The sequence below is a fragment of the Pezoporus occidentalis genome, unplaced genomic scaffold (genome assembly GCF_034315485.1).
Source record: "Pezoporus occidentalis ecotype Australia unplaced genomic scaffold, CSIRO_AGI_Poc_V1 ctg47, whole genome shotgun sequence".
Taxonomy (NCBI): Eukaryota; Metazoa; Chordata; class Aves; order Psittaciformes; family Psittacidae; genus Pezoporus; species Pezoporus occidentalis.
Window position 1 is genome coordinate 1170883 of NW_026915802.1, and position 276769 is coordinate 1447651.

Here is a 276769-nt window from a genome sequence, read left to right on the forward strand (position 1 = left end):
TAGAGTAAAGGTGTCTATTTTAAACTCACAGTAAGACATTGTGGAACTTGCAAATAAAAGATTCCAAACAGCAACCAGCTCAGCAAAGATTAATTTGATCTCGCAGTTAACAGAAACGCAAAAGATGTCAAACTACATGCAGTCGTGAGGACATTCTCTCTTCAGGGAAGGCCTACACAGACAAAAAGCTGCCAAAACTTGTGGCCTAGCCAAAATGTAATGCATTATAAGTTCCAAGCTGTCTAAATTCTTTGCATAAAAGCCTTCAGCAACAAGATCAATGAAGAACACCTCGTATATGACAAGAAATGGTGAATTAGAAAAAGGGTAGCAATTAGTGTTTCACAGATCTGCATGAAGTGGCTCTCCTAATAATCATCCATTTTATAGGCCTGCATCTGAGGGGTGCTGGTCTTAAGAAGCACAAGTCTTGCCATGTTTTACTTAATTCCAAGAGCACCCTTCTAGAACTTAGCAGTGACTTGTTCATGATTGTATGATAATTCTAAAGCAAGAAAAATTAACCTGAAGATGAGAAAGCAACATACATTAGAACTACCTTTTTTTTTTTTTAAACAGTAGTATGTTGGAAGACAAAACACAGCCCATTTAAAAACAAAAACCCAAACAAAACAAAAATCCCCTTTCCATCACTTACCCCATATCAAGAGGACAATTAGTGTCAAAACCAGGAGACAATCTGGCATCCATACTGGGAAGGAAAAGAAGCTAGAGTCCCAGAAGTCCTTCTGTCTGTGGCTTACAAAACTAAATAATGTTTGGGAACAATGGTCCTGTCAGTGACATGTCAACAATACATTTATTTAAAAAAGGCTAAATTTATGTTTTAAACACAAGTAACTGCAAAAGAAAAAGCAACTTTGGTTGATTATCCATCTTGTTAAATATGTCAAAGTTAGCAATTCAGAGTTTCTTTAGGAAGACTCCAAGAACAGACAGGTCAGCTTACTCCTTACTGGGAAGGTCAGGCACCTAGCAGTGACACTGGAAATGCTGCCATGCCAGCGTCACACATGCTCACAACATCTCAGCCAGCATTTGCAAAGCTAATGGGGCATACAAAGTCTGAGCTGATGAGCCACAGTCAGCTCAGGTTGCTGTGAATTCATTGAGACAAATAAAAAAAGCAACACAAAAAATTGAGGCCGAGCACCTCTAGGGCCAGACCCTGAAGACACAGGAATCAAAGCCTTTTTTCTCCTCTCCCTATTTACAAAATGCCATTTAGAGCTCACGTGGCCACTTCAGTATTGTGAGGAAATGTCTTTTATGCTAAGCAGTCCTAAATGTGTTGTACATGGATGCTGTGTCCTGCGTGCCATGGAGTGTCCCACAGGGTGTGTCCCTCCCACCAAGGCACATGGAGGGAGTTCAGTCTTCTGTTTCTTCATATGTTGTCTCATCAAACGGTCGGTCCAAGAGAGGTACCAAACGGTGACGGGAATATTTCAGTTGCAAAAGGTCCCCAACTTCATCAATTTCTTTTAAAGCCTGAGAAAAAGACCACAGTAGATCAGCAGAGGAGACAGATGCAAGTTATCAGCATATCTTCCTTTTTGCATGCCTGCAGATTACTGGACAGCCATTTTACGTAAGCAAGACTTCACTATGCTAGAAGTCTGTAGCTTCAGAGGTGCCTAGGACTTGGTTTTGATTTTAGCATTCAGAAGTCTCAAGACCAAGCGAATAGCACTGATAACTTAACTGAGAGTGACTCTGCACCTACCAAACTACTCCACTTCCAAGGCAGGATCATAATATCCAGCAATACTAACTCAAATTTGCAGTCATCTCCCCCCCCAAACCATGACTATTCATAGACAGAAAAAAACAAGAACAACCTCCCTTCCTGGAAGTAATACAGCTGAAGCAGAAAAAAAATATGTATGTGTAGGTTCGACTCCTCTTCATGTATAATTCAGTATGAAAACGTGTGTTAGTAGTATATATCTCTGACTGACTGTATTTTTTAAACAGCAAGATAGCAAAAGGCAAACTGCAATACTGCACTAACAAGTTCTACTGTTTCATTTGTTATATCTACATTTGATTAATTTGTATTGTCCACGTACAAATAGAGACACACTGCAAACAACACTGCATGGGATGTTTTTGCCAGGCAATTCAAGGAATGAAAAAAATTATCCTGGATAGGATCACAAGTATGTTCTCCTTACAAACCAAGTCCCAATGACTGAGGTTGCCACAAAGGCAACACTCAGTCAACTGATGGCTCAGGACACTGTTAGTGAGCTAACAAAACCTTTCACCATTTTGACCTGAATGCAAATGTTATGAAGTTTACCAGAGATCAAACATCTGCTAGCATAGAGATGAGGAAAGTCCCGGCTCAGTTAATCATTCTTTTTTTATGTTGCAATCTCTTTGATAAGACACTCATTTGCAATAGGGTTTATTAAAAGCCAAGCCCTAAATTTCAATTCATTTCTCTACAGAGCACTCCTGGAGCAAAGTACAAAACAAATTAGTTGCTGCAGACAACTCTACAACAGTATGTGATACCAATTATGTAGGCAAGTGACAAAGAAATTAGCTCAGAAGATGACTTCCAAGTCCAATGTGATTTCTGAACTCAAAACCTGGCATTCTGCACTCCCTTGAATTATAAATTTATTCAGATAGTTACATTCAGCATTTCTTCAGAACGCCACTAACTTCAACATTAATGACCCCATTTTAACATGTTCCGGGTCTAATGCCTGTCTCCCGAGAATAGTTGGCAGACGAGTGTTAATATTCCTACATACTTTTTCTTCCTGGATGGATAGTTCAAGTTTTTGTTTCTTTAAACAATGGCCCCTCATGCTTGTTGTATCTGGCAGCAAAATCCTCTCCACTCTAAAATCTGGGGGAACGACAAACCCAGAAGTTGGACCTCGGTAAAAACCAAAACAAAAGCGTGGGCACAGTTTACCAGAGCTTTAAGTAAAGATCCCATATGGAAACAATTTAAGGTTGAATTTCTGTTGAAAGAGTCTGTTAACTGTTACTCTTGAATGCAGATTTAGGATTTTATTAATTTAAAACAAAAAGGACCATGTGACCAGCAAAGACTACAAAGGAAATGGCATTGGTGAACTCTGACTTCACAAGAGTGTAATATATTTTTCATCACTGAAAAGAAAGCACCAGCCCACAGGGATGCAGGTTATGAGGGACTTCACTCTGATCCTGAGCCAAATATTTCCAGGCAAGGAAGTTTTATTTACATAAACCTGTTAAAATTGTAACAGAGAACTGTTCCTCATCATGTGGGTTTACTTAATATGAACAAGGAAGCATTACAAATATCAGCATTTACAAGACAAGCTTCTCTTCCTTGGGCTCCAAACCCAGATAAATTTTGCTTAGAAAAAAAATAAAATGCTGTAAGAGTCCTAGTTAACATCCATGCATGCACAGATGGTCTACCAAGTTCTCCTCTGTGTCACTGACTTGAAGAAGCTCTCTACCAGCTCTCTCAAAGTCTATTCCTTTCAGTTCCTTTTCTTCCTGGATATTATTGCCACAGTTCAGCAGAGGGATCAGATCCAAAGGCATTCTTAATGATTAACTGCCTGAAATCAATTCCCTTTCACTGCATCACAAGAAAACACAACACAAAAATCACTGCCGCAAAGATTTGCTCCTTATTAACTCCTCTTGCCAATGTTCTGGGTTCAGAGCATGCAGCTGTTTTGAACATTGAAGTGGATTACACCAACTTTGAATAAAGCCTCCACATGCTGAGCTAAATCAGGATTTTTTCATTCGCTTCAAAATTCACATCTCATTTTGTCCTGGATTACTTTTCTTAGGCAGACAAGCCCTAATGTATTAAAAAACCATTTCCTCCATTTAGAGCATTTAGCACCTAGAGAGATACTCTAGAAATAAGTTTTCATTAAAAGCATAAAACCTGAAATATTTTCTGGAAAGCAGAAAGACTGGTAAGAGAATTGACAGGAAAAAAGCTTTTTTAAAGCAGAATAATAAAAGTTACAGGTTGTTTTTGGAAAAGAGCAAGAATAGTACTTACATAGACCCTGCAGAAGCAGCTGGTTATGGTAAAGACTCCAGCTAATAACTCTGAGAGCAGACCAAGAATCTAACCAACAGCAAGACTGCATGAATGCTCAGGTAGTGCCAGCACACCGAATGCGCACAGTTTCAATTGTAGCTCAGTTCGCAGCAATATGATTTCAGAGGCTTCAGGTTTCTTTCTTTTCCTACCTCCTCCCCATTCATCCCCTCCACATCCATCTGGCCAGAAGTTACTGCTCCCTCATTTGTGTCAATGCAACCAGTTCTATTACCATGTTCTGCGCCAAGCCTGTGACACTGTTCATTTTGTACTGAGAGAAAGGAAGAGAAGAAGGGAACCTTCTCTAGAGATACTGCTTCAGAATTTTCATTTGGAACAGAAACACTGAACTGGGATAATGACAGGAGGAGTAGCAGGGAAGGAACTTGGGTCTCTAGAAGGCAGAAAGAACTCGGAAGCAAACGCAGCGCTGCAGATATATGGCAGATTACTTAACTGATACATACTGACACTAAATATAGATTACCAAACTGCACTCACCATTGCCTATTTTTCCTGACAAAACTGAAATTTAAAAAAAGCTATTTTCAGCCCTTGATTTGAACATTTTGTGGCAGTGAAATATGAAAAGTTTAATTTTATTTTTTTACATTAGTAAACATGTTTGTATGCCCCATTTGCTGTTCATGTACTGAAGTGTTACCATCTTATCATATCTGGACACTGGGCATGATTTCCCCTTCATTGATGACTACTCCAAATCAACTTCTTATCTACAAAGTGTTTAAAAATAGTTTAAAGGATTTTTTTTTCTCCATTTTCCAAAAGACCAAGGTGAGGCTTCTCAACCTGTTGTTCCTTATATCACACTTCTTGCCCTTCTTTGAAGTTAGTGTTGTCATTTGCTTTCTTCCAATCTCCATTCACCAGGACCTTCCAAAGATTGTAATCAAGAGCATCCTTGCAGTGACAGCCAGCTCCCTCAACACTTGTGGGTGTATCCTATCAGGTCCCATGGACTTGTCAGTGTTCAGTTTGTTCCCTTATTTGACCCTCCTTTACACCAAGGGTAAGTCTTCATTGTTCCATGTTTTTCCACTGACCTTGTGGGCCCAGGATTCCTGAAGGCAAGTCTCATCAGTAAAGACTGAAGCAACAGAGGCATTGAGTACCCTGGCCTCTTGCATGTCATTTGTCACGTATGCCATTCAGCAACAGCCCCACATTTTCTCTACTCTTCCTCATGCTGCTAATAACCCTATAAAAGGCCTGCCTGCTGCATTTCATGTCCTTTGACAGCCTCCAGGTAGGTTTCGGATTTCCTGTCCCCATCCCTGCGTGCTCATAACTATCTCTATTCCTCCTGGGCCACCTTGCACCTATTTATGTTTTATATATTTGTTGGTTTGTTCATCTGTGCAGGTTTCCCACCACAACTATTCTCCTGTAAGTCAGAATGCATCATTCTTTGGGCGTGGGAGAACCAACTAGCTGTCCTGGACACCACCTCTCTTCGGGACCATATCCTATGGGATTCTTTCAAGCAAGCCTCTGAACAGGACAGTTTACTCTCCTGAAGTCCAAAGTCATGACTCAACCTAGCTTAGGTTCTGAGCTCTACTACAAGGCTTTAAACATTAGATTTAATAGTTTGTGTACCAAACACTGAACCAGTCTAAAAAAAAAAAAATAGTTGCTGTATCTGTTTGTAGAAGGCATGAGCAAAAGAAAAACAAGATGAGACACTTACTCTGTCAAGCATCTCTTTGGTATGAGCTGCAGACAAACAGAATCTGGCTCTGGACTCGATGATGGGGGTGGCAGGGAAGCCCACAACCACAACACCGATGTTCCGCTTCAGCATCTCACGCCCAAACGCACTGCCAGAGAGAACAAGAAAGATCATCAGAATGATACCAGTGGTGGCAATGCAGCAGCAGCATGAAGGTCTCCGTATATTTAACCATACAGGTCTTTGTTGAAGCAAGCCTGCAAGGCCACAATTTGGAGCTTGCAGTGCTTTCTTCTAAAGGCAGAATGCCTATTCACGAAGGCCATTTTTTAATTTATTCCTAAGGTGGTCCTCCTCAAAAGGTTTCATTGTATTAAATTCTAACAAAGCTAAAAGATTAGAGGGGGCAGGGGCTGGTCTTTCGGATTTGTAACCTAAGATTGGAAATCTTTCCAATAGGAAAGAGGGATTTTGGCTTGGAAGATAGACTATACAAGGAATCCCACTTGCTGCAATCCCCTACAGTGTCTGCAATTTCAAGTTGGTTTGTTTTCACCAATTTAATTCAATTAAAGTACATTACAGTGTCACAGAATGCACCACTTTTTAAGTGACTACCAGGGGAACCACTGAATTGCCACAGTAAATTGAGATAACCTAATCGGACACCAAGTTCTTACAGAGAAATCAGTGGCTTTGACTTATGTGATGAGAGGCACAAAGATCTAGATCCTTTCTGTAATGGCAGTGCAATTGTGGGTGTGTCTACAGGCCGTAGGAAACAGTTCTTTTTGAACTGACCTTGTCTTCAGATGCAGCAGCAATGAACTTGAGGCTTAAAAGGATGTGTAAAAATAACGTCCTTTTACTAGGTTTATAATATTTCTGCCTTTTACTTCTGCTGCAACTATTTTCCTCATAAATACGTGCACAGTGATACACTTAATTTTGTATCCATTTAGTACTTTCAAACTATTTTAAAAGCAGACCACAAGAGACAAAGAAAGGATGAAGTAGATCTGATGAGAGCTGGCCCTTAGGATCTACATCAGAGCTCCATTTCCTTTTCATTTTTAAGTTACTGGCCCAACTGCTAAGCTAATAAACATTTCCATGAATATTTCCAGGGAAAAGATTGTACTGGTTGGTAGAGCAGCTGGGCAACCGAAACAGTATGCCTCTGTGTGCTGGATGGCACACACTGCAGATTCTACAGCACCTATAAAGGTTAAAGGCCTTTTAAATTTGGTTATACTGAGAAGGGTGGAGGAAGACTGTTCTAGCTTCACGCAGAATGCTACAAGACATTTGTTTCCTCACAGAACCACAGTACTTAGCCAGACTGAAGCCTGAGCTAGAATACTACAGATGTTTCTTAGGGCTTAAAATGAAGCCATGCTTTCCAAATTCAGAAGTGTTGGTTGAGCACTGCATTATACACAGACGCTGAAAAGCAGCTACCAAAGCCAAGTTATCCTTGAAATCAGGCTTTGTTTATGTTGCAAAAAATTTTAATGTATACATTATATCCTGCTTGCAGAATTTTAGCTGTAATTATGCACACAGCAACCCACATGTCCATAAGCATTTATGAAGCTTACAGTTCGATTAGTATTTACAGTAACAGTACCTGAGCTGTTAAATCCAGACTTATTAAAAGACTTGGGATTCATCAAATATAGGTTGCTGTGTCCCATCATATCCCACCCCCTGCTTTTTCCTTTTTTAAATTTCAGAGTTCACCTGTGGAAATGTTGACGGCTTCTGATTCAGGAGCTGGTAAAAAGATTCTTCTAGTGACTTAATGTTAATTTTAATTCTATTTCAGCTTTTCTTTACCTCATATATGCACTTTGCATAGAAATAACATGGAAAAAACAAAACAACCCCCAAAACAACCCCAAAAAACCCAAATCCAACTTTAAAAACATGGCATGTAGTGGTAAAACAGCTCCCCTGAAGTGCTTTCTTGCTGCCACAAGCTACAAGCCTCAATTTTCCCAAGATCACTTGCAGGAAGTTTCCATGTTTCCTAAGACTCGGTCTTAATATTCTTGTACCATCCTAGCTTTAGAGAAGACAGGTGAGAAGTTTCCCTGTTAAACCTACCCAATTTTTGCTGGCATGTAGAGCATCAGAGGCACAACTGGGGAATCTTCATTTCCATAGATGATAAAACCCATCTCTTTAAGTCGTCTCCTGAAATATCTCGTGTTCTCCGCTAGCTGCTGGACACGTGCTTTTCCTAGAAAAGAAATTAAAATAGGACCTAAGCCACACGCATAACTGCAACACAAGACTTCTAGCTGAAGTACAAACTATGATGTACCACTTGTGCTTACACAAGGGTTAAATTAACTGCAAAGTAGAATTTGCAGTTTCTTTTATCTTATGTAATCAAGATCACTCACTCAATTCCTGACAAGGCAGTAGGTGGATGGACTAGGACAGGCACAACCATCAAGTCCAAGTGCTCCCTATTTTTTTCATATCAGGTTTTTAATCAAGATTAAAAAAAAAGCAGGTACATGCTTTTAAACAAGATTCAAAATTTGCTCAAAATTCACTGGTAACTGCACCTTGAAGAAGAGTTTCTTATGCTTTTAATAATGAATGGAAGCCTACTGAATCAGCTAGGGCTGTTCACCATGTTTTATCCTGCTTCTCTGTATTAATGGAAATTACTAATTTCCTCCTTAGGTCTACTTGCTGAACTGATTACATGGCTGCTCCCTACCCTTCTTCAGTTAAAATGAGCTGGGTTTAAATTAAACCGATTACTTCTGATAATCCAGCTCACTTTGTGGTAAGTGGCAGCGGCCAATCCATCATGCATTCAGTCAATTCTGACATTTGTCAAAACTAGTACAAAGGACATTAGACAGCTAGTATAATTTAAACACTGCAGCTAGCCAGATATGCATAGGACAACCTATTTATCAGTTAATTAAGTTCTAGCCTAGCACAATGTATTACATATCTGTATCACCCAGAAAAAGATCTGCATCATCTCACCTAAGCAGATTGTAATGCATTTCTGATCAACTAATACTCTACTGTGCTTAACAGATTAAGTAATATGCCATTGATGAGACTATAATAAGTAATATTTATAATTACTTGTCTCTGGTCCACAGAGTGTATTTTTGGATAAGTGATTATCCAAGCACTGTTTTCACCAGATGGGCGATTCATATACCGAAGCATTAAATCTACAGCAGTGCAGATCTATGCCACAAAGTGAAGATGACTGCTGGATATTAATAGTCTTCCTTTAAAGTTGTAGATAACATAAGGTGATTAACCAAAAGGCATGCCAGCTCTCAAAGAAACATCCAACACCCACATAGCTCTGCTCCAAGCCAGAACAAATGTAATTTTAAGAACCTATACAGTTTTTGTAGCCAAGAGTATCAGACATTCCACCCACAACCATGCAACCAAAGGCAAAATCCCATCAAAGGCAAAGCATGAGAAAAAGGATGAAACCTGTTAAGTTTGCAAAACTTGGCCTATCATTAGTGGGTAGAAGCTGGTATTTTTTAGCAGCAGTCATTGCCATTTAAGACATCTCCTCCATTAGAAGTGTTATTTCTTAATCTTTTCTCCCCTAGAGTTTCTTCAGAAGCTTAATTCCTCTTTCCCAAAAAGCAGTCAGATTTCAGGAAAACACAAAGGCATCTTGTGCTTATGAAACTTATTTTTTAATTGGCTCACATCACATCAGATGCTCCAGTGGAGACCCAGCTTTCTCTGATGTTTTCAGACCAATTATTTGGTTATTTTAAATACCCCAGACTGCAAAGTGAAGTGTTTTTTTTTTTTAAATTGCAATAAAATAGAAAGAAATAGGCAAGATACTACAGATAGTGGCCCAAAAGCCATTACTTGCATTTTTAACATTGAGACAATCAATAAAAACACAAGTGTTCAGAGCAGTCTACATGCACAAAAAAAAAGCTAGAATGATACCTTCTGAGAAAGCCACACCTGCCTATCTCCTATACAGAAATGCACAACTTCTGACAACATTTCAAGTCAGTGACATACAATCCCATCTAAACACACATGAGATTTCACTACTGCAAGTGTAGTAAAGTAAATACACAGCTGGATACAAGTGGTGTGATCAGCCCCTCTACACAGCCAGGAATACATAATACATCTTCTCCCATACATGCATTCTCTCCATGCTCCCATAATGTATGGAGTTTACAGTGCTTCAAGCAGAAGGAACTTCAGCACTTCTATAGTTTTCCTCTCTACAGATTCACACCCTTTTCCAAGTTGTTGCGAGCCTTCCGGGCTAAAGATTAAAGAGTAACTTTAATTTGTAGTTGGCAACCACTTCACAGTCTTCCTTAAACTCTTTCCCATAAAAAGAGTTTATGATTCTAGATTTGTCCTTATAGACTGAAGAATGCTTTGAGATGTAAACAAGTTTCATGTGCAAGTCTTTCCATCCTCTACAGAGACGTAATTGCCTAGTACAGCTACTAATAGATTTGGTCTCAAAAGCCTGTCAGCTTGTAATTTGTTCCAGAGCCATTAGTCAATTTAATGAAATTATTACCTCTCTTGAAACTTGCCACCATGGCTACAACAACATTAACAAGAACTTGAAAACATTCAGTGGTGTCTTCTCACTATCCACCATGTGTCATTACCATCTGAAGAGATCTGTAGTCATGATGGAGCAAAGCACCAGCAATCAAGCAGGAACCAGGTGCAGGTTCCTTGTCCTCCACTTCCTTTACTCCCTGCATCTTCTCTGCGCTTCAATATATTTAGTCTCCTATCCCACTGTGAAATCTTGCACTTGAAGAGTGATGCCACATGTTAACTGAATAGGGTTTGCAATATTATGCAACAATATTCAGCTCATAATATTTGCTGCTTCAGCCCCTGGTACACATGGGTGCAGCAGGCTGTTAACTGCTATTAGAGTTTTAATATGTTTTCTGGGACCACAAAGACAAACCAAGCAGTGCCTGCAGACAGCAGGGACTAGGTAGCACTGCTAATCCCACTTGTACCCAAACCAGTGCTTGAGCATTCAAACAGAACCTCAAAATCCCTTCCAAACTCAAACATCTTCCGAAGCTCAGAGCCTTGTCCACATCTGTTCAAGTGCAGACCTAGAAAGACTGCCAGGACTGCAGCAATCCTCCAGCAGCTGGCTTTCTTGGCAGTATACAGCTGCATTTTTAAGACCACGCAAAAAAAGGCTGGCTCAGACACCACCCTGCCAACTGTTCTCGCACAGGAGTTGTGCAACGATTCTGGTAACATCCTTTCATCTAGGAAACTGGAATATGATGACCTTCAGGAAGGGAAGGGGGAAGAAAAGGAGGATTACTGGAACAGAGCTCTTCAAAAAGCTGCAAAACTAGACTCCCTTATCAGAGCAATTGATCTGAAGTCCCTTATGAGTTCTGTAAATGGCTTAAACCAGCTACTGACAGACCTACACTGGAATTAGAGGATTAACTAATAACTTTTCCTTTGCTTTTATACCCTTTCACAGGTCTACTGCAGTTGTAACAAGACTGCTCTTGCCATTTAGAAAAACACTTCTGTGCCTGTAGAAGCCTTGCATCATTCAGTCTAAAGCACGCATGTATTCCCGAAAGAATATGCTGCCATTCTATCAAAATATATAGGCTACCTAATGGGGAGAAACATTCTCCTTTAACCACTCTCAGCTCAGAGCTGTAGCTGTGCAAATGCAGCAAAGAAAAAAGAACAGAGAAAACAAATGCAACCATTGCCTCTGCCTGGATAGCTAAGATGGGATGAATATTTATAGCTGACAGTCTGAGAAGAGGTACATGCTTTTACTTGACAGAGCCTCATACTAGTCCAAGATAACAGGCAGTCACTTGAAATTGGCACTGCTCATCTTCATGCCAACATTTTTTTACTGTACACCTAAAGTGTACATGATACAGAGTTGCAGCCCATCTACCTCAGGTGCAAATAACCAAGTGTGAACTCACAGATCAGCAGCAGCTTTGCTGAAGTCACTCGGGGCCACTCTCAAACTTTGGTTCTAAGGCACTGCCCATAACCTCATGGTGATCTGTACTGTACATGGCCAAGAATGCCAGATATATGCTTTTGCATTTATAAACCCTAAGCAACTCAAGTCTAGACTTAGCAGAAAAGTCAGGCTTCAGAGTTTCTGCAGCAGAAAGGTTCTGTACAACCAGCTGAAGCAATACAGTAAGAGCTGACCAACTGTATTTTTACCATTCCTCCAATACTTGCAGTTTACTTCCAATATGAACAGCAAACTTTTGCCCACTTCTAAACAAGCTGCAGATTTGCGCTGGGGGAGAGGGTTTCTCTTATTACATTTTACCATATGGCATATCAAGTTATACAGTATGTAAGACAAGCAACACTCTTTAAAAAAATGCAGCTAGCATCTCCCTGAAAAAATGGCACCCCAATATTCCAACACCCTAGAGAAAGCACTCCATTGTGAATCTAAACACACATGAGATGCATATTCCCCACAACCCTAGTGGAAAGTAAATTAGTATCTCTGCCAGGACAGATTCACAGAGGTTAAAGCAATGATACTTCATCACTTGCAAAGGCCTCTGCTTTAGAGGTCACATTGCTTAGAAAGACAGAAGTTATATTGAAAACATTATCTAGGAACATTTCAGCAAATTTCTTCCCAAAGCAGAAATTGATACTGATTATAGTTATCTGCATGGTAAATTGGAGACTGTCCACCACACCACATCTAAACTCCTGTATCAAATAGGCACATAAACAGAGAAACTCACCTGTATTGAGCCTCATTGCTCTTTACATCACAGAAGTTCATGCTTAAACTAACACTCCAAATACTGCAAAGATTATCAGACAATGCTTATTGGCAAGAAGGCAGTTTAATAAATAAACAGCAACTGCCCAGCAATTAAAAAAAAAAAAAAAAAAGAAAACCAGACACTTCTTAGAACTGAGATCTGTGTAAGCTCTCTATTCCGCATTAAAAAGCCATCTACAAAGAACAAAGAAGCCCTAGAATCTGTGGAAATTACTCTGCCACAAAGATCTAATATTTATAGTGTTTCTGTCATCTATTAAAGGCTGATGAATAAGCTATCATAGATGGCATCGGACTCCAAAGAAAATTTAGTTCAACCAGGATGTATTTGTTTTCCCTCCCCCTTGTGATCTCTAGGCAGTAATTGGAGAGCAATCACAAATCTGTCTTTCTAAACAATGCAACACTTCATCAGCAAGGCTTCTTGAGATATAAAAGGCATGTTGCATTGTACACAAACAGACTACTGACTGACACTGAACTCCAGAGGGGCAAATCAACTTCAGATGGCCAAGAAAACACAAGCAAGATTTTATCTGCTTGTCCCACTAGGGATCACGATCACCTGCACCTAAAATAAAGTACTTGATGCAATACAAAGGAAGCTATATGTTTACATTTTGATTTTTATAAAGACTTCGAAGCAACGTAACAGGACACATCTTTAAGAATGGCTTCAAGCAGTGAAACTGTTAACTGTATGCACAAGCTGCAATAGAGCTCTTGTTGGTCAACAAATATCAGTTTACATTAGATAGCTATGAGGAAGTTACTATATATTCTTTCATTAACTAATCCTGCAGCTGTTCACATTGGATTTTTAACTTTCCAGTCTTGTCTTAACCTATTTTTTTGGTTTTCAACATGGACAATGAGGCCAAAAAGCAGTTTCACACATTTTATATACCAGTTGAAGGCTAACGTCCTTAGTTTTAACGATTAAATGAAAATATTAGAATAAAACTCTTGATATGAATTGACTGCTATCCAGTACATGCAGAATCATTCCACTTGTGATACATACTTATTTTCACAATTACTCAGTCTCTCAATAACAGCTTACGTTGTAACATAATGGAACACCCTCTGTTGTTCCATTGAAAATGTTCCAGTTTCACTTACTAGCAGAGATTTGTAAGAATTCTGTGAGAACTTGTGAAGATGCACTCTGATAGCAGCACACTGCATCTGATAAGACCCAGTATGTATCTAACAAGAACCAGGTTTTGTTAAGAAGACTGGCTGAAGAATATTAAAGATGTTTTAAATCACTGCAAGAAGACTAGGGCAAGTTAATATTAATAACCATAAGGCATCTTTGAGATTAAAACACTCCATGAATTCTTTGCACAAAAGTTACTCTCAGTCTCTAATGGAATTTGTTCCACGTTGTTTTTCAAGCTTGTCCCATCTCACAAACTCGCCAGCACAGTTCTGCAGGTGAGAAGCATTAAATCACCTACTGACAAATGTGCCATCCTTAATCTGTAGCAGAGTAATTTCGCTTAGTATAGCTTATTTCAGTCAAGGAAGGCATTTATTTGGCAATAAGTCTACCTTGTCAAATACCACAGTTTTCCTGATGTTAGCAAAGTACTCCTGCTGACGTCATGCTAAGAGGGCTACCCATTTTGTACAACTGCTTACGTGGACAGGTTTCTCATCCTCTTCTGACAACAGTCAAGGGAACCTAACAAACCTCTTACCTCCCTTGTACAATGATTTCCCAAGACAAAAGAAGTTAATTTTTTGGTCTTTCTTAGAAGAAAAAAAATAAAAATACATATTAAGGTAACTAAAAGAAGGCACTTGGTCAACTGAGTGCTTGCACAGATTATGACAGCTGTGTTCATGTATACATGGCATGCATATGTGTGAAAGGACACCAAAACAGCAGATCTCAACCTACTTTTTCAGGAAACAATGGTGAGGGGCATTTTATAACCTGAGCAGTAATATTTACTGACTATTGATAGTTACCTAAATAACACTGAACCTCCATATTCTTGTGTGGAATAAAAAGAGCTTGTTCTGTAGCATCCACAATGGTTCCCAAATTACATGAAATAGAAATCCTTGACCATACAAGCTTGCTAAGACTTTTACCAGACATGTACATAATTAAAAGCCAACCATCACTGAAAATCAGAGGCGGGAGTGGAGGGGGGAGGTGGGGGAAGAAATAAAGACAAAGAAATCACAATCCATTATGAAGGCACGGAGAACAAAGTGATGCCATCATCTCCTGCTCCCCAGACAAAACAAGGTGGCTAAAAAAGTCCTACATGAAGAAGGTACGGAGCAAACTACATTTCATGGTTGCTTTCCTGAGAGCACCATCATCAATGACAGTGTAGATATAGCACTGTTTCATTAGTACAGGTAGAGCCTTATCTCCATATACCTTGCTATCAGTGGGTCAAACAGAAGAATATAAAAGTGATCATTTCTACTTCAAAAAGCCTGTAATTTCCAACATTTTGAAGTATTTAAATCAAAGTAAACTGGTGATGAAAACTTGGTTACATGTACCATTCTCTAGAAGTTTGTTTCTTCATGTCGGGGTGATGCTATAATATATTCAAAGCTTGTAAATTTTTCCACATTAAACCCCCCTTGTTTTTGCAAGGCTTGTACTTCCATTCTGTTTATTATTCCTCCATTTCTTTCTTTTGGTTGGCTGTTTCAGTGGAAGACATAATTCAGCATACTCTGTTTTGGAAACAAGCATTTTTCAAATCTCAACCAGGAATTCAATATTCTTCTGCTGATTTAACAGATTCTCCACTAAGCTTTCAGAAGCTAAGTTGCCTCCCAAGGGTTTATGGAAATCTTTTGCAATGTTAACATAATCAGTCAAGTTGTTTTCTGGACAGTGTACTTGTAAATACCTCATCATTAAGACCACACAACAGCCAACTCCTTTTTTGGGAAGGCATAAAAGCACTACTACTCTTACTGTCATGAACATATTTTTCATGTAAGATACAAAAAAATTCCCCTTTTATTTAAGGTTTCTCCTGAAAAGCACAAGAGTGCACAACATTTGCACAAAAAGAAAAGAAGTGTTTTTAGATTTGCCAAGCAGCAGAAAGGATAAGCACAACAAAAATATCTGACTGGAAGCAAGGCTGAGATTTGAAACAAAGTAGTATCTGTCTAAGGGCTATAGTACGTAAACTGAAAACTAGAGAAAGTAGAGGGATCTTTTAAACTAAACTTTTAAACTGGGAGACTAAACAAAACCCCAGTTTAACATTGATTAAATACCAACACTTTCACCTTCTAAGGAGAAGTTGCACTAAGAGACAGGAAGATCATGATGATGTTAAATATGCTGTAAAGGATGTTTAAGGATCTTGGATGGTAGTATCTGCCAGAACTGACTTTAAGAGGCTTCTAACATCATCTGTCAAGAAGACTCATAACATGAACTCACATCCCAAGGCAGAAGGGGGAATCAAGACCAATTCACTGCAAAATCCTGTCAAAGACAACACTCACCTACTCAATAATGGAAAGGTTACTTCCTATGGCAACCTATTCTTTCAGCCTCAAAAAGCTATTTACACCACCTCAAAAACAAGAGGGAGGTTTAAAGCAAAGTTTTCACCAGTTTTTCCTGAAAGATCAAACTAAAGGCTAATAAGAAAAATTTTATTATACATTACATACAGATTTCTTATCTTTCAGAATACTTTTTCTATCTCATTGTTTAAGTTCCAGGAACAAAGTGGCTCCACATGTACCAATCTGCTTCCTCTAAGTTTGCACATGTGAGTGCTGCACCGTTGCCAATATTTGCAATAAGAATTTCACATCCTTCCCTTCAGATGCCATCTGGTGATTTTCATCACAGGTCTTCAGAATAGTATTATATACAATTATACAATGTAACCTGAGATTGCACAGAGACATTTTAAAATGTATAGGTCAGAATATGATATTCCCCCAGTTTTACATTATGAAACACCAGCTCACACAAGCAAATGCCAAGAGAACCTGCCAAAACAGTGAGAAACCTAAAAAAGTAATCAGAATAATTCTTTAACTCAGTGCTATTGTATTACTGTTTAATAGCTCAAACTCTGGTATTAGCAAACCAGTCAGAAGAGAGAAGAGCCCCATTGCTTTTTTCCCACAGTGTTGTTGGGGGGATCGAGGTTTAAAAACAAGCTTGGAAATGGCAAGAATCATTACAGGAAAAGTCTTTTTTATGTCTTGAGTCTGGGGTCACCAGAGGGACTGAGCATCTTCCACTAGAGGCCACTGCTGTACAGAGGGAGCCCGCAGTCGTCCTCTGCACGGCACTGACCTGCGGTCAGGATGCACTCCCTCCAAAAAAAGCCTATACCGCATTACCGTAGAGCCGTGCTTAGTTATCCAGGAGACGCTAAAGGAACCGCTAACAGGCCAACTGAGACAAGTTATTTATTCTTCTGACACTTGCTTCTTGAGTTCACCGCTTGGGAGATAAACTACAAATAACATGGGAGGAGAAGCCTGGTTGAAGAGCCAGCACACTTGAAAGCATAAGCGAGGAAATCAAAAGACTGCTGAGAGCTCATGTTTGTTGGCCATATGGCAGCAGCATTAGCAACGATTTATTTTAGGGGAAGCAGTGAAAGGCTTGGCTCATGACCATTCTGAGTTAACCCCATGCCCACGGCTTTTTAACAAGACTGCATGCAGGGGATTTGTCTGGATTACATGGGTACGGAGTATGGAGCCACTGCAGAGGCAACGGTAAAAACGCTCCATGCTTTAAAGGAGAGAGGAAAACAGTTGAATTAGATTCAGAAACCGGCAATGGAGATTCAGAAACAGAAATGAAGCCATGAGATTCAGGAGTGGAAAAAGGAGAAAAGAGAAATGATGGATGATGTTCTTGGCATTGAAAGGTCTGTAAGAAACAAAATCTATGCTAATAACCAAGTTTCTCTGCTTGCATTTGCTATCAAGCTAAACAGTTCCAGTAGAGTCTACAGGCATGCCAAAAAAACAGCTGGGTGCATGTTCTGTGTACTCATTCGGTTTATACATATTGGTGAGATTGAAGCCTTTGGCATATTCCAAAGCCCAGAAGAGTATTTCTATATTTGAACTTTCTGATTTTGTTTGCAACTATCAGCTGCATTTAGAGAGCTCCAAGGCAGCCTGCTGACACCATGAACTTCATCATAAAAAGAAGCAGCTCTCACCATGAAAAGATATGACTGGAAAGATATGATCTGTTGAAGAACTACCATTTAAAATATACTGACTTAAAGAGGTCTTAAAAGCACTTCCATTGAGTGTATAATCACAGAACAGTTTAAGTTGGAAGGGATCTCTAAAGGTCATCTAGTCCAACCCCCCTGCAATGAGCAGGGACATATTCAACTAGATCAGTTGAGCCTGACCTTGAATATTTCCAGGGATGGGGCATCCACCATCTCTCTCAGCAACCTGTTCCAGTATTCAACCACCCTCATCATAAAAAAAAAATTATTCTTCTTATCTAATCTGAATTTCCTCTCTCTCTTAGTTTAAAAATCATTACCCCTCGTCCTATTCCAACAGACCCTACCAAAAAGTGAGCTCTCATCTTTCTTATAAGCCCCCTTCAAGTACCGAAATGCCACAATGCAGGCACTTTTTCAGAAGATCTTGCCAATTACTCAAAACAACACAGGTTCCACAGTTTATTATTCTATTAATACAAACACTACATTGGTGACCACAAAAGAACTTGACTGATCAGGCTGCACATGCACTGCAAACATCACAGTTACTAGTATTGCCCAACTTTGCTGTAGCCAGTAAAATAGTGTTTGTATTAACAGGGTAAGTCTGATTCCTTCATACTGCCCTGATCTGTGTATCATTTTAACTGTAAATTCTCCAGAGCAGTCAGAAACTCTGTACAGCAGTAAAACAATTTTAGTTCATGTCAAAGGTTTTCACAATATGGTGACACAAAGATATTACAAAAGGACATAGTAATAAAATCAGCTAAAATGGCTGTTCACCCATGCTGTTCACTTGTGCACAGCCATGTCACCATTAGAATTATTTGATTAGTCATCTTTTGCCTCAAACAGCAGGCTTCATTATGTGAACAGAGAGACTTTGAAATAAGATACATGTGTAAAGGAGACAAGCATGAATAAACATTTTAAGGAGATAGTAAAAGCAGTATTAAAATCAATTGATTTTAACTGAGCCAATGTTTATCAAACTACAGGAAACAGCTTTTCTACAGCAAAATCTCTTTTATAAGAACCTGAAAACTCAAGCTTTAAAGGGATAGATATTAAGCCAGTACAATGATACTGACACCACAGCCACAAGAAAAAAACATGGATTAACAGACCATCCTGTCTCAAATCCAGGCAATGCTGGTTCCTAAAACCAACATAAGCCAAACATTAAGTAATAGTTACAAATGCATAAAATGAGTAAATGTTTATAAATGCTGAAACTTTGAAATTGTTAATCCTTAGTCATTAGGCTAGGCTTACAAATGTTTGGGGCTTTTTTTTTCCTAGACTCAGTGCCATTTTTGTACAAATGAGCAGCTAACACAAAGCAGCAATGGCTAACAGGAGAGCTCTAGGAGTAGAAAGGTAACACACTGGCATACTTCCAGCTATAACTTTTTACTGAACTACCACGTGGCAGATCAGGATTCCAATACATACCAGCCAGGCAATTCAGAACTTCAGGGCTGTCTACCACCACCACTTACTCATTTCAACCACTTACTCTAGTTCAACTACAGTTCAACTAGGTATCTTAGTGGTTAAAATTATATCCAAGCTACCCTATATAGCTCCTGTCCATGGAAGTGACAGTGGGAAGTACCTTTTAAGAAGGAAATTCTTTCCTGTTAGGGTGGTGAGGCACTGGAATAGGTTGCCCAGGGAGGTTGTGAATGCTCCATCCCTGGCAGTGTTCAAGACCAGGCTGGACGAGGCCTTGGGTGATACGATTTAGCATAAGGTGTTCCTGCCCACAGCAGCGGGGTTGGAACTAGATGATCTTAAGGTCCTTTCCAACCCTAACAATTCTATGATTCTAATACGCCAGAATTCAGTTCAGAGCAAGAGCGGCTGAAAAGGTTTTACACAGTGAAACTTGTTAAGGTTACAAGAAGGAAAATGACTTCTTAATAACTCAACTCTTTAATTATTTTGTCCTCATGTACATTTAATCTCCTGGCTGCACATACATCATCAGTAATCAACTTTCTTACTTTCTGCCTTTGTAGCTGGCACAATCATATAGCAACCTGCATCTTCCCCGATGTGACTGAAATGAGGGTAATGTTCAGTGTGTCCTTTACAGTGTCTCAGCTAGAGAATTCAGTGACCTACCTACTAAGGACTCATATTATGCATGAAAATAACACATCAAGTACTTACACTCCTTAAGAAGTGTAGATCTACAAATCCATAGGATAGAAGACTCCAAGCACTCCCTGTCAGTACAACTGGCCAACAGTAGGTCCAAGTCTTTAAACATACATGAATGAAGGGCTGCTTTATCAGTTGTAGTATCACTACCAGATACTGTACCATTGGCAGAGATTTCAATGAAGCTGCGGCTGAAACACGAGACGACTGACCTGCAGATGTCTGAAACCCATTTTTAAGTGAGCTCAGGCATTAGAGTATTTCAGCAGAATATTCTTCTACTACTAGAAAGGAAAATTCTGTAACCAATACCAATAATCTATGGAGGGACTGCAGCCACTGATAAACTGAAATCCTGGGCAAGACCTAGCTGCTCCCCAGAGTGGGAAATAAAGCTTCAGCCGTGAAGTACAAGGCCTAAACAAAAAAACACAAAAAAACCAATATCCTGAACTAGGTGAAAGTCAAACATCATCAGGAAGATCACCAGAAAAGGTGAAACATCTTTATTGGACTCCTTTGCTACTTCAGGGCTGCAGGGTGACTGAATGTAGAGAATGGCACCTCAAAGATAACTGGCCAAGGCAGATGCAACAAAACCTATATAGCCAATGGGTAGATTTGAAACACTGTAACCAAACAGCTACTCCAGAACTGCTGAGCTAGGAACATACAACAGTGTTCCGGGTTCAGCAGTTAGCAGTCATTTTTCTCCTTCTTAGTAGCTGGTGCAGTGCTGTGTTTTTGACTTTCGGCCTGGGAACGGTGCTGATAGCACCGATGTTTTAGTTACCACTCAAATGTTTTAGTCTGGCCAAGGACTTTGTGAGCCTCATGCTCTGCCAGAGAGGAGGGAAAAGCCGGGAGGAAGCAGAGACAGGACACCTGACCCAAACTGACCAAAGAAGTATTCCATACCACAGCATGTCATGCCCGGAATGTAACTGAGAGTCACCCGGAAGGGCTAGCAAACTGCGGGGTTGGAGGAGGTATTGGTCGGTGCTTGGCTGGGGGGGGTGGGTTATCGGTCGGCTGGTGCTGAGGTGTTGTATTCTCTTCCCTTGTTATTTCCTTTATCATTATTATTACTGGTGGTAGCAGCAGTGATTTGTGTTATACCTTAGTTACTAAACTGTTCTTATCTCAACTGTGGGAGTTGCATTCTTTTTGATTCTCCTCTGTCCCTCCAGAAGTAGGGGGAGGGCAAGAAGGGGGGGAGCGAGTGAACGAGCTGCTTGACTGGGTTTAAACCATGACAAACAGGTTGCATATGGCACAAAGCATCCTATTTGACAAGATATGAATGTCCCCTTGAGTCTTGCCTGCTTACCAATTAGCACATCCTTCATAAGTGCAACACAAGTATTCTAGACAATGAGCATCATTCAGGTCCAGAGGTTCACAATACTTGGATGAACAGCTCCTAATTTCCACAAAATCAGATCTGGGAGTACCTAATAGCTGTGGTCTGTTCAAAAAATGACGCTCCAGATTTATCCTTGCCAGCCCAGGCCTAGTAGGACAGCTACTGGCATGCTGTATTGGCTTGTCAAAAACCATCAGAAGGAATCTCATTAGAGGGCAAAGTCAGCTTCCCTGACCACAGGTCAGAAATGCACCCTGGCAAACAAGATATAGAATCATAAAATGGTTTGGTTTGGAAAGGACCTCAAAATCATCTGGTTCCAACCCCCCTGCCATAGGCAGGGACACCTCACACTAGACCACGTCACCCAAGGCTTTGTCCAGCCTGGCCTTGAACACTGCCACGGATGGAGCATTTACCACTTCTTTGGACAACCCATTCCAGTGCCTCAACACCCTTACAGTAAAGAACTTCTTCCTTATATCTAACCTGAACTTTCCCTGTTTAAGTGTAAAGCCATTACCCCTTGTCCTATTGCTACAGTCCCTGATGAAGAGTCCCTCTCTGGCATCCTTGTAGGCCCCCTTCAGATACTGGAAGGCTGCTATGAGATCTCCACACAGCCTTCTCTTCTCCAGGCTGAACAGCCCCAGCTTTCTCAGCCTGTCTTCATATGAGAGGTGCTCGAGCCCCCTGATCATCCTCATGGCCCTCCTCTGGACTTGCTCCAACAACTCTGTGTCCTTCAAATTTGTGTCCAAAAAATAATAATAAAAAAAATGATGTCCACATAACAATTTTCCATTCACATAAATCAGCTACAGAGTAGCAGGGACTGATATCGTTAAGAAGTGTCAATGCAATAAGGTAATTCTAGGATGCATCTTGCAGGGACAGTAAGTCTCAAAACATCCACTCTGCGCCTTTCCCTATGGTCCAAAAGCCCTGCAAAATATATTTGTGGAATGTAAAAAGAAGCTCCACAGGCCTATTATTCTCTGTGTAAAAATATAAAATGTCCCAAGATGCTGAAAATAGGCTGTTACTGCTGTGGGAGATACCACTTTCACTTTCCACATAATCCTTTAGTTTGGAAGAGCTGTCTTGTAATCAGTCAGTCTAATTTACCTGCACAACCAGGGTCAGCTGGAGCAGGTACCCAGAACTGTGTCCAGCTGGGTATTGACTGAGTCCACAGACAAAGATGCTACATCTCTATGGGCTGTCTGTTTCAATGTTTGACTACTCTCACAGTTTCAGTTTTCAGAAATTGCTTCCCTCATGGATAAATCCTAAAATTAACAAGAAGTTACAATTTACTAGATGCAGACAACAGCTAAAATTACGCACAGTAAGTCCTACCTTATACTTTTATCTGCCTTCCACAACAGAGGATGAAATGTCAAGTCTATCAGTTTGAGACACTATTAATAATGAGCACTCTGCAACTTTTGCTATCAACATGCTGAACATAATAGGTACCCAGCCTAAACGGCTTGAAGCTGCCAAGGTATTTTGCCACAAAAGATGAAGGCCCAAGCTGACAAACCCCAGAATAATACACATCCGCTTCTTATGTACCCTGGCAGTCAAAGAGTGAGTCAAACTTGCCAGGGCACTTTGCTCATTATACATAAAATGCTTGACTGAGTTTTAGTAACAACTCAGCATGGCTTCAGTTATTTTAACCTGTGGCCAATCCCCACATGAATGTCCAAACTGCCTAGCCACAAAAATAACAAGCATAGCAATGCCAGGTTCAAAGTGTTTCATCTTTACATCTAAATCTAAGATAAATGTTATTCATGCCACACTGTGCAAATACAACTGCAAGGATTCCACGCTAAAAACAGAAGTGGTAGGGAAGTAGAACTAGTAATGAGTGGTATTACTGCTACCTCTGCCCAAGTAAGAAAGAGTAAAATGCTCTGCAGAGCAATTAGCCTCACGAAAGGTATCAAAAGAACTTGGCAAGAATAAGATTCATTGTGGTGTTGCTTTTTTTTTTTTTTTAAAGCAAATAAAGCAACAAATTCAGGATATCCCTGAAGTAAAAGCAGCCATGTGTGGCAAGAGAATTTACAATCGTGTTCTGAAATAGAAGAAAATCTGGAAGTGGAGCCAGCCAACATTCTCAGCAAATCAGACACTACATTAAGTCTCATTGAGTATGTTCTACTCTATTTAAACTTGTCTTTGAGTGGAGTTATAGTTTAGATATAAATTATAAGGACCAAAGCTGCCTTTCCCCTCCAAGACTCTTGCAGACATTTCTGTTTAACAGTCATCATTGGCTCAGACTTTTTTTGGTCAGAGCACAGAAACGAGCTTGAATGTATCATATAATTAGGTTGTAAGAAGTAATAATACTTTGGCTGGGATAGTAAGAAAAAGTAGTTGTTGTCAGGAGGACCATGTAGCTAGCAAACTACCTAACACCACTGAACTTTTACTTATAGATGCAAACTGACTTGGCAAGTTTTCAGAAAAGGAATCTACCTCCCTGAAGCTACAGCAAACAATAAGTTTAAGAGCAACCACTCCTTCAGAAAATAATCCGTACTGTTCTTACTGCTAAGTGAGAGCTACAGCAACAGTCCTTGGGTGGTAGAGCACAATAAACTGTGCCAATTATACCTGAAATCCTCAAGAATTCTATTGTCACTTTTTTCAAGCTCTCCCTCAACAGACGAGTGGAACTGAACTTGCAGACAGAATAAGCTCTGGAAAAATCCAGTACACGATCTTACTTTTAGATGTACCCCTGAAAGAAAATTTAACAGACGTAAGAAGCAGAAGCTTTTCTCTGAACAATGACAGGGAAGTATATAATTCTCATAAACAATATATCTTATTTTCTACTAATCTGGATATAAAGCCTTTAAGTCACCCATTGCTACCAGAAAGCTGCAGCTTTGCAGGGCCATCTAATTTATCACAACCAGATGGTATGCTGTCAATAAAGGAGGGGCTGCTATCATTCCAGGGCAGAATAATTACCTTCCCTTTGAACCAAGGTCAATGTTTTCAATAAAAACACAAAGCTGTTTAATGCAACTTCCAGTCTGTCAGACTCACACTGTGCAGCTCCAGGATTCATTAGACTCACAGAAGTGAAGGAGAACATTTGTTAAAAACAGCACAAGTCTGTCAGAAAGGACATTGATGATATGCAATTAAAAAATGAGGTACTTCGATTTTTCTTTAAAAGCTTTTTGTATAGACTTTTTCCATTACAAGTTTTACAGAGAAAGTAACTGTACTGCATTAAATGCTACCTGTGTCCTAGGCTAAGTAATTACGGTAGATATTCACTGTTCTGGTATGCACCTCTGCCGGCTCTACATTTCTGCATCTCGAAAGCAGAAGTAGCAACATTTATTCTGTAAGACTAATAGGTAACAGTTGTGAAGGGCAGAAAATTAAAGGTTAGCTAGTAAACAAAGCTGAAGAACTAAAAGATGTTTCTGCCTAACCAAAACACCATTAAACTGACATTTTCTGACATCTGGACATACACCCCAATTATACTGGAGTAATTCAGAGAAGTGGACCTTGCAGTGTTAATTAAACAAGTTACAGTACAACCAACCAAATGCTACCTTCACTTTGAGCAATGCAAGAGACTGGATGAATTTCATTACATACTAAATTCTCCCCATGAGCTTCAAACTCTGCCAAATAAAAACAAGCAGTAATTATATGAATACTCAAAGCATTTTCTGAGTCTGCTCCCAAGCCAAATTTTGACTTTCAACTTCCCCTGCTTTCAACAGTATGTATTTAATGAAGTGTTTAAGAAACACATCCTTTTTTCACAACAGCGGAACATTTTGTTCGTCTTGAAAAGCTAGAATAACTATCAAGCCTGGGAAATTAAAGGTGAGCTGTAAGCCCAAGTGTGACTATTTACAGAAATTACATGTAACAAAATAGAATGGAAATGTTCATGTAGTTTTAGTTCCAGGATGGCAACAAATATTATTAAAAGATGGCTTAGCCCAGCTTACTCTTGACTGACCTTCTAACTAGGATCAAATCAGCATGTTCTTTTCTTTGTGCAGCAGTGACTCAGAGGACGCTCTTCAGATTCTATTCAATTTTACATGTGATATAAAGCCTTAGAAGAAAAAGATATTTGAGCAAAGCATAACAGAAGAGGAAAAAAAACCCACAGCAATTGGACAGCATTTAAGATTTTGCACAAATCTCAACTAATGTATAATTCTGCTGATTATATCCAGGAGCTGCAGTTAGTACCCTGATAGTTTACCACCCAGAAGATCAGGATCAATGATAAAAAGGGTGAAAGATGAAGGACAAGATCTCTCAGTCCTTGTAAAAAACAGTTAAATGCACAAACATGAACAAAAAGCTTCACAGGGAAAGAATAAGTTGTCTCTTCTGGATGAACAAGCAAAGGTGGCTCTTACCTTTAGATACTGGGGTCCATTCCCACCAGAACTTAAGAAGTATATATATAGTAGTGTGTATACCTATCTCTCTATCTATCTCTCTCTCTCTCTCTCTCTTTTGTCCGTTCTTAGTGAGTACATGCGCTGGGGACATAACACAATGGAGACTTGCAAGTAAACTTCTACAGGGGCAGAGATAAAGAGCTATTTTTACAAATGCTTAAAACTCTTCACAGAGTTTGAATATTTCTTGCACCTCTGCAATAGCCTTCAATGGAGATTTTCAGGCTTCTCCAACTCAGCTTCTGGGAAGCTGACTCGGGCTTCTCACACTGAGTGTGCAAAGGTACACACAAGAGAAAATTCAATGTCCTTTACAAGGTAGGGGCCTTTGTTTTCCAATGCATGCCATTTAGTCTTACCTTCATAAGGAACTACTTCTACTGTTCCTGTTTTATACAATACTGTTCTCTCCAACTCAGTTGTATTATATAGAATATACTACAAAATCATCTTTCTTGATATTTCTAACAGCTATAAAGCATTAGTATTGCTGCTACTATTAAAACTACTCTAATGAGAATGTAGTGAAAAGTGAATGCCTATTGTATTGTCAGAAACCAGTTAATCCAATCAGTCAAGCTACAGGCAACTGAAGCTATTTGTCGTTACATGAAGATAATACATTCAGAACTATCAATGTTAACGGATGCATGGTACTTGGAAAAATTAAGCCAAAGAATACAGACTTACACCACAGCTGATTATGTCAGCACTTACACCTGGGCTAGAAGGAGACTGTAGCATGTTCAGAACCTTCCTCTTTATCAACTTCCTTCTTTAGTAAGTGACTGAAGAAGTGATACCAGTTTCTAATTAACACCATATCAAATCATGTAATACACTCTAAGGACAAACATGTCCTAACAGATTTGCTGTAGATTCTACTATCTTCCTTCTAGTTTGCATTTTAGATTTCTTGCTCAATTTGAATTTTCTAAAGGCAGCAACTGAATTAACTTATTAATTGAAACACCTTAGTCCCCTTTGCCTCTCGGATGGGTTGGTACTTAAACTGGGATGTAATTAAATGAAACAAAGGGGAGGAAAAAAATCCCGAACTATAAAACCCACGCAAGGCACCAACTTCTGTACAGTCCTGGGGAATATAGGTTTTTAAAGTCTCCATGGTATGCAACATCATGGGTACACTACCTAGCATTTTAAAAAATATCAGGTGTTTTCAGCATTCTGATAAAAATACAGCAAGTAGCTCGACCTTGGGAATTTATTGTTTCAAATCTCTCTTGTTTAAAGAATCGCTCAGTAGGAACAACATGCAACTCTTTGGTACATCCAGAACACAGGATTATTTGTAATTTAATATAAAAACATTTCAGCTGTCTTAAACTGGGGTAATTCCTATGCAAGTCTGTCATTTGAGACATGCCACATATTTGCCACAGAAGCGTGTGCATTTTTGTGCTGTTATGTGCGGTCCATCAGTCGATGCATTGCCCTTAACAACACCCCCTCCCACACGTCGCTCTCAGGCTGAAGAGATTCTTGGCCCCAGAGCTTTTTCATTGATCCATTTATTTGTTCTATAAGGTACAATACAGATTTCAGGAGTTCATAGCTACAGGGATAGCAACAGCCTAATCTGGCTGTAAGTAAGCAAAGTGTGTTTACATTTGTCAGCCTTTAAAAGAGATCTTAAGAACCACTGGGTTTGTAGCAGTAAGCTTCACAAGGTTTAACACTTGAGCTTCTTTTCTCCCCTCTGATTTTAAAAGCTGCCCTTTCCCCCTGTATAGATAAGGAAGTGAGACACAACAGGGATACAGAGCCATTACCATCTCAGACTCCCTTTGTGATAATTAGAGGAAATGATTTTGCTGACCCCAAGCAGTCTTTGAAGTCTGCACAAGCAGTACATAGAGAAGAGGAAAGGATTATCCAGCAAGACATACATCCCCTTAGACCTGCCCTGCAAACAACTCTGCTGGACTGATTCTTCCATCAAAACCTGAAGACACGTGGGTTACCAAAAAACTTCCGCTTACAATGTCCAAGGACTGCTGTGAAACAGACTCTGCATATCAGCATTTTACTTATGCCTAACATACAAAAACTGTCATGAAGCAACTGTCATTGCTTTGCAGAAGTCTGAATTATTAATCAGTTAGCGTTAGCAAAAAAAAAAACCACCACCAAACAAAAAACCAAACAAAAAACGAAACCCACACAAAAATCAAACAACCCGAAACAAACCAAATCCCTCCAAAACAACCCCAAAACCTATACAGCTCTTCTATTTAGAAAGATACCCACAATTCCCATTCATATTTAGAAAAGCATTTATCTTATGAGACAGCTCACAAACTAAAATGAATTGCTCATTGTTTATTGTCAGCAGCCCCCTGATTTTAGAGATCCAGAAATCATCAAATAGTAGAGACACACTGCATAAATAATCTATTTGAGTTAACCATGTAAAAAAGAACCACATCCCCAAATACAATAGCAATTTGTAATCTATACCAAGAACGCAGTTTCACGAGATGGGACACCCTAACACAGTCTCTTGGCATTTCTCTGCATACTCAAAATTTACTGTGCATTACAGAAATCTGCTTTTTCTAAGAATGCTGGTTGGTGGTACCATCAGACTCCTTCATGACTACCAGAATTACATTTAGCTGGTAATATGGTTTTCATTTTTTCAATCCAGTATTAACTACAATGGTATACCAGATTTAAGATGCTACAGAAATAGCAACTGATTCTAAAGTTCACACAATGGAGAACAAAAAAAACCTACGTTCTACACTTGTGTTCAGTGTGACTCTTCACAGGAAATCCTCCTAAATAGAAGTAGCAGGATCTGATGTCTAAAAAATAATTGCCAGACCAATCAAAAGCCCACCAAACCCCCCAGAAGAACCCACAGAGAAAACCCCAACAACAAACAAAACCAAAACAAATCACTGCCTCCTGTGAATGGCTGTCAGAAACATGCGAGCCCTTTTCACTTAAAGTAGAATTCAAGATAAATGTCTGGTCTGGTAAAGCTGACAAAAAATTACCCATGAACTCTATTTTATCATCAAAAGAGAGTGAGAAAGCAAGAACATGTCTCTCTACCTAAAAATCAGTAAGACTGACTGAATATAAAATTATTTCATATGCAAAGGATTGCATTGAAACAACTCCATTTTATGGTTACCTCCTCTGATATGTTCCAAGTCCTGTGCAACAACGCTGAAGTGAGAGACTAGGCTGACTAGCTTCAAGAGATCTAGAAGGGCACCCTAACTCCAGCCCACTACCCACCACAGCATTTTTCCACACACAACTTATGAAGAGGCTGAATTTCCACTGACAGCAACTTGAGTTCTCTCTAGAGTAACATAGCTAAATACAATATCAATACAGACAGGACCAAGTAACTGTCCTGTGAGAGAAACTAAGAATAAAAGGACACTATCTGCTCAACTTCACTCTGATACTAGCTGAAGGATCTGCTGAGGAACCGCAGTATTGCCTGCAATAAATAATTCCTCTCCCCCATCGAGAAAGCATTTTCTGAAATATAATTTACAAGCAATACTTTTCAATGATTATTTAGTTTTTATGTTCAGCTGTTCATCTTTGTTTATACCTTGTTCACTGTATTTGGTTACACTGCTGTCACATGGATGAAAGTCATTGCATTCTCACAATTATGACTACAGTCACCTTTATTTTGAAGTTGAATGTAAAAAGCATTGGTTCAGATGAATCAGAATTTTAAAGAATGAGATCAGGAACATCCCTCCGCAACAAAAAAAAAGTTTGTGTTGCCTGGGTACCTTTATTATCTAAATCTGTACATTAATTATTGGGAGGATTTGTGGGACTGGTGTTTACACTACTTACACATTAACTCTTACAAATTACTTATTGTCACAAATGCATAGTCATGATAATAACGTTCAAAAATCATTGCAAAGACAGCTGCTCATACCCTGTTTGACTGATACTCTTGTGCCTTGCTGAGAAGAAAGGGGAGAGAGATGTCTGCTGGTCAGACTATTTTCCTGAACTGGTTATGTTGCCTCTACCACAAAGAAGTCAAACATGAAAAAAAAAAAAAATTATACAGTCTCAATAAAACTTAACTTGCCAGTTTAATGGCATTTTAGAGCAGAACACGTGTTTTAAAACTTCTGTTTTCTTTTTATTATGGTACCTTGGACACCGGAACTTAAAAAGCACATCTTTGCTCTTAAAAGCTCAAGAATAAGACAAAGCATCAGTGAAGAAGAGAAAAAAGGAAACAGACACAAACCTTTGTAGAACACAAATAGTTTGACAGGCCTTTATGGAAGATTGAAGCCAAAGAACACCAGGAACACATACAAGCACCACATTTCTTTACAAGCTAAGGAATGTGCAAGCTTTGACAAAGCATATTACATAAAGGATGTTTATAATCTGCTTCCATGGAGACAGTTCAGTAGCTTTACAACACATCAACAAAGAGCGCAAACTGTATTTTCCATCTGTTCTGTGCAGACTGTTTTTCTACAGTGAAAGCCAGTATCAAAGCTAACAGTTCTTTGGGATTTTAAACTGCAACATAAGAGGGCAGAGAAACATTCTTTGCCTCTGAGTACAAGACATAATGACCGAGGACCTGGACTCTTCAAATGTTTCAACTAGGAAGTGTAACAAACAATTTAGTAGCCACCCAGTTTCAGCTAGCATTACTAACTGCCTTTCCCAAGTGTAAACATCATACAAATATAACATACCTTACAGAACCAGGCAGATTATCACCTTCAGCTGAACATGTGCCATAAGAACAGCAAATAAGCCCACTTCACATTTTAAGACAGCTATAGCCAAAAATAAAGGATACTGTCAGTATAAAACATTAATGCAGCTTTAGCTCAAGCATGAGAAGAATAAAAATGCCAACACTGTAAAGAACTCCTTCTGCTTCCAAAGTTCATTTACTATGGAAGCATAAAAACCGCTCCTGAAGTTGCCTGAAATCAAAAAGGAATTAAAAAAAAAAATAGCATCTGTTGTACTGTGACATGTCATTAGCACAAGTTCTCCTGTGCTGCTGCTGTTAGACTGGAGTTGCCCCTACACTATATTGCATAGATGTTCTCCACATATATAGAACACTAGAAACAGTGTAGTAAGCCACTCTTCTTTCCCTAGAACACGAAGAAGGTGTAGTGCACACCAATTTTTCCAAGAAAAAAACCCACAACACTCAAGTTTAATAGGTCTGATCTACACAAAGGGCACTAAATAAAAAGGCACTTGAAACACAAGATATTATTATGTAAAAACAAATGTGTATGGATGGTACAGCCCTCATGGCTGCATGTTAGACTACCCTCAAATCTGAAGGGAAGTCACTGAATATTTTAGAATCTGTATTAGGAAAAACCATGCTATGAAAAAAATCTTCCTGAAGCCCACCATACAAGCCTTCAACCACCCCTTCAATCTCACTGAATACATCAAACACAAAACTTAAACAATCTTACAGATGCCACCACACGGATCTAAGACTGTGTCTGGCCATCAGTAGTTTCTCCCACCACCCCAGTAAGTTATCAGTACAACAGATCTGTCAAAACACCTGGATCCTACACACAGTGTTCTGCTTCCCAGAACACAGTGTAACTCCCCTGGGTTTACCAGCATATCTACAGAGCTTCCATGAAGACACTGTCACAAAAATCCTTCACTTCATGATGAATTGTCAAAAGATTTCAACCTGAAGAAGAACACTTGTAGGGGAATATTTTTCTATCTACATAGCACCTTTCAAAGATTTCCCTTGGTACTAAAATTTTTAAGTTAACTATATACCAAAAATCCATTGAATCAACAAAGATATTGGGAACAATGTCCACAATTAACAGGCTACAAGCTACTACCTACTTCCTGATGGAGCAAATACCATGAAAAAAAAAAAAAAAAGGCTGTATGGTAGGTAGGCTATGTAGTTGGCTACTCCAAACCAAGTACTTTCTCACAAAACATGGTAAAGGAAGCAGGTACAAGTATCAGGTATTATAAAAATTAAAAAAAATAAATCTAATAAAAATGAGTGAATACAAAGCAGGCCGTAGCAAAAGCTTCAGGGTAAGGAAGGATGAAGAGTCTGACGGCCATGCCTGTGTCACCAAATGCCCTGTGTTAACAGATCAGCAGTAAAATACTTAGTTTCCAAGGTTTTTTCCACTTTTATTTAAATTAAGGTAATTTTCATACTAGGTGTGGTACTCTGGAAAAAAACCCACTCCTATGGTTTGAATTAAAATAACTAAATGTTAACTCCAGATGTTCCAATAACCTCCGGACTGTGGAATTGAATACTACTTCAGTCCAAGTAAGCAAAGGTACAAAAAAAATAAAATTTTCCATAGGGAATATACTACCTAAATGTACAACAGCACCACTACAGGGGTATTATTTATCATCTTTAACCAGTTTTCCATGCCTGCATTACAAAAAAAAACCTCTTACATAAAGTTTTAACTAAGGCAAGGACTACTAATAACTAATGCTTAAGGATGATTTTTAATTACACTGGAGTATATTCATTGCAAAGGCATTCACAACCAATTTCTAAACTTTAAAAATGCTAGTCTTCATTTGTAGCTTGTTTTATTGTTTGTGTATTTCTGGTTGGGTTTGTTTGGGGTTTTTAATAAATATTTCAGTTAGCCACTGTAAGAGCCTGGAACTTGTCTGGAAATTCACTGGAAAATATATTTTTAAGCAGAAGACAGACTGCCTATGATGTGCAGGGTCTGCAGCTTCCTATGTATGTTGATATATATATGAAAAAATAGTTTTTACCTATACATTTCTTCCCCCTAATCTCCTACCTCTCAGCAGCTGCTGATCTATCTGCTTCCCCTCTTAGACCCATTCCTCACAATGCCTCTGTTGATGCTGGGATAGAAATCACTTGTTCATCAGCTTCTGACCTCTTCAAGACCTACAGGACATAAACTGCAAACGTTGATTTATCTTAAAGAGCTGGCCACCATTCAACACATTAACCGCTATTCCAGACTCACCTATGTGAAGCTTCTAGGAGATAATTACAACTTTACACTAGGAAGGACTTGCATATATAACTAAAATAGCTCACCTATCCAGTTACAAATTCAACCCAAACTGTTCCTTTTGCAAATCATTTCAGTACCTCCCATCTTTCAAACATGCTTTTTTCCCTCTGTAATCAGTATAATCATTACTGATACTAGGGGAATCTCAGGTGGCTCTGTTGAGCCAAGACTTGGTAATACTTGAGAAAATGAAAAAAAAAAAACCCAACAACAAACAATAACGAAACCCCAAACCAATCACACACACAAACCCTCAAGCCTAAAACCCTCACCAAAAGACACAAGAAAAGATGCAGTGACAATGCAAAATGAGCTACTCAAAGACTTTTTGTTTTGTGTAACAGTGTAGGAGAAAAGGTGGATAGTAATGCATTCCCTGTACCAAGCAGCCACCAAGGGCTGTTTCCTTTGCCAAGATTTAACAGCTATAGATATACAATACTGAACACAGTTTTGACTTCAAAAACCTCCTTAACAATCCTATCCATGGAAATACCTCTAGCTACATATGCATCAGAGCAGAAATCTTTATAAATTAGAGATGATCCAAGACATAGCTTAGATAGCTTAGCTATGCAAAAGCTATCTTTTCACAACTGTAGGAAACACTTAACAAAATGAAACTTGGAAAGCAATTTTTCCCATCTTACATTCTCAAATACAAGAATGGTCTTCAGGGAAAAACTCATAGTTAAGCATAGTTTGTGTGGTTTTACAGAAAGGATATTATTTTTCAAGAGTATTAACATTTAGTCTGTCAGTGTATTTATCCTGCCATTAGGCACATCTCTTAGGAGCATGTCCTGCAATTTACAGACTGGACAAGACATCCAAGTATTCAACCTTGAATCAGTTATTCAGTATCTCTGGTAACTATTAGTTTCTACTACTAATACTAGTTTCTGTCTGGGTCCCTTGTTAGCTGGTCATAAAAAAATAGATTTGACTGCATTGTTTTTCAGATTTCACATCAAACCAGTATAGAAGCATGAGATTATTACAACATCCACAGGTCTTAACCTGTTCTTCTGAAATTCAAAGTCAGTTCAGTCAGAGGAATTCGTATGTCACAGAAATTACAGGCAGCAAGATAGCCATAATAAATAGTACAGATGAACTGCAAATGACTACCAACAATCTTCTCCCTCATCCCCTAGAGCTGCATCCAGCCGCTCACTGCTTTCTCAACTACAAAATCAGATGGGAAATGTGTACATGCAAGAAGCAGTATTCAGCAAAAGTCATTTGAGTAGTCACACTCCATGTCAACACCTTAAAAGTTTATAACAGCATTGTTGCTGGAGCAGTTAGACTACTGGTCAAGTTCTAGCAGAGCAAGACTTGGTATTTCAGTGAGATATACCAGACAGCTATGAAGTATCCACCTTTGGTTACAAATAGCCAGTGATCAGTTTGGTCTAGAATGAGAGAAATAGAGCTAGGTGATCCATTCTCTTACCTGGATAGTGAGGAAAGCTGAGGGGGTGAGGTGTGTTTGACTATCCTGCTCTTTGGGAAACTTCTCTGGGAGGTGGCAGTCAAACACTGGAGTACCTTCTTCTGGCAAAACTTAACAGAAACCTGCTCCATAAAGAAACAATGCCAGGAGCACTATGAAACAGGCTCCATGAGCCCAAGGTAATAATAAGATCCAACAGAGAAGTAAGCTTTCACCAGTTACTGACACTGTAAGGTACTATGAGACTTATTTCTTCTTTGCATTAGCACTTACTCTGAAAATCCAGACAAAAACCTGGCAGACAGATTACCTTCTACTAACAGTCTCTTGGTAGGAAGATCCCACCAAGAACGAACATAATATTCCTAAATACCTACTTTTCCTCAGAGGTACTAAATGGCACATTATGGAATGCAGCACAGTAGTTTCCAAAGATCTTTTTGTCCCTCAACATGGCTTTGAAATACCTCCCAATATTGCTAGAGATTTTATCTACCTAACACAAGAAGCAGTGGGAGAGACAGGATGCTACAAATGCATTTGTGCACTTTACTAATGTGTCCTAAAATTAAGAATGCCCACTCTGGAGATGCCTGGTTTCCTTTGCTTTTTTAAATAGGAAATTTATGTATGAAGCACCTAAATCTTTCATAGAACACAGTCTTCATGTATCTTCTTGTGCAGAGCCTTGACCCGTTCACACAAGACGTCCTGTATAACAGTTTCTCCTTTAACAAAGATGCTTACAGATAAAAAGTTCATCTCAGGCTATAAAGTTCATCTAAGCTATAGCCTGCAAATTTGCCACTGTCAGAGCTGCCCATATCTGCCTATACATATGTTACAGGAGCCATACTTGTCCTTCTCCAGTGTGCTCTCAGATTTACCCTAAAACTCTGCCATAATTTTAACAGGAAGGGTGTTGAGCTTTCCCATGTTAGTAAATTGTATTTGGCAAGCAGTTTCTGGTAGCCTGCCACCTGGAACTGAAGTGAGGTGGAAGGGTAGGCTTTTTGCCTGAAAAGTCCCAAACCCTGGAGGCTTTGTCTCTGCTGTGACTTTTACAGACTTGTTTTTCCTGCACAGCTCTGTTTTCCAAGAATCCTGGTAAGATCAAAGCTGTGCATATGAAAGCCACAATTGCCTCTACAATGCCAGGTCCTGAACAAAATATTACTTGTCAGGAATACAGCAATAACGCTAGAAAAGACAGGCTATTTTCAGTAAAGATGGAATGTACTACACATTCTGCTTCCAGCTCCTGGTACCGTTATTCTTAAGAGTACCACATCTGTTTGCACAGAGTACTTAGTTCTGGAGGTGCTAGCTGCAGGGCAAATAAGTTCTTCACTGCCATTTGGGGCCTGAGTGTGGTGACATACTTGTACAACAGAATACTAAGCCCAGCAGTAGGAAGGCAAGCTTGAAAGTCTTAAGAAGCTTCAGAATTATTTGATTATTCCACTGTGGGGTTTAAGTTTTTTTTTTGTTTGATTTTAATCCCAGTGCCGATAGACGAACAGTCAAGAAATCATAGAAGCTGCTAGCCAGCGTGAACATGAGAAGTATGCATACTCTGTAGCACATTTCCCCCCCACGCAGACAGCATTGTAACTAAAACTTTTCCCCTAAGCAACAACTCAGCAATACCCTGAGCATTAACAGAAGCTTATCAGCGGCAGCAAGAAGTTCTACGGGTCGATTTATCCTGGTTTTGACAGGCCAGTTTGTCTTGAGATAAACCCCACTGTTAAAGCTAGACTGCAATAGAACCTGCACAACCTCATTTAAAATCATCTCAAAACTCTCCCATTGCCATACGCTCTCACAGCACGTTAACTGGCATGCAGACAGCTTCTTCCTTCAAAAACTAAATCTGTATTATTTAAAGAAGTTTAGGAATTCTGAGACATCAGCAAACACCTGTGCACTAGTAGGACTAAAGTGTAGATTGTCAAGAATGTCCGCATTTGGGAATCCTTCAACCGCATGTTGATACAACTAGTGTGGAATGGCATGAGTTGACCTTGTGCTAACCACATTTTATATCAGAACCTTCTAAAGTAGACAAGGGCAGCAGTTGAGTGGTCTGAGTCCCACATACCCAAATACACCTGCAGATAGACCACAGAAAGGGCTACAGTCAGACTGTTGCTTGTTTCCAAAGAAGCCAGAAACATTTACATTAAATGCACTTCACAGAATGAATTTTTGCCACATCTGTGCAGTGCAGATACTACTGTAATACTGCAATTCATTTTTCTATGTAGAAAATTGCTGTTGTTGCCAGGGCTGATGATAGGAAGAGGTGCTTATGTGGGTCATTCAGGTATTAAAAAAAAAAAAAAAATCCATTTTAGTAAATCGTGTATCACACCAAGAACCATGAACTCTTTATTTCACACTAACCCAAAGAGAGTTCACATCATCTCATTTGTGATTACTCCTGTTTGAATGTTTTTATCTTAACATTTATACTGACTTAAAAGAATTTTGATCACACTATTTCTAATATCTACCAGTGAGCTGCTATCTGGTATTTACTCCTTTCCATGTATAAGCAGCACACGAAGCATTCTATAGAGAAGTGGCATCTCAAGTTCTGTTGAGAGTAAAAAGTGAGTCACATGTTTTAAACCAAATGTAGTGTAAGAAATTAAGAAAAATGAAATTACTTCAACAAAGCCACATTCCTAGTTGTACACCTGCTATGACAGATCAGTGTTTAGGTTATGAAGATACAAGGTGACAGCTTGCACTTGAACAGAAACAGTAAGAACCAGAATGTTATGAGAACAAAGCAGGTGTACAGTTATAAAGGTTTATAAGCTCTTGAACAAACACCACAATGTTGATTAAAGTCCAAAAGAAGAGGCATGGAAGAATTCTCACAATACAATGCACAAAAGGTACAGTTCTCCTAATGTCTGTAAACACTCTTCAAAGCACCAAAGGCTGAAAGATTTCTCTTACCCAGCCCAGGTTAAAGCAATTTTGCTGGAGGCTTGCCATGCTCTGTGGGAGGGAAGTAGGGGTGCAGCAACAACCTGGATTTAAAAGATCCCCAGCTGGAAGCACAAATACAGAGAGTGATGTTTAAAACTGTTAGTCCCCTAGCGAGAAGCAGGAAACTCTCTTTATGACCCCCAGAGTATTTGTTTTTCCAACAGTTTCTCAGCTCAGCTTGAGATTCTCAAGGGCAGCAACAAAAAAAAGTTTTCACTTCGCTCAAATTAGTTTTGACTGGTTCCAGGGTCCCCAAGGTGATAATTTAACACCTCATTAACAAGTGCATTATTAGAGGAAATTCAAATGAACCGATTTTAATGCTAATTGAATGTTTTCAACCTCAGCCTGCACAAGGAGTATTTATTTTCCCTTTTGAATACAACAGCAGCCGCAAAGCACTTCCATTTGTGGATCTACTGCTAACAATGGCAAGGTACAAGCTTCATTTATAAATATACTATAAGCCACTTTATATTCAGTTCCAAGTGATGTAATGTGAGCTATTCCTTCACTACTGCTTACACTTTATACTTGCATATACTTCTGTCTTGGGAAAGAAGAGGAGAACTTTACAAAGTGTCCAATTTGAAGAAACCTATGATTAGGCAGCTAATTGAACTACTGAGGTCATTCTTCACTTGAAGGCCTAATTAACTACATGAAGGTTAAAGTACTAATTGCAGTCTTTTCTCCCCTACAATTTAAGCAGACCAGGCTTAGTTTTGTTACCAGCATGCTTCTCCCTGTGCACATTAACAGTATGGCAATGGTCCTGTCTTCTCAACAGCTCAGGCTCAGTTCTCTGCCAACACAGGTGTATGCCCTTATTCCCTTTGGCTATAATGGGTTTAACTACCTTTTCTGATTTAACTGACTGAAGTTTGTTGCACACTGCAATAGCAAGATCAGAAAACCTAGCTCTTCACAACCGAGATGCTCAGATGAGACAAAACCTGATCAAACTGTTGTGCAGCTAACTGACTAGCCTTCAAAGGTTATTCATTTCCAACAGTTCAACAGCTGGGATGGCCCATGCAATTACTACCTCTATTGCTTGTGACATTTGAGTTACGTAGGATAATAATTTTCAATTTCTGTACAGTGTTCAAGACAATGTTCATCCAAAACTTAAGTGACATCTTGAGCAATGATGTTCATGACTTATTCTTTACATGCTATGTATGGTGCTGTGATTGGGTGTGGGATATTCACCTCCTGAAACTGAGATGAAAGAGAGTAAACTTCTTATCAACATGTATAATTACTGAGTTAATCTCCATGAAAGGAAGTAGTTCACATCTTTTAGAAGCAATTAACACTGTTAGCTTTTGTTCAAACTTAAAACAGTCCAGGATTTGTGGCTCCCCTTCAGTTTTTAATACATGGGAGTGCAAATTAAGTTTCATCTCTGAAGGAGGTTAACCAGTCCCCAGACTAGTTTCACTGCGTGTTTTGATTTGCCCACGTCTCACTTGGGTTACTTTATGATATTCTTCCACTTGCCCCCAGTGATGTTATCAGGGTAACAAACAGGCTGGGTCCTGAACACCAACAGTACTAACAGAACTCCAGTTGCACAGGATATACGACTGGCTTTTATGCAAATGGCAAGGAAAGAAGCCAACTGGATTCCCAGTCCTTGCGAGATCGTAATAGTGAAAAATCCAGAAACTCAACTGAATTCTGAACTGAACTCAAACTGAACCACTGACGCTGAAAAATTCACCAAGGCACGTCAAGTACTCAATATCATAAATCCCAAGAATACCTCATTTACCAGGACAAGCACCAAGCTGTCTCATTTTCCCCACAGTCAATTTAAATAACCCAAACACCACAAGAACAACAAGAATCAAGTGGCTGTACACTACAAGTTTCCAGAACTCCATTTCAGGAATCAATTTGTCATCTTTGTGTACACTATGACCCCCAAAAGTCTGCTTATTGTGTCTTTCTATTATTGTTGTTTAAAAAAAAGCCTCTTTCTACTAAAATATCTGAAGTTCATTCATCTTTGTGGCTGAACAGAAAAAGCAGCATCAACTGAACTGCTGACAACCATCTGCAACGCTTGCTCATTAACAATTTCTACCATGGTGACTTGGAACAGGAAAACCAGCCCCAAAAGTTTGCTTTTGCCGAAAGAAGCCTTCCCCATTTCTCCTACTTGCCTTGCTATTCTATATATCAAAGCCAAATGTGATGATATGTGCTATACCCATGTCATTGTCACTGGAGCTCTCTGAAGACACTGTATGTGCTCAAGATGTTCACCACTTGAAGACAACTGTTCCTTTGAAAAAATTCAAGTGATCCAAATCAAGTATGTTTGGTTTAAGATCACATGATGGTCTTCTAGCCAATTATGTGCAAAACAAGTAATGCAAAGTAAAATAGGATAGACATACAGCATTGCACAAATAATGCAGAGGAGTTCCAGAAGCAGTACAGGAAGCATCACTACCAAGAACTCATAACATGGCTCTGCTATTGCTTTGGCTGTTGGGAGTCGTTTTTGAAGTCTGGATGAAGGAACAAGTAATATACTTGTATTCATATGTAATTATATTCCCATAACTGTCTTCAGAGAGATTGAGGCTTGCTAGTCACTTACATACATAAACAGTACAGAGAATTAACAGATTAGTTTGAACAGAAACCAAGATACAAGAAACCACTGTCCCAATTCACGCAGTACATTTGCAAGCTATCCATCTTACGTTCTCTGTAAGCATCCATTCAGCTTTTCATAGCATCTGTATTTTGTCTGTGCTGCCTCCTACTAAAGAATCCTATTTAGTCACTGGCAGCTTGCTGGAAAGATTTGAAAGGAGATATGTACTTTTTAGTTATGTAAGGTTATTTAAAGTTTTAGTAACTACAATGCCTTGTATTGTAAGTTTAGAGCCTCCAAATGTTTCATTAGATTTAGAAATAACCTGAAGAGGAGAGAATTAACTTATTCTTGCAAATTAATACACAAAAAATCCCTTTTGTCCTCAAAAACTAATTGCTTCCTACTACTTATTCCTCAGCTACAGATCATCTCAATCTGACTGCACAATTTCCACAAACGTTTGATGCAATGGAGAGCAGCAGCTTTTACAAATACTGTGTGGTGAACAATAGAAGCAGGCTGACAAAGAAACCACAAAGGCTCTTTTCAAGAAAGCACTCTTGAAGCCATTAGAAGATTTATCTGTGGCCCAAAGAACAGGGTTGGGAGCTAGCCATCTACTATTTTGATTCCAGCACCAAGTCCTGTGCCCTTTTAAACCCATCGCCCTATCTCAGTTTTCCTTTATCCATTAGTTCAGCTTCACTAATTTGAAAAAATCAGTGAAATTTTTGTAATACAAAGTTGATTCAGAGGTGTTTACCAGTGACCCAGTTTAAAACTATTTCTCTACTTCTCTTCCACAGTTAGCAACTCTTACCGGCACCATTCTACTCCACATTTTCTCATAGTCAAACCAACTGCTGGCAGTGGCCCTCCAGAGCCTTACCCATAATTCTACAGAATACAAGCTAGTTTTTCAGACATAGCTTTAAACAAAGAAAAAAAAAAAAAAACAACTTTGTCATACTATCACTAAGCAGCTGCTCAATTCACCCAACTGAACTTTTGCCAACTTTATCCACAGAAATGCCTACAAAGTAGTATTATCTCTAAAGCCTTAAGGCAATTAAAAAAAAATGCATGACTGGGAAACAGTACTGTGCAGAAAATGAACAGAGAAGTATGTAGATCATTCTATCAGGCATTTATTCTAGCTGGAGGTTGACGTACTGGCTAAGCATCTAACACTTTCACAAGACCTGTAGCTGAGAAATCCTGGGTATGAATGGACAGGACTTTGTCTATCCAGCTATTACGTCCAGCACTTCCAAAAAGTGCTACGGTTTGTATAGAAATTGTATGTACAGAGGCTTTTTTGAAATGACACAGCTTTCAAACACCAAAGCTACTTCTTTTATCAATAAAAATAGAGGCTATGAATTCTGATACTGCTTAGCACCAAATTAGCAGGATGTAGTCTGACACACATTTTAAGCAACACTACCCAAAAAAAAAAAAAAAAAAAAAAGACCTTTTGAGTTTATTTTTTTGCCAAATTAGTTCCTGATCTGGTTCACCTTTCAGCTCTGATGGACCTTGTTGGCATAATGGCAGGAGAACAGTCTGGAGTAGAATATGCGCCCATTCTCCAGGCTTGAACAAATACCATGCTGTAGCCTCAGAAAAGGCCCAAAAATGCCTGAGTTTGAATACTGCAAACAGAAATCAGCTACACATTCCTTGCTTCCTGCTTCATTAAGCAAAACAGACCCTGGAAGAAACCCAAAACAAGCAATGCCTGAGTAGACCGCAGACTGCTGGCAAATCATCAGCTAGAAAGAGCTCAGTCATTTTTAAGCTGACTGGAAAACCCAGCCCTTTTGCACAACTTTTCATGTAGCAGAAGTTTTGCTAGTATCTGTTCTTGAGACCAGCAGTGGGGACAACTCTTGCCTGGCACAGGTATCTCACACAGACCTCGTGAAGCACTCAGTGCTAGAACAGATACGGCTGCTGTCTACCTGTATTTGCCTCAGTGATAACCTCTCTGTCGAGCAACCACCAACACCAATTGCTGGCACTTAACTCTGTTCTCAGGTAACGTAAGCAAACCGAATGAAACCTGCTAGAACAGAAAACTTAAGTAATTTCTCCAGCAAGCTTTTTCACTGTCAGGTTAGCTGTCAGATGACCCATGTTCAAAAGCTAATACAGTTCTTCAGTCCACACCACCACCTCGTGGCCAGATGCCTGAAACTCCCGTAACTATGTTCAGCAGTTTGAATTCTATGTATGAGCTTCTGAACTAAATGCCACTGACAGATCCCCAGCAAACTACACTACCATCCTTATGTGAGCTGCTCACAACTTTTTAATTACCTGTGAAGAGTGAAAAGTATCCTACATACAAAGTGCTGTACTATTTCAGTTTCAAGGCAGATTACATACCACAAGTGCCAAGTTAGTTACTTCATGCTATAACTGAAAGAAGCTGCTAGCTACTAGGCAAATTAGACATGAGAATTTGTGGTTTTACTTCTTTTAATGCACTGAGACTAGTATAATTTCCCATTTCTTACTTTCATAATGAAAAAGACAAATATGCTGAATATCTTCCTCTAGTGAATTAACTCTACCGATCTTAAGAACTGCCTCTAGCTCCCCAAGTAAAAAGGGATTTAAGAAACATTCCCTTATTTACTTCAACTGAGGTGCAAGCATCAAATTATACTGAGATTAAAATCAAAAGCATTGCCCCTGCAGTCACCAGCACACAAGACTGTAAAAGATACACAGCAAAATACTCTGAAAGCCATCTAAAAAGTGGAGGCAAATAACAGAAGACAGAATGGGGAAGAGAATGGAGAAGAGCTAGACACAAAACAAACAAAAAAAATCAATACAAGACAATACTACATCTTATCTACGACTAAGATTACTTACCTCTGCCTGGAAATTTCTCATGTTATTAGGCTCATCTGCCAAGTAGACTAGGAAATTGGATTATTACTCCAGAAATTCCAGGTCTACATGTACTAACAGACAATTACGGATGCGGCCACTGAATGAGTTACATGTCAAACTCTGTTTAGCCTTCCCCTTCCACATGCTTAGTGTTAGAAAGACTCACCAACAGTTGTACCATCTTCACCCATAATGCACTTCACAGAGGTGATGATTTGCTCCACAACAGGAGGTGACATTGATGTTGCATACACAGCACTGTGAGAGTATGTTCTGAGGTAATCAATCAGCTCCTAACAAAACACAAGAGGCATCAGACATTGCCTTTCAAGCAGTCTCAGAAATGCTTTGTTGTCATGTCTTAATCACACAATAAAACGGGCCACCACAGGAAATCTCTTTCAGAATGTCATAGGAGAGAACAGATATCTCAAAAGATTAGTTTTACAGTACAAGTAATAAAGAGTTGAAAAACAAACAGCAGGGAAGTAACAACCCATAATTATGTCACCTGGCAAGAATGTTCACTGATCAGGGACAAATGCCTAGAACAGACTTGTTTAGCTAACACCACCAGTACTGGATTGCAACAAGGTGTTTGCATTACTCAAGCTGTGAGCACGCTGTGTTTCCAAAGTGTTTTTTATAACAGTGCAAGTAAAAATCAAATGAGACAGTGGGGAGCACAATCCACAGATGCTTATGTATCATGTTCAAAATAATTATTTCCCTACAAGTCACAAAACAGGGGACTAGGCCACAAAATATCTTCTCCCATTTATCAGCAGAATATAAATAAAGCAGGGGGTGTAATTTAAGAGTGAAAAAACCTTGGCCTACCTCTCCTGCGCTTGGCAGTGAACACACTTGCTACATTTGTTAGAGGGGAAACGCAAGTCATACAGGAGCAAAGAACCAACACACAATAAATCTAGGCTGTTTGTTGTTAACTGTAATAAAGCCACTCTAAAATACCCAGACTACTCCATCAAAACATTATGAACACCAGCATGAATGCCAGGACAGATTCTATCTTCTACAACCATAAAATAATGATGGCCCCATAGACAGCACAAGCTGGGAACATACTATGTCATTTATGTTGCTATCTGTGTGGAGTCAGAATGAAATGAAAGGAAGTTGTAAAGGGACTTTGAAATAAACTAGGCAAGAGATTTAAGACCTCTTGCCTCTGAAGCAGTTCCTCAAACAGTAGTAAAACCCAGCTGAGGACTCTCAGCTGCTTCACCTTATGCGAAGGGAGTTAATCTCACTAGCTCAGTACCTTTGGAAGAAGATAATAATATGGCAGTTTTTCTCTTTAGAAGATGTCCGAGTAATTTTAATCGAACTGTAGTAAGCTCCTACAGAGGAATATCTGCAAATCCCATCTTCATTCGGATGGGCTGAAGTAACAGTCACTAGTAGTATCTAAAAATTATTGCCCTGATAGGAAAATGGTAGAATTTTACTCTTAAATAAGCTTAGAAGTCTGATCTGTGAGGTACATTTGAGGATATGAGAAAGGGGAAACATGCAATTGCCTATACCATTGGTCCCAAAAGGAGGGGTTTGGCAAGGGCAACACTTTTGCAGTACTTTACAATAGAAGAGAGACAGCAGCAAAAAACAAAACACTCACAAATAACCCTCCTCCCACCTCACCAAAAAAGGGAAGAATTGTCTTTTTAGAAAGCAAACTGTTTAAGTCCAGAGGGAATCAATTCTACCAGACTAACCTATGGGGATTTTTCTCCAAAGAGGATGAAAAATACCAGTTTTTGACATTCCTCCTGCAAGTCTCATTAAAAGTAATATTAAGAAATCCCTGCCTTCCTGGTTCCTAGTAGTTCCTAAGAAATTATACTGTTCCTAAGAAGGCGTACTATGCCTTCTGTAAACTGAGATCATTGCTGACCATGTGAGAACTCTAAAATTATGAGGTACTTTACTAGACTAAACTCTTTTACATTGCACAAACTTTCACTGTATTAGACAGTATGTAAAATTATGAAACAAATGGGCAATCAGGGTACTTGAGAAACAGATCAATTTTGAAACGCTTAGTGAAGGACTTCACCACCAGCCTGAAACAGCCATGAGATTCCCAGATTTTTACCTTCTTGCCCCCAATGTATCCTCCAGCAGCTCCAAAACTTTTGGTGAATGTTCCCATCATGATATCCACATCTTCTGGATTGAGTCCAAAATAGTCCACTACACCCCGGCCACTGGGACCCAGGGCACCTATACTATGAGCCTCATCAAGGTACAGATAGGATTTATACTTCTTCTTAAGGGCAATCACTTCAGGCAAACGGACTATGGATCCCTCCATACTGTTGAAAAACAGAAATTCACTGTAAGTTGATTTAATGGCTAGGGCCTCTTTACAGAGCCTAAAGTCTCTAATCTTTCTTTTCTTTACTCTTCCAGTACTTATGAACACAGAATTTGCTAGATGCATCATGTTCTGTAGAGAGAGGAAAGGTCCTCCTTGCACCCAGGGCCCAGATTCTTCAACCTATTTAACACTTCTGGGATGCTGACATACAGACCAAGCAGTAGCAGCAACAGTGAGTTAAAGCAAAGGAATCTGCTCTGTGACATTTTTATAAATGATCTCATTTTTACTTCCACCCCAATGTCAGTATTCTGATGACATCTGTTGTTTTTAAGAACTGACTAGGCTTTCATTAGTAGCGCTCAAAAATGCCTCATTTAGTGCTGAAATTAATATTTAATACTATAATTTAAATGTCTAACAGAGCTAAGCCTACTACATGCTCTCACTTTTAGCAGAAACATTCAATTTGTGCAATTCCATTCACACTAGCATTATCTAGTGAGCACAGAAAGAATGGAATGGACAATTTAAGACCTCAGCTTTGATGTAAATAATCAGTTTAATTAATTTTTACCATCTAATCAAGATGTGGGAAGTATTGTGGTAACACCAGTTATCACAGTATTTCCCACAGTGCAGTACAGTACTAGCAACAGAAAGTCCAGGATGCAAGACATTCATAGCGCAATTTAATTCCCAGATGAGATTAACATAGTAGCTATGAAGTGGCAATATTCATAGAGTGACTTGGCAAAGGAACCCAAATACTGAGCAGCTAGATCTCATGTGGAGGGTCCTAGGAATATAAAGAATAGTTTGTACCTGTATATTCCTTCCACCAAGATAAGAATTTTTTTCCAGGGCCTCCGTGTACGAGGTTGCCCATGCACAATAGCATCTTTGAGCAGCTTCTCCAGGCTTTGCATATCTGCACCAGAAATTACTGTTAAATGGTATCAAAACAGCTACTAGCTTGAGTTTTGACATGGCTAAAGAATATGCCAAAAACGCACAAGTTGCTCCAGTGTGGAGAACAGACTGTACCTAAGTCAGTAAGCGTGGGCTCCATCTAGCTGTGGGCCCACAGATGAGATTAAAGGGAATGGGTGACTGTATGAACTCTGAGGAAAAATTTCATCATACTAAGCTAAAAGCAGAAGTTAGAGCATTAGGCACAAACAGAAAACAGGGGAAGGGGTGGGGGGGGGGAGAGAAAGAAAAATTAGGTAGTAAGCATGTCCTTGTGGATAGAAATAACTCAAAAAACAACAAGGAAGCTCAAGGATCAACTAAAGGTAAGCAGAAGATAAACCGCAGCACAGAACAAGAAGGGGAGCAAGTGCACTTTTTTATTACTTTGTTCAAAACTGACGGGACTGGGGGCATGAAACAGGAAGCTACCAACCAACCAAAAAAAAAAAAATAAAAAAAAAAAAAAAGAACCACCAGTGTAGGGAAGAGAACAGTGCCTGGCATATCAGAAACTAGACAGATGAAGTTGCTAGTAGCAATGTATTCTGAAACCTTACTACCTTTGGCCACAAACACTGATCCCAGGAACCCTGACTAGTATGAGCAAATAAATACACATGAAATCAGCCCTTAAAAAACAAACGATCTGAGGAAAGGAGTGGAGATGTGAGTAATCAAACCATAAAAGCTGAAGTGCTGAGCAAGAGACATGTAAACACTTTGGTATGAAAAAACCTACAATCAATCATGAAAAGAAGATTGGTAGGGTAGGGCAGTTGTAGCAGTGAGAGGAGCTTGTGAACTAGAACTAGACTAGAAATTATACAGCAAAGTAGGTCAGTTAACAGACTGTTAAAAGACAGCTGATGTTCAAAAAAAAGACAAAGAGGCAGTGGAATCCCTGCCTCTCAAGGGAGAAAGGACAAGTTTAGTGCAACTGGGGAGAATGATGGAATATAAACTTCTGCTCTCATGTCTGAAGATGGAAAGATGGGAACTAGGTCTGATCTTAGTAAAAAGGACACACTGCAGAATGAAGCAGGAAAAAGATGGAAACATTGAACAATGAACTGAAGGGGGATTTTAATTCCGCCCCCCCCCCCCCCCCCCGAGTTCTAAAAACCAGAATATGAAGCCATTAACATCTCAGGAAAATGAAGTTAACTAAAGCAGCAAACACTATAACAAAAGTAGAACTGCAAACACATATGTAACTATGAACTGAGTATCATCTTGACGAGCCAAGATCATTGCTTGCGTTTTGCCTTCTGATTCTAACCTACCGCTCTATTCTCTTTCAGAGATCTCCACCATCTATAAGGTTTCTAGAATATCCCCCCATCTCATCACTGATAGTCTGCACCCCATTCCAATAAATTGTTTCTTCTTCCTCATCACCCCTGAGTCCTTACGATCTTCTCACATCTAAAGGTATATCTGTCACCAGTGTTCCCTGAAAGTCTGGAACTGGATGCAATGTTCAGAAGCATATCTAAAGTAATGCAGAAGTTTAATGCAAAGCTTTTGTGATCTTGCCCATCAAGATTTATGAAGAATTAAGAAAAACAGACTAATAATAATAAAAATCACCGACTGTTACAGTGAGGTCTATACTTCTGTAAAGAAAAATTAATCAAACAACAGAGAACAAGAAAGAGAACATAAAAGAAACAGTAAGCAGACCAGAGGAGCCTCTATCAAGTAGGGCAAAGAAAGGAAAACAATTGCAGCCACCCAAGCTTTGTCACTGCCACACACTTCAAAGACAGCAACAGTCACCATGATCTTGGGGACTGATACTACAAAGAGTATTAGGAGCAGCTGAAGAATGAAGATAGTGACTTTACTAATCAAGGTCAACCAGGTATTCTCAGTGGAAGCAGTAAGAGAAAGAAACCCTAAGCATTTTTAATTTGAAAGTTATTCTAAACAACTCCTCTGGAGGAAGCAGAAACTAGCAAAATGAAAATTCTGTATTATTTTGGAAATAAGTAATTATAACAAGTAATTTGGCAAAAATTAATCTATGCTTCATATCCACAAAATTCCTTTTGTATTACATTGTACCAATGCATGGCTGTCTTAGCCAGGACATCTAAGCTGGTAAGCTTTTGTTACTTTGAAACATGTCAGCATCTAGTCCTAAAATTAAACTTTCTTATTGTCCAAGCTGCAACCTAGATCACTACAAGATTGCATTATTATGTGAGACAGACTGTTAGTCTAACCATGCTGAGCTATGCAAGTAACAAGAAGCCATGTTAAAACACTAGCTCCCCTAGACTTTGCAAATGGACAGCATGTTCTGCTTCAGATACACAAGATGTAGGCCAGAACAGCTTCAGGATAAAAGTGTTATTAGCCAAGACTGAACATTTAAAAACCATCCCATTCCAGATGATTAAATTCTCAGTAGCAGCAGTCTGCTGACCTTTCAGGTAGCCAGCAACTGATCTTCTTGCATGAAATTGGATTTCCAACTATTAGAAGAGATCGTATCTGATCTACAGCACCGGCAGAAAGGCACAGTCCACCATCTGATACTTACTGTTGTGCTTAAAGATTCGAATAGTTGCTCCTGACAGTCTTGCTCCAAGCACTAGTGATGCATGATTCAGTTCATCACTCAAAATCAGACAGCCCTGAATTAGAAGGGGAAAGAAGATATTGAAAAGGTTATGTTTCACAGCCAAGCATATACCACCTCGCAGCTGTGAACTGCTTAGATATCATCTAAAGAAAGAAAAAAAATTCCAATATAAATGCAGCTAGCCCAGGCAAGATTTGCTAAGAAAAAGTCTGCAGCTGCAGTATAGCAAATAAAAACACACAACTGCTGTTAACTGAAAGAACCATTTAAGTTTCACTCTTCCCAGAAGTTCTGCAGCTGAGTCTACCTGAATATCTCATGTTGGCAATTAGTACTCATCCTCCTATGCAGCCAGGGGAAAGAGAAGGCAGAGCAGATTGCTGCAGTTCACTCAGCAAGCCTACAGTGCTGCTAAGAAACAGGCCACCAAAGCCCTAGATTAAAAGACCTTATAAAAGTTGCCCTATTTCTTACATTAGGAGGTAACCATTGACTAAACCCATGTGTGCTCCATGGGACGAATGGAACTATTTTGCTGTAACAAACAGAATTCTTAAGTACTTTGTAGACAGAGGTAACATACAAGAGACAGGAAGTGGAGAACAAGATTGCAGAGTGAAATAGAGTTGTTTTCTGAGGCTATTAAACATTACATTGAATTTATTTGCCTTTTGAAAAAAGGGAAGATAAATCCCTGGACAAAATATCAACACAGGCTATGTGTGTTCTGAGAGTAGCAATGACTACAGGTCAACAGCTGATACACTGAGCATTCAGTTATCACTGTGGACTATCGGAATTAATATTGGGGGATTAGCTTGTAAGGGAGCAATAATATTTCTAAGCAACCTTGGCAATTACTATGCAAATCTGCTGCAGCTCTAGAAGTGACTAAGTTAAAAGTCCAAAAGCATGTTGAAATGCTGAAGGTTTGACACTAAAACACAAGCTCATTCTATGTTTCTCTATTAATGTCCTGGGTTCAGCAGTAGCTGAAAAGCACTGCCTACAGTTACACAAGTAGGTGTCACAGACAATAGGAGTATCTTCTCTGCAATAAAGGAAGTTTTGCACTGCAACTGCAATGTACCTAGAAATATGCTGCATCCCGGGAAAGCTCAAGACTGGTTTTCGCCAGAAACTGCACTAAATCTCAAGTGCTCAAAATGCTGTTACCGTCTGTATTTCACAGGCTTTGACATAAGGAGCACGGAAATGTCCAACTAGCATTTGCTCTTTGGAGCTACTACAGCGGACAATGAGTATGTATACTATGTCAGAGGGCACTGCTGTTAAACACTACCTTAACAAAACCTGAACAATCCACTAGAACCATTCTTACATGGAAGTAGAAAGAGTGATAGATTTAAAAAAGAGGAAGACATTAATAGCCTACGAGGACCTTTCCTGTAAAAACAATTATGAGCTCTTGGTAAAGAAAAGAGATTTAACAAGTCACTAAGCAGCCACTTTGCACCCCCTATAACAGAAGAGGACATTGAATTAGACAAAAATTAATTTAAAACTTAAGATGAAGAGTCTAGTATCATCTGCTGCTAGAGAGAGGGAAAAGGATCAAAGAAGCCACTGATACAGTACAGTACTGATGATCATATGTAACTGAGTGCTGCTACTACAATGGTAAGACTTCAGTTGCATTTATCAGCAAACTTACATTTGTGACAAGACCGCCAACACTAACTGGAGATCACACTACTGGTATAGAGAAAATCATGTCAGTGAAGATCAGATTTACCAATTCATTCCACAGAGCAGACACAGAAACTGAAGTGAATGCCACATTTTACCAGAGTGCCACATACACAAATTGTGTAATTTCACAAACTAACTATACATGGAAATTAGTTTTCTTACATCCTTCAAGCTCCATTGCTCTAAATCCATTATCTAGCCTCTGTCAGTCCAGAGCCATGCTGAAAAGCTCTGTGCTAAAGGCAGTACAGAATACTGTTATTAGCTAGTTACAGTAACTACATTTATGACACTTACTTCAAAACAGGCAAGTTTCAGAGTCTAAGCCTGAAATAGTAATCCTCAAATCACATTACCTGTGGTCCAGACTCAGCATACTTGGCAGCCAACAACTTAGCTGCCAACAGTTGGTCTTTCCTGCTGAAAACTGTCAGGTGCAGAAAGACCTGGTTTTAGTAATGCTTTAACAGTTTGAAATACAACTTTCAGTGTACACCAACCATACCTGTTTCCAGCATCAGCTCAGCAGAGGCTGCTGTTAACAAGGGATAATGAATAAAGATCAACTAGGTAATGCTGATGAAGCTTTTGAATTCCTTTGCTGACAACTGTTGATCAGATTATGGGGTACAGTTGGATCCTAGGATAGTCAAGTCATATTTGCTGCTATTAAAAGAGGATTCAGTAGCAACATAAACAAAATGCTCAAGGATTCCACAGAGCAAAAACAGAACAGGTGGTCCAGTACTACATATACGTGAGTAATTTTATTGCAGTGGTTTCAGTTTTAAACTAATTAAGTTGCAATATAGGTACCCAGATAAGATGTGAATAATGATTAGCATTAGATCTTATCAGTGACTGTCAAAGAAATTCCTTCTGGCCAAATGCAGATGCCATTACGTTTGACAAACTTAAGAAAAATTCATGTTCCAAGCACCTTTCACCTTTGCATTTGAAAATGTATATAGGACATGCAGAGAGTCAAAAAGTAATAAAATAAAACCACTAACCCCCTCACCCCCCCCAAAAAAAAAAAGAAAAAAAAAAGACAGCCCAAGAGTTTCATCAAGCATGGGAGTCTCTGGGCTTTACTAAGGAACTGACCAATCATTGCCAAACAGACTGCACATGCAGACGATTGTGTACTGAGTGGGGCCAAAACTCAGGATTTATGCGAGTCCTTATTTGCAGACAAAGAAGAAATCAGAAGTGCAGTGAGAAGCAACCTCAGGCACCCAAAAAAAAAAAAAACAAACCCAATTATTTAGTGAATGTTCTGAACTGCTAAGTGGTGGTTCTGACAAGAACTCTTCTTGTCATTGTGCATTTTCTGTTTGGAGTATTCAACCCAATATAAGGGCACTTCTAGTGTTATGAGGCAAAAGCTTCTTACTATTTAAGTGCACCAAAACCAAGTATGCTCATTACTAAGATAGTATAGACTGCTGTACCCATGTATGAAAAGAGTTAGTTTTGTAAACGTGCAAGTTAACGTGCATGAAAACAGGTATGTTACATGCCTTGGTATTTACAGTTCAGAATCTCTCAAATGGCTGTAAAACCTGTTAAAACTTCAAATGTGAAAACTAAGGAGCCGAGTAAGGCATCTCAAGGGTATTCTCAGAAGGTATTAAATACATAAAGTGTGATCCTCATACAATGAATTTCTCTCTGGCATCAGACTCAAACACCTTTCATTATGGAAAGCATTTGATATTTGAAAATTAATAGACCAAATGCAAAAAGGCAATATGTAAACAGTGCTGCTTCAGTTACAAATAAAATAGCATGTGGTAAGACACTACAGCTAGTCAAGAAGAGATCCACCAGGAAAAGCTGCCAGGAAGAACAAGGCAGCAATTTTATAATCTGTACATATCACAAGTTGAAGAATTTACAAAGTGATCACAGGAAGTGGGAAAATAAATAAATGGAATAAAGGGAAAATACTTCACTACACAGGGACAAAGAGTTGCAATAGGCTAGTAGCATTAGGTTAACAGTGAATCATTTTCAAAAGAGGAAAAATCATTTACTCACCCTATTCTGCTCTCAAGTAGGAGCTATGAGAACACATATGATAACACATACTTTGCAGAAAATATAAACAAAGAGCTCTCTCCACTTCATCCTCCAATAGCTACAAACCCCATAGTCTGAGGTGCAGGACAGTCAGGCTGCTTAGTGTACTGTTTTATGGGAATGTGCAATTGCAGCCCAGAAATCAAACCATATCCTGGGTTGCATCAGAAAAAAATATGACCAGCAGGTTGAAGAAAGTGATTCTCCCCCTCTACTCCGCTCTAATGAGACCCCACCTGGAGCACTGTGTTCAGTTCTGGGGCCTCCAACATTAGAAGGATGTGAAGCTGTTGGATTGGGTCCAGAGGAGGGCCACAAAGATGATCAGAGGGCTGGAGCACCTCTCCAATGAAGACAGGCTGAAAGGGTTGGGTTTGTTCAGCCTGGAGAAGAAAAGGTTCCAGGGAGACCTTATAGCAGCCTTCTAAGTACCAAGTGTGGACAAGGAAGCTGGAGAGGGACTTTTAACATGGGCATGGTAGTTACAGGACAATGCAGAATGGCTTTAAACTGCAAGGGGGTAAATTCTGATTAGATATTAGGAAGACATTCTTCACTATGAGGCTAGTGAGGCCCTGGAAGACATTGCCCAGAGAAGCTGCAGCTGCCCCGTCCCTGGCAGTGTTCAAGGCCAGGTTGGACAGGGCTTTGAGTAACCTGGTCTAGAGGACGGTGTCCCTGCTGATGGCAGGGGAGTTGAAACTAGATAATCTTTAAGGTCGCTTAAAACCGAAACCATTCCATAACTCTATGGAGCACATAGACATCATCAGTCTTTAAATCTGACCTTGTTTCTCTCAAACAGCTTTTCTACTAGGATTTTGGTCCTTCAGAGAAAGGATTTTTCAGCTGTCAAAGACAATAAATTCTGTATGCACCAACATGCAATCCATCTTATCTCTGTGTCTCACTGACACATTTCTTAGTGTCTCAAGAGCATCAAAATACCTTCAGCCAATCAGTCTGTTCATCAGCCACCATTTCATATACTAATGAGTAGCATGAGGAAGCAAGCCTTAACATGCTAGGCTCTCTCCCAGAAAAAGAGCAAGATCTGGACTGCTACTGGTCCCACAATGCTACTTCCCAGAAAGATTTTTGTAAAGGTTAGAGATTCATACTGTGATCTACAGTTTCCATAGACAGTATCTGCAGGGGTTGCCACTGAAGAAAAACAAAACCAAACAAGCAGCTTTTAGAAAAATCCAACCAGCAGAGTCTTTCTTAGATAAGCTTTTGCCAGTGACTTAAGCCATACCTTGCCAACTAAAGCAGGAATGTTCATGGAGTTGGTTGCAAACCCCATTCCATATGCCATTGCAGATTCCACACCTAGGAACCTGGCAACTAGCTTTTCCAGCTCCTCATGTTTGTCCAAGTTTCCTGCACATAAAACAAATGAGAAACTCAGGAGTGAGAAGCTTTCATTGTTGCTATAATCTACAAGAAGAATTTCCACCAACCCTACTGCTCTTTAAATAAAGGGCCCACAAGAGAATACAGGTGGGCGGGAGGAGTCAGGGATGGAAGAAAATTTAAGAGAGCCAGCTGCTGTGCCATGTAAACTAAAGCCAGCAAGTCAATAAAGTAAAAGCCATTTTATTGATTAGTCTCAAGTTCAAAAGCTGGAACAAGTAATGTTTCAAAGACCTGCAATCAGATTACAGACAATCAGGGAACATCCTTTTCTGCTCCAACTTACCCATCTCCTGCCTAGTGCTGCACACGCCAGCTCCATACTGGGACAGAACTTTAGCTGCTGCTTCTTGGCAAGTCCCAGCATTCTGTGCAAATCCAAGGTAGTTGTAGGAACCCATATTAATGATGTCCTTTATCACTCTCCCTGTGTACCTGTATTTTAAGGACACCACAGGTCAGGCCACTCATGATTAAAAAATTCTACACTGGAAGATTCTTATTTCAGTTTCCTAGAACATACACTGAAATGTTAAAAATCAATAGAACCAAGGATTAAATTATTTCAGTACTGCCTCTCATCAGACTGAAACAATCAGTGAAAGAGATGCTTCCCCTATCTTATGGTCTCAAACTAGCTCCCAGAAGAGTCTTCCTTAAAGGTGAATTTGTGATCGTGGGGAAAATTGCCTGAGGCTTCTCAAACAACTTGTTTCTCTGACAAACCCCCTCCATTCCAGAAACATACAACTTACTTTTCAATAACAAAGTAAGATCTCTGTATCAATTAACTTGGCACCCCCTCAAGCAGGATATCCTCTAACCACAGAAAGGAAACACATCTGACACTGCTGTGCTAACAGTACGTGACAAGGAGATTAAGGAAGAAGTTTAGTGGAAAAAAGTTCTAATTATTTTGCACTTGAAAGGCAAGTCGAGACATAAGGAGTTTCACCAAATACAGTGCTGAAAACCTCTTTACATCTAATTTGTAATATGTCATTTCCAATTTGTAAAAATCCTTGTCAGTGCATTTCTGATTTGGTTTCGACAGGCTACTTCAGTTCTGATTCAAAACAATTGAGTTAAATTCAGTTTCTAGCAGCAATATTTACTTCAAGTGTTAGGACTCATCCTAAATTAACACAAATTTACAAGTAACAGTGCAATTCAAAGTATCTACTTGGGTTCTGGTCATCACACACCAAAGTACTGATTTTATTACAGGTGTATGCCCATGACATGGGCAGTCAGGAGCCTTAGTAAGTAGCCAAAAGATTATACACAAAAAAAAAACATCTTGGCGGCCAGATGTGTTTCAGAAGAGCAAAATTAATTGATTCAAGCCAGTGGAAAGTTTAAAACAAACACGATTCACTGCTCCTTTAACCACAGAGACTGCAACTTGCTCTTACAGGCCCTCTGCTTCAAGCCTTTTCTTCAATTTTGACTCACGTGAATGTCCAGTTGTAGTCATGGGAAATTCTCTCCATCATGTCCACTCTGGCCCCTGGCACACTGCAGATTGGACGGTTCCAGCTGTCCCGAATGCGCATATAGAGGTTTCTGGTGTAGAAATTTTCAAAGTCCTGGTACAATGGGACAAAGTCCTGAAACACATAAAAATGAAAATACATATTATAACAAAGTAGGAGTAAGAAGCGTTAAATTGTTTCTGTCAGTCAGGTGTAATTTACAGGGGAAAAAAAAGGGGGGGGGGGGGGGGGGGGGGGGGAGAAAATTCCAGGAAAAGTCAGAGTTTTTCATCACAAGCCCTGAAACCAATTCCACCCAAGGTGTTTTAATTCAGGAAATCTGTGCCAGTGCAAAATTATTTGCAAGTGAGATGGCAGAAAACCTGAAAATTCATCTGCTTGTGCAAAATCCATGTTAGGTGTGATTTCCAAGCTTTTTCAATATGCAAATCTACTATATCCCCAAAATTTCCTCAATAGCACATATTTTTTTGTATATAACTTAAATAGCTCATAGAATCTTAAAGCTCTCAGCTACAAGTAGAAAAAATAATAATGGCATTCAGTCATGCTCCAATTTAGAAAGCCTCAAAGAATTCTAACATATAGGAGAAGAAGTGCTAAAACCTTGGACTTGAAATATCTTGGCTGCCTTGGCAGGTGAGCAGACCATCTCTCAAACATACAATAACCCCTTTGTGAAATGGATGGGCATATCATCTTTACAAGGGATTTGTATTCAGCCTTCAGAGTTAAGCAAAGCAAGGGAACATGCAATTGCTTTTTGGCACCAAACAGCATGCACTGCTCAACTGAATATACAAATAATTTGAAAACTGCGGTAGTCTTCCATATTTTATACTGTTCATAAGAAACACATTTAATATAGCATCACTAGCATTATTATAGAGATTATCATTACAGCTTTACACAATTTCTTGCTCTGAATCCAAGCTAGTAAGCTACATTACAGCGCCCCTCTTCTGCACAGCTTATCAGCACTTAAATCCCACAGGATTTCTCTGAATATTTCCTGAAATCTAGCTTCCCTTCCAACGTTTTTCAGGAAAAGTGACTGTCTTGAATGGATAACACACAGGAATGCCAAACTAACTGCGACAACAAGGACATCTGAACATTTAAGAACATTTTTTCTGGCCTACTTAAAATGCTCCAAAGTCATGAGATTTCCTTATTACTATGCAATTAAAAGGAAGTTTGACATTCAGTTGTGATAAGAATGCATAATTTATTTGCTACTATTAGGGGGTGGGGGGAAGCCTTTTTAATAATCTACAAAAGCAAAAGGTAGAATTTATGACAAAGAGCCAGCATAGAGTTTCTTCCTGTTTTTCACAAAAGAAACACAAACATGGTGAGGGGCATTTTATTTTTGTTGACAGAATAAGCAAGACAGAATATCGGTCTGATCAAGTGTTACAGTGCCTGACAGTTGTACCACTGAAGCAAAACTAGGGGCATTTATGCCAACTTTTTACTAACAACTCAAACAAATGAGCACTGACAAGCCCTTTAGTTACAATATTTAACTACAGGAAGAATACTTTTTCTTTACTTTCCTATTTTAATGATTTGACAACTTTGTTTTTTCAGTTTGGAGTAAAGGAACCATCTAGGTCTCTTTGCATCCTCCTACCAGCAGCTGCACAGGAGAGATGGAGCCCAACAGTGCCAACTTTTAAGCAGGCACAGTTGCACATAAGCCTTCTTCTGATTTGCCTGTGCATAATGACATGCCAAAAAGGCACAAAAATATTAATTTCCATTATTTCAATGACGGAAAACAAATTATATTTAGCTAGTGATCACTCCTCCAGGGAATCACAAATATGTCTTTACTAAGCAAGGACAGAGAGTGGAAACAAGATTCCTATGAGCCAAGATGCATAGAAGGGCAACTATTTCTTCCATGTTCCTACTTAAGTATAGCTTTTCATTATTTCAAATGTGCCAGGTCTTCTCTGAGGGCTCTTTGTCAAGAGATGTTAACAAGGGTAGTAGGTCAGCTGATACAAAGCTGTAATCCACTAGAAAATAATTGGTTTTCTGAAGTAGCTACTCAGCTCTACTTTCTCAACTTCAGCGTCTCATGTTGATCCAGGCAGAAAGTGGATTTCAAGGCTGAATCACTAACAAACTGTTCACTTGTACAATGGAGAAAAACATGTCAGTACTGACAAGTGTATTCAAGAACTTCCTTCGTACACGTGAAAAGTTGCATAGCTACTGTACTGTGTTACAAAGCGGTGACACATGTAAGTACCTGTAGCAATACACTAAGAAGATCCTAACTCATGACACAAAATCAAAATAATTATTTTCAAGTGTCTGAAACCTTCTGCTAATTATTTGTAAAGGGCTGTGGGAAGTGAGAAGATCAAAAAACAAACTGGCACATTAGAAGATCAACACTTTAGGGACCTGTACTTGTTACAGAAACAATAGGTTTGAAAAGATCATCAAGTCAAACTTATGTTTAATTATAACCTGCTGAGATCCTTTTAAAGCATTTTCAACTCTTCCTGATCACCTCTGTGTGAGATTTCAGCTTTGCAGTAGTTATTCAAGCACACAAACTATGTGACCCAGGAAACAACTAAGATTTTAGCCAAGGCTCTTGGTTAGGAGCAGAGGATGGAAATGAGTCATTGTACCAACTCAAGCAGGTACGCCTGGGCCGATACAATCCAATCTCTCCTCAGATTACTTATCAGATAGTACATTTTCTTTTGAAACACAAGCTGACAAAGCAGGAAGAGTAACAAGCTCAGCTGATGAGATAAAGACAATGACCCACAACAAGCTGACATCACAGAGATACATAATGCAAGTATGACCTTACAAGCCAAAAGTATAACTGAGTTTAAAGTTACTTAACTGTGAAGCAGAGAAGTTCTCTGAACCAAGTAGATTATGATAAGCAAACAAAGTGTCTTTAAAGTCAACAAGAATTCAAGGAACAAATTATGGGTAAGGGAAGTAAAGTCTAATACAGGACACTAGCCTTAGTTTTTGGGAGTACCAAGCTGTAAAATTATAGCAAAGGGCTCTCAGTGATGTATCAGCTTAATGACAATCCCTCTTGTCCATCCTACCCACCCCTAATAAACCACCCTCAGCTAGCTCTTAGGACAGAATTCTTCGGAGTAGGACAGGCAAGAACTGTTCTTCTGGCATAAATCAAAACTGGATTGTCCATTTCCTCAGTAATCTTTGCCCTACCAAGGGGTTCTCATAACCCATGCATCTGAGAACACAAAGAGAAGTGGAAAGGATATTATGCTTTATACACTGCTACTGACACTCAGTCTGAGAGCCCTCTTTTGGAAATGGCTTCCAGGACCAGATGGTTTGTCTGACTGGCCTGGGGGCTGGCTGTTCTTTGGTTGGTTGTTTTTCCCCATCTTTCTACAATGTGGCATTTCATATGGAGAGTAGAGAGGACACTACACCCAAAAGGGAAATTAAATGTTTTCAATCTCTGAACCAAGAAAAAACATTTGGGAAGGGAAGTGGGACAAAATCAATTTCAAATTTTTGGCACATGCAGCCACAGTGCTGTGCTGCAAGAGTGCCCTATTGCTGGAAGTGAACATTGTCACCTTGAAATGACCTTCAGTGTTTATTGTTATTTTTCCATCAAGTTATCATCCTATTTCAGATCCAACATTTCTAGTCATAACAGACTAAGAATATCAAGCCTGAGATGGAACAGCTTCATTTGGAGGAAAAACATTCTATGAGCGAGTTGATTCTTTGAGCAATCTTCAGAGTTAAGCATGGTCAAACAACTGCAAAGGTTATACAGCTTCAAAAGGAGGGAGCAAAACCAGCATGTTCTTTCGTTTGAATTCATATGAACATGAAGCTAAGAAACCATAAACAGCTTCATTCCTATTGATTTAAGCCAGAACATATCCCCTATTAGAAAAATGAGGCCTGATGAAGAAACCTAAGTACTCACAGTCTCCCAGAAGCCTGAAAGGCATAGCAACTTCAAGAAAGAGTGAAAAAAGGAAGGAATAAAATTCTCCCTTAGGGTGCAGTACCTTAGCACAGGTGATTTGGGAACCCAATATTTCATCATATGGTAAATTCATACTACAACAAGTGAAGGTTATAATGACAGCTTTGTAACCATTAGCTTGTAAATTCAGTGATTATCCTGCTTTTAGAGCCAATTTCCCACAGTGTTGCACCTAAGCTAACAAATGGTGCCATGAGCACCAGCCAGGCTTATCTGCAATTCGCATAAGGTTCCCTGGTAATACAAAACTTACTGAATGGAAATCAGGAGTAGACAACTGCAACAAATTCCAGGCTTCTAAAGGAAGCAGAAAGACTAGTTCTGTCTCACTGTTACATGAGTAAAAAAAAAAAAAAAAGAAAAAAAAGTGGAGCAATAACTGTGGGTAGCGTCTATACCATCAAGAGGCCTCTGATGAGCTGTACAGATGCTAAGACAACATTGAGCAAAAGAGTAAAGTTCACTGTCCCAAAATACTCCTACAGCTGGATTCTTATGAGTGTTTGAAAACCACAGATGCTAGGAACATGTTCTAACTGGGCAAGCTACTGAGCATGAAGAGATACGCTAGAGAATTACCAGACCCATTTACACAGCTGCTCCCATATACAAAACATACACTGTAATCGACTTGCAAATCACACTGGAATAAAGGTAAAAGTGATTTTCATCCTGCCTATAAAATCCTACAAGCATTTTGCAGATTTAATTGCACTATATGACCAGACGTTACATTAAATTGGGGATGCATAAATTGATTCCAGGGTAATTGAGAATTGTTAATCTCGCTGCTTATCCATGCCAAGAACACACTGATAATGCTTTGGAGAGGATGTGCTACACAACACTGGTTTCCAGGGAAAAGCCCAGCTGGATATATTTTGAACAAAGCCAAAACCCAATAGACTATTTCCCTTTTCACCCTTGTTGTGTTCCAACTGTTAGTGAATATTAGGTTTTCCTGGAATCATTTATTTCAATGCAAAACTCTAGTAATGCTAAGGAATTTACCTACCATCAGAGACAGTCCCAGAGAGTTGTTGAAAAGACCTGAAATTAGTTTGGTCACTTTTGTTTCCTAGTTCTGATGCACAGACTAAGATTATAGTATTAAGTGACAATTTAAGGAAGGAGTTGCTCTACTGAAATAAACTGCCCTAAAAACCACACAAAACCTGAAGGTGTTTTTTTCCCCGATGTCTGTTTGTAATACTGTATTTTGGACCTAAGTTTACATTATGTTTTTAACTGCCACCACCTTCAGAAACACACTACAGAAAACTTAGATACTTCAATTCCACAACTTTCTGGACAAGTTAATTCAGCCTTTTATGAAATAATTCCCTGCATCACGTAAGTTTGTTTCACTCACAAAGCAGGCTGTCACACACTGTTCAGCTACACAGATACTGCTGCTGCTTTTGCCCTAACTTTTCACTTAAGCAATTATGAATTATTTCAAAAAGGTAAAGCTAACTCTTTTGCTTGGTATTTAAGAAAATACTAATTATCAAGTTGGCTCTCTAGAATTTAAATATTAAAAAAATATTACTTTCTACACAAAGGTCACAAGTCTGCCACAGCCTACCCTAGGGTAACTGCAGGTCTTCTCTGATCTGCTGCTTTTCTGAACTGCAGGCTCTGATTTTATATATTAATAAGGAAAAAAAAAAGTGCAAGTTTTGAGCCTTTTCTGCACACTAGTATCTGCATTCCCTCACCAAAAGATGATCAGGCTGCTGGACAGCAGCTTGAGAGATTAAAGTTTGAAAATTATTTTAAACTGTTTCAAAACAAAGTAACCGAGCACTACACTACCACTCCCCTCCCCTGCACTAAAATAAACCTGTCTCTCACATTAGATACAATGCAATGTGCTCTCATCAATTCATTTGTAGGCAAACAAAGCGTAAAGCAGCAAAGCGTGAGGATAAAAGTACTGTATGTTCTAGACCTCACATGATCACTTTTTATTTGTCCAATATTGGAAACACCTATTCCAACTTAAGTGCTAGAAATGCAATTTGGGGGATGTACACTAGGCTGAAATTTCTTTTAACACCAAAACTTTTGAAGTGGGATTTCCTATTTTTCATTCTTACACAATACTCATTAGCATGTCCTACTAGCTCCATCCGGATATACTATGTACAAAACAAAACCAGAATACAAGCATCTCTTCACTGCAAGTTATGACCAACTGTCCTGGGTTCAGCGGCAGCAGTCATTTTTCTCCTTAGTAGCTGGTGCAGTTTTCTTTTGTGTCACATGATAGAAAGGGCTTACAATCAAATTGTAATTTGGGATGTGCATTCTTCAGAACACCTGCAATACACTGATGATGTTATCGTGTGGGGCAATACAGAGGAAGAAGTTTTTGAGAAAGGGAGGAAAATAATCCAAATCCTGCTGAAAGCCGGTTTTGCCATAAAACAGAGTAAGGTCAAGGGACGTGCATGGGAGATTGAATTTTTGGTAATAAAATGGCAAGATGGACATCACCAGATCCCCACAGACGTGATCAACAAGATAACAGCAATGTCTCCACCAACTAATAAGAAAGAAACGCAAGCTTTCTTGGGCGCAGTGGGGTTCTGGAGAATGCACATCCCAAATTACAGTTCAATTGTAAGCCCTCTCTATCATGTGACCCGGGAGAAAAGTGATTTTAAATGGGGCCCTGAGCAACAACAAGCCTTTGGGCAAATTAAACACAAGATAGTTCATGCAGTGGCCCTTGGACCAGTCCGGACCAGGCCAGATGTAAAAAATGTACTGTACACTGCAGCTGGGGAGAACGGTCCTACCTGGAGCCTCTGGCAGAAAGCTCCAGGGGAGACTCGAGGTTGACCCCTTGGCTTTTGGAGTCAGGAATACAGAGGATCTGAGGCCAGCTATACCCCAACTGAGAAAGAGATACTGGCAGCCTATGAAGGGGCTCGAGCTGCTTCGGAAGTGATTGGCACTGAGCACAGCTCCTCCTGGCACCCTGGTTGCCCGTGCCGGGCTGGATGTTCAAAGGCAGGGTCTCCTCTACACATCACGCAACCGATGCTACATGGAGTAAGTGGGCTGCACTAATTACATAATGAGCTGGAACAGAAAATTCCAGTCATCCAGGCATTCTGGAAGTCATCATGGACTGGCCAGAGGGCAAAGATTTCAGAATGTCACCAAAGGAGGAGGTGGTGCATGCTGAAGAGGCCCCACCATATAATAGACTGTCAGAAAGTGAAAAGCAGTAGGCCTTGTTTACTGATGGCTCTTGTCGTATTGTGGGAAAGCATCGGAGATGGAAGGCAGCTGTATGGAGTCCTGGACGACGAGTTGCAGAAACTGCTGAAGGACAGGGTAAATCGAGTCAGTTTGCCGAGGTGAAGGCCATCCAGCTGGCCCTGGACATTGCTGAACGAGAAGAGTGGCCAGTACTTTACCTCTATACTGACTCATGGATGGTGGCAAATGCCCTGTGGGGGTGGTTGAAGCAATGGAAGCAGAGCAACTGGCAAGGCAGAGGTAAACCCATCTGGGCTGCTGCACTGTGCAAAGATATTGCTGCCCGGGTGCAGAAACTGGTGGTGAAGGTACGTCATGTAGATGCCCATGTACCCAAGAGCTGGGCCACTGAGGAACACCAGAACAACCAACAAGTGGATAAAGCGGCTAAGATTGAAGTGGCTCAGATGGACTTAGATTGGCAACATAAAGGTGAATTATTTTTGGCCCGGTGGGCCCATGACACTTCAGGCCCTCAGGGCAGAGATGCAACATATAGATGGGCCCGTGATCGAGGGGTGGACTTAACAATGGACACTATTGCCCAGGTTATTCATGAGTGTGAAACGTGCTGCAATTAAGCAAGCCAAATGGTTAAAGCCTCTTAGGTATGGAGGATGATGGCTGAAGTACAAATATGGGGAGGCCTGGCAGATTGATTATATCACACTGCCAACAACCTGCCAAGGCAAGCGTCATGTGCTTACCATGGTGGAAGCAACCACCAGGTGGCTGGAAACATACACTGTGCCCCATGCCACTGCCCAGAACACTATCCTGGGCCTTGAGAAACAGATTTTGTGGCACCCAGCACCCCAGAGAGAACTGAGTCAGACAATAGGACTCATTTCCAGAACACCCTTACAGACACTTGGGCCAAAGAGCACAGCATTGAGTGGGTATATCACATCCCCTACCATGCACCAGCCTCTGGGAAAATCGAACGGTACAATGGGCTGTTAAAAACTACACTGAGAGCAATGGGTGGTGGGACTTTCAAACATTGGGATACACATTTACCAAAAGCCTCCTGGTTGGTCAACACCAGAGGATCTACCAACAGGGATGGCCCAGCCCAGTCAGAACTTTCACATACTGTAGAACGGGATAAAGTTCTTGCGGTGCACATGAAGAACTTGCTCGGGAAGACAGTCTGGGTTATTCCTGCTTCAGGTAAAGGCAAACCCACTCGTGGGATTGCTTTTGCTCAGGGACCTGGATATACTTGGTGGGTAATGTGGGAAGACGGGGAAGTCCAATGTGTACCTCAAGGGGATTTGATTTTAGAGTAAAACAGCCAATGAACTCAATTGTATGCTGTTGCCTGCTATATAGCACTTTTATAGCCCATCAACTAGATGTCTTCAGGCCACCAGTGACTGGCCCCGACTTCCCCCTGACTATCATCCAAACAAAGAATGAACTTTGATGAAACCAGATGAGTTTTGTGGTATCATCAGCAGGCAACGATCCAACACTGCACACGGCCTCTCCTGCTCTGAAAGACTGTTACAAGAGAGATAGAGACCGACATCATGGACCAGATGAACTCAGCAGCTTTACAGGGATTGGTCCATGCACTAAGGAATGATCTCTCTCTGTGTGTGGATGTATATATATATGAGACAAGAGTGATGGTATATTGAAAAATGTGGGATCTGAGCATGATGTGAATAATATCGAATAAGTCGTGGATACTGTCCTGGGTTCAGCAGTAGCAGTCGTTTTTCTCCTTCTTAGTAGCTGGTGCAGTGCTGTCGTTTTGACTTTTGGCCTGGGAACAGCGCTGATAACACTGACGTTTTTAGTTGCTGCTCAGTAATGTTTACTCTGACCAAGGACTTTCCTGAGTCTCATGCTGCCACAGAAGAGAGGAAGTGGGAGGAAGCAGAGACAGGAGACCTGACCTAAACTAGCCAAAGGGGTACTCCATACCACAGCATGTCATGCCCAGTATATAAATTGTGGGCAGCTACCCGGAAGGGTTAGATCACCGCTCGGTCGGGCTGGGTATCAGTCAGCGGGTGGTGAGCAGTTGTATTCTCTTCCCTTATTATTTCCCTTATCATTATTATTATTGGTGGTAGCAGTAGTGGCTTTGTGTTATACCTTAGTTACTGGACTGTTCTTATCTCAACCCATGGGAGTTACATTCTTTTGATTCTTCTCCCCACCCCTCCAGGAGCCGGGGGAGGAAGTGGGGGAGCGAGCAAGCAGCTGCGTGGTTCTGGGTTGCCAGCTGGGCTTAAACCATGACACCAACACACAAAGGGTTTCAAATTCATCAGTCCAGGAGGTGCAATTAAGCAACTGTTTCAGGGTAAGATGCAATGCTAAGTTAATTTATAAAAAATTTGAAGGCTAAATTTCTTTTAAAACTAGGATAATGAGTTGCTAATAAGCTTTATATTTCAGCATCCTCTGACTATTTTTACCAAGAGCCTAATATCAATAATGTATTCCCAAATTAGATGTACAGCCTGATGTCCTCCTTTTGTACACTCTCATGTCAGCCATGACTGCTCCCACAGAAAAGGGCTACTGTAAGTAGTCTTGCACCTTACATACTGGTAACAGAACAAGCATTCCACAAAAACTGTGCAAGGGAAATCGAATGACAGCAGTATAGAGTAACTGCACCAACAGTTACATCCTCCTAATACTCAAGTGCCATGAGTACAGACTAATATTTAAACGTTTCTTCTAATGTCTTAGAATTTTCCAATTGTTTGACTGTTCTCTTCTGTACAAACTTCTAGTTTTTACACAAAAAAATACAAGAACGTTATGCTCTCAGACGACATAAACCATAGTATCTCAAGTGACATTAATGAACACATCAAATTTCAAGCTGAGATTTAGCCAGTAATCCTTACTTCGATATTGTAACTGTTAAAAGGGATCCAAGACTTTTACTTCCAGATCCTAGAATTCAGTTTTGCAAATACTGTAAATTTAAGCTCCTGTACTTTCAACCAATACAAAAAACCTACTGCTTATTAAACTCCTATGAGAATGCTTTGGTTGATGAGAAACTTAACATGAGCCGGCAGTGTGTGCTTGCAGTCCAGAAAGCCAACCGTATCCTGGGCTGCATCAAAAGGAGTGTGACGAGCAGGATGAAGGAGATGATCCTGCCCCTTTACTCTGCTCTCCTGAGAGCTCACTTGAAGTACTGTGTGCAGTTCTGGTGTCTTCAACATAAAAAGGACATGGAACTGTTGGAACAAGTCCAGAGGAGGACCACGAGGATGATCAGGGGACTGGAGTGTCTCCCGTATGAAGACAGGCTGAGAAAGTTGGGGCTGGAGAAGAGAAGCCTGCGTGGAGACCTCATAGCAGCCTTCCAGTATCTGAAGGGGGCTTATAAGGATGATGGGGAGGGTCTCTTCATCAGGGACTGTAGTGATAGGACAAGGGGTAACAGGTTCAAACTTAAACAGGGGAAGTTTAGATTTGATATAAGGAAGAAGTTCTTTACTGTAATGGTGGTGAGGCATGCGAATGGGTTGCCCAAGGAAGTTGCGAATGCTCCATCCCTGGCAGTGTTCAAGGCCAGGCTGGACAGAGCCTTGGGTGGTATGGTTTAGTGCGATGTGTCCCTGCCCATGGCAGGGGGGTTGGAACTAGATGACCTTAAGGTCCTTTCCAACCCTAACTGTTCTATAATTCTATGCTTCCATTTTGATATTAAGTACCTTATAATGAATCAGTTTAATTCTACCTCATGATGTGCACCGAGAGAAGCTACTGTGAAGTAATTTTAGGCACTGGATAGTTTACTGCATCTTAGCTAATCTACCGTTAAAATGACACGTAGTTTACTCCAGTGTTGCTTCCAGAAAAAGGCTTTCAAGGCTTCCTTTTTTTTCCCACCACCCCCACCCCGAACTCCTGATTTTTTGTTTGCATTAGTGAGATGTCCTTCTCACACCCCACTACTTTCTGCCAGCCAACTGCTTGTGTGGCTGTACAGAGAAACAGAAACCAGCAATTGAAAAACAACCTCCCTTAACATTTTAGAAGCTGGATTGGCTCCCCAAAACAGTAGAGAAAAACAGAACCCTGGCCAGCAAGAATAAGCCGAATCACCTTTGGAGCAAAGCTCACTGGTATTCACACTGCGCTAGGAGAGGTCACATCAAGAGTTCACAGGAAACAGCCTGCAAACTGCAAGTTTAAACAGTAGCTTTCTTAACAGTAATTAATTCCTGCAGGGAATAAAGGCCTTTAAAACTATTTTACAGCTACTCAAAATTAGTATTATCTGTTCCAGATTAACTGTTGAAGGAGGCAAGACTTCTCATCTTGTGACAGAAGCTTTTGTGAATAGGTCTTTTTATGAATGAATTCTTTTTAATTGGTATCAGTGAGTGAGGAGTCAGCACCTCAGATTACTCACCAGCTAACCTGCTAGTGTTCTGGACTCCAGATGAATTTAAAGTCATCCAGCTTGTGCTCTGATTCTCATCCACAAGCTCTTCTTTGCAACTGCTTAGGCTACAGAGAATTAATAGCATATTTCCAAATCAAAACACAGCCACCAGAACAGCATCAGAAGACCTCCTGCTGCTGTCAAACTCAAACCAGGTGCTTTGATAAGCTTTTCTTTATCTGCTGATGCTAGCATATGCAGTCTCCTTTCCCCAAACCCTTGTTTCCGCAACTGGGGCATCTCTCAGCATGTTGATATAACTGCTCATGCAGCTTTGCAGTGAACCTGATGAGGGAACTGCTCTGCCAAAAAATAATCCAAGTAAAAGAAACATTATTTTGCTTAATGACAGCAGTGCTAGCATACTATTCAGGGCATTAAGAAGACAAGGAAAACAGCAAAAAACTTTGAACAACACTGCTCCCCAAAGAAATGCTCAAGCTATAGCCTCAGCCACATCATTTCCAAGTGGTTACCTTTTGTTCTTCTCTTTCTGTAGCATTTTGACACTTCTCAATCTTCCACTGCCGCATGAAATCTCGCAGATACCCAAAAAGAGTGAGAACACCATAGCCTACGTAGGTCAGCACAGCAACCAGCATTGGTGTTTCTTCAAAAGCTTCATTGAAAGGCCTTTTGTATAATCCTCCATTGTGCACAGTATGATTCACCTATAGTAAAAATTTAAAGAGAGGCTGTTGTGAGATATCCATTCAGGAAATGACAGATAGACATTCAGAGTAGCCCCTAACCTTCCAAACAGCTACAAGTACTCAAAATACTCTCAGCTAGGGTTAGCTCTGACTGATAAACACTGTCAGTTTCCATAGGCAGCTAAGTTGTTGATATAACCAAAGTCACAGTCACCAACTTAGTGCCATTTAACATCTCATTAAAGTTCTTTAGCTTGCAAAGGTACACAGAGAGCACTGCTTATATCCAGGCCAACCAAAATAAAAAAACCCTGCCTTCCCCTTCATGAAGAACTAGGTAGGTATAACTAACAGAACAGCGAGGGTTCCCAGGCTCACTACAAGGAAAAAAACAAAACAGAAATGAATAATGTTATTAATCTAAACCATAATCCTTAAAATACATGAGAACTGAAAAGGTAACTGGAGAATAGCAAAATAGGCTCAACTTTGTAAGCCTGTATTACTCTAACAAAACAAGCATAAACTGTGTGTCTCTATAACTGTTCGCCTAAAGTTAGTGACGTAAACATTTGTCGTGATTTAAACCCAGTCAGGTAACTTGCTCACTCACTCTCCCCCTTTCTTTCCCTCCCCCTACTCCCGGAGGGACAGAGAGGAGAATCGGAAAGAATGCAACTCCCACGGGTTGAGACAAGAACAGTTTAGTAACTAAGGTATAACACAAATCACTACTGCTACTACCAATAATAATAATGATAAGGGAAACAAGGGAAGAGAATACAACACCTCACCACCAGCCAACCGATAACTTGCCCCCCAAACCCGACCAAGCTCTGACCCATACCTCCTCCAACCCTGCAGTCTTAGCCCTTCCGGGTAACTCCCAGTTACATCCCGGGCATGACGTGCTGTGGTATGGAATACTTCTTTGGCTAGCTTGGGTCAGGTGTCCTGCCTCTGCTTCCTCCCGGCTTCCCCTCCTCCCTGGCAGAGCATGAGGCTCACAAAGTCCTTGGCCAAACCAAAACATAGCTATCAGCTCTGTTCCCAGGCCAAAAGTCAAAACACAGCACTGCACCAGCTACCAAGGAGAAAAATGACTGCTACTGCTGAACCCAGGACAATATTGTACTCATCCATGAGGAGGACATTACACCAGACAAAAAAAATCATTGTACAAACATTGCATGTAAGTCAGCACATAGAACAATGCAAAGCTTTCTGCATAAAATCCTGACTAAAAGTCATCTTGCAACTTGCATACCATCATTTGGTATGCAAAAAGAAGAGTTTGATTAGTTGTACAATACATGTGCATGGCCATCTCAAGTACAGTTACTGTAATACATAGTATCTGTGACTACTACAGAAAAACTTCGCAGCTACAAGGCAAGGGTTCACTCAACATAACACTGGGGACAAAACATCATTGTTTTGTCGAAAAGAATAAAGTTAAAGATCAATGTATCAAAACATAGAAACCCAGCCATTAGATGCAAATGTTATTCTGTATTGTTGAAAGTTACAGAATAGCTACCCTCTGATAGAATAGCTAGCTGCATGTGAAAGAACAGTCTTTGATATAAACCCCTATCTGTAGCACCAAATAAATATAGAACCAAGAAATGTATTTTTAAAAACATACTAATCAAAGAAACATCAACACACAGGAAAGCATTTTAATCCCAAATACATCAAAAAAGGACAACAGCCCATAATTAATGAGGAGTGGGGGCCAGCAGACAGACAAACCCAGTTATTCACCTATGCCACTCATACTATCATGCGGGAAAAGAAGTCAACATTGTCCTAACCTTTGTAACAGCTGATGAATCAATAAAGGCACACATACTTTCTGGCCTCACCAAACACTGTGTTATCTGGAAAGTGACACCTGCTCATATGCTGGAGCAAGTCTGTATTTCAAGCCTAGCATTAATACCTTGAAAGTAATTTTTCAGAAGCAAGGGTCTTCTCTTAGGACACAAATATGCTATAGCTACATAGTCACTGAGTATGCACCAGCACATTCCTCTCTTGATACTTATTTCTACCTCCTCCCTTTGCCAATACAGACATTCAGATCAAGTTTTAACCAGAGCAAATCCTCAATTTGGTCCCTGGGGATTTGGTCAATTGGTCAGAATTGCTCCAAGTGTGGAAACTAAACAGCAAAGACACAGTAGGAGCTTCTCTTTCACTGGCAGCAGCATTTAGCCCAAATGCAGATAACTAACTTGCAGCATGTTGGGACCGGTTTTAATGCTGAAGCAGTTTTTAAAAAGCCACCACTCTACACTGCGCGTAAGTTAAAAAACTACCATGCTTCGGAACAGGTGTAGAACACTTGCTTACCCCACTGCAGCTCAGCTGATGACAATCTAAAGCTTCAACACAGGCTACAGGTTCATACACTGTCTCCTTCAGGAACACTGCCAGCCAAAGGAACTGCCCCTGCCATATTCCCACTCTGAGCCATCTGCATCACCCTCTGGCTTGCACAACTAAGGCTAACCAGATTTTCAGCACAGTGTCGCTCCAATGCTGAACTGATCTAGGTTGGAAACATAATGGTTTGCAGAAGGTTATTTATTAGACCCCAACAGTCTTTACAGCGATGTTCCGCAAACTTGTTCAATGGATCTCAGCAAACAAGAACCAGCAGCTGTTGGGTAGACATCCAGATCTAAGAAAGATCATGCACCAAAGGTCCTATTACTACAATTTCAGCTTGATGAATTAAAAGTTGAATTTGGTCTCCTCACACTGACAGACCAGGCTTTGAATAGCAGCTATTCAGGAGCAGGCATGCACCGCACCTGCTACTTGGGATGTCTAGTAGTAGCCGATTACTAGCAACAGAAAACTGGTAGTGACTACTTAACAAATTACCTAGCATCTAATAAATAGAGATCACATCAAAGGTTTTAATGTCTTTCTCATGTAACTGTCAGTTCGTCTGGAAGAGATGAAAGGCTACCTCCTGAGGGTGTATCTGAGGCTACCTAACACCAAAAAATAGCTACTGGGAAGAAAACAACCAACAAACATCCACACCAAAACCCAACTAAACCCCAACCTATAAACAATTTTAATCAGAAGTATACCAAGTTTTTCCAGGTCTTTAGAGTTGCCTCTGCTTGTGACAAATGTTAAAACTAAACAAGTTACCCCACATGGTCAAAACCATTTCACTGAGAATGGCCCTTTTGGGAATACTTGTATTGACTCAACACATACTCTAACCAATTTCACCTCTCAGTGCCGTTCTATGAATGCATTTATACATCCTTATACTCTCATGTCAGCTACCATGACAAAAGCTGAGAAACTTCTACACTATCCTATCTGAATTAAATGTTAACGAAATAATCTGAATGCAATTCCACAGACTTTTCATAAAGGATACAATGATTACAAATACTCTACAATTGATTATAATAGCCACATTTTATATACAAGCCAGTTGGGTTTTCCAAGAATGCCTCATGAATCTGCACACTAGCCTTCAAATGAAGGCTTACATGCTATGAGCTCCAAGGCTGCTGCCAAGGAGCAGCAACTTCAGTTCCAGAGATCAAGAAAGAAGGTGGCTACAGCTTCGTGATCCATTTCTTTTTCTGGAGGGTGGGGAAGAAGCATGCAAGATTAAGGCTTTTACAGTTTCAACAAGCTTCACAATAAAGTGAGCCATGACCTTTGGAGTAGAACATACTGCGTATCTAAGTGGAGACTATAAAGAAAAGTCAAGAGTTCACCTAAGTGTGTGCTTCAAAAAAGCAAGAGTAAGTTCACCTACATCTCTCTCTCCTGTACTGCCTTGTCCACATGTACACAGAAGAGCATCATCACATTAATATACTCAACTGCAGGAGAAAAAACAGAAAGCACCACCCAGCTGGTTAGAGAAGGCAGCAAAGAGATGGCATTCTGCATCAGCCATAGGTAACGCCTGTGTTGGGCCAATCTCTTGGGGAAGAAAAGTCACATCGAACAGTATTTTAACAGTTACTGAGCAGCAGCATCATACAGCTACAGGTAGAAAGGACTGCACTGGTTTAAGTAGAACACATTAGGGTGTCTGATTACAGTCAGCTCTCTAATTGGTAACAAACAGTTCCAGTTCAGAAGACAATACATTATAAAACTGGCTTCAGATTCAGTTCTGCAAATCAGAAGCGTTTTAAGTAGCATGACAGTAATGTCTACAACAGGCAGAGGATGGGACTGTGGATGTACTCACATGTGGCACAAGCACAACCAACCTGATGTTCTTGCCCAACTACTGCACAAAGTTATGCTTTAAAGGCCACATTGGCCTCCAGTGCAGTGTCTGAAGGTCTGGTATTATCAGAACAAGGCTTAAGCTCCACAGACATAAAAGATTCCTGTCTATCCCAAGTTATTCAAATTCTTTAATGACATATATAGAATGTATCTCACATAATACCCCTTTTGCAATTACCTTAGCATAGTTAAAGGTCATCCAAAATTAGGGACAGAATAGTGTAATCTAAACAAAAGTAGTTCTCATTTAAGCCACCCCACTGAGCACAAACTCACACCAGAATATATTCAATTGCATGCTTGATTACAACCTCCACTACCCTACAGTTATTGCAGTTCATAAACAACGGTCAGCAGTAAATTTGCTTTTCCTAGTACCCTTCACCATTTTCCATTTACTAAATTTGGACAGTAGGATCTTCATAGCAGGACCACCATACCTCACCCTGTCATAAATTTACAAAGAAGGTAAAAGGAAATCAGCAAACTGGTACAGATTTTAGTATTGCCTTCACGGCCAGCACACAAAACAGGTCACATATGAGACTGGCATTAATCGGAACCTCACTTTATTATCTTTAAAAATTTATTTCTCAAAACCAATAGAAAAAGGGGTTTCAGTGTATTTGCTATACCTGTGTCAGCAGACAAGTTGTATAAGAACTCATCCTAAACAAAGACAGCATGGTAGAAATCGGTAGATGCAAAGGAGCACACAAGAGCCCAAACACTCTCAGACTGAAGGGAACCATGCTTAACTTCCAAATCATTAGAGAGGGTGAAGTTTTGTAAGAAGACAGAAGCCATGCTTGAACACAGGAACATTTGCAGATTCTGCTGTAGGCAACACACAGGATTTATCACAGGCATCTGGGTATATACCTTGCATGGCAGGCATATACTTTAAGGAGAGAAGATGCTACAAGTGCAACACGCACAGTGCACAGTAAGAACACTGTTTATGGTGCTCCCCCAGGAAAACCTGAACACTGTGTATTAAAGAGGTTGTTTCATTTCATGCTGCCAGAAAGAACAAAGTAAGATGAACTGAGCAGACTTCAGGTAAACACCTTGAAAGGATTATTTATGCTGAAGTACAACCTTGCTAAATGCTTGTTAAAAATTTGCAGCTTCCCTTGCCACACACCACACATACTGCAGAAATTCTACTAGCAGCCTTTTTTTTTGCCTTTTTTTTTAAAAAAAGGCAAAAAAAAAAAATGTAACATGTAAAACCACTTCCATGAGTTGCTTGTTTTCATTGAAGATTCCTGCCAACTATATGGAATAAAATGGAAAAACACAGAATACACCTCTGCTCTAGGATACGCCTCCACTCTCAAAACTGGTCACATTTACTCTAAAGGATGACAGGAATCAGCACTACAGAAACTACAGCAGTGAAAACTCCACACAGGCAACTGCTCTAAGCTGCTAGGTTATTCTGTAGTAATGTTACTGTCACCTACAGCCCTTTCCCTTGTACTGCTTTGCTCTTAGACTTCAGATCTCAGACTGCTGCATGGGTAAAAGGACCAAGTATTTAGTACCAAAATAGGAATGAAATTATTTGAATCACAGTTTACGCTTTTTTTTTTTCTTTCCCTAAAAAAGGGGAAAGTTGTTTTACAAACCAGACTTCAACACTGGAGTGTATTCCTATGTACACATTTGCTCTTGTTGACAGGCACTGTCAAATATTTTGATCTGCAACTAGTAGCTCCCAACAAATTATGTCTTCCTTTGTTAAGATGCACTTGCTACATCTACACAAAAAGTGGAAATCTTCATAATGTTTAAGTGTTGTTTGGGGTTTGTTGTTGTGGGTTTTTTTGTACCTCTTTTTTTTTTTTGTTGGTTGGTTGGGTTTGGGAAGACCTTTAAGATCAAGTCCAACCTTTACCCCAGGACTGCAAAGTCCACCACTCAAACATGTCACTAAGGGCCTCATCTCCACATTCTTTGAACACCTCCACGGATAGTGATTTCACCACTTCCCTGGGAAGTTATTTTGGTTATTACGGTTATTTTTCTAGGAGTGCTTTCCTAATGAATTAAAAGAAAAAAAAAAAAAAAACAACAAACCTTTTTTTATTTTTTACCTCACTGAAGCTGGGCCAATGTTTTATGTTCCTCCAAGATAAACTGAAGTCAATAGATAATTAAGTTCCCCCCAGCCCCAACAAATTGAAAGCATGACGTTTAGGAAAACAACATTTCTGCTGTATGATTAAGACAGGAAAATACAATATGACCTATAATTCAAGTAGTTATAATAACAAAAAGTGAACTTGCATACATTTGTAACAATTATAGCATTTAAGGCTTATCAGCAGTTAAATTTGAAATGGCAGTCCCAATATTAGTGAAAGATTTTCACACTTTATCCAAACTGACTTCTCAGTAGCACATAATCAAATCTAAGAGAAGCTAGTCATATCAGCAACTACCATGGGTGTTTGTTTGCATACTAGGATAGATACACAAACTCTCACTGGCACTACATCTACTAATTTAATACTGTGGCCTCAAATATTCACCTAGCCAAAAAAAAAACCCAAAATGCTACGCAGCTATTTTTCCCACAAAGGCTTATAGTCTTTTATAATTGAATTTAATATTAGAAAAGTATTTTCATGCACAGGTACACAGTTTCAGAAACAAGAGTTTTATAAATTAAAACATCTGACAGAGATCAGTCTTTCTGGGTCAGCCAATTTCCTGCTCACTTCAGTTTTACATTGACTGTGTTTATTGTGTCAGTAATCAAAAAGCCAAGCAAGAGGCACAAAGTAATAATTTCTTTCCTCAGGTCTGATGCAAGCCTCAGAGTACACGCTACAAGCCTCAAGGCACACATTTTTATGTAGGTTTGGGAATTAAATGCTAATGTCTACACATGGGCAAACCCTCCTGCAATCCACAAGTTCATATCCGTAACCATGGAATAACCAGGGTTGGAAGGGGACTCCAGTGGTCAACACCTCCAACTCGCAGGTCAAAGCAAGTCTAATTACAGCAGGCTGCTGACAGACATATTTCATCTAGTCTTGACCTCCTCCAAGGATGGAAGTTGAACAACTTCTCTGTTACAGCTGAACCCAGGACACAACCTCTTCCACTATTTTACCACTCTCACAGAAGACCTATTTTCCCTGTAAGTAATTAAAATTTTCCATTCTTCCAAATTAGACCTGTTGCTTCTTATGCTATTGCTACACACTTCCAAAAATCTGGCTCCAGACAGCTAGCTGAGCCTTCTCTTCCTAAGGTTGAATAAACTCAGGTCCCCTCAGTCCCACCTTTTGCTTGGGATCCCTACTGGAGTCACAGATTCACATGTCTATGTCAGCATCGTTCTGGTGATCTCAAAACTGGACATGATACACAAGATGCAGTCTCACAAATGCTGAGTAAGTGAGACAGATCACTTCCTCATGGATAAATTCATGAGATTCAGTTCTTTGGGATAAATTGTTATTTCTTTTTACCAGAAACGTCTGCATTTTAATTTTGTACGCAGAGGTGGAAAAAAAAAACAAAAAAAAACGCAAAACCAAAACAATTCTGTCCTCAACGTTATTTAACATCTTTATCTCATCCCAAACTTTACCTGAAACAAGGGCTTATTCACACCACTATCATTAATTCACTATAACAAGAAAAGCTTCCAATCCTTGTTGCCCTCATCATTATAATTATGCTTTCCCGAAGAAACTATAGTAACCTTAATTCCAGCAAAAGCATCTATAAAATCAAGATGAAGCCATCACGCCCATGCATCCTGATGTATCTCATCAGATGAGCCTACAAACGGTAGGATTGCACTCTCTCTAAACACCCAAATACAAATCACAGGACCACACAAGCTGGTTTTAGTATGTACACACTAAAAAAAAAAAAAAAACTGAAAAAATTTGAAAATCTGCGCTGCCTGTTTTAATAGCTGTAAGAATTGAAGATTTGTGACAGTTTTAAAGGAATGCAAATCCCACGGTCCTCCCACTCTCTTCAACCAAACTATTCGTTGTCTTCCTGAGGAAGTAGTATTAGACATTTACAAAAGGCAAAGACGCAATAAGCTATCTGGAGATTGCTACAGTATGGCATTTGTAGACTTCCTAGAAACACGAAGGAAACTAAAATTTGTTATCTGGCTGGGAAATACCACACACAACAGAAATTAAGAACTTGATATCTAAAACCTATATTCCAATTTAATTTTTTTTTCAGTTTGAGATGATTTCTTCTTTAACTTCCAGAGGCATAACAAAACCATTCTAAGTTGAGAAGCTCAATTAAAAAGTCCAAAAAAATAATATTACTAAAAATATATTCACAATAATAGGTAGATTCCAATAAGTTATCATAGAAAATAAGGACACCTTGTCCCATTAAAGATGCCCCAATCTCCATAGTTTTAGCAAGAATTTTTTTTCAGATGCAATATTAGAAACCCATTAACCATTTGCTTCAGAGCAAAGCACTGCAACAGTGAAATACATTCCAGTTTAAAATTGCATTGCAGAAAGAAAAAGCAATTTTCCTTGCACTCTTTATTATTCCCACAAGTGTCAAGATAGATCCTGAATACTGTTTTTCTACTGAACTCTCAAACTCTCTCTCAACACTCTCTCCAACAGACCAGAAAGGCATATAAAATAGAATCACGCAGAACCTGAAGAGGCAACTTCACTGTTCTTTTACGTAGACTTGCTTTCTTTCTCCTGGCTGTGCTTATTTCCCCATGACAATACCCTTTGAGATGTCATGCTTTCATCCTACATAGTGCACTATTACACAAAATATTAAATCAGTTTTGAACCCATACATAGATTACTGCTCATGCTGGAATAACAATGAAGAGCTCATGCCGTGTTAAATACCAGTCCCTGTAGAGGGATTTGTAATGAAAGCCTGAAGTCTGTCATAAGAACAATTTAGGGTAAAAAAAAAAAAAAAAAAAATCAAAACACAAACCCAGCTACCCTTCCCCCCAAAACCACAAAACTTACTCAGCTAACCACAGCAGGGATATCCTAGGTAGGGGCAGACTCCTCTTTTCACACAGTTAAAAATTCCTCCACTACCAAGCCCTACCAGAGGGCACAGTGATGTAATACCCTGTCTCTAAGCTATCCCCTCACAAGCTCCAGGCTTTTCCAGATAAATTGGCAGTGCAACACTTCTTTATACCAATGTTTTTTCTTTTCCCTCCTCTTCCCATCAATATATTTATTTTATCTAGATCTCTTCTTGCCTCCTACTTCCCTCAAGGACTTTCTTTTAAAAGCACCTTTTCCCCTCCTCACCTTTACTTTTCTCTTTTATTCTCCGAAGTAGGAAAAGCTCCCTCCTTTTTGGTACTTGATTACTTCACTTGCAGATTCTCAAGCACTGTATGTGGTACATACATACACACACAAATATATTCAACACATGGTAAGCATTAACATTTTTTCCTTCTGTGCAAAGGAGCAACAACCAAAATTCTAAAGCCAAAAGGCCAATCCAAGTGGCCAAATCCGTGATACACCAGCAACTATATCTTTGCTAGCAAATACACCTAAACACTCTCTTCTTCCAGTCAGGTTCTAATGTTTAGAACCTTATTTTGAAAGCTAGCAAGCTGGCCCACATAAAATTATAGCGAAACAAATGCAAGACTCCTAATTATAAACTTCTGCTTGACCAGCAAGATACAGAAAGATACAAAAATAAAAAAATACAAAGCCAGAAAGATACAAAATTTTCTTACACTCTTCGTGCATCCTCTGCCAATGCTGCTACACTTTTGAGAAGTTGTTCTAAGAAATCTTAGAAAAAAGCCAATGAACCTTTCCCCACTTTAGAAATAGTTACCTCAAACACCTCAGGCTTTCAACACATATTTGGGCATAGTATTACTCACAAGCTACTGACTGACTAGAATGTCTCATAAAACATCAAGATTTTTAAGCTTCCTCAGTTTGACATAGATGGCTTTGCTATTCATGTGCTGTATCTCCCATGTTCTCCAGATACAGCTGAAAAAATCCTTGAGGAAGAACTTCCCTACCCTAACTTCTCTGTTCTTCAGAAGCAGAAAAGCACAATGGTAATCAGACCTCCTTCTTTAAAAGCAATACGGGGGACAGGGAAGAAGCACCACTTGCAGAAGAATGCTCACAATCACCATGCCTGGTCTTAGTGCAAAGATTTACGCTTATGGTTTTATAGTCAGCAATGCTTGGTGTTTGCAAGGCCAGACTACCAGTGCTATAGCTCCACAAACCAGTACAAGGTGACACTGCTGCCAAAGTACTGCACCATCTTCCTCCATCTGTTCACTCCCAACACTGTGCTATTACTTCCCAAATGCCAGGGCAAGACTATGAGCATCCATCCAGTGAAAGAAATGAGGTAAGTGTCCTGGTGGGTCCAGGAGGAAGTTTAGTTTTACCCTGCATCAGTTCTCAATGTGGTTCACACAGTGAGTGCAAAAACCTACACTGGAAAAACATGGAGCAACAGGACAGATGACATGGAGGAAGGCTCTTCTCAAGCAGCTTTAGGTGTCCAAGGAAACACAACTTATTCCATACAGTTAGGCTTGCCTCAATGATAGCCATTATGTTCCTTACACTGTAACAAAAAATTTTGGTGTTTTGCAGAGAAACAAACATAAGTCTGAAAGCACAGATAGACACTCGCATCACAAGGTGACAATACAGCTAGATGGGAAGTGCTACATCAACCTTTAACTATTCTGTACAGGAAGCCCCTAACAAGGCTACTTGTACCCCTGTGCATCACACCTGTAACAATAAAGCAGTAGTGAAGGACTGCTAAAACCTTTTATTTGAAAGCACAGACCTATTATATTGTAGTGAGCTTTAAGTTTAAAGCTCTGCTGCTAAACAACAAAACCGAAAGCCTTGTGGTAAACACACAAAAGTGACTCGAGGGCCAGCCTGGCGAACAAACACCCTCCGCGGCACGCTCGTGACCAAGGCGCTACCCGCCGCCCTCTCACCCCACCGCAGGGCCGCAGGGCACAAGCCCGATCCCACCGGCCAGCAAAGCTGTACCGAACATTCCAACAGCGGCGGCTCAGTGGCTTCCCGAAGCCCGCCTGCAGTCGCGGCGAGTGGGGGCAGCCGCAAGCTCCCGCAGCTCCCCGGCGTGCCGGGGGCACTGCCGGCTCCCACAGGCAGCAAGGGGGCAGCGCCTGGAAGAAAGCGCCGAGGACAGCCCGCGGCCGCACAGCAGCCGGCCCCACAAGTTCTTCCCGCCACCGGAGTCCCCGAGGAAACCACACACCCTCCCAGGTGCCGGCCCCACCCGTGAGGCGGAGGGCGCCCGTGCGCACGCATACCTGTGTGTCGGGCGCGGAAAGACCGCGCACGTAGCCGTTGGGGAGCGTGCCGTGACCCGCGCCGCTGCAGCCGTTAGCGCGGGGCTGTGCACCCGCCACCACCGCAGCCCGCCCGGGCCGTTCCATCCCGCCGGCTCCGCTGCGCCCGCTCCACCACCCCCGCCCGGCCGCGCCGCACCGCACCGGAAGCGCGAGCTGCCGCTTGCCCAATCACCGGCAGGTACGTCACGCTCGGGGATGGGCTCTGTAACGACGCATCGGCGCGCGTGCGAGGCTGGCGGCGGACGCCAGGGACAGAGGGCGTGGCCCAGAGGACGGAGCCCAATGAGAGACTCGCATGCCAATCAGGTGGGAGGGGAGTGGGGTGAAGGAAGGGGTTTGCCCAATTGCAAAGCGGAAAGTTTGGAGGAAGGTGAAGTCAGAAGGTGAACGTTGTCCAATCGCTTGGCAGAGATGGAACCGGGAACGAAGAACCGGAGATAAGATAGCCAATCACAGAGCGAGGGTAAGGGAGGGGCAGGAGCGAGCAGCGGGGTCCGTCCAATGACCGGAGGGAGGGGCAAGGTGATGGCTGAGGTAGCAGCCAATGGGAGGGGGCCAAAGTGGGCTTGCGGAGCTAGGGCGTGGTTGGGAATCAACGTCCGGGCTGAGGTCTGTCTGGTTGTGGTGGCTCCGGCTGGGGCAGCGCCGGTGCGGGGCGCCGAGCGTGTGAGGGAGGGTCCTGGTGCTCCCGTAAGCGCTTTCTCTGGTGCGGAGTGGGCAGCGGCGCGGGCTGGTGCCGTTTCTGTGACTGGAGGCGGCCTTTTCTTTAGGGCACCCCAGTCGCTGGAGCAAGGAGAGGACCAGGGTGGGGTGAGGTAGCAGGTGAGCCTCTCTGCTGCCCTCCCTGTGTAGAGTCGAGGGAGCTGATGACTGAAGTAGTTGTTTTCAAGGCTGTAGGGGTTGCTCCAGGACACACAGGCTTCGGGCTGTGTCATGATGGGCTGTGTGAACGCTGAAGTAACTAACCCACCGCAAGTTGGCAGGAGAACCTCTGAGTGAAACCCTGAATGGTGGGTTAGGAGGTCAGACCGAGTTATTGCAAAGCCCTTTGTGCCTAGGATCGACATGGGAGAGGTATGTCTTGGTTCAAGTACGCCTGGGTACTGAAGGACCTGATAGGAAATGCTCTAGACAAGCTCCAGGCAGAATTTGAGTCAATAGGATTTAAAGTCCTGCTTAAAGATTGGTGCATGCTTGGCTGCCTTGCTGAGCCACTATCCCTGACAACTGAAGCTGCCAGTCTGTTAACTCTGCCCATGGCTGTGTTTAAAAATCATCATATTTGGCCATGAATTTGAGTATGGTTTGGAAATACATACTTCATTCAAAGACTGGGTGAGCTAAGCACTGTGTTTAGTTCAGGGGTAGATGTTACCAACATTAATAAAGTTTGAGTTTCCAGATGTTACACAGACAACATGAGAGGAAGGGTGCTCTGCAAACCACAAAGCACCTGGATGTGTGTGCTATTGTACAACTTGTATACATCTTGGTGAGGGAGTGGGAAAAGGAACACATCTAGAGGTTTTTGAGTTGCAGGAGTGTTAACTGGTAGAAGGAAACAGCCAAATGTGTTTAATCACATGATGAAGAGATGGAGAAGTATGACCTTTGTTTTCTCCAGTGCAATTGAGAGGGAAGGGCTATGCTGTTTCTTAGAATGTAACTTGAAACAATAAAAACAAAGCTCATTTAACACAAGGGAAGTTAACAGGTCTAAGCAGGTGAATGTAAGAAAATGGTCTCTTCTGATTTGCTACTATTGGTAATTGTTTTTCTGTGTTACAGTCACATTTTGGAGCTTCAGTCACAGATCTCATTGCAAATTTGATACGAACATGGAGTTCCTAACAAAAGTGGATTAGTTTCTGTGAAAGGCATTTTTATTCTCTCCAGAAGTCTTGGGAGAGCTTCATAGCCTGATTTTAGCGTATTTGTAGGCAGCAGTATGTGTCCAGTATGCTCCATATCTCTGGGTCACCTTTGGACAAGAGGGTTTTTGTAATGAGGGGTACAAACATTGGCTCAGGGGTAACAAGCACAGGCTGGGTGTGAGACTTTGTTCCTTTCTTGCTGTCTATGGCCGCTCCCTTTTCTTGACTGCCACTAAAGCAGGTGTGGACTTGCCTAAGAAGCATTCTTTCTTCACCTGGTTTCGGTACGCAGTGAGACAGAGCCATCAGCTAAGATGGGATGGGCTGCGTCCCCTCTCTCATGTTGCAGGATGGGGAGTATGGAAGAGACGGGTGTTGCTAGGAAGGACCTAGTAGTCAAAGCTGCGAATACCCCTGTTTAGCATTTGGGTGCTTGTGCAAGTGGACTTGATTGACTACAGTTAGGAGTGCTGGTGGAGAAGAGACAGGTGCTGTTGAGCTTTTTCTACATAAGGAGGGGAGGGCTTTTGCAGAATCTATGAGGAATGAGCAAATGTTATCATGAAAAAAGGAAATGAGTGAGCAAATGAGTGAGAAATGTACTAGGGGACCACATACCACAGTACCTTTTTTGTAGGATTTTTTTTAACCATAGTTGGCTGTTGGCATTTTCCTTCCATCTACTCTCCATCTGAATAGACTGGATTAAATTATACAGACCAGTTTTGCCATGGTGTGCAGATGGTCCACCAGCCTACACTCACAGGGCATGTATGAGGCATCACCCTCCACTCCCTGCCCACCTGCATACCGAGAAGTTTCCTCTGCTAATGCCTTCTAGAGAGGATAAGCTGCTTCACTTGCCAGGCAGTGGATCTCACTGCTGTGTTATCTGTTTAGAGTCCAAACCCTGCAGACTGGTTACTTCATCTGTCCTTAAACCCAACTAGCACAAACACTTACAGTGCAATGGTTTTAGTACTAGTTTAGTAAATGGGAAGAAAAAAACATTAAGGGACCCCCTGGTTAACTTGTGCAGGACTGGGCAGTCTCACACCATGGCTGCAGTGCTCCCCTACACATGGGACCTCATTGTGTTGCCAGGACCCAGCCTGGCCTTAGTGTGGGACCTCGTGTTTGAGGGGCATCAGGCCCCTTCTAGTGCAGCACAGGGGCAGGGAAGGCCATACTCACCCTGAGGCTGCAGTAACAGAAGAATCTGGGATATCCATGAAGACAAGTCTGGCATGGAGGTGCCATCCCAGGATACAGCTGCTGCCACAGGCCACACCAAGCACACGCCACAGAGCTCCTGAAGTTGCACCCGCTGGCAGCTCTGATATGGATGGCTCTGTGTGACACACGAGACACCCATGTACACAGGAGGCTGCAGCTTCTGCCTCTGGACTATGCAGTTGCAAAACAAGAGCAAAACAAACTCAAAACAGCATCATTCCAGATTGAAGTTTCCTTCTAGGTTCCATGTATACTATTCCTGTGAGCTGGCAGAGCAAATAACCTTACTCAGTCAACTGAGTTAAGCAAAGGACTGGATAAGAAAATATATATAATGAGTCAAAAGGAAGAGTGGACCATAAGTAACAAGTCAAACAGGCAGGGATTGCTGCACAGCAGGCTCGTATCAACAGAGAGCTTACATCATCGACATGAGTCAGTGGGTACTATTACCATTCATAGGTCTGGGGATCACAGAGTAGAGTTGTGAAGTTTGCAGACAGCAGAAGGGCAAATTCAGGAAGGGTTTATTGCATAACCACTGGGGCAGAGAAGTGTAGCAGAAAAAAATTCTGCTCCAGTATCCCAAACAGAGAGAACAAGGGCCTTCTTCACTGATAAAAGATAATCAGAACTCATCGCTGAGATGTGGCCGAGGGGAAGAATTTCCTTCAAGAAAGGAGAGCGTAGGCAACTGAGACAAAATTGAGTATGTGAATGATGCCAGCTACCCAGAGATTCTTGATGGAAAGTCTCAAGATGGCTGTCGTCAGAAATAAACCCAAGCCTTTGACTTTTATATTTGCAATGCAGAGACAGAATAAGCAGTGGCCCCTCTGTTGCATTCAAGGCAGTTAATAGCAGGCATGCTGCTCTGAGAGAAGCAGTCTATGTTCTTCTGGTGCCTTTCTTCACCTTCAGTCTCCAGGTGCAGGCTGAAGTGCTGAAAGTGTAATTGAAAAAGCTACAGTTTGGACAGTCCAATGCAGTGCTGTCAGGTGAGCATTGTTTCTGTTTCCTGTTTAACAGTTACAGCAACCTAGCACTGAAAGTGCAAGGAGTATGCTGGGAAATTACTCCAGGGGAGCAGTGAACCTTGGTTTATAGCTTAGGACTGTATGGCAGAATGCCTGCCTGAAGCATAGAAAAATTAGCAGGAGTGTGGAAAGCTCTTTGGAGACGTCGCAGCTGTTGAAGAAAGCAGCTAGCTAGCTGGGTGTCCCATGAGAATTTGTCAAGCTGCTAGCAAAACTTCATGGAAAGCTGGAGAGGCCTTGGCATGGCTCATGAGAGGGAGCGATGTTTGGAAGGTTGGTTAGTTTGGTGTAGAAATGCCCATCATTTGTCCTCAGCAGATCTTGATAAGTATGTAAGCCATGAATGCCTACAGCAGATTGCTTCCTTCTGGAAGAGGCAAGGGGAGGCAGGTACATATTTCTAAATAATGGAGTTGGTTGGCTTAAATTTAGCTAAACTTGAGAATTGTGTTTCTGCTCCAGGAGAGACCCTCCCTGTCCTTAACACTTCCCGCTGTGAGTACTACAGTTCTAGGCTCACCACAGCTTCTTTTTCACTGGCTTGGAGAATAATACTGTTCTGGAAATAACTTAACCTCTAAAACTGTACAATGCTAATAAGACTGTTCAGACTATTTTCCCCTCTTTTTTTTGCAATGAAGCCTTGACTGAACCTATTTCTGGGCACTGATTTGGACCAGAATCTGTAAACATGACAAACTTCTCTGTTCAGTGTGTTTGCCTGGAGAAACCAGCCAGGCTTGCATAACATTTTTGTGGTGAAGCGTGAAAGAGGTCAGGACACAAAAGGCCTGAGAGGATATACTATCGGCTGAAAGATGCATGTGAATAGGGGTCTGATGAGCCACAAGAAAACAGAGATGTAAGAGGGGCTGGGATGATATGTGTAGGATCAGGGGTTTGGCCAGCAGAACAGAGCATGGGAGGAAGTCCTGTGTGATGGATGGGATTAATGACAGATTGATTTAACCCCCTGTGGCTGTTACTCATTTTGATACATACAGCTAGCCAAAAGTTTAATCCTTCAGTTAGGAAGGAAGGAAGTAACTGTATTTACTTTATTTATTTATTTATTTGTTTGTTTATTAAGTTGCAAGGTATGTATAAGATTATGTTTCCAATGGTGTGAGGGGATCAAGCAGCAAGATATTTCCTTGCTCATGGCTCCAGCCTTCTTTCAGCTAGTACCAAAGAGCTATTTTTCTCCAGGTTTCAGTCAGGGCTGACTCCCAGTATTGTCGTAGCTTTGTCTGGAGCCTTCTTCTCTATGCTTTATCTGGTTTTCCTCATGTCCCTTGTCCCCAAGTCTCCTATGCAAAACAGTACTCAGAGTCATGTCCATGTCTGTCCCTGTCCCCTCCCCCCAGTTCAAATTTCTGGGTGTTTGCCTCTCATTTGGGCAGTGACTGGAGCAGTGTTTTAGAATGGAGATCACTGTTTCTCTGCAATGGAGCTAGACTGTATCTTATAACCAACTTAAGGCCAGCAGTAACATCTAATCAATTCCGTTATATTTCACCCAGCCCATGACAGCACCTGCTTTTTTCTGGAGACTGAGTTTTGAATCTTTCTTTATGCCATTGCACTGTAACTGTATGATGAGGTAACTCAACAGGTCACTTACTGACACTGTGGGACAAAAAAAATAGGCTGTAGCTCCAGGAACCCTTTTAGTTGCCACTGAGAGAAGCTGATATAGATTAAAACTTTTCTAGCAAAAATGTTGAGTTTGGTCTTGCCATGCATTTCACCTTGTATCTGTGTCAGATATGTGGTTTAGTAGAGCAGAAGAGGCAAGTTTAGAATCACAGAACCATAGAATAGTTAGGGTTGGAAAGGACCTTAAGATCATCTAGTTCCAACCCCCCTGCCATGGGCAGGGACACCTCGCACTAAACCATCTCACCCAAGACTCTATCCAGCCTGGCTTTGAACACTGCCACGGATGGAGCATTCACAGCTTCCCTGGGCAACCCATTCCAGTGCCTCACCACCATTACAGTAAAGAACTTCTTCTTTGTATCTAACCTGAACTTCCCCTGTTTAACTGTAAAGCCATTACCCCTTGTCCTATTGCTACAGTCCTTGATGAAGAGTCCCTCTCTGGCATCCTTGTAGGCCCCCTTCAGATACTGGAAGGCTGCTATGAGGTCTCTACTCAGCCTTCTCTTCTCCAGGCTGAACAGCCCCAACTTTCTCAGCTTGTCTTTATACAGGAGGTGCTCCAGTCCCATGATCATCCTTGTGGCCCTTCTCTGGACTTGTTCCAACAGTTCCATGTCCTTTTTATGTTGAGGACACCAGAACTGCACACAATACTCCCATTTGAGGTCTCAGGAGAGCAGAGTAGAGGGGCAGGATCGCCTCCTTCGACCTGCTGGTCACACTCCTTTTGATAAAGCCCGGGATACGGTTGGCTTTCTGGGCTGCAAGCGCACACTGCCGGCTCATGTTCATTTTCTCATTGACCAACACCCCCAAGTCCTTCTCCGCAGGGCTGCTCTGAATCTCTTCTTTGCCCAACCTGTAGCTGTGCCTGGGATTGCTCCGACCCAGGTGTAGGACCTTGCACTTGTCATGGTTAAACTTCATGAGGTTGGCATCAGCCCACCTCACAAGTGTGTCAAGGTCCCTCTGGATGTCATTCCTTCCGTGCAGCCTATCATCTGAACCGCACAGCTTGGTGTCATCGGCAAACTTGCTGAGGGTGCACTCAATCCCTCTGTCCACGTCAGCGACAAAGATGTTGAACAAGACCGGTCCCAACACCGATCCCTGAGGGACACCACTCGTTACTGGTCTCCAGACGGAAGTTTAGGAATAAGTAGCTGAGATGGTATCAATTATTTTATCTTTCTTGGCTTATGTTGTCTTTTTTTCATGGAAGTATGGCCTGGCCAAGTCTGTGGTCAAGATACAGGAGTATTGGCAGAGTGGAGGTACATTCAGTGCATATTTACGTGGGCAGCAGTGATTTGCAGCAAGGTAATCGCAGTAGCTTCTGATCTCATTTTTGGTTCCTGTGATATGTTATTTACCACCTGTGTGGATTCCATGTTCATTCTCTGTGGACATTCATTGTCACTCCATGCCTATTGCTGCTTAGCTTGGCAACTGGTGAAACAGGGTAGTAAGAACTTCCTTTAAGTTCAGTTCCTTTCTGGCAATGCTTTATGCATCTATACACACCTCAGTCCCCTAGGACTCCCTAGTGCATTCATTACTAGCCCCTCTGTCTCAAACACATCAGGGATTTGACCTTGTGTAGTTGACCTGATGAGGCTCCTATTTAGTGACTCTCATTTGTCTCCCTGTCTCTTAACAGTGAAGAAAGTCCTGTGGCTGTAACCTATGACCGATGTCTCTGTCATTTCTGCCAGCCATGTTGAGCGATATTGAGCCAATGAGCTCATTTTGTTTGTGACTTGCTTTCTTAGCTCATAAAATGAGAGTAGGGAGACCGTTACCCTCCCCTCCCCAACAGGAGGAAGTGAAAGGCTGCATCTGTGCGGTATAAACAAAGCCCTCATTTACATGTAAATGCATGTGAAATCGCTGTAGCAGCACTGTTATACCAGTGAAGCCCTCCTTGTGTGCAGGCAGTTTATGTCAGCAGAATAGGGCTTTTTTTTTGAGCAGAACTTTTCTAAGCACTATCAGCTGTATCAGCGAAAACATTGAATACCAATATAACTGCATCCTCATTAGGACACAGAGCCCCATGGTATTTTAATTCCTAACTTCTTTTTTGGTGCTTAAATACTTTTGAGGATCTGGGGCTACAACTTTTGACACTATGGAAGTGACCCCAAACCCTCCTCCCATCAGTACCCTGGCAAACAGGTTCAGAGCAGATGTGGTCTCGCTTTATCAATGGCTGCAGAGCGCTTTGAGAAGCTCTAGGAAAGAGCACCGAGTCTGGCAGAGCACAACCAGGCTGCTGTGGCTAGCTTCAAGGAGGACCAGAGCTGTTGCTGCTTCTGACAACATTGTTGGTACTGCAGTAGACTGGGCAAGTCCTTTTAAAATGTGTCTTCCCTTTAAAATGTCTTTGTGGATAGTTTTGGTTTCATCCCTTACTGATACTACTAACAAAGGTGGCACATGAGAACACAGCAAACCATACAGAAGAAGAGAAATGGTGAGGATAATACTCTAGTACCTGAGCAGTGACCAAACCTTAGTTTGGAGAAGGAAGGAAGGAGCAGTTTGTTTCCTTTCAGGTACCAAGCACAGTTTTGCAGGTTCTCATTCTCCTGCCTCCCTCCTCTTTATAAGAACTGTATGAAGGAAGACGATGAAACACATGGCTAAAGGAGTTTGTTTTGTTTTAATTCTCAGCCTTCTACCTGTAGAGTGAGTCAGTTCAACTCACTGAAAACTACCTTATAGAAAATTAACTAGTTTTCCCTCAGTTCAGTGAACTGAACTGACCTGACCTGGTGGCTAGGGGAAGGTGGCCATAGATCAGATGTAAGGGGAAACTACCCCTTCTGTGCAGTATAATAACCTGCATTATAAATTTTGTATTAGGGGTGATGGGAGCACAGAAAGAACCAGCTACCTGAAGCTCAGTCTAGAGAAAAAGGTCAGTACAGGAAAGCAGAAGGCTGCTGCCACTCCTCTTCGCAAAGTTATCATTATTTGAACAGAAGAGAGAGAGGCTTTGACATGTAGTGCAATGGGGTGAGAGAGAAACAGAATCTTCAACTACCCATAACTAGGTAGTTTAAAACCTTCCCTTTGAAATCAAAGTCAGTAAAAGCCATTATTAACTTGAGGAAAGGAAAGATGTTAGAGGCAGTGCCCTGCCATAGCGGAAATCTGCCCCAGGACCAGGAATGGGTACTTGGGCTTACATCAGACGGACAGTGTGATGCAGTTGGCAGGACACATACCAGGAGTTTCAGTTGTCTTTCCCGCTCACACAGCTCACATTGTGTGTGTGGTGATCAACATCAGCCAAACAGGGCGGCATGGCGGCACAGCTGGCCTGACACCCAGGTGCACTGGAGAGATGTCTGTGCCCTACGAGTGTAAGAGGCAACTATGGGAAATGTCACTATTCACAGGAAAATCACATTTCCAGGGAAGATGCTGCAGCCCTGGGTAGCTGCTGTATCGGGCATGGCCATAAGAGGGAAGTGTGTGCTCAGGCATCAGGTATCTTTCTCAGACGGGAGCAACCCCAGCTGTGTTGGTGGTGGGCTCTACCAGCAGCATGGACTCTGCCTGGGTCCCACCTCCTGTGCAGGGCTAAAAGCAGGGCCTGTTCCTCCAGAGGCACCTGAGCTCAGCCACAGCCAAGCAGGCAGGTAGGTAGTGATGATGGGGATGGGAAGAGAGGGGAGCAGGGGCGGGAAGGTGCCTGTCACCTCCCTGAGATGGAGGAGGATGAGATGTGCAAGTGTGACTAGTCCTGCAATAACTGAGGCTGCCTTGTCCAGAGATGCAGGGCAGCAAGGTGAGCTTGAAACATTTATGAGGAGGAGAGTGGGTCCAAAAGGATATGGACAGGCATCCCTGCCAGCTCTCTAAAGGAGACCTTTCACCTGAAGCCCTTCTCAGCACATTCCATAGGCCACTTGCAGCAGTAATAAGTAGTACTCGATTGTTAGCAACCCGGTCAGACTCAGGTGACTGTAACCCTCATGTAGGTCAGGGCCATCCCTGACTGACTGCCTTTGCTACATTTTTGTTAAAACTCACCACAGCAAGAGGCAGAAAAGTCATTTGCACCATGCAGTGTGGGAACTTGAGGCTCCACCGGATCTATGCCTGCTAGCTCCCATGGGCCCTGTTAGTTGGAGCTGTCATATATGTGTGGCTGAGGAGCTTCTACTTGCCACCTGGCCTGACTGCAGGCAGGTCTGTGCCCACCCTGGTAACACTACCCAAACGCTAATCACACCAGCACCTTTTGGAATTGCTGAGGGAACCTGATGTGACATTGGTAGCTTGGGAGACTGTGTCTAGTGGCCTAAGTGGGAGCTGAGTTTCATCTTTTGATACAAGGTGATATCTGCTGTTGTGTAGCAGAGGAGTTAGGGACTCAGCTCAGGGCCCCTATCTGTTGTGCTTCTGCTATGCTATAAAATCAGTCACTGCAGTTCTGGATTTCTGTTTCCCTTCTATCAGCAGGGAGCTGAGCCCTCTGGCAAGAACCCACAGGGTGCTTTGAGGAGAAATGGAATTGAGATTGATTTCCTCTAGTTACCTACGAAGAAATGTGAGCAGCAGGGTCCAGTCAGAAGCACCCAATGACCTGACCACCAGCTTCCTGTGAGATGGCACTGTGGAGAGGCACAGTCACTTGTTACAGATCTGCCTCTCAGAGGTATTTTTTTCTTAGTGGCATAAACAGAGGAAAATGAATGAGGCAGAGCTGAATTTATTCCTTGTTCATGCCACAGCATGGAAACAAAATATATCCAGGAATAAACTGTACAAGAGCTGTAGGTAGGTCTTGTGGCAAGGCTGGGGGAGACAGGGTGGGTGCGTCTTTTGGTGGCTGGCTGAGTATGCATTATCTTGTGCTTCTAAAGCATCTTATGCCTGCAGCAGAGGGACCTATAGTTGTAGGAGCAGGGACTGTAACCCTGGCTGGTTATCTAGAGGTATGTTTGATATGAATGGGAGAGAGCTGAGGGAATGTGCATTGCTCAACACATACATGTTGTGTATCACATACATGTACACATGGACAAGGGTGTTGCACAGCAGGGAATGTAGAGTGTGTGTGTGTGGCTGTGGGCAGGGGCTTGCTCTTTATGTGGATACACAGGCAGTGCCCAGCCTGTGCTGTGTGTAGGGCAGATGTGCTGAGAATGGCTGCATGTAACAGGAGGTTACTTTGCAGTTAAATGAGGCAAAGAATTACCATGGCGACCGCACTCTCTCTCCCTGGCAGATGCCAGGCTCCCAGGCAATAATGTTTCTGTCTTACTCTAAAAGCCCCAAACTCACTCTCCCTCTTTTGGGAATGGGTAAGGACCATGCTGCCCTCTCTCTAGAATGGGAAAGTGGTAGACACTGGGATGTGGGGTGGGTTTTGCATACACCATCTTTCAGCAGAAGGGGGCCACTGTCTTGGTACCTCATATACTCGTGGCTGCAAAGACAGAATGGATGTGGTTTGAATTACTATGATACATTTGGTTCTTGCTCCTGTGTCCACACAGTGTCTTCAGGAACAGTGAAGGCTGAGCCAGTTGCCAGTTCTTAGGCATGTGCAGAGAGCTGTCTGTTGGAAGAGCTCACACCCGCACTGCAAGAGAGGTGTTTTAGGAAGCATCACAGAGAACAACTTCAACCCTAGCATCACCAGAAGCTTGGAGCTCAACAGCAATAGGTACTGCAAGACTCCAAGGATAGACAGAAGGAAAATGTGCAAACTGTAACATAAAGCTTCCTTGCACCTAGTGTATTCACACTTGTTGTTAGTGCCCACATGGCGTATGTTTTCTGTTCTTGCTCAGCTGGATCAGAGCATGTCCTGTGCTGTAGCACTTGGCAAAAAAAGTACAGCTGCATCTTTCAGGTACCACAGGAGCTAAGGTGTGTTCTCAGAGACCTTACTCCTTTCATCTTCAGAGACCTTACTCCTTTCATCTTCAGAGGACTTATTTCTTTCATCAGCTCCCTAGGTTTAGTGCTTAGGGGCCCCTGAGGCCATATAAATCATAGCTCTCCTGTGTTCTCAGTTAGAAGTTTAGGGAGATGATTGCTTTGTAGTCCATGGGGAAAACTTGAAGGAGAAAAGGCTTCGTGGCCTTACATATTTGGAAATGCTTGGCTTCGGGAGGAACACTGATGAATGCTGTACAAACCCATATGCAAAAGCTGGAAAGAACAAACCAAGTAGATGGTCACGCTGGTCCCATAGGTTGAAGTGCCACAGGAGACCAGAGAGGTGCTGCAGACCAGCAGATGGGTCATCATGTCACTTCTGCTTTACTGTAACTGCAGACATGCAGAACACAGCTCAAGGCAAAGGTCCGGTGCTTTTCCTCACCAAACTGGCCATTGCAGCATCTTCCCTTGAGTACTCATCTTTTCCCTTTAATGTTTTTTGTTTAAAGCACAGAAAAGCATGCTAGACACTGACAAACAGGTATTGTCATCTTGCAGAGGGCTGGCAAAAGAACAAATAGGTGCACTTCAGTAGAGGTGAAGCAATCTCCATACAGCAGAGATTTGCTAATTTGCACAGTCATGGTAGTTAATTTTTTTCATAGTGAAGCCCAATAATAGATCAGTCTGTGTGCTATGAACTTCTCGTCACAAAAATACATCATGGGAGACTTCTACTATCTATTCTTGGCTGAGTACTGACCTTGCCTATTAGATCTCAGTTAAGCAAGTAAGTGACTAATGTTTCTCTCTTTCCCACTTTTCTGTATAGAAAATATTATTCAGTGAATGAAACCCTGGGTACCTGCATACTTAACTCCCCTTATGGTACCCATGTTTTTTCAGGAGGCTCCATGTCACCTGTAAATCCAGCATTTCTTGTGTAAATTCCAGGGAAAGGAAGTATTAAATATCTCTGGAGCCAGGGATTGCAGCCTTCAGCACCGAGGAGCCTCTGCCATTCCAGAACAGTGTGCAATGATGCTTGCAGTTATGGGCAGGAGTGGGTAGGCCACAGGCATCAGAAAGAGTGTTTTATATCTTCACTTCTTTATGCTTGCTCACCAGGGATCCTTCTTTAATTTATCTCTTATCATTTTGTCCTACAGGAAGGGAAGAAGTGCTAGTGGATTAGACAAGGATAGTAATAAGATTATACAGACTTGCCTTGTTGCCTAACACCCCTGCACAAGCCAGGAGATGTCTGCAAACTGGTCACATTTTCAGCTCAGGTAAGTGCTGAAGCGTCAAAACAGCGTGCCAGACTTGGATCTCTCTTGGAGTACAATCACAGCATTGGGCCAGGAAGGGCTTGGAGGAGACCATATCCCTATGCTCATGTTTGACATCCAGCAGCAGCTCTCAATGGCAGGAGCAGCCACAGAAACAGTTGTTGGAGAGGGGAGCTCCTGCTGTTGTCAAGTAAGGGTAGGGTGTTAGGAGACAATGTAGTGTTCTTTGCCAGCTAATTACACATGTTGCCCCCAGTCGGGATTCAGGCAGGGAACAGGCAACGTGGCAGCATCTGAGCTACAAAGACAAGAGGTGGTGGCAGGGAAAAGAGATTTTTGTTACACTTGTTCTAGTATTGCTTGGAGGCAAGAGAAAGTGAGGGTGAAAAAGGGACTGTGAACAAGGACATGCTACTGCCTACAAACTGCCAGTCCTACAGGGAGCAAAAGAGATGTCATTTTGTCATCAGCATTATGATGATAGAACAATGTCAGTGTGAAGAATAGAAGAAAGGTCTCCTACATGGTGGAACAAACCCTTTGCTTTGAAAGGATCTATGGCATGTTTTCAGCTCTCTGGGCTGAAAAGGAGCTTATTTGCACATAGCATTTGACCAGGTTTAGAATGGCTTCAGATTATTTATAGTAGTGCAGCTAAAAATCTTCCCAACCCCCTCTCATAGACATCTGACAATCAGCAATTTGCAAAGTTAGGTTTCGTCACAGCAATGAAAATAAGCTGACAAACAGTCATTACAAGATTGGTGGTGTTCTTTCCAGGGCTGGCTATATTTCACAAAAGGTCAGACTAACATCTGACTTTAATCTTAGAGGAATGCTGTCTGAAAAGCCGAGGGGGAAGATGCCTGTCTATATGAAAGTGTGCTGACTAGAGTGGCAGAAAGCTCTACATCAGACACTCAGACAAGGCAAGATGATGCCAGATTAATTCTCTCTGTTCTAGAAAAGATGGGACCTGCTATGCAACAAATGGGAGTGAGAATGGTGTTACATCTTGGTGCTTTTCCCATATTCAGTGTATATTTGCTGCCTTTCCTCTGCCTGGCTTTCCTGTCAGCAAGGACACTTTGTCCTTGGAAGAAACTATTCCCAAATGTTTGTTGTTGTTTTTTGGTTTGTTTTTTTTTTTTTTTTACCACTGCCTACTAAGAATTTCTCAATGCTCCACTCAGATTTCCTGTGTTCAGCTCTATCCCATGACTCCTAGCTCCACAATCTGAAGATCTGCTTAAGGAGCCATCCTCTTACGAACCTGTGAGTCTTCCCAAAATTTGAATTCTGTCTGAAAACAAAGCTAATGCCAGAGCTTCAACAACAACTGACACCTCTGCCTGGACTGATTGGTTTTAAGCAAGAACAGGACTTTGAAAGATGAGTCTCCTTTCCAAGTTATGTGCTCTCCTTTGGGTCCTCCATCATTTCAAAATCAATAGCTGTCTCTGATTGTCCCCCTCCCCTCCAGATCCTCCTCTTTGCTACCTCATTTTGGTTTTAATTTGCCGCAGTCATTTTTCCCCTGTCCTAATTAAGAAACCTATCCATTAAGGGAAAAGAAAACAAAACCAAACCCTTCTTATCTAAGCCCTTAGTGCAGAACAGAGAAGAAATGATTGGTGATATGATCACCTCTAGAAAGCCAAGGCCTTTACTGACTTATCTGGCCTGCCTCAGTAAATACAGAATGAGTTTTAAATTCACCTAGAAGGAAGCTAAAAGCAAAGGTAAAGTACTGACTTCTCAACATCAGAGAAGAAAGAAGCAGTATGTCTTCTAGGCTGACTTTTTTTTATTCTCTATACATTGTTTCAACGAGAATATTTGGAGAATGTTTTGTTGTACATCATAGAATCATGAAATCATTTAGGTTGGAAAAGACCTATGAGATCACTGAGTCCAACCATAAACCTAACACAGCCAAGTCCACCACTAAACTGTAAGTGCCAAATCCACACCTAAGTATGAGTGCCACCTTACCTTCTACTTCAGTTTCGCCACACTTTGGTATAAATTGCCCTTGCTTCTGGCCTTATGGAGGCAATGGCCCTGACCTACCTTTTGGAAGAGCTTTGAGATCATGAAACAGGTGAGAAAAGCTGGATGGCAAGGGACCTCCTTCAGCCCAGCCAGCAGCACTGCATACTTCAAATAAGGAAATTAACATTGAGTGATGGTAAAGGAGGGCACAACCTCAGTGCTAAGATGTGTGAATACAGACACAAAAAGGGAAAGGCTACACAGGAAAGCTCAGGGGAGAGTTCACTACACATGGGGAAATGTCAGGGACAGAATAGTCCCTGCTGATTTGTGAAAATTGAGATGGAAAGTATCTCCGAAAGTTAAAACAGTTAAAACCTTCATTGCCTGGAAGAATAAGCTTCTCCTCTGTTCTGCAGAGAGGAAAAGCTACTGCAGAGTTTTCCAGACTTCATTCCCTCTCTCCTTGTCCCCCAGTGTAGTGGAAGTGGTAGATACCTTCTCTGATGCCTATCTAAATACAAGCCCTACCTGCAAATAAAAGCCGCATCTGGCTCCCTGCTGTACTCCAGACACTAATTTACCATCTTGGAGAGATAAGCATTTAGCTGATTAACCTGTTAAAAATCTCTGTGCATAGTCACTCCTCCTAAAAGGGGTCAGACACTTAAAATAGCAGGAACTGGATGGGGATGATGCTCACTGGGTTAGAATTATTCTGATACCCTAGATTGTTCCTCTCTTGACTGGGACGCCAAGAGCAAAACCCCTTAGAGCAGGATGTGCTTCAAAAGTCCAGACAAGTCTGCATGAAGAACATAAAAGTAGGGGTTTGAGCCTTCCTAAGGGAATAAGGCTTATGTTCTCATGCTTTGTGCATGTGTTAACCTGTCCTCACATTCCAATCCAGTAACTTTGAAACCTGTTGGTCTATTTCAGTTAGATTTGGGAAATGGCATAAATTTCACAGCTACTTAAGTTCTTGCAGGTTCAGAATGTAGCCAGTTAGAGGACCCTGTAAATAACCTGATTTTGGAAAAGGGTACAGTGTGCATGTAGTAAACACCAGAGAGATCATGTGGGTAAAATCACTTACAAATGCTCAGCTGGAAGAAAAGCTTCAATGAGAGCTCACAACTTTTCAGGAACATAAGTCCATAGGGAACCATGGAACATTCATTCTGCACCTCACAAAACTACTGCTTTTGTTTTATTGTAATGTAGAGGGGAGGAAAAATTATTTTATTTAGGAAACACTGTAAAAAACTCCACAGCCTAGTATCCAGTGGATTTAAGCGGATCTGATGGATCTAGTGTGTTTAGGAACTGTTATCCAGTAGTCCATTTGTTGTTGGCATCCTGTTTGTAAAAGAACTAGCAGAGAGAGTAGTGTGCCACCTGAAATAGGAAGAGGTGCTGAAGAGGGCTAGCAAGGAAAGTCAGGGGCTCAGGGCACGTGATCTACAGGGAAATGTTGTAGGTCCCGGCGTCCTTCCATGTGGCACAGAGGAGACTAAAGGGGAGTGGGTCTAACTGTAGACTTCAATTATTTGAAGGAGAGTTACAAAGACAGTGGAACCAAACCCTTGGTAGTAGCAGATGGTAAAAAGGCAGCAGGAATGGTTAGAAGTTGTATTTTGGGAAACTTGGGCTGGACACAAGAAAAAAATGTCTTTTTAAGGCAAATAGGGCAGCACTGGCACAGGTTATCAAAAGAAATGGTAGAGTGTCAGTCATGAAAAAATCATGTTTCATGATTGAGACTCTACATCTACTCTTACACCTAAGTCTCATGTGGGTAGCCCATTGGCAACATCACTGCTCTGAGGGGGGAGGATGAACTGGACACCTCCAGAGATCCCTTCAGACACCTTTTGTGGTCCTTCAACTACAGATATCAGATGATGCAAGGAAACAGCTTGTATGAACTAAGCTGTAACTTGCTCAGTGGCAACTTTTATCTCAACTTTATCAGAGTGTATGTGAACACAGGGTTCAATTCTTTGTATACAAAAAAGGGTTTATTAAGGTATTTGAGATTATAATTTGCTAAGTATAAATAGCAAAACTTACTTTGTACTGTACTAAGTTTGCATCAGCCACATCTTGTGCCTCTTTTATTGGATCTATAGTGTTGTGCTACAAGTTGTTTTCAAACAGCTTTGGTGATTAGGATTTACAGAGGCATCAGTAGACTGTGGATGGCTGTCACTGGTTTTCTCTCAAAGTCTCTTCTTGTGTAGAGATTATCCAAAAAAAACAGGCCTTTTATATATGGGTCTTCTGAGGCCTCCAGCAACTTATTTTTCTGGATCATTAACGTCTGCAGTCCATGTACTTCCTTTTACTTTTTGAGGTAATGATGTGTTCAGACCCAGGCAAGTTTTATGATTTCATAAGAACTAAAGTATGCTTAGAGCACACTGGATTATAGCTCAATTAATTTTGCATCCCAATTAAGTGGAAGACAGTCTTGTCACCAACAAGTCTCTTTTCCTTGTTAAATCTACCCTGCTTCAGGTGTGATACAGAGAATGAGAATGACTTACATGGAACAGATGAAGACAGATCCAGGCTCTTCTCTGCACTCCTTAAGATGTGAACTGGATTCAACCTGGACCTGTAGCCATGGCAGTGAAATGTTGTGCTGTTGAGTATTCCCTATCTACTAGCTTCTCCCTACCTACTAGCTCAGCAGGGCATGTAGCAGGAGCTTAGGTATACCTTACTACTATCTGTAGAAACATCTGATGCAAGTAAAAAGATGTCAACAGGTTCTTAAAAAAGGAAAAATACCAGTGATCAGAATCATTCTAGCAGTAGGCACAGGTCTAGGGACTGCTTTGCCCATAAGTTACTGCTTGGCTGGCATGCAAAGGGCATGCAGTACATCTGGCTTGGGCACTAGCCCACAGGCTGGTTTGTAACAATGAACTTCTCTAGCACAGTACTCTCAAGGGGACTGAAAATTTTAAGTTTGTACAGGCAGTTTCTTCTTCCGATTCCAGCATTCATCCCACTGTGCTTTGATTTAATTGGAGAATTCATTTTCCCTTTATCCTTGATTATAAAGAAACAGTAGTTGTTTAAACTCTGTTGGGACAGTTAGCTTTAGCTATAGATCACATAATGAAGAGTACATGTGGTAAACAACATGCTTCATTTCGAGGTGGCCTGGAATTAAATATATAATTATCTTCCTGTAATCAACTCATTACATTAATTTTCTTGCAAAATTGGTCTAGATGACTTCTTTCCTTTCTCGTCCTTTAGAGAAATTAAAAGCCACAGAGATTGTCTTATGAAGACAAGCATTTCTGGTACCTAGAGACAAAAGTCTGATGAGTGCTATGAAAAACCCTGTGGTGTCATCACAGACCTAAACAAATGAGGTGCAGTGTCACAGCCTGAGAGCTGTTTAAGGTAGGTTTATGGTTCCCAATCCTTCCGTCATAGAAGGAAAATAAGCAGAGTGTATTACTGGATGCAGTTATATTCCCTGCCTTCTTCCCAGGGCTGTTGCTGCCTCTTCAAAATTGGGTTCTGGAAGCCCAGTATGGAGAGCCCAGAGAAGTTCTGTGGTTTGCTCACTTGTTCTCTGCTCTTCTGTGGTCACAAAACCAATGCTTCTGCTCGGCTGGCAGCTCAGGAAATCCTCCCTTCTGCAGGGTTGTTTCTCTTTGTACACAGATGATGACGTTTTTATTTCTGGATCACTTCCCATTTGCCCATTTCTGGGTAAAGGACTCTTCATTTTCTAGGTGTCTGATACAGAATTAGATCAGGACTGTCTCTCACTCACAATGGCATTAAATAATCTTGACTGCAAGTCAGCAAATTCTCAACTGAGTCACATCTAAAAATAAGGCTTCAATGGGTTCGTTACTTCCCATGACCAGTTACTAAACGTTTGCAGCATTTACTACAATTTCAAAGTGCAGAGGATAAACAGTACGGTTTCTTGACCTTGAATCACAGGAACAATTGAATCCTGGAATAAATGGTTGCTTGTTTATTATATATTTGCAAGAAACTGAAGATAAATGAGAACCATGAACTTAAGCCTCACCCTGTGACATGAAGAAAGCAGCTCCAGTTCACATCTAGTTCCACGACTGTCTTCTATGAGCTGGAAGATTTTGCTTCCCTCTCAAGAGGGAGGAGCAGCCAGCCTGCCTTCTCACTGTCAGGAAAACAGACATTCCTCTTCCCTTCTCCACCTTCAGGTGTCACTAAAGGAGCTTTGCTGTTTTCTGAGACTTGGTCAACCTTCCTTTCTGTTCATGTAACCTCTTTGCATAACAGTATTCACTCTCCCAGGGCTCAGCTGTAAATGTACCAGGCCTAGAACACAGGACACATTTCTGGCATAGAACGAGATACTAAAACTTATATCTGATTACCTTAGACATTAAATTACTGAAGCTCTTTGCAGTGTTGCATAAGGAATTAATTGCACATACACGCATTCACTTGCTATGAAATAAACAGACCAGACATTTTCCCCATGAGGAAAAGCTGTCACATCCATATTGAACAGGACTTGGATACTGCAGGCAACACCTCTCTGAACCTGCCCAAACCCTGAACTGCCCTTTAGCTAGGTAGCCCTGCAGACACACACAGGGATCCTCTACCAGAGCTGGCAGATGGCAGAGGCCATATCCAAAAGAAGCCTGGAGGGAACAGCACAAAGGATGTGGCAGCATTAACAATACACTGAATAACCAACAGGGAGAGAAAGAAAAGAAGAAAAAAGCCATTCCCAAACTGATATAGATCTTTAATTTAAAACTGAGTAAGTTTATTCATTGGGAAAGTGCAACAAAATACCCCAAGGATAGTGCATTCCACTCCAACAATTAAAATCATGTAAAAAACGAGATAGGAAGGTCTGAGCCTTAAAGAGAACTGGTACAAAAGCTGGTGCTTTTCTTTGTTTCTATATATTTATCTTTGGGTGGCAGAGATGGTCACTGATTAATTTTTTCGGTACTTTTCAACTTCATTTCTTCTAATGCAAGTCATTCTGTTCCTTAACAGATGCTGTCTTGGGACTGGAGGACCATAATCTGCAGGTACTTAAGAGGGGACAGTTTTTAAGAATGGGGATATAGGGTTCAGTCACATACTCCCATCTAGGAGCTACTAGCCATTCTAAGTAGACATTGCCCCCAGCTGTTTCCCTCTAAAATCTTAGGTATGCAAAAAAAGTCATTCTACTCATAAGAGCAGTTTCTGACACAGCTGAGGAGGTATAAGCAGGCAAGAGGAGAGCACAGGACTATAGCAAGCTTATAGTAGGTGCTGCTTGAGGGAGCTGCTAGTTTCCAATCACTGAACCAATTTTTGTGGTAGAGGTTAGCTTAGCCCTCTTGGAAATGCTGCAGGTAGGTCTCACACCCGTAGTGGCCTATTCTCACTCATGCTACTGCACTTCAGCTGAGCAGCACAAGCCCAGTAGGATTCTTTAATCCTTCGCAATTACGTATCTTTTGCTAGCACTTTCTGCCCAATGATTTCAAAATACTTTATAAGCATCACTGTACCAAGCTTAAAATTCTTTGACACACAAATATTTTAAATGGAACAGAGTACAACAAATGTCTGCAACAAAACAACAGAAGAGCTGCTCTCCTGGGTCCCAGTCCTGAACTCATCCTTCTTTTACTTTTAAATTCTTTTTCTCCTTTAACCTATTTTTTACAGCACAAATGACTTGATTTAGTCTGCAGAAGTTTATTAATCCTAATACTGACAAGTGACACCTAGTATGAATACATTAGTTCCCAATTCCACATGAAGATTGCCTGTCCAGTCCATGTCACCATGACCTCCTGGTCTCAGCTGTCTGTGTTCATGTTTGGTTTATGTCTCTTGGTTCTGCTGTTCTCCTGATGGTGACCATCTTCAGAGGGTGCTTGGCCCTTTCCCTTTGTCCCAGATTCCTCTGGGAATTTCTGACCCTCAGCCAACACCTGCCGAATAGTCATATTGATGCGGGAAGACTGCAAGTACTTGGCACACACCTGCCAGTCCTCATCAGAGCTGTGCTCAATGACTGAGCCAACAGGAAGGTCTGAAGAAAGTCCTTGGTCCAGGCATGAAGGCAAAGCTGCTCCTTCAGGGTTGGGGAGGACCCGTGGCACAGCATGGTACAGGAGGCGACTGAAGCCAGACATCACCATGATATCTCCACTGTGCATGAACATTGCTGTTGGGGCCTCCTCCCGCTTCAGGCCCCCAAGCAAAAATATTGAGGACTGCCCAAAACTAGAGACAGTATGAGGATAGAGAAAGAAGACAAAACTAATTCAGGTAGAGAACAGTTATATGTACAGTTAAGAAAAGATTAGCAGCTAAATGCTTGTACAAAACCAAAACCAAACAAAAACAAAATCCAAACAAGCAAACCAGACAGGTCTCCTAGTAACAACTTTTAACAACTTTACAATGTGAGCATGGAAAACAGACTAAGAGGCCTGGTTCAAGGCAGTGTGAGCAGTTGCCTTGCCAGGTTCGAAGCTCTTCTGAGTTATTTCATTGTTGCCTGCTAGTACCAAATTGACACCGTACTAGAACAGAACTGTGCTCTGTGCAAAGAGCTCTTCCACCACAGGTGCCACATCCATGCTATTCAAGCAGTCTTCAGAGAAAAAATTATGACCTTGAGCTACAGCTTTCTACTATTCAAATCTTCAGAGAGTGAATATTATATATCCAATTAGCAAACTACATCATACTGACTTCCTGGAGTCATATATATATATGTATACATATATATGTATATATACAACTATATAAAAAAGGAGACCAGTCCTTCCACAGCACTTAAGCATTTTCCTTGACTCACCTGAATGATAAAAGGGGACGAGAATGGTCTAGTTCAGACTCATCCACATGAATTCCCAGGGAGGAGTCAAAGTGATAGTAGTTCAAGATCCCTGCTTGGGCTTGGAAACCCCGGAACCCACAGGCTGCGGCCACTTGTTCTGACAGGAACGCAAGGTCTGAGGGGAAAGGAGTGTGGTGATTTGCTGAGTACTTCTGGAGGAAGGAGAGTGGGAAAAAAGTAAACACAAACCACATCCAGAACATCAGAGCAGAACATACAATTGAAAAACAAACACTGAATGAGAAGTCAGAAGTTTGGCTAATAGTCACAGAGGACATCATATTTATGACTACAACACAGGCAGAACTACAGCAAGTTTACCTCTTCATGTAATTCTGGGCCCATGCTAAGACTGCTAAGATAGAATTAATAGTGGAGTTACCATTATATCTTGATGGCAAACTTGAAGTCAGTAAGATTAGTACTTAAGGCTTGTACCAACATCCTGAGGATCTACTTGGTTACTACCTAAAGCTGCTAACTGAAAGACACAACTGTATCTCATTAACAGAACTTTGAAGAACAAGGAACAGAAATCAACTGCAAACCTACTTTTTCTCTCTCCCATGACTGACTCTCAGACGACTGGAAGGGAATAACTAAGTTTTTATTAAGGCACCCAATAATAGGCTGACATAGTAAATATAAAGCTGCAAGCAGATTTGGTTAAGTATCTGCAATATGCTGATAAGACTGCATATTCACTCCACCATCCTTTTTCAGCCTCCATCTAACTCAGTTTTATGAAAAAGTTTATTTTGGTCAAGGGCCCCAAAATAGCTGTTACTTGGTGAGGCTGTATTATACTGGTTCAAAGTCACATCAGCAGCAGATTCTTCCTGCTCTCGCTCACCCCTGTGAAGAGAAGTAGTTTCTCAGAAGTAGCTGTCTTCAAGCACTCAAGGTCATTCTCAACTTAAGTAAAATCATAGAATAGTTAGGGTTGGAAAGGACCTTAAGATCATCAAGTTCCAACCCCCCTGCCATAGGCAGGGACACCTCACACTAAAATATCTCACCCAAGGCTCTGTCCAACCTGGCCTTGAACATCGCCAGGGATGGAGCATTCACAACTTCCCTCGGCAACCCATTCCAGTGCCTCACCACCCTTACAGTAAAGAACTCCCTCCTTATATCCAATCTAAACTTCTCCTGTTTAAGTTTGAAACCATTACCCATTGTCCTATCACTATAGTCCCTAATGATGAGTCCATCCCCAGCATCCCTATAGACCCCCTTCAGATACTGGAAGGCTGCTATGAGGTCTCCACTCAGCCTTCTCTTCTCCAGGCTGAACAGCCCCAACTTTCTCAGCCTATCATCATATGGGAGGTGCTCCAGTCCCCTGATCATCCTCATGGCCCTTCTCTGGACTTGTGAGACCTCACTTTGAGTACTGTGTACAGTTCTGGTGTCCTCAAGATAAAAAAGACATGGAACTGTTGGAACAAGAGCAGAGTAGAGGGGCAGGATCACCTCCCTTGACCTGCTGATCACACTCCTTTTGATGCAGCCCAGGATAACTGGCTTTCTGGGCTGCGAGCGCACACTAAAGCCGGTTCATGTTAAGGTTCTCATCGACCAACACCCCCAAGTCTTTCTCCATAGGGCTGCTCTGAAGTAGAGACAAACCACGACAAATGCTTTTGTGACCATCCCTTTTGGTAGGGTAAAAATGCTCATTTAACCTGAAATAGAGTCACAGGTCTAGGGCTGTATCTAATGCTACCAGTTACCTTACAATGGAAAGAGTGCAGCAATGGACTTTGCTGTTAAATCCTTCACAGTAAGCCAACAGAGACTGAAATTTTCTTTCAAGCATCGTTTGTTACAGCATTCCTTTAAGGCTGTCTTGTAGGATCATAAGCATTTTATTCCATGATATCCTCCTCTGTCTGCCATTCTGAGTGCTTACAGCAGGGAAAAATAAAGACTTAGCTTCAATACCTTAGTATCCCAGTTATAATGGTAACCAAGTGTCACCCAGCGCAGCTTCTCCAATAAGCTTCTGGGCTCCCATTTACTGGAGCCCTTCTTTCTGCAAAGACAAAATGAATAGAATATGCATTAACTTCTGAGGGGTTTTCTGGTAGCGCAACAAACAGTAATAAGATTCATGCATCCATGTGACAGCCTATTAAAACAATCAATGCTGAACTTTTTTCAGTGCCATTATTTTTTTCCTCTAAAGACCCTGAAAAATCAGTTCATGCAACTTCTGCAAGCTACAGGACCTCCTGCCAACTGCTGCCAGTTTGAAAGCCTGTATTTTCAACATGGTACATAATTGATTATCAGATGGAGACAACACAGTGAACTGGTACAGATTTAGAAGTCAGAATTAAGCATGTACTGTTTGAGCAGCTGAATGTCAAAGTACAGAATCTGTGAAGATCTAAAAGCTGCAAACAAAAGGAAAAATATTCGAGGCACTTAATGGAAAATGACAAGAAAGGAGAATGCTTTGCCTCACAGTAAAATATATCAAGCTGCATGATGTTCCAAAGGACCATTAGTTCTACTACTTGGTACTTTTACAAGATGTCCTGAGGACTGACCAACGCAATGTCCAGTAAAAAGCAAGACTGCTCTAGCTATGACCGTACACTTCTTGTAATGTCAAGAAGTCTATATTGCAGGTTATCTCCTATCCAGACTGCTATGAAGGACAAAAACCTGTTCTTCTCAAGTGTCAACCCTAATGCAGAGAGACTCAGGGGTCTGAAGCCACATGCCAATTTACCAGTCTTACTTAATGATGGTGAAGGCACGAAGAGACCTCAGGGTGGGGCTTTTACTATGGCCTATGAAAAAATCCCTATGAAGTTATAAGAAGGGTAACTATAGTAAATCTGATAGAAACATGCTAGTAACAAATAAAAAAGGAAGCTACACATCTATCTGCTAGTCCAGTTATTCCAGCAATTTCAGCTTCTTTTCTCAAGCTAAGTCATGTGTTACAGTAAGGAAAGAAAGGGAAATATACTCAGAATACCATCAGCTGCACCCGATGGTTGGCTCTCACAGCCTCATTAGTTCAGTAAAACATGCCCTCTTTTACAAAACAGATTCATATTTGTTCTGCCATGGTGAAGCCTCAACCAAGCACCTGGATTTAATGCACATTTCTACCTGCATACACATGTTGTTTCTGCCCTTCACCTATACCATACTAAGCTCAACCAGGAACAGCAGTAAAAGGCCAGTTTCTTTACCATTAGCAATTTTTTATAGCTCACTGATTATTGAAAAGTCATCTTTCCAGTTTCCACCTCTGTCACAGGGCAGTAGCCAACTGCAATTACTTTCACTACAGTGCTAGAGTGTTTGCACAACATCAGGAACACTAATACGCTCAGTAGGTCCTTATTTTTGCATGTGATTTCACACGATTGCTAAGGAGAGGAAAGTCCTGAGTGTTATGTATCCGGAAACAGCATGTTCCTACAACTGTAGGAGCAGGTGCTTCTACAAGAAAGCACAGAGAAATTCAGGTATAACTACGTTCAAAAAGAGAACAAGACTGAACAGCTGGGGCTTTAGTCTGAAGCTGGTAAACAACTGCATCTATAAAATCCCCCCCAGCTTTTTCCTTGTACACAGGTTACACATATCCCTTGTAGGGATGCTCTAGCCTCTTTTATGCTTTTACTTGTCACCAGCACTTAAGAAAATACACAAACTCCACTCTTTAAAGAGGCACAGAATGTATTTCTAGGCACTGTGTAGACTCTCCCTACCTCATTATTCCTGTATCCTGAAAACAGCAGATAAGTCATGACCTGAGCACATTTATGCATCTTTCTAATGGCTTCAAAAAGCATTAAAATTGTTCCCAGACTTGGAATTAGACAAGTATTTAGTTAAGCACTCTATTTCTCCCCTCCCTGAACGCCTCTCAACTCTAGACACTAGACAAGTTGGCTAGTTTCATCTGCTGTTCTCCAGGTAAAAAGCACAATACAGCACTTTGCTCACTTGAAGACTCAGGGAAGCGCTTAATAAAACCGCCAGCCATGACTTTTCCGAATGCTGTTTTCAACTGAACTGGATTCAGCTGCAAATTAACTTCTGTTCTGATCATTCTCTGTGCACACAGGAAGTGTTGCTGGGAAAAGCCTGCTGAGCTGGAACAGTACCTCACTTTTTCACCTGTAGGGCACAATGCACAATACTTTAAAGGAATCATTTTTCATCCTTGATGGAACACAGAAGAAAAGTGTCTAAATTTCTGTAACTAGTTCTGACTTAGCTTGGAAAACAGAAGTGGAGCCATAACTTCTCTCTTAGGTGCAAACATTTCAAAGTCCAAACCTTGCTTTTGCCATTATACATCTTGTAGATGTTAAACATATTTTTTAGAGAAAAATCTCAGCATGTCAATTTTACTAAGAGACTCAGGGAGATGAGAGCTCTAGAGAACTCATTATCAAAAATGAGCAGTGAAATAAGCAAGGTAATGATAAATACCCAGGTAACTAAAAGACTGTATACTGTGAATAGCATCTCTCTGATGTATTTTTTACAGGTGACTAACTAAAAAGGTTTTTAAAACCTTTGGACTCCATTATTTTTGACCACCAAACGTTACTGTGGACTTACCTTAGCTGCTCCTTGCTCTGTCCCCACAGGTCAATGGTCTTCTCAGGAGCCATATGAAGGTCTAAATTGCAGACATTGGGTTTCTGGGGATATAGCTTGAGACACTGCTTCACCCAGTGACGCTGGCATCCCGGAAGGAAAGGATTCAGTATGAAAATAAACCCTGACAACAAGAGAGAAAAAAAAAAAGGAGAAGGTAGAGAGAGAGTATAATTAGGCATTTCCCTTGTTTCTTCTAAAACTAGAGCCAAGGACAAGGGTACTGAAAAAAACAACTTAGACATATAACCACTGATTCTGCATGTAAGCTCATGAAATTTATTAACAGGTCTGAATAAGTTAAAACCTATTGCTTTTTCAGTACAAACAAACGGTGAACATAAGGTAGAAGGCAAGGAGGGCAGCCAACAACGGTCCAAGCAAAAAAAATTACAATAAAGGACTTAATCTGTGTAAGGCATACTGATCATTGATCACAGCAGATAAAGGAGTAAGAACCATAAAGCAAATTGCTTTGGAGTAAATTAGATTTTCAAATGATTCAGCAAGATTCTTCTCTTGAACCCTGCAAAGTTAAAATAATTCTAGCCTAGTTCTTCTAGACTTCAAACTGTCCTTGTTGCTGCCTCTGAATTCACACTGTCTTCTTATTGCTGCTTCAGTGTCATGAACTGCAGAGAGCAGTACAGGAGCTGAGCAAGTCTCTAGTAATATAAACTGTCCTCTCCTCTGCTTCATGCTTATTTCCAGGGAAGTCTGATTGTATCCATCTTTGTATTTTGATATGGTAATATTCATCAAGTGGGCATGAAAGTCAAATTATGTCCCAAACTGCCTGTTGCTGCTGCAAATACTTTGCAGTCATTGTTAATTAACAACAAAAATAAACATGTAGATAGTCTGCACATCCGTTCAGCCAGGCACCTCTGGCACAGTTCAAGCAGCAGCCCAAATAAGAGGATTAGCAGAGATGCAATGGATTGATTTGGTCTATATCTTAGCAGACAAGAGTCCTTGACATGAGATCTGCCATCACTAGGAGTGCTAACAGGATTCTTCATTGGAGTTTTCTCCCCAGAACCCAAGGCAAGTTTCCTTCCAGGCCAGGGTCGACAGCATTGATGAGTGTCTGAAGGGAAGATGCTACTAATCTTTATTATACCTATGCTGAGAATCAAGGCATTTTCTCAAAGACTGTCAGTTCAGTAAAACTCACCAACACAAAATTCACATACAAAGTTAGGTAAGGGTATAGGAGATAAAAAAGGAACAGGAGGTTTCGAGGTTTTGCCTTACTGTGACGTTTTGAACTTCTTGGTCATACCAAGTTAAACAGAGACAAAAATAGATGAAAAAGGAAGAAGCAAGGCTAGGAGTCTCAGCAGGATACAAACTTGCCTTGTGGCCTTATGACAGTGGTAATAAAGCACAGAAGAAGCTTCCCGCCAGCACATCTCACTGACCTCATAAGATAAAAATTAACTAGTTAGAGCCTTCCGTGTATTAATAATGTACTGTCATTCATTTCACTCCACTCCCTGTACCATCAGACTATGGCAGCCTTCTGAAAGGTCTGGTTACAAGAAGTTTATTTGCCAGAACATTAAATTTACTTTCTGTTGGCCTTTGCATAGAACAGAACAATATTGGTGCCCTTCCCGTCAGTAGCTTTTGATGTGGGGTTCTCAAAGCGCCTTACTACATTAATGAAATTATGCTCTACTGTGTATGTATTGTCTCCAGGTATTACTGAAGGAACTGAAGCCTGCAAGGCCTATTTACACACTGAGCTGAGAACAAGAATCCAAATTTTATGACTCTTGTATCAGAAGCTTAGCACATGCTCCTGTCTCTCAAAACCTTTCCTTGCTTACTCCTAAGAAACCAGATTAGTCTAGATTTACAAAATCAAGAACTAAAAAGTGGTTTATTGCTAGGCTTCTGACGTTAAGAAAAGGAAAAAAACCATGAATTTCTAATAGCTGGGGAGTTTTAGTATAAAATTCTATACTGACATTCAAGACTAACAGTTCCTGGGAAGGCAAACAGAGCTAGAAATCAGTGGCTTACCACACATGGGAGGAAAAAGAGCAAGAGATAAATTTCTGTAGCAATCATTCTGAGCTGACTCAAGAACATCACAGACAAGCTTTGAAAGCAACACAGTTGAACCTCTTGGCCTTGAAAGAGTTGGTCTGAGTGGAATGGGCAAAAGATGACTACTTTGGGGATATGTACACCACAGGAATCTGCCTTGAGGAAGTAAGTGCAGTTCTCTTACTGCAGCAAAATCTTATGGCACACTAGGAATTAATTTACACCTAGTCTCCAGCCTCAGTCAGAGGAAGGGTAAGACATGCAGATGTCTAGCAACAAGAACAACCTCTCATCAAACCAACTTGTGTCAGTTACAAAGATCCAAAGGCAGCACTGCCCACATCTCACAGAACTCAAGACAGAACTCAACAGAAATTCATCCAGATTCCTTAGTTTTATATTTCATTGCTCACTGTGGGAACAAAACCAAATGAGTTTTTTTTCCATTTGGCCAGAGTCAAGCTAAAGAAATTCTAACTTATTTTAGTGGACTATTGGGGCAGTTGGTTAAATATCTTATAGTGCTTTAGGATGTCTGGATAAAGGTAGCTGGAAAAGTATAAAATACTATTCTTGTCTGCACAAGACTGGATTCTAAACACAAGTGAGAATTTGTTAATGTATTTGCATTTCATTTTAGTGAAATGTTTTCTTTGTCAAAAGTGGAAGAAAAATGCACTTAAGTAGAACACTTGTGATTTACCCCCCCTCCATACAATTGTTAGGAAAGACAGACAGATGTAAAATGACAAGTGAGATCAAACGAGGGCAGCTATAATGTGACAGGTAAGTGGAACAAAAAAAATTATAGTGGCAATAAGAGGTGGAAGTCTTTCTCCTGAATTTATTAAATTCCCTGTGTATTACCATGCCAGATGACTAGTGTGGCTGCCACAGTTTCAGAAATGGTAGGTTGGCTTCATAGCAACTCGCACAGACACTGACTGCAGTCCAGATGAACCAGAAGAATGGTTCTTTTCTAATGTTCATGATATATGTTGAGGAAAAATAGATGCTATAGAAATATAAACATCTCTATCAAGGGCAACAGGAATCCATCCTCATGAGGGATGCTCTGGTTGATCAGAGACTGTGAAACAAAAGGCCCTTCTGTTCTCACTTTCATATATATTGCTGTATCCCACCCTTCAGTTGACTTGTTTGTCCTCCCGCACTTAAAATAACATTAAATTACACTTTAGCAAACCAAAGTAGCTTTTTCAGGCAGGGCAGAGGGGGCAAGATGGAAGACGCCTGAATCCAAAGGAACAAGGTTGTGTTTAATTATTCTTGAAATCAAGAAATACGTACCTGGATAACCTTTAAGGCCATAGGCTTTCCACTGGCTAACTGGCTGTAATCCTGCTCTGTAGGCATCTTGATCACTGACCGATGAAATACTGAGCTGTGATCTGACCACCTGGCAAAAGAAAACAGATTAGTTATAAAAAGGAAGAAAAATAAAACTCATCCAAACCCAGCACCTATGAGAAAGAGTGCTATCATATTCCACACTAAGTCTTGTGAAAATGCCAACTGTACCACAAAACGAAGCAACTGTGACCATAACAGGGCATGCTGCTAACAGAGCTAGTATGTACTCCGTGCAGGAGTCAAACTGTACTACAGTTTTCACAATACCTAAGGATCAGGAGAGATGTCCTCCATTCATTAAAAAAAGCCCTGAACAATTCATACCAATGAGAAAAAAATGGCACTATTTGTCCATTTCCACAGTACAGCCACATCTTTATAAAACATTCTAGTAATTATCAATCTCCATTAGAGAGCAACATACCCATAACACTTCATACCTTCAAAGAACATTCCAAATACAAGTTGCTAGTGATACCATAGGGTAGCTGACTATTCTGTAATTTATAGAACAAGCAGTAATACAGTGATCAAGTAGCCAAAGTTGTCTGATGTGAAGTACTGCAGAAATCCAGTAAATCCCTAATACCACATTGGCCCTGCTGTTGAAAACAGAACTGTCAACAGCTCAAGGCTTAGCAAGATACATTTTCTTGACATACTCTCTTGGGTAGCAGTAACACATGTATTTAAGATGCAGTAAACCAACACTTGCTGTCAAAACCAAACTCATCCACTGTGTTCCCACCCCCTCCCTTAGGGCTGAGAATCATCTTACGGTTCAAGGCAGAGAGGCCGGTTAGTTTTGTCCTGGCTTAGTTCCCCAGGCCAGCTCTCCATGTAGCTATACAGAAGTACAGCTCATGTAAGGAAAGACCTGGCCAGGCATAGTGGGAATAAGATGGCAGACACAAGCAAGACTTTGTTTATGATAACTTAAAGCGTATATGAAAGTAAGGCCTTTGAACACAAACTCTGCAGCGCTGAATATGTAAATCAGTCTGCAGGCTGACAGCTCTGGTTAACATCTTCTGAGTAAATTACCTACACAGAATTTGTAAGAAAACTTTAGACCAGTGCTGGGCAGCAGCCTCTGGCAACGTGGTTTTCGATCAACAAATTTTTTAGCTTTGTCAAAAGCAGCTTTGCAACTGCCAGCCTTGAAGAGCTTAGTTCAGAGTCCTGCCTGCAGGGCATCCCCAGAAAGCCTCTTCCTTCAACTAAGACTGTCACCTCTCTGCCTTCTCAAACTGCTTACACATCAGCTGCTGTCAGGACTTCTGGAGAGCAGGAGCTGTTCTATGCTGAAGAACTACATGTGCTGAATCAGTTAAATAAGCCTGGTATCGGGGCAGCTGGTATGTCACACTTCACTGAAGAGCTCAATCACTTGAAGCAGTTTTCTGACAGAAAAGGAACAAGAGTATCTGGGCCAATCTGCCTGGCCTGTAGCTCTTCTTAAAGAGAAAAGGCAGATGTTCTTAACCTGCAGGAAAGAGGAATAAAAGGTGCTTTCTCTAGTAAGCTATGAACTTATCTTAGAAGGTAACAGGTGCAAAAAGAATGGTATGAAGAGGGAACAGATGCTTGTGATGCTTTCAAGTACTTTGGATTTCCCAGAAGGGCTGTAACGCTGGAATCCTTTATTTGATAAAGGATTGCTGCAAGCTCAAGACAGGCTGAAATGTTAACACATCCCTTGTTTAATGCTAATGCCTTGAACAATTTCATACGGGTCAAGTTTTATGCCCCATTACAATATCAAAATTTTACTCTGAAAAGAGAGTAAAATATATATTGTAATAGAACAGTAAAAAGCAAAGGCTAAGCATTTGAACTACAAAAAATTAGGGAAGATTTCATTTTAACTATATTCCCTACTCCCTTTTTTCATACAGGCTCATGTACAGAAAATCCCAGGTTAACAACACTTCAGCAGACATCCACTATCCTTTTGTGAGGTGATAAAACAGAAAATGAGTGTAAAGGATCACTTGTCACTGAGGACATAGCAAACCACGACAGCGACTACTTTGAGATGCACTCCTGCCTGTGTGCCCTGAGGGCTATGACGAATGCTTGCTATACAGGAGTAAGACAGGAGAACACCCTTTACCAAGGGAAGACAGCACGAATCCTGGGTGTGCACTGTGCTGATCTCGGCTCCCTCTTCGGCTCACCGAGGTATTCTCGGGCCAAGACAAGGATAATCAGGTCCAGGAAAGAGTGTCAGCTCCAACAGTGAGACTTGCTTTTTTCTGCCCGTATGTTCCTTTGCTTCCCTTAAGTATCATGTGGTCCTACAACATGCTTCAAAAGCCCCTTACTGCAGCATAGAGAGCTAATTAAACATTATGGGAATAAACAAACATAAGCAGAAGCAGTCAATCTGTGAGTAGACTGTGCGATGGCCAGGGCAGCCAGGACACCAGTTTGTGACCCTGCACCCCATGGGCAGCTAGCCCAAAGGGGCCCTGGATCCACGGGCAGAGGGACCCTCAGAGCTTCTCAATCTTCGTCAGCGGCTCATCTCTAACCACGCAACCAGCGTTTAAACGTTATAGCGACCCGTAAGAGGATCAGCGCTGTCGGGCACCGTAACGAGATGGCGTTAGAGACTTCGCTTCGAGCGCGAAGAGCAACAGCAAATGCAAAAAGCAGGCTGCAGCACCGCGCTGAAACACCGCGACACCGCACGGAGAGCGGGGCGGGACGGACGAGCTCGCAGTGCGCCGCACCAGCCGGCCCCTCACCGCGGGGCGAGGGTAGGAGGAGCCCGGCGTTACCTGGCCCCCCGGCACGGAGAAGTCCACCACGCCCCGCAAGTCCGACGCGTCGCGCTGCCGGTAGAAACGAAAAAGCCGGCGGAAGGCATCCTCCCCGCCCTCCCGGCTCAGGGCCGCCGCCGCCATTTTGGCCATGCCGCGGCGGGCGGCGCAGCGCACTGCCGGGGCGGGGCCTGCCGCCCCCTTTCCGTCGCAGGTCCCAAGATGGCGATGGCCAGCGCGGTGCGTGCGGTGGGGCGTCGCTCCAGGAGGCTCTTTGACATCTTCGTGGCTGAGGTTCCGTGGACGGTGTCGAGCAGTGAGTCCGCGCCACCTCCTTCAGCATACGCCGGTGCTTGGGCTGCCGCGGGACGGGCCGCGCGGGAGGCGGAGTCCGCAACGCGTGTGCGGCACTAGGCCGGACGGGGCCGGGGTGGTTGCGGCTGGGCAGGGGGGTCTGTCCCGTGTAACCGGGTGTGTATTCCCCCCACAGAAGAGCTTAAGGAGTACTTTTCCCAGTTCGGGTCGGTGCAGAGGTGCCAGCTGCCGTTTGTGAGTACCGTTCTCCTTCCAGGCCACTCTTCGTGTCGCTCGGTTAAACGGGGCAGAGCCGCCGTCTGGTGCTTGCCAGGCTCCGGGAGGACGGTCCCGCTGCAGGGCCCTGCTCTCTCGGAGCTGCTTCCCGGAAGCCTCTTCTGTACACTGGTCAGATTTTGGGTGCTGCCCATCCTTAGGTCCTTCTCCCCGTGGCGGGCTGTTTACACTGGCTTTGGAAAGGTTTTTGAAAGCATGTGCCCCAGATCTTGTTAATGTGCCCATTTCTGAATAATTAACGTGGAAGTGCCTTCAGCTTCTCTACCATCGTTGTTACCTTTCTTCTGACAAAGTGTTCACGTGCCTGGTCTCACTGGCCTAAAAATCCGGAAGGTGTGGGTATGAGCCTACAATCTTTCCCTGCTCTGGGTTCATACCCCATCAGAGAGCAGAGCTAACACAAAACTGCAGCCTCTTCAGGATGCTTCTGCTGTTCTTCTGAGTGTACAGCTCAGGGATAATAGTACCGGCTGCAGCTTATTGGAGATCAGCAGTCAAAAAAATGTTCCTTTCCCACTGTTATGGATAAATTGAAGGTCATTGCTGAAGGAGCAGAGCTTCTCCTGCCTGCTTGTGTTCTCCACGTGAAGCACTGGTCAGTTAAATTAAGCTGATTGGTTCACCACCAGTTCAGGATAGTTTGAAAATGGAAAGGGATAGTTTTGAACAGTCCGGTTACTTATGAACACTGAAGCTGAGGTGTCTGCCTGCTACACACTTCCAAAGGCCCAGGACAGATCTGTCCCTTCATTAAGGGTGGCAGTTTACTATAAACCTGCCTCCACCGCTGATTCAGGCTGAACTGATGCACGTATGTTTTTATTCAGCAGTTACCTTAGGAGTGTTAAAACTACCACAGATACAAAAATCTGCTGCCAGTGTAAGAGACACTAATTAAGACATCCCTGGGATACTGCAATTGGGTAGTGTGACTGCAGGGTGGAAACTGCACGAGTGTTTGTAAGTGCCTGATGATCAGAGCAGCAGAGCTGGTGTGACCTCTGATGGGAATCAGCTGGGATAAAAGGCATTTTGTAGACCTGGCCTTTCTCCAGCATCTCCTCAGTATTGACAACTGTCTTTTACAACTGGCAAGTGATCCTTAAAAATAACTTTAGTCTTTTCAGTGCAGTTAGTGCTTGTCATCTCAGATTGCAGCCTTCTTTCCTGGGATCTTAAGAAGCTGCTTTGTCTTGCTGAATGCTTTTCGAGTACTGTGGCAGGCTTATTTTAAAATCATACAGCCATTTAAATGTCAGTTCTGTTGTGACTGGCTTAATAGTAGGTAACAACTGCAGTTTGAAACAACCGGCTATGTGTTAGTCAAGTCTTCAGCTATAACTTAAATTTATCATTGCTGGACTCAAAAATTGACAAGAGAGGGATGCAGAACAGCCTCTCCTTGCCAGGCCTCTGCATGCTGTCAATGACAGTAAATGTCTTATCACGTGAAAAAGGCTTGTGAAACAGCAAGTGTGCTGATTTCTGGGATAATTTCTGAATCCTTACATTGAATATTGTAGAAAGTTGTTAACAGCCTGCATGAATACTTGCTGTAGTAATTGGGATTTTTTTAACTGGTAACTAGGACAGAGATACAGGCTTCCACAAACGTTACTGCTGGATTAAATTCTCGACCCCAAAAGAAGCTCAGAATGTGTTTCAGAAGGACTGCCACATACTTGAAGGTGCCAAGGTAATCTGCTAATTCCTTGAATGAAGTAATGAAGTAGTGAATTGAGCTCTTAAAGTCCGCCTTTTGTTGGACACAGTAGCATCAAAATACTGCTGTGTTTAAGTGTGATGAAGCATTTTGCCACTTAGTGTGCTTTTAGTGTTTTTTCAAACCATTAACACTTTTGTTCATTCTCCCCTCAATTTAGCTGAGAGTCTGAGCTCATCTAGGTATCAGAGATTACATACCAGAGATCAAGATTCCCTGCTATGCTGAGTTAAAGGAATATGAATGCAGTAGAACTGTGCAGGAACTGCCACACAGCTAGTTAGTGTTTGTAGACAGGTTTTTGCAGGTGGATTCCAACATTCAGTGTGGATGTTGGGTGGCAGGGGGAAGATGACAGAAAACATAAAGCTTTGAACTTCTGTGGTTTTAATTCTTCTTCAGCTGTCATTTCATAGAGGAAAAGTCATGTGCCTGCTTTCATATGTTGAAGATAAATACATGACACTTTGGCAATCTCAGTGCACTAGTGTATGGCATTAAGAGACAGCGTACACCATCTGTTAAAAGCCTTTGGTCTAGTACCCATGCAAAGGTGTCTTGTCATTGACTGGTCCGTTAGAGCCAGACAACTCCTCTAGCTTCACTGCAGCACAGCAATGGCTGTTGCACTGCTTTCCAAACACACAGCGTGCAGTGGTGCTGACAGGTGAGGATGAGAGGAAAGTTCATGTCTTTGAACAATTAGTAAGAATTCTTAAATATCCTTCTGACAACTCACATCTCCTTTGGAAGCTTTCAATGTTAGGGGAGGATAAGAGTAAAATGAATTGGCAAGAGTGATGCACTGTGTAGATTCTGATAAAGTATTTTGCTTGACATTGTTCATACTAGTGCAGGAGTCTTCACTGGTTGCAGTTACTTCAGTACCTGTTACTAAGAGCTGACCTGAGAGTTACAACTGTGGTGCAAAAATGGAAGCAGAAATTAGGGAGGGGTTTTCCAACTTCAGTCTTGAGCTGCACCAAGCCAGGCACTAGCCTGACTGCTTAAGTTGGGCTGAAAGTAATGAGGATGTGATCTGTATGTGGTTATCACAGTAAGCATTATGGATAGGTTAGATGAGTATCTAATGTCAGTTTATTGGAAATCACTTTGCTGGGTTTTATTCTTGAAGCTGTAAGATGCCACATTCACTTAACTACCTAAACATTGAGGTGTATACTCTCACAAGAGGTACAACAGCTAAGAGGCTTCTTTCTAGCAAAATAAAAATCAGAAGGCAAGCAGTAGTTAGCCTTCTTCACGTCCTCAAAATACGGGCTTCTCTAGAAGAAAATAAATGAGCACTTCTCCCACTTTGTTCTAAGCTAGGTTTAGACAGTTACCTTCTATTAGTTCCACTTGAAAGCACAAGCTTTTAAGAAGCTTTTGCTGATACAACTAGCAATTGCTGTGCAAATTACATTCAGCTTTCGTGTCAGGAGCTTAGTATTTGTGGTTCTGGCTGATGAAACTGAACCAGTTATAAACCCATCTTCTGCTTTCCATATGAATGTTTTAGAAGATCAGAAATGAAAAATACTAAGCCTTCTTGCCAAGCTAATTCGTATACTTGCTATTGTTTTTCAGCTCACTCTCAGACTGCAGTCCCGTAGAAGACACAGTCAAAGAAAGAGTCAGGATGACTGAACGGTGGAAGGAGGCTTTATTTCACTAAATGTAAGGAAACTAAAATAAAGATTAGTGAGAAACTATGAATATTTGTTTTAAAACAGAATCCAGCTGTTTCCCCTCCTTGTTCAAATAAATTGTGTATCGCCACGCTAGAGAAACACTATATCATAAACTGCCTACCATCCATTACAGCATAAGACAGTAATTATATACAGATGAAGTAAAAGCTTTAGCTACCTATAAAAACTAAAGCTGTAGGAAGGGGCTACATTCTTACCCTGAGATGCTGGGCAACAGGGAATCGGTGAAGCCAGAATGCTTCCTAAAGCATAATTCCCCTGTGAAATGTTTCAAAGTGGTCTCCATGCCTCCATTCCCAAGGGGTAGCTGTCCTATGTAGAGAAGAATTTGTGTGTGTATATACATCCGCACAGCAAGGGTTGTGAACTGGGGGTTGCAACACCATTCCCCTATAAACCCCTGATTAAAAATGCCTTTTGGGTGAAGTCCAAGTTTGTATGTAGTCCATTTCTCTACCTCTCAAGGAACAACGGCATTCAGTCCTTCCTCCTCTTTTTGCTCTCATGCTCATGTTCTTTAGGGCGGCTGCTATCTGATGGCCGTTTAGATCCACCATGTTGCTTAGCTTCTTCCAAAAACTTGTCCAAACCAAAGGGATCCTCCTCAAATTGAACTGGCCCATCTCTGCCCCTTCCTCTGGCATTACGATCAGAGTTAGAAAACTCCTTGTCAGGAACAAACCTGCAGGAGAAGTGGTGAAAGTCGGCTGACTGACTTCAGAGTACTAATCAAGAGTATTTCTTAACTTTATTTTCTTACCTGTTGGTTTTTATTCGAGCCTCTAGATCATCACCATATATGTCCTTATCCACATTTTTACTGGGCCTGTAGATGTTTTGGGCCATATCCTTGCCACTTCTCCAAGGCTGGTCATAAACATTATAAATTTCATCCTCTCCACCAGCAAAGCCACTGTCCATACCCTGCGAAGAAAGAACAGCAGTATGACACAAATGGGTCTGAAAAACTTAGCTACTTTAACATCAAGATACACTGGTGGGGTCTTACAGATACACAAAGATGGTACTGTGTGATTTACCATCCATTCAAATGAGTTCAAGCACTTCATCAGGGTATAAGTGATTTTGGGCCTGGGATTAAGTCCAAAGAACATGATACAATCATTCCAAGCCTCAGTCAGGGCCAATTCTACTCTTGCAGAAAGCAACAGGGAGCATTACAGGCCATTTGTATTTCAGATTAATGGATCATTTAAGTCTGCCCTGCAAGTACAGCTGCCTATAAGAGCCAAGTGCAACCATACAGAAATGTGTAGTATTCAGAATTTCTGGAAAACATGATTTAAGCTGATTGATCCAAATCACAGAGAGGCTTGTGTGAACTGTGAAAGCAGAAGTGCCTGCTTGTTCACTTTTGATTCATCAGCTTTCCCTTCTGCCTGCAAGTTTTTCACTGGAGACATGAAAGAGAATGATTGACAAACTGCAGGTCTATTCAGGGACTTTCTGAAGCCTAATCTGCTTTTTCATCTCTGAATAGTACAAGGTTCAGGGAAAATAAACGTTGCTGTTAACTATTTATATCTTCAGAAGGATTTTTAACATAAGTATTAATGGGAACAGAATGCATTTACTTGCTTCTCTCTGACAGCAGATTTCCCTCAGTCAGTACATTTGTACAAAAGAAAATGAGGTCACTGCAGCTTGAAGGCAAAATACTTCCTTTCTCCCCACTCCCCGGTGGGAAAAACCACAACAAAAAACTTTAATTCAGTCATACATTCAGAATACTCCATTTCTGTTGCATCAGCCATGGATAAAGGAGAGCAACAGATTCCTAACCAGTTATATAGAGACTTCTTTCAGAGCATATCCACACCAACCATGAGCACAGAGTCTCTTCAGTATTCTAGCCCTGCTCACTAAGGAAGGCTGAGCATGTTCTCACATGAAACCACACAGCTGTGAAAAGGTGTTTTTACCTTGCTCTGGTTGAACAGCCTCTGGTCATACTGGATTTCATTGGAGGGCCTGGGGTTGGGTATCCCCAGGGCAATAACTTCACTGATATCTCTGTTCTCATTTCTCTGCAGTTTTGACCTGAATTAAAAAATTTAGGTTTCATTAGGTCAGTAAACTCTGTCTGTTGACACACTCAACTGCAGCCTGATCCTGTGGTACTTGCTAACAGTTTGCCTCAGAAGCCAGGTTTTGACTGTTGCCCCTCCTCACTAGGTAACATTTAAAATCTGTCTCCTGGCAAAGGAAACATTTAGGGAAGTTATGTTCAGCTGGGCATGACATTTAAATTTGCTTTCCACTATCTACAATTTACATCAAGCTGACTTGGTCTAAAATGTCATATTTATTTTTTGCAAGAACCAGTGTAATTATGTTCTGGGAAGGCTGAGCAATCTCAACTGTAAGATACTGGAGACTGTAAGCCTCCAGAAACCATTTGTGCTTGGAAATCTTACTGGCCTGGGCAAACAAGATAGGTCAGCTTAAACTCATAAATCCAAGCTCGCTTCAAGTGAAGAGCTTCCAGAAACAAAGCTGCTAATGAGACCCTGGTCTCACTGAAGTTATAGGATCAAGGTTTCAACCTTTGCTGTCAAGGTTAATTAAACTTGAATATACTGAAGTTCTGCTAAAGGAAAAAAACCACCTCTCCTTCCCCACATCTGGAAAACTCTAAATTTAGAAGCAAGTACTGCAGCACACTAACACAGTGATGCAGTTCATACAGGGGCCAAACAGCCCTTCATACCAGTGAGTAACTCCACAAGGTAAAATTCAGGCACTCACACCAAGCAAAAGCACAGCCAGTGCAGTGGCTTCCCTAGAGGGGAAGCCAGAGACCAGAACAGAATAAAGCAGCTTTCTTCTGTTACTCACCTTTTGTCAGGGGCTGCCCTGGAAAGATTTCTGTCATGCTGTCTCTCTTTGCGCCGGTCATGTCTGATTTCATCTCTTTCTCTAGCTTCTCCATCCTCTGAACAAACACAAGATTGCTCGTTATACACAAATATTTGAAGTTTGAATTAACTCTGCCACAGACACTGGCACAGTGGGTCAGTTCAGAACTCTTCTACAGAATGTAAATGACCTTTAGCACTGTCTAAAATGTTACTTTTTCACTGGACTGAACACATGCAAAATCGCAGCCTTCTTGTGCCACAAGCAATTAGCTGTCCTTGACAAAAGAGTTAAAGCAGACATATCCAACAGCTATGTTTTGGCAACTATCAAGAGCTGAGAATACTTGGCCATCCTACAGATCATCATATCGTACTTTAAAGTGTAAAAATACAGTTCAAGCACACAGGCATCTAAGTGCTTTGTGGAACACTGTGACTCAGAGAATCACTTGGGTCAGAAGGGAGTCTCTAGTTCAACCTCCTGCTCAAAGCAGGATCAATGCTGGATTCAAACCAAGCTGCTCATGTCTTTTCCCACTCAGGTGGGTAAAAGCTTCAAGGATACAGAGTGACAGCCTCCCTTGGCAACCTGTTCCACTGCTGCTTGTCCTCATGGTAAAAGTTTTCTCCTCACATGGCAGCTGGACCCTCCTGCTTCAACTTTTGACTACTGTCTCATTCTTAGTGAAGAGCCCTGATGATCTCCTTGTAGACAGGGGAAAGCTCCAATTTGGTGCTCCCAAACCCACACCTTCTGGCAGAACAAGCTTCATTCTCTCCACATCTCCTGACTAGGCCATTCTGATGGCCCTCCACTGAACTCCAGCTTATCGAACCGTTGTTTGTACCTGGGACCTGTAACTGCACACACTATTCCAGAGACAATCTAACAGGTCACCAGTAAATTATTACTTCCCTTGACCTGGCACACTGCTCTTCTTCTGCAACAAGCTTTTTCTAAATAAAAAAACGATACTTTAGACTAGCTATGAAAGCTAGTACTTGCACTGATCCATTAACAACTGAAATTCTCAACAATGTCCAAACCTGCATACACCGACACGCTGCTGCGAGGTTCAAATCCAGATTCCATCAAACCAGCCAGTGAATTAACCAAATTCTCTAGCTGATCAAGTAAAGACATTAAGAACAAATGTCATGCTTTCAAATTACAGTTGATACTTAGGTATTATAAGTTCTCAGATTATTTCTCCAAACCCACACTCCACAGCATCTTAATAATAAAGAAACGTACCTTTTTCAACATGGGTTTTGATCCCTGCTCTTCTCTCCCTGGCTTTCTGAGCCATTTCTCGGAGCTTTTCCTCATGTTTCTCCTTTTCTTTCTGAGCCATCTTCCTCTCCACCTGGGCACGCATCTCTACTGCCTCACGAGCCTGCACAAACACGACAAAGTTATAAAGGCAGGAAGCTAGCACCTGGGATGCAAGCAGATCTTGTGTCATGGATTTAGCCAGCAAAGAGGGCAGGAATCAAGCCACAAAGAGGAAATTCAAACCCAGACAGCCACAACAGACAGAGCTGAGAAACAAGACCCGTGATCTCCAACAGTTTCCCCCACACTGAGCCAAAGATAATGGGGATAACACTTTTATGTCTTAAGTTAGCCAAGAAGCAGGACAAATCAAAAAGCTTATTCACAATTGATTTTCCCAAGGAAATAAAACATAAAAAGAAGGTAAAACCACATGGAACAAAACATTTAAACAACAAACTGACCTTTCTGTCAGCTATATAGAGAGCCTCAGCAAGCTTGGCAAAGTTTTCATTAATATGAACAGTCTGCAATCCTCTGCCATCTGCAGCCAGACGTTTATCTAGTGGAATGGTGTAACCCTATAGTGGAAACAGAGACAGGGAATAACAGAAACTAACATTATTTGCAATAACAGACATTATCACATTTATTGTGTAAGAAAACAAAACCACACATCAAACAGCCCACCATTAATATGCCTCAATGGACCTCCTTCATATTTACTTCATACCACATAATTAATAAAAGTCATTCCAGAGGCTTTGCTCCAATTCCACATTTCCCCCAAATCTGAATCACAGTTTCCCTACAAGTCACATGTTAGTACAAACGACAGTTTTCAATCAGTATGTCCACTCTTTGCTTTGTGTTAACAACTACAAACAATACCTTTCCCAGTCTCTAAGCTATTTTATCATTTGTGATTGAAAACTCTACTCCCTAAACTGTTTTCATACCTGTTATGGGGTTAGCCTGATTCAAAATGAGAAATTATGGGGCAAGATTGCCAGCAGAAGAGGCACTAAATGCCAACTTGCTTTCAAAAGCTGAACCCAAATTTATTTATAGATGTTAATTTTAAGATTCTTTGGTGAGCTCTACAAAATTTTTTGCTTTGTTTTTAGCATCTGTAACCTAAAATTTCATCTACTAATTAGCATCAGCCCCAGTTGTACAGCTGTGTTGGGGTAGGAAAAAAAAGTAACATCCAAACATACAGCTTTTCCTTTCTCCATTTGAAGAGGATGCCTCATGACACCAGCTTGTTAAGTTTGAGAGCTGTTAGACCGGTTATGGCAGCAACTTAAAAGTTATCCCTTCTCTCTGAAAATAAACTTACCATCTGACAAAAATTGAAGGGACAGAACATACCTTCTCAAACAAGGAATAAAAATAGCTAAGCTAAGCAATGGAAATTAATTAGTGAAAGAATACAACACAGAGAACTCCTCAGAAATTTGGACTGCAGTATGAAGAAGAAACATGTTTGCTTCTCTATGGATTACCCTTTTTCAGTTTAAGTGGCTTTATTTTGTAAGCTCCAGAGATTTCCATTTCAGACTCCACACACTGTACTATGATGAGGATCTTAACTAATGCCATTTTTCTCCCTCTCAAAATACATAATCTCTCCCATGAAGTAACGTACTCTCAGGTCTATACTCCTGTACTATACTCTGCACTCAATCTGACAACCTGTATATGTCAAAGAGAAAAAAAACTGAGCTGTGAACGATGTGTTCTCCATGATGCATGCAGCCAGTTTACCTAACTCTACAGGTTTAAAACCAGTAATGTTCAAGCTTAGATCACTCACAGAAGTCTCCCAGCATGATGCAACATTAGAAAGATAAACTTATGACAGCTTAATTACCTTTGCGTTTTTCCAGTTTGAAATGCACGGAGGAATTTTCCACTCTTGCTGCTCTTTCACAGTCATCTGATTAAGAGAAGAAGCAAAGTCATCTTTAGATTTACAGCAAAAGGAAATACTGTTCTCTTTCGCAAAGGCAGCTAATGAAACTATTGAAATAAGTTAAGAGTACAAAGTTGAGGACACTGCTACAAACCCCCCAGCTCTTCTTAATAGCAATAAGATGTTCATTTCTGCTCTGTAACTTTGCTAACATCGCATGAAATCATGACAGCTTTCCAGCTATCCTCTTAAGACTTCCGTCACACAGGCCATAACTCCCAGTCAGCTTGTTAACTGATGAACCAACACTACACTCATCTCTCAGAAGGAGCTAATCTTCAGTAATGCAAGTTAGTGTTATTGAAGATCAGCTTGATAGCATTGTATAAAAGCAGCATCAGTGTACCAAGGCTGAAACCTCAGTCAACTCATCCCTGCCATGAAAACATCCAGCAACGTATCCCTACATAAAATATATGAGAAATCTACTCAACCTTTGACAGGTACGTGAGAACAGAGCTACTTGCACAATTGCCCCCACCAAAAAAAAAACCACCAAACCTCAAAACCAAACCCACAACCAGAAACTCCACAAACTAACCAACAATCCACAAACACATCCACAAACAACAGTCTGCACCAGGCACTAAGTTTATCACTTAACATCACACAAAACAGTAAGGAGAAGGTGCACAGAAATGAACTAGATCAAAGTAAAATTTGTGAACCCATCTAGAATTCAAAAATGAGAACAGCTATGGCATTTCATACCTTTCTACTAGGAGAGTGCATTACAGGTGCTGGAGGAGAAGGTGGTCCACGTGGAATCTTCTTGTTAATTCTGAACAATTAAGAAAACATTTACAATCACCATGTTGTAACAAAATACACTTCAGAATCTTCTATTTGCAGTGAACACATTTTGAATACTTACTTGAATCTTGGAGGCTCCATAGGGTCCTTCTGCATTTCCACCATCCGAATAACTCTCTGTTTTGCTCCAGAGTTGAATGCAACGCCTTGCTGGGATGGTGTGTACCTGAACAAAACCATCAAAGTGCTCAGTTCTCTGCATACAACTAGATATTCCTTGCCCACCTCTATTTTTACACTCAGGTCACTGCTCTAGCTGCATTTTCATCTTATCCACACCAGTTTTAAGACTTTCCACTACGAACAGGAGCAGGTAATTGTACAGAAATTACTAGGAGCAGGTAATTGTACAGAAGCTACTGGACTGAATGTAGAATGTATCTCCCCATATTCTTCTGTTTCAACCTGAATTCCAAAGAAGAACAAACTAACAGAGTACACACAGCATGTTACTGTACTCTTTACCTATGTCAGTGAATCCCTGGTGATTACTTACAAGTTATTAACAACCTCTTCAATTACTTTTTTCAGAATTCACCTCAGGCCAAATCTAACCCTGCCATGGAATTTTTCTGTGTTTGCAAGCAGAAAATCATCATAAATGAGTATCAGTCTCCTAGTAATTCCAATTCTTTCCAATTGCTCATTTTATATGAGGCAAGAACTTTGTTACGTGCCTTATCTCAGCTTGAGACTCCCAGTAACACCACTGTTTCCAGGGCTGCATCATTAATAGTGCTCCCTGACAAACCTATTTTGTTGCTAAACCAACCCTTCCATAAAGTGACACATATTTTAATACACTTCAAACTACATTATCGTTAGTGGGTTAATTTGAAATATGTAAGTCAGTTTCATATTACTTCCAGAAAACCAATTCAAAATGAACTTCTGTTCTCAGAAATACAAAGAACATCCCAGTTTCAACCAATTTTATATGCAACGACATCTTGCACACACCCCACCACTACATACCGAATGTACTGTGCAGGAGCTAGTTTGTCAGCTGCTCGAACTGGCATGGCTGCTGCAACTTTTTGGGAGACAGATTTCTCCAAAGCTGCTCTGGTTTTCTCTGTTATCTGAAGACAAAAGCACCACAGTACTTACTTCATCAAATGTTTAAGACAAACAATAGACCACCGAGGACTAGGCCCATCAGTGCATATAATACCTCTCTAATTGCCTCCTCATCCGGTCTTTGCAGCTCAGGATCATCCACATTCATGACCTCTTTTGGCACAAGATCTGTGTATTTGCTGTAAATAACCTGGAAGACATTATATTTTATTAGTGCTGGCGAATAGGAATAAATGTATGTATATTAAAGGAAACGTTTCAGACCTAGATTATACTTTAGATACTAATTAAAACTTGTATACAATTTTAAATGTATTATAATTACATATTCTTCAATGACTCCCATAAACCAACAATATACTCTGAACCCCATTTTACTGATGTAATAACTGAAGAAAAGAAGCAATTTGATTAACTATACATCACTCTCAGAGCTGGGATTAGACACCAGTTTCCTGCTTCCCTTTCTTACTCTTTTCCTTTTTCAGGGTCCCCAAGATAGATACAAACAAAAAAATACCACATTTGTACTTCTGTTTTCAAGGATTAAGAATACGATACAAGTCTTCAGCACCTAGCTTTTTCATTGTATGTTCTTAAAACAAAAAAAAAAACAAAACCAAACAACCCCACTTGAGAAATCTATCTTTGACACTTTCCCTTATATAGGGACTTCAGTCTTCATACAACAGGCAGCTAGCTGGTCAGTAGCTTTAAGCCTCAATTTTAAGTTCAGGGAAAGGACACTATTAGATGACTACAGGAAAAGAAAAATAATCTTATTAATGCTTCACATTTCTTCAACAAAATAACATCAAAAAGTCTTAGTTCAAATGGTTAAAAGTCATTACAACTATTATTTCAAGTTCATTACAGAGTGCATTTCCAACTATAAAACTGACATTTAGCCTCGGCATTAATTTGTCATACAAAAGCCACTGACTGCTTCCCAACCTTCACTCCTACAATTTTAATCCTTTGAATTAGTATCAATAATAACCCAGCTTCTCAGATCCTCAATGAAGGACATCTGAAGAGCAGCGTTCCTCTAAGGTAATTAACTCTAAGTCCAAGTCTTGCTGCATGAAGAACAAAGTACACTGAAAGAGCTCAGAGCATCCCAGAAGAAAAAGGAAAATAAGATTAAGTCTAAGAGGTGCTCTAAAAACTACAATACACTGAGGTACAAATGAACTACATGAACTATTGAAACCCTGAAGTATTGCATGCAAATGGCAAGCTGCATAACATAGATTAAACTAGCCTGAAAATATAAATTTGTTTCCATCAAAAACTTGATGCATTTGCATGTTTTGAGTCCTTTTTTGAGGTGATATAGGCAGGCAGATAAAGATGTTGCACTTGCTGTTTTTCTAGATATTTACCTTAACAGTAATGCTGAAACATTTTATTAATCTAAGATAAAGGGGAGACTGTTTGATACTGTAGTATGCCCATCCACTACCATTTATCACCTACCAAATTTAAAAGGAAGCTGTTTCAAATATTTCATTTTCATTGCTACTGAAAAGCAGAATCTTCTCCTATGCAGAAATTAAATGCTCAATTTTTGGTGCAGCTAAATGATTCCACCTCTGGTTGGGGCAGCCTTATCAGAAGCCATTAGAAATCTGCAAGGCACTGCCATCAGAAAGAGAACAACCTTACCTAACTGGTTGTCTAAGAAAATGTATCTCATGGTAGCATTTAGGCATCAATCACATTCAGGGTTTCACAAGACACCTGATGCATGCAAGTGACTTGACAGAAATTTCTTAATTTGTAACATATAAATTCCTCCCTTCAATATTTTATTCTGTATAACCACTGCAGTCCTGTACCATGCTCATCAATCTTACGTGTAAATCAAGAAGTTACTGCTAAGCATTGCAGAATTAATTCCTTTCTTGTCAAAGAACAGTTTCTCCATAGGAAGCATATAACATTTCAGTAGTCACCACAATTACCTGCCTCTAAGTCTGGCACACACACCAGGGGAAAAAAAATTGATGATGAGCTATCAAACCAAGCCCTGCTACAAAGGCAAACACATTATAAAAATTTTATAAAACACTTTTGATCAGTTATATTCATGTTCTCTTGACCTGCTCCACTGCTGTGACATGAGCTCCTTCAACAATTGAACTACTCTCTTGTAAATATTTCAACTGAGTTTACAATCTGGATTAAAAACTATAGGTAAGATTCATTTATTTATTTTTTTTTTTTCCTCCTTTAACATCTAAGCCAAAGCCTTGGGCCACAAAAAAGAAATCCAACTTCTGCACAGAAAAATCATCCTTTCTGTAAAAAAGAATTACTGGAGCTAATAGTTCCATTCCTTGATTTCACTCTCTTCTGTCTTAATAAAAAACACAGGAAGCAATCGTGTGTCCTTATTTTCCTAACAGAGGGACAGGGCATCAATCTTGCAAAAAATATATCAATATTGATGCATTATTTTAGCCTGGCTTTTAGTAATGTGAATAGAGAAAGTATTGGAGGAATCTATAGCAACACAAGAGCTAACCACATAGCTGTGCTGGAAATCCTTCATCTGGACAACCAGATGGAACTCCATCTTTGGATCCATACGGTCACGCATTCAGATTTGTCAATGTTATCCAGCATTTTATGTTTAGCAGACTTTCTGCCAGCCCCAAACACGAGGCTTGTCACACTATCTCATTCCTGTCAGCATTTTTCAAGTTAAATTCTCTGAAGCAACTATTTTCTAAATATGTAAGGGACCAGATGCAACAGAGATGAACCACTGCAATAGTACAAACTGCTGACAAGCCATCTAGATAGAGGGACCAGGTGATGGAACTGCTGCCTCTACAAGAAGGAAGAATACTAAATTCAACTTTGAAAATCATTAAGCTGTAGCAAAACCAAAAATTTGCTTCTTAACTCAGACCAAACCAGTAGCTCATACAATAGGATCATAAACCCCATCTCGTTTCTGGCAGGCTGCTAAGTACCTGTTTCTCTTAGCTCTAGGTATTAAGATTGAAGAAATATCTGAATTACGACTGCAGCTCTCAGGATGGTAAAACTTCTCTATGTAATCCTACTGACACTCTACTATTAGAGGTTCTCTCTTACAAGAAATATCACACATTATTCAAGTCAACACAGATCTCTGAAGAACTGCTCTCTATGACACATCTGCCAATATCTTCTCCTGCAAAACAGATCAAGCAATAGAAGTTCTGCTTCTTTCAGTGAAATTGTTTCAAATATCTAAATTTCCCCGTTTTACCTCCCCTTGAATCACAATACTTAATGTCTCGGCATTTTCATCCAGCTGCATGCAACCAGAACCAAGTTGACCAAGCTCAGATTTATGAAACCCTAATTCCAGTTCTACAGAGCCCAGTTTTGGAAAAGCCACACATCTCTTCCATACAGAAGAAGTATGGCTACCAAATAAGAATACTACTGCTTCTTTATAGATGCCATATGGGAAGTTAATGAATGCTGGTACACATCTTCATGAATCAAAAAATGTTAATGTCTTAAATTTAACTCCACTTATTCTAACTATTTTCCTAACTCAGAACTAAATAAGGCATAGAAAAAGACTAGTCATTTTTGCCTGAAGTCTATTATAATTTCTAGTTCCTTTTCAAATATAATTAGATCCCAATCTGAACAGTTCTATTATTTGCAAATTAAATCTGATCCTACAAGTAAGTAAAGATGCATTTGACAAGCTGTAAAAATAAGGGTTTAACGACACTGCTTTTTTTTTTCCTTCTGATTTGCCCTACAGCTTCCCCAAAAATCAGTCTCATTATTACTTCTTGTCTATTTATCTGCTCCAAATTAGTTTTTATGCTTTGGGAAAAGTCATATTTCTATTTAGTTATCAAGTGTCAAACACTCAGTCACAAAATTATTTAAATGTAATTAATTTTTCAGCACCTTCCTCTTGACAAATTCAAGACACTATGTAAAGTGTGACTGAACCCCAGCGGAAGTCCCATCAATAAAAGCATTGCCACTACTGCTGTTTCTGTTCAGTTTGACTACATTCTACCACATTTACAGCATGGAGACTGATACGAATTCATTTTTTTCAAAGTAACTTATGATGCACAGGATAGGGATATACAAGATGCGACACTCAGAATCATAGAATAGTTAGGGTTGGAAAGGACCTTAAGATTAACTAGTTCCAACCCCCCTGCCACGGGCAGGGACAGCTCACACTAAGCCATGTCACCCAAGGCTCTGTCCAGCCTGGCCTTGAACAGCGACAGGGATGGAGCATTCACAGCTTTTCTGGGCAACCCATTCCAGTGCCTCACCACCCTTACAGTAAAGAATTTCTTCCTTATATCCAATCTAAACTTCCCCTGTTTAAGGTTTGAACCCATTACCCCTTGTCATGTCAATGTCCAGCTGGAGACCAGTAACGAGTGGTGTCCCTCAGGGATCAGTGTTGGGACCGGTCTTGTTGAACATCTTTGTCACTGACATGGACAGTGGGACTGAGTGTGCCCTCAGCAAGTTTGCCGATGACACCAAGCTGTGTGGTTCGGTTGATATGCTGGAGGGAAGGAATGCCATCCAGAGGGACCTTGACACACTTGTGAGGTGGGCTGATGCCAACCTCATGAAGTTTAACCATGACAAGTGCAAGGTCCTACACCTGGGTCAGAGCAATCCCAGGCACAGCTACAGGTTGGGCAAAGAAGAGATTCAGAGCAGCCCTGCAGAGAAGGACTTGGGGGTGCTGGTCAATGAGAAAATGAACATGAGCCGGCAGTGTGCGCTTGCAGCCCAGAAAGCCAACCGTATCCTGGGCCGCATCAAAAGGAGCATGACCAGCAGGTCAAAGGAGGTGATCCTGCCCCTCTACTCTGCTCTCGTTGAGACCTCACCTGGAGTATTGGGTGCAGTTCTGGTGTCCTCAACATAAAAAACACATGGAACTGTTGGAACAAGTCCAGAGAAGGGCCACAAGGATGATCAGGGGACTGGAGCACCTCCCATATGAAGATAGGCTGAGAAAGCTGGGGCTGCTCAGCCTGGAGAAGAGAAGGCTGCATGGAGACCTCACAGCAGCCTTCCAGTATCTGAAGGGGGTCTATAGGGATGCTGGGGAGGCCTCTTCATTAGGGACTGTAGTGATAGGACAAGGGGTAACGGGTTAAAACTTAAACAGGGGAAGTTTAGATTGGATATAAGGAGGAAATTCTTTCCTGTTAGGGTGGTGAGGCACTGGAATGGGTTGTCCAGGGATACTGTGAATGCTCCATCCGTGGCGGTGTTCAAAGCCGGGTTGGATGAGGCCTTGGGTTATATGGTTTAGTGTGAGGTGTCCCTGCCCACGGCAGGGGGGTTGGAACTGGATGATCTTAATGTCCTTTCCAACCCTAACTATTCTATGATTCTATGATTCTACAGTTCCTAATGAATAGTCCATTCCCAGCATCCCTATAGGCCCCCTTCAGATACTGGAAGGCTGCTATGAGGTCTCTACGCAGCCTTCTCTTCTCCAGGCTGAACAGCCACAACTTTCTCAGCTTGTCTTCATACAGGAGGTGCTCCAGTCCGCTGATCATCCTCGTGGCCCTTCTCTGGACTTGTTCCAACAGTTCCATGTCCTTTTTATGTTGAGGACACCAGAACTGCACACAATACTCCAAGTGAGATCTCACGAGAGCAGAGTAGAGGTGCAGGATCACCTCCTTTGACCTGCTGGTCACGCTCCTTTTGATGCAGCCCAGGATACAGTTGGCTTTCTGGGCTGTGAGCGGACACTGCTGGCTCATGTTAAGTTTTTCATCTACCAATACCCCCAAGTCCTTCTCCACAGGGCAGAGACTTAACTACAAAATTCTACTGGCATTGTCTTTTTGCAACTTTGGCATCTGTAGGATTAATTTAAAACAATAAAAAAAATCAATTTGTTAAACCAGAAAGATTTCCCCTGATATTCTTAGACTGCTCACCCTATTTTTTTTAGTGTTTTGCTTATTTTGTTTGAGAGGTAAAGTTCACCCTTTGGCTTTGTTTCATAGGTTTTCCCCTTTGTTCATCTGCCGCAAGACTTGGGGCATACGACATACCGATAAGCTTTTCAAGGCACCCTAAATTACAGCAGAAGTCAAACTATGTTTAAAACAACTATTCATACCTATTAACTAAACCACCCTTTATAGTCAGCCCTCTTTTTAGATTTTCTTTGAGCTACCCTGTTTTTTACAGGAGATGCTTGCTGTAACAAGCAGCTGGTCATACAACTGGTTGAACCTCAGCAGTTTTCCAGCCTGCAACACAGGCTTAAAGGAATTAAATATTTACTGTAGTCTGCTTTGTTACATTTGAAAAGGCAGACACAAATACTCCCCTCAAAGTGGGCTTAGGAGACGAAAGTATCTGGTCTCCTACAATACTAGCTAGGACTTCAAAGTAAAGTGTCATCGCAAAGAGATGACAAAAGAAAGATTAAAGGTGGTTCCCATTAAACTTGATGAGAATCTTGCCATCACTGAACTTACCAGAAAAGTTTTGGAGTATATCCCCTGGAAATACTTTCTTCTGCAATTAAAAAAAAAAAAAACAACCAAAAAACAAAACCCCAAGAGTGTACAAAAAACAAAGCACCTAACAATACTGAAAACAGCCACAAACATCAAATGTTAAATTAGTAAGACACAAGGTGTAGTACTCTGAAAGCTGAACTGTGTTTTCTGTCTTCTTTTTTACTCCCTCTCTCTACATACTGAAATGAGGCTGCCTGTCGTAAGGCCTGTTTTCAGTTTCTTGCCTTCACTGGAAAGCTCTCTAACAAAACCTGCTAAGCTATCAAGTCAGTTTCGTGTAGAGACTCTTGCCATTTTTGCCTTGCCTTTTAATTACTTCTAATTATGTAACAGAGAAGATGACACAGTGATCCCAGTCAAAATCTCATGCCCATTAGAAATTATTCCAGTTATTCCATAACATGACACAATCCATTTGGTTAATAGCAGACCAATGAACTGAAGTGCATGCAATGTGCACATACAAGTTTTCCAGGTATACTACCAGTCTGTGTATTTGAAGAAATATTACCTTGTCCTTTGATTGTCCTTGTCGGGCAATTGCATCGTACTTTATTTTTCCTTCTGCATCCACCTGAATAGCCAAAGCATTGGACATTTTCTTCTTTCGGCCCATATCCAATGGATATTGTGCCACATGAATTTCTGGGAAAGCACCCCCATCTCCGAAATCCTACACGCAAGAAAAAGTAGTGAGTGACTGAAAAACAAAACCACGGCATAACATCTGCAGGGGTGGAAAATTCAACAAAAGAGTGGACTGATTTTAACTTACACGTGGTAAAAGACATCAAAGTGCACAGACATCTTGCAGTAATTATTCCTTGCACAGAGCAAATGCCTGTATCACTGACTAGAATGTGCAGGCACTGCTACACTACAGACAATACATGATTAAGTATTTAATTTACATGCAAGTTATTAATCAGAACTTCAAATATGTGCTTTCTACAATAAAGAAATCGTGGAAATACTAAAATTACAAGAGCAGCTTTTCTGATGAAAATTTCTACTGGTTATTTGCTGTTTTTCACACCATAATGAAGATGTTAAAAAAGCTTTCCATTGTTTTCAAAGCCCGTAACTCATAGTTTTACAATGGTACGAATGCCAAGCTATCCCGTTTCCTTATTGTGACGTGTGAATACACTGAAAACTGGCCCAGCACCCAACATCCTAATATTCTTAAAGTTTACTTCCTCTCTTGTTCAAAATGTTGCTGTAAAAGCATTTAATGAACAGGTAACCAAGGACCTCTTAAAGCAGACCATCCTGATTCACTAACACTGAAGATGCACAGAGAACTGGTACTATTCATAAAACAATTACAGGCTACAGTCTCAAATGCAGTTCTTCAGAGGATGCATTTGCTTAAACCAACATGAGCATTTCCCCCTCCCTCTGTTGGAATGGCACTGCTTATGTGGAGTCTCATAATGAACCAGATCAAAGAAGAATGGGTATAATGGGTAGACTGATCTTCTCCCATGCTCACCACATGAGCAAACAGTTAACACCACTGCAACTGACAGTGTGGACTGAGGCTGGAATGAACTAGCAGAACGCTTCCTTCCAATGAAGAACATGCTTGTGCCATCTTTTAGTGTTCACTGCAACACAGCTTCAGTTATTTAAAGTCTTCCACTGGGTGTCCCACCTTCAACAACTAGTTACAGAATCAACACTGAAGTTATCAGCCAGAACAGAAGTCAGTCATTCCTAATGTTTTTTTTGCATAACTCTTGATCTATGAAGAACAGATTTTGTTTTTTCCAACAATGACATTTCAGGATCACTGGACAAAAGTTATGCTTTGGAAACATCTACCACTCTGCATTTGGTTATGAGGCAGAAAGAAGTCCTTAACAGTCTTCCCTAGATGTGTATCACTTTGTGGCCCAGTGATGCTGGAAACTTTCTGAAAACCTTCACCACCTGACTGCTTAAGAAGTTCTTTTGCTAACATTTAGAAAGAAGTAGCACTAAAATATTACCTTTAGTAACCAACAGTGTAAGAAGGGGACCCTACACTGGGCATAATGAAGGCATAATTTTTAACATCATATACTTTATTAAATGCTACCCATATAAAATTGTTTTCTTTTAGGAAACCACTGTTTGAAGCTACCTTATCTATCCCTACCTATACCTTATCCCTGGCTTACAGGGGAAAAATGGAATTAAAATAGTTTTCTAATCAGAGCTATAGATCTGCATTTTCCTTTCTATCTTTTAACACTTCCAGTTTAAATTACGTTAAACTGGCAAGGATTACAGCTAAATACATCATCCAAAACCCTTTTGGCAGTGACATACTTAACAGTGAGTATCTGACAAATTTTTAAGTTCCCTTCCAACTCTTAATAATTTTCTCCCCCAATAGCAGCTTTTGTTACACTAAGAACAGAATACACAAGTGTTCTCTCCTCTGATGTAAACATGTTCAGTTATTCCAGATATTAACTGGAACATGTTTTTAACAAATAGAGGGACAATACAGATGCCTTTCTCAACAGGATCCTTGCATTCATAGATTGTACACTGAAAGGACTGTGGATCTATTTCCATATTACAACACAACAATCTCTGAAGGGAAGGATCCTTGTAACATCCTGTGTACCATCAAATATGTTTCAAGCAATCTGGTGAATTGGAACAACTTCCCTCAACCCAAGAAAATATATTGAGCTGTCTGGATGGAAATGCTGCACATGGTAAGGCTTTACACAACTCTGAGCTACACTCAAGATGCTCAGAATTTACTTCTACTGCAGAAAATACTCTTCTTTTTTCCCCCCCATGGAAACACACTACTATAAGGTGAATTTAAATAGCTACCTCTAGCACCCGTGGTATCCATCCCTTCCGGTAACCATATGGGGGAGGTTCTCTTCGCGATGAGACAAGAGCAGTTTGCCTGGATCTCTGAGCCCTTGCTCGTTCTTCTAGTTCTAGCTGATCTTGAGATAGCTGGGTTGGAGCTGGCAAAAAACTGTGTATTTGCAGACAGACACCAAAGAAAAGACAAACATAAAAAGTTAATTCATAATTTCACTCAGCGCCACTCAACTATGCTTCAACTTACTACTAAATTACTACTTTCTCTACAATCATGCCATGAAAATTATGAAACAATTTACAAAACTTGAGAATTCCACTCATAAACCTGAGGGCAGTAACTTCTGAGATTACAGAGGCAAAAGCAATGCATGCTCTCTCAGCATTCCATAAGGTTCCTATAAAAACTAATGCTGAACAGAATCATAGAATAGTTAGGGTTGGAAAGGACCTTAAGATCATCTACTTCCAACCCCCGTGACAGGGGCAGGGACAAATCCATCCATGTTCACATGATACTCGAACAGGAGTATGACAATACCCATTCTCCAACAAGAATGCCACATGCAACTCTGTACTGTTCCCATCACTACTGAGCACAAAAAGAACTCACGCCCCTAGTCCCAACGACTCCCCCTTCCTTCCTCTCAAGGCAAACACCAATAAAGAGATCTGTCAACAACACCCCCACTTAACTCCAGACAGCTCCTGGCCAAAGCCAAGAAGTCGAAACCCAGTTTCTTGACTTCCCGTTTTCGGCTCACCTAGACCACGGAGCCCTTTTACATGTTGATTAAGTAAGTGTCCACCTCGGAGAATGCCTACATTCCAGGGCAACCTCTAAGGCTGCACTCCTCAGCCTTGCGAGAGACGCAGCAGCTTGTAACAAAGACCTCTCGCCCTCACTCACGTACGGACACCTCCCAAAACCCCCACGGATGCCACCACTCCCACGCGGGGCGGAGGAGCTCCCTCTTCCCGCAGAGAACACGCGGAAGAGGCAGAACCCTGAACCATCAACGGCAGCGCTGAACACCCCCTCCCAGAGCAGACGAGAGCTGGCCAAAAAAGATCAGGGCAGGGCAGCTCCCCCCAGCCCCAGCCCCGGCCCCGGCCCGGCCCTCGTCGCTCTCCCCCCCAGCCCCGGCCCTGCCTCCTCTCCGGCCAGCGGATCCACTACCCAGAAGAGACAGCTTCCCTGCAGCGAACATCCCGAGCGCGGCCTCTCCCGTGGGCCAGGGCCTCGCACAGCGGCAGAAAACCGCAGACAAGCGAAGAAGAACAGCCGGCCAGGCCTGCCGGGCCTACAAACGTACCTGGTGAGCGCCATCTTACCGCCTCTGTCGTCTTCTCGGGAGCCAGGCCGCGGGGAAGGGTCACTAACAGCAGCTGCGCATGCGCCGAGCCCCTCAGCGCGTAATTGGCAGCTGTCTGCGTGATGGTGGTGCTCGTGCGGCGGGCCGCAAGGCCTTCTGGGAGATGTGGTTTCTCCGCGGCAGCATCGCAGATTGGCGTCGGTGCGCGGGTACCGGCTGTGCGCGGGGGACCTGCGGCCCGGCCCGAGATCAGCTCAGCGGGGCATTTGCCGCCTTCAGGGCGCAGAGTATCGTAGAGGATAGCAGTGCCCGGACGGGTGAGGCTCGGGGATGCTGCGGGGTGTACCGCAGCCCACCACGGACTGGATACCGGGCCCGCATCTGCCGCCGGACAGCCACGGTCTGATGAACAACCCCCCAGATGCATGCGGGATGTCTCCCGTACTGCGTGTCTGTTCCACTTGGATACCTCCCCAGGCACTGCTGGCCTCGGCAAACTAGGGCGGAGGAGATGTACCCGGTGGGAATGGTGCAATCCCAACAACCCTGTGCCAGAAAAATGAGTAGTATAGATCCCTGAGGTACAGCTGGCAGAAAAAAAAATGAGAAAAGGGGGGTTTCTCAGTACAGTATCTTTCTTTGTTTATTTCCAGACATACTGTCTATTCAGATAGTTACCACCAAGTTCAGTAACTTTACAGTTCATCCATCTGAACATGTCCAAGGAAAAAGCAGAAAATACAGAGCAAATGGACTGGAATATTAATTTCTTTATTCTGCTATCTGCTACTTAGATATCAGGACATGAGAGAGAAGGGAAGAAGGGAGATGGAAAAGGGGTGTAAAAATGTACTGATTTAAAATACTTATGTATTAAATGCCAGTTTATGTATAACGGGCATCCATATGTTACACAAAAGTTTTTTTTTTTAAATTAAGCCAAGGGATGCACTCTATAGTTAAAATGCAGAACAGGAAAAAACCTTCTCAGGGAATTACAGTAGATGGGAACTAGTAGTAGATGGAGCTTTACATGGGTAAGTTCCTATTTGTGTTGAAGTAGTACTATATAAAATCAAAGGAATTCAATTAGTAATTAGTAACTGCGCTCTAGTGAATCAAAGAGCAAAGAGTCCCATTGTGCTAAGTATGGTTCATCTAGAAGAGAAACAGCTGGCCAGAGAAGAGAAGGGTAGAATGGTTAAGAAACAAACACAGTCTATTAGAAACAAAAAAAATCATACCATAAGAGGCAGAAAGACTAGAAGGCAGACTAAATGTCTATCTAGCCATTTTGCCTGACAGCCCATTGTATAATCTGCAGGGCAGACTACTTCATCTGCTACAATTTCTAGGATGTGGGAGATTTGGAGTAAGTTAGGGACAGCCCTGTTGCAGTCTTTCTATGCCAAAACTCTTGTCATCTCCAGTAAGAATCAGACTTCGGCTTTGCACTGTGATGACAGCAGCTCTGTCATCATTTCTGTGAATGACAGATACTTCCCTGTTTCTGCAAGACAGCTGGCCTCTTACGAGCACTTCAGACAAAGCTAAAGATATAGGACTTTGGCATATATCGTTTATCAATATTTTTTTCTGAGCAAAACTCATCTGTCATCTCTCCTACCCGTTTCTGTCAGCCATTTAGCAACAGAATTGCTTTCATCACATCTGGCAATATTGCCTCCTGATTCGGGAGCCTCCTGTCACCACTGGAATTTGCCAGGGTCTCTCTCCAGCAGTTAGACTACTCTCAACTAAAAAAAAAAATCTTTTTTTCCTCCTACTTTGACATTTCTCCTTCTTCCTTTGCTGTGATGCATTATTTAATGGTATATGTCAAATAGACATCTTTTGGAACTATTTTGCAACAGTTTATGACAACCACAATACACAATTGTTGTTTAGAAGGTAACATTGTAGATGTAGTCTGCTTCAGCTCCTGCACTAGGGAGATGCTCCTTTGGTTTCCTCAGTTTCCCAGCCCATTTTGAGAAGCGTGCAGTCACCTTCTTTTTAGGGGTACTGAGCTGTTTGTGCTTGCAGATATTTATAGCTGTCTGGCTATAAGCAACACTGGTTCTTTTTAATATTTTCTTTCCCTTGAACCATTTTCTGTGGTTTAATTTTGGTGTCAGAGTTGGCTAATTTCAAGTTTGTGAATACATAAGGCTCTTAGCACTGGATAGAGTGGACCATATGGTAAGAAGGGGCTATACAAGCTTATTCAACCATATGGCTCTGTGAGCATATTAGTCGTTATTTTATGCACGTGCTTCTAATCCAGCTGTGAATAACTTCTTGCCCCTGCTCTGCATTGCCTGCCACATATCAAACCTAGAAAATGCTTATATATAAGGTTTGACTGACCAAAAATGTTTTGTGTGTGTTTTTTGGTTTTTGTTTGTTTGTTTGTTTTGTTGTTGTTGTTGTTTGGTTTGTTTTTATTTGGGGGGGGGGGTGGTTTTGGTTTGGTTTTGGGTTTTTGTTCGTTTTTTGTTTGGTTTTGGGTTGGGTTTTTTTTTTTTTATATTTTATTCTTGAAATGAGAAAACTCTTTATTTTTTGTGTTAGTTTAGCCACCAGAGCAAAGAAATAAATAATTTACATAGTTATCATTGAACCTGACCTGAGAGAGAAGCAGCTTAGCATGCATTTCTGGTTCTGTGAAGTCACAAAAAGCCTTGTGCAGCCCATGGATGTAGAAGCAGGAACATGGTGAACTCTAGAGGGACTCTATGTTGTTGTGGCATTGAAATTTCTAAAACAATGCTGGAAGACAGAAGAGGGTTAGAAGACTACAAACACAATATAAGGCTAGTGTTAATTGGAAGTGTAGGGGAAATACAGTAAGTAAGCTTGTTTTGTGGTGAAGTTTGAAAAGGTAAATGTTAAATTGCCAGGTTAAAATCAGGTGAACTCCATTATTTTGTCCGTACTGTCAATCACAAGGAGAAATTATCCAAGTGAGCAAATGAAAACATTTTGTATGGTTTGCTCATTGCACAAAGATTAAGAAGTGATCTGACTATCTGGTATGTGTACCTATAGAAGTTAGAAATACAAGACTTGAATGTGCTCTTTCATCTCAGAGAGGAAGGCAAAAAAGAACCAATGACTGGAAGTGGAAATTAGGGAAATTCCAACAAGAAATTAGGCAGAAATACTTAACACTGAGAGTGATTAACCTTTGGGAAACTGTGGGAGGTGCTCACTTTTCAATCTCTTGTTATCTTCTAATCAAAGCTGAAGTTTCTTGGGAAGAGATACTTCCACTATTGCAAGATCTGCTTTGGGCAAGTGTGAGCAACCATACAGGCCCATACAGGAACACAGAGGTGAAACAATGTCCCACAATATATACAGCATCAGACAAAAATTAGTATTCTCTTCTGACCTGATCATCTGTGTGCATCTTCATGTATCTCCTCATTCTGTACTTTATCTGAAGCAGACCTGGTAATGGTTCAGAGATGCCCGCTCTGGTAGAGCTTTGATAAAAAGAAACATTAGGCAGGAATGGTTCTGAGATCATTGAACACATTCCTCTAGATATAAATCTGTCTCTAAGAAAGGATTAATTCCTTTTTTTTTACTACGGTATTTTTTGCTTAACATTTCTGAACATTAATGCTAGCAGGTTTCCACATACATCATTTTTTCACAAAATGATCATGCCAAATTGATCCTCTGTATGGTGAGTAAGGAGTTCAGGCTCTGCAGAGGACTTAATCCTTGGCATGGCTGGCAGCAGGGATGTTTTTAGTTTGATGAGAATACCACAGCTGGTTTTGAGAACATATTTCTGATGCATTCCAAGGAGTCTTTTGGGCTAGATTTAGGCTGTTAAATCCTCTGCCCCATTTTTATCTACTTCAGCACTTTTCACATTTGCAAATACAGAATTAAATGGTTCATGAAATATCTTGTAACAAATGAAGATGACAATACAAAGTAATAGAATATCAGATATCTGTAGGCCTAACAGACACTGCACATTGTGAGATAGAAATGATCAAAATAAATGACACTTCTTAACTCAAGGGATAAATTATGCCACAGGTAAGATGCTAAACAATGAAAAAGAAGAGATTTACCTAGATGGAAAAGTTCAGCCACATCAGCAACCCCTGCACTTCACACTCCCTTAGGGGTTACAGACAGCATTCAGAAGGAATAATTATAGCTGGGGGAAGAAGATCAGAAGGTCTGTTAGTGCTTTTGTAAAAATCTTTAACTTCTCTGAGCTCTATCTGTATTCTCTGGAATGACTGAAAGGGAGGCTGGTTTAATTTCTATTACTTGTTGTTCTTTGTAGAAAATTAAACTTTCTCAGATAGGGAGAAATTATTTCTTGTACTTCTGTAATACCTTCCAGACCCCTGGGTGTTTTGCAAATGTTTTGGAAGCATTCCACTTCTGGTTGATAAACATCATCTTTTCACACAGGACATGGTGGGCCACTGACACTTCCCAACAACCTGCAAGAAAAAGTGGAATATCCTTTAGCCACCAATAACTTTAGCAAACAAAATAAAGAGTATTTTTTTTTTTTGCCAGCAGAAATTGTAAGAGAGATGTATGGAGGTGGTGTGCAATTGTCTATATGGATATTGGGCAACAAAGTTGAGCAAAGGTTTTTCAAAATACTAGTAGAACCAGATTTTGCAGGTCACCTAAAGCACAGCTATGGAAAGTAGAACATCACTTTCTGTTGTCACACTCAGACTTTAGTCACTACTGCCTTGAAGGGATTGAATGACTTGGGGCAATGGGCATGTTTCTGTCAAGAAACATTTTGTCTTACCAAAATGTTGTCTCTTTACAGTATGATCTGTAAGAAGAGCCTATTCTAAAATTTGATGGCTTCCAGAGTCAGCTCTGAGCTTTCCATTGCTGATGTAAAGGCAAAACCTGCCAGCCTCCATTTAAAGTTGGACCGAGAACATGGGTGGGTTAGGCTCAGCAGGAGACCTGTGGGACTATGTTAAGATATCTTCTGGAATTATCTCCAGGCAGGTTGTTTTGCTTCCTGTCTTCCATGTTGATTTGCACATCGGTCAACCCTTATACAGAGGTATTTGTAATATTTCTTCTGATGAACTGAGCTAACCAGAAAATAATCAAAGTATTTCAGAAGTACAGATCTGTAGCAGCAGAGATCCCACCAGCCAGATCTCCAACTTGTATGAATTAGCATTGTTACAGTCACTTTAAGAGCTGAACTTGTTTATAGCTGCAGAAGATGGATCTGCCTCAACATTTGTGTTGCTGACCATCCACGAAGTGGCAGGACAGATCAGAAGAATAAAGAAGGACCTGATGGGTCAAGCTGTTCTTCCTTCCCACTGCACTGGTAGCAATTTCTCCCTATACCTTTTCATGTTTCCTTGTTAAGCTGGTTCTCTTAGTCCACAGAGTTGTAGGATCACCTTTCTGGGACTGTTTCGATCTCTCTTCCTGTGTCTTCTCCTGTATGTGAGGAATGTCTGGTATAAATGAGACCTTCCAGATATCTTGTCATATTCTTCATCAGACCAAATCCAAAAAAGAGGTTGATTCTCAGTAAAGAAGGCTGATGCTGACCTTCTGTCCTTTCTTCAGGCAGTCTGGCTGCTCCTCCTGCTCTGGTGCTTGGGACAGAGAGGCCTGAGTCTTTTTTTTTTCTGCATTTCATGAGATTCACACCTGGGATGCAAATGTCTTCAACAAGAATGAAAAGGAAGTGCTTTTTGTTTTTAGTCTTTCACAGCAATTTGGGGTAATCTGAGATTTAATTTATTCATCAGTTGAAAGGGAAAGGGAAATCAAGCCAGCATCTTTTTTTCTAGCCAAGCTCTTTCTTTTTGTACCCCGTGCAGGCTCACACAAAAGAGCTCTGATCACTCTAACTAGGTGCTTGTCCTAATTATAGAAAGATTTAGCATTGGTTACATAATTGCCCACTGCACATCGGCACACGGCATTGTTATACTACAAAAGCTTCTTTCCCCCTGCCTCTGCGCAGCCGACCCAGCATCAGCCTGTTTAACTAAGAGCTGCAAGGCACAGAATTAATCTGAAGCAACCTCCCATAGCTTTTCCAGGAGAGGCCAGGAAAAATCAGATCCTGACCTGCTCCCTTTGCTGGGAGCTTTGCCAGCATGTGTGATCTAGCGGTTAAAGCAGGGGATTGATAGCCTGGGCCGCAATCTTAAGCATCCTGGGTAGAAGCAGCGAACTGTGAGCAGAAATCAGTGGTTGTGCTGAGGTTACAGTCTCTATTTTGGAATTTTATATGCAGTAGTACAGTAGCTTTGAATGGATGTCCTGCTTTTATGCCCAATATCAGCCTGAGCCATGGGGGTTGTGAATGTGCAGATGCAAAGATCTGTAGCAAAACTTCCCCAGGGTGTAGTAGATACAGGAGTGATTGATCTTTTGCCCATATTTCTACACTTATTTTATTCTGTGATTCACAGTGGTTACTTCGTGTTCATCCTGTACTCATTACTTTCATTTTCTCAGTAGTACATCACGTGCCTGTCTCCCTGACTTTGTTTTCTTCTTCATTTAACATCACTCTCTAAACTCTAAAGCTTCCTTCCAACAAATAGTCTTTCCTACACAATTTGTAATGTTCCAAGACTAAGCTGGGATTCACTGGCCCCCAAGCAGTTCAAAAGCTCCCATCTGTCCAAGAAAGGAAGGAAACTTAAGGGATTGTAGACAGTTTTGCTATAATATGGCTGATGCAGCAACTGGCTGTTTGGGCCCTGTATCTTCAACATGCTGGCAGGTTAATTACCCTTAATGCTGCCCTTCATAATTTGTAGCTGCTTTGTTCCTTAGATAATATTCAGCAAGAAGCCCACATTGTGCAGGCATTTATGTTCATGTCTGCTGCAGGAGACAATTGGGGAAAACAAAAGTGAAGTGAAGCCAGATGGAAACAAAAATGGAACCCAGCAAAAATTCCCAATATTATGTTGATCATTTAGGAAAATCTTTAATATACCATTGTCCCACATCAGGGGAGAAGCTGGACAGGTTACCTTTACAGCACTTTGCAGTGGCTTGCATGAAAAACCTTTTCATCCCTGATGGTCATCAGGACCTTGCCCTGAGCACAACATCCTGGTTTATTACTTCTAGAAGATGAGACCTTTTCCTTCAAATGTTTTTCAATCCTTTTCCCCCATCTCTACCTTTTTGGGTGCAGCTGTATCCCTACAAATACTAATAGAAATGCAGTGTGTTGATGCTTTCCTAGATTTTTCAGTGTTTCCAGAGTCCTGCTGGAAACAGTAATTCTCAAAGAATTATTAAGATCCTTTTGGTCTCATTCTGGGTTTGGTTTTTGGCATCCTTTTAAAGTATTAAGGTGGTAATGGTGTCCTAAACTCTGTCCCATATACATCCGATTTCCTACTATGGGCTCGCAGGTTATTGAATTGCAGGTTCTCCTTATCAGGAAGATACCGAAAGACTGGAAATAACATTGAGTTTCCTTCTTTTCACAATGGGAGAAAAGCTCAATCAGAAATGCTAAGTTTCAAGGGGGTGACTATCAAGCTAGGTACTTGCTCCAGGGAATATGAATCTCTTACAATGTTTCTGATGATCCAGCAACTTTTTTTCATTCTCTGCTTTATTCTTTCTCTTTTAATGTAATAAAAGAGTAGACTTTGGGGAGAAGATTGGGTTTGCACTGAACCTTGAATATGATAACATTTATTATCATTTTCACTGCTTATTGTAAGGAGCTAGAGGTTAGCTGCAGAGAGAGCTTTCTTCCATTCTGCAATTACTTTTCCTTGTCACCAGAAGCTCTTTTATTCTTGATGAACACAGCTGTTTTACTGGATCATTCTCTTGGATGGAGAACACCAGTTCTTGGAATTATTCCCTTAAACATAAGCTGATACTAAGGAGCCATGTGTGCATTTCACCAAATGATAAAAGCTAAGTATAGCTGCATAGTTTACGCTATCAGTTTACGCTGCTTGAGGATCTGACCACATGATGGACAACATTGTTCCATGTTCAGCCGGAGCAGGGCAGGTGTTCAGCTCTACTGCAAGAAGCCCAGTAGTCAGAGCACTCCATTAGCACAGGGTGCAGACTTGGCATTGCCAGCCCATGTGCTACGGTGGCATAGGTGATGGCGCTCACATGGAATCCTCATGTGCTGCAGTAGCCAGGCTCACCAAGTGTTCATAGTGCCTTGGTCAAATCCACACCTTTCACTAAAGAGCAGTTCTGACTTCTAGTCGGTAAAGCACCAGTGCCCCTCTGGCACCTCTCATAGGTCTAGAAAAAGAGTGCTCTGATGTCCGAGTTTGGCATTTCTGCTTTCCCTCATGATTTCTGATAGATATACACATGTACGCATGCATATATATATATATTCTCTCTGCTACAGGGCTTTCATTGAGAAAATGCTGAAAACCAATTGAAGTATCATAAAGCCTGGGACTGTTTTGCGAAGAGCGAGGATGTGTCTTCGGCAGCCGTGCATGGCTGGGAGTCCCGCTGACAGAGCAGATGCCATGTTACCTTGCTTCACTCCGAACTGGGAGTGCTGCCCCTGCACCTCCTTCCGTCCCGTTAGGAGCTGGGGCCCGCGCAGCCCTTTAAGGGGCTGCCGGTGCTCAGCGTCGCCTGGCTGTGGCTGTGGCTGTGGCTGTGGCTGTGGCTGTCGCTGTCCTCCCCGGTGGGCTCACCTAGGGGACGCCCCTTGCAGTTCCACCGCGGCCCCGCCGTCCCAGCGGCCGCGGCCGGAGACCACATTTCCCAGCATGCCGCGCGGGAGAGGGTGTACCATGTGCGAGGCGGAGGGGGCAACAGACGGCTGGGCGCGCGGGAGTGAAGTGCCGGCTCGGCGGTAAGTGCCGCCTGCGGAAGCCGGCGGAGGGGTCGACGCGGTGGCGGAGGCTGCGGCTGGTCGGGCGGGGCCGGACGGGGGCCCTCGCTGCCCTCCCACCGTTTGCGGCCTCGGGAACTTCGGCTCGGTTCGGCCCCTCTGTGCTCCTGCTGGTGCCGGCGGACGGGGGGCTCCGGGCCCAGGGGCGGTCGCCCACCGCAGTCGCAGGACCCGGGGACAGCGGCCTTGTCGCCGCAGGGCTCGGCGGGGTCGGGGCTGTTCCTGAAGGAGGGAGCGGCGGGGGGCGCGGGCGTGCTCCGCGAGGCGCGGCGGGGCACGTCTGAAGGAGTATTAAAAGCGGCCGGAGCCGGCCTCTCGCGTCCTTCACGGGTAGACCTTGGGCCGCGCTGCTGCGGCAGTGGCCGCAGAGGGCGGATCGACCTCGCCGAGGCTTTGCGGCGACCCTGGGTGCGTGGTGCCCGCAGATCTCGGGGGTGGTCAGCGCTCCCCGGTGCTCCCGGGCATCAGGAGAGCGCGGTGCTCCGGGCACGGGCCCGGCCACAGGCCTGGGATGGTGGCGGAGGCGGGCCTCTAGGGGGTCACCTCCGGGAGAACACCGGTGACCTCCCGTCCTGCGACCCGTAAAGTCCGTCCCGGCCGCCCCGAGTGGGAACAGGGGAAGCACGGCTCCCGGCTGTGAAGAAGGGGGAGGGTGTGCAGTTGTGTGGAAGCCGCAGGAGCTAGCTCACCTAGGTGAAAGAACAGCTGGAGGTGACTGATCTGCGCAGGCCTGGCTAGCGAGAGGTAGTGACATCTGGTGTGTATTTTGCAGCTGACAGCGTCTTTAGGACGCATACCCCTAGGGATGCCGCAGTGGCTCATTTACATGGAAAAGAGTCCTCGACACCTTATGCAAAACTTTAAAATACAATTGATTTCTGACAGTTCCATTTCTGTACCTTATATTGGAGGGATTTAAATTCTTCCGGTTTTGTTGGTACAACACATTAAGCATGAAAGCAGGAACTTTGTTGCTGAAGAGCTCTGCTGCTCTGCCTGTTTATTTGCTACCTAAAGTTCCCATCTTCTGTTCATGATGTACAGCTGGCGGGTATGGCAATAGATGTGATGTCACGAACTGCAGATTATAGCTTCAGGTAGGAATAAGTTGAAAGAACAGATGGACTTGCATTCTGCTTTCAGGTAAATGTTCTTTTAGTATGTGAAGGAAAGTTCTTTTAGAATGTGAAGTAATAAAGTGAAGGAAAAAAATAATGAAAGAGTGAGCTGTATTTTCTGTGTTAAAAAAGTTTGCATCTTTCACTTTCCAATAAATGAAATTTTACAAAAGCATACCAGGAGCAGAAATTTAATTAAAACACCTTGCAGAAAATGCCTTTTGAAGGTGACAGCGGATACAATAGAGATTTCCTTTCTGGTCAAAGGAGATCAGGCCTATGAGAAAAGCCCTAGCATTTCTAGAATTTTAGTGGGGGGGATGGGGATAGAGGGCAGTTTTTTTTGGGGGGGGGGGGGAGGAGGGGGGGAAGTGCGTGTTCATTGTTCTGCAGCCAAGGGGCCAGGTATATTTTCTCTTGAGTTTGATTGTAGCTTCAGAGGAGTCCTGATCAGACAACTACCCCTTCCAATAGGAGAAAGCACTGGGGTGCTCTAGGCAGTTCTGGTGGGTGCTGACAGATACATCTCAGCTTTTCTGCCTCAAAATTACCTAGGGCTTGTAAGGAAATAAAAGGAAATAATAAAATTTATCTTGAGGTTCACATACAGAGGTCTCCTGTGTTCTGTTAGCCTATTTTGCTGATTGTGTTCTTGTGAACTGTTTTTGAAAGGTTTGGCTCATGTCACTGCACGTGTTTTGTTGTTACAAGGCTTTTGAGAGAAAAAGCATGAGCGAGACTGACCCTGCTAAAAGTTCACAGTGAGAAGTCAGAGTTTCTCAATCAAGTCTAAAAGTGTAAGGGTTAGTGGACTCCATCTTGATGGGGTAAAACCCCACACTCTGTCAAAGGTGCTTGTGGAGTAGGTGAAGTCTTGATTTGTGGTGTAAGCATAAAGAATGGTCAGTCATGTTTTCTATCCAGTACCAGCCAAAGGGAAAGAAAAGAAAAATATACCTAACTTGTAATTTTTTTTTCAGATCTGAATCCTCTGAAGTGACATAAAGCATCATAACATATGTATCAGATGTAATGAATTACATGTTTACACTACTTTATATACTGTAAGCAATGAATGCAGTGCTCCAAAGTGTTTACTGTGGGAAATGTGTTTGTTTCCCACCCTTGTCTCCCAATGAATAAGTGAGAGAAGGCAGAAGTGTCTCACCCCAGGCCTGTGCTGGACCTGTGACAGAGCCAGGATCAGGCTGTTGATCCCTGCAGATGTCCCTTCTGCTAGTATAGTCCCTGCCTGGCACTTAAGTGGGGTGGTGATGATGAGAGAACAAGTCTTGCTTGGTCCCTCTGATCAGGTCCCCCATCTGCTTGCGTTGTATGCAGCTGTCTGCTGGAGTTACACACAACCTCCAGGGATGCATTGCCTCCTCCCCCACCACTCATCAGTAGTGCAGCTCTTTCACAAGCAGTCTGGCAGACTTTCCAACCCATTCTTGGCGCTGTTGATGTTACAAGAGCTCTTTTTAAACCCTGCTTTTTTATATCTTCTGTTATCTCCTTGCAGTCTGTGTACACTGACATGGTCCAAACATTTGCATTTGCCTATTGACTTTTGGTGAGCTCATTTTGCTCCCTTCTTTCTGTCTACTGGTTTCTACTTGTAAAGGCTTTGAGAGCATGAACAAATGTTTCGTTGTGGGTATGCAAGGTGCAGAGAGTTACTTCTGAGTTTGTGGATTGTAGACACTGTTGAGTTAAGAATAGCAATGGAGCCAGAGCGGCTTGTATTTGCTTGTTGCATGATTGAGCTCTTGACTGGGGGCAGTGCTAGCAATGCATCATTAGCAAAGGAACAATTAAAACTTGATTCGTCAGGTCTCTTGGGGCTATAGGCATCAGATCACTACCTCTTTCTTAGATGTTACAGTTGCTATTTTGTGTCTCTTCAGGGTTCATTGGTGATGGCACGGAGGGCCTTGAAACTTGCCTCATTGACAGCAGCTGCTTCTGGCATCTATCTGTTTGGAAACAAGTTCCTGGATCCCAGTGATTTTGGAGTTGTTCGTGTGGGCCGAACCATTGCCACAGTAAGTTTCACCCTAGTTATGTGCAGGAAAATTCCTAGGTGGTAAGGGAATTGGAGTTCACAATAACTTGTGATTTCCTGCGTTCCCTCTCTGCATTTGCACTTGGCAGCTGGCTCTGGAATCAGAAGGTCAATAGGGAGCTCTTCAGGTTGTTGACACAGTGGAGAGAAAAGAGGTGAAAACATGTAAGGAATAGAGCTGTTGTTTGCATGTTTTGGAAAGAAACAGAGATGCTAGGCTGCAGAGAACTGTCTCTGCTTCCCTGGACAGGGTGGGACCTTCAGAGCAAAGGCTCACTTTGCCCCCCACATCTTTGTCAGCCATCCTTCAAGGTCAGTCACCCAGGTGCGGTGTCCTGCTGCCTTCAACAATGACCTACTTCAAACTCTCGTCTCCATGTGCCATTTTTTACATTGCAATCTTCTGTTTTAAGGATCGTGGTTGTTGCACTGATATGCCACAGGTGTTTCGAGGATTGTTTTCAAAGCAAAGGTAAAGCTAGGAGGTGTGATGATGTACTTCTGAGATTTGATTGGTTTCAAGTTTTGTTAAAATAAAGGCTACATCTACCTGTCACACTGTTATTTCACTCTTGTGTTGATCACTGCTCTAGAAAACCTGTGGTGGAGACTGACAGCCAAACAGGTTACTGCTGCCTTCTTGAGGATATTCACTGATGAATCCATTAGCAGCCAGGAACAAGGAGAGCAGAGACTCTGGAGGGGCTGTCAGTCTCCCTGTACCTCACTTGCATTATACATCTGTCACTTCAGGCCATGATCTCTATCATTTACAGACCCTCAGTGGTAAGCAGCTGTCAGTCTGTATGTTCTATGACTTTTAAGCACTTTATTAATGAGTTTTACAGGGAGTCAGCTCCCAACCACAGATACAATACGAAACAAACCCTGTGGATTGGCTCAGGTGCTGTGCTGTTTATATGTGCAAGCTGCACCATGAACTGTTGCGAAAAATGATTATTTATTTTGAAAGGGTGAGGGCATAAATACAAACTGTAATCTTTCCTTCTTACCTAACAGGTGCTAAGCTTCATGCTCTGTCCCTAACCATAAGGCAATGCTGCCTGGTGGCTTGAAGCAGCTGTCTCTTTTTTACTGCAGAAGAAATTGAGTCACAGGGAGGGATGGCAGCTTATTGTGACTGGAGGGGGATCTCCTATTCAGGCTGTTTGAGTTTTCCAATCTGCCCTTGAGTTCTGTCAGCTTGACCAGTATTTCTGAGCCTTTCTTGAAGCCACTGTTTTTGTGGCTGTCTTGTATTTAAGACAAAAATAAGTGAGAAGTGTGCAATGATGAAGCTGTGTAGTTGGTCTGTGTTTTGAGGGACCGTGAAACATTACTTTCCTGATAAAAAGGAAGTAGGGGAAAGGAGATTTTATTTGCTTTAAGTGCTAGACATCTTTGACTTTCACATCCTCTGCCTTCAAGGAACACAAGTCATGGGCTGTAAAGCACTTCATTGGCCTTGCTCTTAAATTCATTAGAGGGTTCTGCATCCATAGGTACAAGCAGTGGTCCCCAAAACCAAGTTACGAGTGCTGAGTCTTCTGTGGCTGATGGCAGCATGTGTTTGGATCTGTGTGTCTGTATACTTTTCAAACAAGAATTTTCTGTCTCATTTTGAATTCTGTGTTCCTTCTAATATATAGAACTCTGTATGGTTAGGTCGCTTCTGAGAGATTATTCAGTCCTGCTGCACCAGTGATCTCTGCCTTCCCAGACTGGGGTCTGCTCCTTGTTGGAATGTCAGGTTAGCTCTCATCTGGGCACTGGCAGCCCGAACTGATCTCCCTTCTTAGCCATGGACTGGATGAAGCCAATAGAGCAATCAGACATGTTAATTTGTAAGAAGCTCAGCTTCTTATAGAATCAAAGAATGGATTGGGTTAGAAGGGACTTAACGATGATCTAATTCCAACCCCCTGTCATGGGCAGGGACGCTTTCCACCAGACCATGTTCTCAAAGCCTGGTCCAACCTGGTCTTGAACACTTCCAGGGATGGGGCATCCACAACTGCATTGGGTAAATTTTCAAGCTTTCTCTTTTTCTAAGTGAAAGCTGAGACTCTAGCAAACAAGTGACTTTGGATATTGGTGTCATGTCCATGGAACTGAAGTGTTTGTCCTTCAGTCTAGCCCTGTCCAGGCTTCTTACCTGGATGCTTGATTCAGTCATTGGACCATAGCCAGGCAAAAGCAGGCTGTTATTTTACAGTTAAGAGCTGTAATTTTTAAGAGCTAAATTCAGCAGCAGCAGACACAAAAATTTAAGTTAAGTTATGGTGTGGTAAAGAAAAGAAAAGCCTGGGGAAAAGAACACATGGAGGTCAAGAAACCTGACATAGGACTACAAGACTCCAGTCAGATTCGATCTGAGTTTGATTAAAAAGATTTGAGCCTGCTTACATTTTAAGCATGCTGCTTCAGTAGTCCTTCACAAACTTGCTTGAGAAGCTTGATGAAGTGCACTAGCAGAAAATGCCTTCTTGAGCCTCAATTTGGGGAACTGGCTCTTGCTTATGTGTGGGTAGGCAACTATTCAAAGAGAACATTGTGCCATGACTCGATAAAACCCAAGGACAGTTTTAGGAGTGGTGGAAGAATGTAAGGTGTTGAGAATTTATTGATAAAAAGTGGAAGCCCAAGTCCTTGGGACATTTTACACTTGACTGGATATGAGATCACTTAAAGAAGTAATCTGACATTTGTAAGAGGAGAGACTGGTTGATCTTTTAGGTCTTTTTATGTCTCCGAGATTCAGTCTTGTACTGTAACATAAATGACAAGCACTAGTCTTGGATGAGAATGAAGTTAGTGGCATCAACAGTATCATGTTTCAGGTAGTTTCTGTGTTCTGGGAAAACCAGAAACCTGGTAGAGCAGTTGTGCGTTTGCCGTATATCTTTGAGGGTATCCCAGCTGTTTGGGGTATGTGGGAGGAACATTCTGTGCAGTAGCTGGAATACATCTCAGACAGTAGCAGGGATTTGGCAATGTCAGAGTTGCCTATCAGGATCATCATAATACTAATTTAGTGTTTAAGATTGTGATGTAATTAGCAACTGCTTAATTAATTCCCTCTTCCTCTGTAATACAGGCCAATCTGTTAGCTGCTTCTTTTTAAGTTGGAGGTGATAATTACCCTTGTGGACGAGAGATAAAATAAGAACCAACTCAAGCCTTCATGCAAGGCTGATTTGAACCTCCCTGCACTTCAAAGTTGTTTTTTGAGGTTGTGATGATGCTTTGAAAAGCTTTTCTTCTGAAAGCTGTGCGGCTCCTGAGCTGACCAGGGGCAAGAGACCCTCAAAAGCCAGAAAAAAATTTGCTGTGCTCAGTTTCCAATTCAGAAAACCGGAAACGTGAGAAACCCAACCTGCACAGGGAGGGAGTGTGTCTGCTGTAACTGATTCCCAGCTTCTTACCCTCTTATATGTATCTCTGAGCTTTTAAATGTTTCCCTGTTGTCAGTTCCAGTGACTTTGTCTCAAACCAAATTTGATCCCATTACTCCCTGGCTTTCACTATACATCAACTGTACTTTATTCCCTTCCTAGGCGTGTTTGTGATGAAAGGTGGGGCTAGTAACCTGTCTCAGAATGGGATGCTACCCCTTCAGTAGGGAGATTGTAAGAAATCTGACTTTATGGCAAGGATCTTGAAGTTCACATCAGGTTAGGGGACAGGCTTATCTAGATGTACATTCCCCTCTCTACCTCCAACTAAGCTCAGTAAACATGACCTGTGTTTCTGTTCTGTTTGCTGGCATTCAGACTCTGGAAAGAGAGAAACTGTAATCATGGGGCAGAATTGTGAAATAATTGATCCATTTTTAGAAATCATTAAGGCACTTAGGAATCTGATTCCAGTGTCTGTGGCGGCATCTAGCTAACATGTTTAGCTGGATCCCCATGTTGGTACTTTGTAATTAGGTAACTGAACCTTTGGCCCTCTAGTCCTTTGTGCAGTTGAGTATTCCAAAAGTACTGCTGCTGTGCTAATGGGTGAGCTTGTATCCAGGCACTCTGCTCCCTGCTGAGCTATCTACCCAGACCAAGCTCAGTGTGCACCAGTGTGGTTAGGCAGGTTGGAGGTGCAAAGATGAGGTGTAGGATAGCTCATGGGGCACAAACAACGTCTGCGTGACCTCTATTACTAGCAGCAGACCTTATTGTGAAAGCCCTAGATGGCTGACTGAGAATGAGAGTATGCTGTGTAAGGTGCTGTTCAGAGATTATGAAAATGCTTTGAGCTTCTCAAATAGGAGATAGTGTAGGAATGCCAAGTGTTGCTTTTTTTTAATAGCTACATGTCAATGAGGTCCCTGCCTTGCCTTCTATAAATGTTCATTGAAGTATTTTAATTTAATTTCTTATAAGTCTGTTACCATAAGCTTCACTTATGGAGTGGGGCCTAAATATGGGAGCCTAAGCTTCATATCTTCTCCTTAACAGACGTTTTGTTATTCTGATAACTCCAGAACTTGCTCAACATTTCTGGTTTCATTTGCAGACGGCACTTATCACCTATGACTACCTCACCTCTCTTCGGAGCGTCCCGTACGGATCAGAGGAGTACAACTTCCTCAAATCACAGGTAGGTGATAGCACTGGATTGTGTTCCTTGGAAACTCTGCAAGGCACACGTGTGTTGCCAAAGCCATTGCTGTAAAGCAGACCATCAGGTTATCAGGTTAATAATTCAATATGCCTTCTACCACATTGTTGACAGCAAACTGTGCTGCATATTAGATAAGATTCTTGCAGGACTTGCATTGCCTATTGGAGAAGGCCCCTTGTCAAGAGTAGCCACTTACATCCATTGGAGATTAAAGTGCTTGGTGTATGGAGTAAGATGCACTTGGGCTTTGCTGCCCAGACTGGTTGTGTGGAGGTCAGCTGCTGAGAGGGGCCTGGCAGAAGGTTTCTTTTCCTGCGCTTTTTGTTTGGTAATGGCCATAACATGAAGGTTGAGGGATTTAAGTGTGTGTGTTGGAGGGGAAATAATAGGCATGAATAAGGTTTGCAGATCTCTTAAGCAATAACAATTGGGCAAAGAATTGTACATCTCTGCAAAACACGTTGTTTTTGATATCAGTAATTTACATTAGTAGAAAAAGCATTTCTAGTAAGAAGGAAGATGGGCGCTGCTATTGCTCTTCTCAGTCTTGTGGTGCGCTTTTCATTCCTGCCTACAGCCTTACAAAACCTTGAGCTGAGTGACACTGGGCTTTAGTTGAGCGCATGTGGTGTATGTAGCCAGGGTCTCTCTGCTATTCTGGCTCAAGGCCTCTTTGGAGTGGGAAATATGGCTTGTGCCAAATTAGGTCAGTCTGCCTAGTATGTTTGAAGTAAGGTCTTTAACCCCATTTTTCTTCTTGGAGCTTGTAGGATTTAGGCCACTGGTGATGTTGAAATACACTGGTGGTGCTCTCCAGGGACACTCAGACTGGAGGGACTCCAGAGCTGAAAACAGTGGTGGGCTGTGTAGAAATTGGTGACATTGGGCTCTAGCATGCTTTAGTATTGCTGTGGCAGAAAATCCACATTATCAGTATGGTCTTAAGAGTATTTGGGATAGTTTGCAGAGTGGTTTCGGAGAATCATAGAGTAGTTTGTGTCGGAAGGGGCCTTGAAGATTATCCAGTTCCAAACCCCTGTCACAGTTTCCTTTGAACTGTTCTTATCCTCTGCTGTCGAAAGATGCTAAGCTGTTCTGCAGTAGCTCCCTATGCCAGGTGAGAGCACTGATGCCCTGGCATAAACTACAGATAGATGTGTAGATAGATGTGATAGAGTCTGGAGTTTCACTTTCCATCTGCCCATGTCTCTGCCATGTGCCTTTGAAACGTGGTTTGCAGAAGGGCTGCTTGTAGCTTTCTTGAGCAACATCCAAGTTATGGAGTTACTAGTGCTGTGGAGAGCTCGTCATTTGGCAGCAGTTTGCAATAGCCATTGCAAATTCCTGACCTTTTGCCGTGTCTCTCCATGGCTTCATTAACCTCTGTCATTCAGGTTGTGATGGTTTGTCAATTCATGCCCTGGCCAGCCAGAAGGGGCCCTGTTTGCTGGCACTGCACAGAGCTGTGCTCTCTCTGCTTGGCAGCTAAAGACTAGCTGAGTCAGCCTCTGCGCGTGACAGAGCCAGTGGCAAGCTCAGCATGACATGAGGACTCTATGGCATGGCCAGCACTAGCCTTTGGCTGCAGGAAAGGGAATGAGCTGGGAAATAGGAGGAAGTATGTGCAGGCATAGCATGAGTTAGTAAAACTTTTTGGCCTGTGGAGGCCTGTCCTGCTGGTGGCAGATGTTAATGAAGGGCCGCCACTGAGCCTGATAGTGAAAGCACTTGTGGGTTTCTCAGCAGCATCCCTGCAGAGCTTGTGCTAGCAAAGCATCAGTTTGGCATGGGAAATTTTTTTGGACTTGGGCAATCGCATGCCAAACCCTTTATCTCAGTGCAGCTCTAAGTGAATGGCAATCAGGTCTTCACCATCTTGCAGCAATTTTAACACTGGGGGAGCTGATTTTGTTGGTCTCAGACTAGTCCAGGATGACTTGTAAGAAGTTGTCCCATTGGAGTTGGTACTAAAGATTAGTCACTGGATGGAGCCAAGAGGATGGGAATGCCCCTCCAAGTAAGTGTTGTGTGTGAAGGATACTTATCCAGATGTTGCTTCTACTAGCCTTTGTCCTGGATAGATCTCTGGTGTTCTCAGCCATTCGTTGTACTCTCTTTGCTTTCTGTCCTTCCAGTGAGGCCAGCTTAAACTCCTCTTCATATGCTGAGAGTTTGGGGTTTTGATTGTGTGTATGAATCGGTTACTGATATCCAGCTTCACTTTTGGTGCTGTGCCTGGAGGAGAGATTCTATGAAGCATGGATTTGGTGCCCCTGGGACTGTGGATAATGCCAGCAGGTCTGGGTGCAGCTGCTGTGCCTCTGATCCCCTGAGCAGCTGCATGTGTGTCTGGGTCAGGCTTGCAGCTGAGAGTGGGAAAACACTTCTGTGCATCTCTTCCTTGTAGTCAGCATACTGGTGGGTGCTACTCCAGTGCAAATAATGCTTAACTTGCTCTCCATGAATTAGCCATTAAACTGGAGACTCTAAATTACCCATATCCTCAGAGGAGAGATGGGAAGCCTTAGTGGTAGCACCAGTCCCTGAGCCTGTCAGGGCCGAACAGGGACATAGTTATAGGAAACAATTACATGCAAAGCAGATTAAGAAGGAAATGGGTTCCCCATGGGCTTTTAGCCAGGTTCCTCCTTAGCTCTAAGGGATTATCTTCAATATTACTCAATTTTTCTGTCCCCCACGGACCACTTTTGATGCTAATGCTCTCAGCCCCTCTGTTCTCAGCACCTTTTTATGGCCAGCAGATTGGGTGTGATTTGTTACTCACTATGAGGCAGGAAGCAGTAGCTGGGAATTCACTGTGTGTCCTTGGGATTGGTTTGCCTTTCTCTGGTTCTCCTGTTAGCCAGGAGATGTGAGAATTCACCTTCCTGATGGCATTCACAACCCTTCCTCAGCAACAGCCAAGAGGAAAGATTGTATTATCTTTCCCATTCCTGACCCTACCTGTAGAAGGAATAAACCTGCTTAAGTGGTCAGACTTTATCTCTGTCCCAGCAGTTGCTTCATCTCACCACTGGAGGCTGGACCACATAGGTAACTTGATCTTTCTCCTAAGTTAAGGGTTCTTTTCTAGTGTCTGCCCTTCTCCTGCATATGATGATAGTGCCGGCGTACTTATGTCAAGGTCAGTGGTAGCCATAGTTAGCCCCAGGTCATCAGATGTCTGTAGGTCTGTAGGTGTCAGGAGCATTAGGGGAGATAGTAACTTTCTTTACTTTTGCTTCATTAAATGATTCTGGCTGTCTTTTTGCATGTAAGCTTGGACATTTATTTGCCTTTCTGCCCCTTTTTGTACTGGGTCAGAGGAGGAAGGAGAGCAGCATGCTCAGTGGCATTTCCTTTCCTATTGCTTTCTCAGCAAACCATTTTATTCTGTAGAGGGCTGTATTCCTCCGACATACTTGTGCCTCCTTGGGTTTTTATCTCCTCAGCCTCAAGTCAGCCTACCCTGTGACATTTCCAGGGTTTCTTTTGTTGTACCACCTTGGCTGACACTTCCTATATTGCTGGCATCAATTTCTTTTGATCCTGCAGTCAGTCAGGAGGTATCTCACAATGCGCAGTTTAAGGGCTGGCATCAATGGGATTCAGAGCCATTGTCTTTAATTTAGTAAGAGGATTGCAGTGGGTCGGCCATCTTGCAGGTTTTAGCATAAGTGGCCACAGCTGAAAATCTTGAGCAGGGCATTTTTTTGTTGTTTTCCTCTGTAAGACAAAAGGTTACTGCTGTGAATGTGGGTACAAGTATTTTTTTTAATGGAGGGGAGACAGCAAGAAAAGAAAGAATCCATGGTCAGGGTGTCTTGGGCGACAGTGGGAATCCATTCTTGAATTAACTTTGTTGGCTACAGAATTGCTTTGTCAGGGAAAAGACATTTGGGGAGGTTAATTAACTTTCTTCCTTTTGAGAACCAAATGAAGATGTTCTCATTCAAACCCATGGTTATTGGGCTGTCAGTATCTGGGCAAATATTTGAAAGGTGTAACTCTGTGCCATCATTATACAGAATACGATTTCTTGCTCCTTGGAGGGTATTCCTGATGTTGTATTTGCTTCTCATGGTTGGGTGGGTGTTTCCAAATGAGCTTCTCCTAGTGAAGCTGGGGGATCCTGGAATGATAAGGAGTAGGTATATGTGTGCATATGCTTTTCAGAAATAACCTACAGTTTCTGGGTAGTTTAGACCAAAGGAATAGCTTGTGTGTTTGGAGTTCCCTCGTGGTTCCATAGCACTGTGTGCCATAAATAATAGGAAGTGGTGTCCTAAAATAGTTTCTTCATGATGGAGGTGGACTGCATCTGCACAGGGAAATCCCCAAGAGCTCTCCATGGTATTCCTTCAAAAAGGCAACTGTGAATGGAGACTGTGGGCTGTTCTACACCCACATGTGGCTGTTTTAGTGCTCCTGCCTGTGATGACATGGGGAGAAAAGAAGCAAATGAACTTCCCAATGAGACACAGAATAGTCGTTACATGGCAGTGACTTTCTGTCACCAAGCTAAATGGGAAACAGTAAAAGAGGGGCGAAGACCTTTGCAGCCCATCCCCAGTCCCCAAGCTGATCATGTTTGGTTGCCCTATTATGTGCTCCCCAGGATATCTCTTCATCTAAAAGGTATGGTTGACACTAATGTCTAAAAAAGCTACTAGCAGGGCCAGCTGGTGGCTTGATGACTCTACATTTGGGCACTGCTGTCTAGCAAACTTCCTGCCAACACATGAAGTATGAAAGCTTTGCACTGAAAACAAGCTGTAAAATAAATCTTGTAATGCACTTCCTTTTCCTCCTTCTGCTCTCTAGAGTGGTGTCAGCTGAACATTCTGGCCACAGCAGGTTTTAATTTTATAGCATTAGGAAGGTCCATTTTTTTTTGGGGGGGGGGGGGGGGGGGGGGGGGATGTGTGCCTATGAAACAAGAAGGTTCTTCAGTCAAATGCAGTGGTTTATTCAGAGAAATGGGCCATCTCATGGTGATATTTTTGGCGGAAGGAGAGAAGTGAGGGGAAAAAAGCAATGCCTCATTTATTGCACTTATTTTTTTCCTGGCTGTGTGCCCTCATCCCTAAAGAGCTTCGCTCCAGGAGCGTGAGCGTGTCAGGCACACCACTTGCCAAAATGGTCTTGCATCTTTCTTGTACCTTCCCAGCAGGAGTGAATCTATGTGCCTTGGGAGCATTTAGCCTTCTCTCCTCCAGGTGGGGCTATCCCATTTTATTTTAATCCCTGAAGACCTCATTACTTTGTCCTTATAGCTGCTGACGAGGTACATAATAACCAGAGGAGTATCTGATCATCTCAACCAGTACAGTGAGGAAACCATTAGGAAGCCCTGGTAGGCTGCAAGGAACCTGCACCATGAGGAGTACTATAAAAAAAAGCAAATGGAAAATGAAAAAATAATCTTGGTTTATTTGGTGTTTGGGCTATGCCTTGAATCCCAGTGTGAAATGAACACTAGCTTTGCAAAGTCCAGAGATATGGCAAGAGATGGTATCTTCTCTGAAGAGCTCATGGTTGAGATTTTCACCCTAGATATGAGTGGTACAAATAGATTTGAACATAGGATTTTTCAGAGGATTGAAGGTCTATGTAAAGAGGGAAGGAAACAAAAAGTGGGAATTTCTTAGGATGCCACTGTGACTTAAGACTGGTCCCATTGACTTTGGATCCGGCCCTAATTAGGGATGGTTTCTTCATGAAGGACTGAAGCCTTGACCTACTGGCCAGTTTATATTACTTGGTTGTTGGAGGCCATCTGTAAACTCAGCAGAGCTGTCAGGTAGCTGGTGCTTTAAGTATTTCCTATTAAGAATAGGAAAACAGCTGGCTTGAAATTTGGAAGAATCTTATCTGAGACTAGAAAAAATAGATACCTAAAAGATTTGTTTAGGAATAGAGACACTCAGAACTTGCAATGGCAAAGTGGGCATCCCAAATGTTTTGTTTGTCCTTTGAATCCTTAATAAGACCCATATTGTGGATTCTGTTCCCCTTTCTAAGATTACTGTGGTAAGCTTGCAATTAAACACCAGCTTAAAGGACCCCAGATTAGGGAGTATGGAGATGTAAAATCGGGAATGAAATACTAGAATGGCATGCAGAGGCTATTTCATGTATCAAGTCAGGTTGGAGCTTGGGAGCAGGACTGAATACTGTAGATTTGCTCTGCTAAACCAGTGACCTTATCACATCCTCCCCAGAGTAAATCTCATAAAAGAATGTGCTAGAAGATAGTACGCAATCATCTTACCTGTCAAGCCAGTGTCTTCATTTAGTCTGTTAAGTCAGTTTTGAGAGAACTGCTGTGGTGGTGTCTTGCAAACACTTTTCTGGACTTCTTGGCAATGTTGAAGGCATCTTAGTGGGTTCCAGGCACACACTTTTACCTATGTGGGGCCACCCTGTTTGCATACTTAAGAAAAGGTATCTCTGAAAGGAACTCTGCTGTCTTCCTCCATTTGGTGTCTCAGGACCAAGCAGGACTCTGCCAGGCTGAAGAGGCCCTGGGGATAAGGAAGTTGAGTTGGAGCAGTTGCTGACTTAGTCTAGGAGCAAAACAAAACATAAAGTTCAATGCCAGGTTTGGAAGTTACCCCTCACTTTCTCACTTTAGTTACTAAGGTGTTCGGGTGCTCTGCCTAGACATCTGCTGATGTGAGCACATATCTGCATGTTTTTCACATCTGGACAAGCCTGTAGACATGTGACTGTGTTCAGGTGTGAGTGCTTCTGTTGAAGTAGTCATTTCTGAAACAAAGGTTCAATGATGGCTTTGGAGGAGTGAATCTGAGATGGTAATCACATTCACTGCTGGCCTAGTTAAGCCTGCTTTTGGTTCTGTACAACTGGTTTAGGGTTTCCTTTTTGTTTTTTCTTTTTTGTTTTATTCTTTCTTTCCCTTGTCTCTTTTGTCTTGAGTGTTCTGTCTCAGTGGCTGCAAATTGTGCTGATGACGCACCACTCAGAGCAGCTTGCTGCTCCTTCCTCTACAGCACCATCATCTTGGCAGGTCTGACACCAGTAACAACTTGTTTTTGTCATTGTACTGAACTGATGTGACTTGGAAGCGGCCCACAGGGAGCAGATAAACGTAGTGACAGGGGTCATCTTCCTACAGCCTCCACTCTCTTCCTAGTTCCACTTTAACAATCAGTATCTGCATGTGAGCCTGCACATATACACACATGCACAGTGCTTTGTGAAATGCCTTCTTCGAAGTCTGGATCCATTTACTGTCTTGCCAGTGTTGCTGAATTTAGAAGTAAATTCACTGCAAAGGTCACTAGCAGAATTGCTTTAAAAAAAAAAACCAACAAACCAGCTTCTAAAATGTCTTTACTGCCTGTGCAGTCTCTGTTTCAAAATGTACTTTTTTTGAGAGCCTCTGCACTGTGTAACTGTGCAGCCAGTTTGTTAGTGTAGGGTTGCTCTTCACACAAGTTGTTTTTTGCAAGACTGATGAAGGGCAGTAGGCTTTGCACTCCCATTTGTTTATCCTAGGTCTGTTGTATGAAAAGAAGTAGGGAAGATACGCTTTCCTCCCTCCATCCCTTTGCATTCACAGTCAGGCAGCACAGCTGGTCATTTCCAGAGCACAGTAGGAGCTATTTCACCTCTGCAGTGCCCAGGTATTGTGTGTTCCGCTCTCCTCTCCTCATCCTCTCCAGAACAGCTTCCCTGCTTGTATTCTTGCGGTTAGCTGAGGTTTTGCTGTGGCAGTCTGAATTGGGAGTTACTTGTTGCCAATATACAGAGTGGTGATCCTTGACTGGGGAACATTGTTACAATGAAATGACGGCTCCTGAGCAATGTGGAATGAAAACCAGCAAGGTTGTTAGCTGGAACCATGCTTGCTTTGCTGGTGGTTGTACAGGGCTGTGTGCTTGAAGACAAGAGGTTTGCAACCTAATGCGTATGAAGCATACCAGCTCTTGCCTCCCTGACTGGCTGGGTTAGATCCACTGCAACGTTTCTTGATTTATTGTCCCCATAGGTCAGGCTAGGGACTGAGTCTCTGCCAGGAATGAGGGTGATGTTTGATTCTTTTAAACCTATGTTTTGGTTTTAGGGTAGCAAGTGTTTGGTAATGAGGTTGAGGACTGAGCAAGATGCAGGCAGAAGCAGCTTCATGCATTCACCCCTGTGGGTATATCTCCATAGCTTCCCACACTAGCCCTGCACAGCTGACCTCTCTGTTCAGTTATGCACCTGTGGCGTATCAAAGACGAACTCCAGTTCTGGTGAAATCTGAAGACCTTTATTTCGCATCTCGAATCCCTTTTCTAGTCTACTAAGTGCTAAGCAGTAACTTTCCACTCTCTTGTTTCCTTATCATCCCGATTTAGCAAAACTGCTAAGGGTTACAAATATTCACATTGTTTGGTCTTTGAGATGCACATCCTGCTTTATCTTACAAACCTTACGCTTTGTTTTGCTAACCAATCTTTACCCTTCATTGTTCTCTTTACAGTTCCCAAGGCTTAGGCCTGACCAGGGCAATAGCACCTGGTGTTTTCTTCACTGTTCCCAGGGCTTAAGGCAGACCAGGGAGATAATGCCTGAATCCATTTCGTTAACTATTTCTATCCTGTCACCCACATGCACCAGGCTTGAATCAGATGTTAGGTGGATTCGATGCCAACGCCAGACAGGAAAGCTCTCCCAGGCTGTGGGTTTGCACACCTGTGTCAGTGGCAGTAGAGCCAGCAGGTTTCCCCTTCACAGTCTCTTTCTGGAGTAAGGTTCCCAGCTCTGGCAGAACTTTGTCGTTGACTGGAGAGCCAAGCTCCACACCTTGCATATTGCTTAAATTCCTGGAAATCTCACTTAAGAAAGTCAGGTGTCAGGTTCTGAAATCCAATGAGCTCTCAGCCCAAGGAACTTACCTGTTTAGGAACAGGCTAGAAACTCTTTATATTTCACATTAGTATTGAAATAATGCAGACATGTGATTTTTATTTGAAGGATACTAAATTCAAGTGAAGCAACAACCAAAAAGTAAAGCTCTGTCTTTTTGCAAAATGGTGGGATGTATGTGTAGCTAATCAAGGAAAATTCCTTTAGTGTCCACTGTTTACAGTTGTACATATGTGTACTTAAAGTAAATTAAAGAAGCAGCAACATATAGATAAGACCACTTCCCCATGCTATTCCCATCCCAGTGGCAGGTGCCCCTCCTTCCACCTGCATTGTTCATCAAATTTCATGTCAAGAGGGGAAATGAATTCTCAATTGCCACATCTTTAGTAATTAACCGCACTGTAATTCCAATGTGTAGTGCTGTCACCCACCATTGGGTGGGAGTGGAGAAGGCACTGCATTTTGTTGGTGTTTCAACATTTTTTTTCCTCATCATTTTGACACCAGAGGTAATTGCCATTCCCGAAATACTCTCTCGCTACCATTGCAAAGCAACTGTTAGGGACAAATTAATTATGAAGAATCTCGTTATGACAGATTAATAGGCCAACAGAGGAGATTTCTTTTTCTTCTTTCAGGCAACTGAGTAGTACAATCCAACAGCTCCTGTATAACTGCTGGAAGCACATGCTTCTCTGTAAGCCAACACATAAATGTTGGAGGTGAGGAATTTGCAAGATGAGGACTAGAGTATAAAGTGAGTTTCCAAGCTTGCTTTTATTGAGCTTTTGATTTCCCAACATCATGTGCCAAAAAGAGGTTGAGTCTGGGCATTGCCATATGGACGGTCTGTCTTCATTGTTGGTATTGGACCAATATCTTTTGTCTGGGTCATGGTTGAGTAGCATCATGAAGGCTTGGAAGTGAGGAATGCTGGACTTGTGGCTTTGATGGATTTTAGAACAAGACACAAACTCATTATCTGGACTGTTTTATTGCCACTAAGGGTTCACTCTATTCAGAAGGTCAGATCTGATGTACCGGTTGAGTTCCCAGTGGCCAGTGATGTTCTGTCTGCCTGTGTTCCCCTGGAAGTTGCAAACTACCTGCCCCAAATCATTTTTGTGGGATGCTCTCGGGACAGCTGTGATATGGACCATAGATGGCTGCTTTCCTGTAGTGGCGATGGTTGAGGCACCCTGCCTCCCTGTGACTGAAGCATTCTGTCATAGGGAAGGAGAAGTTTGAAATATCTGGATTGCTAATGGCTGTGTTTAGAAGCTCACCCAGTTTATGTGCAGTCAGCACAGCAATTCATGTATGCTTGGTAATTGTGCTTTCAAAGAAACCAATATCTAGCTCATGGTTGACTGGCTACTGTGAATCCATGAGTGGTGAGTGGCTACTATGAGTGAATCTCAGGTGTTGAGGAACACACAATTAAAAAGGAGCCCATTTTAGGGTTCAGAATAGACAAAATGTAGAGACTTAAAGAAGCTCCTGGAGAAGGCCTGTTCATGTTCTCAGTGTTGCCTTCTTTGATGTCTCACTGAAGTCATCAGGCAGTAATGACTCAGCAAAGGATGTTTGTAGTTGGGACTGGAGTCCTGTCTGACCGCCTCCAGCCAAGTGCTTGTACATGCAGCGCTCTGTCCCTGCCCAGGAAAGGAACAAATCTTCAGTGGAAATCTGTGCTCAGTATGCCTTAATCTCCTTACTGAGAGAACAATGAAGCTCCACTCTTTTCCAGAGATCAAATCAAGACCATGTTTATCCCATTTTACATCTTCTCCTGTGTGCTGATACCAACTCCCAGTTTCACTGTGACCTCACCCTTCTTCCTGGGATCTCTGTATCTCTGTGTGGAGTATGTAAATGCCTAAATATTAAATACTTGAAGCTAAGAATCATTAGATAGCATTACTTTTGGATTACTAGCATCTGATTTCATTGTTTTGTTTCACATCCATCTTGTATAGTGCTAATTCTCTATGGTCCTTTTTGGCATGCAAATTTTGTCTTTGGGACTATCTGCAGTGAATGTATTTTGCCAGCAAGGTCTAATTATTTGGAGGATCTTTGTCAATATTATTTTTCTGTCAGATTTTGCAGCAGGTGCCTTTGTGATAGGCCTTTTGCCTTTAGTTTACTATTTGCCTTCTAGCCAAGGATAGAAATTAGCTGTCTTTGACTAGCCTATTGATGGAGATTGACTCTTGCCTGTTATCTCCAGTGCAATGTTGTTGTTTGTTCTTGTCCAGTGTTAGCCTTTTATACCAGATTCTACCCCTTTTGTTAAAGCAACCTTGACTTTTGCTTATGTCAGATTCAAACTGAAACCTCTGGATTCCTAGATGGTGCTTTCCTTTTTCAGTTGTGGAAAATGCTGCCTGATTTGCAGTTTTCTTCACAGAGGAGTTGTAACTGGGTAGTGATGGACCAGCCTTCCTTTACCCTGCCCCTTGGGGTGCTTGCTCAGGTGATCTGTGGTGATCAGCATCTTTTAAATCAAGAAAAAAAAAATCTGTAGATTTCTACGTGATAGAGCCCATTTCCTGCTATTTGCAGTTGCTTCTCTGAAAGGATGGGGGTGGGCTAGAGGGACGCTGAGGAGGGACTCTTTATTAGGGACTGTAGTGACAGGACAAGGGGTAACGGGTTAAAACAGGGGAAGTTTAGATTGTATATAAGGAAGAAATCCTTTCCTGTTAGGGTGGTGAGGCACTGGAATGGGTTGCCCAGGGAGGTTGTGAATGCTCCATCCCTGGTGGTGTTCAAGGCCGGGTTGGATAGAGCCTTGGGTGGCATGGTTTAGTGTGAGGTGTCCCTGCCCGTGGCAGGGGGTTGGAACTAGATGATCTTAAGGTCCTTACCAACTCTAACTATTCTATGATTCTAAAAGGGTAGGGATATTCCTTCACAGGCAACTGTGCATAATCTACTAGGCTGAACCACTCTTAAATATTGACCAGTCACTTTGATGCGGATGGGATAGGCAACTTGAAGGTAGAGGCTTTCTGCTCCTTTTCTTCTCGGCTGTACGCTCAGCTCCCCATACACTGGTAATGTTTTCTGCTGCACCCAATTCCTTGTAAATAAAACAATGGCTGACAGTGAGCAGGTGGAGGGACACTCTGTTTTCTTAAAATTAGAATGAGACAAGACGTCCAACAGCTTTACTGACTATTTTACTCTAGGTTCTTGTAATATATTTGACATTTACAAATGCAGCATCCCTGCCTCGTGGATGCTCATTCATCTCTTAGATGAGAGAGAAAACTCAACAACTGGCAATGGAAAAGGCAAAGCATTGAATATGTAATTTTATATAAGGATGACCTTAGTTTTATTCCCTTCATAACCATGGTGAGCTGCAGCAAAGCGCAGGGGAGATGTGCAATACTGTTCATTGTGATACCAGCTGCAGTAAAGGCAATTGCCTCTGGTACTGCTGGGGGTAATTTCTTCTGCTTATTGTGGGAGCAAAAGTAATCTACTCTAAATAATGAATAACTAACATGCGGCCTCACCTGGGCGCTCCTTTTGTCCATCTCAGTTTGGTGCCATGTCAAATATTCATATATTTTACTTTATTGAACTGCTATTTCATGCTATTTTAAAGTGGCACTCTCAAAGCCAATATAGTTTCTCTCTGTTGTCTGTGTTTCTAGCAGCCATAAAGATTCTGTAGGCCATATGCTACCTTCACTGGCACCCATTTTTTCCAAGTTCTGCCTCCACTGGCACTTGCACAAACCTATTGTTTTCAATGAGAAAGCACAGGAGTGGCTGCAAGGAAGGATCTGACCTAATTTCAGTTTAACAAGTCTATTGATTATGTATGAATCAGAAGAGACACCAACTCAGTCTTTCATAGTGGTGACATTGCCAGGATCCTGATAGACAGTGTCTGTCTGTCTTGGTGTGCAGCTGTGTAGCATTAGCGGGATGAAAAAGATGGAATAATTTATTTTTATTTTTTTTTTCACTGAAATCACAACTCTGACTGATACCCAGGAGGGAATAGACCTGCTGAGTAACAAGGGAACACTTTTTGGGTTTTATTCTTTTTTTTTTTTTTTTCCAACATAGGCACTTTTGAAAGTAGAACTGTGCTTTGCCATTGATGATGACTTACTGGCACCTCAGCCACTCTCTATGTGTTGGATGTGCTGCTATGACAGTCACTGCAGTTTTTTGGAATTGACAGTGTAATCCCATGGTTGTTATCTTTCCTGACTTCCTCGTCAATCCAATTTAATCACTTCTAGGTATTTCATGTGTTACTGTCTCTTTCCTCTTCAGGCATCCTGCTCCTGTGGGAAGAGATGTGTACTTTAAAGGTCAGAGCTTCTAAGATTAAAGAAGGGGAAAGGAATCTGACTCTGTCCATTTGGTAAGGGGCTGTATTGAGATCTCTAGAGAGACTGCAATGGAAACACTTCTTTCTGGATTCTGTGACCAAGCTGAATGCTAGTGCCCATCTGCATGGCTGTAAAATAGGGGGCTCGCTTGCTCTGCTCCCCAGCCTTGAAGTCACCTGCCAGGTGAGAAGTTGCATATGTACAAGGGGGAGAAGCTGCTGTTGTACAGCTTAGCTGTCTGACGTTGACTCAGATAGGTCCTGACTGGAGGTCAGCTGTGACGTGCAGCTGGTAGGGTGGAATTCGACTGTTGGGAAGAGAAAAACGTCAGCCCACATTCTTCGGCATTGACAAAGTGGATGTGACGATTTCTCCCCTCCAGCTACAGCGGCTGCCTTTGCGCTTCTTCCATGCACACCCGTGCTAGGAGAGCAGACTGTGTGAAGCTACCCTGTCTTGACCCTCAGATGCTGAACTAGATGAGACTTAGCTGAGCTTTCTCCATCTTTCCTATAGTGCTTGGACCATCCATCCTGGTAAACCTCACCTTTCACTGTTGTTTTTTTTTTCAGTGTATCTTCTGTTTGTTGGTGCTTCCTGTGGAGTCCATGGCTTTTCCAGCTCCTTCTTATTGCAGGATAGGGTGTGGGGACTAAAGGAAGAGGCTGTCAGATATCCATCCTCATTGAACAGATTCTCTTAATAGTCATTTAATCTTATCTGCCACCTCTTCACTAATCCTAGTAACACCCTGTGTATTTCGCTGTGTGTTTCACTTTGTGTTTACAGTGTCTGACATCTTGAGTAGCTGGAAAATGCGACCAAGTCAGCCTTCTTGGGACCATCTTGTTTTATTATGAAATCATGAAACTCTTTCTCTTCTGTCCATACTGATTGATCTGTCTTGCAGTGGCTTCTGGTCCTTGTTTGTTTTGCTGTCCCTGCTCTACCTGGGACTTCAGACTTCTTGGAAGTGAAGAGACCATCTCTACACCCCTCTCCCTCATGCAAAACCTCCCTATACATAGCTATAACTCTATGAGCTTCAAGGAGAGCTGTTTCCTACTGTGGTCCTGTTTAATCTCTTCTTCCCACCCTCCCCATGGCCCAGGACCAGCCCTCACTTCCCATAGACACAGCTGTCTAGGAGTGCTCTCCCTTCAGGTCATCTTTGCTGCACAATGTCATCTCTTGCTGTTCGGTCAGTAGTCTATGGTTTCTGTAGGGTGTGTCAGCAGCTTCTGTTTAGGGAACACTCCTGAATGTAACACACATCTTGGTTGATCTTTTTCTTACAGCAGCTGAAAATAGCAAATAAAACGGGGCTTAATAGGACTGGTGGCTGGGAGCCCCCCATTACAGCTAAACACAAAGGCATGTAAGATGGTGTGTTTACAGCCCTTCAGCTTGTTTTCACTGCCATCTCACATAGTCTGATCCAAGCTGAGTTGAATTAATTTTGTTAGCAAGATTTTGAGAGATGCTGTGTCAAATCTATTATAATTTCACCTGCCTCTATAACAGGAGCTGCAGGCACTGTGATCAATGGATCGAGACATGTGCCTAATTTCACTGCGGATTCTGTAAATGTCTCTGTGCCTTCTGCAGTGTGCTGTTGAATTACTTCCTATTCTCCATGGGTGCTCTGCAACGAAGTGTGTAACACATCTCTTTGTACATCAACTCTAGCAATAAGGCACTGAAGGCACTTTTGGAAATCTGCTGACTTGCAAGTAGGATACATCTGTGTATACATACATCTGGTCCTTTCTTCTCATGCACATCTGAGCTGAACCTCATGTGTAAATATCATTCAGATAAGTGTACATGCCCCCCAAAAAAGCCTGTGTGAAGGAGCTGTTGTGCAGTCACAGGGTAAAACAGCTTCAAGAGCAGAACCTTGTTCACTGGAGTTGATGTCTGTAGGTGTAAAGGACTCAGTTTGACTCTGACTCCTGTATTCAGCAGTTTGATCTGAAAGTGTTAGTGAGAGAGAATAGACATGTAATGCTATAGAATAGATAGGTAATGGCCATAGAAGTGGTACTTCCAAGTTATTTTAGCATGTTACCATCCTTTCCTTGTGCTTCTTGTTCTTCCTGCTCAGGAGACTTAGACAGAACAGTGCATTATATCACAGAGGTGTCTAGAGGGGAAACAGCTGTTCCCTTCTGATTTTTCTCCTTAACTGCCCTACAGATAACTAATTGGAGCTCAGTTGCTTCTATTAGCTGTTTACCTAAAATCGAGCTGGCTAATGAAAATGTTTCTAATTAATACGAGGCAGATTAAAACTCATTACAGCAAGGTCGTCAGTAATGAGAGATAATCAGAGCACAAATGACCGAGCTTGGAGCAAAATGAAGATGGAACTCAAGCAGACGATTGGTGCTGGTAGTATATGCACTAGCCAGTAAAGGTGTGATTCAGCAAGGTGACTGCTGGTGCTCTGTGCTGTGGTTGAGAAGTTCTGCTTCTCCCACTCCAAAGCAACTTGGGAAGTGACTGGCTGAAGAGATGGACTTCAGCCCAGTGTAAATGTTTCCTGAACCAAGTGGCACTTCAAACTAGGGGTTTGTTTCTAGGCCATCCCTTAGTCACTTGTACGGATTATTAGGAACCATGTTGTGAATCAAGGTATTAGCGGGAAGAATGTGGGAGCATATGTAGTGTAGATAGGAGATCAATATTTGTGTGTGCTTGTGTGCAGATGATGGCTTGGAGGGTGGGAGCTTGCATGTCTGTAGACATGAAATGGGCTCACCTGGGTTTGGAAAAAGTCTCTCATGATCTCCAGGGAAGTTTTGCACAAATCATAAAACGTGTTTACTTAAATTTCAGCTGCCTTCAGCACTTGGTGATGCAAGGCCACAGCACCACCACCAGATTTCAGCTGCCTGATGTAGACTCACTGTGTATATCCTTCCATTTGTACAGACTTCAGTGGGCATCTTGCTAGTTGTGTGACTCTTTGTTCCTGTGTTTGTGAAACTGAGAAGCTAAGAAATTGTCACTTTAATCTAGGGAATCATCTGTCCTTTATCCTTTGCAGGCTATAAAGCTCCCTTCTCACTTCCTGGCTGTATCAGTGGCAACCAACTTGTGCCAGAATTTCTGAAGGATCATGATCTCTGCTAGGACTATTTTGATCTATGGAAGTCAAAATTGAGAATTAGGGGGATACCTTTTTAACCAGGGTTTGCACCAGGAGAAGCTAACTAAAAAGTGTAGGTCTGAAAAGGTAACAGTGTTCCTGCCTAAGGGTGAGCGTATGGAGTGCCTTACTGTCATGTAGGCAGACAGGGACCCATAGGTAAATCTTTAGGAATGTTGTACATAATTTACACAAATAATGAGTTATTAGATAGTGGGGTACATTGCACCAGGAGTTACTCCAGTTCCAAAGACGAGGTTGTGTCCATGATCAGTTAGTATTAGTGTAAGGAAGCATTTGAATGGGAAATATTGGGTGTGCATAAGAATGAGATTTTGTAAAAGGTAGGCAGGAAAGATAATACAAAAAGCAAGCAATAACAATTCCATTTAGAGTTGTGTGTCTCCCTGCAGCATCCCTGCTGTCAGTCAGTTTGATTACCAAGCTGATAGTGAAGGCTATAATAGTTTATATTAACTGTATGCTTATATAGATACGTCGAAAGAGATAACAGCCCCTTAGATGCACTTATGCTGTCATTGCAATGGGTTCTATGTTTTCTATTGCTGTTTTTAAAACACCCAAGAACCCTATTCACTTCACCAGTAGCTATGTCCTTCCTAAATGTCTTCACAGGTCTTTTGGCATAGCACTTGATTTCAGTCTGTCACTGTGGTAGTGTCACTGTCCACTGAGGTGGACATCCTTTCATTCTGCTCTGGTTTGTGGTGTCTTGGGTTATATCTAAAGCTGTTCTGTAGTTTTACCAGTTGTGTGCATATGGCCCTGTCATTATCAGGGGTGGAAGAGAAAAGGGCTGTGGCCAGATTCTTTCCCTCCCTGACTTTACAGTATTTTAGGGTTACCCACTACAGAGGTGTGATGACATCTTCTCTTCCCTCTGTATGGAATCCAAGTGACAGCCTGGCTCTTCCAGTCCAGTCTCCTGCTACTGCAGGTATTCCTGGAAGAGCTGTCTCATCCAGAATGGCTGACAGCATATATGCCTCAGATGCTTCCACACACTGTGTTCTGCAGGATACTTCCCAGCATCCCAGAGGCTTTATATGAAAGACGATAAGCAGCAGTTGTGCTGTGCCATGGGAGGAAAGCAAGAGTCCATCACCAATGTCCCACGTCCTTGCAATGGCAGGTAATTCAGTGAATACAGAAGATCCTTGGAAGCAGGTTGAACCCCAGCAGAAGGGGTGACTAATTTAACCAGAATGTGGGAGCCGAAGACACCAAATAAGTTCTTTGAAGATTTCAATGATGCACCCTGTTTGCATTATGTATCTCACTGTGGCCAATCAATAGGGTAATTTTGTCTTGATGCCTTGAGCAAGAGTGTTTAAAGCTCTTTAGACATTTTGTTACATGTAATGTCCTTATGAGTCTGTAAAATGGGGGATAGTGATCCTGAGTTTTGTAAAAGCACTTTTAGAGATGAAAAGCTCCATATAGAATTTCATATGGTTGTTATATCATAAATGTCTAAAGCCTTTCTGAGTTCCATTAAACTCTTGGCTTCTCTGTGCTCTGACAGTGAGTGCCACTGGTTAATGCTGTGCTGTGCAAAATGGGATGTAAAAAATACACCACTTTTAAAAGGTTGTTGTTTTGTGGAATGTCTTATTATTTCCTGTTTTGTGAGGCTGGAACTAGGAATGGGAGATTTTATTTTCATTATTTCATATCACTCCTATCTCTTATGCATCAATTCTCTCTAATCTAAACAGTCCTTGAACATTTCAGATCTCTTTTTTTTATAGAATCTTTTCAAGTCTATGATTATGTTTTCCTTGTCCTTTGCTATCCTCTTTTTTTTTTCCTGTACCTGTTTCTGTGATGGGATGTCCAGAACCCAAGGTGAGGTTGTGCTTTCAATTTATACACTGGCATTTTGGTAGTCTTTTTCTCTTTTTCTCTCTTACCCAAACAAGCTGTTTGACTGTGTTTTCTCTGATCCCCACTGTGCATTGAGCAGGTGCCTTCACTGAGCTGTCCACAACAATGTGATGCATGTGTTGGATGGCTACAGTTGATTTAGAGTCCATCAGCATGTGCCAATGGGATAAACTGCACCTTCCAATATGTGTAACCTTACAGCCATCTATGCTGAGGGTGACCTACTGGGCTATTGATTGTTCACCTGTCATTGGTAGGGACCTGGCAGAGCATATTTCTCCATAGTGGTGAATAATTTCTGTTTCATCTCATGGAATTTTTGTCACTGCACAGTTTTATCCTTTGCCAGGTAACTAGCAAAGGGAAATTAAGGGAAATTAAACCTTGGTATAAGAATGAATATAATAGGGCACTCTGCTTCTGACAGTGATGCAGGCCAACCCATTTCAGCCCATTCTGCCTCATGGGCACTACCTGGACCTGCTTCCCTTTTCATCACATTTTTTAGTGTGTCCAGTGCTAGTCCAGCCTTGCTGGAAGTGACAACATTGCGGGTGGTAACACAGACAGGGCTTCTGCAGTATCACTCTGTCTGAAAGAGCTCAGAGCAGGTTGAAATGAGGCTGTGGTCGAAACATCGCAAAACTTGCAGCCTTGGCTTAACTCAAGAGTCCCTCACAGATGCTGCTTGTAGTGCTGGGCTTGGTGTTGCAGAGAGGGAATTCTGAGCTGGGAATGGGGTAAAATGAACATGTGATGTTCTTGCATCTTCTCCGGTAATTACTCAGCTTTCTTTTCACTCTTTGTTATGGAATTTGTTGAAAGCCACTTGAAAGTCTCATTAAATTATCTCCCTTTTCTCTTCTGTTGGCTATTGCATTAGCATGCTCAGAGTATTTTGGTGGACTGAAGAATTATTTTTTTCCTCTCAAAATCCCTGTTGGCTTTTTTCCATCACACCGCATTTAGCTAGATGATTTTTAGTACTCTCTATAATTATCGTCTCGACTAATTTATTTGATACAGAATAAGAGCTTGCAGGACTGTAATTTCCTAGATTACTGTGGATTTTTCTTAAAAATAGGGCAACGTTCGTTCCTCTTTGGTCCTCTGGAAGCTGGCAGTTTTAATATGCTATCCCATTTTTATTATAATTATTAGCATCTTGGCTGCTTTTTGAATTAATCTATACTTTTTATATGATTAAAGTTTCCAACATATTTTCTGGAGAATTCTTTCTTGAAATGCAGTCCTGGAGATTGTATCTCCATTATAAGTGGCAATGGGCAGGCTTCTCCTCAGCATCTTGCCCTGTGCAGGGACTTGACTGCAGCAGGAGAATCACAGAATGGTTTGGGTTGGAAGGGACCTTAAAGATCATCCAGTTCCAACCCCACTTCCACTAGACCAGGTAGCTGAAAGCCCCATCCAACCTTTCCTTGGACACTTCCAGGGATGGGGCATCCACAATTTCTGTGGGCAACCTGTGTCAGTGTCTCACCACCCTCACAGTAAAGAGTTTCTTCCTAATATCTAATTTAAATCTCCCCTCTTTACACTTGTCCTATCACTATCACTATATGCCTTTGTAAAATGTCTCTCTCCAGGTATCTTGTAGGCCCCCTTTAAGGCCTCCACGGAGCCTTCTCTTCTCCAGGCTGAACAAGCCCAGCTCTCTCAGCCAGTCTTCACTGGAGACGTTCTCCAGCCCTATGGTCATCTTTGTGTTCCCTTCTCTGGACTTCTCTAATAGGTCCACATCCTTCCTATGTTGGGGGCCCCAGAGCTGGACACAGTGCTGCAGGTGTGGTGTCATGAGAAGGTGCCTCCTTTCTCTTGCTAGGTCTCACAAGTGGGCATCACATGGTGTGGAGCTGTTACTGCTCACCTGTACAAGAATACTCTCTGGTATGAAGGTGAGAGGAAGCACAGCCCTTCTAGCTCTGAGCTCTGGGTGAAATCCAGCCTGACGTCCTTTGTGAGATGTCTGTGTTCACAATGTTCCTGGAGGCAGCACTCATCACCAGGAATTTCTGGTGACTTTTTTGTTATGTCTTTGACTAATTGCATATCAGTTTTTTTCTCTGCATTCCTAATCCACATTTCATGTTTTGCCAGCTATGAATATGCCCTTCAGGGTTAGAATGACTTTTCTGAGGGCTTTTTCATAAGACTAGTGGCTTCCGCCACTGACCTTACTGTCTCTAGTGGCCTTTCTGAGCCCTTTTGTCCCTAGGTATGTCACCAGATACTCAAATGTTCACCCTTATATTTTAACTGTGGTATTTATTGTCTTCTGAATTAATTCCTTTATTTTTAAAACCAGTTTAGCATCTGCTAATCTGTGACACTTGCATGCCTGGTGCTCTGAAGAGCAATTCTTTGCCAAGGTCTCTGTGAGTAAAGGCTTCTTCAGAACCATCAAAATGACCTGAGAAGCCAGGTCTGCTTGTACACCAAGGGAAAAATTAAAAAATGTCCCTTTGCAGCTCCATGATAGCTGACTGTGTGCTTTGTCCCAAAGATGCTTCCTCTTCATACCTAGCAGTTGTTACTTTCACTATGGCCCACATGGAAAGAGTTTAATAATCAGTGTTAATCCCAATCTACCCAGGGTTTATGTAAACCACGAGTGGCCAATGGAGAATTTGTCCTGCTGATTTTAAGGGGAAGGAATGACACAGAAAGAGATGTCCATGTGGACTGAGGGGAGAACCATGTACACACTCCAGACAGCATTTGTGATCTGAAGTGCTTCCTGAGGGAGGCTTATTCTTGGTAATCCTCAGTACATGAAATGCTTCCTTTTTCTACAGGGTACTCTTAGGCACGATGCAGACAAGTAGCTTCCTGTCTAACTAGCTGTTTTTCCCAGCTCTTTTCCCTGATGAGAAGAGTCTTCAGGTATTGCTTGTGCAGCAAAGAGCAATATTTTGTGAGATTTCTCAGAAAAAGGCTCTGAGCAATTCTAGGGATTTCTGTTTACCCTGCAGTTTCTTCAAGGTAGGATAGGGTCATGGGTCAACAGCATTGGACACAGTAGTGGGAATGTGGCACTTTTACTTTGCCTGTGACTAGGAGAAGGTCAGCTATCAGAGAAACAAGTGCTGCATCTGGACCGTGACCTAGCTTGGGGAGATACAGGCAATTAATAGACAGCGTTAGGAACATTTTTCTGCTAAAATTCCTGATCTGATTGATAAAAAAAAAGACCTTGGAATCTGCATTCATCTTCTTGCTTTATTCTCACTGTACTTCTGCCTCTAATATGGACTAGAGTTTTGTAAACTGTAGGGCTACAGATAGATTTCCTTGTCCTGAGACAAGCTGCCTGGCCATCTTCTGTCTCTCTAGCAGAAGCAGGAGGTGGCATTCCCTGGTCCAGAAAGCCAGCCAGGGCAGCTGTCTTAGGAGTTTTAGCCAAGTCACCTGTGAGAGCATGGTGGATGGTGCTGTGCATAGGGTTTTGCTCTGTGTTGTTCCTGTAGCCTTCTGTAAGGCTGCTTTTGTCTCTCTTGGCCAAAGCTGCTGTGTCCATGAGGCCAGCTGGGTCCTCTACAAGATGGATAAATTTGGGAAGGGCAAAATTTCCTCTCTCCTTGTGGTAGAGGAGAGGCTATTTCCACCTCCTTCTCAGCAGTAACTGACATGAAGATACACCCTACATCCAAGTGTGTCTACAGTCAGTTGCATTTTCAGCTACCAGGGTTTTCCATCCTGTTTGTTCCATCTCCATTGCGATCCGTGTGGTGCGGTAGGTACATTGGAGCCAGCACCTCTACACCGAGCTGGCTGCCCAGGTGCATGCCCAGCACTGTGCTACAGCCCCAGGGTTGCCACTGCTCTGATGAGTCATGCCACAGACTGAGGTCCATTTGATGGGCTCCTGCTGTGCCTGGGGGAGGTTGCAGGGCTCTGCTGGTACCTACTCAGTGCTGGGGTTTTTGGAACATATCTGCAAGGAGCCTCACCACTGTGTCCTGCTGGGTTCCTGATGCTGGTTGCTCAAGGCAATGGGCTGTGGCTGCCCAATGCCTCGAGGAGGGTGGCTGGCCACCGCTTCCCTTCCCCTTCCCTGTCGCTGCTGGTGGGTGATTTCCTCCACAGCTGGAGGCAGTGGGCAGAGGGTGATTACTGGAGCTGCATAAAAGCTGTTTCCCTGTAATGGGCTGCACTCCCAGTGCTGTGACAAACTACCTAGCTGCTCTTGCTCCCTCCCTCCTACTGCCTTTCTCTTTCATCCCGTTACTCCCTCCCTGGATTTCTTGCTCTCATTCTCTTTCACAGCTTCTTTTCCTTGTCCCCTTTTGGCTTGATTTTGTCACCACTGCACACAGGGGAGGAGAGCAGGGAAACCGCAAGGGCAGAGGCTTGCTTGTTACAGCAGGAGATTTAAAGCTGGTGTGTAAAATGCAGCACAATAATACAGGAGGCTTCAGGCACGCTCATTGCCTATGTATTTTCGAGTGCTTTTGAGCAGGCAATATGCAGGGGGAAGCTGACTCACATCACATGGATTACACTTGCCCATGCATGCCCACCTAGGAAAGTGTATGTGTGCATCAAGCTGTCAAGTCTGGCATGCTGAGTGTGAGACTTGCACGTTAGGCTTCCTCCTCACACTCCCTTAGGCCTGTGTTTCGTTGCAGCTGTGTTGCAGCTCAGCACCCAGTCTGTCCCCTGATGTGTTCCCAAATGCGAGACACTTGCCCTGTCCTATGACGTGACACGGCACTGCTTTGTATGGAGGGCAAAGATGGCCACTAAATGTGTGTGTGTGTGTGTGGTGTTGATGCATGTTTTGGTGGAGTTCCTCACCTCAGGATCTTGGGCAGATAAGGTCTGCAGGCACATGATTTGATCTTCAGTGACTTTCTGACACAGAGGCCAGAGGAATTGGAAGTGTCTATGCAGATAGGTGTGAGGCATTAACAGGAGGTGGGTGTGGAGTTATTTTTTTGTCATTGATTTGCTTAGATTTTATTAATGTATTAGGGCAAACTTATCTGAAGTTTATTAAAGAATATTGAATATAGCTGTGTCCTTGGCAGGAAGCTTTTCTAGTGAGAGTAATAAAGGCAGAATAAATCATTGTCACAGAAGGATGTGGTGGCTGGTCAGTTCTTGAGAGGCAGAATGAAACTCAGGAGCTGAAATCCAGACCAGGCAAGTGGTTGATGATAGATTTTTGTCATTTGGTGGCTGCATTTTGGCCAATGTGAGCAAAGCTGGCAAGTCTCCTAACTCTTGGTTGCTAAAATCAGTCACTGCAGCCTTTGTTGGCAGTGTAAGCAGTAAGACCAAGACCTGGCTGAACTGGAGGGATGCAATTTTCCCTTGTGTGTGTCAGAGTGAGCTGAGGAGAATGGAGGACTGTCTGCATACTGTCCTCCTCACTGCCAAATAGACATCTGTAGTTTTGATTTTTAACAGATTCTTCTTCCAAGCTTCTGGAAGTTTCTGGGATGTACCTGTACTTTTCTTCTCACTTGAATTCACTGTGCTCATACCAACAGTCTAACATACATGGCTGTAGTCCTGACAAATCGTGTATTATAGCAGCGGATCACAGTGACAAACCAATGCTGCACTATGGCTAGACATCATATTCTATGCAAGGATGGACAGAGCCAAAACCTAATGTGCTGTCACTGATCATGGAGCCTGTACAAACAAGTGTTGAAGCCCCTTATGCTCTGGAGTGTCTTGTCCTCATCTGCTTCAGCCTCTCTAAATACTGCCAGAGACCTAATGCTTACCTGACACATTAGATGATGGTGCCCAAAATCAAGAAAGGAAATCCCTGGTCTGTTTAAGTACTGGACAAATAAAAGATACCTATGTGGGTATGTGCATGTAACAGACAGCAAAAGGGTTTGGCTGATGTTCTGGTCTCCCTGCAGGTGCATCTGCGCTCTGCTGAGCGCCTCCGGAAGCTGTGCTGCGTCAACCGAGGCACGTTCATCAAGGTGGGACAGCACCTAGGAGCACTTGATTACCTGCTGCCTGAGGAATACACCCGCACCCTCAAAGTGCTGCACAACCAGGCCCCACAGAGCACCCGGCAGGAGATTGAGCAAGTTATCCGTGAGGATCTTGGCAAAGAGGTAGGGGCAGCCATAGCCTCTGTTGGCTTCTCAGACCTCAGCAAGCCCTGGGCAGCTAGAGGAAGGAGTAAGTAGGTCCCTGGTGGCTCTCGGTTGCAAGAGGTATCAAGGGGAGATACACCTTCTCCTTGCCACTAGGAGAATGCCATGCAAATCTTCCCTATCTATTGATGGGCACTGTTAAGCTGAGGAAGAGAGAAGATAACAGAAGATTAAGGGTATGAAACCTGCCAGGTGGAAATGGCAAGACTCAGCAGAGCAGCATACCCCAGAGGTTGTGCCAAGACTAACAGGTTTGCTGGACGTCAGGGTGGAGCGCCATTCGCAACACTGAGAGGTAGGAGCTGGAGGCGTTGAAGTTCAGGACAAAGATATATTAGCAGAGCCCTGTGAGGAACGACTCTTCTCCCTTGGCTAGACTAATCTAGATAGCACTGACAGCCCTTTACTTTCTCGAGCCCCTAATTAACCCCCAAAGAAAATAATGCCATAAATCGCTTTCAGTGCTTGCAGTCAGGTAACACAGTAGCCTAGGAGTTTGTGTCACCATTAACCCTCAGTAGCTCACAGCACTGACAGCAGAGCTAGGTGCTTGTGTTCATTAGATATAAGGCAAGTAACCACAGTATTTAGATCCCTGCTGCTCCATGGGCCTCCATCCTATAGTCTCCTCTCCACAGAAGCCACAGAAAGACACCCCAAGGTTAGCTCCCATAAAGTTATCATAGAAGTCATCTCTGGCTCAGTTTGTGTGGTGGCTCAGAGGCTGAGGCTGATGCTCCAAGGTGGGCCCTTTTCTTTTCTCACAAGTGCATGTTCAGCTGCCACTGATATACTGTGGTGTCTTTCAGCTTTTTGGGACCTAGATGAACCCTCTATGCCTCATTGATTCCCAGCAAGGCAGCTCAGATCCAGTCTCCCCAGCAGACTTCCCTCACCATTCACTTCACCCACATGGGCAGTGCTGGGCAATATTTAATTTTAAAGACACAGAGAGAAGGAGAAAAAAAAAAGGTAGAAATGGGAAGAAAAGAGTAGAAAGGAAATGCTAATGAGAGAGAGAGCAATGATAAAAGAGAGAAATTAAGAGAATGACATAGAAATAAAGGAGCTGGTGAAACTGGGCAATATTAAAAGCTGAGTTAAATGCCCATGTCAATTAGTTACCAAATCAAGGTATTTAAAAACAGAAAGGATTTGGGGAATGTAATGCACCAGCATTGTCTTTGCTGGAGCCCAGAGGATTTAATAGGCTTACTTCAGGAATAAGTTTAATTCCAGTGTAACTACATCCTCAGTACATTTTAAATATAATACACTTAGCTGAAATATAGATGGCAGAAAGTCAAGGTGGAGTGTTAGGACAGAGGAGACTGCAAACAAGTATCCTGGCACCTTCCCCCTTGGGGCCAGCATCACACCTGGGAGCTTGCAGTTGAATTCAAGTAGAAGAGAAAATGAGAGAGCCTAGGCTTAACCCCACTGGTCTCAAATAGAAATAGCAACTGAAAATACAGAGGTACCTAGGGAGGGATGTGAAAAGCTGACATGTTAGGCAAGAGCTTGCAAAAGGGTATGGAGCTCAAAAAAAGCCAATTTTGTGTATAGAAACATTGTATCTTCAATAAATTAGAAATAGTCTGTCTTCTGATGTGACCTACTCCTGACAATCTTATCAGAGGCTTGGACGTTTGACAAATAGAGTGGTTTTGTGGCAAAACTGGTGTAAATGTAGACCATGCCAGTGGGGCTGATCTTTCAGCAAAGACAGGGGACTTGTGAGGTAGGTTTACAGAAGTTCAACATGGCCCTGTTGTCACCACACAGACTTATGTGACACCCTGCTGATGGAGGATCTCCCATCATAAGCCAGCATCATGACTGGAGACAGGGAGCTATATGGACTGATTTAAGGGCAAATGGTGTGTGTTCTGATCTGACAGAGAAGGAGAAGCATCATATATACTGATTAGTGAGTTGTCCTGTCAAACCCCGGTTTAAGTCTAGGGGGGAATCTGTGTACCTCTCAGAAATCATTGGGATAAAAATAATCAGTAGTGAGCAGATGCTGTCTTTCTAATCTATGCCATAGTGGTTTGGCTAAGTGATGGTGTGAGGTGATCATTGTCTTGAGTGTTGTATACGAGAAGTGGGGGAATTCTCAGGGCAACACAAGTAGTAGCCATGGGAGAGGCTGGTCAAAGAAATCTTTACAATGACTCCTGGAAATGATCGCCAGCAAGATCATAGAGTCTTTTGGTGGAGATACCACAGGTTGGACTTTTTCTGGATATATTCCTTGGAGCAGTTGTGAAAGCTATGTGCATAAGAATGGCTGATGTGATATGAATGAGAGTCTCTCCTACCTCTGTTTTCATCTTCCTTGCTTGAATGAGGTTCTGAAAGTGAAAATGTGTCAAGTGTGGAAAATGAAAATGAAGCGGTGTGTTCTGTTGAGTTTGCTGTGCCCAGGAAGGCTGAGAGGCAAAACAGGCTCCACTGGGAGAACACATTACGTGTGTGAATGTGTTGGTTCTAGGGCATGCTTTGTTCAAAGTTGGGAGAAAAGGCTGGGGAGAGCCCAAAGGTCAAGTCTTATCTCTGCTGAAGCCAAATTGTGTAAAGGGCTTAAATAGCTGGAAAGACAGTCATTTGGAAGGATGTCAGCCTAGCTCTGCTTTGTGGGAATGCAGGTAATGGGAAGTAGTTTATAATTGCTTGATTAGCCAGCACCTCCAAGGAGACCATAGTTTTCATCCAGTTAATTGTAGCTTTTACCTGTTGTTCAAGGACTATTTTGCCATTTGTAAGAAACCTCCTGCAGCCATACAGTAATGGAGCTTGCTGATTGAGCAACTATGTCAACAGTTTGACTGTGATTTGTAAGCAAAGCACATGTGGTAGAGGAACCTCCTTTGCTGAGTTTGTGAAGCAGGATGCATTTTCACAGTGATATTTGGAGAACCCAGCTTTAGGTTAAAGGACTTCGCTCTCCTTGAATTCCTGCTGTTGTATCTGGCATGGCACCAGTGCTGCACAGTAAGAAATGGATATTCCTCATCTGAGAAGTCATTGTCCCTGCAGCAAAACTGTGGCTAAGAAGGGTACTGCTCTTTGTTCCTCCAGTTTAAATTGCTCCCAAGATTCCCAGGGTGTTTTCTAGGTTGTACACACAAATGTTATTCATCCACTGCTGAAATGTACCCAGGCACACCTGGGAGCATGGTCACTGCAATGACATGCAGCAATGCCACATGGCCATTTGACAGGGAGGGACAAAAATTGTATGCCCATGTGAACCTGCCATGGGAAAGATTTAAAATGAGGCCATAGCAAGGTGCTAATCCCCCCACATCAAGAGACTTCTCTGCCCTCAAACTGTTGGAGTATGAGAAAAGACAGAGAGAATGGAAGAGACTCCTTTATTTACTCCTATTTCTGTGTGCATTCTTGGTACAGCATGGCAGCCTTTGCTGTGCCAGTGACTAGGAGAAAGATGGACTGATTCCCTTCCTTCTGGAACTGATAATTATCATTTTAAGCTCTGGTGAGACATATGCTTCTGATTTGCAAAACTATTGAAGCAGTGTTCAGCCCTGTGGGAGAGCAGCTAGGCAGGCCTTCAATAGGCTGTTGGGTATTACACTCCATGTACTACAGCATCTAAGTTGTTCACAAGGGAATATGAGCCACTTTTCTTTTTTTTTTCACATGAGGTGTGAAAGGTGACAGCCAGCGTGGCTTCCCTAAGAGGAAATCCTGCCTGACCAATTTGGTGGCCAGGCTACAGAACTGATGGATAGGGGTAGAGCAGCTGACGTCATCTACCTGGACCTGTGCAGAGCATTCGACGCTGTCCCACACAACTTCATTGTCTCTAAATTGGAGAGACATCAATTTGATGGATGGACCAGTCGGTGGATAAAGAACTGGCTGGATGGCCGCACGCAAAGAGTTGTGGTCAGTGGCTCAATGTCCAGCTGGAGACCAGTAACGAGTGGTGTCCCTCAGGGATCAGTGTTGGGACTGGTCTTGTTCAAGACTTCTCCATGTCTTTGCTGACATGGACAGTGGGGTTGAGTGCACCCTCAGCAAGTTTGCCGATGACACCAAGCTGTGTGGTTCGGTTGATACGCTGGAGGGAAGGAATGCCATTCAGAGGGACCTTGACACGCTTGTGAGGTGGGCTGATGCCAACCTCATGAAGTTTAACCATGCCAAGTGCAAGGTTCTACACCTGGGTCGGAGCAATCCCAGGCACAGCTGCAGGCTGGACAGAGAAGAGATTCAGAGCAGCCCTGCGGAGAAAGACTTGAGGGTGTTGGTCGATGAGAAACTCAACGTGAGCCAGCAGGATTGGAACTTGGTGATCTTAAGGTCCTTTCCAAGCCTAACTATTCTAGATTCTATGATTCTGTAGTTGGCTCCATACGTTGCCCTAGAGAAGGTGCATTTACCCTGCTAGATCACAAGGTCTTCAGATCATGATGCTGCAGATCCTGATATAGCCCCAGAAAGCCTCTTCCCATGCTGGCACTGTTGTCTAACCCATCCAGGATGCCAGGACACTTGCCTGCTTCCTCTGGTGTTGCACAGCCTTGTGGCTGTGTGTTCTCAAAAGTCCTGGTGTGTGGCACAGTCAGTGCAAACTCATGGTTGACTGGGGTTATGGGACTGATGCTGAATGGCTCTACTGAACACCCAGGTCTCCCACAGCTTATGATTCTATTCTGTCCTTAAGTACCTCACCCCAGCATCTCTGTGCTGGGGTGCTCTGTGGAAGGTGGCCCTTGCACACATTGCTAGCAGACAGGAGACCAGATCTGGGTCAGCAAGAGCCTCTTCTGCATACTATGGATGTTATATACATCACAGGAAATCTTTTCATACCTACCCTCCATTACCCACCACAGTGGACGCTGGGCAGTGGTAGCCATTACTCTTGACAATATGAGGGGCTGGGAAGTGGGACAGGAGGATTTGGCCCTTCATCCACCCCTCTGAGTCTCTCAGTAGGCCCTGACAGGCTTCCAAGCAGCCGTCAATGAAAACCACATTTGGATTAAAACTATAATGAGGAATAAAAAACTTCACATTTTTTTTCAATAACTCAGGATATAAAAAAGAGATTTTTATCAATTATGAAAAGGATTTGGGCCATAAAAAGGTAATTTAAAGAGTCTGAGATGGATGGCGAATAGCATTAATGTCACCGAGAACAAATGGGCCTGCATTACTCAACTGAAAGGCAGGAGCGGCTGCCTCTGCAGGTCATGCTGCTCCTGCAGCCTCTGCTGTGCTCTCCCTGCTCTGTCTCTGGTAAGAGGCCCCAGTCACTCTCAGGTCTCGGTGTACACCAAGCTCTTGTGTGCACAGTAGCTGCCCGGAGCCACTGCTCCTTTGCTAAGGGCAGACAGGAAAACCAAACAGGGAGCTTCATATGGCTCAGGTAGCCCACCTTGCTCTGTTCCTTGTGTCACTGCTTGCTCCATTTGCAAGCTCCAGTGTCACTGAGCCTTAATGTCACACCAAGGACACCCTGGTTCTCTGCTCGGAGGTCCTCAGAGAGGATTTGCTGAGTCCTGCTTATGGCAGCCTCTTCCTGTGCGCTCTAAGCCACTCTGCCTAAGACAGGGAAGGTTTTGTGGAGATATTAAAAGATAGTCTTCTTTGACTTCCTTCAGTCTAATAAGGATTACAATACAAGTGGGTTTTCTGTATGATTACAGAATCTGGGTGTGATTCTGTATGATTTAGAGGGAGTTCTGCAAGGAAGTACAAGACTGGAGATCAGAAAATGCAACAGGGAATGGCCTGGTAAGGAGTGGCTCTGATCTGCATGCTTAGTGTCATTTTTTTCTTTAATTTAAAAATTATTTTAAGTGCCTGGGTTTAGTGTATGACATACCTGCACGGAATTCGTTGGCTGTAGTGTCTTGTGTGCAGATGGTAAGCTCTCCTCAGCACAGTTTTCTCAGAGTTTTGATGACGCTTGAAGTGTTGCTCTGATACAAATAGATCTTGGCTGGCAGTGCACACCACAGCTGTGTTGGGCTGTGTTCAGTGTCTGTCCTGTGGAGGTGGTAGATGTGCTGCACAGCAGTGCTCTAGCCATCGGCAGAAACCACCTCTCAGTACATGGGTAACCCTTCCAGTTCCAGACAATCACTGGAAATACTATCTATAATTGGGATAATAGTCCTTATGTGGCCTTCTTGCATACGGAGACTTTCTTTTTTCCAAACATGGTGTGTGTCTCATTTGCTCAGCAATCTGCATTTATGGCACAGCAGGGTTAGAAGCACTGAGCTGCCATGTGGAGGGACTGGCTTCTTTCAAAGTCTGCTGCTGATACAGTCAGAAATATTCTTACTTGATGCTCTAATCTAGACCCAAGCTGGGTTTAGAATGCCTGATTTTTCTCTGAGGGAGTAGGGAATCCTGTCATCTGCCTGCCCACTGGTCTTTTAATATCCCACTTGATTCCGCCTGGTTAACATCTCCTGTTTTCTTTCAGAATTTTACATCTGCCCAGTTATTTGGCTCTTGACCCATCAGGAACATGAAAACATGATGCAATGAGTCTGGTGACTTCTGACAATAGGTTATTTTAGATGAAACAAATGACATAAGATGAAATAAGGAGTTCTGGGGCCTGACCTTGACATATTTGCATTTTCTTAAAGCACAGAATAGACACACAGCATTTTTATGAATGTTTAAGATGTGCAGTGATCTAATAAGCTCTGTTTTATGGCACTTCTAGGATCTGTCTGGGAGATCGCTCCTGATTCCATGGAAGGATGCTGAGCTATAAGAGCACTTCAACCCTGGCCAGAGGTTTCCCTCCCTGTAAAAAAGCTGTTATGAATGAGAACACTGGAAATTTCCTCATGGGAGGCCTCACTTCTAACATGCTTTTGCATTTTGAGAATTGAAGCAAAAATTGGGATCTAAGGGGTCTCAAAGATGTTTCCACCATTAGCAGTGTGTCAGTCCCTAGTAGGCAGGCAAGCCTGAGAGAGAGGAAGTTTTCTTATGTTCTCTTTGGAAATCAAGTTATATTTGTGAACATTAAGCACATTTTGCACTTATTTTCTGTAAGCTTTGCAGTGCTTTCTTTTGCAGGATGAATCATTCAGAGCCAAACCTGTGAAGCTATCTGTGACAACTGAAGCAATAAACTCACATGACCTATTGCTTGTGCCAGGAGAACTCAGCTGAAGCAAACCTATGAGTTTCTGGTTACAGTGCTCACATAACCACTCCATCTCACGTTGGCACGTTCTTGGAAGAGGCTGTTCAGCACCAACCCTTCCAAATTTGGAATTATTAGTAGAAAATATACATTAGTTGGCTCATTTCAGATAATGAATGAAACTGAGGTGGTATCAGTTGTGAGTGGAGAACAAAGCTAATTTTGCCAGACACCTTATTGCATGTAACTGATTGGTTCAGGTCTATTAAGTGTTATTCCTATTTATCAAGAAAGGCTGGAAGGAGGGTAGAGCAATTAAAATTACCAGGGCCTGTTAAGAGGCATTATACTAAAGAAGTCTTTCCATGTAACTTTTGCTGCCTTGTCCTATGTGAACTGCTAGAATATTTGCCCTGGCTGCCAAGAAAAACATCTAAGCCCATGCCTCCTGTCCCCTGCTGTCCTTTGTCGATTGGACTGTAACCCCTCTTATTCTTTTCCTTTTTTTTCTTTTCTGTTTTTCTTCCTTTTTAATTTTAAATTTTTGTTTGAAAGAGCTGCGAGGCTGGTTCTTAATGGGGTATTCTGTCGAAGGCCTTTGTCTATTCCTTGCAATCATGAAGACCAGCTCAGGAACTACAGGTTGACTGCTCCAAGCTAAACATGTGAGACACTGTGTGGTTCTTAGTGAGTGATCAGAAAGGAAGGCAAGGGTATGGACTGTACTGGTTCTGTGGGCCTTGTCTCTCTGTTGCCTGCAGAACCATAGCATGCTGGTGACAGTGTGTTGGGTTGACCATTTCCAGTGACTTAGTGTCCTGTACCCAGTGAAGGAGGAGATGCAGCCTGACCAGTAGCACTCTCTAGGCTACTCTCTACAGGGCATGTCTGGAGTGAATCACACTCATTGGCCCTTTGGTGAGGTGGCTCCCCAGGTTATGAAGAGGTATTTTTTGAGATGGGTGCCCCTGTTTACAATAGGTAGAATCAAATAACCTGCTTTACCCTCATCCACAGGAACCCAATGGTTTTGGACTATAAGAAACAAAGCTAGATACCAGTCAGCATTTAGAGGCTCTGTCCTGTTCTCATTCCAGAGCCTGACTCTGTTGCTCTGTCTGTTTTTGAGCAGAGCTTCCTAAGGAAAGAAGTAGGGCAATCGAATTCTGTCTCTAAAATAGTGGGTTGCTGGATTGCTCAGAAATGCATGTGAATTAATCAAAATTAACCCCCTACCTTTGTTTCCGTAGCTCACTTTTCTCCTTGTAACAACTTCTAGCAGTATGCCCTGGGGGTGTCAGAAGAGAACTTACATCTGAGGTGGAAGACAAATGAACTGTTTTTCACTGCACCTCAAACTGGTAGCCCTTCCCTTTGCAATGCTTGTCACTCTGCAGTGACAGCAGCAATGCTAGGCCTGTAAGCGTAGCTGATTTATGTTAACTGTTGAAACGATAATGTTTAATCTGTAAAGTGCTAATCTATTTTTTATGTTGATTATGAATAGGCCAGCTGTGCCTACTTTCCTATTCATAGAGTTTAGTGAACAAGCCCATTTCACAGGCTGGGTTTGGAGTGTGATTTACATGAGAGCAGACACTGCTTTAAGGAGAGTAAATCAGCTGAGTTACATCCCTGAACGAGGGACCTGGCAGCTCAACAAGATGTGGGGGCAAGGGAAAAAACATGAGAGGAAGAGGAAGAAGAGACAGATAATAAATCAGCTGTAGAAGGAGGAGATGGATCAGAGCAGAGTCATGAAAACTATGGGAAATATGGGCAGGAGAAGAAAGGAGATGTTGATATTCAGAGGAAAGATTGACAAGAAGGATGCAGGAAATTATGTCAGTGGCTTAGCATAGGGCTTTCCTCTCTGGGCTAGTGCAGAGCACTCTGAGCTCCAGGGTTTGTATGACTGGTCATTAGGGGATGCATGGAACCCCTTTCCCAGCATGGTGCCAGTGGTGCTGGTGGGAGTCAGTTGTGGATTTAATTTGCCATGCAGTCTGTCTTAAGTGACTTTTCTGGATCTCTGTATGTTTTTTCTGAGAGTAGGCTGTAAAGGATACAAGCTCCAGGGTCCCATCCAGATCTCTTTGTCAGCTGTTCTACCTGAACTTCTCTTCAGTCTCTGCATCCAACTGTGCTGCTTGCATTGACTGACCTGCCAGGTGTGCTGGTGTTTCAGTATCTCATCAAGGTACAGTCAGTACCAGTAACTGGCTTATGAGATTCACATCTTCAGCAGGATTTTACTACCTTTTTAGCATCTTTCTTCTAACATAGCGACCTCATTATATCCCTTTCCTGGTACGAATTCAATTCAGACAGAGCTGCCCGCATATTCCAGGCTGCATGTACTTCCATGTCCACCTCAGATCCTCACTACCGCTTCCCTGCCCTATTACTCTGAGGCAATGCTGTGCTTCAATGAAACTTTATCACGCTTCCATCAATATAATTATGACCTAAGCCTGAGTAAGGGACATAGCTGGATGGAATCTGGCTGGGACTGGGCTTTGCCCTCTGCATGTTTTAATTGTACTGTGCCTCTGCCCACCCTGATGACAGGCTATTGGATTTTGCAATGATCGTTCTGTCATTCCTGCTCTTTGTCCCAGGCCTAGAAACACTTTTCCCTCATTCCTTTCTGAGGAGGGACATAAAAGCATTTCACATAGTACTCATGGGAGTATGCCCCTCTCCCCCCCCATTTTAGGTGCTAGAGTAGAAGGGTCTGTCAGTATAGCGTATACTCACATATATTCAGTGCTGTGCTGCCAGATACGTATCCTGCAACATAGCCCTCTGCTCCCCCTACACAGCCTGCCTCTGTACACACAAACACATGTCCTGACCCTGTTCTTCACTTGCCTCTCTGTGGATGGAGGATTTTGCCTAGCGTTCCCCACACAAGCTGCGCACACAAATGGACTGCCCCATGCCTCCTCCTTAACTCTGTGTAAGCCCTGCCACACCTTTGCTTGCCAATCAGATACTTGTAGCCCACCTCTTCCAAACATATACCTGCAGACATCCCCTCACCACTCTCTGTACAGTCACATGAATGTGCCCACAGACATTTCTCTCCCAACCCCTTCTCTCATACACTTGTCAAAACCCCCCGGGCTTTCAAAGCTGAATCAGAAGTGTTTGAGATGAGGCACAGGTGATGTTTGTTCCCGAAGGTCCCTATATATTCTCAGGCTCTGGCAGCTGGTTATTTCTCACTGGACTGCTGCTGTTGTGCAGGCTTACTGCTGACAGGGCCCTTGGGGCATCTCTGCAGGCCTCAACAGAGCCTCCCTCTGCTTGTCTGTGACTAAAGTGGAGCCTGTTTGCTGTGGGTCTGTTGACCCTTTCCTACTCAGACTTCAGCCAGTGATGGCAGGGATGTGTTTATGCCTCGAGTCAAAAAAGTCTCAGAAATCCCTTTGCTTTTGAGTTTGGGTACTTCCTTAAATCTTACCTTCTTGCTTAATGTGCCAGCTGGCCCCATCCCTGTGTCATTTCAGGAGAGGTTTCATCTTGATATAAGAAAGTAATTTTTAACATTGATTACTATCAATCATGGGAGCAACCTCCCAAGGGATGGGGTAGAGTCCACATCTCTGGAGGTTTTCAAGATGTGATAGTATTACCCAGGCTCCCTTTCCCATGAAATGTTGAACCAGATGGTCTTTTGATGTTCACTTCCAGCCTGGGCCGTTCTGTGATTTGATGGTTCTGTCTCTGCAGCAGTCTGTATGCTCTTGAGGGTTGTGATTCCAGTCTGTCTGAATGATTGACAAGTGTGGCTCCATCCTCACAGACAGGAGAGATGCAAGTGAAGTAATATTTCTCCAAAAAGACAGAAAAGAGTGGATTTAATGAGCATTGTTCAAGTGTGAGACAGCTCAAGATGAAAGAGCAAATTAAGAGGAAGGAAAGCATTTGTATATACAAGGGGAGGGCAGGGAACATGGGGCAGGTTGAAGCATCTACCTCATAGCCTGCACTGTTTGAAAGGAGTAAATAGCTCACAAGTCACTACTTTCTTTTTCAGCATGATAGAATGGAAGTGAACAGGAATATATATGTGTGTGTATATATATACACATATAAGTGCCTCAGCTTTGCTCTGCTTTGGCCTGTGCATTTTGCATAGACTATGAATGATTATATCATGCAAAATAGAGTGCATAGTGACACTATTTAATGTGCACTTTGAGAGCTTATCTTTCTCCACTTTCTCGAAACAAGCATAGTTGCTGGTGGACTCTGGCTTGACTCTCTGGATCAGGAAACACTGGCTGCTGTTGGAGGGCAGTCACAGACAGACTGGGTTGTGGAAGTGGTTAGGATAGTGGGAAGGTGACTAGCTGCACAAGATGTTTATTCTGAGGTGAAAAGAAATGGGATACTGAGTAAGCCAGATCTTTGTGCGGATTAACTGCATCTGAAAACATAAAATAAGCATTTTCCCAGTGGCCATGTCAGGGTTAAGGGACTTTATTATCACTTGATGGATCCTGAGGAAATAATTGATTTCTGTGGTTCAAGGTTCTTCTTTATAGAGAAGTGAACTGGACTTGCAGTGTAAAATTATGATGCGACTTCCAACAGCAAAACCTTTTCTTTGGTAATGGCATTTTGGAAATAAAGAATTTCATGGAATTTAATTCTGAGTGTGGAATTACAGGCAAGTGGAAGAAAAGCTATCTGCATTGTTTGAAATGGAGTGCTTCCACCAGGAGTAATGTTCACGCTGGTGGAAGGGGTCAGAGACTTGTTCTGATTCATCCCAGCTTTGCTGTTTCTTCTCTCTGGTTTGCTATATGTGCTTGTGCTATTGAAGATGTGCTAGCCCTGTCGTTAATACGTGGACTCTGTTTTCTGACTACCCACCTTGATGTCTGCCTTGTGTCAGAAGTCTAATTGTGTAGTCTCTGCTTTTAGAGTGCTTTGTGAAACTAGCACCTGGACAAAGAACAGCTGAATGAAGCTAATCATGGAAGAGGCTGTAATGATGCTAGTAGAAAACCTGTAGAACTCCAACTGCTGAAAGCATTAACTCTGAGTTCTGAGCTAGTCTGTTAATCTTAGTATCCTGTGTCTCTGGAAGGTAGTAGGACACCCAATAGCTTAACTGTTGAAAAACATTTATCTCCTTGTGCCAGCCAGGGGGTGTTCCTAAGCCACTTAGGTTCTAGTCTGGGTATGACAGACAATCCTTGCTTTTATTGGACTGAATATTGTTTGTTTGTGGGAGCCATGAGTAAGTGGCTCACCATTTGGCAAGAAAGGAGATGAGGTCCACTTCACCAGTAGGATCTTGGGAGATCTACATCACCTGTGTCTGCTCCTTGCTGTTACTGCCTGTTGTAGCTGTCACCACTGAGATTGGTTTCGATCCAGGATGAGTGATACTCTCAGACAGTTCTGCCTTGTCTTAAGAATCTGACTTAGGAAAATAAATGAAGCTACCATGTGTGTGTCTGAGCATGTACTGTTAAATAGTAGGAGTCATCAGGGATGGAATAAAAGATGCTTTTCCTCAAAGTATGACTCTGTAACAATTAAAGCTATTATAGCAAGTAGACTGATATGTTGCTGTACAGCTCAGTGGATGGATGAGTTGAAAGCAACGGTGGGTTTATGTAGGCTTCCTCAGTGTTTTTCTAGTCAGAAGAGACTGGAGAAAGAGGATGGTAGGTTAGCAGAACAGGGAATAGCCAGTATCCTAGGTATCTGGTAGTGAATGAGTGAGCCAGCTTTTTTCTCCAGATGATGGGATCAAGGACATTTCCTTTAGCAGAGCTCATTTTGTGTAACACTGATGGCTTTGTGACTGGGAAGTGCTGTTGGCAGGATCACAGAGGAGATTCTCTGTGGTATTGCTAGTAGTGGGCTGCTGAGTAGCAAAGTGGTAGCAGGTAGAAATAACAGGAAAAGATGAACTTCATATCCCAGCTGGCTCACAGCCTTTTCTGAGAAGAAAGGCTGATGGCTGATGGACAGCCCTCATTTTGTGCTATTGCTGTGCAACGTTAGCAGTGATTAATCAAGTTAGCAGTGATCAGCATACCAGGAGCAAATGTATATACCATTGGCAGATGAAGTTACATGTCTGTGGCTGTGTGTGTAATAACTGCTGTACGTGTACTGTACAGAGAGGTTTTTAAAAAGATACTAAAGTTACAAATTTGATCCTAAGAAATTAGATAAGGGCAGATTTATAGCTGACTGGACAGCCCTAATTCTTCTTACCTGTGCATGAGCTTTGTGACATGGTGTGGCCCAGCATCACAGGGGATATCAGGAAGAGCTCTTTAAAATTCTAGGCAGGCACCTTAATGCACATGTCCCCTTGAAATGGACCACAATGCTTTGCCATCCTGTGCACTGAAAGATGCAGGGATTTTATGTAATAAGCCACATGTAATTGTTTCAGTGCATCAGAATACACTGATACCTTTTACCTGTATTCATTTGGATGGAGGGTATACCTCTATATAGGTGCACACTTTCATGTATGTATAATATGAGCACCAGGGAATCCATTCAGAATAAAACTACTATTCTGTATGTATCTACAATATTATTAAAAATATTGAGTTAATAAATACATGTTCTTGACAGATGCATTTAGGAACCATCAATTAAGCTTGGCATTCATTAGGTGGGGAGAAGTCCAATCAGATTTCACTGACTCAACAAAGCCGCCTATAAATTGTGGGCTGTTTGTTCTGACATTTGATGAATTATTCTTCATAATCCACTGTCTGCTGCGATAAATCTAATCTTTCAGTTTTTGCTGTCTTAATAATTCTCAGAGCAGCACTGTGACATTTTGTTTTCATAGAGGGGATAGAAAGGCTGGGACAATGGAAAAAACCCAAATTCCCTGTCTGTGTAGGTTGCTTTACTCCAAGGTAATGTTTTTCTCGTGCCTAGAAGTCTGGTCTTGCAGACTTGCAGGAACCAGTGAGTCCAGGGACAGCTATGTGTATGTTCTTGCAAAGGTGACCAGCCTAGGGTGAAGTTTGCAACCCTTAAACCTAGTCCAGGAAGGGCATTCAGACTTTTGAAAGCAATAGGGCCCTAGTGTCAATGCAGTGAATTCCAAAATTTCTGGGAGCCACAAGCCTTAAAAGTGCTGTATCAGACATAGAACTGAGTAAGTCTTTAGCTGTTCTGTCACATGAAATAGAGGGGACATTGTAGTACATAGTGTTAAGCTGACAGCTGCAGCCCCCAAAGCTTCCCATGGAAACCTACTCCCTTCCCATTTTAACAGTGCCCCACACTGTCACAGCTGGGAGGCTGCAGACAGCATGATACCTGTGTAAATCTCAGAAAGCTCCTGCAGACTGAGTTTGCCTTAGCAAATTGCCATCCATGGATTCATGATCCAGTTCAGTGCTGTCTCTCCATCAGGAATGGAAAAAACAGATGAACTGAGTCACCTCATTAAAGCAATTCCAGTTTGAAGAATCGCAGCACAAGGAGATGTGCAAAATTTACCTGCCTCAGTCACTTTCTTGCTGTCAGCTTCCACCAGGGACCTTTCTCCCAAGTCTATGATTCCCTTTGTCTTGAATGGATTTATACTAGCTTCCCCATATATATCTTCCTGTACTGCTGCATGGCAACAAAATGCTAGGAGATTGTGAACTGTTCCTGGCCATCTAGACACAATACTGTTGTTAATATAGCTCTGTTGTATCATGGCCTTTGATGAGTATCCTGGAGGCAAGAAGTTCAAGTTAATCCTGTGCTGCCTAGTCAGCCCCTTCTTTAGTAGCAAGTCATCTCATAGATTGCTATCTCCAAATACAAAATGAAAGACTTGGGAGCAATTACAGTATGCTGTGATCAGAAGAAGAGATCTGCTGTGAAATTGCGGCCGAGGTTTTGAATGTTTCAGTTTGCATTGCTTTTTGGTGATAAGAGAGTAGCATCATCCCTATTGGGCCCCTTTTTGTGAATTGTTTTGAACGTCTGTGATAGGTGAAGCTGCGAAGCACAGTGAAGTATCTGTAGAGGTCCTTAGTCTGAGATGGTGTCAGCTCCTGCTGCATGCTCCCCAGAGGTGCCAGACTGGCAGTCCCCTGATATGGGCATATTTGCACTCCGTTCTGGCATATCTCTATATTTTGTTAACAGAAGCAACTTTATTGTCTGAAAGTTACATGACAGATGTTTCATCAAGATGCGCTGTTACCAGAGACTGGGCCAGCTGTGGTTCCCCCATACCTTTGCACTCTCAGAAACTTACAGGATCTATCAGTAACTTTCTGATAAAAGTAACTTTTGAGACTGGTAAGTCTGGTGGGAAGAGCTTCTGAAGATCAGACCAGAAACTGAAGTCCACCACTGCCTCCAGCTGTAACCAATATTGGCTAAGAGACAAAGGCTATAAAAGCATGACAGGCATACAGTTAAGCTTTACTTGGTATGATTTTCCATCTTCTAGTAAGATGAAGATTATAGAGATTTCCTGGGCCAGAGATTGTATCTTGGTGTTTAATAACTTGTGATGGATTTTCTTTATTGACTTATCTACCCACCTAGAATTCTGATATTCATAGCATCCTGTGGCAATGAGTTCCACAGTATAATTGGTGGGGAAAAAAATACTTCTTTTTGCTTTTTCTAATCATGCCATCTGGTAATCTTGTGTTCTAACTGACAGTTTGCTGCTCCTGAGTACTTCTATGGAGTGAACAAGCATTCCCAATCCTCTTGTCTCTGACAGAAGTGATTTCATAGAGCTCTGTGATGTTCCCTTCCCATTGTCTGTCTTTCCAGGCCGAAGTTTCCTTTGAAGTCCGGGGAAATATTTGAAGGCAGTTTAGAAATGCTTTGGTGAAGGACTCTCTTCCCCTGGGAAATGCTGAGCATTTGAAAGTCACCTCGCTGACACTACCTGTGTTGGAGTGGCTCAGCTCTGGCAGAGGAAAGGTTTTTTGTAAGTAGTTGTGGAAAACCAGAATTTTCAAAATTATCCTGGACTCTGCTGGAAACCCCCTGGGTAGGACTTGTAATGCAAAATCTTCTTACTTAGACCCTTTAGTGGCCTTACTCTGGCTATATCACATAACAGGGGTCTGGAGCACTGTGCAGGAAAGAGCTCAACCTGCCAGCTAAACAGGGCTGGGCTGCTGAGGCAACTTCTGTTAGTGATTCTGCATCCCACTGTACCCTGAATTTGTCCTGAATGGACTGCTAACACATGGCCAGTGTTCATCTGCTGTGGTTGCTATGGCAGAGCAGAGTCACCACATCCCACTTGGGATGTTGTTACATAGTGCTGAGCCAGGAAGGGGCTCCAAGACTGAGGGTTCTGCTCCAGCATACCTTATTAGCAGCCTTTCTGTCAAGGGAAGGGAATATACCTCTCTGTGGAGTGGGCAGGTTGAAAGCAGGTGGTAATATTTGATCATTTGCTGCAGCACATGGATATAAAAAGGTTGGGATTAAAAGACAGTATATTTCAAAAGAAATTAGCTAGCAAGACATGCACAGTTAACATTTAAGGTTTGGAGATTAAGACATCAGGCTGGAACTTGGGATATCTGGGTTAAATCCCATCTCTGTCAAAGACTTTTCAGAACATGCTGGACAGGTCGTGTATGGTAATACTTTCAGAAAGGACTCAGGATTCAGAAGTTTAAATCCAACTGACTTCCAGTAACTTCCTAAGTGTTTAAGAACAGGGTTCACATAAATACCAAGGCATTCTGATACTCGGGCTTGCATCAGCTGGTGTGTGCCACAGACTTCAGGCAGAGAAGCATGTGCTTTGGGAAGGCACTTCACCATGTGAGGATGCCTGTAGGTTTCAACAGGGGACGCCTGGAAAGTGTGAGTTTGTGCAGGGCCCGCCATGGCTATGCATCTCATACAATGGTACTCTGGGCTTAATGATGGTCTCTAGGTGCAACCTCAGCACAAATACATCCTAATAAGTGTCTAAGTAGATAGATCCTGTAAGAGCTTTTTTATCAGCTCTCTGAGGTGTGAATGCTAACACCAACACTCCTGAAAAGATTTTGCATATTTAAAATTAAATGAGCTTCATTCTTTAGAACTAGACAGGGCTGTATTTCCAGCCAGTGAAATTGATTCGGAGAAAACTCCAGGAACAAACTTGCCAACAGAGTTTCAAGTTGACAAGCAGGTATTCTTTATTGCGGTGCCGGGAGACACGGGGGATAGTTCCTCCTAACGTGTGTCCCCGAATTGCTATACAGGTCATCCTTATGTGGTTACTGAGCATATTACATCATTTTCCAAAAGGTTTCCGGCATGCATACAAAATATGGTGGTCTTTAAGGGTCGTTTACTTTTCCCAACAAGCTTAATTAACATTACAGACATAGCAATCATCCTGGCCTTCTACTTATCAGTTAGTTTAACTGCTCTCGTCCTGGACATCTGCTAGTCCGGGATGCTCCCCATCCCCAGGTCCTGTCCTTCTATTCTGCTTTTCTCACACCTTTTGTATTGAGGCTCTGAGGGCCTGAAACTATGTCAACTACCTCCAAGCACCGCAGTTATTTTCCATTACAAAGCCATCAAACTTAACATTACTTAGAACTGATTACATTTTGTACTTTTGTGCCTCCTTGTCTCAAAATACAGTGACACATTCACTTGCTGGTCAAGCATGTGCCTGGTGGGGAGCTGGCTGTACAGAAGGCTAGCGAGGGAAACCACTGTGTGCCGGGACACTGCTCACCTGTACAGCTGTAAACCAGCAGCTGGCTGTCCTGCTTTTTTGGAAGAGCAGCCCTAAAGGTCCTTTTCTCTCTTTTAAACCTTTATTAAATCTGACTGGAAACTATGGTTGTTTCATCTCCTGCCAGGATTATAGATGGTAATAGCCAGTTTGATGAGGCCCTTGGAGACCAGCTGTGGCCTGAAAGAAGCTTGAGAGTTCCTTAAGTACCATGTCAGGTGCGCTTGAGACTGTCCCAGACCGTTGCTAATTACACAGCCTGGAAATGATGGTTAGAGTTTTTCTTAAGGGTGCTTATTAGCTGGATGCTTGTGAGCAGTAAGAGCCTGCAGCCTGCTCCAAGAACTCCCTGCCTGCATGAAATGGATGCAGCCACCTTCCCTTGGGAAGGACCCTGCTCTCCGGCAGGCAGTATGGAGCCTGGCTCACCTCTTCCCTGCTTCCATGTCATGCAGCCTCTCGCTTGCTTTTGCTGTGTCAGGGAAACACAGCCAGCATCCAAGGCACTAGCTGCCTCCAGCAAGCTGCAAAAGCACAGTTTCATAATGAATGAGGGTGATTTGCTAAGTGGGGGGTCCTGGAGCCAAGCGTAATTGTGCTGCTGCTTTATCTCATCCTCACACCTGCTCGTCTAATGGCCTGGTGATCTGCTCCCTCCCCCATGTGCACGCTCTGCCCTTCTGCTCCTGGAGGATCCATCAGTTCTCTGGCCCTGTTGCAGTCCCTCCCCTTGCTGCCCTCGCCTGCAGCCTGTGGATGTACACAGATTTCCCCTTGAACTGCAGCAGGGCCACGGGGTGGCTCTAACAAACATGAGAGCTAACCTGGTTTTCATATCCTAAATAACAAGTTTTTAAATGAAATCCTTCTGCCCAAAAGAACTCCTAGAGACAGCTTTCTTCAAATGATGTTTCCATATGATTCCTGCCAGAGGGAATATGTGAAGCTTTTTTTTTTTTTCCCCTGTATGCATTCAGTACTGGTGAAAATGGTTGGATTGACAGTGTAGGCAATTAAAAGCTTTTGAAATAGAGAGCAGGTGGAATTTTATTTAATGTATATGTCGTTTTACTATAAATGTACCTTAACCTGATTCAGGCCAGTGAGCTCCCAGTTCTGTGCTTAACCTTTGAAGGATGTTACCACCCTTATGACAGTTTAGACTAGTAATATTGGTTGCTGCTCTGTAAAGGGTACAGTCCTTTAATATGAGTATGTGGGGTACTGAAAAAGTTGAAGAAAGCTGCAGCTTGATCTCATGTGGTATGTTCTTTGCATTTTTTTCCATCCTTATGGGATCTCTTAGCCCAACATGCTCCTGACCACCTTAAGTCTCTTCTGTTTAACAGATCCTCTATTCAGCTGATAGAAAAACTTCACCAAAAGGTGAAGGTCCCTGTGTCTTGAACATGTGTCCCCATAGCTGTCTGTCATCCTAGGTGATTTTTTCTTTATACTAATCTGAAATGAGGATCTCAAAAATCCAGAAGTAAGAGGAAAAAGAAAAGGCAGAGGGGAAGAAAGGAAAACCTTTTTTCTCTAGAGGTGTGAATGTCAGTAGGTTTGAATTATGGACCTGCTGTAATTACAAAACAAATAAGTAGTTGTTTTTAAATGCAGTTGTTTTACTTAATTGACTTTGCTGGCAGGACCAAAGGGAATTAAATAAATAAATAGAATGCACCTTCCTAGTGAATTACTGGAGGCAGCTGACTCTCTATTGGAATCTAATTGCTGCAAATGCTCCAGTTTGTTGCTAGCAATAGTTTCTGTGGAAGGGGTTGAAAGAGAAGGGGTAGGGTGGTGTGGGAGGGGGCTCATTCCCTGGCAGCTGCGGAAGGGAACAGGCTGCTCCTTGTATAGTGTTTTTCTTCCTTGTCAGCAAAAAGAATATTCAGTTAATGCTTTGCATGAAGACTTTGCTTAGAAGGTCTTTATTCATATTTAATTACTAGCTCGCTGCAGCTCCCATCTTTAATTACCTTTTAAAAAGCAGGTTATAAAAATGCACTGACATTCTTTCTTTTTTGTTACCGCATAAATTACAGGCTTCTCAACCGCTCACCCAAAATCAGTCCAGCCTGTGGGAAGTGTGGGATAGGTTCCCTTTGCTGACTTCTTGGCTACCTCAGAGCCTTCTCTGCACCTTGCTCTACAGAGCAGGACAGAAACCCTCAACTAGCATTACATGAACCAGCTCTGTGCTTGAAGCCACACAACCATGTTGGCACTCCCTCCAAGCTAATGTAGCAGTGCAAGAATGGCATCTCTAGTGACCATAGTAATAGTGTTTTCAGGGTCCTGGCTGCCTGGTGCTGCGCTGAGGGTCTGTAGCAAGGTTCTGTATTATGCAGGACAGATGGGCCTTTGTCCATCTCCCATTGTCTCACCCATGTCTGTTTAGGTTTTATATTCCCCTGGTGAATCTGCTTGTTCATCTGCAACTCTCCTTATAGTCTAATCCTGAGTTGCATGACCAGAGCTACCAATAATTTCCTTTCCTACCCATAGAGTGCTTTGCTGACCCCACCTGGTGCTTTTTTGTGAGCAGGAAGCACTGGTTAATTTTACAGAGGGTATGAGAAAGTCCGTCACATGAAACGTATTTTCAGGGCAAGTCATAAGAAGCACAAACTCTTAATTTTTGTCCCCCTGCCTTGAATCCAGCCCTTACCACTGCTCCTGGTCATCCTGACTTTCACCAAGTAAGCTAGGTGACACTGCTGTAATGCATGGGAGTATGCAGTCAGGTTTCAGGGGTATGGTGGGTGGCATATAAATATCTGCAAAAGAAATACATGCAAAGGGACAGCTGTTGGCTTCTGCACCCTGTAGTGACCAAGGATGCTGACCATAATTGCTCCAGCCCATTTTCAGGACAGCCTGGAGGGATCCCTCACATGCTGCCTATCCACTCCATGTACTAGATGAAATGTGATGCTGGGGCTCTACCACAGGTTTCCATGAGCAGAGTATCTCCAAGGCACTTTCGTGCTTGGCAGGCTTCACTGGGAGTCCAAGCAGTGACAAGGCTCAGGCAGGGAACAAGGAAAGGATGAAAGGGCTGAGCCTGTCCAGCTTTGGCACATGCTATCTCTGTCCTGTGGGCTGGGCTTTCTTTAGAATAGTCTCTGGCACCCCAAGCTGATGCTTCTCTCTCTTCTTCTGGCAGATAAAAGAGCTCTTCGTGAGTTTTGAGTACACTCCCTTGGGAGCAGCATCTCTAGCCCAGGTGCACAAAGCAGTGCTGCAGGATGGGAGAACGGTGGCAGTGAAAATCCAGCACCCAAAGGTCCAAGCTCAGAGCTCCAAGGATATTTTGCTCATAGAGGTAAAACTACCTGTTGGCTTTACTTACAGAGCAATTGCCATCGGAACGTGTGGGGGCCACATTCACACTGTGTCATGGTTTAAGCAGGTATTATACCACCATCGTGTCGCTTTGAAACCTCCCCAGAGATAAATGTTGCCTTATGGGAATAATGCAGAAAGTGGTGAGGACTGCAGTGTGGGCGATTGTGTGGCTGGAAAGACTGAGGAAAAGGGTAAGAGTGAAGGAGGGCAGAAGAAGAAAACAGGTAAATGTGAATGACGTGAGAGTAAGTCCATATGAGATTTAAGAACTAGAGAGTGAGTCCTGACGTCTCTCTTCAGCCTGTGAAGACAGACTGTTAAGTGGTTGATTAAACTGGCCTCATTTCTCCTTGCAGTCAGTGCTGTGTAGCCAAGGAAAAATCATTCTACATGATTAGCATGTGTTTTTCAGTTAAATTCCAGTGTGGCTTCAGGAGGGAGGCTGAAGGGGGCTGGTAAGTGTTTAAGAGGGTACTGTTGATGCAGTGACACACAGTTCACCATCACAGAAGATCAGGAATCAAAGATCCTATCAAAGACCCTGTGGGCACACTCTCAGAGAAGCACATAGCTAAAGCTTCTTTAGACATCTAAAACACCCAGCTTTGAATAATTGTGGCTAGTCTGCAAAGAAGCACAGATGGTTCCAGCTGGAGCACTTCACATTGCAGCTGAATATTTATTCTGAATTTGTAGTGAAATTTTGGGGGTTCAATAAAGATATACCAATAAGATGTGATATTTCTGTTTTGAGAACAGAGAGCTGTTTAAACTAGTTTTGGGTCCAGCTGAGGATTTGGATTTGATTCTGGTCCTCTCCAGGACTTACTGCAGTGGTTTGCCCAATGAGTTTGCTTTTGTGAATCACAGCACAGCAGATCTCAAGGGGCTTATGGCATCCTTCATTCCTGCCCAGAAAAGGATGGCAGAAACTAAGCAGTCAGGGAAGAAGGATGGGCAGGTAATGAAAGACTCTGAAACCAGGGCAGTGAGAAGATGATGTAGGTATGAGCCAAGACCTAAATCCCTGTTGGGCCGTTTGCCCTTTTAACAGTGTGTATAATAGAAAAATACCTCCCCCCCCCATCAGTGGTATGTTATTGTGATTGCTGGTTATACTGGTAAGAGATATTTAAACAAATGATTTTAGAGTGATTCTTGTCTTTTCTGGTTTTAGACTAAATCTCCTGGGAAACTTGAAACTAAACCAGTGTATTTCTTTTCGGCAATTTAGTGTTGTCCTTCCTCAAATAGACAGTCTGTTTTGTCATCCTCAAGATCTGTTGTGTACACACAGCTATAGGAAAGTAGTTCACAGCATGACACATGCACCCTTATTTTTTAAAGGACCACTTGTAAAGTGTTGGCTTATACTCATTATCATATCCTTCTGTAGGACTATTTTTGTGTAGGCTGCACTAAAAGCCAGATTATCTGCACTAAGGTTCTGGTCCTTTAAGAATCAGACAGATATTGCAGCTAGGTAGCAGGCTGATTTAAATATTGACGGAGATTGTCTTATTTAGAGACTGAAGGGAAGGAATCTGGATGGGAAAAGCTAGATGGAAAATTCCCGAATTCACTTATGATTTCATGGCGTCAGTGCTGACTCTTGAAGAATCAGTACAGCATCTGGTAAATCCAGAGAGAGATACTTCATTATTCTTCCTACATCAATACTTACTTCAAGACAATGTTAGACACATGTCAGAAAAGGGATAGGCCAAATACTTGTTAAGTTTGTCCCTGCTGATGGTCAAGTTGGTAAATTGATTCAAAAGAGCATTTAAAGAAAGCAAAAAACAATGCATGAATTTTCTCACATCAGGCACCAATGAAATAATCCTGCAGCCCCTAAAAAGTTTATGTACACGTTCATGAAGATGGCTGGTTACTTTTCATTTGGGTGACATAAATTTGAAAGGATTTATGCTTCTAGGTATAACAGTTGAAAAATCATTCAATGGTGTCTGGAACCTGGTGATTACATTTTTAAAGGAACATTGAGTTTGGAACTGACATTTAGATAAGAGAAGTAGAAACAGGGGTGGAGAACAAATGTTTTCACACAGCTGAACAGGAGCAGTGATGGTTCATAAATTTACTTTTTGTCATACGTTTCAATGATAGCAGCTTTCTGCGTGTGCTTCAAGTGTTCCTGCTGCTCTGCAGGGATTTCCACCTCAGTTGCAGACATCTAGAAAGGAAAACTGTCCAGGAACACATTAATAAGTCAATTTTCATATTTAGATGGATGTGCATAACAAGTAGGGTGAAGACAACAAAGTGGATCACATCTTAATGTTTTATTCTTGTTTTATGACACAAGTAGTTAAAAAACCCCAAACGTTATTTTCTTTAAGATGCGGTTCAGATTGTCAGTTATGTAAATTTGTGCCACTGGTGGAGAAACTGGCCCTTCATTTGAGCAGAAAGCATGCTTGGCTGATGTACAATTTTGATTGAGCCATCCAATTGCACAATTTTGATATTCTTCAAGAAGGACTGCTTATCACTGCTTTAAGCAAACATTTCCAGCAACCTTTCTCCTGGGCCTTTCAAGGCCCTGTGCAGCTGAATACCTGATCCCTTTAAGGAGAGAATGGCAGGTGGTGAATGTATGACACTTGCAAAACACCACCTCAGCATTGCTTAGGGCGGCTGTGACTGATGCTGAGGAGCAACTTGCCCTCTGACCCTCACCAGAAGTGCTCTCTGTAGTCTAATACCCGTATGCAAACTCCACTGTCTTCTCTGAACTGCCCAGTGGATTTTCTATGCTAGCAAAATTCTTGCTCTGCAGTGGAAGAAGTAACACTGAGTTAAGCCTCACTTTAGATCTTCCTCTTCTGCATTATCTGAGGGTTGTTCAAGTGAAGCCAAACAGTGATATGTAGAACCATAGGACTCAGAAGAGGGTCATTACTGGGCAATGCCCTTGGAGAGATTTGACCGTGTGGTCTCTTCTCCACAGCTTCTTTCTCTTGCTTCTAGGCAGCAGGCAGCTGGGCTCCATTTGCTGTCTGTGCCATCATTTAACTCCTAGATGCTCCTGGATGGAAAAGCAAGCCAAAATTTGTGTTGCATGCCCAAAGCATGGCACCATGTGTTGCGTTACAATACCACAGGAACCCTACAAGTACTTAGAGATTGTTTTTTTGTTGTGCTTGGTTTGATGTTTTTTTTTTGTTGTGTTTGGTTTGGTGTTTTTTTTTGTGTGTGTGTGTTTTGTTTTGGTTTGGTTTTTTTTTCTCCCTGTAAATTACATGGAATGATTCTATCAAAACCGTACTGTGTGTGGCTGTGAGGCTTTGGAGCCAGGATGCAGCAGATTGCCTGTTCCTTGTCTTCAGGTTCTCCTCTTGGTTGTGAAGCAGATCTTTCCAGATTTTGAGTTCATGTGGCTGGTGGAAGAAGCTAAGAAGAATCTGCCTTTGGAGCTGGATTTCCTCCATGAAGGTAGAAATGCTGAGAAAGTTGCTGATATGTTCAAGAACTTTGACTTTCTGAAGGTGAGGGAACAAATATTTCCATGTACGTATGTGCCTTAATAGTCTTACTTTATGCATCTTGTGCTCTAGACCAGGTTGCTCAAGGCCCTGTCCAACCTGGCCTTGAACACTGCCAAGGATGGAGCATTCACATCTTCTCTGGGCAATCTGTTCCAGTGCCTCACTACCCCCACAGTAAAGAACTTCTTCCTTATATCCAACCTAAATATCCCCTTTTTAAGTTAAACTCCTTCCCCCTTGTCCTATTGATACAATTGCTGACGAGGAGTCCTTCTTCAGCACCCATGTAGGCCCCCTTCAGATACTGGAAGGCTGCTATGAGTTCTCCATGCAGCTTTCTCTTCTCCAGGATGAACAGCCCCAACTTTCTCAGCCTATCTTCATACAGGAGGTGCTCCAGCCCCCGTATCATCGTTGTATATAACTCCTTATAGCTCTTCTGGACTTGCTCCAACAGCTCCATGTCCTTCTTATGTTGAGGACACCAGAACTGTATACAGTACTCCAAGTGAGGTCTCATGAGAGCAGAGTAGAGGGGTAGATCTCATCCATGGCTAATGAATTCATGTTACCTTCATACACAAACTCAACTGCACCCCATACTGTGCTTTTTCCCACTGACACTCTTACCCCAAATCTCCAGCTACATGTTGACTAGGGTCAATGGCAAATATCTCAAGACAATCATGCATGTACACATCTCTTAGGAAGACGTAAGTTCACATCTTCAAACTCACATACGCACAAAACTTTTGCTGAGATATAAGAGGCACAAGCCTGCACTGTGAGCATTCTGGAAATATATGTATGGTCAAGCACACGTTGTGCTATGGGCACAGTCACTGTTGTAACTGCATTTGCACAGACAGTAAAGGAGCAAAAAATGCACCCTCCTTTGGACTCTGCGGCATACACACATCAAAGGAGGTTTTCACCTCCTGTTTATGCAGAAGTCCCAAGATGAAAGTGACAGATGTCAGAAATGAGGTGAGTTTGATTTAGGCTTTTCAGGCTCATACATCCATCTTTTCTTTGCTTCCTCCATGCAAGGGCTGTAATTCCTTGTCACCTGACTCCAGGTTTGGGGCAATCCTTTTGGACCCCACTGGCAGCAGTGGCCTTCCCACAGACACAGATATCTAAAAGCCACCTGGGCTACAGAAGTCCAAAGGCCAGTGGTTTTGCTTAGTGAGCGCTTACCAGAAGTGGTGTACCTCGGAGAGCTGTATCCGTTGCAGCTGTAACTAGGATACTGTGAAGTAAATCCCCATGGAGCAGCCAATCACCCGTTCGCTGGGTTGAGGAGCTATCATGATATCAATATGTCTAATAATAACAAATGGCTTGAAATGGCTAAATAATGGCTCCTTCCGTCTGACCTGCCAATTCAGAGACATGTTCATCCCCCAAAGGCAACAGAAGAATTGGTCTCCTGCATCATTAATTTTCCTAAACATGCTAGAAAGCTGAGAAGTGGATTTTGTGCTGTGAACCTTTTTGAGCTTTTAAAGCCAGAGGTAAATTGTTTCCATGCCCTAGCATTACAGCCAAACATCTGTGAGTAATTAAAAAAATTGCTGAAGAATTCAGCTGTGAGTGAGAGAGGCATCTGCAAGAGCATGGTCAGTGCTTTACAAGCCTGCTGACTTTCCCCTGTAAATCTTGAGACAAGAATGAGAATCTTCTGTAATTATTTAAAACAGTAGGGTTCAGTGGGCTGGATGGGCTGCAGTACTGTTAGTTATGGAGTTGGCTTTCTTTCTCACCAGTCTAACTGCAAAAAGTGTCATACAGATAAGCTGAGAAGGCTGCAAGTAACTGAATCCCCCTTGCCCATAGTGGACCTGTGGCCTCAAAGTCTTATGCAGGGTTGCCAGGCAAGTATGCCAGCAGTGTTGAACAGTGGGACTGAGGGATGCTGGAATTGCTCAGCAAAGGAGTCTTTGAGCTAAAGCAGCACACACATGGTAAGGTAAAAGTGGATGACATTGGGAAAGTGGTCTCTTTAGGACAGGAGCAGTGGGGGAGGCAGATAGTTTGTGAGGGACTGAGACACTGTCAGTAGTTACAAGCAGAGTATTAAAAAATGCTGCTTGTTCAGGAGCTGTGATGAGATGCAGTGCCCTAGCTGGTTCCCTGGCTTTGGTCACACTAGATGGGCAACACCTCTTACATCTTCCTGTCCTGCCCCAAGGTACTGAACCCTTGCAGTGTGTAAGTCCTGAGTCCACAGCCGAGTCAGATGGGTAAGGAGAGGGGGCTGCACAGCTGGTTCTGTCTATAGGATCCAAAATGTGTATCTCTGTACTGGGGCACAATAATGGGAATGGGTGGAGCTCCCTTATATCTTTGGTAAAATGTACCTGTGTGGCTTCACCCCTTTGCAAAGGCAAATCTGGACAGCCTGGGAGCTGTCATGTCAGCACAGTGATGTGAGGAATATCCAAAGGGAGCTTCAGCAGGAGACTCTTGACAGTAGGGACTTCAACATGCAAAGAATTTGGCTGGAAAGAGAGGTTGCAAAAGGGGAGCCAGCCTGAGTGATGCCTGCATCACTGCGTCCCTGGGTGACACTGGGCCTCTTGATTTACTGCAGGTTGAATGAAAAGTGCTTTGACATTTTACGCTTGTTACTGTGTCACATTGGCAATAAGATAGTTAAGGGTCTCACAGGGTTTCTGTGACAAGTCCCTTATTTGTGACACTTGTTTTTTCTTCCAGTTCAATTGCAGATGGCCTAAGTATGCAGGGTTTGTCAGCTCAAAGGCATTTTTGTTCCAAGGGGCACTGCAGAAATACAATTTACGATGATGGCTTATCATTTTTAGAGCTGCATAAGTGGGCCCTTTGCATAGCAAACAAGATGCAGTTCCTGTCTAAAGGAGCTGAGTGGATGATTCAGAAACTTGCAAAGGTACTAGTTAAACAGCCCAGCTAGAGAAACTGCAAAGCAGATAAGCAAGATCTCAGACAATGGCAGTGGGAGGGAGGTGGTCAAAATCTTGTAGAATACAGACAGAAATGTTTCATAGGATGGATCCTGCTGCTCTTAAATTGGTGTGCTGTCCTTGCACACATTGCTGCTGTCATGGGGAATAGCTGGTAGATGGATTTACCTCCCTAGTGCTCAGGAAAGAAACAAGTCCTCACTTCAGCCTCTTCCATTTTTACTTGTTTTCTAGGTTGTATGTGATATATTCTGCTTGCTTTCCCAGCCTGTTACTTGACCTAACATATTTGCTCTTGTTTCAGGTTCCCAGGATCTATTGGGAGCTCTCATCAAGCCGTGTCCTTCTCATGGAGTTTATGGAAGGGGGACAGGTGAATGACAGGGCCTACATGGAGAGAAATGGCATCGATGTCAATGAGGTAGTTTTTCATCTATCTCTGAATTGAGTGTGGTGGGCAATGCAAAACTGATGTGGACAATCAATCGACAATGCAAAGTAGAGGCTGACAGGACAGGGAGGGGCAGAAAAGGGAGCACATACAGATGTGGACAGAGCAATCAATCTGAGAGGTCTCAGTTCTTGTGCTTCTGTGAAAAATACGTAACTGCCTTTGGGGCAGGCTGTCCTGTAGGCTGTGCAGCTAGAGAGATATTTGAGGAGACAGACAGTGAAAAATGACCATCCTCTTCTATTACATACACCCATGGTTTGTTCCTAGGTGGCAGTTGCTGTTATCCTAAAGGAACAACTTCAGCTTCTGATTGTTTTTGTCTTTCTTCTTTCCCTCTCTTTTTTCTGCCTTAACTTTTTCCTGGACGAATGCATGGGATGTAGCTTTTGTATCTCAAAAGCTGTCACCTTATGCAAGAGGTACAACTGTGATCATGTAAGACCTATGATTTATTAGGGTGCTGGAGCCTCTGACATGGTGCTATTTGCTACATGGTGAATATTTGCATAATATTCATAGATGTTTCCTTCTGCTTTCCAAAAATCTCCCTTTTTCTTTCAAATGCAACAGTTTTCTTTCTTGCTTCCTGGTACTACATTACTGTCTAATCTTGCAGTCCTTCATTAAACAACTGCCAGGTTTCATTGCTACAACAAGCCTACATTTCCCTGAAGAGTGAAATAGTTTGTATGTGTGGCATGAAGTCGGGAGAGCACTTTGGATTCTCTGTGGCTGATTGATTCTTGAGGAAAAGAAGGTATTACTTCCCAGAGGAGCTGAGAAGATGCCAGGGGAAAGGGTTTTGAGCCATTGGACACTGTGTTAAGCCACGCATCCCAGTCCGTGAGTGCTGACTGAGGCACTGTTGCTTGCCTTTCCCATTGTGCCCTATCAATGAGCCTCAAAGTTGCACTTGGTTGACTGGCTATCAAAGAACTACATCGTAAAATGAATTGTACTTAATCTGTCCATCCACTTACCAAATCTAAGTGTTGCCTCTCTCTCTGCTCTTCCTCCTGTCTGCTCCCTTTCCAGCCGTGGCAAAATATGTGTGGCATCAGTTAGAGACATGACAGAGATCTCTCAAGGGAGGGGAAATGTGGTTTGGTATACCTCACAAGGAGAGCACATGTGTATCTGCTCAGCTGCCTCCCTAACTCAGCATGCAGCTCTTTCTCTGCCTAAAGAGCTCAGCCAAATTACAGATGGAGAACTGAGTAACCTACCTGTTTCTCTTTATCTCTTCCTCTGCTCTTGCACTCTGCAGATGTTTTCTAGTAACCTCTGCAGGCAGAAAAGCAGGCACCTTCTCATGTGTTTCTCCACTGAAATACAGGAAAGAAAGGTCCAAAGTTAAAGTAGGTTTTAAGACTGTCTTTCTGTTGTAATTGTGATGAACAAGCAAAGTCAATGGGTAATAGTGAACAATGCTCTCTTCCCTGCGAGATGTCTGGTCTGTTTTCATTCAAGGGATTTCTTAAATGAATACAGCTTTACTTGTAGATAGTGCAGTCTCTCTCCTTTCACATCTCCATAAGGAAGTATTTCGAGCATTTGGGTCACTGGTTTTCCTCCCTTTCATCAGGGCATCACAGAGGTCATTGTCAGCAATCAGAGATAGACACAAATCCTTCTCTGTGTCTATTTTGTGCTGATGGTCTTTCTTTGTGTTTACCAAGATAAATGCCTCAATGGTGCATCTGGTCTGCAAGGAGCACTATAATATGACTCTTGAGAACATGGCAGCTCATGGACTTCGCTATCCAGAGAGATTTTAAAAGCCTTATCCATGGCAGAGCATGCAGTCAGCTCCATTCACCTGAAAAACTCAACTGGTTGAAAGTGAGAGTCATTTCTCTGAGTGAAATTATCCTGTCCTTTTCTTTTGCTATAAAGACAGAGGTCAAATCAAAAAGACAGTGCTCAGATACAACAGTGAATATTCCTCAAGTCTTGCAATAGTCAGGCGGAACGGCTTGGTTTGATGTGGTAGCATGAGGACTCTTGAGCATACATGCATTCAGATTTTGAGCTGGGCTTTCTCACAGTTCTTGGACAGCAGATTCATTCTGAGATCGAGGTACCTAGTACAGTGAAGCTCCCTGGGACTTTGGTTGCTTCTCTGAATTTTCTCAACCTGCTGGAGATGGCAGAGTTGTGTGGAGAAGCCCCAGGAGGGACACTGTTTGCAATCTTCCATAGCTTTCTCCAGCCAGTCAGGGTAGAAAATTCAATGACGTATTTTGCTGCCAGTGTGTGCCAAGACAAAGCAGCAGCTAATTTCAGTTCTTCGAACTTGTGGAGGCTTTTGCTTGCAATAGGAATGATTTAGGGTGAAAATTCAGCTCATTTTTTTGTTCATCCATGCCTTTGAGAAGGTCTTTTTATGATGTCCTGGCACAACAGGTTCCATGCAGCAATGAAACCATGTATTTTGCTGATTCTGAGCTGGCCTCTGAATGATGGCTAAGCTGTAATTTTAAAAAAGTTATCAAACAGATTTCTACTACTGCAAAGTATAAACCTTAGGGGTTTCTGGCAATCTTCAGGTATAGGAGGTTACTCAGCTCAGTGGTAGGACTGAGTTTCTGAAAACTCTCTCAGTGTCTGCGCTGAACTCTTCTTTCTTCCTTTTCTCTCCCCACCCTCTGAGATGAATGATAAACTTCTACTGATTGCTAGTAAAGCAACAGTAGAAAGGAGGCAATACTGAGCCTATCAGAACCATGTGATGGGGAACGAGATCTGTTATTACAGCCACGGTAAGATTAGGTAAGAGCAGTGCATCCCCCAGACTTCTCCTCTGGCATATTGCAGCAGATAGGGACATATATGACCAAAGTCCATTATCAGCTGCTGCTGTTGATGCCCTGGCTAAAGAACTGCATGGCATGGTGGTGAGGTGAGGAAAAGGCAGCAGACACTGAAAAGAGCATGAGGAAAGGGTGGCAACCCGGGTTTCAAAACTGTGACATGGCTTATAATATGCAGCAGTTCTGGCTTTCAAGGGATGCATTAGTTCCCTATAAATCACCTCAATCTATTTATCTATAAAGCCCTCTATAAATCATCTTACTCCATTTTGTTTTACTGGGCAGAGGAAGAAAGGTCTTCACTAAGCAGGATTTCTCTTGCGTGACAATGCAGCCTTGAAAAGCAAGCTGAGCCTCTCTCCTCTAAATGGAAAGGATCCCTGAGGTGAAAGCTCCCTTCAAACCAGGTTACTGACATTTACTTAATACCGTCTGTAGCAGGATTATCATTAAAGCTGCCCAAAAGCACATTAATCTCTCTGGATCCGTCCAAGCGCTGGATTGTAATGGCATTTAATCAGAGAAGGCTTTGATTTCTAAAGACAAGTGCAAACACTGAAATATCTGCCTGTGGAACAGTTACTTATTCATGTGCAAGTGTAGCTGAGGAGGAGCATGCAGCTAGGGTATTGACAGTGGGAGGGAAGCCTGGAGAGGGGAGTTATCAAGAAATGAGCTGGCATGAATTTTGAGGGAAGACCAAGACATGGCAAGGTTAAGAAGGCTGTTTCAAGAGGTAAGAGCATTTACAGTATTGGTTGGGAAGATACATTTGGAAGAAGTGGGAAGAGCAGGGAAGGGAGGAAAAATAGACTGAGGTGCTCTTAAGATGTTTGTAGTGTACTGTATGCAGGAGGGAAGGAAGGATAGCAAGGGTACTTAGAGCTTGGACTTTTGAAGAAGATCCTAAATGGCACAGATGCTCCTTTTGCACCTGTTCTGATTTTACCCGATTAATTTAGAGAGACTTTTATCTGTATACAAATCTTACCATTAATCTGCTGCATGAATCTTCCCTATCCCTCCTTGTGGATGGTTTGCCTTCCTTCACAGAGGCTGCTGGAGCTGCGGAGCTTACGAATGCACTCCTGGCACGTGCCGTATTGCCTCCAACTAACCAGCCAGCTCAGGTAGCCAAGTGGAGAGTCCCACATGATGACCCTGGCTTGGTCTTGAGTCAGAGAAAGGAAACGATGCCATGTACTTCAGCTCACTAGAGCCTAATCATGACCCATGGATGATTCAGAGGTCAGGAAAGTGTTTTGTGAAGCTGAGATGTGAAAGCAAACAGCCAAGGTATTATGATGGGCTACTGCCCACAGTTATTGCCAACTGTCACCCATCCTTCTATGGCTTTTTTTTCTTCCTTCTGTTACTAAATGGGTTGTGCACTGGAATGGTATCTCTTAGCTCAGTAAAGAGCCCAGCTACCTTAACGTGGTTGATAGTTTGCAACTTGAAATATGCTTTTAGTGAGGGATTTACCCTTCTGCCAAGACTCAGGAGCTGCTGCCTTGTAGCTGCTAAAATTTAGTGGGATTAAACTTAGCTGGAGGTATTAAAGATAACATGAAGGGATTCTACAAGTACATAGCAAATAAAAAACAGACTAAGGAGAATGTAGGTCCCCTCAAGAAGCTCTCAGGAGAACTGGCTACACAGGATTTGGAGATGGCTGAGGTTCTGAATGACTTCTTTGCCTCGGTCTTCACTGGCAAAGGCTCTGACCAAACCACCCAAGTCTTGGAAGGCAGATGCAGGGACTGTGAGAATGAAGACCTTGCACCCACTGTAGGAGAGGAACTGGTTTGAGACCATCTTAAAAATCTGAATGTGCACAAGCCCATGGGTCCTGATGAAATCCATCCGTGGGTCCTGAAGGAGCTGGCAAATGAAGTTGCGAAGCCGCTCGCCTCATATTTGAGAAATCATGGCAGTCAGGTGAAGTTCCCGATGACTGGAAAAAGGGAACTATAACCCCCATTTTCAAGAAGAGGAAAATGGATGACCCAGGGAATTACAGACCAGTCAGTCTCATCTCTGTGCCTGGCAAAATCTTGGAGCAGATTCTCCTGGAAGGCATGCTAAGGCACAAGAAAAACAACAAAGTGCTTGGTGACAGCCAGCATGGCTTCACTAAGGGGAAATCCTGCCTGACCAATTTGGTGGCCTTCTATGATGGGGCTACAGAACTGATGGACAGGGGTAGAGCAGTTGATGTCATCTACCTGGACTTGTACAAAGCGTTCGACACTGTCCCACACGACATCCTTGTCTCTAAATTGGAGAGACATCAATTTGATGGATGGACCACTCGGTGGATAAAGAACTGGCTGGATGGCCGCATGCAAAGAGCTGTGGTCAATGGCTCAATGTCCAGCTGGAGACCAGTAACGAGTGGTGTCCCTCAGGGATCAGTGTTGGGACCAGTCTTATTGAACACCTTTGTTGCTGACATGGACAGTGGGATTGAGTGCGCCCTCAGCAAGTTTGCCGATGGCACCAAGCTGTGTGGTTCAGTTGATACGCTGGAGGGAAGGAATGCCATCCAGAGGGACCTTGACACACTTGTGAGGTGGGCTGATGCCAACCTCATGAAGTTTAACCATGACAAGTGCAAGGTCCTACACCTGGGTCGGAGCAATCCCAGGCACAGCTACAGGTTGGGCAAAGAGATTCAGAGCAGCCCTAGGGAGAAGGACTTGGGGGTGTTGGTTGATGAGAAAATGAACATGGGCCGGCAGTGTGCACTCATAGCCCAGAAAGCCAACCGTATCCTGGGCTGCATCAAAAGGAGCGTGACCAGCAGGTCGAAGGAGGTGATCCTGCCCCTCTACTCTGCTCTCGTGAGACCTCACCTGGAGTACTGTGTGCAGTTCTGGTGTCCTCAACATAAAAAGGACATGGAACTGTTGGAACACGTCCAGAGAAGGGCCACGAGGATGATCAGGGGATTGGAGCACCTCCCATATGAAGACAGGCTGAGGAAGTTGTGGCTGTTCAGCCTGGAGAAGAGAAGGGTGTGTGGAGACCTCATAGCAGCCTTCCAGTATCTGAAGGGGGCCTACATGGGTGCTGGAGAGGGACTCTTCATTAGGGACTGTAGTGATAGGACAAGGGGTAACGGGTTAAAACTTAAACAGGGGAAGTTTAGGTTGGATATAAGAAGGAAATTCTTTCCTGTTAGGGTGGTGAGGCACTGGAATGGGTTGCCCAGGGAGGTTGTGAATGCTCCATCCCTGGCAGTGTTCAAGATCAGGTTGGACGAGGCCTTGGGTGATATGATTTAGCGTAAGTTGTCCCTGCCCATGGCAGGGAGGTTGGAACTGGATGATCTTAAGGTCCTTTCCAACCCTAACTATTCTATGATTCTATGATTTCCCAGGGTGAGATCCTTTTGTCAGTACAAGTGTGGAAACCTCTCATGCCTCAAGTGTGCTTATAACACTCAAGTGTTAGATGAAATGGAGCATGGAGAAGAACAATTTCTGGGGAAAATGGATATTCTTGCTCTTTGTACCTGCTGATTTAATCTGGGGAGAGGTTTCCTTGCAGATTCTCCTACATTTCCTCTAGTCTGAAGCTTAATGAAAATTGACAAGGCACTGGTAAGCAAGGATAGTGACCTCCAGTATTTCAGCTTCTGAATTGTGCAAAGACATCAGGTAAAAGTTAAATTACACACAAACTCATTTCTTACTGAGTCAGTCTGAAGCATCAGTGTCAATCAATTGCTTTACTCTCAGCAAGAAGCTTTGCATTAAATCTGAGGAAATACAACTACATTTAAAACTAAGGGAAAAGGATGCCCATAGCCATTTTGGGTCTGACAGAGATGCATGAAACAATTAAACAATGACTGGTCTTCTATACCTGTGTCCTGTAGAAACTTACCAAGTTAGTACCTCAGTTCCCTGGGTGGATGAGTCAGAATATTTTTCCCCACTTAAATGCTGTGGAAGATGGGGCTTTGAGCCAGAAAATAATTTCCTCAGTCCCCAGCAGAGAGTGTGGGGCATTCTAGGAATACACTCCAGGTGTCCTAAAAACTCTTCCTGTATCTTAATGATATCATGTGTGTCCAGACATCACCTTGCTGTGATGCTAATCAGTGCATAGCAGTAGTTCTGCATTACAGAGCACTGTGTTTTGATCCTCACAACTGGATCACACAAGGCAGAGTGTGAAATTGCATCTCTTGTACGTGACCATCCTAATCTGCTCTGGACAAGAGCCACTTCAGAGCAGAGACACAGTGCAGGTTCCAAATTGTGGCTGTTCTCCATCTGCACCCTTTGCTAATTTGACACCAGTTTAATTGGGCAGGATTGCCCGAGCAGGATTAAACAAACCCTTAGATGATGGCTGTAATAACAACAACGAAAGAAAGCAAAACCCAATGCACTCTTCAATCCAATTAACCTTCGATTAAGGTTCCAAAATCAATGCTATTATTTTGGCCTCCGGAGGTAATATTGAACCCTGAGAAATGAGCTGCACAACGACCTTTACTTTTAATGAGATCAATAGAAGTTAGTGTCGCCATCTCTTAAAATAATTGGCAAATATTACAGCCAAATTAAGGCTAGAGACTAGTATCTGCTCCAGATCTAAAGAGACAGTCACAGATGGAGGTGGGACAGGAAAGGATGGTGCCCTATCAGACAGTTTCATCTAGGACTTAATCAGGAGCAGACAGTGAGATCAGCTCTACAGGACCATGTCACAGGACTTTTTTCTTAGCCTTTCTTCTTCATGTTAGTTGGAGGCATGGAGCCAGTTTTCTCACAAGGCCAGGAAAGTATCAGTGACTTTCCATGGATAACCAAGGCTGGTTTGTTGCATTGCAGTTGCCCATGAACATGATATGTGTCATCTTTTTACTGCAGGAGTATTCATAGGCTCAAATTTGCACACATTCTTTCCTTTCTGAGAGGTTTCTTGCTCACTATTGCATATTGGTGTTTTTTAAAGATACTAATTTGTGATGGACTTTCCAGTGTTTTGTTATTGTCAAGTTGCTCTGTCATGGATGCGTGCTGATTCATTAAGAAGAATGATACATACAGCAGCTGGTGTGTCCCCAAAAGTTTGCTGCTGTGGGGCTGTATGCAATGGAATATAATAGGGTTCATCAAAAGCAGCTCCTAGTGGAGGGTAGCAAGTTGTCTAGGCTTTCAGAACTGATGGCAGCAACTACAGCTGTGTACATATACAAGAAGAAACACATCCTTGCTCCTATCTACACTACATCTGAATTAGATGACAGAAATGCAATACATGTACCTGGTAAAATCCTTGGCACCTTGATATGAGTTGGTTAACTAGAAATGGTGGGGATTAGCAGGGAAATTGCAAAGTAGGTAAGAAAATGATACATGCAATGGTGGGGAGAGATTACCATAGAGGAGTTTTGTGAGGTTTGCTCTTCAAACTGATCTTATTTAGTGAATTCAGTGATGACCTCGACACAAACAGAACTATGTGAAGGAGGTTGTTGATGACAACAAATTGAGAGGTTCTGTCATTGTGGAGAAGTACCAAAGTGGCAATAGCACTTAGTGGGCTTGAGGACTGAAGTGATAGAAAGGGATAACAATGAGCAATACAAAGTGAAAAGCTTAAAACTAATATGAAGAGTTCCTTAAGTATGCTGGGAGTTTATCAGAGGGAAATGACATGTTAGAATTAACTTTGGGATAGTAGTCAATCACAGAGTAAATGTGTGTTTCCAGAGCAGTGCAACTGGAAGTGTAAAAAGCAGGTTGAATCCTAAGACACATCACATAAGGGAACATCCTGTAGAAATGGGGCAGTATTTGTGCTGTATTTATGCTGATAATTACCTTACTGGTGAACACACTGGAGTAGTAGATACTGGAGAGGGAAGGAAGTAGTTAAACTTCAGGTTCATGTTAGCTAAGGAAATTTAAACAGGGCATGATTAAAATGAAGGTGGGATTTAGGGGAAGGGTTTTGACCGTCTAAAGAATGAATTTTTGTAACAGCCTCCAAAGTCATACTTTTATGTCTTTCTTATTTCCAGTGAACTTGACTAGTTTATAGAGACGCTGTGTGATACTGTGCAATAACAGTCCTTAATGTCTGCATCACATTCTTGTTTTGTTTGGTATTGACTTTTAAGTCATGTAAGATAATTTGTGGCATGTAGCATCCTTGCTGTACTGAGTACATAAAATGAACTTCATGTGCCTAGTTTGGTGAACAGCCTGGTTGCTCTACATGTATCTGGCACTCCACTGTTTTTACCCCAGCTGCTGACTCTTCATTTCATTGTCTGAGATGTGCTTATTCTTCAGTTTCTGTTTTTGCAAAATGAAAACATTGGGTTAAAATAGTACGGCTTGCCTGACACAGTGTCATGGTCATGTCATATAATGTGGCAATGGCAGGTTGCTATTTGCATTGACTGGTGAGGCCACAGGCTATTTGACTGTAGTCATCATATTCTGCTGCAGTACAAACAGACAAATCAAACTTCTTTTTGCCAATAACACACCTTCTGGCAATAGGCAAGGATATGCCTGTGACCAGAGTCTGGTGTCATCCTGACACATAAAGCTCAGCTCTGCTTGCTGACTAGCATATTTTTTTCCTTATGTGTTATGCCTAAATTGTGCTATTCTTTATTACACCCTCTTCTGCCTGGTTGTATTTCTTGTAGCACATCCCACATGCTACAAGTGCTTCTGCTTCCTTGCTATTCAAACCTTCGAACACTGGTAGACTGCGCTTAGTCTGCTATTCCTTAGCCAACTTCAGAATCTTCAGTACTTCCTATCTTTTTTTTCCTGAGTAAATTCCTCCTGCATCCTGCTCATTTATTTGCTCTCTCCGAACTCACTCTGTATAGTCGGCATCTCTCTGTTAATGAGCTGTCACATGGGAGCGAATGCAGGATTCCAAGGGTAATTATTATTTTTTTTACGATGTGCACCAGAACAATGCTGGGGTAATGATAAGGACCTCCTTGTGTTGGATGAAAAACTGGGAAAGGAATTATGACCTCTTCCTAACAAAACTCCTGTGTGTTTACTTTGATCTTCACTTCCGTGTATCACTGCAACCTTTTTGTCTAATTTGTAATGCACCTTCACCTTGAGCTCCTATACAGCTTAAATGCATGCTGCATTCCTCCCTTCTCCTGAGTAGAGGTTTTCATATGTTTGTTTTCTCATTTCACCTGACAGCATTCTTCCAGTGTGGTTTATGTATGTTATTTATCCAGTGCCCTTCTTAATAATGGTGGCATAAAGGCTCATAGTGATGGGTCACAGTACTAAAGAATTAGTGTGTGTAAGGGTTTTCATGTTTTTTTTCCTAAACCTTTTCTCTAGAAACGTGAACTCCTTTTTGTCTGCATTATATAATGATCATAGAATCATAGAATAGTTAGGGTTGGAAGGGACCTTAAGATCATCTAGTTCCAACCCCCCAACACCTTAAGCTAAATCATATCACCCAAGGCCTCGTCACTCTTCACATATTACACTGTAAGCCCTAGATATATAACCTTCCTTTTTTGTTTAGAATTTGACAGTACTGGTGCTTTCTATCTTAATTCAATATAAATCCTGGTTTTTGTCAACAGACAAAAATATGCAAAAATACTTCAGTGTGCAGCACAGTTCCATCTCTTACACTGGGTAATTTTGTTTTCCAAACTAAGGACTGTTTATATGCTTATGTCATAAATCCCTGTAACATATCTTCTGTATGCTAACGAAGTTGTACAGAATGCAATCCTCTTTCTTAAAGGAGCCATAAAGCATAGTTTCAACTACTGCAGATATTCAAAGTTGCATGCTGGGGAAGAGGTAAATATAAATACAGCAGGGAAAGGAGAGAGGATGGGGATCTTGTAGTGAAGTTTGTCTTGTACCCATGACCTAGGCTATGAGTCTGATCAGGACTGTGACCCCTCTGTTTTCATGGAAAGGTGGGAAGATGAATCCCCAAGCTTCTTTTGTGTTGCTTTGTTGTCTGCAAAAGGCTATGGCCACAGATCAGTTTAGTAACCTGTCTGCTGATTCAGAAGAAGAGACCTTTCCTGCATCTGGAGTCTATAGCCACCCCATAAGATCCTGTTATGAGGGTAGTGTGGATAACTTAGTGAGAGGTGTTTTTATAGGATTATAGGATATTTGAGATTGGAAGGGGCTTCAGGAAGTCTCCTATAAAACCTCCTAAGGCAGGGTCAGCTGTGAGGTCAGACCAACTTACTCAGGGTGTTATCCAGCCAGGTCTAAAACTTCCAAGGATGGTGGTTGCACAACCTCTATGGGGAACTTTCTCAAATTTGCTGTCTTTGATACAGCCCATATTCTGGTGCCCCAAATTATTAGCTTTCCAGGTTTTAGCCATGACCAACCAACAGGTTTTCAGAACTGCCAGCCCTTGTATGGATTTGTGTTTAATGGGTATGAGACATCACATTGTGCCCTAGATTGTCCCCAGGTCCTCATCTTCAATAATTCTGTGTTCTTCCTGGAGGGCAAAGAGTGAGGCAGAGAGGGCAAAATGCAGCTCCTTCAGTGTGTGCACAGGTGTTCTGGTTGCTACCGTGATCAGTCACGATGTCCAAATCCATTCCGCCTGGTGTGCAGGTCCCTGGGAGGCTGTGTGAATGAGTGACTGGCTTAAAACAGACATTGTGGCATGTGCTTGGACTGTCAGCAAGTGCTACTCACCTCTTCTAGGAGGTCACAGCACCTGGTACTTTGGTCCTATCCACTTTTAGAGCTTGTTGATCTAGGAGACCTATAAGGGTCACTTCATTGCTCCAGTGAGCTTGCTGGTGATTGAGAAGGGAAACGTTATTGCCCTCAGTAGGTAGTTTAAATAACACTGGTGTGGCATTAGGGGAGCTGCGCTACAGGAGACTGTAGGGCTCTGCTATGCCACCTGTGTGCGTGTTTCGGCACAGGGGCAGCATTCTCCATGATTCAGCAGTGTGGCTCCAAGTCCCATTTGAGGGATGGAGGGTTGTCCCACCTCGTCCTACAGCTGTCCCTGTTGGTGTGTTACAGGAAGGGTTCCTGTTCTTCCTCCTCATTTTTAGTTACTTGGGCACTATTCATAATGAATGCTCTTCTTGGAGGTGGTCGCATTTCAGAGATTGGTAAAACAAGCCCTTTCCTGGCTGACTGTCTGCAGGATGAGCTGTCATTAGTATCCCATTACTTCTTCTACCACTTCTGCTTATGGGGACAGCTGCCTGTTTGCTGCTTACGCTGTGTGTCTGGGGACATGCTTGGAATAATTTATAATGATTGTCTTTTAATTGCTTGTTCAGCACTCCACTGTAGAGCTCTGTGCCGCTCTCTGATGGCAGAGAGGGCTGGTAGTGGGATGTAGTGGGATGTCAAGGCAAGGCACATTGCTGTGTTAGTGCAAGGCAAGGGATTGATCCTAGGCCCTGGGGATGTTTGCTTGCTCCTAGGAGGTTTTTAACTTTAATAACATCTCTTGGTGATAAGGAACAGTGGCATGGAGGAGCACAGCAGTGACAGGATGATTTAAACAGCCTTTCTGTGCTTCTCCATCTTCACAGGCATTGCAAACCAGATTAGCATGGGTTTGAGGAAAGAAAGAGGGAAAGTGAGATGGGGGGAGGAAAGAGGGAGTCCATGTTTATTCTGGTAAGCAGATTGACAGGCTCTGTCTCTTCCCACCCCTTCTCTGCTGACTCCTGCTGCCATCCATGGATGGAAACATCCAAGTCTTCCTTCAAGTGGTCTCTCACCACCCCATCAGCTCTTTCCATGCCTTCCCTGTGAATGCCTGTCTGCCCCTATCTGCTGTCTTACTTTTTTCCTCATTGCTAAAAACCCCATTCCTACCCATAGATGTTTCCTCTCTTTTATGCCAGGCAAGTGTCCTTAAAACCCCCCTGACCTCACAAACACCAGGGTAGGTGCCAGCACACAGCCTGTGCATTTCTCAGTGTGAGGAGCTGCAAGAGCTCTGCATGGGGACATTGGCACGTACCAGACCCTTGCTCCCTGCAGTGCTGGCACATGGGGGCTACCTCCCCTCCTTGGCAGGCCCCCTGCTGTGGTGGCACTGTGTGACCATCTCCTGTCTTCTCACAGATCTCTCGCAATCTGGGGAAACTCTACAGTGAAATGATCTTTGTGAATGGCTTTGTGCACTGTGACCCGCACCCAGGCAACGTGCTAGTGAAGAAATGCCCAGCCTCTGGCAAGGCCCACATTATCCTGCTGGACCATGGGCTCTACCAGGTATGGAGTGATGGGGGGCTTCTGGGGCCTCTGGAGGTGCCTGTGGGCAACAGGCTGAAAAAGCATACCCAGCTGCAGCCTTGTCTCTCTAAGCCCATGTGGATACATTTTTCCCCAGTTTCCTTTCTGTCATGGAATTCTGGGGGCCATGTCTTCCTCCCTAGGTGCTGAGTGAGTCCTTCCGCATGGACTACTGCCGCCTTTGGCAGGCCCTCATCAAGGCTGATATGAAGAGGGTACAGAAGTACAGCCGGAGGCTTGGGGCAGGGGATATGTACCCTCTCTTTGCCTGTGTGGTGACCGCCAGATCCTGGGAGGCTGTCAACAGGGGCATTGACAAGTCACCAGTCTCAGCCAGCGAGGTAGGTCCTGAGTGTCTTTCTCTGTTGTGTGCCCTTCCTTTTCCTTGGGTACCCTTCTTTCTTGTAACCACTTGCTCCACTGGTACTGCAGAAGTGTGGGGCAACCCCTGGCAGCTCTGTAGCAAATTTTACATTGATAGCTGAGGCAGAAGAATCCAGGACTTCCTTCTACTATGTGTTTTATAGTGGCTGAACTTAATTTCCCATTTTCAATTGTCATGGGCTGCTTAAATTTTGTATAATATTTTAATGGCTAAGTGTTCGCCAGTTCTGGCAGGGGAAACGTTTGTAGATCAACCTTTTATTTAAAAAGTGTGGAATGCAGCTGTGCAGGGAGCCATCAAGGAGGATAAGTTAAGGTAGAGGAGATGTAAAGGCATAGTGAGAAGACATGAGAAGGATAATGCATTATCACTATTCATGTAAATGACTATCAGCACTGATACAAACTCCTAAAACCCCTTGGAAATTACCTCCCAGTCAGAAACCCTCTTAACTTGGAGTCAAGGTTGCTTAACTGCAGATCCTGTCAACTCAATCACTACAAATCTAGGAAACTGCCACTTACATTTTTCTCCATTTCTTATACACACATGCTGGGCTCCTTCTCACGCTTCTTCTCAATCCTGAAATGCACACCTTAAGAATAGTAGCACCTTAAGAATAGTAGCAGCCCTTGCCGACTGTGCTGTTTTTAGACATGAGCATATAGTGCTGTGTTTTCAGCCAGTGGACTAGTGTCTACAGGTAGAAACGTATTCCTATGGTTTGTTTTTATCTGCATTCGTTTGTAGTAGTGAGAATGAAATTCATTTGAGTAGCATTATAATATAATCCTATGAAATTCCTTTGGCTTGGCATTTCATTTTGATGGATGTGGCAGAATTTACTGCACTGGGTTGCCATTATCCATAGCAATGAGTTGGTCAGATACCTTGGGTAATGGACTCCCCTCACACCCAGTACTCTGATTGCTTCCTACCTGAGTTAATTTTCTGCAGCAATAATGTAGTGACTGTCCAGCAGAGCTGTGTTTGATCTGGTGAGCTCTGGAGATGACAGTTCCAGAAAAAAATCCAGAGGCACCAAAGTGAATCAACACAGAGCTGGCTTTACTATTATAAGGCCAGTGTTGAATCTGAGCTAAAAGGCAACGTTTATCCTAAACTGGATTGTGACTGTTATGCCAGAGGCGTAACCGCAGCTACATGGTGCCTTGTGAACTTTGTCATTGAGTTGAATTGCATGTACGGAGCCAGCTCTGTTGTCTTTGCCTACATGACACAATTAATGCCGAAACTGGATAATCCTGCAGCAGATAATGGGGAGCTGAGCAGATTTGCTGAGGCATTAGGAAATGAGCTGCTGCTTGCCCTTAGTTTAGAGGTGCATTTGAAAGAATGTATCTGCAGCAAGAGCCATGAGCACACACTGGGGCAGATACCAGCAGTGCAGAGCTCCAGAGAGTGTGCTCAAGGATGTATGGACATGAGAGTAGCCTGTGAGACAAGGAAGCAGCCCTTGTGAAACAAAATCTTATCTGTAGCGTTGTGTCCAGTCTGGGGCACTGCATCTCAGGAAACGTTTGATGAAACTGGGCCAAGTTCAGTAGGAAGCTGCAAGGATTACTGGTCAAACAGATGCAACCCATGAGGTAAGCCTGCGCAAGTTAGGGCAGAAAATATCTGGAAAGGCATGGTTCAAGAAGAGCTGTAGTAGTAGTGGTTTTCAAATCTGCTAAAGACTGCTGCAAAGAGGGCAAGAAGTAATGGGTTTAAATTCAGCTAAGGAGATTGGGCTGAAACATGGGAAAAGCCAGATCTAATGACAGGGCCATTGTAATGGTGGTATGGATGGTCAGTAAGGCTTTGAATCACATCACTGGAGAGTTTTAGGAGCATGCTAGGAAAATGTGTGAGGATTGCCATAGGTGTAGTTGTTCCTGCCTTCAGCCATGGCCAGGCAGCTGACCACTCAGGGTGGTCGCTAGGCTCATCTGATTTTATGACTGTGTTTTGCTGCATCCTGCAGCAGCCTCAGTGACTGCAGCCAAGGGGCTTTTCTCAGGTCCTATGGCATAGCTCATTTCTTCCTGAGCATGCAGGCTTCACCCTTGACAGAAAATGACAGTTCTGATGACAGATCATGTGGGTGTTTTGTGATGTGGACAAGCAGCTGGAGCTAAAAATACAAAGAAAATAAATAGAAATTAAACCTTATATGTGTAAAATAAAGTAGGCTCTGCAGTGATGCTGGCCAGGATAAGGGATAAGAGATAATCAGGGAGGAATTTTCTGCCAACAAGTAACAGAGTGAAACATTAAACATTTAGAAGAGCTAAGCTTCCTGCTGAAGCCCTGTGTTTTGGTCAGTGACAGAAGCAGGAGGACACAAAGATTTATTTGTCAGCAGCAAAGCAATCATGGTGGTATGTGAGCTGTATACATCCCTGACCATCATGACCTGCACACTCGATTTGTGCAGGTCTGTTCCTTTCTAATAAGTCTGAAGTTCACAAAGAGTGAGTGTGAGATCCCATATCATGAAATAGAGACCAGCTGACCCTCATTCCAGAGGAGGGAAGGTTTTAGAGCTGTCCTTTCCCGCAAAGGAGCCTGCTCCCTGTAAGAAGTTTTTTACTGCCCTTTGCATGTGTCCTGCTGGATTCTGGAAATTTCAGATGTTCCAGGGACTTCTATTTGGATTTGCTGATTCATGTCATGGCCTCTGTAGGAGGAGGTAGGGACACAGTATGTGTATGGGATCAGCTCTGCACCACACTGTATGACATTTACTGGGATGGTAGGAGAACTCAAATCTAAAAAGAGGCAGAGGAGTGGGGGCTGCCTATCTTGCGTGCTGTGGTGGTTCATGTTTGGAGGGGAGCCCGTCTTATGTGGCTCAGGTTGTAGTTACTAGTTATTACTGGGATCTTACAATGGGCAGTGTGTTTGTTAGAAGCTGGGAAAGCAAGGAACATGAAAGATCACTCTGTATTTACCTGGATCTTACACCCTTTACCTAAGCATCTGCTAGTGGCAGCTGCCAGACAGGATATGAGTCTAGATAGACCCTTAATCTGACAGATGACAGTTTTTGATCTTTTGGGTTAGTGTGACTCTTAACTGCATAATGCTTTCTCACCTCTGCTGAATTTTGCTTAGGATAAAGGACTCAACTAGGGAAACAGCTTCATCAGTATAGCATAAAGCCATCAGTTGCATGGGACAGCAAGACAAGGAGCAGCCTGGTTGTCCTTTCAGCATGCCTCTACCTTCCTGAGCAGTCTGTGCTACCTGCAGCTCCGCCAGCTTTGGGGATGGTGAGGTGAGAATCAGTCAAAAGGTTACAAGGGCAGTAATGAGACATGGTTGCTGCAGGCTGCCTGGGGTCAAGAACTGAGGTAGCAGCAGGTGCCCTGTTCTCCTGAGATGCTATTAATTTTGCCAGTGAGGGGACAGGGCCTTATCTCTCTGAGGAGCAGGTAGGGTATGGCAGGAATGATCTGTGACTGTGCTGTGAGTGGTTGGGACAGCTAGGTGTCTGCAGGAAAGCAGGACAAAGAGCTCTTTAGCTTTTGACCTAGAGTCATGGTCTGGAAAGACACCATCTCCTCCTGCCAAATTTCAGCTGCATCTGGACCTGGCTTTGCCATGCACTCTCAACTTCTCTCTCCTTTCTCCCTGACATGATGCGGCTGGCTGCAGGATATGGAGATCCGGTCCAACACTGCTACTTACCTACCCCAGATCACCCAGCTGCTCAACAATGTCCCCCGCCAGATGCTGCTGCTGCTGAAGACCAACGACTTGTTAAGGGGGATTGAACTAGCTCTGAACACACGGGCCAGTGCCAGCTCCTTCCTCAACATGTCTCGCTGCTGCATCAGAGCCGTTTCCAAGTGAGTCTCTTCTTCAGGCACCACAGGCCAGTCATGGAGCAGCAGGGGCTGGTTGTCCCTGCAGGCAAGGAGCCAGGGAGGATCCCAGGGCCAGCAGGCCAGCCAGGGCCCAGTCCCACAGGAGCTGGGCGAGGCAAGCAGGACAGACTCTGAGAGGTCAGGTCCAATCGAAAGTCCATGTTGTAATGCAACTTCCTGGCAACAGGGCAGGTCCAAGGTCAAACCAGAAAGTCAATATGTAGATCAGGTATGGTGGTTGTCAGACATGTCTGTAGTGACAAGGCAGGGCTGAGGTCAAGCAAGAGGTCAGTATGTGAGCTGAAGTACAGGTCAAGGGGAACAGAGCATGAGCTGGGGGCCATTACTCCTCCAGTGTAGCTCAGGCAGGGACTGAAGGTGCAGGTCTGAGATTAGCCTGAGTTCCTGAATCCATGAGCAGAAGGCTGGGGGAGATCCCAGGCTAGTCAGGGACATAAAGGCTTATTAGAACCCCCCACTTAGGGCCCTGACAAGGCCCAACTTGACCTCTTGCCCTCTTACTCTTAGCTGTGGACCATTCCCACTCAGTATCACATCTGCTGTGGTCCTGCCCCTGCTCAGTTGCACATCTCAGCCTGTCTGTGTTGTTCTCATACCCATCAGCCTCTCCAGAGGGCAGGTCTATCACCCTGCAGCTGGGGACAGGGATGGAGTTGGAGGCCTTAGGATTTAGGGTTTGGTCCCTCCAGAAGAGGAGAAAGGGTTTCCTGTCCATTAGAGTCATCACCACTGGAAAGTATTTGTGGGTAGGAAAGATCACTGAAAGTTTACTGCTGCCAGTTTCTCCAGCCTAATTGAGGGGCAAGGGCTGACTGTGAAGATCAGGCTGATATTTAAAAGCCGGGAGAAGGAGTTGTGCAAGCAATTTCCATCTGTGAGTCTTATGAGTCAATGCACTTCTGCCTCAGATTCCTCCTCTTTACAGGAGAAATAACATCTCACTGATGAGAGACATGCAAATCCCAGTTAACCTCTGCTTCTAAGGAAAGGTGGAGAATTACTTTTCCTGGAATTAGTGTGTCAGGATTGCTGGGCTCTTATGAGTATGTTACCAGGAAAGGCTGGCTATAGGAGTGTGTACCTGTTCCTTTTAGCTGAAGTGAAGCTGGGTGTAGAAGCAGAGGATGCCATGGCTCAGAGTCAATATGCACAGGGGTGAGAACTGGGCTCACAAGGGAGCAGGCTGTCTCTCCTGCCAGATTCGTGCTAGGAAGGCAGTCCCCAGCTCCCCAGGAGCATTACTTGGAAAAATTCCCTATTCCCATGGGTCTCTACTGCTAGTGATTCTCCAGATGTGGGATGTTCCCCTCCCCAGGGAAGATGTATGACAGGCTGCCTTCCCGATGGGCTTCATCCTGCCGCATCTAATGCAGCTGTTTCTTTCATTCTAGGTACCAGAGAAGCAAGAGTCACTCGCTTTACAGGAAGGCCCAGATTTCACTCACAGAAGCCCTAAGCCTGTGGCAGATCAGCTTGTATGAACTCTTCCTCTGGCTGAAGGGGTCTCAGCTGGGGAACTGGGTCACTGCTCTCCTGAGGCGGAGGCACCATTCTATGTACTGACATGAACTGGTGGGAGAGGCCCAGGTGCTCCTGCCCTCCCTTCTGCTCTCCACAGCACATTTGCCTTTCTGACTGTTTCTGCTTTTCTGTGGGCTATTTTGGGGTCTTGTTCTATGTTACGTGCTGCACTGTCTTTCTGTCTTTGCCTGTTACAGCATTAGCTTTCTCTGTGGCACTGGGAGCTGAAGTTGGTACTGGAGCTCTGTCATTTCATGCTTTAGGAAAAGGAGGTGTGGGATACTGTATGCCAGGAAAGGCAGGGTGCTTTCTTTCCCCATCTGAGCACGGCAAATTCCATTTAGATTCCAGTGGAAAGCAAAATCCTCTCCTTTGCTCTTTCTTAAATAATCTTACAGAATTTAAGAGAATGCCAACCCTGCCTAGAACGCCTCACATTTCTCAGCCCCTCAGAGAGAGGTGGTCAGTCCCTTTAAAATCTAGTAGTGTTTATGTTAGTTTTTGCAATCTCCTTAGTCTGATTTCTGTTCAGGTCTGCAGAGATTTTCTCAGAGGAGTGAGACCTTGTGGAGAGCTGGCACTAGGGCTTCCTCTTCCACCACCAGGGAAAGGGGAAATTGTGAGAGTGGTGGACTGGGACTCCAGCTTTCTGAGGTTCATCTCCAGTCCTGTCAGCAAGTGCCTCTGTGTCTTTTGACTTTTCCTGGTCTGTTTCCTTTCAGGTGAAATGAGGGAAGGGGACACTGGTCCTGCCTCTTTTCCAAAATTCAGGAGGAATGACAACTCAGGGCTCTGAAACTGCTGGTAATGTGTGTGTTGTGTAATGTACTGCCACATAGCAAAATAAATGTGTTGTAGCAAAGACCTCTGGGGGAGGGGTGCCTGGCTGTGCACTCAGGGTGACATTTGGGCCTCTAACTTCAGTACTGTTTCTCCACTGAGTGAGTGATGCCAGGCAGCCCTGCTACCTGCTTGCAAGCCAAATAAAATGACCTCTTGGTCCTTCCTCTTCCTAAGAGGTTTGTTCCATATCTGGGCCTTCTGGAGCTGCATCAGATGTGTATTGGGATAGAATGGAGGAGAGGGTGTCATTCTGCTGGGAGCATGCACCACTTCTTGCCGTCCAGATCCACACTCAGCCTGCCGCCTCCCTGCCCGTGGGAGTGCGCTGCAGCACATCTGTGAGACGTCACCATCCCTGTGCCATGCACTGAGCATTTCACCTCGTCACTGCCTGTGACGTTTCACTGTTCCTGCCTCAGACAAAAACCTGCCACTTGCTCAATGGTACAACTGACAGATCTGATGGCTCTGACTCTGCAGCTATGGGACAGTTACCAAGAAATCTCATTGAGAAGCCTTCTTTATGTGAGACACATTTGGGATCCTGGGAGACATCCCTGATGCTTGTGAGGACTTCTGTAGCCAGAAAGGGTGGATGGAGGTGACTGCTCAGATCATTTCAGCTTTCTCATAAACTGTCTTGGTGAAAGGGGGCACAAAGAAGAGATGGGAGCATCCCTTTACTGCCAGTGGGCTTGCTAAGATGAGGGTTATTACTCAGGCACTAGACTGTGCCTGAGGGCAAACCACAAGACCATACACTCTCTCAGTTTGCATGTGGTTTCCAAGCTTGCACTGGTGTGAGACCTCACTTTGCAGTGAGCCTGTTTGCATGGGAAGGAAAGCAGGAAGCAGAGTGGGTAAGTGTGTGTGTCAGGCTCTGAGAAACTGATGCTCTTGCTTGCTGTGTGGGAGAGAGAAGGGGTGTAATCCAGAAAAGGTACCTTACTACAGGTGTGCTTGGGCATGAGTTAATGACTGTGGACAGGTGGCTTATGACAGTGACTGTGTACATATGCAAGTGTGTAGGCACAGCTGCCTACCTCAGGATTGCCAAGAAGTGGTGTGTGACTGGTAGAGTTGTGGATGGGGAATTATGGAACATGGATGTTTGGTCTCCTGTGCAGTCAAATCACCTGAACCTGCCATTAGCTCTCTGAGCCCTTCCTGCCATGGGGCAGCAGCAGAGTGATGTGACCTCCCATCTTTGATAAGAGTAAAAGAAAGAAACGCTTGGTAAGACTGAATGTTCTTGAAAAGCTTGTCCCCAGCCTGTGGAATGACAGGTCAGAGATTCCTCTGACTTCTGGGTTGATGGTGTCAGGGAATGGAGTGGTGGTGTTTGCAGTGATGAGACTCCTGAGTCAACAAGGAGTCACAGGGCCCTGGAATATTGGTCCTGCAGCCTGTACATGAGTAATCTTGCCTACATGAGCAGTTCAGCTGAATCAGTGACTTGCTCAGGCACTTAATGGCTTGTAGGCTGGCCAGTGTGGGTGGGCCTGCTGTGCTCTCCTCACAAGTAGAGCTCTGCTCAGAAAATTGGCTTGGTGCACCCAGTAACATCCAGGAGACCCACCAGCAGTGGTCACAGACTGCATATCCTCATTATATAGCTGCCACTGCAAATACCTTTTCCTGTTCATGTCTGGGTATGCTGACCAGAGCACCATGTGGGTCTCACTAATATCTGTGTGTGAAAGCGAGACCCAGATTGTGTCCCTCATTTCCAGACAATTCCATATTGTGGATGGTCTCCGTGCATCTGTGTTTGCATTGACTGTTGAGCCCCTAACTCACTCTTGGCCATGCCTGTTCTTTCCAGAATCCCACCGAGTGCTAGTCCTGCTGCCTGAGAAAGGTTCTCTGGCTCTGAAAGTGGTAGGGAACCAGCAGCCTCTCAGACTCATTTTGGCAGCATGCAGCATGCAGCAGGCAGAGTGGGGTGTGTTTGGAAGAGCTTTGTCTATTGTCATTAGTCTCTGCCAGGAGGCTGCATGCTTAAGTGTTAGCAGTGGGACGACTCTGTCAGTTGTGCTCAGCTCTCACCCTTCCCACAGTCAATCAGTGAGGGTTTGCCTGAGGAAAGAACAAGCAAACACCCGGAATCTGACCCTTTAACATTCGTGCCTTGTCTTTCTTTTGAAAGCTCGCAAAGGTAAATGTGTTAAAAGGGTTTTGAAAAGACACTTTCTCATCCCGATTTGTGGTTGTCAAACATAAGTAACCTGGATCAGCTCTGTGCACTTGGCCTCTCCTTCCAACCTCCATTTATGTGTGTTTTCACCAATAGCAGCCAGCCTCTGCTGCTCTGCTTGCAGGTGGCTGCTGTCTGCCCAGCTTTAGCTGTGAGGAGGGAACAGAGGTTTGATGCGGGCACTAACCCTTGGCCTCGCAGCAGGCTCCTGAGCATATCAACTCTTTCTCAGGGCTGACAAGTGAGGGGTAAGAGGTGGGGTCAGAGGTGCAAAACTCATGGACAACTTTCAGCTGCTCTAATATGAAATACTACATTGTAGCCTCGTAGCATCTCCCATCCTGAAGGCTCTCAGTGCTCTGCAGAAGTGTTGGGGAGCCAGCAGTCACTTCATCTAGCATTTAGATGTACTGTCATTAGGTTCACTGGAGGTGGAAAATGGGGCAGTTGGGGTAAATGGTGTTGCCATGCAAAACTTCAGGAATTCAGGGTGTGAAGTGAATATGGTTTTTCATTTCGAGCTGAAGAGAAAGCTGGAGAGAGCGTTAGTCCAGGCTAAACACCGTAGCCTTTACCTAGCACATCCAGTGACCTTTAATGATGACAAGTGGGTGGCATATAGATTTGCAGATGAAGGCTGCATGGTGCCCTCTGCCATCTTGCAGGGGCATATGACCCTTGTGCAGTTGCAGTATAGAAGCTTTCCAAATGAATCACTCCCTCCTTCCCATAGCAAATGTACTGTGACCAGCAGGCAGCCTGGCTAGCACCAGTCATTCCCCTTACAAGTGACTCCCCTTGGGTGACTGGGGCTACCTTCCAATGCATTGCTTGGCAGGGCTCTTCCCCCAGCACCACCAGCTATCTCCATGATCTCCTGGTACCATTCTGCCTCCGCCCTGTACCCAGAGACCAAAGGGGTGGGGGCAGGCTGGGTCTTGGAGCATGCAAGGAGCCATCACCCATAGAATGCTGTGCCAGGACACTCAGCATTCAAGTGGGAGCAGAGAGGGATGCCTGGAGGAGTGCAGCCCTCGGGGCAGCCAGTGCGTTTCCCCTTTGTCCTGTGAGAGCTTGATGACTAGAAAGGGGGGACAGACATTTCTTCCTCCTTGGGTCTTCTCTAGAAGCAAGAGGCTGGGGCTGGCTCCTGCTCGAGCAATCTGAGCTCTGGCCATCCCCATTGCAACCAGGGCATGTCACAGTATCACAGTATGCTAGAGATTGGAAGGGACCTCAAAAGATCATCTAGTCCAATCCCCCTGCCGGAGCAGGAACACCTAGATAATGTTACACAGGAATGTGTCCAGGCGGGTTTTGAATGTCTCCAGGGAAGGAGACTCCACAACCTCCCTGGGCAGCCTGTTCCAGTGTTCCGTCACCCTCACTGAGAGGTGACTGTGTGATGGTGAGAAGTCTGGTGTCTCTGGGCCAAGCTGCTGCCTCCACTTCGATTGCCACCTCAAGCCATGATGTATGGAGAGAGTCTGCAAGGCGCAGAGGCTTTCCACTCCTTCCCATCACCAGTCCTCTTGTTCTATCAGCCATGGGGGTAATCTCCAGCCTCATCTTGGGCAAAACCTGCGTGTTTCAGTGCCTTCTGGAAAAGAAGTAATGTGCACCTTCCCAGGGTCCTGCTGTGGCTACCTCAAGCTTTAAACAGGCTTTAAACCAGAAGGTGATTCTGCATGCCATTTAGCTGAAAGCTTCCTGGGCAGGCTGGAGGGATGCTAAGTGTGTGATGGTGATCAGACGCTGTAGAGCTAGCACTGAGTGTTTCCCCACTGAGGGCATTCAGCAGACAGAGAGCTACACCCAGCCAAGAGATCTCCTCCGTGCCAATTTGGAAAGCTGTCACTGCTTCTTCGTGGGGTAGTGATCCGTGTCTGTCCCCTGCAGGGATCATTGCCATGCCTGTGCCTGCAGCTGCTTCTGCTGCAGGCCTGGGCAGGACGTGACTGCGCTTACCCGTGCCTCCCGCAGACCCTGTGCAGCTGAAGGTGACCTTCTCAAAGGGTAATAGCCTTTCCGGGTCAGCTTGTGTGACCCAGAGAGCATCGCTGCGCCTGCCATCCTCCGTGGTGCTCCACTCAGCCATGGTGTCAGGACATGGGCTACTCTTTGCACAGCTTCCCTCTTGAGCTGCTTGCTGTAACCCAGGTACTGTAATTTCTGATGGTCTGGTAAGGACTGTTCACCCAGACTGCATGAGCAGTGTGGAGTGGGGGAGAGCTTTGGTTTTTTACTATTTCATTTTATTTCACTCAATTTTTATTTTCATTTGGTTCAGATTCTTTCCTGCTGAGCTACTTTTCCCTACTCTGATACATATGAGCATAAATAGCACTACTAAAGCATCTTTCTATAACTGGAACACTGCAAAGAAAGGAACAAGACTTAAGTCTGACCTAGCAGGACATGTCTGGATGTAAAATGCACGTTAGCTGCTGGGTGGTTTGCAGGCCTGCAACCCTGTGTATAGTGTGGATGTAAGCAAGCAAGCGTCTCCTCATGGTGGCTGCCCTGTGAGTCTCTGCTGTCCTCTCAGCCTAACAATCCCTCTAACTTACAATTAAGCGAAGGCGGAAGAGGTTACTAAATGGTAGCTAATAAGCAAAGTGATCTGCATGAAGCCTGGTATATTGCTCTTAAAGAAAATGTGAAAAATAATAATCATGGCCATTGCTATTACTGCCTTGTGCTTCACTGTGGCTAAACTATCCATCATGCCGATAAGGCTGAAAGGAGAACTCGGCAATCTAAGATGCCTGTGTCACAGGGTAGCCAGTTCCACGGCTGCCTATGCTGCGCCCAGTCTGTGCAGGGACTGCGGTTGCTCCTCTGATTTGTGGGACCATCAGATAGATCAGAGCAGGGTGAGCCTGCTGGTGTAGCTACTGGGAGCATGTAAACAGCAGTTCTGCAACACCCAGCATGGAGACTTACACAACAAGGTGATGTGGGGTGGGCATTTACTTGGGGTATCAGCACACCTGAAATGCATTGGTGTGAGCTGGACAGAGTTCCAGAGGAGGACAGGGGGAAGAAAGCAGGTTGATATGATGTGGGAAGTCAGCTAAAAGTACGGTACCACTAACTTTGCACAGCAGTTACTGTGCAGTACTGAACAGTCAGTTTGAGGGGAGAAGAGTTTCATCCCAGAGGAATCATACTTGGCAGTTGTGTGCCCAATTGTGAAGCCAGGGAACAGGACAGAGAGATGTGCAGACTGTGCAAGGTCACCCTCATGGCCTTGCTGGTCAAGGGCTGTTCCTTGCAGTTTGCTCTTCAGCCCTCAACCTGCCTGGGTTACAATGTTAATGCCAGTCCTTTATTTTGAAGATTGCTCCATGGTCTTACCTTCGGGAGCCCAGTCCCAGGTCTTCTACCCATGGTTTCCTTTGGTCACTGTGTTCCCACGCTCTGCCAAGCAGTCATTTGACAAGAGGTAGACCCTGGAGGAGCCTCTGTGGGAGGGTACAGGGCTGCAAAGCTTATCACGTGCTCCTCTGCCATGTGCCCTGTTCCTGGCAGCACCTGAATTACACTGTGGGAGTGGATGCTCCTACGGCCCGTTCAGATCCACCCACCAAGGCTGGGCTGGCAAGCCCCACTGCGATGGTGTCACTGGGTCTGGGTGCGCTGTGTAAGCTCGCTCCGCAGCCTGCCTACTGCTGGGAGGGGGAAGGATTATTTATTTGCCATGTTTTGCTGCCAGGAAAGAAATCACGAGTACACATGTAGCGAGCAGGCGGAGTGCAGTACTGGCTGTTATAATTGGCAGTTACCCCCTTCTCTTGCTTGGGGGCCTCTGGACATCAGAGCATGGCTGCTGAAACGAAATGTTGTTAAACCCAGGACATAAATCATGGGCAGACCACAGAGCGCTGCATGAAGGCTGCCCCTGGGGTTTAGCTCGGCCTCATGATGCTGGCAGGGAAGGTCTTCTGCCCAGGGACCCCACTGGGCTGGGTCACGCTCTGTGTCCCAGGCGGCCCCGTGCAAATGTGTCCTGCAGAGCATCAGCCAAGCAGAGCCCATGAAATGGCTCACTGCCTCTTTCCTGTCCCTGTCTGTTTGCCTCCAGGCTGGGCTCCTGTGCCGCCCTGCCACAGCTGCAGCTGGCCCTATCTCTGGCCCTTGGGGAAGGTTTCAGGAGGAGGTGGGACACCTTTTGGGATGGAGGAAGAGGGAGAGGGCTGCACCAGGCCACTCAACTCTGGAAATCAACAGTACCATTGTATCTAGGGCTGCCAGTCACAAAAAGTAACTGTGCATGAGAAATGGCAAAGGTTGGGTCCATCCCTGGGCATCTCAGGCCAGGTTGCTTGCTCACACTCCCCAGCCCTCACATGTCCCTATGTTCCCCTTTCTCGTCTTGCTCCCGTTCTTACAAGCTCCTGGCTACAGCAGACACAGGGACCCTCCTGCCATATGCAGAGCCCTAGGCCCCTAGCAGGTATGCCCTGAAGCCAGACCCAAGGGAGGTAGATCCCCAGCAGCTGCCACCAGCCAGCTCAGGCCATTCCCTTCTCCCCCATACAGGCTGTTTCCAGCACTGGGCACCCCTGGGGACACCCAGCCGGAACCCCTGCGGCAGTGACAAACACAATTACCTCGCTGCTGAACTCAAGGAGTCCCACTGAGCTCTGCCGGCCGGCCGCTGAGACACTTACCTGAAATTAGCTGTGGCCAGCGCGGCACAGAGGTGAACACGGGTGTGATTATGAATGCACTTCTTGTTTGTCTTTTCAGTGCCGAAATCCTGTCAGCAAGGAGAAGCGATAATAACATGCTATTAAGTTCTTTCTGGATAATGTAATTCAGGAGTCAGGAGGCAGTTTGGTCATTTATGCCTTTGAAAAGCTCAGAATAATTTTCAGTGTCATTATCTTCCATTTTAAAGAGCCCGTTTCAAACATCAATACCAGAAGCCCCTCTCCTCACTGCCTCTCCCTTGCTTGTGTGCTTTTCTCCCACCTTTTATTCCTGTTTTCTCTGAGTTTTCAGGGATTTGGGGTTTGTTTCCAGTCATTCATACACCCTGAAACACACACCACACCCAGCCCTTTCTTGCTCCCTTTCTCTTTTTATTGTGGGTTTAGGAACTCAGTGCTATTTTATGCAGCATCTCTATGTTGTGGCTGGTGAAACAGCGGCTTGCAAGGCGAGGAAGCACCACTCAGCGTTGGCGGTGTTGGGAGGAGGGTGGGTGCGATATGGATTCAGGCCAGCAGGGAAGGACCAGGATGGCAAGGGTTCATGGAAGTGTGCGTTCCGTGGGGCCAGCCGGCAGGCAGGGACAGCCGGGAAAGCCCAGCTGCTCCCAGCAGCGGGGCACTGCACACTGGGGGGGTTCTGCTTCCATTGTGATGCCCCAGGAGCGAGCAGTGCTGCCGCAGCCTTGGTGCTGGGGAGCCCATGCAGTCTGGCCACCATGGCTCAAGCAACCACCCTGCTCCAGACCGCCGCTCCCTGAATCTCTGCGAGCATGGCCACAGCCAGTGAGTTGTATGTGGAGCTTGATGCATCATTATGTTCTTTTGCTCATGCTTTTGTTAAGGGTGTACTTCAGTGCAAGCGGTTAATGGATTTTTTTTTGCCCTGAAATAGCCCCCAGGATAGAGAGCAGAGAGGCTCCTTAGCAGATGCAACTTCAACACCAGCTTACACTGCAGGCATGAAAACAGACAGATGTCTCTGAGTGAATGCAGCAAAATTTATTTTCCAGAACTGGGGCAGGAAAACAATCCAGCTCCTCTGCTGCATGCACAGAGCACGGCTGAAGAGGAGAATTTTATTCATTAAGTTAATTGGCAATGATCCCTGAAATGCCAGCCTTGGCTTTAAGTTTGTTTCTAGGCTTGGAAAGCATCCTAGCCCTTCTGTTTTTAAAAGGGATGGGTATGTGGCTCCTTTGACTTTTTATGTGCTGGCACTGCCAATGTATCCATGCAAATAGGAGGGATAATGCCCTTCCATTTGCTGCCTTCTTCCCTCAGAGAGGGAAATGGGATCTCCCAAGCAGAGTACAGAAAATCTGCAGGGAGCAGCCGAGAGTTGTATCCATCATTAAGCCTGGTTCATATTGTTCAGCAGCTTCTGAAGGAACTGCTGGGCACTCATGTGCCACTGAAGCCAGTAGTGGAGTCAGGCACGAGCTTATTTGCAGAGAGGGTGTGGGAAGGCTTGCACAGAGTAGGCTCATTGGCCTCCCTCTGCCTGGAAGCAGCAGGAGCACTATCAGCACAGTGCGACTTCAAGACAGAGCTGCCGAGCACCATTAGCATAGAGGATACAATCTCCTTGGAACAGGATGAAGAGGGATGAAGATGCTCTTTCCTTTGTGAGAGATGGAGAGGCCTTTTAAAGACTTTTGGCAATCCTGGACATTAAGGCACGGTTCAGCAGTGGCCATTGATGCCAGGAAGGGAACCCCTAGCCCAGCAGATCAGGTGCAATGGATGCATGTGCTCACACACAGCTGTGCCCTCTGCCTGCACAGAGGCCAGGGGAACAGAGACCTGCCACTGATGCAGCCGTGATGGGCCGTGCCTGCCTCCATTGCCTGCTGACTCCCCGCTCCATGTCCAGCTGCGAGTGTCCTTCTGAACATGGAGGAGGGTTAAATGTGTTTCCTGTGCCCTGGGGTATTTACATGGTTTCTCCCGTGAAAGCTTTCTGGTGCTTTGTATTTTAGCTCACAATGCAATCTCTCCTGCAGTGGGGATGCTCAGAGAGTCTTCTCTATCCACCTACTTATTTTCATTAGATCTGAAAGACTTTCATCATCTCTGGGATCTCTGTGCCTCTTGGTTGAAACTGGAGAAGGATTTGAATAAATGCTTGTCAGTAGGAACTGATAGAGGGTCAGACAGCCCAGTCCCTCCTCTCAGGACAGCTTGATGGGATAAGCTGTCTGCCCTCAAAAGCTGACAAGGGAAACACAAAGGAAAGATGGGAAAGAAAAGGTAGTGAAAAGCAGAGGAAACTGGACTTCTTAAATGGCTTGTTGCATCATCCAGTTATCCATTCACTGCCAGCAACCTGGCCAGCTTAGCCCCACTCCCAGCAAGGAGCTTCCATCTCGCTGTTTGGCCTCTCTTCTTTTATATTTGTTCCACTTGCAATGGGTTTTCTCAGCTTGATTTCTTCCTGTTGTCTGCTGCACTGACAGCCCATGTGCCATCACCTCACAGCACAGCTGGCTGTTGCTATGGGCATGGCAAAAAGGGCACAGGGAGGGACCGCCAACTGGCACAGGGCACACTGCTTCCTTTTGGTCTCTGCTTTAGCCACAAACCAGATGTTTCCCCATCTCAGCTCTATGAAGCTGGTAGGGCTGTGCCCAGCTGCCCAGAGCAGACTGCATGCTGCATGTATGTCCTGAGTCATTTCCCTCTTGTTTTTCTTGCTGGACCCTGCCTTTTTATCCCAGTCTGCAGTGATGTTGCTCTCCTTCTTGGTTTGCCTCTCCAGATTATCTTGGTGGGCTGAAGGAAGCCTGGCTATAGTTTGGGCCATATTGTAAAGATGCTGTCGTTGCTTATCAACGGCCCTTGTTATGGGGGGATGTTGGGCTGGATTTTAACTCATTCCAAAGATCAATAGTTTGGTCTTACTAGTGGTGGAACTCATACCTCAGCTTGGCCTGGGTAGGTGGCCGGGACAGGCACAGCGGTTGGGCTGGAGGTGTTTTGGCTGGGCTGTGAGGGAAGCTGGGTCTGCAGTGGTATCACCAGACCAGAAGGTGCCATCTCACTTCATGAGAGCATTGGCCTGTGCTCTGTGCGCAGAAGAAGGGCTGTTAGCAGGGAAAAGGAGATGCTGTGGTGACTATGGCAGGCTAGAAGCCTGTCAGCCAGCATGCAGGAGCTCCAGCTCTGGTGGGGAGGTCCTGCAGCACTGCAAGAACAGGGCTGTGGGCTCACAGCATGCAGGCTCAGCATGGGCACGATGTTCAGCTCTAGTTCGCTTTCACAGTTTCTTCAGATATTGACACTATGCAGGTTCCATAAGTCATCTGAAAACCCTACCCAGTTCTTGGCAAGGAGAGTTCCCCTCAAGGGAGGTCTCCGTGGTGTGAGAGCAGGCAAATTGTCTCCTGACAGCTAATTCATTCCTGGGCTCTTCTTCCAAGCCATCTCCAGACATCTGAGGCTGAGGAGCTGCTACTATGGGTGCGCATATGTGTGCTCATGTCTGTGGATGTACATGCTGGCTGGAACACTAAACTCCAGCCCATGCTGGTTTTGTTCCTGGTGCACTGCTTTCTTCACTCTCTACCAGCTGTGCAGCCAGAGACCTTCCAGAACGAGTGCCAAAGGGCTGCACCAGACCCCTGGGTGGCAGCTGGCCTTTTGGTTGATGGATGATCCACTCTGAACATGGGACAGTAATCTTCAGAGGAACAGACCCACAGAAAGTGTCAGAGTTAATTGCTTTGAGCCTGGACAGCAGCTGCGGAGGGAGAGGATGGGCAGCTCTGAGAACAGTGTGGTTTAGAGGGGAGGAGAAAGCAAAAGGGAAAATAACAGCATAAAACAAAATGTCAAGGGCTCTTGCTTGGCTAGGAGGACAGAAGAGGACTTGGGTGTGTTACAGCAGGATGGGAATCAGCCTCCACCAGCACCCTTATTTTGTCATTGACTTCTTACATCTCGATGGAAAAGAGCTGCTGAGGATATACCACGGTGGGACACTGCAGCCTCTGCCCAGAAATACATGCCACGTGGTTACAAATGGGAGAAATAGGGGAAGCAGAGCGCTGTTGAATCTCTGTCCCCATAGCCTGTATTGGGATGTTAATGAGAAGTGCTCAGGCAGGTCTCTTATGCGTTATGAATTCAAACAACAGATTCTGCTTGAGATTATACTCAGAAGCAGCAAAATTTAGCTTGCAAAGGCAACTGTGTTACTACAGTATTTACATAAAGATATTCTTGAATTTCACACTACATTACTCCAGGGAAGCCATTCTGGGCTTCACACCAAACCAGCTGCATGTTGGGAAGAGGGTTTTGTCACTTTTCCATACATCTTCAGCTGGGTCAATGAGTATAGTAGCCACTGTTACTAAATCTTAACTGGGTTATCTCTAGGCTCCTACCAGGCTACACAGTATCTCTCTTTCCACAGAAGGGCTTTGACATATATGGGTCAAAAGCGTTACAAGTGCTGAGTATTAACGTTGATATTGTTAAGGCATGTGCCGATGGATGATCCCACTGCGCAGTCTTTCAAGTTATTTTTCTTGTTTGGCCATGGAAGGATGGAATGTGGCACAGGGGTTTTGCAAGGTTTGGGGCAGAGCCAGGAGCCCTAGAGAGAGAACCTTGTGAGCAGCACTGTTCTGCTTAGGTCTTTTATTAATATCAGTTCAAGGGGAAATCCACACCAGTCGTGGGCTGAGGTGCCTCTGAGAGCTCTTGCAGGCTCTTCACCTCCTCTGCTCTAGTGCTGTGTGCATAAAGAGAACGTGTAGAATATTCCCAGGCACAAGCCTTCTAGTTCTCCTTTGCTGGAAGGACAAACCACATGCCCTGAACATCTGGCATAACACAGACTGAAGGGAAATGGTGATGTTGAACGGAAAAAAGTGATTAAAATTAACACCAGTTAACAAGTAAAAGTTGCCATTTCTAACATGAAACTGGAATCTTAGTGGCCAGATTAGACTAATGCTCCATCTAGATCAGTCTGCAGCCTCCAAGAGTACTTTGTCCTAGCTGGCCCAGAGGGAGGTAGAAAAGCCACACAAATGGACAACACTTAAGACTTGCCAACTGGAGAAGTTTCTTCCTACTCCATACTTCTGTTTATAGAAGGTCTAAACTAAATGCGAAAGTACATCTCCTAACATTTATAAATACATAGGTATGTATTTACATATAATACAGCTGTGCCTGTTTTCAATAATTACTGAGTACCTTGAAACCTTTATAACCAGAGCAGGGCACAACAACTGACTTTGTCTAGCTGGTCCCAGCCATTTCTTGTGACACAACAGCAGCAAAGACTGAGTCACAGTGGTCACCAGAGCGTCCCATTCAAGCCCTCCTATTCATATGAATCACCTGGCTCTGTCACATCACCAGATCATCTTGAGCACTTGAGTTATGTGGGCTGAAGTTGAATGACCAAGACCACATGAGGCATCTCAGTTCCCAAGATCAGTTCAGGTGCTCCAGGAAACTGCAGGTTTTAAAGGCCAAAGATGACCTTTAAAAATGCAGTAAAGGTGTGCTCCACCTTTAATATTTAATCAGAGCAACTAGTGTTTAGGTTTGTTTTCTTCCACTCAAACTGATGCTGCCGACGACTGTTGCATTGGTTGTGTTAAAAGGTAAGTTGGGCTTGCAGAACCTTTCCTGTCCCTTCCCGTTTGTTGGCCTGGGTTTTAGGCTGTAGAAAGGACTGTTGGGAAGCCAGAGAAAAGATACTGCTGGTCACTGTGGAAGGAAGAATACCTTGATGAGTGGAACTGCTGCTGTTATGGCTTTTGGAGAAGAAGTAAAGAATGAAGGCTGCAAGGTTTTGGCTGAAGAATTTGGAGGAGGCAAAGTGGAAGGCCTTAAGGTGGAGACAGTTGGACAGGAGAGGAAGGTGGAGGACCCCTCCATGGTATGAAGACCCAGACTTTGTATGTGGGGTGAAGACGGATTGGCTCTTCCTATTGATCACCACTGCCTGGTGATCCTACTGTGCTGGGGTAACATGGAGGCTGCTGAGGGGCATGGTCTCATGGGGATGTCATTGGTCCCAGTCTGAAAGAAGACAAGAAAACACTTGATGTGATTCAGAGTACAGCCTTGCAGGTACACCACAAGCTTAACCTGCAGGGATCCCAGTCCCAGGCCCTCTGGCCTCCTCCTGAAGCTGCCAGCAAGGAGGATGTGTGGGAGAAGTGTGGCAGTACCCGATCCATGTTTCTGCCTTGGGAGTCCCCGTCTCTGTGCTCACCATGTAGTATTGACTTCATGCTGCTTTGTAAACTCATATTTTGTATGTTTCCTCTGCTGGTGAGATCACCTGACAGTACTCAGTGCTTGAGGGGGACAATTTCCTAATAGATGGAAAAAGAGCATCCTGGTTCCAAGCACTTGTTAAAGGGTCTTTAAACCCCCAACCACAACACACTCTGGGGTGCAACATGACTCTGTCTTTCACTGGTTCTTTGGTGACATTGCCAGTGACTAAAGGTTTTTCCCAAGCAGCAGAAAGCTTAACCCTTGATTTACAGCAAAGACTGATATATTAACACCAGCAGTATTTCTCTTTTGCTGTTGCCAGTGTGTGGTACAAATCAGTGAAGAGTTGCTATACCTCTTCCTCCTGAGTTGAGTGGAAGAGATACATGGGGGGATGCAAGAAGCTGTCCTGCTGTTACAGATGGGACAAAACAGGAGGCCAGCAAGCTTCCACTCATAATAATCAGGAGTTTGTTAAGGGTTCTAATCAAGCAGAAATATTTTCCCATCAGCTCATTACAAACTGTGACAAGGTTTCAGCTCTGGGTTGTGGCTGCTTTTTGCCTTGCTGGAGGTAATGAGGGCATCTGCTGAAGGCTTTGGTAGCTCATGTGGTATGACATGTGGGTGATGTGGAGAGGGAAGGGGAGGAAAAGGGGGCAGGAGGCAGAGACAGGAGTAGTGAGGCTGCTTCAGGGGGCAGGGTTGGTTTGCATGGAGAAAGGTAAGTATTTCCCTGTTTCTCTGCCTGGGAAAAAGCAAAGGGAAGGGTGGGTATAGAAAGTCCTGCTCCTGGAGATGATGGTGGCTTTTGGATGCATGTTAGTGTATCTCTCTTCGGATTTCGCAAGCCTAACAATGACTACATGTCTTGTGTGTAGGCTGTGGGCCTAGGATGGTGTGTGATGGCAGTTGAGGACAGGTGAGAGAAGCTGTGAGAAAAGCAAAGTAGTGCTGAGGCATTTGGAAAGTGCTGTATTCTGTGGAGGTCTCCACCTGCCCATTTTCTTCCTTGTCCCGTGTTGCTGAGGGGAGTTTTGACTTTGCACCAATGTGTTGCTCATGCAGGCTCAAAACATTGTTCTTGGCCCACCAGGCCTTTTATTTTGCCCCCTGGGCTTTGAAGGGATTTGACCATTTAAGGAGAAGCTTGCAGTAGAAAGCTCTCTGGGAGATTCAAAACATAAACCATGTTTTATTAAGCAGGAATTGACACTTTTGCTGAAGCTAATACTAGGTCTTATTGACTGATCTAAGCTACCAAGCCTATTGACCCTGAGAGGCTGTTCTTAAATGTGGAGATGTGTGGCAGGCTGTATTTATTATGAAGATAACCCATGCTCTTGCTAATCCTCCTTGTGTCAGCTACTCAATAACCTCCAGATTCCTCTGGATTTGCAAAGCCATCTCTCTGCTGAAACAAACATCCTCATCTCCTGCCATCAGTGGCAAAGGTCATCATCAAGGTGGAAGGGAAGAGCTTTTGTGAAGTGACAGAAATCTGTGGCAAAACTGTTTGGGGAAGGATTTCTGTAAATTCACCACCTGCTTTGCTGTCAGGGAGCTAAATAACAGATTTTGCTTATGCAGACCCTTCAAAGCAGTCTTGACTTTTTCAGGATCTATAGAAAGTCTATGCTGCATCCTCCCTTCCCTCCTGGGGCTCCTCTGTGCCTGATGCTGTGTGGCCATTGGGGCTGGAGATGCTGCAACAAATGGGGTGGATGTTTCTCTTAGCTGCAAGGACCCTCTAGAAATTTGAGGCATGGACAATGTCAGAGGAGCAATACCCAGGTTGGAAGGAGTATTGGCAAGGCTAGGAGGCTGCTGTCCAAGAAGAGGTTGTAAATAGAAAGGAATGGTTGAAGATAAGCTTGAAAAGCATCTGTGGGCTCTATGGTCAGTCAGGAAATGAACCTGAGAAACATCTGTTGGACGTTGTTAATGTATAGAGGTGCATGTCTCTGGGCTGCATTTCCCTCCCAGCAGCCTTTGTTGAAAGTGGATGGCTATAGCACACAGGAGAGAAGGCACATTCTCTACCTCTTGCACTATTTTTCTGACTGTCTTCCCAGTTTGCAACACATAAGACAGAAGCCACTTAGGAGTTAAAATAATGCTATTCCTAATATGGTGTCCAGGTACTGGCTAGCAGCAAAAGCTTTCAAGGAAAAAGGCACTTGGAGTCTGTTTGTGTTGGGGCATTAAATTAGGTTGACTTTAATTTGGACAGAAGTATGGCAAGTACGAAAATTAAACCACAAGTAATTAGCATCTGAGGTTGCAGGAAGCAATTAATGCAGTGATGCCATAGTAAGCTTGCTGGGTTTAAGGTTCTTGGGTGTATTCTTAGGCTTTTTGCTTCTGCTCTCTCTATCTACATTGCTTCACACCTGGATTGACCTGCCTTTATAATGTGTCCTTGACATCCAGTCAAGGTGGTTTTGAAGCAGAAACGCTTCTATTAGAGTACTGGTGGGAAACCTGAAACTCTTTTTCTAGTGCTAGTAATAGTTTGTATCCTCTGCTAACATGGCTGTGCCTTTGTGCTACCATCTGAGCCCCTACAGAGTCTCTGAATGTGCCTGCCCTCTTCAGAGATACTTGTTTGTACTGGGTGAATATGTTGGAGCAAATGCAGATCAGGGCCACTAACAGGGCTGGTGTCTCAGTTTGGTACCTGAAGACTAAGGACCAAACCAGACTTTCTGTTAGCACTGCTGCTGCTTGCCCTTATTCTCAGGCTATGTTTCCCTGTGCACAGTGCCATTTCTCTGTCCAAGCACAAGTAGGTAGAGAGCTTGGTGCAGTGACTATGGAAGCCTTGAAAAGATGATGGAATTTAGCCAGGAAACTTTCAGGTACTTGTGTGAATTCTGCATCGCATGATCTGGAGGGTACCTGACGAGTCGTGCAGACCAGTGGTGCTGAGGTGGCTGCGCGGTACAGCTCCTCCAGCGGGCAGAAAGGAGCATGATGAGTAATTACGTGCTGTGTTTCAACACTACACAGGGAGGTTTAAATGGCTCTTTCCAGCTATTGCCTGATTGCTGCTGTGTTAACAGGAGCAAGGATTCTTTCTCTCTTGGCATTCAAACTCCCTTCCCCCACATGCACTCATCAGCATTTGTAGCAGAGATTTAAACTTAAAGCTAATCTTGCTGCTATTTTTGCAATCTTCTACCTCACTATCATCTCTATACTTCCTTAACAAAACTGTGTCACGCCTGCTATCCATCCATTGCAGCCCCTTCCCTTTCGCTCAAGGTGTTGGCATTTAGACCCTAAAAGGCGAGCTTATTTCTTGGCATGCACAGTTTTTGCAGAAGCAGATACAACAAGAGAAAGCCATAGAAAAGGCACATTGGCTCAGTTTCATTAACAAACTTGGCTTTAGGGAGGATGAAGTTTACGCTGAAGCAAATGGCCTGAATTGGACTACAGTGACAGATGGAGATCTCCAGGCTTTCAACAGTCGTGTCTCCATCCCTCCCCTGCCCCCCCCAGTATGCTCTAGGATGGCCATCAAAAGAGACTTGAAGGAAGAACTAGGATTTCACTTTGGACTATAGCCATCTCTCATGATATACTCAGCATTTCCTTTCACTTCTGTATGAGTTGGGAAAGGGGAGGGGAAAAACTTGAGTAAATTGGTAAGGTAGCCTGACTTGGTGTCTACATTAAGATGCTCTGTTTCCTGAAGTGTTATGGGAACCTTACAAGGATAAGGTTACCATAAGCATAAGTCCCTGACTGCAGGTAGTGCATGCCTACTTAATAACCTGTGGGTGGCTGCCCATCTCAATGTCCTCATCAGCTGAGCCATGTAGCCAACCTTTGCTTCAGATATATATCCTGTAGTGGGGGCAAGTAACCTGGAATTGACCTGCTTATCTGGGATGAGGGTCCAGATCAGGAAGGAAAGACAGGATTAATATTATAAAAAGTGAAAGGACAACCCCCGAATGGTTAGCATAGCTTCTGGAGCTGGGCACTGGTTTAGGAAGATGGAGGGAAAAATTGGTGTGGTTTTGGACATGGTAAATCCAACTTAACACAAGTATAAGAAAGTGAAGTTGGGTTGGGATTTTTTTTTTCCGGAGGACTAATGGAGAAGGTGCAGCCTTGGGGAGGACCGAGATCACAGGGTGTGGAAGTAAATAACTATTTTTGTTATAAAAAGTTTGAGCAGTTCATCCCAGCCTTCTAGTCTCCTGGCAACAGTGAAGAGCAGACCATGCTGGGACCACTATTTTAATCAACCTAATTGCAGATCCTTCCTCTCCTCCCCCAGCAATCAGCCTCCTGGAAGATGGAAAACCCTTTTGAGCACGTCATCTAAAGGACTTGGAGACTCTAGTTTGCCACGCTGCAGTTACACATTGCTCAGATCTATGTAGTACTCTTGTTTCATGTTCCCTACCTGTAATCAAGTTGTTACTTTTTTGGGGGGTTGCATTTTTTTCCCCTGTTATATTAAAATGAATTTGTTGCTTCAACTTCCCCAAAAAAAAAAATCAGTGGGACATTAGCTTCCAATGGGAGTGCTTTGTATTTCTGACCTGTTTCCCTAACCGCCTCTCTGCTTGCCTACTGTGTTCAGAAGGCCTCACTACCTCCTGCTCCTGTCCACTCTCTACAAGTGCTTTCTTGCCTATTCAGAATTGTGAAACAATAAATGTTTAGTGTACAAAGCATATGAAGATAAACATCTACTGTGATCATGAGAAACATCACCTGTTTTCATCCTTTTTTAAAAGAAATGTGTATTCTTCTAATACTTTCTCAGGGGAATTAGTTTAATCCTCACCTTCTCAAGCTCCTGAACTTCTGCAGCCACCTGGGCTGCCTTTCCAGCATGGTCAATGAGAAAAATCAGCTCTAGTGCTGACATGGTGAAACATCGCACAGTGGGACATTCTGGTGTCCAGGATGATATTGTGAACAACCTTAGATTTGTGTGGCTACGCTGATGAACTGGCATAACGGCTGGTGTGAAAGTGCTTCAGCTCAGTTTAATTAAACTGCTGCACTTACTTAGTGCGAAGGAGCCAGGCTGTCTTTGTCCCTTGCTGTCTTTCACTGTCTCCACTGGCAGTAAAAGACAAAAAATAATGCTGGTTTGTAGCTTCCTCCTTGAAACTGTGTACACAGTATATGGGTGAACAAAACCCACCACTCGGCTGCCAGTGTCAGCTGGCAGGGCACATCACAGGCTTCCTCTCCTTGCTTCCTCTTGTCCAAAGCACCAGAAAACAGTTATGAAGCCATTTTTGCTCATTTTTTTTTCTGGTTATACTTTTCCCCTTCTTTGTTCAAAAGATTCACCTCACATCTGTCCTTTAGGGAGGTGACCTGAACTGCAGACCCACCTCCAGCAATGCCTCTTCCTAGGTCACTGCTAGAAAGCCTCTGCTCCCAGGCATGAAAATAGTCTTCTGTTTGCACAGCTGATACTGCAGCACCCCTCTCCCACAGGAAACCGGCCTGAGAAATGGGTAGGATCCAGCAATGAGAAGTTGCTGGAGGTTCATGGCACCTGTGAATTCTGGGTGCCGTGGAAGCTCTCCTGTCTTTCTGCAGGTGGTCTCTGAAGCACTGGGCAGTATCTTGAGCTCTGCTACGAACCTTGATCAAGGTAAGCTGGAAGGCACTGAGGGAGGCTGATGCAGTTCTTTTCTCCCCACTCTGGGCTACTGTTGTAACACAGCAAAGGCCTGTCTGAAGAGCTGGGAGCAGCATGGAGCCCTTGCAGGGGCACTAAATAAAACACCTGGTGCTGCTGAATGGCTCCTCGATTCCTGCTGTATTCTTGTGGCAGGAATCTTCCTTTCTTCATTTGTATCTTTGCACTCCCTAGCCCTTTTCTCTTTTAAAAACTGACTGAGCTATTAGATTTGCAAATGAATGGGCAGGGAAGTCACAACAAAGGGAGCTGGAGCTGAGGAGCGCAGGTATAATTACTGTAATTAACTCTAGCAGCAGGGGCACAACCAGCGTTGGGAGCATCGCTCAGAGATGCCGTGGGCGAGAGATGGGAGAGGAAGGATGGCCAGGGTCAGAGATCGCCCTCTGCGCCACGGGTCCCTGTTCCCTGCTGAGCGCGGTGATAGGAAAAGCGTGGTTGTGTCTTGCCCCTGCGGCAGAGCTGCTCGGACCGGCTGCAGGGACCCCCTTCTCCCCAGATGAGGTGCAGCGGGAGCTCGCTCTGGCTCATACCACAGTTACTCCGTGCTCTGCCTGGGCAGCCTCTAAGGGGTGGCCCTGAGCCTTCATTGCCCTTAAACCCTTGGGAGTGGGGGCACCCATCTTGCGGCAGCACTAGCTCCTTTCCAGGCAGGCAGAGCCAGAGCGCCGGGAGGAAACCCCTGCAGCGGCTGAGGCCTCACAGGAGGAGCTGGGACAACAGGGGCCAGCTGACAGCTTCTCTCAGAAGCTCTTTAGCATCAAAACACATTACTTGCTGGCTTTGCTCGGTGCTGGTCTGTGCCTTTATGGCTGATCTAAGAAATGGCATTAATTATCCTCATTGCTGGCATACTGAATAAGGAGCATGACCTCAGTTTGAAGAGGGTTGCCATAGGTGCATATGGGCACGCATCTATGACATGGAAGGGGGTGTTTCATGCATTCCTAATCATCTTAACAACAGAAAAGTCTAATGATCACTGAAGATGGAAGTGATGCCTTTGCCCTAATTCTGCTAGTTACAGTCCTGGGCACTTTTTCTCCTCTTGGTGGTATACATGTTCATAACCTGTGTCATGTTCATCTGGGAGCGCTGCAGGGCATGGCATTCCCAGTGCATGCTCCCTTCACATTTCCATGGGAATGATCTGCCCTCCAGCAGAACAGCATGGTGCATTGCTTGCGTGATGGGTCTTGCAGCAGCTCTAGCTCTTAGCAAAAGGGCTTTTCCTCTTATAAAGAGATGAGGGCTGATTTCAAACACAGGTGTTGCAAACGTTAGTTGCCATTGGTGCTATGCTTGGGGTCTGAGACAGATACTGATTTTAGGATTTTGTCATCTTTGTAGACATGACCTTAGTTTACTGGGTAGCTGCACAACATTTAACGTGTGAGATGTTTCCACAGGAAAACATTTAAAAAAACCCAGCAACAAACAGCCTCCCAAACTATTTTTAGGACTGCACAGACCAGTGAGCCTGAGATGTAAACACATTTCCTAGCCTGGGTCTACTGAGGCATGTGCAGGGTGCCACAGGGCTCTGTGGCTCTGTAGTTGCCCCTACAAGCAGTTACACAGGTTTGTTAGAAGAGGACTGTGTTTTTTGTTGCTAAAAGATTAATGTCCTACGGTCTGTTCCACATAGGGTTGAGAGTACCTTGGTGTGTCTGGTGTATTTAGAAAATAGGTTTTCTGAAGCTGGGTAGGGACTGGTGTGTGTGTTGAGCTGTACTGTAAAAACTCCAAACTCCCCCTTTTCATTGTGGAAAATATCTGAGAGAGGGGGAATGCAGCTTCTGTTTAAACTTGCTACTACTGATCAAAAAAGCTATAGGAAATAGGATTGGAAGGGGCTTTGAGAGATCATCTGGTCCATCTCCTTGCCCCAGGCGTGTTCGGTGGCACCTTCTTTGCCCTTGACAATATTTTGATTGAGCTCTGGACCATCTATTCCAATGCTTCCCTAGTCTTAACAGATTAACCCAAATCTCCCATGATGAAGTTGGATTTTTTTGCCTCTTATTCACCATGGGCATGGAAAGTAGATTATTATTTCCGTGATAGCAGTGTTCAGCTATTTGAAAACTGTTACAGTGTCTTCCCCCAGTCATCTCTTCCTTTTTTATTTATTTACTTTTTTTTTAGCATATAGACAACCTTTTTCTGTTCTGCCTGCTCCTGCTGGCCATGGATCCTAAACCTGTGACCAATACCCTTCTTTCCTGGTCTCTCTCTAGTCTGCCTGTTTCAGAATGGGACACCCAACACTGGACATAATCCTCCAGGGAAAAACCTACATCACAGGTCTGTCATTCCCAGTATGCTTGCTTGTCCTGTGGTGGGGAGACGTGGTTTTTACTACTTTTTACCTTGTGTTGTACAGTAGTTTCCAGACTCTTTTTTTCAGTAGAATTGCCACCTAGACAGCTGTTCCTTTTCCTGTATTTATGAACTTGATTATTCCTGCTTAAGTCTAATTACACGAATATGTCCTGGTTGAATTTCATCTTGTGTTCTCAGATCATTTGTCCAATTTGCTGTGATTGTCTCGTGTTCTATTTCTGTCCTGCAGCGTATTCAGTCCCTCCCAGCTTGATGTCATCTGCAGATTTAATAAGTATACTCTTTATTCCATTATCCAAGTCATTAATGGAAACACTGACTAGCACTGGACCCTCCAATGAACACCTGTAGGATCCACTCAATACATCTTTCATCTGACAATGAAATAATTATTACTATTTTCAATAAATGTTTTTCTAGCCAAATGTTATTATCCCACAGTGGGCTCACCCAGACAATCTTTTCTTGAATACTGTGAGTCACATGTCAAAATGTCAAAAGCTTCACTAGAGCCCAGACATAGCACCCGCTGCCTCCCAAGCCCTGTTACCCTTCTGGAAAAGGAAACTGTATTGCTGTGACTAAAGCTGCTCTTGCAAATCCATACTGGTTGTTACGCTTCTCTTTAAGAATGATTTCTACCTTAGGTTCAGAGCTCTCAGGTTTAAAGGATATGGCTCAGCACCTGAAACTTGAACTTTAAAGCTTTCAGCAGCTTCATGTATACTTGTAAAATCCACTTCATGCTTGGACTTAGTTACTTACTAATAATATTTATACCGAAGAGAAGACTGGGTCCCAGGAAACCCTGATGATCAGTCACACACAAAGAAGGCTGAACTCAAGAACAGGCACAAGGAAGCTTGTCCCTAGGTCCTGGTCAAAAAATATATCTTGAGTGAGCCCCCAGGTTGCATGCCCTGTGGGCAGCATGACTGCAGCAGCATCAGCTGCTTTCTTCAGAGATGCAGCCACCAAACAGGGCTAGCTGTGACAGCCTGACCTCCTCAGGCTGAAGAGCTCAAGTCCTCACCTCCCCAGACAGCTGCATTGGGCACTGGGCTACCTAACAGACACCATATAGGGACAGTGTTTAAAAGAAACAGGGTAAGCATAGTCTTACATTCCCTAAAGAAATAACCTGCATCCTAATCCAAGAATGAGGATCAGGTTGTGCATCCCAGTTTCTCAGAGGTGTCCTGGGCTGTGAGTTTGGGCAGGCACTTTGCTCCAGCCATGTCCTCCCTCCCTGTGCATGCCGCTGATGGCTTTGGTGGCCTGTGGCCCCATCCACCCTACCTTGCCCAAGGGGGATGTGACCATCTCTCTGCCTCAGATGAGGAATGGTACTTGGCTCCAGAAAGCTGGCTTTCTGGGCTGAGCTTTGTCACACCTGGATGTGATGCTGAGTACCTCAACTATGTGCTAACCTGCAACAGCAGCCTGCTCGAATGGGTTTCTCACTGTCTTCTGCAAACACGGGCATTTAAATGCTGTAGTTCAGCAGACAGCTGTCAGGGAATCTCAAATTGCAATTGTTTACCTCTCTTGTTGCTGGGATAATTGAATGGTAAAAAGCAGAAATACTGACTCCTCCACCCCACCAATAAGTGCATTTAGGTATTTTTAGCAAGCAAATGTGCCAAAAAGTGTAGAAGCTACTAAATATAGAAAGTCTCCTCTTTTTTTTTCCTTTCCTTTTTTCTTCTTTTCTTGAAACCTTATTGCTGAGAACTGTGCCTCATGTACTTAAGAGAGAAATGAAGCAATCAACAGCAATTTATATTTTTTTTTTTCTAGTTTGGGGAAATGTTTTTGTTCTGACCCATTAATTCCCAGCTGTATTCCAACATCACACAAAGCAGTGTTAGTGTGACTGAAGGGACTCTTTCTAAAGTTCCAAAGTTAAGGGTTTCTGTTTGTCAGCTCTGCCAAGGAAAGACTCACCTGTTGCTGCACCATGTGGTGAGTGGGTGAGAGCTGGGTGGAAAATACAGGAGAAAGGGAAAAAAACAAACACAACAGCCAACATGTAGAATGCCCTTTTACTTGTCCTGGGTTAGACCCCTTCCTGCCTGTTGCTTGTCCATTTTCACATCTGAAGCCCTGATGCTTAAGTTAAGCCTTCACATATATGTATAGGATCAAGGGGCTAAGATTGGAGCTTTTCAGGGCAAGGATTCCATAATTAGATGCTAGAAAAACTCATAGCACACTTTTAGAAATAATTAGAAAAATAATGGCTGATGCAAATTTGTGGTAAGATGGTGTGACTCACCAAAATGTCACCAGATTACATTAAAAAATGTTATCCAGTTGCTTATTCAAGTAACTTTAAGCGCAGTAAATATCCTCTAACTCTTAGGTGCTACTGGAGTATATTATAGTGCCAGCAGAACTGGGATGCATGTTTGCTGCTACAATAGGTCAGGTGGCCACAGCAGATCCAGTTTTCTTGTGGCTTATACTGTTAGAAATCAAGAGTACTTGTGAAGCAGAAAGCAGGTATTCTGCTATAAGGAGAGCAGCACCTTCCCTTGGTATCCAAAGGCCTGCTTCCTTATGACTTACGGTCTTTTCCTCAGATGTTTCTGATGTTGACATGTTGCTCACTTTAGCCAGGGCCCTTAAGGCAAGGCTGGGGAATGGTATTTGAAAAGAGCAAAGGTTGCAGTTTTTGGAGCTACTGCAACATAGAAGGAACATCTAGAAGTGTTTTAGCAGAACGGGTTTTTCCAGCTCTCTAGGGAACTGGGAGCAGTTGAGCCTTATTTCCCTTCTGTACTGAAACCTTCTTCACAGAGGGACATGTGTCTGGCATCAAAACCAAGAAGACTAACTGGGAAATGTGGGAAGTAGCAGAGTCCTTCTTTGGAAAGAGACCTCTCTGGTGTGCAGCACCCTGGCCAGGCGTGACCTCTCAGGCCATACCTCTGTCAGAGCTGCAGCAGATTCTTGGTGCAGTAAAAGGCCCTGCTGCTGTAGAATCTCTGCACAGATCTCTGTAGGGATCCTCCACAGGATGCAGCCATCCTCTGGTTGTGCATGATCAGTGGTTGCAGGGCAGGAAGAGCTTCTTTAAAGATGCTGATTACTGAGCTCTGGGGTTTACACTTGTTCTCAGTGGGTTCAGCTTGGCTACCATCTCTGATGTACATGTCAGAGGGGACATCTTCTAGGGAATGGGTGCAAACAAAGTCAGAAGGAGGGCAGATACCAGCATGGAACAGAGCTTGGGGTCCAGCTTGCTAAATCATTGTGGTTTTGCACACTTGCTGGCTTTCCAGTGAGTAGGAATTTGAACTTTGTTGTGACATTCATTGGAGCACTCTCCTGTTTGGGTTCTCTGCTGGGTGGTTGATATTGTTGAATTCACATTTCCCATGTCCCTTCATAGAAACTTGGCTTTTCTCTGCTATCCGTTTGCCTGTTTTCACAAAACTTGTAAAAATATAATACCAGATGGAGATGGAGCCATGTCAAAGGTTTAGCTGAAATTTGCCCACAAATTTAAAAGCTCTGGGGAGGTGGGGAAGGCAGGAGGAATGTGAGGCTGCTGCTATTGCCAGCAGTGTATCTGAATGAGCCGGGCTTCCCCAGGAAGCAGGCTTTGCAAAGCCTTAGTATCTTCAGCAGAAAGTACCCAACAGGCTCTTCCTTGCTGTTGCTGTTAGTTCCCAGAGGGTGCTTACAGCTTGCCTTCTTGGGAGACCATGGGGATGGGGTCTTCTCCCTCTTATGCTGTCAACTCTTGCAGGGACTCGTGTCTTGACATACCTCCATGGCCTTCATGCACCCCTTTCTTTAGCCTTAGTCCTCTTCTGTTCTCTGCATTGCTCTTTTCTCTCTCCTTCCAAAACCCTCCTGTTCTTCTTTCCCTCTCTTCCCCTCTCTTGCCACTCCCTTCTTCCCTCTTACACAGAGCTGGCTTGAGGAGCAGCAGAGAGGGTTAAGCCTGCAAGGTCTCACGGCTGCAGAAGCATTGGTGGCCTCATGCATGGTAAAGTGCCTTTTTGGCATGCAGAGCTGTGAGCAGCCTCCCTCTCCCCCTTCTCCTCCTCAGGCTCTGCGCCAGTGGGCAAGCATCTGCAAAGCAAAATTACAGAGCTCTCTGGGTAATGATCTGCCCGTTCTGTACAGCAGGTGGCTGGAGGATGAATCCCCACCACTCCCTCTCAGCTCTATTCCCATATTCCTCCCTTACAGCTGCTTCCAGCCAAGGGAGGCCAGGGGAGTCACCCTCCCGGCAGAACGATGCCATTGGGGTGAATCTCTCTGCAAACAGCTGCAGTGGGCTCCCACCAGAAAGCCCAGATTCAAATGCCAGCCATGTGCATGGGAAGAGAGAAGATGGCATCTTCACTCTAACTTGTATAACATGGCTGTGCAAGACCGCAGCATCACTTCCCATCTGTCTATTCTTCTCTGAGTGTCAGGGACAGAGATGGGGAGTTGGGATGCATCAGGCAGGTCACTTACAAAACTCCTGTCAGTTAGATCCTGTGAGTCTTGAACTGATTGCAGGAACCCACCAAGCTCTGCTAACATTGCTGGGGAGGAGTTTGAAGGCTGCCTTGACTTTCCTGCAAAGCTTCAGGATAGTCTGCAGTAGTTGCTTCTAGTTGTAACTGCTTAAGCTGTTGCATTTATCTGTATTTCCTCTGACTTTTGCTTACCAAAGAAAGGCTCAGCAGGTGTATATGCAGCCTGCAGGCTCACCAGTGAAAAGGCTAATCCCAGCTGTGCTCCATCCATGCAATTTTCCCCCTCTTCTGTTCCCTTCATACTGCTGATGAAGGTTTCTTATACCAGTGCCATCCTGCTTTCCCCTCCCTCCCTGCCAAACCCTTCCTGTAGCAGCAGCAACCATAAGGCAGCTTGTAGGATTCCCTTTTGCTGTTTTGGGACACATAGTCCTTTTACACCAGTAGAAGGGAGGAGTGTCAGGCTCTAGGCAAAGAAGAGCACAAGACCCCTAAGCATGTCAGATCCATTTTCTTTTGGCTGCTGGTGATAAACTCTGAGAATTAGGAAAATGAAACTGTTCATCTTTTACACTGTTAGTAAGGGTAGATGCTGTATGCTGTTCTGGATAAGAATCCAACCTGACTCTCTACACCCGTGTTATCCTTTGATTCTCTTGACGCTTTCTCCTCCCAGAAGGAATACCAATAGAAGCCCCTTATCCATGTTTATCTTGCAAAATAAATATTTAATAAACAAAGCCAAATACTGTTAAAAGGCATTCTGGGACATTAACTTATTCCCCTAAGCAATAGAACAAACAAAGCAACTTCATTAGCAGCAATATATAACAAAGTCCTTTGGGTGGAAGAGCTGGGCTTGCTCAGGTAAGCTAGGGTCTCTGGAGGCTGGGATGGACCAAATTACACTCACAAGAACAGAGGCCCTCCTGTGCCATGAAAATGAACGTCCCCTTGAGGAGGGCTTCAGCCTGGTCCCTGCAGAAAACCTGCATGATCACAAATTGACGCACAAAGCTGGGAGAGTCCCAGATCCATAGCCTTGTCACAACTCCCAAAGGCAGTTGGTGTGTCCAGAGGAGGAGATGTGAACGTTGCTGTCCCTGTGTGGTTGCCTCTGGGGCTCCATGTTACTTACGCTTTTTGGCCTCTGCATGAAAACAAAACCCAGTGAGCAATAACTTCATAACAGCAGACAGAGGAAGATAGGGTGAAATGGGGGATAACAGGAGTGTGGATTATGGTGAGGGAGGAAGTGAGGGACAAAAATGACCACAGAGGGGATGAGCCTAGGGGATAGAGATCTGTGAGTAATGACCTCTTCCTAGTTTCCTTCCAGAAATATAGTTCTTTTTAATGCATTGCTTTCTGTAAAAAATCACACATGAGAGCACACCTTTATATAAGATTTCTGCATGAAATACTTAAAAATTTGTTATAATCTGATAAAATGTTACATGTATCACAGTATTTTGCCTGTCTCTTTTATCTTCTCCCTGGTGATCTTAAAGCACATTGACAGCTTTCTATTCATTAAGTTTCCCAGCATCTTTCTAGGTCAGACTTACCTCTGGTTTACAGAAAGTAAAATTTAAACTAAAATTTAGAATAGCTAAGCTGAGAAAATGACCCAGTATCCCAGGCCCCAGCAATGCTGGTTAAACTGAAGCCTGTCCCATCAAGGCAGTCACCTGTACAGGGGAGTCAGTGACTTGTGCAGAACCTGAGGAAGAGGAGGCTAGTGGTGCTTCCTGCCAGCAAACATCGCTGCCTTGTCTTTGTGCCAGTACCTTGTGTCAGAGCTTCATTCACTGGTGTGGGGGTGACTCCAATGCAGATCCAGCCATGTGAGCAGTTCCCAAAGGGAGCTGTTAAGTGCTCAGGACACAGCCGCTTCGGGCTTCGAGGTCTGTGACTGTGATCAGGGCAGGTTTCTCATTGCTGGGGCCATCCAAACCGGCTCTGGCTCCTCCAGCCCTTCTCCAGTCCAGCTGTTCCTGACATCTCTGCATAATTCAGCCCAGAAACACTGCTGCTGGGAGCCAGGTGCCTGCACATGCTGCCTTGTTGGTGGCATCAAGGCAAGGGAGCCTCGGCCAGTGCTTAATTTGCTCTTAGCACTATAACCCTGCAGAGAAGACACTGAAGCATGGGTGTGGAGAGGTCTGTCTCTCTTGACATGTGATGTACCTACAGCAGGTGAGGATTTGGTACTTTCAACATGAGAAAGGCAAAACCGGGGGTGGGTAATTGAGTCCCTTTGGACCCCTTCACTATCTCTATTTCTTTTGGGGAGCCATGGCTTCTCTGCCTCTCTTAGCTGCTGGACAGCTTTGTCGCAGCCTGTTAAGTCAGTGGTATCTTGCAGCAATGCCCTGGCCCTCCCTGTGCTCCTGCATGCTGCTGACTGTGTGCGTGTGTGCTGGAAAACGACTGAGGCCAGATGCCTGTCCCAGGAGACTATTCCTGACTAGCTCAGCCAGGCTGGGCCAACAGCGGTGGTTTGGTGGTGACCCTGTGGGCAATGAGTTTGCTGTCCTGTTCCTGCATTGCCTTGTCTCAGAGATTGTCACCTACAGCCTCCTTCATCCCTTGCCTGAACTGCTTCCCTCATTGAGAAGCTACTGGTAGAGAGGAGCAATGGGGGGCTTTCTGCAGCGTCCCTCTTGTGATCTGAGATCAGGGAGGCTACCTGTGCTCAGGGAGCTCTTACTGCTGACTGGGGGCTTGGATCTTTTCTGTGTCCAAAGAGAGAAGGCATGATTGGATTCTGATCTCAGATACAGCTGCACTGAGCCAGACCTATTGGTCTTTGGTAAACCAGAGCTGGTGCAGGTCCTCAGGGCTATCAAAGCAATACAATTTAACTAATATCAAATTCTTCTACAACTAAAGATGTTCTCACACCCTGGGAGGATGCACTGCAGATCCAAGTCAGTCTGGCTTGAAAAGGTGTACTCAGTCTGGATCCTGGTCCTTTCCAGCTGCTCTGCAGCATGCTCTCCTGAAAGTGATTCTTCTCAATCCCCTACACATGTGCCACTGAATAAGGAACAGGAGATGCTGCCAGAGTTCATGCTGAGAGCCACAGGGATCTAGAATAAATACTGCCATGTAATAGATTTTTATCCACTGCCTTGCCATAATCCCCATCTGAATCCCTTCCAAATTGCAGTCAGGCGGCTGTTTGTACAAGTCAAACATTGATTCAGCTGCTCTCAAAAGGGATTTGGGGAGTACAGGCTGGAGGGAGTGCTAGCCAGGGAGCTGGAACAATGGGCTTCATGCTGCATGCTGAAGGGTTAAACTTTTTTCAGAGCACCCAGCACCAGAGTAACTTCCCTTTCCACACAGGAGGAGGAGGTATTCACAGAAAGGACAGTTGCTTAAGCAGTGAGCCTGACACCCTGAGGAGCTCTCCATGTTCAGCAAGGCTGTGGAGGGCAGGATTACAGCTGCCTATGGCTGCGGGCTGGGAGGTGACCTTGCAGCGCTGGGAATCACCTGCTCCTCTGGGGTCAGACCAGACTGTGGTTTCCTCAGCATCCTAGGTAGCGTGTATGGGGCTTTGTTTCCTGGATTGTACCTGGAGCTTCAAACATTCCCTGTTGAAACCCTTGGCTAGGATTGCTCTTCTTCCTATGGGTGCTGGGTGGCAGGGGCATGTCCTGCTGCCCATGACATGGGGCCTCTCCCATATTTTTCTTTGCCTATCTCAGACTACCTGTGTGAAGGGCAGGAATCCAGAACTAGTCCTGGAGTCCTAGGCAGCGGCTACCAGCACCACTCTGCTCACACCATCTGGCTTTCTTATTGTCAGCCAGGATTTTCCTCACGGACAGACCTTTCAACCCCTCACTGTGTTTTATTTCTGCTTCATTTCCTGCCTCATCAATGGGCTTCAGCATCATGCTCTTCTCTTTGCCCAGCACTTCCCTGGTACTGGCAGACATTCGCAGCCTTGGCCCTTGAGGTTGAGAAAGTTTTGGGCAGCTGCTTACATCAGCCTTGCAGCTACTATCATGATGGAGGGGTACAGTAAATGTCTAATAGCCAGGATCAGGACTGTTTTTCTCTACCAGTGGTGATTTCTGCAGGGATTAGCCTCTTGTAGAGTGCTTCCGTTCCCATGCCATGCTCAAGAGCAAGGGAGGAAATCCAGCAGTGCCAGTTGCAAGTTAAGTGATAGTATCTCACTTCTACAGGCTGGGACAGGCTGGAAACAAATGTGGATTATAGGTCAGTGGGGTAGAGACCAGTTCTTGGCCTGTGCTTGTACAGCACTGAGCCCAGAATTTGGTCATTAGTGAGTAATTTTACAAATTCTTTCCTTTCTGCTTGTTCCAGATGGCCATGCCTGCCACTTCACAAGGATGCTGCTGGTGCTGGATTAGCTATGCAGTGTCTCCAGAAGGGTATGGGGGTGGTGGAAGTGTTTCCTATGGTCCCTATGGTTCATACGTGATTTTTGGGCACGAAGATCTTGGGGATCATGCTGTATAGTCCTAGGCACTAGTCCTGGGCACTGCAGCCTATGGTCAGCAGCCACTGCTGCTGCCTGCAGTAGGGCAAAATGAACAAGACAGAGGTAAGCAGGAGGGAAGGATGCAAAGTGGCTGAATGGCTGCTGAACACTGTTTCAGAGGTGGGGGCTAGATAACCGTCAGTGATGGTCTGCTGGTGCAGGCAAGAGAAATCTCCCTGGCAGTTGATCACTAACAGATAGATCAGAAAGGTTCAGCCTTAATCAAAGCCAGATCTGAGCAAAATCTCAGGTTTAGCCTAGGAGGAGTGTTGAGCTATTGGTGACATGGCTTAAGAGTTTCTGTGTGGGGTATTTAGGCTCATTTCCACACCTGCAGCAAACAAGTGGGATTATGGTGCCAGGCAGAGTGGCTGCAGCTCATTGACTGGCGCATCCATGTGTAAGGGAGCAAGGGGGTTGCTGGCAGTGTTTGGCAACTATTTTGGCTTGAACATTGGAGATCAAGTAGAAGTTCATTGAGGTAGAGAAAACAAATTAACCACCTGATTCATGGAAAATCCTGCTGTAACCAGCCTGGCCATGGACTCAGGGTCATCTCAGGTTGGAGGGAGAGGAATGGGGCTGCCCACTCTCTAGGAGAGTGAGAGCAAGAGGCTTAAGGCTCCTCAGTGCTACGGAAAGTAACGGAGTGCCCTGAAGCTCACAGCCCTGCTTGAAAATGATGGAGGCTGACAGATCTGGGATTAATCTAAAGGTTTCAGCTCTCTGAGCACCGAGTGGAAATTCGCCTGGAAACCACAGTGCAGGAGCTCAGCATTACAAAAGCACTAACCGGACGGGGGGAGGCAGAGGCATACGTGGGTCAGATAGCTTGCCCCTCCTGATTATGCACAAAGGCTACAGCTCTTGTCTCTTGCTCTAACAGCCATGTGTCTGGGTAGGGAGAGAAGGCATCCAATGCTAATAACAGCATCAAAAATAGGCCATTTTTGGGATATTTTAGGCAGTCTCTGCTGTAGGGGCAACTTTGGATTGCTAATTAGATGTAAAGGCAAGGCTATACTCGCAGCACTTCCAATTGTACCTGGTCACACTCTTGCAGCAGTTGGGTGTTTGACTGGGTCAGGCAGCCTGCGCAAATACTACAAACCGTGATTTTGTCTATGCAGGTATTTGTAGGTGCTTCCACTCTCTCTTCCCATCCCTGCCTGTGTGGGATGGGAAGGGAGAGTGGGAGGCTGGCAAAAAGCTGGAGCCAAGGTGTGCTCTGATGATGCAGCCTTGGACTTCTCTTGTTCAGCTTGTCTAGCTGCATAAGGGAAAGACTACCTCCCACTGTGTCTATAGCTTTCCTGTGAGGCTGAAATGCTGATCTGGATGTGAAAGACCAGGGCATGCCTTGTCATCTGGCTTGGCATCCATTAAAATTATTGCTTTAGCCCATAGTTATGGGGACGTACCAACCTTTGTAGTACATCCAGGTGCAGCCTGCTAGGAAGGAGGCTATATGGATATGCATATGTTCCCCTTCCCCTCAGACACCAACAGCCTTCACCTAGGACTTCTCAGTGCAAGAAAACCACTAATTCTAGTACATCCTGCGCTACTTGAGACTCTGAATATTAGCACAGCTGTCAAACTTAGCCACATCTGCGCATTCATCCCTCCATATCTGACTCCAATAAAACCACCACCACCAAAGCACTGAATGCATCACAGTACACAGTCTTTACTCCTTTTACTTAGCTTGCTCTATAAATACATAACCCCCAGTGAGCGGGCACGTGTAATACATACTTGTGTACGCTTCTGCTAAGTGCTGTGGATGGGATTGCTGATCTGATTGTTTTAAAATCACTGGGCTACATCTTCTGCAGTCAATATAAATTGGTGCAGCACACTGACATTGGCAGTTCATGTTAGGTGAGCATCCGGCCTATAATGTTAATCTAGAATAGAAACTTGTTTGTGTTCCTGAAAAGCTGAGGTATTTTGAGTGTGTAATCAAATTGGCATTCTTATCCAGGCTTCTACATGGTATAACTGTAATTTCAAGATTATAATTATTATTAAATAATGTAGCCGTGGAAGGCTGGTATAAGGTTGTGGTGTGATTTTTATCTCTTTCATGTGATGCTGTTGGACTGAAATCAGTGTGGTGATATGTCCCAGTGCACAAACTGGATATGTAGCAAAGATGAATGAACACAGGCACAGTTTCAGACCTACCCAGCCAAATCTGAACACATGTCCTCTTCTAAGAAAGGAGTTTGGGAAAAAATAATTTTCAGGTCCATAATCCACACACCCAGTCATTATCACAGACATTATGATGGTCTCTCCCTGCTTACATTTTAGAAAAGCTTGAAGGCTGAATTGCAATAGTTGTTGCTAATTCAAAGTGGGCGTCACTGCAGCTGGTGTCTGTTTGCCCATCTGATATATGAATAGCAATCGATTTAGATTTTTTTCTCTAAACACGGTGTGATATTGAGTATGAGACTATTGCCAAATCTCCATGAAGAATTATGCTTGGTTTTGCTGAAAGACCAGTGCAGCTTGGTCACCCTATTAATGGGTGAAGCATACGGTCCCCTCTAGCCTGGGCAGGTGTTTTAGCCTCAAAAACTGTAATAACTTGTAGCAAATAAAGAAAATAGGTGCTTCAGTTCTCATTCCTGTACTAGATGAATTTCCAATAAAGGTATGCTGATACTTGTCCTAGGTTTAATTTATGACCTTCTTTTTTGTTCTTTTCCATCTAGATGGAAACACATTATCTCCTCTTCAGAGAGTCTGCCAAGATTTGGAGATGATTGTCTTTTTATTCTGCTATCATATGGTTATTATGTATAATGTATGGTTAGTTAATATTATTCATTGCTATCACAAACATTTTGTAACATGGGTACACCAACTGACCTTTACAGCTATTTCAAGCTTGTTTAATTTTAACTTATTAATCAGCTCCTTTAGTCCCACCGTCATTGATTGCTCTTTTCTGAAGTCTGTTTTAAGATGTTAATCTTATTCTGGGACTGAGGTGTGGGTAGAAGACCTTTCGCAATCAAGCTGACAGCAAGTCTGCTGCCTTGAGATCCTAGGAGACAAAGCACCACGTAAGTGCTAAATACTGTTGGGAGCATCAGAGAAGCAACTCTATGAAAAGCACTGTGGTTTGTGTTTATTCTCCCTTGGTGATACTGCATTAAGGCACTTCGTTTACAAGCGATGACAAAGTTGTTCTCTGTTGTAAACTGAGCCTGAAGGCAGGAGGCGAGTGCATGATGGAAAAGGTGGAGTTTCTCAGAGTGATACATTGCCTTTGCTTTCTCACAGAACACAGTTTTGAGAAGGAAATACTTTGGCTTGATGTTTAAGTACTGGAGACAGAGACAGTGATGCTGAGAAGAATTCAGGGGTGGGAGGGAGGTAAATGAGCTTGGATGAATCAATAACAAACTTGAATCTTTGATCAAAACATGAAGTGACATGCCTGCCTCCTTCCCCTCCCTGCTGCTGTCTGTGCCAGGCTTGGATGAAGCCTGGGGAAGCTGGGGAGTTAACAAATCTTTTTTAGCAAGTGACTTTGCATCTCTATATTATTTCCACATACGGGAATATATTGTGCCAGTCCCTAGGAGAATGTGACACGACAAGTGAAGAGACAAAAGGCTACTCAACCTCATGCAAGAGACAATGTGCGATTTCTTTCTTTTCCAGCATGTGTGGAGTGAGCTGTACCACAGACAGGCTTTCCAGCAGGGGATGGTACACCTCAGGTTTGGCTGGGTCCTGTTTTCTTCTGTGCTTGCTGCAGATCAGGTTTTAAAAAAGCTGGGCTGCTGAGACCTGAGTTTTGGCACTTTCCTTCAGCTCACTGCTGTTGTTTCAATATTGTGTCTTCCCACTGTGAATGGTTAGAGGCCAGCGCTGCTTCCCTGCCCTCTGCCAAGCCTGACACTCCATGGCAGGACTTCTGGTGCTGCCTTTTCCAGGTAGAGCTGGAGATATCAGCAATGTGTTGGCTTTTTCCCATCCAGTCCCTGCCAGGGAGACAAAGGCAGCACTTAGAGCAAATGCTGGTTTCTGGAACACATGAAGCTCTGAAAAGTTGGGATGGTTGAGATACTACTCCTGAGAAGAGCAGTAATGTACATATTGGAAGCAAAAAAAGCTGTCACCTGGGGCCCTTGGCTGGCTGGATGTCGGCTTGCTGGCATGAGGTTGCTGTTGAATTTTGAAGACATAGTTTTACACACAGATTTGAGAGCTGCTATAATGCTCTAGCCTCAGAGTTTTCAGATTGTGCTACTAACACTGATTTTGCATCGTCAGGCGGAAATTAATTTGTGATGTTGCAATGGAATTGAAAACAGAGAAGATACTGCGTACCACCTAGCCCAGTGTACCTGACTTTCGAAAGCAGGCTTCAATTCCTGCAATGCCCTGCTTCCAGTGGAAACTCCTCTGGGCTAAACCTATCTTTGAGGCAGTCTGGAAAATATTCCACCGAGGCACTGAAAATAGCAGCAGTTCGGACAGAGCTTGGAAAGGGATTTCCAGCTATGGAAATGCAGTCAAGAATCTGATGGCTGTAAGTGCAACAAAACCAAGCCAAGTTTGGATCCTCAAATCTAACACTATGCTCTGAAGAAGTTTGAATTAAGCTTTATACTGGCCTCAGGAGACCTGATCTGCAGGATGCCCTTGAGTCCATACTGTGGCCCCAATCACTCCTTACTGCAGAAGTACACTGAGTGAGGAAATCATTTTCACAGCCCAGCTTGTACCTTGATGGCCTGTTCTGCCACCACCATTGCTTCTGTATGGGCATCACTGGTGTGAGCCTATAGAGACTTTTGCTGATCAATTGGAGGTGAGAAAATATACTCTATCCCTGTCTCTGTTAGTGCATGAGAGCACCCAGCTGTCACCAGGTGTTCAGACAATAAATCACCTGCATTTACTTCCTGGATGAGTCTGTAAAGCTGGAAGTGCAACAGCAGGCTCTGTCAGTGATGGAAAGTCACCCACATATATGGATGCAATGGGAATACCACGTCAAAGTTCTTCCTTTCATATGTATTAATTTGGGCAGTAAAATCGTCAATTACGAGCCTTTTCTGTTTGTTAGAACTTTCAAGTATCTCTGATGAGCATTGTTTTTCCTGTTTACCTGGTAAGGAAACTGAGGCCCCCAGCATTACCCACTGAGTCACTGGCACTGCCCTGATCAGCACTGTGGATTCTTCACCTTCCAAGTCATCAGAAAACAACTCTTTATTTTATACCCCAGGCCAGTTTTGTGTTAGTGACATTCAGCTGTTCAGCTATCAAAGATCTGACCAGGAATTTAGCAGAATACTGAAAGGTGTTAGTTGCCTATCTGAATAGTGGAAATATTTGCAGTCACAGTATATTAAAAATATTCATTGGTTAGCATGTTTGATGTTAAGAATTTCCTGACAGACAACTTGTTAGTTATTCTTTACTTGAAGACTGAAGTTTCCTCTGAAGCATTGGTAGTTACAAACATGGCAGGTAGGAATAGGATGAACCAATTGACCCATTAGATATGATGATTGCTGTGTTTTCTTCAGTGTAGAGGTGCTGCCTATGAAATGGACTGCTCCAACATGTAATATATTGTCATGATTTTTGTTACTGTGTGCTAGAGTCTTTGAAGTTTACAGTCTTGTGTTAAAGGTAAGAATGCTGTTTTCTTGCCTGGCTTTATACCATTCTGTGCTGTCCTGAGGTAGGGTTGCAGCCTTGCAAGGGTGTAAGTATAGCCAGTCATGCCTTGGGGCAGGGGTATGGATTATATAACCCTTGGAGTCTCCCTTCCAGACCTAATTTCTGTGACTGCAATGCACATGCGCCTTGGAAGAATAACTATCTTGCAACTCCACAGCACTCTCTCCACCAGCCCTACCCTCAGTGCCTCCTTTCTAGATGCAAAGCCCTCATTAATTCTTTCCCCTGGTCTACAGCTCTCTACATCTCCATAAGTGGCTGCAAAACCACTGCTGTGGGAATAACCACTGCCTGTTTCCGTGGCAGCAGTGTAGCTGTGCCCCCTGCCCCATGGCATTGTCTTTGGATGCTGGAGAGGGACTCTTCGTCAGGGATTGTAGTGATAGGACAAGGGGTAATGGGTTTAAACTTACACAGGGGAAATTCAGGTCAGATATAAGGAGGAAGTTCTTTACTGTGAGGGTTGTGAGGGACTGGAACAAGTTGCCCAGAGAAGTGGTAAATGCTCCATCCCTGTCAATGCTCAAGGCCAGGTTGGACAGAGCCTTGAGTGACATGGTCTAGTGTGAGGCATCCATGCCCCAAGGGGCACTGAAACTTAGATGATCTTAAGGTCCTTTTCAACCTAAACTGTTCTATGATTCTATGGCGGGGCATCCAGCAGGCAGAATGAAGATGCTCCAGAAGCAGTGTCAGCTTTTTTCTGCTGCTGAGCTGTGCTCCAACCTCCCTTCCTTGTTTGTTGCCAATGAGGTAGCAATTATGATCCCATCGATCCCTCCTCTCCAGGAATCACCCTGCACGTGCCAGCCCACTGTCATAATCAATAGCCCAGCCCTCTTGCAGGGACGATGAGGAGGCCAAAGAGGCAATTTGCTCACTGAACAGGTTACAATGAAATATTGTGTCAGGATGTGAAGCAACTGGCACTAAAGATTTCCCTCTGTGGCCACAGAAAAAGGTAGGCTTGGGTGAGATTTAAAACCAGGCTCAATAGCTGCTGCTTAGATCCTGCTGGAGATAAGTGTAACTGAAAGAATGTGAAGAAACGATTGTTTAGGAACAGAAGTGATGTGGGCCTTTAAACCCATTACTTCAAAACCATTCTGACTGGAAGGCAGACATAAAATACCTTTCATTTTTGATCTCTGACTCATAGGAATTAAATACTTACAGGGCTCCTTGTGGGCAAAACTCAGGCCTTCCCACAGCCAAGCTCAACCAATTAGCTTATTAGCCAAATATAAATTTTACTAATGCATTCACAAAAAGTGTGCACTTGCCTTGACAGCCACTGCTGTCATCGTGTGTTAGAAGCATGTCACAAATTAGGCAATCAATGTTAGCACTTAGATTTTCTGCCAATTTTTGACTGACAATGCAAGGGGAATTTCAAGACTTCTTTGACATGTTTTTATCTTGTTTTGAGTAGCCCCTTGACATTGTATCACAAATGAAATGAGTAAATAGCTTTATACCTCTTACTCCCTGATGCAAAGCTTATGTTTGGTACATGATAGCCATCTCTCACATATAAAGTATATTACAGTCTTCAGCTTTGCTGAGTGTAAGCAGAGGGCATTGTGGGTGCTACTTAGCTCAAGGGCCTTGGTGCCAATACTGCCCATTTGCATCCACTACCCTCTTCCCCGCATATATCAAATATTTAGTAGTATGTACAACTACTTGGAAACATAATACTGATCTGTATCGTGGAATCTGTTAATATATTTATATAGAATTAAAGCAGAGGTCAGTGTAAGCACGGGAACTACTGATAACAAGGTCTTCAGTCAAAGTTGGATTCACAGGAAAAGAAGGCTTAGTGGTTAGACCTGGAAAACTGCCTGGAAACTGCTGCTGCTCCCAGCTACGCTTCACACACACTTTGCCACCTCAGGCACATAAATTAGGCCAGATTTTGCTAAAGTGCCCAGTTATTTGAAGTGCCTCATTAGCGATAACCCAAGTGTGGAGCATCTGCAGATGCCCCTCCATCAGCAGGACCTAGCAAGGCTCTGCACATCTGCTCATCAAGTCAGCTTGCAGTTAGGCATCTTGCAGTTATAACAGAGGCTTTCTGCTTTCCATGGCTCTCAGTTTCCAACTCTGTGAAATGGAGGCAGCACTGCAGGAAATGAACAGCTTAGTGGGAGGCCTTCAGAACAACCTGTTCACACCACATGGCAGCAGGGAAACCTTGGGTCACTTGGTATGCCTAAGGAGACCTGGGTCTTGGGTGCCACCACAGACTGCTCATTCCAGCTGTGTGGCTAAGCTCTTGAGGTTTCCTGCAGCCTCCAGCCATCCCATGGTTTGCTGCTGCAAAGCCCAGCACAACACAGTGATGGATCCCAGTGCTGCTGTTAAGAAGGTCCCTGGATGTTGGAAAACAGTCTGTGGCCAGTCCAAATGCAGGCTGCCCACAGGGCCACTGGCTGACTTCTTCTGGCTTTGTGGCTTCCAGGTCAATAATACTCCAGAGTCATCCTGTGCAAATGCAACTAGGGGCTGCGTGACCCTTTGCAAATAAATGGGGGCAGAGTGCTTGAGCTGGGCCCTGCAATGCAGGGAGCGATTTCCTGTCAAGCAGAGATCCTGACTTCCCCTGGCTCTGCAGAGGGAGAGGGTGAAGCATGATCTACCCTCTCCATGCTGTACAGCTCCCATCTCCACAAACCTAATGGTGCTTATTTGTCACCATGGAAAGGAAAACCCAGCATTGTGCAAGCACATGTACTCAGCAGACTGCTTCTGCTTGATGCTTGCCAGCATGCAGCATGATACTGTTTGCTGGTCCCCATGCCACTCGCCTTGGGTGCTTTGACGCAGCACTGGCCACTGTACAATAAGTGTCAGGGATGTGTGTGCTGCCTGCCAGCGGGCTTGAACAGCTGCATCTGAGCCTAAAGCAAAGCCTCCTGAGTGGCTGTGTAGGGATGTGAGTAGGGATTGGCAAGCAGAGGCCAGGTCTCCTTCCTGTCCCTATGGGTTAGTTGTTGGGCAGAGTGGGCTAAGAGCCGATGGGTATTTTGCTGCATTTCCAAGAGCACGCTACAAGAATTTGGATGATACCTCTCTCTTTCTTTGGGGTAGCTCCACTTGGAAATGCAGTTTGAAGATTTATTAATTACTGTCTTTCTTTGAAGCGCAAATGGATCTGACTCAAACGCATAAATGCCAACATTTTTTCAGCACTGACTTTGTTCCAGGTGTGACACTGTCTTCCCCTCTCCAAAATACTGTGGTTACATTAAGACATAGCAGAGCGCTGCCTGGTGGCAAGGGACAAAAGGAACGGGTTCCAGTGCAAGGTAGGAAAGCTCTGTCCCACCCATGGGGCAGCATCAGCCCCTGAGGTGCAGGGCATCAGTTGGGAGCAGGTCTCCCTTGACTGAACTGAAGATCCCATGCCTCTTATCTGTATTTGTGTAGTAATGAGGGCTTTCCACTAGAGAGAGATACGAGTACACACAGAAAATCTGTTTCCTATTTGTATCATACAGTCCATTTGGCCAACATGTTGCAAAAGGGAATGGCTGCAGCAGATCATGAAATGAGCTTTTTCCCCCACTAAAATTTTTACTTGTCTTTTCTGACTGACACTTGTCTTCAAGACTATTGGGTTTTGATATAAAGAATTTTTTTTTTTTCATTCTTCCTTTAAAAAAAAGTTACTGTTCTTAGGTTTTTCAGTAGAGGCCATAATGTAGTCAAATATTGGACAGTCTTACACAAAAAAATTAGAGAAAGTTGCCAAAAATATATCTATTAAGAATATATTTCTAGAGAAAATTCTCATCTGGATGTTTTTTATCTCACAGGGAAGTAGAGATTACCCAGGCAAAAATTTGTAATTCTCCTGTACCTTTTTGTTTCTATAGACAAAAATCTGATTGAGTGACCTCTGAGCATATGAACATCTGTTGGGAGGACCATGGCAGCTAATGAGCACAACACGTTTTAAGAGCAGAAGTAAAGAATAACATTCTTAGTTGAAAATCCCAGGGATATAGAAATTTGGCCAAGGACGGTGGTGTTAATATTTCTATATTTATGTGTCATGGCTTAATTGCTGCAGGCAGCTAGGCCTGTGCTTTGCACACCAGAGGGAGCTGGTCCTCTCAGCTTGCTCTTAGCAGAATACCAGTGCGGGCAGCAGAACCAAGCCTCCTTCCCGTGGTGTTGGAGCAGGGCCCATTTGGAGGTAAAAGCACTGTTGAGTGAGATACCTTTAGTACATGATGTATTGTTACATGTATATAGTGTAGGTTTTCTTTCGGGGTCACTCGCAGCTATGAGTGTGGAGAGTAACACCTAACACTGCTTTGCCTGGGATTTCTGTTGAGCATACAATTCAGGGTGGCAGGGCTGTGAGTCATACAATTTCTTCTATTTTTGGGTCCTGTTTTTGAATGCTTTCCCCTGTGGTGTATGGGTGGTTGAAGAAAACACACACACACACACACGCTTCACATACCGCAAATAGTCTGCATTTAAAGGCCTCCTGTTGCTTTCTTGTAGATCCTGCCAAGCTTTCAATCTGCTAGTCTGAATAAACACCCTTTCCTGGGGTGTTGCTCACTGGGAACAGATGGTCCCTTGGGGGACAGATGGCCCCAGAGCTGGGAAGTTCCAGTGGCTTTTGGTGGGAGATGGGATCCCATCCTTTACCTCAAAAGCCCAACCTAAAGGCACAGTGAGAACATTCTCCTCTGGTACATTTCAAATCCCATGAAAAATTCCTCTTCATTGCCATCAGGTGTGAGTGGGTGGATCACCATCATAGCCTATGTTGAGGCAGGGGGCTCCAACATACAGGCAGTGTCCTCCTTTCAGCTGGACATAAAAGAAATCTGAGGAGTGAAGAGGGGAATAGGAAAGCACATAGAGTCAAAGACCATGACATAAAGGCCTTTTTCTTTGGTACCTCCCAAATGTCTTCTTGCCTCAAAATATGTCTCCTGCACTACCAGGATAAGACCATCACAGATCTTCATTCTGACTGGAGACTGGGGTGTAAATCCATGGATTTAAGCGCCTTTTGTGAATGAGTGTGGATCTGAACAAGTCTCTTCAATATTCACTCTTAAGTTACAGTCCCAGCTTTGCATCCTGGGGAGTAGAGGTGTAGATTTTAACTGGTCCCTTCACCATCAGCAGCCATTCCTGAAATTGAATTACTGCCTCTGAGATTGTTTCCCAGATGCTTTCCATAAAACATCTTAAAAAATATCTTAAAAAGATGTCTTTTCCTTTTCTGCTTGTCTGCCCTGGAGCTATTATGATCATAGTAGCTGTTGGATTCATAACACTAGGGGCGAAAGCCTGGCTACATTCTGCCCAAGGCACCCCCTTTTCTCTGTGCTAGTTTCCTGTAGCCTTTTCTCAAGGCATATGGCCTAGACCCAACAAGGTTGTTAAACTCCCAGCTCCTATTTGTTCTTAATTTTCCCTTTGAAAGCCAGCCCCCACCTAGTACAGTTTTCTCAAAACCCACAATCTTTTGTTACACCAAGGTTTTGTTTGCTCCAGCTTGAAGCCCAGCCTTCCTGTGGGGAGATAATACCACACGTAGGGGACTAACTGTTGGGAGATAATATAGTTGGGAATTTTTACCTGAGTCGTGTTTTATTATAGATCACTTTCTCCCTTTGTAATACCCCTCTGGGCCTCCTAATAAACCCCTCTCTCCACTTGTTTATGGACTCTCTTTCTGTTTCAGAAATCTGCTAAATGCAGAAGCCTTTAGTCAGAAAACGTAGACTAAAAGCTGCTCTAACCCAGCGTTTCTTCCCTCTTCTTTGTGAGCCCAGTGCGCATTAACTGAAACTTATATGCTTCTTGAAGCTGCCTGTGTTATTATTGGAACTGATGCACATTCACTCCAACCAATCTATTTTTATTTGAACCACTTACACTGTATGAAACCAAGCATAATAACTACAGTCAATATAGATATATTTGTTTTTATTTAAACTCCTGAGTGTGCTAAAAGCAATAAATGCTTTTCCCCCTGAAAACCAATATATACGTATAACAGGCAGAGAATGTATATATCAGTCAAAGAAGGAGTGACCAGTGGTCCAGGGGGCCACTCCTGAAATCTGCCACTGGAGCAGGTGGGGAGGTGAGAGCAGCAGCGGAGGAGGTGGACTGGGATGGGCAGTATGGCACTGAAGAGGCTGCTGCTGCTGGAGGCACAAGGCACTTACCCCATTTTCCTGCATTGCCCCTGGGCCCAGGGGCAGTCCCTGTCAGGGGGTCAGAGTATAATGTTCGGGGAGGGGATTGGGGAGCAAAAAGCAGGGAAGAGACATTTGGCACAGGCAATGAGTGTTTTCTCTGCGCCTGTTTGTTGCTCTCAGTACCAGAATCAACAATTAGAACTTTGTTCATTGACGGTAAATTAAATTAGTGGGATACCCCCACAAATGAGTAAATTGTTTTCACCCATGACATCAAATGCTGCTATCAGCGGATAGACATTAACCATTTTGGGGATGTGTTTTTACCTTCAGTCATGGGAAATGGGCAATTAACAGGCTTCCTAAAGTTCTGATGGGCTCTGCTCTTTTTCTTTTGTTTGGCAGGCAGCTTGTCACTTTTTGTCATCAAGATGTCAATATGTAGGAGAAAGACAACTTCAAGAATGATCAAAATAGCTGATCAAGGTTGGAGGGACTATTCAAGGTAAGATCCAAGGTGGTTTGTGTCTATCCCCGTTGCTTTTGAAATGCAAAGTCAAGCCTGACCATACACTTCATCAATTACTACTTGAGCAAAGTACAAACCACTGCTTTTTGTATCCTTCCTCCCCAACTGCATAGTATGTCTAAGCTAGGAAATGCTGTGATCTGATGGGTAACCATGGTCTGTGTTCTGCAGGTCCTCCTAGAGCTTGCAGACCATTATCTGTGTTTTCCTATACTCACATGTAGCTTTTCTGTTATAATAGTCCCCTCTTCTTGTTAACAGCTTTGTTATACCCACTCTTGTACACCGAAGATTCCAAATCTTCGGTTTAGTTATTCTGTTTCCACGCCTCTAGGCAGCATCGGCGCTCATTTCCAGGCCCTCATTAAAACACATTGAATTGTGAATGGCATGTTTCCAACTGTGTAGCCTTTGTTGGGCTTTTAAATAGTTGTTACAGCAAGAAAGCTCTTGGGGCATTTCAGTTGGCCAACAGCTGTGGTGTGTCTATATCCCAAATACCATATGGTTTTGGTTTATTTTGTGACTCCTGTATTACCTGGAATTGTTTTCCTTTTGTCCAGTGGCCAAGTCGAGGCAGGTGTGTACAGATGGCTCACGCTAGTTGGTCTGTGGCATCAAGTGATGCACTGGCAGTTTTCATTCAATGCTGTTTCTAGCTTTTTAGCATGTACCGATCTTTCAGTGCCGGCTGTGCATATTCAGCTGCTGGAAGAAAGAAAGGAAATTCAGTGTTGCTGGGTAAGCCTGCAGATAGCATTTGTGTGTTATATTACTGAAAGGGCTAAATTTACACTTTGCCTGCTTTACCCATGCTTTAGAAAACAATATGCAGTGGACTCACTCACAGAGGTTTGGGTTCCTGGAGTGGGTAGCCTGTGCCACATTCTTGCTTACAGAAAATTGTTAGCTTTAAAAAGTAAAAGAGACTCATGGGCACGCTAGACAGGTTGGTGTATAATTTGTGTTCAGCAGTAATCAAAGACCTAGAGAGCATTAACATAAATGTGGCTTTGGTTTGGAGGAAGGCTTTTATTTAAAGAGAAGGTTTGTTTAGATAAAAGTATCTATGCTGGCCTTGTGCTTAAACTTTGACCCTTTGTATAGCTGTTAAGCAGTAGAAGTGCAAGTACACTTCCTTGTAGTGGGCTGTTTTATTTTCTGTCACTAACCACCTCCTTTTGTACTTTGAGACAGAATTGTTTTCTGCCAGGGCTGATAGCATCGTGTGGGGGTGCTTGGGTTGTAGAATATGCCAGCAGCCATAGTTGGCATCTGGGTATCTGACTTAACATCGCCGCGCTGAGCAAACCAGTGACACTGATATCTTCCCTTCCACCAAAAAGACAATTTCTGGTCCGCCACACACCTTGGCAGAGTGAAGTTGTATGTTTAACCTAGTGGCCCTTGTGAGGGTTTCTATCCTTACTATGTGCCCAACAAGAAATTTAGGCAGCACCTGCCAAGGCAAGCCTTGGCCCAATTGTTACTGTAGACTCCATCAGAATGAATGACAGGTTCATGAGTCAGCTGATTGAGTGGTGTTCCATCCCATTTCCAGTGTGTCAAAGTCCCCCAAGCTGTAGGACACCGTGGTAACTTGCTTGTCCATATTAACAAAGATCAAGGGCTGAACAGACCTTGCTGCTCATTCTGGAGGGTTTTCATTGTTATGAAGAAAATTTAGATGGTCTCTGCCATGTTGCTTTTTGTATAGGGAGAAGGTTTCAAGTAGCAGAGGTCATCCACACTGCCCATCTTTGGGCTGGAATCAAAATGTATCCCCTGCCTCTGCTGTTTGCTATCAGTCTATGTGGGAGTTTTTGAGGCCAGTTCTTTGCTGTCTGGGGTGTAGGCACAGAGCCAAGCACTGCCAGCCTGTGCTGCTGGGTCTGGTGCAGACAGAGAGTTTTCCAGCTGTGCAAGGTGCTGTGGTATAGGGGTGCCTTAGCCTCCCTCTGCCTCAGGTGCCTCAGCTTTACAATGAACTAGATACTAAAGTAAATGGTATAATGCAGATGAATAATACAACAATAACAACAACTGACAGGGGATGCTTGGAGGCTAAATTCATATCTGGAAAATGTGCTCTAAGGACCTGAAGATGGAAGAGCATTATTGCTATTATTGATATTGCAGTAACATCTCAGAGGTCTCATTCTGGGACCTGAATGCCACTCTGCCTAAACTCTCTGTATGCACATAAGAGAAAGGTAGCCCCTGCCCCAAACATCTTTCAAAACTAAATATGCCATTTCCCAGCATGTGGCTATTGACCAGAAAATGTGGGAGAGGACAAGGTAAAAGTGAGGTGACAAAATCTGGCGTAATAATCTGCAGTTGTGACACACCCACTCCCTTGACATTGCCATGTGTTAAAATCCTGCAGTGGTTCATAGTATTACTGAACAACTAGCTCCCTCTTACAAACCAGATGTTCTTTTCCCCTTCTGCATTTCCTGAATGAGTTATACCCAGCATGCCAGTGGACTTGTGCTGAACCCCCAGAAATATCAGGAAGAACTCAGACCATTAGAGTTGGTATGCAGAGATGATTGATCTGGGAGCATCTATTCAGCCAGGCTTCAGACCCCAGTACCTGCCAGTTAATCCATTTAGCATTGTGTTTGCATGTTTGCTGAGGTATTCAAAGGGGCTTTATGAAAAGGAGGATTTCTCCAAACAAGATAAAAAGGCAGAGATAAGCAAACAGGCAGGATTTCAATCCTAACCTGCATTTAAACTGAATGGTTGTCAATACTAATAACATAAAAGCAGCAGTGAAGTGTGGCTGACACACGCCAGGTAGAGAATGCTAAGAGACATCTGAAAATCCCATCAGAAATTGCAACGGCAAATGTAATCAGCATGTCTGGAATTGTCTTAATTCATTGCCTTTATATTGTCTTGAGAAGCTGGCAGGGATCCTCTGCACTTACTTAGCTTGTGCAGACACAACTTTATCCTTTTCCTGTGCTCTTACTCCTTTTTGGTACTCTATAAACGGAGGTAGGGGGTGATGCTAATGCAAGGTGTTCCTGCCCAGGGCTGTAAGTGTGAGGCACTCACTGTATTCAGGATTCAGGACTTCTTGAAACTGTAGGCCCTAAGTGTTAGTCCTGTGGTCCTGTGTGCTAGAAGAATTCAGTCTTGATCTGACTAAACATGATGTGGTGCAGGCTGGGGGACACAGGCATTATCAGTGTGGTGTGGAGGCCTGTGCCTGGCCTGGCTGGTGATGATGTAGGCTGGAAAAGAGGAGATGTATGGGGAGACACAGCAGAGAGGCAAGTGATGTTGTTTGTTAGTCAAAACTAGCTGTGAATTAGCAGTGCCTTTGTAGGACCGTGCCTAAATGTAGGTACAGCACAGTAAGGTGTGGGAAACCACTAGGCAGGGTAGGGGGCAGATCTGAGAAATCAGTTACAAAGGAAATGCAGGAGATGGAACTGCAGTTTAGTATATCCACAAGTACATATTTGCAGGCAGCGGTTGACAACAACATAGGGATTTGAGAGCTCCATAGAAAATTTCCAAAGCCATTTGCACAGTAGATTAGCGTGTGACCCAGGAAATTTTAATCAAAAAATGTGGTTTATGCTGAAGCTGGAAAACAGGTACAAAATCACAGTAAATGGATGCAGAATGACTACACTGTCATGTAAATACAACTGGTGGAATTGTGGGAGGGCTACAGTGCACTCAGCTACAGTTTTCTGATGGGACTTTGGCAATGGAGGGGGAGCCTTTGCTGGAATATTTGACAGGATTTGAAGTAGTGGTGGTGGGAATACCTTGTGAGCTCAGGGTGCAGAGCAGGCTGCTTCCAGTGGCAATGAGGGTGCTGGCCCTATGCAGTGAGGGTCAGCACCACAAAATATCAGCTGTAAGGAGACATAATTTAATTCAATTAACTCATCCATGGAACTACAGGGCCAGTATGATTCCTAAAATACAAACGCTACAGGGAAATCTATTAACAGTGGCTAAAACAAAAGCTGAGCTGGGACTGAATCACAAACCCAGCTGTCAGAGGCCAATGGCTCCTGGCTGCTAAGCCACAAGCACAGTACATAGCACTCAAGTGGATGGGCACTGCTAATTGAGAGATTCCTGACTAGTTCTGCAGAGCAGCTGCTATTTCCAGTCAGGTTCACTAGCTCAGTGCCATTGCTGGAACTGCTGACACCACTTCCTGAACTGGTAAAGAAAGAGAAGGTAGCACTGCAATATCAAGCCAGGTAGAGAGGCAAGGTGAGTGACCAGCACATGTTAGAGGGGAAGGAAGAAAACACCTGTACCAGTAGCTGAAGTAGAATAAAGGACTGAGGAAGTCAACCAAACAAATGCAGAGCATTGATTGATTTCTAAATGAAGTTCAGCTGCAGAAATGCTGTTCTTGAGCAAACGGGCTGCTGCTGTAGTCTGCACTCACAGGCAAGGAGGACTGGTGAGAGCAGTGGGCAAAACCAGATTTGCTATGAAATACCTGGGTGGAGTGCAAGACAAGTTCTGGGTGAGCAAAGCCAGGTAGAAAGAGGCTGGAATAAGGAAAAGAAAATGGGATGCTGATAAGAGACTACAGACCATCTTTCCAGGTAATTTCTAGAGTTGCATCATCTGTGACCACACTGGCATTGCAGTACCAAGTGAACTGCTGACATTGCTTCCCTGGGGAATGGCCAGAGCTGGAATAACTCAGCAGTCCTGTGCTGGTGGGTTTGCTTTCATTTCAAACAATAATGATAGTATTTCCCTCCCCCTGCTGCCCTTTTTTATTTTCTCAAGTGTTTAGAGTCAGTGTTTTTACTATAACTAGGTCAGGGAACCTAAGTAGGTCATGGCGACTCTCTGAATGTGGCAGATATAGAAGCAAAGCTGAGGAGGGAAGACCTGACTGTGTGTAAACAAAAGGTGGCAAACTGGGCCTAGTGGGAGGGACAATCTCAGAATGCAGTGGGGAGAGCCTGAGAAATACCCTCATGGGAGCTGAGGAGGGAAAAGTGAGGTGTACGGCTGAGGGAGCAAGAGGGTTGGGGAATGGAGTGCAGCTGAGGGGAGAAGGAGGGCAGAGGATGGGATTACAGCTGTAGGTGTGAGGAAAGCAGAGTGAGGTATTATCCCTAAGGGTTACAAAGAGAGGGGTTAAGGCTGGTGAGGGGGGGAGAGCAGAGAGATGTGTAGGTGGGAGCTAGGAGTGAGCTTGCATGGAGGGCAAAAGGTGGGGAAAAGGCTGAGATGCTGAAGTGTATCTGGGAAGGAAAGAGAGTGATGAGGAGAGCAGGAGTGATGTTTAACCAGAAGGTGGAACGGGGGAGATCAGGGAGCAAGGAAGGTGGTATTCATGTAGCATGAAGCTGCAAATCCCAGTGAGGCCATGGTGAAGTCATAGTGGTGTGCCTTCCCTCCTCTCTGGGAAGGGTACGCATGTTGAAGGCAAACTTACAAAAGAAAAGGGGGGTGTGACTGCACTTGTACTTCTCGATTGTACCTCATTTTGCAGGACACAAAGGATTTCAAAGCTCTGACTCCCATCCAAAGTTTGGTGTTCTCCCACTGGGGCAATCAAAATCCGTTTCCCTTGAAAACAGAGAATAATGAAGCTGCAGCAGCAGGAAAAGCTGTTTACACCAAAGGGAGAAACCCCCAGGATTTGAAAGTTAATCATTTTTATACGCCTAATTTTGGGTCTTTGTCACACAATGCCTTGCACATTTGGGGTCAGCAGGCTGAAAATGATATGTGTTCCCCATGCTACCCTGTGGGCCTCTCAAACTAATGTTCCATGGAAATGTGGAGACTTCATTTCCCCATCTGCAGAATCTCCCTCCTTTTATCACAGTGAAAGTATGTTCACAGGTGCAAAATCAGTGCATCCATGCAGGGTGCATCTGCTGTGCAAGGGCATTCCGTGTTTCACATGCTTGGGGATGCTTAAAGAGCTGAGGAGGACACCACATTGCATTGAATCTGGTGGTGTGTTGGGCAGTGTATGCCTGCATTCAGCTGAGCTCCCAAAGCTCCTCTCTTGATAATGTTCATGCTGTTTTCTTATGGTATGCTTACTGTTGCTCAGTGGACAGTTAGAGTAGCAGCCTGCAGGGATTGATGTCCTGTTTTATTATTACTGTCAGTCATGGCTGTAGGATCCACTGGGGTAGTGGGCAACCAGAGCTGTCATACGTGGCTTGTGCACAGAGATCTGCTGCACCTGAGCCCTTGCCAACAGTCCTTAGTTCTATAGTTGTCCTACCAGTACTGAAAGTATTTTAGTTTTCCTTTTCCACAGAGGTTATTAGTCCTGACCTAGCTGCTTGTATCTTACTGATACTTTTTCAGTTTGTTTTGGATAGCTGTTATATGAAGTCCTAGGGAAACTTGCCTCTTGGGGCTAAAAGCAATGGATTTGAAAGAGAAGGAAGAAGGACAAAAAGGAAATATTTAAGGAGGGGGTGTATTCCCTAATGGTACCAGCCTGGTGAGACTTTCTTCCCTTTCTCATTAGCAGAGATGTTGTTGTGAAGGGGGCATGCAGCTTTGATTCTATAAAGTCATCTGTGTATAGGCATTTGTCATGGTTTAACCCCACCTGGCAGCTAAGTACCATGCAGCTGCTGGCTCACTTCCTCCGCTTTCCCTCCCTGATGGAATAAAGAGAAGAATCCAAAACCAAAAACGGTAAAAACTGTGGAATGAGATACAAATAGTTTGGTAATTAAAATCAGGTGCCATATATACTACTACTACTTCTAATGGAAAGAAAGGTAACAAAGAGCAAGAGAGAAAACTCAACACCCCCCAGAGCAGCAGTGATGCACAACACAGTTGCTCACCACTTGCTGACCAATACCCAGCCCAACCTGAGCAGCGATCTGGCCCTTCAGTGTGACTCCACCCAGTTTATACACTCAGTATGATGTGCCGTGGTATGGAATACCCTTTTGGCTAGTTCAGATCAGTTGTCGTGCCTGTGCTTCCTCCCTGCTGCATGTGCCCCTCCTCACTGGCAGAGCATGAGAGACTGAAAAGTCTTTGACTGAGGTAAGCACTACTCAGCAACAACTAAAACATCAGTGTGTTATCAATGTTATTCTCAAACTAAACCCAAAACATGGCACTGTACCAGCTACTAGGAAGAAAAATAACCCTATCCCAGCTGAAACCAGGACAGCACTGGAAACAGATACCATCAGTTGGAGATGGTGTGCAGTGGTTACATAGAACAGATAGGGATACAGTGCTGTACTGCTAACAAAAACATCCAAGATTATCCTTGTATACCAGCACATACATCCTCCAGTAACAGGGCAAGGAAAGCTTTAGGAATATTGACTTAATTTATGTTCTTTTTAACCAAAATATCTATGTGCATGCAGGAGCAAGGCAGGGCGGCAGCATGCAGTCTTTACTGGTGATAAAGCAGAGTTTGGTCTATGGACACTCTGCAATATTCACATAAGAATAGAGAGTGAAGTCAGGTTCTTGCACAGAACAGTCAGATGTCTCATCTGGGGTTGCTCTTTAGGATGAATTAAACCTTTGAGATCATCTGAACTTGTCTGTATTTCCAAGGCTGTGATTTGATGACACCCTTTAGTGAGTGTTAAGGGTTAAGAGTATTAAGCAACAATTTAAAAAAAAAAAACAAAAAACCCCCACTTATTTCAGAGCAATAAATGCATTGTTTCAGGGTGAAAAATTTCCTCAATACTGTAATTTACTAGAAAAATTGAACTGCAGTTGTTAAAATCCCCTTTGGGCATTAATTTGCAGCCATTTGATCGTCATCTTTACTCCAGATTCTTCTCCTGACCATGAATGCTTATATTGCTTTAAAAACCCCCAAACAAATGCATACTTATTTTGATAGTTAAGTGTGTCTTTAAAAAAAATATAATAGTTAGATTTTTTCCTACTTGTTTTATCTAATGACGCACCATGAAATTATGTGGAAACTGGGTTGTAATATGAACAGCTGAGCTGCCTAGGTGAAGATGGGAATTAATGCCACAACTTTGTGATTTGAGTATTTTTAAATACAAACACAGGTTTTACGAAATCAGTAGGAATTTGCCAAACTGAGTTGACAGCATTTGATCTACTATTATTACCCCAACAATTATTATTATTGTCAGAGTTAAGCTTTACCCATCTGCTTTCTTCTGTGCTCACATTAAGAACAAGCACCACTCTGGGGCTTCACAGCAGAGTTCAGGCAGCAGTGAAGCAGTGTAGCTACATGCATGAGACATGAGGAGGATTCACTGCTGAGATGAGGCAGACACCTGAGACTAGTGATGGGCAGGGCCTCTAAAATCCATTACGGTACTGGTACCTCGGCAAAAGCAGCACCAACAATCAAGGAATTACAGGATACTTTTATGCTTTGTCTGGTTGTCCAGTGATGGGTCTGGGACCCCGATGGTGCAGGTCTCAATTTGGGTGAGTTTTTTCCTTCTTCTCCCAGCTCTCCACAGTTTCTTTTACTTGCTCCCTTCTTGGTGCTTTCAAAAGCACCTTCCTTCTGCCCAGTGCCACTTTCACAGCAGCTGCCTGGCCATTTTCCACAACTGCTGTTGCTTTACTAAGAAGGCTTTATGGGTTACAGTGCCTGACATTTCCCCTCCAGTTTTGTGGGGACAATGGGAATATGTGTTGTGTCACTCATAACTTCAAAAAGCTCAAGGAGGAGTACCTGCATAACTACCAGCGAATATGATAGTTTCCTTTGGAAGCCTTAGGGTATAAAGCTTTTCAGGGAGAGATATGAAGGAAGAATGCTTACATGCATGGGGATAAATCTGATCATGTGGATCAATGGGAAGCATCTGCAAATAGAAGAAGGAAGGTTAAAATTGGGTGCTTAGCAGGAGTTTGCATAGCAAGCAAGAAGACATGAAGGTGTAGATACGTAGTTATTAAACTGTAACCCTGACACAATCTGTAGAGCTAACAAAGTCTTTAATCTGTTAGTAAGATGTATGTTAAATTGAAAAGATAATTTCATGGCTGCATTTGCAACTTCTGTGCATGAAACATGGTATTGATGATAGGTCTTCCCCTGGACCAGTAGTATGTCCAATTAAAAAAGCCTACAAGGGTGTTTCTGCTTTATACAAGATGTTGAAAAGGTATTTCAGAGCTCATTGGGTAGATTCTGTGTTGCTTTCCTGTTTTCTTGATCTCTGATATTTACCTGGTTCTTTGAAATTTATCCAATTCTTCCTACAGATAAACTGCACCCAAGAAGTTCAGTTCATCTCCTGCAACATGCACTTTCCTACTGAGAGCCTTGCGATATGCTGGGAATCTGATCTCCACTGTGCCAGCAGGGCAAAAAGATTCTGTGTTCTGGGCCTTGACCTGCAGCTCTGGAGATCTGCATTTAATTTTCAGCTCTGCCACATACTTCCCAAGTGACCTTGTGCAAGTCATTTATTCTCTCAGCATTTAATTATCACCCTTTTGCAGATGAGAAGTTGACACTTCTCTGCCTTCCAGAGAGTAATGTGAGGATAAATTCATCAACCTTCATGTTCTGATGCGAACAATGGGAGTTCACTGAGGCAAAGCCAAGTCTAACAGGGGAGATGAGACAACATAGGGAAACTAAGCAAGGATGAAGTCCATTCTAGCTAGTTAGAGAGCTATCCTGTATGAACAGAGTATATGATGTCTTGTAGCATTTTACATCAATCCTCTGAGTGTGCAGTGCTATGACTTTATTATCCTATCCTTCTGGATAGTACAGTGACAAAACTGGGGGCTGAGTAGGATCACAAAGTTCCTTGCTCTCTTTTAGTAACCAGTCATCAAATTGCTCATTTGCTTATGTCACTTCTTTGTGTAGCTCCTGCCTTTTCCTTTCTGTAGCTAATCTGAGTCAA

The 276769-nt window shown here is 43.4% G+C and overlaps 4 protein-coding genes and 3 long non-coding RNA genes across 13 annotated transcripts; 4 read left to right on the forward strand and 3 right to left on the reverse strand.

Annotated features, from left to right (window-relative positions):
* Nucleotides 1-801: 801 nt before the first annotated feature.
* SPTLC2 (serine palmitoyltransferase long chain base subunit 2) lies at nucleotides 802-79806 on the reverse strand. The gene is made up of 12 exons (XM_062636159.1): nucleotides 79621-79806; nucleotides 67797-67991; nucleotides 55542-55696; nucleotides 54373-54521; nucleotides 53929-54053; nucleotides 48831-48924; nucleotides 46133-46238; nucleotides 45083-45302; nucleotides 43130-43256; nucleotides 7908-8043; nucleotides 5817-5946; nucleotides 802-1512 (listed from the first exon to the last, which is right to left on the reverse strand). The coding sequence occupies exons 1-12, from the start codon at nucleotides 79744-79746 to the stop codon at nucleotides 1393-1395; spliced, it is 1683 nt and encodes a 560-aa protein (XP_062492143.1). The 5' UTR covers nucleotides 79747-79806; the 3' UTR covers nucleotides 802-1392.
* A 112-nt stretch (nucleotides 79807-79918) lies between these two features.
* Nucleotides 79919-97312, forward strand: LOC134172768 (uncharacterized). Of its 3 annotated transcripts, none has more exons than XR_009968004.1 (3): nucleotides 79919-80196; nucleotides 92551-92673; nucleotides 97189-97312. It is a non-coding gene; the product is annotated as an uncharacterized LOC134172768 (long non-coding RNA). The 3 variants fall into 3 exon arrangements; XR_009968003.1 differs by lacking the exon at nucleotides 79919-80196 and adding an exon at nucleotides 83567-84199; XR_009968001.1 differs by lacking the exon at nucleotides 79919-80196 and adding an exon at nucleotides 83570-84141.
* Nucleotides 97313-97833: 521 nt separating this feature from the next.
* On the forward strand, nucleotides 97834-100260 carry LOC134172769 (uncharacterized). The gene is made up of 2 exons (XR_009968005.1): nucleotides 97834-98406; nucleotides 98647-100260. It is a non-coding gene; the product is annotated as an uncharacterized LOC134172769 (long non-coding RNA).
* Nucleotides 99451-112722, reverse strand: ALKBH1 (alkB homolog 1, histone H2A dioxygenase). The gene is made up of 6 exons (XM_062636161.1): nucleotides 112423-112722; nucleotides 109574-109682; nucleotides 106166-106328; nucleotides 103511-103601; nucleotides 101522-101715; nucleotides 99451-100941 (listed from the first exon to the last, which is right to left on the reverse strand). The coding sequence occupies exons 1-6, from the start codon at nucleotides 112555-112557 to the stop codon at nucleotides 100512-100514; spliced, it is 1122 nt and encodes a 373-aa protein (XP_062492145.1). The 5' UTR covers nucleotides 112558-112722; the 3' UTR covers nucleotides 99451-100511.
* Nucleotides 112723-116361: 3639 nt separating this feature from the next.
* SNW1 (SNW domain containing 1) lies at nucleotides 116362-135326 on the reverse strand. The gene is made up of 14 exons (XM_062636160.1): nucleotides 135177-135326; nucleotides 133861-134014; nucleotides 131534-131695; nucleotides 124557-124652; nucleotides 124358-124464; nucleotides 123444-123548; nucleotides 123281-123350; nucleotides 122468-122533; nucleotides 121056-121172; nucleotides 120571-120712; nucleotides 119293-119389; nucleotides 118377-118494; nucleotides 117194-117357; nucleotides 116362-117115 (listed from the first exon to the last, which is right to left on the reverse strand). Exons 1-14 carry the CDS (start codon nucleotides 135188-135190, stop codon nucleotides 116911-116913), a joined length of 1617 nt encoding a protein of 538 aa, XP_062492144.1. The 5' UTR covers nucleotides 135191-135326; the 3' UTR covers nucleotides 116362-116910.
* An 8616-nt stretch (nucleotides 135327-143942) lies between these two features.
* Nucleotides 143943-224409, forward strand: ADCK1 (aarF domain containing kinase 1). Of its 4 annotated transcripts, none has more exons than XM_062636162.1 (11): nucleotides 143944-144042; nucleotides 147107-147244; nucleotides 151777-151860; nucleotides 176097-176300; nucleotides 197397-197555; nucleotides 200932-201090; nucleotides 204343-204459; nucleotides 217421-217570; nucleotides 217735-217932; nucleotides 221640-221833; nucleotides 223264-224409. In XM_062636162.1, exons 2-11 carry the CDS (start codon nucleotides 147119-147121, stop codon nucleotides 223433-223435), a joined length of 1563 nt encoding a protein of 520 aa, XP_062492146.1. In that variant the 5' UTR covers nucleotides 143944-144042; nucleotides 147107-147118; the 3' UTR covers nucleotides 223436-224409. The 4 variants fall into 4 exon arrangements, with proteins under 4 accessions (XP_062492149.1, XP_062492146.1, XP_062492147.1 ...); XM_062636163.1 differs by lacking the exon at nucleotides 143944-144042 and adding an exon at nucleotides 146787-146865; XM_062636165.1 differs by lacking the exon at nucleotides 176097-176300 and having other exon boundaries at nucleotides 143943-144042.
* Nucleotides 224410-237989: 13580 nt separating this feature from the next.
* LOC134172772 (uncharacterized) lies at nucleotides 237990-241902 on the forward strand. Of its 2 annotated transcripts, XR_009968007.1 has the most exons (3): nucleotides 238019-238127; nucleotides 239545-239647; nucleotides 241587-241902. It is a non-coding gene; the product is annotated as an uncharacterized LOC134172772 (long non-coding RNA). The 2 variants fall into 2 exon arrangements; XR_009968006.1 differs by lacking the exon at nucleotides 239545-239647 and having other exon boundaries at nucleotides 237990-238131.
* Nucleotides 241903-276769: the final 34867 nt, after the last annotated feature.

Excerpts from the sequence above, each read along its gene's own strand:
- SPTLC2 (XM_062636159.1), bottom strand. The coding sequence starts at position 79,746 with ATGGAACGGCCCGGGCGGGCTGCGGTGGTGGCGGGTGCACAGCCCCGC. Across the intron at positions 55,697-67,796 it reads CAGAAAGAGAAGAACAAAAG|GACTTTGTCCCATTGTACCA; the intron begins GTAACCACTTGG and ends TATGTGTTTCAG. Across the intron at positions 5,947-7,907 it reads TACATGCCAGCAAAAATTGG|TGCGTTTGGGCGTGAGATGC; the intron begins GTAGGTTTAACA and ends TCTCTCTGGCAG.
- ALKBH1 (XM_062636161.1), bottom strand. The coding sequence starts at position 112,557 with ATGGCCAAAATGGCGGCGGCGGCCCTGAGCCGGGAGGGCGGGGAGGAT. Across the intron at positions 101,716-103,510 it reads ATTATAACTGGGATACTAAG|AAGTACTCAGCAAATCACCA; the intron begins GTATTGAAGCTA and ends TCCTTCCTCCAG. Across the intron at positions 100,942-101,521 it reads CGTCCCCTTTTATCATTCAG|TTTTGGGCAGTCCTCAATAT; the intron begins GTGAGTCAAGGA and ends TACTGTCTCTAG.
- SNW1 (XM_062636160.1), bottom strand. Across the intron at positions 123,351-123,443 it reads ATGGAGCCTCCAAGATTCAA|AATTAACAAGAAGATTCCAC; the intron begins GTAAGTATTCAA and ends TTAATTGTTCAG. Across the intron at positions 118,495-119,292 it reads AGGGCAGCCCCTGACAAAAG|GTCAAAACTGCAGAGAAATG; the intron begins GTGAGTAACAGA and ends TTTTTAATTCAG.
- ADCK1 (XM_062636162.1), top strand. The coding sequence starts at position 147,119 with ATGGCACGGAGGGCCTTGAAACTTGCCTCATTGACAGCAGCTGCTTCT. Across the intron at positions 151,861-176,096 it reads ACAACTTCCTCAAATCACAG|GTGCATCTGCGCTCTGCTGA; the intron begins GTAGGTGATAGC and ends GTCTCCCTGCAG. Across the intron at positions 217,571-217,734 it reads TGGACCATGGGCTCTACCAG|GTGCTGAGTGAGTCCTTCCG; the intron begins GTATGGAGTGAT and ends CTTCCTCCCTAG.